General features: G+C 49.8%; 2 protein-coding genes across 4 annotated transcripts in view; one reads left to right on the forward strand and one right to left on the reverse strand.

Annotated features, from left to right (window-relative positions):
* Positions 1–2,740, forward strand: part of LCOR (ligand dependent nuclear receptor corepressor) — a 155,405-nt gene extending 152,665 nt beyond the window's left edge. For all 3 annotated transcript variants that reach the window (XM_025397622.1, XM_025397623.1, XM_025397624.1), the window contains one exon: positions 1–2,740. This exon is cut by the window's left edge and continues 3,624 nt beyond it. In XM_025397622.1, coding sequence (XP_025253407.1) covers positions 1–715 — 715 coding nt within the window. In that variant the 3' untranslated portion in view covers positions 716–2,740.
* Positions 2,741–13,521: 10,781 nt separating this feature from the next.
* On the reverse strand, positions 13,522–201,340 carry SLIT1 (slit guidance ligand 1). The gene is made up of 37 exons (XM_025396916.1): positions 200,898–201,340; positions 179,640–179,711; positions 178,202–178,273; positions 172,251–172,322; positions 81,068–81,139; positions 79,880–79,951; positions 79,245–79,316; positions 78,542–78,705; positions 75,721–75,868; positions 75,167–75,238; positions 74,539–74,610; positions 72,396–72,467; positions 71,566–71,709; positions 64,351–64,514; positions 63,490–63,513; positions 63,207–63,351; positions 62,510–62,584; positions 62,174–62,317; positions 58,823–58,966; positions 58,354–58,520; positions 55,471–55,603; positions 53,168–53,236; positions 49,632–49,703; positions 46,588–46,659; positions 45,728–45,799; positions 35,941–36,104; positions 33,899–34,023; positions 33,506–33,603; positions 28,980–29,119; positions 28,702–28,795; positions 25,973–26,110; positions 21,782–22,019; positions 19,984–20,114; positions 19,363–19,517; positions 17,995–18,283; positions 17,634–17,845; positions 13,522–16,822 (listed from the first exon to the last, which is right to left on the reverse strand). Exons 1-37 carry the CDS (start codon positions 201,092–201,094, stop codon positions 16,584–16,586), a joined length of 4,605 nt encoding a protein of 1,534 aa, XP_025252701.1. The 5' UTR covers positions 201,095–201,340; the 3' UTR covers positions 13,522–16,583.
* Positions 201,341–234,087: the final 32,747 nt, after the last annotated feature.

The following is a 234,087-nucleotide window of genomic DNA, read 5'->3' on the forward strand; positions in this document are numbered from 1 at the left end:
CAGAGCCCAGCAACGTTTGATCAAGAATGAGAAAATGGAATGCCCAGATGGTCTGGCTGTGGAAAGTAAGCCAAGTCGTAAGAGCGTATGCATCAACCCTCTGATGTCCCCCAAGCTTGCCCTGCAAGTGGATGTAGATGGGTTTCCTGTTAAGCCCAAGAGTACTGAAGGAATGAAGGGACGGAAAGGGAAGCAGGTGTCTGAAATCTTGCCTAAAGCAGAAGTTCAGAGTAAACGCAAGAGAACAGAAGGCAGCAGCCCTCCAGATGGTAAGAACAAGGGGCCTGCGGTGAAAGCCAGCAAAGAAAAGCATGCCGATGGAGTCACCAAAACCCCTGCTGCCAAGAGGCCAGCTGCAAGGGACAGAAGCAGCCAACCCCCCAAAAAGACATCTTTGAAAGAGAATAAAGTGAAGATCCCTAAAAAGTCCGCTGGGAAGAGCTGCCCTCCCTCCAGGAAAGAAAAAGAGAATACAAACAAAAGGCCTTCCCAGTCTATTGCCTCGGAAACACTGACGAAACCTGCAAAACAGAAGGGGGCCAGTGAATCCTCTTCAAGGCCTCAGAAAGCCACGAATAGGAAGCAGAGTAGTGGAAAGACTCGGGCCAGACCCTCAACGAAAACCCCAGAGAGCAGTGCAGCTCAGAGAAAGCGAAAGCTGAAGGCAAAGCTGGACTCTTCGCATGGCAAACGGAGGCGGCTGGATGCAAAGTGATTGGAAAGATGGTAGCCAAGAGTAAAACTGTTCTATAGAAGTAACCTTTTATTTTGCATTAACTAAATCTGCTTTTATAAGCTTATCAAGCCTTTCAAATTTACAGTTAATGGAGAACACCGTAATTTGAGATGTCCGAAAATGCATCTCACATGGAGAAGGGAACTTGCAGAGTCCTTCTCTGAGGCTAAGGGAAGTTATATATTATATTCTGGTTGTTCCTTGGGTTTTAAACTTGGAACCAAGCAGTTTTCGTTTTTAAAAGTACAGTGCCTTATTTATCCTTTTTGTTTTTAAATTTACAAAAGCTAAAAAGCTGATCTATGTGATTAAAGGCTAGTATTTTATACTTGATGCACAAGCACTTGTACTGTAGCCGAGAAGACCACCATCATGCACATAAAAGGAGCTTTTCAGCAGCCACCCTGCAGCATCTGCCCACGAACAGATGCCCCTCTTTGCAAACCCCAGCAGTGAACTTCCCTCTCTGTCTTGTTTGTTTGTTTAGATGATGTTTGAAAGCTAAACCAAATCATTTTTATGGTATGCAGAGGATTTATAATTATAAAAGATTACTATTTCTGTTACCCCCTTTTTAAAAAGATCATATTCATTGTTGGTCCCTCCTCTCACCTTTGATGTTTTGTCATTTGAGAGCATGTATTCTAAATTTTGTGCCCATGGGACAAGAGATATGTCACAAGTGTTAATTTTGTTTATAACCTCTAAAACATCATTTGCATCCCCAAACTGTATTGCTAATTCTCACCATCTTCTTCATTTGTGGTCTTGCTAGCACTCCTGCAAGGCTTCCATCCTACTTTGGGAGGGAAAAGTCTAGGATTTTTTTTTTTTTTCCATCTTGTAGCTGTAATTTGATGATTAGGATGAAAATGACTCTTCTTATTTTCTTTCTTACCGAGAGTACTTCCATATTCAAAGAAAGCCAAACTTATTATTTCCAGTAATAGAAAGGTTTAAGAATGTGTATGTCCATGTGTGTTTGGGTGCATTTGCATGTGGTTATCAGCCACACATGTCTCCCAATCCCAATTTTACAGTAAAATTCTTTCTTCCCCATGCAATGTGCTTGGGTGTCCCTGAGTTGAGTAATTAGCAAAGGACAGGTGGTTTAAAAGTAGCCCAGTGTCTCTGTGAGCAGCCCCAGTACCACTTTGGTACCAGACTCAGATCTAAAACAGCATAGAATTATGTAAAGGTTAGAGCAGCCTTGCAGTTAGAGGAAGCAACTCCAACATCTGTGGGGAGCCCACACACCCCCTACACCCAGAGCTGATGTTTAGCTGTATGCTCCAGTGTGAATGTACTTGTTGGAGTAGATATTCATTCTGATTGATTAACACCATCCTAGTAGTTAAATGCTTGTAGTATCCCTCCTGCCATGTCATGTCAGGCTCTGTTCCGTGTCTCAGAAGTGAGAACCACCATGTTTTAATGACTTCGTTTGCCTTTCCCAGGTGAAGCCTGAGATTGGCGCATTGGCTTCAACCTAGTGCCTATGACTTTGCTCCATGATTACAACGCAGCATGTACTTGACTTTTCCATTGGGCCACTCTGCAAAAAAAGGCTTGGTTGTTGAAGCCTCATCCAGCTTCCTTAACCTGTTCTGTCACCAAAATCGGCTTGTGTGGACAGCTGCTGCCCTGTCCTTTTTATTTAAAAATTTTCCATTTAGGTTGTTTCAGATCTCTTTAGATAAGCCCAGATGGACTTTTTCCTGAAAATCATGATAATACAGGCCTTCTACCCATTCTGGTAAAGGTTTGCTGTATATCATGGAAACTTCTGATGATTGGATAAAACTGGAGAAAAGTATTTGATTGGTGAGAAATTTAGAATTGTGTTGAATTTCATAGCTAGAGAAGCTTACTATCTTATGAAGCCCTGACTGTTTTTCATATCTTCTCTGTCTGATGAGTCTTTTTTTTTTTTTTTTTTTCTGGTATCTTTGACTTGGGCCATTCAAGAGCTGCCTATATTAATGAAACTGCTGAGTGTGTATGTTGGCAACTCTTTCTCAGCATTAAGTTGCACAGAGGCATTAATGTGTTTTGAATAGGTTCATTTAATCTTAAATGGTTTTAAGGTTTTAAAAATATCTTTTCATATAGTTGTCACTGGATATTGTTTTTGTGGTGACTTAAACAGCTGATGTTTGCCAATGTCAGGCATGCTGATTCCTGTACAGAGGAGGTGCCCCCTTGGCTGCATACAGACTACCTTGTAAGGTGCTTGGATTAGGTTAGGGAGAGGTGTAAGGTAGTGAGTGGGTGGAACTTTTCCAGTTCCAAGTTTGTAATTCATTCCATTCGTTTTCTAAGTTCTTTTTCATTTTTAAAAACTCACTTACAGATAATAGCCTTCTTTCCCATTCTAGGCTGTGTGTGAGAAAAGGTGTTAATGTGTATGTATGTATTTTATATACCTAACAATGCAATGGATCATCTTTAAAATCAACTTATACTTTATAATAAGGACATTTAAATAGACCGAGAGTCTACATAATTATGACACTTAAAAGTTTAGAATGTTTATATTTGTTGAATCTCACTTTTGCTGATTCAGTTAATTTTGTTAATAGAAGAAAGAAAACAGCAAAACCTGAGGGCCAATCCTGAAAGGCCCTTTGATAGCTACAGCAGGTACTGGCAAAGCAGCTTCCCAGACACCTCCAGGCTCAGGCGTGGGATTGACTCAAGTCTGTTATTGTTTTCTGTCATTGCAGAAACCTTCTTCCCAGAGCCATCTTCAAGAATGGCTTACCACCAAATGCAAAAGCAGTCCATCTCACATTCCGATTCCAAATCAGAAAGGAAATTCTGCTCCTGGGTGTACACTTGGTGAAATGACAGTCCCAGTCTTGGGGCTGAAGTTGATGACCAAAGGACACTGGTATTCTCTGAGTTTCTGGAGAAGCTGGAAGATGCCTGGGAAGCAATCCCTGAAGCTGCCACATCTCCCCTAGAGGAGGCCCCTCTTTAGGATACCCATCTTCTATCCCATGAGACTCCCTGCTATAGATGGACACGCAGGAGACCACTCCCTCACTTGGGGTTCTGAGCCTCACCCCAGCACTTCCTCAGACAGGTAACAATCTTGCAGCACATCAGGAAGGTTGCGAACCTTTGTTCTGCTCCTGAGGCTTCCTTCATAGGAATGCTATTAATGTCTGTAAGTCACCAGTCGCTAGCCCCTTGGATTCCTTGTTAAACACTTCTATGCAGCCTTATCTAAAACAATAATCTTAGGCTGTGAGTCTCCTGCTGTATTGTTCCTAAAATTGTATGGGTAGAAGAGGCGCCCTTAGTCCCTTTACATACGTGGTGCTTTCTAATGGGATCTTCTATGTATCACATACTATGCAGGTGAATTTCTCACTGTTAAGATAGGTCATCAGTAGAAGGCATCACTTTAAGATAGTTACTTTGAATTGAGGTTTGACCTCTTTTCCTGCTTTGTAATGGGTTCGGTGGTGAGGGTGGGAGCTGTCATTCACATTTATGGGCAGCATTCCTGTTGATTAGTGGACCTAAGAGTCAAATAGGAAAATATAGCTTGCTGTGTGATACAAGCTGGAGATGCTGTAGTGTTACTATCGGCAGGTTCTGTGCGGGCTGCCTTTTGGATTCCAGATGATCTGTCAAGGGTCTGCAAACTGGTCTGGTCACTTGTTTGTGTAAATAAAATGTGTTTGGAATATAGCCACACCTATTTTCTTATGTACTGCCTGTGGCTGCTTTCACACTGCAAGAGCAGAGTTGAGTAGCTGCAGCAGAGACCCGTGTGGCCCTTACAGCCTAAGATACTATCTGGACCTTCAGAAAACATCACTGACCCTGCTTGAGAAAGTCATCCTTTTCAGGAACAAATATTCTTGATTTTCCTTCTCTCTTCTGCCCTTTTCTCTCTGTTCCTCTTTACTTCCTGTTTTCCTTGTCTCAATTTTGTTTTCTTTTACTCCTCTATAGTTATCTTGCTACAAAGAAGACATGTTATATTGATATGCACTACTGTCCCCTTAAACTTGAGCAACCGTAGCATTCCATCTTTCTTTAAAAAAACCCATCACAGTAGCCAAAATAAGGCCATCTTACCCTATGGAGCCAGAACCCATTAGCAAATAGGGATTCAGAGTTCTAAAATTATGTGGCCGGGGCCTCTCATTTCACTCACACAGAACTGACTCTGGCTTTATTTCTTCTTTATTAAAGTAAACCAAGATGTTGTTTCTGGTAAAATTAGTTGAGACTACTTTAGTTGGACTTTTAGTCCTCTGAATGTCACATTTAGATGTGGAAAACGTTTTTTCACAGAGTAGAAACAAAGTCTGATCACAAACCCAAGCATTGTTTATTCTCACATATTTTGTTCAGCTTTTAGGAAAATAAAAATGTGTTGGCACTGATACCTTCTCAGTCACGTGCTTTCAAAATAATTTTATTAAAGGTAAGCCAACAAATAAAACATAGAGGCTTTTGAAGTGCTTTAATAATGATTTTAAAAATTGGAGTTATAACCAGAGTATGACTGAAAAACTATTAAAGTCTTCCTCCTTCTCCAAAAACTCAAGGATAAGGGGATTTATCTTTTTTTTTTTTTTAAATAGAGACGAGGTTACGCTGTGTTGCCCAGGCTGATCTCAAACTCCTGGCCTCAAGCAGTGCTCCCACCTCAGCCTCCCAAAGGATTACAAGTGTGAGCCACCGCACCAACACAAGTATAAGTTTCTTTGCTGTTTTTTTTTTTTTAAATGTGATTCAATGTCTTGTCAGTGAAAAATTTTTGTCAGTGGCCCCAAATCACTGATTGTTTTAGTTGTTTTGAGACAGACAATTATCATTTTGAATTCTTAGTATTACTTTGATGTCTTACTATGACTTGATATCCACTGAAATACTGGAATTTTTTTTAAGTATAAAATCAATCTGTGTAAGGCAGTCTTCATATCCTAGCAGTAAGTGCTCTTCCCCATGCTTGCTCTCAAATCCTTTTCAGGGGAAAAATAAAAAGATTATTGTATTTAAAATGAGCAGAATTGTGGAAGGGCCTTCCCCCTACCCCCTCCAGACAGGGTCTCAGTCTGTCGCCCCAGGTTGGAGTGCAATGGGCGTATGGTCTTATCTATTAGGGTATATAGTTTAAAAGTGTAGTTTTTTAAAAGTATAGTCATCTTCATTTTTATGACGCCCACTGCAGCCTTCATCTCCCAGGCTCAAAGAGATTTTCACACCTCAGCCTCCTGAGTAGCTGGGACTACAGGTGCATGCCACCACACCTAACTAATTTTTTTTTTCCAGTTTTAGCAGAGATGAGGTCTCGCTGTGTTGCCCAGACTGGGAAGTCTTTTGAGGCAGCCTTCAATATAATTCATCCTTTGAAACCTCAGAACAGAGTCCTGTATTCTACAATGGATGGATTGGAAGACTTGAAGACCCAGCCTCTTTCCTTTATAGATAATCAGACTCGGGCAGAAACTCAGAGCTCTCAGGGCTTTGCTGTGCTGTGCCGTGTCATGCCGTCCTGGAGCCCGGGGAACCACCCTGAGCACTTTGTGGAGTGTGTCCTTGCTCAGGCTTTTGCCTTGGGATTGAACCGAGGTTCCTTCCACTTACCTCCTCTCTGTCTGATCTTCCTTTTCCCAGAGCCTCAGTGCTTGATGCTCAGTGCTCAGGAGATGTCCTTTGCTCCGTTGTTCAGAGGGGCAGTTGTGTGGTTATGCTGCCGGGTGAGCACAGACACACATCCTTTCTCCCCTAGCTGGGGCCATCCCACACGGGGTGCTCAGTATGCATGCCTCACGAAAGCATAGACTGTCCATTTAAAAAAAATCAGGTACTCACGGTATTACAATATGCCAGGGGTTGGACAAATGGATTTTTTACCCTTTTTTAAAGGGTTATGTAAAAAAAAAAAAAAAAGCAACTATATGTGGCCCACATAGCCTAAAATATTTACTTCCTGACTCTTGTATAAAAGCTCTATTGATCCTTGCAATAGTCATTAAAGATCAAATTGTGTAGACAGGCAGAACTTTTTTTTTTTCATATAGTCCAACATTTTTTCATACAGTCCAGCAATTCTTTTAGATTTTAGAGTAGCTTGCCTGTGCATCTCAGTACACAGCTGCTGTTACAGATTATTCCTGAATAATGCTTTTGCATTAAGAAAAATTATCCCCCTTTGCCAGTTGTCTACTTGTTAATGAATTGTGGGCATGTGATCATATCTATTAGGGTATGTAGTTAAAACTAAAAATGCAGTCTTTAAAAGTACAGTCTTCATTTTTATGAATCAGAGTGAACTTGACTGTGGTAGACATTCCATTAACAGCAGTTCAGCACAAACAAGTTACTCATGAACTGAAAGCCAAGAACAGTGCCTCTCCCTGAAAGTATGCGATGTGTTGGTTTTACCCCTAGAACGCTTCATTTCTCTTTTGTATCATATACTTGAAGGTTTCTCACTCTTCAAGCTCTGGTTGTGATATACGAACATAAATGCCTGGTGTTTGCCTGTTTGACTTCCGAGTGCAGACCACACATTCTCTTAAAACCACCAGCATGTCTGTGGCATCTTGTCAAGACACCAGCAGCTTTAGACAGAACAAGTTCAGGGCTCTCCAGTCCAACCTGAGCCACCTGCTGGTTCTGAGGAGCCATCCTTGGCACCTTGCCCTTCCTCCTCCTGCCTCTGCTTATGCCGCCAGCTCCCTTCCAGGAGGCATATTCTCTGGGACAGTCCCCCACTTGCCCAGTGCAGCCCTGAACACAAATTTGTCACATTAGAAGCATTTTTATCTCAAAACTCTGTTTTTCCTCTAGTATTTAGTTGTTGGGTTTAAATGCTATTCAATTTATCAACTTTTTTTTACCCCAGTTTTCTATGATCTGCACCTCATAGTTGTCTTGTAGCTAAAGCTGCAGTATTTGGGAGCTAATTTTTGGGAAAGAGACTATACAAACAAGATTTGCATAATTTTGTATATTTATATTGATTTCACTAGTGTGGTTTCTGCATTCTAAATAGTTCTCGGAGACTGTTAGTAACTGGTTTCAAATACATATATATAATATTTATACACACCACTGTGGAATTTATTTCACTGTGTAAATAGTGATATTTTCCTGTTCAGATGCTTCTATAGAAAGTATTTATTTTAACAAGAAAATTAACTGTCAAAAGGGCTTTCCGAAAAGTGTTCTTTCTAGCCACCCATCCTCCCCAGCTACCATGCTCAACCATTGAGTCCCCAAACAACAGTGAAAGCAGAAAGGTGTGGCCTTGAAACCTTCACTGTATTTGGGCAGATGCAACAGAAGCGCATCTCCCCACTGTCACCCCATCCCACAACAAAGTGGGACTCCCATCGTGGGTATGGCTGTGCCAGCATGGCATCGGGCGTGCCCCACGCAGTCTACTTCTTGCATGCACAGTTGGTACATTCAGCTGTACACTTAACAGCCTGTACAGGAAAATGAGCCTTAGTTGTAGCCCCAAGGAAACCCAAACCCATGCCTGTGAGATATGGAGAAACCACTGGTTGCCTAGAGAAAGCATTAAGGTGTATTTCTAGTTCCTCTCTCGTGTTGGTGAAAGACACTGTTCACACTCTCATTAATCATGGGAGATAAGCATGTTATCTTCTGCACCTTGACTATGCTTGTGAGCACCTGGCTCTTCTCTTCCTCCTCCTCCCCTGCCTGTCTCAGTGTGCATCTGTGCAGATGTGGGCCAGCCCCCCTGTAACCAGTGGTTACAGAATGATATCATCTGTTCTAAGATGTGGTCAGCTTTACTTCTCAGGAGTCCTGTCCTACAATTCAGAGCACCCCTGGATGGGATGGAACCAGTGCTTTATGATCATGTTCCTCTTCCCTGTGCCCTGTCCTTGGGCACCTCCATGTAAGTCATGATCCTCATTGTGCAGGGCTGGCTGGACTGAGAATTGCAACTCCAGGACAGCAGGGAGCTTTGGGACTAGGCACGCAGGGGTTTTGTTGTCCATTTGAACCATAATTTGCATATTTTCTTATGGCCTCCCTTTGTCTTTTCTAAACGAATGAGGCAGACACTTGAACAGTAATGCTGGAGAATGTTTTTTTTAAAAGACTTTGTAAGCAAATCTGATTTTAAGATGAAATGTGAATGAGAAACTAGGTGCCAGGGAATTTAGCACTGAACTAGACAGTCAGAACTTTTTTAACTTTGCAGGAAGAAATAAATTTTGCTCTCGTCTAAATGTTCACAAGAAGTAATGTTGTAAATAGTTTTCTAAAAATATTTATTACCTGTGCTGTATACAAATTCATGTTTTGAGTGATGTTGGTTTGCATCGTAGTATTATAGAATATATTTTGAGCAGTGGACTTCCTTTCATAACACAGTTCACACATGGAGAAAGAACAAAAACCAGCAGGTTGAGAGCTGTTTGGGGCGTTTGATCTGTAATGTTACATCAAATCTAAGCTTTAACTGCCCCCTCTTCTCATCTGGTTATATTATATATATATATATATATATATACACACACACACACACACAGGTGTATGATAAACTGGTCAGTGGTCAGTACCCAGATCTGCAGAGCAGATTTCCAGGTGTTCTTTCTGATGTGTTGCCCATAAGCAATAAGATCTTAGGTAATAACATTTATTCCGGGGCCCACACTGGCCCTTGTCTCAGAGGATAGGGTGGGGGTAGAACAGCTCTTGCTAAGACCTCTTGCCTTTGCCAGAGAGGTTGCTATACTTGAATTTTTGCTTCTGTTTGTCTGCACGCTCCTTCATGTCATAGAACTCTAGCAATGGATGAGAAATCTGCCAGCACCAGACACATCAAAACTGGGTGTGTAGATTGAAAAATTTGCAATTTTTCATGAATTTGTAGAGTTTCCAGAATCTAGTTGAGGCAAAGCTCATTTGGCTGTAGAGTAAATGTAAGACTTGTTACAATAGAAATTTAAGTGGCCAGTTCAATGTCCTTTGGCTATATTTGACCTACCGTTAAAAGCTAGCCCATTTCATATAAGCATCTTCTGTGCCTGGGCTTGAAATGTCTAAAGCTGCCTTCGTGTCTGGGATTACACCATGTAGGTCAGTATAAAGAGGGCAGTCACTCCTCCATTTTTCCCAGCGTGTCCAGTTCAGCAGATTTCTAAAGCTGTTAAGCAGCCTCTCTTTTTGACCGTCCTAAACTTTGTGAAAATAAATACCCCACACCCAGATAACCATTAATAGAAGTAATGTAGTTTTTTAGGCTTTTGGAATATGTCTTCTCTTTTGTATTTATGATGGTGTTTGGAATTTTTCACTAGTGTTTTTTTAGATTGAAGTGGGTGCATTAGGATAAAACTTTCCCTTGCCGATCCTGAAGGCAAGCAAGAGGAAAGAAATTGACCTGTATTGTATCATTGGGGAGGTGACTACTTCTTGTGGTGGTAGGGGGTGGGGGGAATGGGGCATTGTAGGTTATGTGGGGGTACAATAGAATTCTGGCCTGAGGCTCCCCAAGTCTTATTACGTTGTATGAAAAATCCCCTTATTAGCCTCATTTAATCTCAATAGAAGCCTGCTGTTTACCCTCAGGGAACAAGTAGTTTTCAAAATTGAGCTCCTCCAAGGTCATTGGCCAATACTGTGTGCAAGCATTGGTCATCTTTGTAAACTCATGGCATTATTTCCCCGTATGCATTATAATACTAAGAAATTCATCCCCAACTTGTATGAAAAGCACAGCCCAGGGCCCTAATTGAGGCTAGCATGAATGCCTTTGAGGGGCCAGGGGGCCATAGGAGGCCCATGCAATTTAACTGAAGCTCAGGTGCCACGTTGGATTTTTATTCTTATTAGGCCGCAACCCTTCTGAATGAGTTTAGGGCAGGGGCTGCTGATCCGGCTGTGGATTCAGGGAGCTCTAAAATGAATCTCTACCGTTCCTTTAAAGGTCTTTCTGGTTCCTCCCAGTGTTGTCATTGCCGAGGTCGATCTCGTAGTTGTTCAGTTGTGCTCTTTTTGCTGTCTTGTGAGTCTTAGCCAGTGATCCAGCTGCCCAAGGACAGGGCCTCCAGAGGGCTTAGCACCGTCCTGGTACCAAGCGTGTGCTCCCGGCCTGTGTGACAGTGTCTTTCCAGAGCAGTGAAATGAGAAATTCTGCAAGTGGCAACCCAGAAGATCAGTGTGTATCTCTTGGGCCTGGATTTCTACTATGTTAGTGAGTGTAGGAATATACTGTGTCTTTAATGGATGAAAATTCAATGTATGCTGTGAATTTGTTGGTTTGAAACATTGAAATTTTTCATTAGACAATGTTTACATACCTCACCTGAAGAACCTTTGAGAGTGTATATATAAAATTTAAAAATATATTAAGTTGCTTTAAAACAATATGTATAGCTATAAAAGTTGGAGTTATTTTAACTTTGAATATGTACCAAGTCTCTTAAATATTGAAATCTTGTAGACTTCTTGTGCTTCTGTGTTTTGCTTTCCTATCAGGCCATGTAGGAAACTGTGTTCTTGTTATTGGTAGAGGGGCCCTCACTGAAATCCAAGCTTGGAAGGATTTCCTGTGTTGTTTCCGATTCTCTTGTTTGGTTTTGAGGGATGGGGTGTGGAGCCAGAGGATGTGTGGGAGGGGTTTCTCTAACATTGACATCTATTCCATGAGCTTTTCCAAGGCGCTTATTTTATGGCAGCGTATTAAACTTCTTTGATATTCAAGTGTGTCTGTGTAGTCACTGAAGAGGGCATAGAATGCCTTGGAGCCGGTCATTCAACTTGCAGCCTAAGGCAAAATTGATGAGTTGCCAGAAGGAACCACAAAGCAATACTTCCACCAAGTGTCAGGGCTTAGAGAAGCCTTGTTTGCTAATGTCAGTAATACATCATTTTGTGAGTTCTGCCTAACTTCAGGGAAAAGAAAAGACAGTGGAGGAATCCTTGAGATTCCCATGGCGGGGTTGGAAAGGTGCCAGTATTTCATCCTGAGGGACAGGGAGCAATGAAGGGCAAGCTCCTGACCTCAGGCTAGCCACTGAGAAGTGTGCAGGCCACAGGCCAGGGCTGCCCAGCTCTCAACGCCTTTGTTGGAGTATGGCAGAAAAAGTCCTTCCATTTGCTAGCCTCATGAGTTTTTTCATTGTATTCTTTCAACTCTGCTTGAAGTGGGTCAGCATAAGGACCCACAAGAAGCTCATGTGACTGTGCCATCACTGTGCAGAACCACCTCCAGCAAAAATAACCCCACAGCTGACTGCCAGGCCACCCCTCTGAATCTGAATTTGGAAGACTACCTCATTCCAGATTGGTTGTTTTCATTGTTAAGATAGACCTCTTTTCCTCCAGTAGTCATCCTGTAGTGGAATAACGAAAATACCCAAGAGGTGCAGACTGGCTGCCTTGGGGTGAGGGGACATCTCAAAAATTAACTCTGAGGGCTTTGGGTTTAGGGATGATAGAGGTGTCATCACCATTCTCAGAAAAACTTGGCAGCCCTAGTAATCAGGATGTTGCCTGTTGGAAGTCTGGGCACTGCTTTTTGGCCTCCATCCTCCCAACCAAGCCCGGCTGTGCCCATTCCCTTGGCTGGGGATTTCCTTTTAGCAGTGAAATTTGCCACTGATTTTTCTTTAACTCAGAAATAGCAAACTGGTGGCCTACAGATGTGTTTTCTTTAGCCTTGTGTTTAAAAAAATACTTTGAGCTTTTCTTTACATAAAGATTGAGAGTTCTGACTTCTCTTTTAAAACAAAAATGAAAAAGATGAAGATTTGACTCTAACTCATGGTAAGAGTCAGCTGGCATGAGACTGGAAAAACGTGCCTTTCAGGACACCACAGCCCCTGTCAGTTCCCATTTGATCACTGTTTCTTCACGGCAGGGGAATGGGTCTGTGTGCGTGCTGCCTTATCAGATGTGGCGACACAAACGACAGGCCAGTTGACTGACAGGTAACCAACCGACTGGCCTTGCGAGACAGGAGCGTCCAACCCCATTGGAACCCATTTTCTCTCCTGCACACTGTTCATTACATTTCCTCCAAAATCCCTAAATTTTTTGAAGGCACGGAAGTTATATCAACTGGCCACTTTCAAGATGACCCATGTGCTGTTAAGGTGTGGTTTGTATGACCATTGCCCTGGCCCAATTTTCCACGGAAATCTGTCCATGGTTGTGGCTCATGGTCCTGGCTCAGGCTTCCGTTTAGTGTCAGTGACCCTGCCCAGCCTGCCTGCCGGGGCCTGGCCTTACCCAGACATCCATCCTGAGTCCTATAAAATTGTGCTTGCAGTGTTCTCATCTGAATGGTGACGGAGCCACTGCAGACGTATGTGTGCCTGCTTCTCCACCAATTTCTAAGAGCCACTGTGCTAGGGACAGAAAAGTGAAACTCACAGGACATCTGAGAAGTCACACTATTGATTGCTCTGATGGCTCCGAAACCCTCAGAGCCAGATTAAAGATGGGTGTGGCTCTGTGCGCAAACTTACAGAATGTCCATGTCACGGCAATTACTTGAAGGGAGATGAGGATGAGCAGCCTCCCCAGCTCGGCCGTGCACTGACAGACCCCGGGGGTCTATCAGACCCCTCTCCCAGGGCCCCCTCCTTCTTCAGGAGGAATGGACTTCAGGAAGGGCAGGGAGTTCCAGGAACAGACGTCCTACGTGTGTAGCCCCTTGGAGCCACCCCTGGATGATGGCCCATATGTGATCAGCCCAGAAGCCCTAGGAGAGAATGCTAGCAGCACCGGGCCCGCTTCTCAGTGGAGAAAGAGAGACCAACAAGGCAGAGTGAATCAATGTCATGTTCACATGGAAGACAACAGACAACATCGACATAGTCTAAAACAATACTTCCAGGGCAGGTGCGGCTCCCTCACGGGCCTGTTCTAAACCAGCCTCTAGGAGTCGATTCAAACAAGACTACAGAAACCCCCAACAAAACGTGCTACAACCACATAGCATCTGAAAGGCAAAACAAGACGCTGGATGTTGACTTTAACATATAAAAATACTATAACAAAATGAAATACAAATATATATTAGAATCTGTAAGTATTCTGTATAAAGAGATACTTTTGCGGTTAGGCTACCAGCAGGCAAAGAGGAGACAAAGTCCAGCCTTTTCCACTTCCTGACACCTTCACCGGGAGCCCCGGCCCTGTTGCCAGTGGTGTTGCAAGGCCACAGCTCCCTCGGGACGCACCCTGCTGTATCTCTTCATGTCTAAAATGCAGAGCGAGCTAGGGGTCTTCACAAAGGGGGGCAAGATGTGGAGAGAGGACTTCTCAGAGGGGCGATTTCGCAGTAGCCGCTTTCCGGACTTTCAAGCGGAGTGTGAACAGGCAACGTGAGTGCTGACTCAAGTCCTTAGCAACTCGCTGGTTGATGGCCAAGTTGGAGAAAAAGTTGGTCCTGGGGCACACAGCTCTCCGCTCATCTCATGGTGGATTCGTCCTCAGACTGCACCGAGGTCAGCGCTGCTGTGCTAGGAGTCTGGACCATGTGGTGGGGCTGGTCAGGGGAGCCTTAAGCTCACATGGTGCTCCCTGGGAACAAACACACCAGCCACTCACCTCCCAGCCCCATGGCGCCAGGTGAGGGGTGAGCATCACCTGTCTACAGGTACCCTTTCCACCTCCTGCAGAATGAAGAGGCCTCCTGCCAGTCAGTGCCCTTCAAGCCTGGGAATTGACTTATCCAGGGTGGTGGGGAATGGTGGTGGCCAGGGAAGCTATCTTTCTCAGGGTTGGCGAGTCCCAGAGCAGCTTTCTTCCAGGGAAGAGGCAAGATGGCTGCTCTTGAGGTTTTCTGCCCTATCCAGCCCGGTGCAGATGCTCTGCAGGGTCCCAACGTGGCCTGGAAACTCAAAGTAAGAGAGGGATGCCATGTGGTCCTGGGAGAAGCCCCATGAGGCCCAGGCTGCAGTCTACTTGCGGGTGGGGCCAGACATTGTGGCCTTGCTCAGAGCTCCAAGCAAGTAGATCCCAGCCCCCTGGTGAGGGGCAGATCCTGCCATGAGGACACCTCCCATGTTAGGCAGGGCAGGGCCCTCTTCCCATCACAGGGACCCCAGGACTCATAGTTGCTAGGTTGAGTCCCCGTGGCATGGGACATGCCAGGCACCCTCTACCCCAGCTCTAGCCTTCTAATCAGCATCAAGGGCTCCCCTCACTGCCCTGGGCGGGGGACATGGGCAGGGGACATGGACACAATGACACTCTGAGCCTCACCTGAACATACACCCAGCCATACCTCCTGGTCACAGGTGGAGGGAGCCGGGGCAGAGACATGCTCACCGCCGCTGCCCACCGGAACTCCCCGGGGGTGTGCCCGCTTGGTGAGGCCTCTGGGGAAAGAGAGTGCAACTTTGCCTCCCTTTAGCCAATTCACAATTTGGCCTCACAAACCATCTTTCTACATTTTCACTGTGTATGGAAGAGAAGACGATGCAGTCAGGCAATCATGTATTCAGTGCCTCGTCCAACACTTGCTCCTTCATTGCCAGCAACCCTCTGGCCTGGGCCACTGTCTGTGGCTGGAGCCACCCCTCAGCTCAACTCTTCCCGGGCATCCTGGTCGTTCCTGCGATGCTCTGGGATGAGTTCACATCTGTCCATTAGGCCAGAACGCCCACAGTCCCCAGCCCTGGGTTAGGCACATATATACTTATTGATGTGATCAATGAAAATAGGTCTTCTAACTCCTCTGGCCTCCCAAGACCACAGTCGGGGAGTCTGCACTATTCCTTTAGTCATCCTGCCCCTACCTCCGGCCATTTTACAGCTGAGGAACCCAAGGCCCAGGCAGGGAAAAGTTTGCCCCGAGTGATAGAGCCAGTGGGGACTTCCCAATGCCTGGAGCACTGTCCCTTCCACTGCTCCCTACTGGCCTGCAGTGTGAAGGACTCTGAACCAGCTGCTCCCTGGTCAAGCACCCTGAGCCAGACCCTCACACCCAGTCCCTCTGCCAATAGGTCACCGACAGCTTGTGGCTGACTGGTGGCTGGGGAAGCCCAGGACCAATGCCCCTTCTGTGGCCAGTGTCTGGAGGCGGATGATGTTTGTTTACCTAGAGCAAAGAACCCCCTGTCCTCTTTGGTGGGGTCTGCCACCCTAAGCAGCCCCTGTGGCTGTTTCCTCCACATAAGTGCTCCTTGAAGCTACAGTAGTCATCCTAGAACTTTAGGATTCAGAGGCCTGGTCCTAAGAACCACCTCCACCCACAGCTTCGTTCCCAAGCAGTGGCTGCAGTCAATCCAGCGGGGAAGGGTCCAACCCTCCCTGGCCAGCAGGAGGCGGCATCCCCGCTCCACAGCCTAGCCTACCACCAGCAGATTCTGTAGCAGCAGAATGAACCAGGCTGGCTGCCCGGGGAGACTGAGAGTACTTCGTGGTTGCCTGCAGAGGGGTAAGAGGCTTCCGGGGCCACAGACCCAGCTCCAAGCCAGCCTGGGCCACAGGCCAGAGGGAAGGGTTGGTTTGGAAAGCTGTCATTTTTCTTCTCCAGACTCAGGTAGCAGATAAGGAGGGGTGTCATCGTTCTGCACTTCTTGGCCTGACCTCACGCACACATTCATTCAACAAATATTTATTAAGCGCCTATTTGTGCAAGGCACTTCCGGAGAGGGCAGCCCGCAGCTCAGGCCTCGCCCACCCCCGCTGCCCCCAGCTATGGCGCAATTTGCTTTTAAAAGGCTGCTCTGGCACCACCCCATCCAGGAGGGCCCAGCTGCCCAGGAGCCGTCCTGTGATGACCTGCACCCCAGCCCAGCTGCTGGCGACTGTCTCTGCTGCTGCAGCGGCTGGGCCCCCTTGCCCACCCTCACCCGCCTGTCCACGCCCAGCGCTATGCGCAGAGGGCACAGCCACACTTGGTGGGCTTTTCCACCTCCTCGGCAAAAGAGGTCCCATCGCTGCACTCAAAGGTGAACTTCCTCCGCTTCAGCCGAAGGCCCTGGCAGCAGCCCTGGCCTGGGCACGTGCCCCGGCACTCCACCCATGACAGGGGGCGCGTGGTCTGGCAGATGGCATAGCCCCTCTGGACCTGGTGAAAGTCCCGGACAGGGTCCCCCCGGCACTCGGACTCTGGATGGGACAGACACCAAAAGAAAGCCTCAGGGCACACCCATGGGTGAGCTGCTGCCTCCAGGGAGGCAGAAGGAAGAGGAGGAGTAGGGCAGCATCTGTGGGGTGGATCCTTTGGCTCTCAGACCCCATCTCTGTCCCCAGCATACTTCCGCCTCCCGCTGACATGCACAAGCTTCTTCCCAGGGCCTACAGTCTGGTCCTAGCGCCAGGGCCCTCCAGGACAGATTGAACTGCCGGAGGGAGGCGAGGTCCCCATTGCTAGAGGCATGCAAGAGAGACTGGAGGCCCTGGAGGCAGTAACATTATGAAAAGGATTCGTGCTGGGGAGGGGATGGCCTAGGGGATCCTTAAGGTGCCTGAGTTCTGGGTTTCTCCAGCTTCTCCCTGCCCAGCCTTAACAGTCCGGATTCCAGCAGAAGCCATCTTGGTCAAGCAGGCCAGGGATGGCCTGGGAAGGAGTCCCCACCCCTCAGACTTCCTGCTGCCACTCCCAGGTCATGAGGTGATGGGGCCAAGGTACAGAGGTTGGGCCAGGAGCTGTTACCCTGGGTGGTCTCTTCTGCAAGGAGAGACCCCAGCCAGAAGAGGCACATACCCTGGATAAGGGAGCTGCAGGGCAAACTGGGCCAGGAGAGACCGGGAGCAGTGCCCAGAGGGTGGAGGGACCCTGAAAGCCCCATAGCAGCCCATGGTACGGGGCTGGGGGAGGACAGAAGGGCTGCCGAGGTTGGGAGGAAGAAAGAGTCAAATTGCTAAAGCAATTTGTGGGGGACCCTGGGGAGTGCACATCAGGAGGGGGGCCCCTGACCTTGCTCACACAGCTCGCCCGAAAAGCCGGGGTCACACACACAGTGTGCCCCCTTGGTGGCTGAGGCCTGGCAGTGGCCATGCAGGCACTGCAGGCCTCTACAGGGCTCTGCCAGGGCCCCGGCCTGGTTGCACAGGGCCCCCGAGTACCCATCCTGGCACTGGCAGCTGTAGGAAAGAGCGTCGAGGGGCACACATTGCCCATGGACACACCTGCAGGGGACAGAGAAAAGCGCTGTGAGGACAAACCCAGCCAAGCCCCACCCGACGCAGCCCACCCGGTCCTGACTTCACAGGTCTTTATTCTGTTCCCAAGATTGAAACAAAGGGAGTTGCATGCAACTCCAGTGCCCCAGGCTCACTTGTGGCCGTGGCAGGGACCATCAGCAGGCTGGTCACAGTGCAGGCCCACCCAGCCGGCCTCGCAGTGGCACATGGGCCCCGGGGTGGCATTGGGCTGGCAGATGCCATGCAGGCAGTAGAGCTTGAGGCAGGGTTCGCAGCCTGGCACCACGCCCGGCTTCATCTGAGTCTTGGTGAAGTCCTGCAGCTCGTTGTTGATGTATAGGTTTCGGATGCAGCCGTGGAAGCCAGTGCCATTGAGGATCTGCCACAGGCGGAAGGCAGCTGAGTTGACATCCACGGGCATCCCTGGGGTAGGGGAGAGAGCATAGCTGGGCTGAGTCAGGCTCGGGCTATGCCGGGCACCCACCTCTGAGGTCTAGGCAGCTCCATGGCCTTCCCTCTTGCCTGCGGCCTCTGTCCTTCATCTCTGCAACCCTGATCCAAGGTCCTCTGCCACCTTGGAGGGCCCAGGCTCCTTTCCCAGAAGAAAGGGAAAAGCTGCTTCCTCTGTGATTGGAGCTGGGGTGTCAGGCCTGGTGGTGGCCAGCTGCTGCGTGCGGCTCTGAGGTGCCTGTTCCTAAAATCTGGCTGCCCTCACCAAGGCGCCTTCTCTACCTGGGACACCAGCTTTTACCTCCCGGAGACCCCAGCCGTAGCAAAGGGGCGGAGCCGAGACATCATGTGTGCCGCTGGATCACTGTTTTTGTGGCTGTCCCTTCTCAGCAGCCCTCTGAAGTAGGGCTTGTTAAGCCCCATTTGACAGATGCTCATGACTGGCCTGAAGCTGCACAAGGAGTAAGCTGCGGAGCTGGGCTGAGACCCAGGGCCATCCCTCACCTCTGCCCCAGCCTCAGCACGCCCCCCACAGGGTGTGGAGACAGCCCCGCTGCATCCAACAGCCTGCTTGTCAAGACCGAGAAATGCTTGCAGGTGGTCGATGGGGTCATCTAGCCTGCAAAGCCTCTAAGGCCAGCCGAGACAGTCCCTGGTTGATGCAGGGACTCCATACCTGAGTCTTCTTGCAGTGGCTCTGGGCCTCTGAGGGCCCCAAGACTGGGAATGGACCCTAAGCCACTGAAAAGCCCCTTCTAGCCCAAAACCAAGAGGAAAGGTGCCCAATGTGTCACAGACAGCCTGGACAGTCCCAGGACCTCTCCTAAGCCAGGCCTTGCACCCAACCCAAGCGTCTATCCTTCTTGGTCAGTCTGGGCCAGGCAGAGAGCAGCTGGGCCTCCAGGCAGTGAGGCCAGTCCACCTGCAGCTTGGCCACCACCAGGACCATCTTCCCACTTGGCATTTCCCACAGTGCAGTCCCTAGGCACCAGCTTTCCTGGCTGGCCTCAGGCCAGAGAGCAAAAGAGACCCCGCCAGGGCCAGGTCCTCACCTCCCACATAGAGTGGCGCCTCGCTGTTGAGCGTGTAATGTTTGCCAAAGTTGTCCATGGTCATGGGGCTCCCACCATCAATGGAGAGATTCACCATCTGGTCAAAGGCGACCAGCTCAACAGTGTGGAACTGCCCGTCATTGATCGTCTCAGCACTGGAAGAAGAGGGGGTTCCCCATCCCAGGGAGTGGGTGTCAGTCTGGACCATCCCTGCCTGGGCACTTCCCCAGAAACACCAGCAGGTTCTCCCCAGGAGACCAAATCTCTAAGGAAAAGGACTGTGGGGGCTCAATGGCCTATAACCCGATCCCTCTTATTCCCCTTCTTGGACTCCCTGGGGAAGGCTGAGAGGTTTGAGGCAGGGGTCTCAAACTTATGAGTCTCCTCCTCCCCATTAAGGAGCCTCCTCTAAGGTGGTAGTGGGTTGGGGAAGGACGGGGCCACTGCACAGGCCTCAGAGACCTCAGACCCAAACTGGGGCTAAACCAGATGGTTCAAGTGTCCTTCAAACTCAGCCCAGGTTTCTAGAGGTCTCGATAACCACCTGCTTTTGGCCCAGGAGACCTCGCCCTGGCAGTCCCGTACCCCTGAGGGCAGCTGGGGGGCATGAGGAAGCCCTACCTGTAGATGGCAGAGCTGGGGTAGCTGCCTGGGTCGTAGCTGACACGCACATGGCCCTGGTACAGCTCAACTGCAATGTGGTCGTTGTCCCCGTTGTACAGAAGGATCCCATTGTCCTCTGCCGTGGAGACCTGATGGGCAGTGGCACTTTCTCTCCCACCCCACCCCATGCAGCAGCAGCACAGGCTAGCAGGTGGGGCAGAGAGGGCACCCAAGATTGGAAGAGAGATGCTCTGTGCAGAGCTCTCTTCCCCCACCTGGCCAGCCTCCCCAAGGCCATTCCTCCAGGGGGCGCCAACAGGGGCTGCAGCCTCTGGTTCAAGCCCCATCCACTGCCAGCCTGGCCAGGTCTGGGCAGGGAAGGGTGACGGGCCACTGAGGCCGGAAACTCTGTGCCAGGAAAAGCAGCCAGGAGACCTCAGGACAATCTTCCCAGAGAAGAAAATTAGACTGGGACCCCTGTCTGGAGGGTGTGGGTAGCCCTGTTCTGTGGGCCTTGGGGAGCTAGCTGCTGAGTGGGGGAACTACAGAGAGGACAAGTTCAGGAAGGCTCTCTGACAGCCAGAGTCATCCAAGCCTAGTGGAAGGAGCCACTCAGAAGGTAGTGTCTGTCACTGGAACCGTGCAAGCAAAAGTGAGATCTTTGCCTCAGGAGGGAGATCCCTCTAAGATGCTGTAGGAGCCATGATCATTTTTCCCTCTCTTGTCCTCCTCCCTCCATTTCTTCTGGTAAAGACCCTGAGCCCCCTGGTCTGTGGAGCTGGGCACATGACCCAGGCTGTCTAGTCATACTGTCCCATCTCCTTGGACTCAGCGGCTGGTTCAGAGATGGGCATGTGACTAACGCCAGGCCAATCAGAGATCTTCCTTGAGCTGACCAAATTAGAGCTGGCAAGGAAGAGCCTTTGTAAATCACTGTCCGGTAAAAGATGAGGATAAACCAAGGACGTGCCCGAGGCAATGGCTGGTTATGGTTTTGGTGAATTTTATTTTTGGCGGTTAGGCTAGCTGTTGTCTTGCCATGTAGACTATGTAAGTGGATAGGATGTTGGAGATGTGACGTAGGGGAAGAGAGCAGAATGCACATGTTTGAGAGGCTGAAGAGTTCTGAGAAAAAAGGAAAAGAGGACAAAAGAGAGGGAAGAAAGATGTGGCATTTGTGACAGGGAATGGAATTCAAGGGAAAGAGAAAGATGACTAAAGGAGAGTTTAACGTTCTTTATCATGTGCTGTGCAATATAAGCCACTCTCCTCTCCATCCCCCAAAAATATTTAGCAAAATATTGATATATTTCATCAATGCTGTTGAAGTGCGACTTGCTTTATTTTCCCCTCAATAGGAAGATGTTCTGAGATGGAACTGAAGGCATGAAAAGGACAATTTAAGGGACCCTAGGGACATACGGTTAAAGGTATAAGCCCAAAGTTAATTCTGGCCACGTTCCAGCCACACGTAGAAAGCCTGTCTGCAGCACTGGAGGCAGACACTGAGGAGCAGCCTCCTCAAGAAATGGGACAAGAAATGGTGGGAGCGGAGGATGGCAAGTTTGGTTTTCTGGATTCAGTTACCCATGAGACCACGTCCACCCCTGCCCTGGTTTTGTGACACTATAACCTTTCTAATTGTGCTTAAATCAGTTCAAGCCGAGATTTTGATACCCATATGCAAAAAGTTTTGATTACACAGAGTCCTTCCAGTTCCCCAGGCACCATGCAGGGATGCATCTTGATGCTCTGGCCTAAGCCAGGGTCCCCTGCTCCCTGACTCCCCTCTGTGACCAAGCCCCCTGGCACGCACCTGCAATGTGATGTTGGCCCGTGGCCAGTTTTGCAGGTCAGTGAACTGCAGGTAAGTGTCCCGGTCCACAAAGTTGACACTGAGCAACTTCTCACACTCAGGGCCACCGAAGCCTGGGAGGCACTGGCACACGGGCCTGTTGCCCTGGTCCACACAGTTGGCCCCATTCTGGCACTCAGTCCCCTCACAGGGGCTCTTGGGGGTAGGCAGATGGGGAGGGATCTCACAGAGCTGTCCACTGAGAGGAAAGGACACAAGTCAGAGAGGGCTGAGGAGGAAGGGGGTATCTTCCTCTCCCATAGCCCTGGAGAGAAATACACTAAACATCTTGAGAAAATGGATTCTTAAAGTGACAGAAGATGCTCCTAATAAACACTTTTCATGAGAGAGCTAAGAGCCAGAAGGATACCAGGATACAAGTATGGTCCCTGGTCCAGCAGCATCAACATTACCTGGACACTTGATAGAAATGGGAAACCCACTGAATCTGCTTTTTAACAAGATCCAAGGTGATTACTGACAATGTCAATAACTCTGCAAGCCAGATTTTACTATATACATTTTACAGAAAAGAAAACTGAGATTTAAGACACAAGCATAAAGAGGAAAGAGTCAAGTTACTAAAATAAGAAATAAAAGAAGGGACATTACTACCAACCTTATAGAAATACAATGAATTATAAAGGAATACTATGAACAATGATATACCAACAAACTAGATAACATAGATGAAATGCACAAATTCCTAGAAATATGCAAACTACCAAAACTGAACCAAGAAAAAAATAGAAAATATGAATAGACCTATAACTAGTAAAGAAATTGAATTAGTAATCAGAAAATTCCCAGGCCCAGATAGTTTAACTGGTGAATTCTACCAAACATTTAAAAACAATAAATACCAATTCTTCACAAACTTGTCCAAAAAATAAAAAATGAAGGAACATTTTCTAACTCATTCTATGAGACCAGCATTACCCTGATACCAAAAACAAAGACATCACAACAAAAGATATCACAAAAAACTACAGACCAATATCTATTATAAATATTGTCACCAAAATCCTCAACAAATTACTAGCAAATCAAGTACAGCATAAAAAGGATTGTATACAATGACCAAGTGAGATTTATGCCAGAAATGCAAGGCTGGTTTGACCTCTGAAATTCAATTAATGGAATATATGACATTGATAGATGAAAAAGCAAAAAAAAAAAAAAAAAAAAAAAAGTTCATCTCAATAGATGCAGAAAATGCATTTGACAAACTTCAACATTCCTTCATGACAAAAACACTCCACAGACTAGGAATAGAAGTGAACTGCATCAACCTGATAAAGGGCATCTACAAAAAACACACAACTGACATCAAACTTAATAATGAGAGACTAAATTTTTTCCTCCTAAGATTAGGAACAACACAAGGATATTTGCTATCACAATTTCTATTCAATATTTTACTGGAGGTTCTAGCCATGGCACTTAGGAAAAAGGGAAAGGAAAAAAAAGGAATGAAGGAAGAAGGGAGGGAGAGGGAGGGAGGGAGGAAGGGAGGGAGAGAGGGAAGGCAGGAAAGCAGGAAGGAAGGCAGGCAGGCAGGCAGGAAGGAAGGCAAGCAAGGGAAGGAGAGAAGGAAGGAGAAATAAAATGCATCCAGATGACATGATCTTGTATAAGAAAATCCTACAGAGTCCATTAAAATGCTATTAGAATTAATGAAATAATTCAGCAAGATTGTAGAATACCAGATTAATGCACAAAAATCAAACAAAAAATGAAATTAAGAAAACAATTCCTTTATAATACATCAAACAATAAAATACTTAAGAATAAATTTTTTAAGTGCAAAACATATACTTTGAAAACTATAAAATGTTGAAAGAAATTAAAGAAGATCTAAATAAATGGAAAGGCATTCATGTTCATGGATCAGTATGCTAATATTGTTAAAATGGCAATACTGGGCCAGGCATGGTGGCTCACACCTGTAATCCCAGCACTTTGGGAGGCTGAGATGGGTGGATCACCTGAGGTCAGGAGTCCAAGATCAGCCTGGCTAACATGGTGAAAACCAGTTTCTACTAAAAATACAAAAAATAAGCCAGGCGTGGTGGCACACACCTATAATCCCAGTTACTCAGGAGGCTGAGGCAGGAGAATTGCTTGAACCTGGGAGGCAGAGGTTGCAGTGAGCCAAGATTGTGCCATTGCACTCCAGCTTGGGAAACAAGAGCAAAACTCTGTCTCAAAAAAAAAAAAAAAAAAAGGCAACACTAGCTAAATTGATCTACAGATTCAATAGAATCTTTATCAAAATCCCAGTTGACTTCTTTGCAGAAATCAACATGCTGATCCTAAAATTCATACAGAAATTCAAGGGACTCAGAATAGCCAAAACAATCTTTAAAAAAAACAAACTGGGAGGACTCACACTTCCCAATTTCAAAATATATTACAAAAACTACAGTAATCAAGAAAGTGTGGTACTGGCATCAGTACAGTCATATAGATTAATGGAATAGAACTTGGAGTCCAGAAATATCCTTACATTTAAAGTTAGTTGATTTTGACAAGAGTGCCATGACCATTCAACTGGAAAGAATTATCTTTTCAACAAATAGTGATAGTACAACTGTATATCTGCATGCAAAAGAATGAAGTGGGGCCTTCTACCTCACACCAAATATAAAAATTAACTCAAAATAGATCAATGACCTAAATATAAGAGCTAAAACTATAAAACTCTTAGAAGACAACATAGGTATAAATCTTCATAACCTTGGATTAGGCAATGGTTTCTTAGGATACCCACAACACAAGCAACAAATAAAAAATAAACTAGATGTACCCAAATTACACACTTTTGTGCATTATCAAGAAAAGACAACCAACAAAATGGGAGAAAATACTTGTCAACATGTATCTGATAAGGGGCTTGTCTAGAATATATAAAAAGCCTTTACAGCTCAATAACAAAAAGACAAATACCTCAATTTCAAAATGAGCAAAGAACTTGAATAGAATTTTTTTTCCAAAGAAGATATTTTTAAGTGGCTAATAAGCACACGAAAAGATGCTCAACATCATTGGCCACTGAGGAAATGCAAATCAAAACCACAATGAGCTACCACTTCACACCTTCATATACTGGTGGTGGGAATGGTGCAACCATTAGGAAAAAACAGTTTGGTAGTTCCTCAAACAGTTAAACATACAGTTAACATATGACTCAGAAAATCCACTCCTAGGCATATATCCCAGATAATTAAAAATGTACGTCTACATAAAAACCTGTACACAAATGTTGATAAGATCAGTCTTCATTATAGCCAAAAAGTGGCAACAAAGGGAGAAAGCCTATCAACTGATGAGTGGGTAAACAAAATGTGGTTATGTCCATACAACGGAACACTGTTTAGCCATAAGAAGGAATGAAGTGCTGACACATGCTACCACACGGATGAACCTCAAAACATGATGCTCAGTGAAAGCAGCCAGTCACAAAGGACAACAGATTGTACGACGATTCAACTTACAGGAAATCCCCAGAACAGGCAGATATATAGACACAAATATTAGGAGATTAGTAGTTGCCTGGAGCTGGGATAGAAGAGGGGCTGGTGTGACAGATAAGGGGTATGAGGTTTTTTTGGGGAAAATGAAAATGTTCAAAATCGATTGTGGTGATGGATGTACAACTCTGGGAATAAACTAAAAGTCATGGAATTTTACATGGAACTGAGTAAACTGTATGCTACGTGAATTATATCTCAATAAAGCTATTTTTTAAAAAATGAGTGAGCGGAGCATGGGATATGGGTGGCTGGAGAGAGGGTGGGCCCTCCAACCTCCCAGGGGAGCCCAGTGGGCTGGTAGATAACCTTTGTGGCAGGACATGTCTTCAGAGGCTCAGCTAGGCAGATAAGTGACAGCACACTGCCCTGTCATCTGCACCCACCTCTCACCCCCTGCACCAAACAGGTTAGGGGTCCTCTGCCTAGGCCCTGGGCAGTTACATGACTTGCCCAAGGCTGCACAGCTGGTGACTGGCAGAGCCATGGTTAAAACCCCAGCATCCAACTCCCAGGCTCTGACCCATACCCCTTTCCTTCGCCATGGCTGGAGGCTCCTGCCACCCCAGGGGCTGACAGCCACAAGGAGTCACTCCTAGTGTGTCCAGGGGCCACTCACCTGTAACCCTCAGCACAGAGGCAGGAGTAGCTGTTGACTTCATCCATACACTGGGCCCCATTCTGGCAGCGGTGGTCCCTGCAGTCATCCTGGTTCTCGCTGCAGTTGTCACCTGCGTAACCTGGCACGCACTCACACCTGGTGTGGGGGGGGCATGGGTAGTTGGGGGGTCAGCTACACAGAGCCTGGGAGGCCAGGGATGCACCAGGGCTCCCCACACACAGTCTGTACATGTGAGGGAGAACCTCAAGTTCCACTGAGGCTGTGGGGATCTCCAGGAGGTCACACAGAGCTCTGGATCTAAAAGGGCCCCTAGCCCATCCTGGGAGCCTTTCCTAGTAGGAGAAGAGAGCTCACGTGGACTTGAGGTAGAGGCCTGGGGCTGAAAGAGTAGACCCCAGTGGCAGGGGGAGATGGAGTCTTGTCACGGAGGACCCACCCTCACCAGCAACAGCACTTCCAAAGCCAAGTGTCAGCCCCTTCCTGACCTCTCCAGCGGCTCAGCTGCACCCTCCCTGTTCTCCCAGGACCCGCTACCACGTGGCTGAGCTCCACAGACTCCCCCACTCCTCTTTCCCCAGCCTCCCAGTCCTCAGCAGGGCTAGTGCCCCCTGCTCAGTGGGTGCCTTGACCTCAGGTCAGCCCCCAGCTTCCCAGCTCCCACCATGCCTCACTGCTGGCCCAAAACACTCCCTTTGGGCTACTGTCTGCCTATCAAATAAATGAAGGACACTCCAGTAGTCCTTTCTAGTAATGGCCTTGCTCCCTGTCCTACAGGCCTCCTGATCCCCCGACACCAAACTCACCTCACCAAGCACTTCCCTGCCTTCACACCCGTAGATTCCAGAATACTGTCTCCTTTCTCCCAGCATGGTCCAGCCAGCTCACCTCCTCCAGGAAGCCTCCAGAGAGCACTCCAGCCCTCACTGAGCAGTCCCCTTGTCTGATCTCCTTCTAAACTCCTAACTCTGAAGCTCAATCACGCAACCTGGCAGATGGGTGCTCTTGCCTGGGTTTTTTACTCATTTCCTTGTCCAGTGTTTTTCGGCCTATAAGAAATACTTTCAAGCCCAGTATGTACACACACACACACACACACACACACACACATACACACACACTCAAAACCAGATTCATACAACAATACTGATTATCCTTATTCTATAAGATGACACGTTGCTGTCTGATACTTTGTTTCATCCTTTAATGTTAGTCTTGACATTAATATTAAACAGGGGCTGGGGCTCCCTTTATATCCAATTGATCACAATCTACTAATGAGTCTGGAGTTACAGTCTGAAAAATGTTATAGTAGCTAAGCCACCACTTACTCGTTCATTCATTTAATGACTATATATTGGATATATGTCTTGGGTTGCTGGTAATGCCAGGCACAGCTGAGCATGTCAGTTCTATCTTTCTACCAGGACAGGCAGTTAAGAGAACACGCACTCAACACTCCACTGTGTGCCACAGTCCCGGGTCCAGAGCTAAGCACAATGCTTACCCTTTGTGATTGAGGGACTGTGCTAGCAGCTCCAGGCTGGACAATGTGTAGTCCTGCCTTATCCCACCCTCCAAGGAGGGCGCATGCTGCCCAATCTACCACTGCTGATTGGTCTGCCTGCCAAGCCCCACCCCTGGGAGCCCCCGCAGGAGTACAGTGTCCGTCCACCATTTGGATGGAGGCTCTTGTGGGCCCATCGACCGTGGAACCAGGCCTCAACAATCCTGGACTCTTGCTTCCTGTCATGGGCCTCAGGCTGCTCCAGTTAGACAGGGGGCTCCTGGGGGACTCCATCCGAGTCCCTGGGCTTGGGTCCCTCAGCCACAAGCCCCAGGAAACTCTGCCCTGACCACCCCTTGCTGGCCTGACTGGTGGAATGGAGAGGTCCCAGAAATGAGACTATGTTTGCAAAACTGCAGTGGGAAGCATTATTTTTAAAATGTGTGACCTTTATAAAGCTTAAGTCTTCAAGTAACAAACACTTTCACATATGCCGATAACAACCATGATGAAAATACAGACCGACAACTTTTACCCAAACCTGCTGGGACAGACAGGTTTTGGAATTCAACACCTTTTAGATTTTGGTAAGGTCAGACAATGCATATTACACAACCTACTGGTAGGAGCTGAGGCAACCTCATAATCAGACTTATTCACATTTCTGCCACAAAATCTACACATGTTCACATTACATGGGATGAATAACAACAAAAAGCAATCTCATACCAGTGCAGGGCAGCTTTTGTTACCAAATACGTCCAGGTCAGATAAGATTTGGCCATGAGATGGGATGCTTTCCTGAACTTTGTGGATTTTGTAATTGGGGATAAGAAATGGTGGATCTGGAATAATAGCCTAGAGCACTTCACAGATGCCAGATCTGGAGCTAAGCGCTTTCCATGCATTTTCTCATCTTACCCTTGCAGCCACCCCAGGAGGAAGCTACTGTTGCTCCCAGTTTACAGATGAGAAAACAAGCTCAGGGCAGGCAAGTGACACAGTCAGGGTCAGGCTGCAAACCCAGGTCTCTGTGGCCACAAAGCTGGGCACATCACCCCTCTACCCCAACCCCGCATGGATTCTCAGGAACCCTGTAGAGCTGAGACCAGACTCACTGGACAAATGAGGAAATGAGGGTGGGGTGCGGAGCCCAGACTGGAATCCAGTCTGACTCAGGGGCCCGAGCTCCTCCCTGGCCCTGGAAATGGGCAACACTGACCTGGGCCCGTCCGGGGTGCCCACACACTGGGCCTCGTGTTGACACGGGTTCAGATCCGGAGAGCACAAGTCCACCAGCTGTTCACAGGCCCTTCCTGGGGAAAGAACGAGCAAGGGGCAGGAAAGAAGCTGTTCTCCTGTGCTCTGCTGGGTGGCCAGACCTACAGGAATCCTCCTGCAGACACTGAGGCAGGGACCCTCTTCCACTCCTGGGCCTGGGGGCTCAGGGCTGTCTCTGTCCCCCACCTCCCCCAGACACTGCTGCCCTGGCGCGCTTACCCTCATACTGCAGGGGGCACTGGCAGGTGTAGTTGCCTACGCCGTCCACACAGACACCCCCATTGGCACAGGCGTGATCCACACAGTCATCCGTGTTCACCCCACAGGTTGGTCCTTCAAAGCCGGTGGGACAGGAGCACCTGTGCAGGGAATGGGAGGATGGAGAGACAGCCCTCCTGGAACACTGGTGGAAGCCTGTGGCTACTGGTCAATATCACCATTCCACAGAGTTAGGGTCCCTACTCCAGGTCAGGCCCTTGCCAGGTGCTGGGCAGGGTTAGAGGTGACCAAGACTGACCCTGCCCTCATGGGATTCACTCACAGTCTAGTGGGGAGGCTAGAGGAGATGGGTGGTGAGAGGAGAGGTAGTGAGGACCAGGATGGTGTAAGCACTGAAGCCAGGGAGGTGGCACAGAGGGGCAGGAGACACCTGGCTCCTCCTTGGCACAGAGTGATAAGGGCAGGCTTCCTGGAGGAGGTGATGAATTAACCAAGGACCCTGACAAGGGAGAGCAGGAAGGGGAGGAAGGTGACTGGGGCAGAGGTGTGCGTAAAAGCCTGGAGTGGCCAAGCGCGGTGGCTCATGCCTATAATCCCCGCACTTTGGGAGGCCAAGGCAGGTGGACCACCTGAGGTCAGAAGTTGGAGACCAGCCTGGCCAACACGGTGAAACTCTGTCTCTACTAAATTACAAAAATTAGCTGGACATGGTGGCATGTGCCTGTAATCCCAGCTACTCAGGAGGCTGAGGCAGGGGAATTGCTTGAACCTGTGAGGCAGAGGTTACAGTGAGCCAAGATCACGCCACTGCACTCCAGCCTGGGAGACAGAGCAAGACTCTGTCTCCAAAAAAAAAAAAAAAAAAAAAAGCCTAGAGTGGAAGGGAACCCCACAGCCAGTCTTCTCCAGGGGCCCTGCCCATCCACACAGTCCAATACTTCAGGAGCACAGACTTCAGGCACAGTGAGCAAAGGGCTGCAGTGAGCAGGAGCCTGGTCATGAGGGGCCCTGGGGATCAGTGACCTTCAAACCAGGATACACCTTCCCCTAGGGCAGCCAAGGTTTCCAAGGGGTGTGCGGATCAGAGAGAGGTCCAAGAAATTAATTTCCAGATTTTCAAATATCTGCATGAGCTCCTCCCTAAACTCTAAAATGGTGGCATCTGTCCCAGCCCCAGCCCTTACAGACTTGGGGGGTGATGGGACAAACCCTACAGGTAGAAAGGTGGGCATGCTTCCAGGCACCAAATAAAGGGGCAGTTAGGAATCCTGATGTTTAGAAAGTGAACAAATACATGCAATCTAAGTCAAGAGGTTTCCAGTTCTGTGCACTGGAAATAATTGAAGGAAGGCCTCATGGAACTGTCAGCTGATAGAACATTAAAAATAATCTTGATGACAGGTCACTGTGGAGATTTGGCATACAAACTGGGAGGGCTTTCAAAGAATTAAGTGACATGGCTATAATAAAACTCCTAATCTCACCAGTTTATTTACATGAACAAACTTTCCCAGCATGTATATCTATAAAAACAAAACGAAACAGGAGAAGATCAACCGCTGTGTCCTCTCTCATTCGGCAACATGTACCCATATGCCAGCTGAGAGAAGAAAAGAACGAAAAAGCACCCCATCCATCTCATTAAGAGAGAGACACTCTAATAAAATTTTCCTTCTATGTGTAATAATCTTCAACCCAATTCCATAATACAGTTATGTCGTTTCAAATTATTGTAGGGATAACTCACTGCAAAAGAAACTTTAAATTAGAAGCTTATAGTGATGAGAAATAAGAAAAAAACTTTAAGTGTTACCTTACGTGTACCCATGTTGGGGACAGAGTACTCAAGAAAAGACTCTAGCATAAAAATATATTCGGTTAGAAAAAAAAGACAGGAGGGTAAGGAGTAAAATAAAATACTAGTTAGAGGAAAAAAAAGAACAAGGTAAAATGTTCAACTGTTAAAGAAGAACTTGTTTGTGTCATTTTAAAATGGTGTCCAATTGGCCAGGTGTGGTGGCGCATGCCTGTAATTCCAGCACTTTGGGAGGCCAAGGTGGTTAGATCTCTTGAGGTCAGGAGTTCGAGACCAGCCTGGCCAACATGGTGAAAACCCATCTCTACTAAAAATACAAAAATTAGCCGGGTGTGGTGGTGCATGCCTGTAGTCCCAGCTACTTGGGAGGCTGAGGCAGGAGAATTACTTGAACCCAGGAGGCGGAGGTTGCAGTGAGTCGAGATCTTGCCACTGCACTCCAGCCTGGGTGACAGAGCAAGACTGTCTCAAAAAAAAAAAAAAAAAAAAATAGTGTCAAAATGATATGCTGTTTAGATTGCATTAGAGAATGATAAAAGAGTGATTTAATGTCATATTTTTAAAACTTAATTTTTTTTTTATTTTAGAGACAGTTTCACTGTGTTGCCCAGACTGGAGTGCAGTGGTGTGATCATACCTCACTGCAGCCTTAACCTCCTGAGCTCAAGCGATCCTCCCTCCTCAGCCTCCTGAGAAGCTGGGACTACAGGCACTTGCCATTACACCTGGCTAATTCTTAATTGTCTGTAGACATGGGATTTGCCATGGGGATTTTGCCATGTTCCCCGGGCTGGTCTCCAACTACTGGTCTTAAGGCCCTTCCACCTCAGCCTCCCAAATAAAGCGATAGTTTTATTTTTAAATGTTAATAATATTTACAATATCTGGAAAATTACCTCCTTTGCAATGAAAAACTTACAATGAAAATTTTAGCTGTCAATCTAAGGATGTGTGAGGGAGTGTTTAGTTTTTAGAATGTGTTTGGGGAGTCTGTGAGTAAAAAGACACTATTGTAGGAAATGGTCTGCGGTTAAATTTTTTTCCCTGAAGGCTGGAGGGGACCAGCAGCAGGGTTTGAAGCTGGGGTGACAGGGTCAGCTTCGCATTTCAGAAAGTGGCCTGTGGTAGGAGCTGGGCAGGATAGTGGGAGTGGACACAGGTCAGGGGATAACAGGCGCCCCAGAGAGCCTCGGGGTTGAGGGGTAACTCGTGGAGGCACCCCCTTTCCACCTGGAGAGCCCACTCTCCCAGCCCCCAGTTTGTAAGGCGGTGAGGTGAGGGGTGCCCCATCTCCCCATCTCAGGGTGAAGGGGGTGTCCTTTCAGCCCCCAGCTGAGGCGTCTCGGGAATGAGGAGGGCGCACCCAGGGAGCTGCTCACCGAAGCCCGGAGGAAGCTAGGCGCAGAGTGTAAGGACGCCGTTTCCAAGGCAACCGGGGGAAGAGAGGCCATTTAGTGATTCATTTTTACATCTGGTAATTTGGGTATGCAGAGGCAGGCTCAGCCATTTCTGCCCCCAGATTCAATATCATTTTCTGAAGAGCCAATGTATTTTGCCAGCAATTTACTTTCAGCAACTAAATACTATGTATTCCTCAGAAAAGCTCTGGGAGGGTGGGGCTCGTTGGGCGGTCCTGGGGGAAGCAGCCAGTGGGAGGGGCTTGCGTTGTGATGTCAGCTCTGGAAGGACTTAAGAGATGGGGTCATTAGGGCTGGCCCCTTCACTGAACAGCAGAAAATGGGCTGCTCAGGGCAGGGCCAGAGGGCTATCCCCTCCCACAGTGCCCAGTGTGACTCATGAGATGGGGGAACCCCAGAGAAAGCAAACAGCCCTTGGCTCCCACCTCTGGGCAGGCCTCACCCACCCAGTGGCAGCCCCAGCTGTGTCTCAGGGGCTCAGGGTGGCAGCTTGAGGGGGCTGGCCAGGTCCCTGCCTGCAGGCAGCACGGTCAGGAGCAGACTGTTCGAGGGAGATTGGAGGCTTTGGGATGAATTGAAATTTTCTTTTTTTTTTTTTTTTTTTTTTTTTGGAGGCAGAGTTTCAGCTCATTGCAACCTTCGCCTTCCAGTTTCAAGCGATTGTCCTGACTCAGCCTCCTGAGTAGCTGGGATTACAGGTGCCCACCACCATACCCAGCTAATTTTTGTATTTTTAGGACAGATGGGGTTTCACTATGTTGGCCAGGCTGGTCTCAAACTCCCGACCTCGTGATCCACCCACCTCAGGCTTCCAAAGTGTTGGGATTACAGGCGTGAGCCACCGCGCCCAGCCTGAATGGAAATTTATAGGAATTTCAAACACCCCTGCTGTGGTCCTTGGCACTGCACTGTGTATGCTTTGGCCATGGATTCCCAGTGCCTTCAAAAAGGCCCCCATGGCACCTGGCAGGAGCAGGAAGAAGGCCTGGAGCAGGAGGCAGCAGAGCCCACTCCAAGCCCTGGTCAACCCTGGAGCTGGGGAGCTGTATGGCTCAGGCATCCACTGGTCTCTCTGTGCTCCCACCGCATCTGGGCAAGGAAGGGGTTGGCCCAGTGAGCTTGGAGAGCCCTCTGGCTATGATTTGGAGTACATGCCTGCCCCCCACCATGCGCCTCCACCTCCCCCCAGGGCACAGAAGGTCTGGGCCATCCCTGAGGGAGAGGAGGGCCCTGAAGCACAGGTGCTGGACCCATCAGCACTCACCAGGCTCCTGCCCCTCCAGGTAACTCACATGAACGGGGCATCCTTGCCCTCCTGTGTATGGCAGGTGCCGCCGTTTTCACAGGGGCCACTGGAACAGCTGTCCAGGGACACCTCACAGTCTCGGCCCTGGGGGGAAAGTCAGTGATGGGGACCCCAGGGAGACCCGGGAGTTAGTATGAGCCCACAGCCAGCCAGACCCTCAGCAGCTCAGCCTCTCCCTGTCCCAGGAGTGACTTGTTTTCATTCATTCATTCGTCCACTCCATTAATTAATTAATTCTTTCATTCATTCATATGTTAAGTCATTGATTACTGGTTCACTCAAGCATCTGCTCTGAGTCAGGCGGTGCTCCGGGCCCTGGGGACAGCCCTGCAGTGCACAGGAGGAGCCCTCCTCCTCCCCGGCATCTGCCTCCACTCACCTTATAGCCGCTGGGGCAGGCACACCTGTACACCTCAAGGGGGTCGTTGTGGCAAATGCCCTGGTTCTGGCACGGACTAGACAAGCAGGGATCACACTTGGCCTGGACAGCCAGAGTTGGGGGACCTGCAGCAAGGGGAGGATGTTAGTGCAGGGGGAGGGGTGGGCAGCACAGGGTTGGGCACAGAGCGGGCGCTGTGCACCGCGGCCATTAGGGCCGCACGATCCATGTAAGAAGGGCACAGTCGCTACCACCGGAGTCAGCCAGCCCTTCCTCTTTCCCCTCATGCCCTTCTGAGGCAATGACCCTAGCCTGACACCTGCTGACTAGGAGGACAGAAGGTGGCCACCTTGGCAGAGAGGAGACGGTGACTCTGTGAGCACCGTGCCCAAGCTCGGCTCTGCAGGTTGGCCACACCAGGGAGCAGGAGTTGCTCCCCTCCACACCTGAGCCAGGGAGGATCATTTTCCCCCACCTCCCTGCTACAGCAGGCCCCTCCAGCATCTCCAGGATGCACTGGTTGTAGAGGTAACCAGAGGAGCTGACAGCCAGGCCACCTGGGACGCCACTCGTGAGTGGCAGCAGGATCTCAGGAGAGGAAATAGGAAGACCAGTGAACTCAGGCTTCCCTGGAAGATGCCTTCTAGAAGGGGTGGAATATTGCTCCTGCTGAAGAGGCATGAGCATGAACAGAAATACAAACTTTTCAGCAGTGACTAGGACACATGACAGACTTCTGGGGTGAAGATGGGGTTCTGTTTCCTTTTTTTTCCTTTATTTTTATTTATTTATTTTTTTAGACAATGTCTTACTCTGTCACCCAGGCTGCAATGCACTGGCGCAAACATGGCTCACTGCAGCTTCAACGACCTGGGCTCAAGCAGTCTTTCCATCTCCATCCAGTAGCTGGGACTACAGGCACACACCACCATGCCCAGCTAATTAAAAAAAATTTTTTGTAGCGACAGGGTCTCTCCACGTTGCCCAGGCTAGTCTCGAACTCTTGGGCTCCAGCGACCCTCCCACCTCGGCCTCCTAGCATGCTAGGATTGCAGGTGTGAGCCGCCACGCCCAGCTGGGGTTCTGTTTCTTGGTCCAGGTGCGGGTTACCTGGGTGAGTTCAGCTTGTGAAACTTCAGCAACCCATTCACTCATGATCTGTGTACTTTAATGTGTGTGTGTTCTCTTTCAATAAAAATAATAAAACAAAACCAAACCCCTTCTCATCAGCACCAATCCCACCCCATTAAATAAACACAGAGCAAATGTTTCAGCATAAATTGACTTGCTCCCAACAGCCAAGCCGCAGATCAGGCCCCTCTGAGCCGTTAGGCTGTGACAGCATCCTGCACACAGGGTGGCCCAGGGCCTCCTCATTAACCTACAGCTGTCAGCTTCATTTCCGACGGCGGCCTCCGAGCTTGCAGAGGGCAGGGGCCATGCTCCACGGCCTCCAGTGTCTTCCCCCCCGCTGTACCCCTGCACATAAAGCCCAGCCCCGGCGGCCACTCAGCCACCTGTCTGTGCTCAGCAGGGCTTCTGGGGCTTGGGCCATCACTCAGTCCCTGAATGAGTATTTACACATGCCCACAGTGGAGCGTCCCAGGGCAAAGCCGGAACCAGCCTCCAGTGACACTCTGGCTCTGCATTTCTGTAAACGTCAGGAGAGTGGCTGCTGCTCCACCAGGGACTGAGAGAGGTCTAAGTTAACTGCTGAACACAATTCCTACCAAAGGGAGGTCTGAGCGCCTGCTCTGCTGCGAGGCTTGGAGCTCCCAGAAACACCGCTGCTATGTTTATTTTCCTTATGTAACCACAGGGAGGGATTACAGCCCTGACGGCCTGAGATTTTTCTGCCTGGCTCTTTTTGTCCATGATATGTCAGGACTGGAAGGCAGTCATCAAGCCGCAGGTGGCTTGTTCCTGTCCCCTGACTCCCTGCCCAGCAGTCGCCACAGGGACACAGGCATGTTAGGAAGGCCCTGCAGTGTTGGGCCAGTTTCGTGGGCCCCCAGCAGCAGGGGCCGCGCTCCTAGGCTCACCTTGGCATTCAAACTTCTTGGCAGGCGTGGTAAGGAGCAGCTTGCCCTCCATGTCCAGGGGCCCAGCACAGCGGGCAATGCCCGGTTCCTTGTAGCCAGTCTTCACCCAGCTGGACAGCCAGCGGAGGTGGCAGTCACAATATAGGGGGTTGGCACCAATGGCCCTGAGCAGAAAGCAGAGAGAAGCAGGCATTACAGCTTCATGGGGTCCCTCGCCCACTGGAAACCTAGAGTCCCAGGCACTGCACCAGGGACTGGCAAAAATCTTAGCCTCCATTTTGTGAGCATCTACTGTGTAGCGAGTGCTGCTTCTCTTTTTTTTTTTTTGAGATGGAGTGTTGCTCTGTCGCCCAGGCTGGAGTGCAGTGGCACGATCTCAGCTCACTGCAACCTCCACCTCCCAGGTTCAAGCAGTTCTCCTGTCTCAGCCTCCCAAGTAGCTGGGATTACAGGCACACGCCGCCAAGCCCAGCTAATTTTTATATTTTTAGTAGAGACGGTGTTTCGCCATATTGATCAGGCTGGTCTCGAACTCCTGAACTCAGGTTATCCACTCACCTCAGCCTCCCAAAGTGCTGGGATTACAGGTGTGAGCCACTGCGCCCGGCTGCCAGTGCTGGTTCAAGCACTGCATATGCATTGTCTCACTTAGTCATCCCCACGCACTACTATCCCCATTTTACATGTGCAGAAACTGAGGCTCAAAAAGGCTGAGGAATTTGCCTAAGATCACACAGAGAAGCAGGGAGCTGCTGGGGCCATGCTGTTGGGGCCAGAGCCTACAAATGCACTGCCTCTAATGTGCATGGGGAGAAAGCAACCCACATCGACCGCTGCAATGAGACAGCTGCTTTTCCTGTGTTTGTGCACCGAATCATCTCATCAGCTCCACTGCGCAAGTTTTCTCCTCTCCATCTCAAAGACGTGGGCACCGAGCCTCCTATGGAATAAGTAATTTCCCTGGGGTCACACAACTAGCGAAGGGCAGCCCCTGGATCCGGATGCGCCACTGTCTGCCTCCGAAGCCCATGCTCTTTTATTTTTCTTTTCATTTTTAATTAAACAGAACACATGAGTGCATTCTCATTGTCAGCCATTCTCAAACATCGCAGACAAAGTGTCCGCCCTGCACAACACTGTGAATGATTAAATGCCACTGAGTTGCACACTTTTTAAAAAACGGCTAATTCGATATTATGTGAATTTCACCTCAATTTTTTTGAAGGCACATTCCTGTGTTACTGATGGGGGTGCAAAATGGTAGAGCGCCCGTGGAGGGGAATTGTGTGACACTTATCATATGACTCATGCACTTGCCTTCTGATCCAGCCATTGTTTCTGGGCGTTTACCTGCAGGCACACATAAAGACATCTGTGTAACAGTCTTATTTGTAATGGAAAGACTGCAAATCCCATGTTCATCAGTGGGGAGTGGTTATATAAATTGTGATACATTCACATTACAAAAAATAAAAGTCTACACCCCACTGTCACTGCCCTCCACAAAGGGGCACGTGGTCACAGGGTCACCATACTCGGATGTACAGCCTTCCAGGCCTTTCCACACGTACACACATGGTTCCTCCTTACAAATCACATCACTACTGAGCAGCTTGCTCCTTGTCACTAAACAGCACGTCTCGGGAATCTTCTCGGTCAGCATATAAGCATCTATCTCATTGTGTCCAACTGTTCTGCAATATCCCAGAGTGGATACCCCATGGCACAGTGGACAGCGTCCCTGTTGCTAGACATTCTGGTTCTTTCCAATGGCAGTGAACACACATAATACATGCCTCTTTGGGTTTTGGTTTTTTTTTTTTTTTGAGACAGGGTCTCACTCTGTGGCCCAGACTGCAGTGCAGTGGTATGATCTCAGCTCACTGCAACCTCTGCTTCCCAGGTTCGAGTGATTCTTGTACCTTATTCTACTGGGTAGCTGGGATTACAGGCGTGCACTACCACGCCCACCTAATTTTTTTTTTTTTTTTTTTTTGTATTTTTAGTAGAGACGGGGGTGTCGCCATGTTGGCCAGGCTGGTCTCAAACTCCTGGCCTCAAGTGATCCGTCCACCTCAGCCTCCCAAAGTGCTGAGATTACAGGTATAAGCCACTACGCCTGGCTCCTCTTTGGGTGGTGTATTTCTCTAGAACAGATGACTAGGAGTAGGATTTGGAGGGCAGAGGAAGCACATGTAATATGCTAATAGCCCACCCCCACCCACAAAGGTTGTATCCACTTACACTGGCCATCAGTACAAGGCTGGGCCTGCTCTCATGCCTGCACCAACATACTGCCAACCCCTTTGTTTCTTACCGATCTGATGGGCAAGCTCAGAATCTCTCCACTAAACCACATGAGAGACTTAGAGATGGACAAAACATGGATTTGAGGGTAAGAAAGAGCCAGAGTTCTGGCTGGGCGCAGTAGCTCATGACTGTAATTGCAGCACTTTGGGAAGCCGAGGCAGGTGGATCACCTCAGGTCAGGAGTTCCAGACCAGCCTGGCCAAAATGGTGAAACCCCATCTCTACTAAAAGTACAAAAATTAGCCAGGCATGGTGACGCATGCCTGTAGTCCCAGCTACTCGGGAGGCTGAGGCAGGAGAATCACTTGAACGCAAGAGGCGGAGGCTGCAGTGAGTTGAGATCATGATACGGCACTCCAGCCTGGGCGACAAGACTGAAACTCAGTCGAAAAAGAAAAAGAAAAGAAAGAGAGAGAAAGAGAGGAAGGAAGGGAGGGAGGGAGGGAAAGAGGGAAGGAAAGGTGGGCCAGAGTTCTCTGACTCAGCAAATAGGAAAATCAACGCCTTATGCCTGAAGTTCATTGATATCAACATTATTTTGAAAATATAAGGCTAAATAACGTGAATGAGAATGGGCACATTGACTAAGGAACCAATGGATGCCCTGCCATTTTCCACCTGTTTCTGGGCAGGACAAAGGAAGCAGTTCCCCTTGAGACTTGTACAGCCTGATTAAAGCAGCAGTGGCTCTGAGCAGGAATTCCTCAGAATAGCTCAGCTGATGACTCACTATCTTATAAGGCAGGCTGAACAAGACCGGGACTCCGGCCCCCACGCAGCTGCCCCATGCCTGGGCGACCTTGAGTGGCTCCCTTAATATCTCTGGGGGTCACTTCATGTTTCAGTAAAGAGCCTGCAACCTAGAGGGAGAAGACAGACAAGCACGCATGACCTAAAAGAGGTGCCGAGGGAACAACACAGCTCAGAAAAGAGAGCAGGTTCGACTTTGGCATGTGTTTCATTTTTTCTTTCCTTATTTGCTGACAGTATCCATCCTGGCTAGTGGGATGGGTGATTTTTTTCTGAAGTTGCAGTGTGTTTAGAAAAACAAAGACTTTTTAAGATAACAGGAATTCAAAAATGGTGGTATATTTAAAATGTTTGCACTCACCAGATTAGTATTTTTATACTAATAAAAAGTGTGATGTCACAAAAGTATGTGATTCAAAAGATAAATACATAATTTATTTAAAAGTATATTTTGGCCGGGTGCGGTGGCTCACGTCTGTAATCCCAGCACTTTGGGAGGCCGAGGTGGGCGGATCATGAGGTCAGGAGATCAAGACCATCCTGGCTAACACAGTGAAATCCCGTCTCTACTAAAAATACAAAAAATTAGCCGGGCGTGGTAGCAGGCACCTGTAGTCCCAGCTACTCAGGAGGCTGAGGCAGGAGAATGGCATGAACCCGGGAGGTGGGGCTTACAGTGAGCCGAGACTGTGCCACTGCACTCCAGCCTGGGCAACAGAGCAAGACTCCATCTCAAAAAAAAAAAAGGTTTTTTTTAATAGCACACGATAAGGAGTGTGGCCTAGCAATGAGCCACAAGTTGAAAGATGATTGGGAATGCCTTATTTCCATCCTGTAGCTCATTTAGAGAAAAATGCCAAAAAGATGAAATCTGAGGCCATGTGAATGAGAGGGCCTGTGACGTGGCTTACAGTCCCTCCATAAACGGCAGCAAAGTGACACCTGAGATGTAAGTGCTCCTTCTCCTCTCTCCATCTTAAAAAAAATATGGGTGCAGGCCAGGAGTGATGGTTCACGCCTGTAATCCCAGCACTTTGGGAGGCTAAGGCAGGTGGATCACCTGAGGTTAGGCGTTCAAGACCAGCCTGGCCAACATGGCGAAACCCCATCTCTACTAAAAATACAAAAATTAGCTGGGTGCGCTGGCAGGCACCTGTAATACCAGCTACTCTACTCAGGAGGCTGAGGCAGGAGAATCGCTTGAACCCAGGAGGCGGAGTAGTGAGCCAAGATCAAGCCACTGCACTCCAGCCTGGGCAAAAAGAGTGAGACTCCATCTCAAAAAACAAACAAAAAACAAAAAACAACAACGACAAAAAAATATGGGTGCAAAGTCACATCTAAAGCTATTCAAAAATATGAATTCTGGATTGGCCCACACTTGCTTTTCTTTGTTTCTATACTGAATAGACTCTGAGCCACACCTGAATTCAACATTACAAGCTTTCATTTATCCAAAGGCTGGGTTTTCGTGGCTGAGGACTGCCTTGCCCTCTCTTCGGTAGTACTTGTAGTTTGTATTCACCTGGGGACTATTTCTCCCGATGAAAACTCCTGTGAACTCAGTGGGGAGTGGACAGCCAAGGCCCGACTGAGATGTATTTGGTGGGCAGGGATTGGGGAGGCAGACACCGCAGCCAGGCCATGTCAGTCCAAAAGGACTGTGGATTCAGGTTTATACCCCAGCCAAAGTATAAATAACCCTGTGTTGTTGATCTCTGGCATAATATGGAAATAGTTGAAACAGTAGCTATTTGATCTGTTCATGCCAAGGCCCCACCCGGCTCCTACTTGTGTAACCTGGACTGAAATAGCCTCCCCTGGCTGTCTCACAAGTCGCAGAACCATCCATCCCACTCCTAGGTGATCAATCTGTGTGCATTACTGTCATTTGAGGGCAGAAACCACTAAATCCCCAGCTGTGTCAGGCACTAGCAGGCACCAGTCAATGTTTGGTGAATGAATGAATGCCTGTCTAAAAGCATGAGAAAAGCACAACATCTCAGTGCAAAGGAAATTCAAAAAGAAAGGAACCATCTATCATCCCATAAATGCAACTGATTTGATTTTAGTATATTCCCTTTCATTTCCTGTGTGTATGTTTGTACATCACAGTGTACAGTCTACTTTATTCTGGGTTTTCATCAAATAATAAGTTATAGTGTTGGCCAGGCATGGTGGCTCATGCCTGTAATCCCAGCATTTTGGGAGGCTGAGGCGGGTGGATCACCTGAGGTCATGAGTTTGAGACCAGCCTGGCTAACATGGTGAAACCCCATCTCTACCAAAAATACAAAACTTAGCCAGGCGTAGTGGCAGGCGCCTGTAATCCCAGCTACCCAGGAGGATGAGGCAGGAGAATTGGTTGAACCCGGGAGGCAGAGGTTGCAGTGAGCCAAGATCACGCCACTGCACTCCAGCCTGGGCAACAAGAGCGAGACTCCATCTCTAAATAAATAAATAAATAAATAAATAAATAAATAAATAAATGTGTTGTCATTATTAATTACTTGCTATTCTGTCATATGGGCATGCCATAATTTACTTACTCCTTCCATATTTCCTTTCATGCCAAATTCTTAATGAATTTGGACATCTAGCTTTCCAGCCTACAGCAAATTAGAGGCAACAAAATGCCAGATTATAGCAACAAAGACAGACACTGGGGAACCCTAGCCTGGGACATGGTGCATAGTAGATATTTGCTGATGGCTGACTGGATGGATAGATGGAAGATGAGTTAACTGCAAAGTAAATAGCAGACGATTGTGCAGGGCATTGAAGTGCAGCACAGTGAAGAGTGCTCACAATCGTTACAGCTTGTTTGAACCATGTGAGACCTTAGAAATCATCTTGGTGCAGGTGAGAAAAGAGGCCTTGAGAGAAGAATAAATTGTCTGAAAGCCCATTGCAAGTTGATGGCAGAACAAGAACCTAAAGCCCCAAGTCCTGATTAGTCTAGAGTTCAAGGGTTTTAAATATGACGACTTCCCCTCTTCCACACGCCCCTCCTCCACACTGCGAGTGGACAGGAGAGGCCCTGGCCGGAGTCAGATCAGGAACAGGGCTTCTCAGTAACATCAGCACCTTCGGGAACCAGGAACACTGGATGGCAACTCCTGGCTGTCCCTCAATTATCACTTGTCATAGAGCGGTGTGCGAGGGCCTCCCTTCAAATTGTATACAGCTTTCATGAAGCCCGGAGTGAATGCAGTGGGTCTGTGTCATCTTTTTACCATTCTTCAACTCCTTATAAGTGCTCAAGAACTCTTTCTGGAAGAGTTGCAGGTCTTGAGTGCAGAGGCGACAACCGATGTGTGTGTACACATGACATATATCACATCAATACTACACGTGCATATGTGCACGCACATGAACATGAGTATACACACATCCTCCAGGCTGCTGCCTGTTTCCATCTTAAACCCCGGGTATAAAGGGCAGAGTTTATCCACAAGCTTTCTTGATAACAACGGAAGGTTTCTTTCACACAGATGCTATTTCGTAGAGAAATTAAGCTTAGGTGCAATTAATAAACACATTTAATCAGTAAAACTGATGCCATTTTCTACAAGTACTGCTAACCTGATCTTTACTTACTGGTTTATTTCTTAGAAACTAGATCTGGCTTCTGGCCTGATATTACTGTTCTCCTAAAGAAAGTCTTAATTTATAGATGGGTATAGGCTCAAAATTTGTTTTTGCAGCTTTGGTTTTTTTGGTTTGCTCAAAACATATGTTGTTTGCTCACTTCTCATTTGAAAAACAAAACCTGTATATTTTGAGTTGGAGACAAGATGTACTTGGGTGTTAATTTGGTTCTCGTGAGGAAGGAGAAAAGGTAGCCAACCACGCATCTGCACAGTTAAACCCTGAGTAGAAGAGAAATATTAAGGGCGAATGCAAAGATGTAAAATGTAGACTAGATGCTGAAAAGGCTAAGGTGGGCAGTAAGAGTGGACACTCAGCTATGCCCAGGGGTATGCAACAAAAGCGATGTGGTCCCAGGGTAGCAGCAGCCCCTGGTGCCCAGCAGAGACAAGCACAAATGCTCTCTGGAGAGGAGCATCTCCAACTTAGCTCTTCAGAATTCCTAAAGATATGTCAGCAAAAATGAGCGTGCAACCAAAAATTACCCAACACAGATGGAAACAAGCCCTGGTGAATTCAAGTCAGTAGGAACAATAAACAACACTGTCCCAACCTGACCTATGTCCAGAGGCACCACCTCCAGCAGGGCTCACTCCTGCCTCCTCCCATCCCACTCACCGTCTGTATGTCACCATGGGCTTTCCAGGAGTTTGCTGAAACTCAATTCCCCACAATTCCCCTTCTGTATACAACGAAGGGCAAACTCCTTAGCAGGCACAAATGGTCCTTCACAACAGAATTCCAATGTCCCTTTCCAGATTCATCTCCTCCCACCCCACATTCCTTCCCCAACCAAACACCCTTTATCCTATGCTGGACAACACAGCATCCCTGAACATCCCATTTTTTCGTGTTCACACCTTTGCACATGCTGCTCCCTCTTCCTAGGATGCCCTTCCTCACTTTCTCCAACTGGCCAACTCTAGTTCCTTTCCAATGACAGCATAAATGGTACCTCCTCTGTGAAGCCCCTTGGACTTGCTCAGAGTTAGTCACTGCTTCCTTTGAATTCTCTTTATAAGATCCCAAATGGTCACAGTGGGCAGAAACCTTGTGTTAGGAAATTCTTCAGCACTGGAGTCACTCTGGTTGCCCAGGATGTATTTATTAAGGCAATAAAGAATAAATAAAGAGCTTTGGAATCAGACACACCTAAATTCAAATCCTAGGGAAGCTGCCTAACTTTTTAGAACCTAGGACTGTAAAATGGAAATAATAAATCAAATCCTACCACCTGGGACAGAGCCCCTTACCCCTCCCACTTCCATGGCAGACATTACAAATCAATCACTGCACCCCTCCCACTGAGTCCAGGTCCAGCCCTGGAATCTTCAGTGTGGTCCTCAAGACAGTTCTTGCCAATCATGTGGAGCTGGCGCATAACACAAAACTCACTTCCCATTTCAATCATGGGGTAATCAAGACCTTGTAGATGAAGTAGAGTGCAGTATTTGACTCAGGCAGACCCTCAAAGAGCAACACCTATTACTATTTTATCTCCCGATGCTATTTGATGCACCGCTGATTTAACATGCTTTCTGAAGGATGGGGAACATTACCATACTAAATATACACTCTGGTTTTAGAGTTTAAAATGCAGAAAAAGTGAACCTTAGAGAAAATCTAGTGAGACTGATGAGTGAATGAACTTCAAGAAGAGTGGCTGGGGGCCCCAGAAGCTCTCCAACCTGGGTATGTCTGCCCACCAGGCCCTTTTAGGGCTTAAGGATGGGGCTGAGGGCAAAAGGAGACAGTTGCACCTGAGGTCCCAGGCATAGTCCACGTGACCACAGTTCTCCTATCCTGCCTTGGCCAGTAGTGCCAAGAGATGCCAGGAGAGAATGTGTGTCTGCTCAGTGCCCTGCCCAACCTCCAGAATTAGGATGGCCCTGTCACAGCCCAGTGCTTCTTGATTTTGTCTATTTTTTATATGGCAAAATATATATATCACATGAAATTTGCCACTTTCACCATTTTAAGTGTACAATTCAGTAACATTGATTGTATTCACAGTGTTGTACAACATCACCACTACCTATTTCCAAAACGTTTTCATCACCCCAAAAGAACTCTGTGCTTACTGACCACCAACTCCCCATGGCCCCTGCCTCCAGCTCCTGGCATCCACCATTCTACTTTTTGTCTCTACGAATTTGACTCATATATACAGAATCATATATATGGTACCTCATATATATGGAATCATATAATATTCATCCTCTTGTGTCTGACTTATTTCACCTAATATAATGCCTTCAAGATTCATCTGTGTGGTAGCACGCATCGGAAATTCATCATTTTTATGGCCAATATCCCATTGTATGTATATAGTATATTTTGTTTACCATCTGTGGACATAGACTGTTCCCACTTCATTATTATGAATAATGCTGCAGCAAACATTGGTGTACATGCATCTGTTTCAGTCCCTGCTTTCCATTCTTTTGGATATACCTCTTAGAGTAGATTGCTGGGTTATATGGTAATCCTATATTGAGATTTTTGAGGAATCAAGCCCACCGCTTTTAAAGAATTCTCATAGCACTGCTAGCTAAATGGTTTTGGAAGTAGTTCTATATCGAATTATAGCACGGATTGGGGGCAGTAAATTTCTAGAGCTCATCCCCCACTGTGTGAAGTCGGAGGCACAGTACCAGCGGAGCGCCTAAGAGCACTGGCCTAGGAGTCAGAAACCCCACCACCCCGCAGCTGTGCAGCTTCCAGCGAGCGTCCCACTTTTTCTCCATCCATTTCCTGGTGTGAAAGATAAGAACCACAGTACCTATGTTGTAGGACAATTGTGAGGCGCACATTAGCTGAGGCAGGCAAAGTGCACAGCAATCGATCAATGGTCATTACAACCTTCACTGCTGCTTGCGAGGAACTGTTCTACTCTATTGCTGTGGCTGATGAACCACTGGACATATAAGAGTCCCAGAAGGTGCACATGGGAAGTTCACAAGCTTAATTTCAATGTAAAAGCAACAAATTCTGACAATCTCAGGAGGTGGGGTCTTCTCAGAAACCAAGTCCTGTTGAAATCCAGAGACCCAGAGAAAGGGGCTGGAGTACTCACAGGTGAGACAGGGAGGTCACGTCTGCAAAGATGCCCTCTTGGAGGGTGGAGATGTCATTGCCATGGAGAGACCTGAGAAGAAAAGAGGCTGCTGGTGCCTTATCCATGGACAGAGATGGGAGACCCACTGGAGGGAGAGGCCCAGCCCTCTGCAGAGACAGGACAGGCCGCGCCTTCCCTCTAGGCCTCTCAGTCAGTGGCTCAAGGGAGATGGCCCCCAGCTCAGAGACCCTGCCCTACTGGCCACAGGGAAGAAACCCTTGAGGTGGACCGCCCTGTCCCCCAGCCCTTCAGAGGACTGAAACACCGCGTTTATATTACAAACAGGACCTGTGCACCCAGAGCCCTCCCTCTTTTAGCAGAGGAGCCTAAGCGGGAGGCGCTTCTTCTTAGTGAGGAACTTAAGAAGGCCAGCCACAGGTTAGGGCTGGGAGAACGTCACCTTGCCCCTGGTGGGCTGACTGAGGCCATCATCATGGACGGATCAAGGGCTTTGATCCCAGGGCAAAACCTCCCAGTGAGAACTCATAGAAGAGGTTCACAAATCCCTTGCAAACATTTTTAAATCTGAACAGAAGTCTCACATGCAAATGAAGGGCCACCTTATTTTGGATGTCCCCCCGCCAACACCACAAACTCATCTTGGGGGTGACAGCAACCCCCATTTCTCAGATCATTTCCTATGCACGCCCTAGCTTCTTGGGAATGAGAGTATCCACAGGAGCTTAAGTGACAGCGCTCTGGACTCCACCACGGCACAGTGTGGGCCCTAGACATGGGAACATTTCTGTCCACCAGGGGGGTGGCGGGACCCTCGGTGGGGTGGATTTCCTGGCGGGATGGCGAGTGAGGAGACTTACAGCAGGCGCAGGGAGCGGAGTCCCTGGAAGGCCAGAGGCGGGATGCACTGCAGCGCATTGTAGCTGAGGATCCTGTGGAGGAAGGAGGCGGAGGAAGGGCACCGTGTTAGTGCCTGGCCCCCGTGGGCACAGCCACCGCCCAGGACGTAGAGGCCCCTTTCACCCAGCAGCCTCCTCGGGCTCTGTGAGGGGAGGCAGAGCAGCCGGCAAGCGCATGGGCTGGGCTGTGCCCTGAGAAGCTGGTGGTCATGGGCATGCCCCCTAATCCCCTTCTGTCTCAATCAGTTCCCTTGACTGTAAAATAGGGACAAAAATAATGCCAACTCCATAGGGCTGTCCTGGGGGTAAAATCCAGGTGAAGCCCTTAACACTATGCCTGGCTCCAATCAATCCTCAACAAAGGAGAGTTGCTGTTGTTATGATTGAGAACATTGCCTAAGGGGCTGCCCCAGCAAGGTGCATAGGCAAGTTCCCTATGAAGGTGACACCCAACCAGGACCTGCCTGCGGGGAGCTCACTGTCTCAGCTGACCACTTCCAGGGTGGACAGGCAAAGTCATCTACAATAATTTACTGTTGAAAAGCTGTGACAGAGAGGAAGGTGCTGTTACTACGCCCATCTTATAGATGAGGACACTGAGGCCTTGAGAGGTGAAAGAACTTCTCTGGGGTCACATTATTAAGCCATTAAGAAGGGGCCAGATGCGGTGGCTCACACCTGTAATCCCAGCACTTTGGGAGGCTGAAGTGGGCAGATCACCTGAGGTCAGGAGTTTGAGAACAGCCTGGCCAACATGGCAAAACCCCATCTCTACTAAAAATACAAATATTAGCCAGGCATGGTGGTACACGCCTATAATCCCAGCTACTCGGGAGGCTGAGGCAGGGGAATCACTTGAACCTGGGAGGCAGAGGTTGCAGTGAGCCAAAATCATGCCACTGCACTCCAGCCTAGGCGACAGAGAGAGACTCTATCTCAAAAAAAAAAAAAGTTATTAAGAAGGGATTTTCATTACAGCTTTCAGTTTCCAGAGCCCACAGGCTAAGCCACTGTCCCAAAATGCTTCCAAGTAATTGAATCCATCCAGGGCAGACAGGCAGATGAATAAGGGAATCACACTTGCAACAGCGCCATGCTGGAAACAACCTGCGTGTCCCCAGCAGACGGACGGATGAGCAAACTGTGGCATATCCACGCCTGTGCAGGGGAACACCGCTCAGCAATGAAAAAGAGCCACCGGCACACGCAACACCACACCACGCTGAACCTCAAAATAACCATGCTGGGTGCAGAAGCCAAGCAAAAACGACTTTTTCCATTTGTATGTAAAACCCTAGAAAATGCAAACTAACCTATAGTGACAGAAAGCAGAGCAGTGGTTGCCCAGGTCTCAGAGCTGGGAGAGGCAGGAGCAGGGGATTAGCAAGAATAGCACTCTTTTCTTTCTTTCTTTCTTTCTTTCAGCAAGAATAGCACTCTTTTCTTTCTTTCCTTTCTTTCTTTCTCTTTCTTTCCTTTCCTTCCTTCCTTTCTTTCTTTCTTCCTTCCTTCCTTCCTTCCTTCCTCCCTCCCTCCCTCCCTCCCTCCCTTCTTTCCTTCCTTCCTTCCTTTTCTTTTTTCTTTCTTTTTTTTTTTAAATTTTTTTACAAGGTCTAGCTCTGTCACCCAGGATGGAGTGCAGTGGCATGATCTTGGCTCGTTGCAACCTCTGCCTCCCAGGCTCAAACCATCCTCCCACCTCAGCCTCCCAAGTAGCTGGGACCACAGATGTGCGCCACCACACCTGGCTAATGTTTTGTATTTTGTATTTTGGCTTGGGCCCACATCCTGCTCCTGGAGAATGGCTGGGTCAGGGCCCCTTCCTTTTTTGGGCACTGGCTCTACTGTTCTATCTGTAAAATGAGGTGTGGGGAAGGTGAATGAGATACTTTTACACACCAGGCAAATATAAGGGACACTTGGTAATATGTTCTGATCAATTGCTTGGAATATAATTAAAGCCAGCTTTTAAATATCTTAGAATATGGCCACAAAAAATGTTCAGAGGGTCACCGCTCACAACAATCCAAACTGGAAGCAACCCCAAAATCCACCAGGACTAGAATGGATGAGGAAAGTGTGGCCTGTTCCTCCAAAGGAACACTAGCTAGCAATGAGAGCGAACAGACCACAGCTGCCACGGTGGCATGAATGGATCCCACGGACAATGCTAAGCAAGAGAAGCCAGATACAAAAGACTATTGCCCATATGATTCCACTTGGACAAGGTTAAAAATGGACACAATTAGACTATATTATTTAGAAATGCATATGTCGGTGGTAATGCTGTAAAGAAAATAAAAGAAGTGATCCTCATCAAGTCAGGACAGCAGCTGCCTCGGGGTAGGGGAGGAGAGAGCAATAAGGATCAGGAAGGGACAAGATGCTAGCCTGTTCTATTTTTTTTTTTTTTTTTTTGAGACACAGTCTCGCTCTGTCACCCAGACTGGAGTGCAATGGCATGATCTCGGCTCACTGCAATCTCTGCCTCCCAGGTTCATGCGATTCTCCTGCCTCAGCCTCCCGAGTAGCTGGGACTACAGGCATGTGCCACCACATCCGACTACTTTTTGTATTTTTGGTAGAGACGGGGTTTCATCGTGTTTGCCAGGGTGGTCTCGAATTCCTGACCTCAAGTGATTCACCTGCCTCTGCCTCCCAAAGTGCTGGGATTATAGGCGTGAGCCACCACGCCCAGCCAAGTGTCCCTAATTTTTGACTTGGTATCTACGCGTGTGCCAGCTTTATGATTATTTGTGAAACTGTACATTTTTTTTGCACTATTTATTTTTTGCATTAACATTTTCTGTATATACCATATGTTGTATTTCACAATGAAAGATGTTTTTTGAAAGTCTTTTAGGCTCTCGGGCTGGGCATCCTCTCCAGAGGGCAAGGAGTCTGCAGGTGAGGGATCGCGGTGCAACGCACAGCACAGGCTGGGGCTTGGGAATGACTCACAACCCAGGCCCCGGGGCACCCACCCCAGCCCTGCTGGGACTCACAGCGTGGTCAGCTGGCTCATGTTGGTGAAGGAGGAATTGCTTAATGAGCTGATCTTGTTGTTGCTCAGGTCCCTGGAAAAGGCAAAGGCATCATGGTTGAGAAAGAACTCACTCAGTCCTGGCTCACGCTCCTGGGCTTCTTCCCCTCCCTCACTCTGCCCAGGGCCATTCCCCAGCCAGGTTGGCCAGGGGTGGAGAGGAGCCCCAGTCACAGTGCTTGCTTAGCTACAGCCCTGCGCTGCTCGCTCAACTCCCTCGGGTACACACCAGGCAAATATAAGGGACACTTGGTATATGGAGGCTTGGCGCCTCCATTTCCTGACCCCTACCCCCACCCCTCTGCAAGCAGAGCCTGGCTCTGCCCCTTTTCACCATGGAAACACTCCCACCAGGGTGTCGGTGGCCTCCCGACCAGATCCAGCACTCTCTCCTTTCTCTCCTGCCAGCACCTTAGGTGGGCCGGTTCGGAAGCCCTCCCTGCAAGGCAGTCCTATGAGGGAGAGGGCAGCCCCGTTTGACAAAGACCCAGAGTCTCAGCGGGATCTATGACTCTCAAAGGGTCACCAGCTGGTCAGAGGCAGAGCCAGATTCAAACCCAGTCCACTGGCCCTAAGCCCAGGATGCTGCCGTGGCCTCTCCGCGTCACCTGTGGCATCTGACACAACTGACCGCCCTTCTCCTCTTCTCAAAACTCCCATCACCCGCTTTCCTCCACTCCCGACTGTCTTCGGGGGCCTTTGGCTGTGCCTCCTCAGTCCCTGGTAGAAGCTTCCTTCGAACTCAGCCCAGAGGCATGGGGATCGCTAAACCCCATCTATGCCCTTTTTAGTTCAATCTGGGTGCCCTTGGGGATGCCCCTGTGCTGGCAGTGCCCCCCTTCCGTGGCCCCGGCCTGTCCTCTCATGAACTCCTCCTCTTGATGCCCACAGACACTCAAACTCCGTCCATGTCTTGTGCTCCCCACCATGCCCCGTCCCCCAGGCTCCAGCTCCATAACACCGCCTGCCCACATGTCCGCCCTCTCGTCCCACCCATCTGATCCGCCCCTGGCTGGTGGCCCTGGTCACCTCTCACGACGTGCCCTCCTCCTGAGCCAGCATCCTCTCTCTTGGGCTCCTGCCTGGATTCTGACCTCATCTCTCACCCACTGCTTTGCCCTTTTGATCCATCTGCCATGAGGGTGGCACCACAGAATCTCTCTATGACGCAAAGCCGACGAAGCCACTTCCCCACTGAAACCCCACAGTGGTACCCATGTGCCTAGCATGTGGACTCCAGGCCCTCTAGCTGGCCACCTGGCGCTCCTGGGTCTGGTCCCTGCCCCCCGCCCCTCTGCTTCCCGCCCCAAAGGTTTCCCAGGCTTAGGATTCACTAAGTTTCTTGAAGTTCTCTGAGCAGACTACACTCTGTGCCCCCATGCAGCTTATTCCCTCTGCCCACCAGTGAACTCGAACTCGTGTTCCAAGATGCCCTCCCCACCAGCCCCCTCCCTGAGTTGATCACATCCTCCTTGAGCCACAGCCCTAATCGGCATTGACCTCTGTTGGAACCCTTATGTGTTCCCTCCCCTCCCCCGCATCCTCCCTAAACCATGACGGTCTGGAGAGGGGGCCATGACTTCGGGGCCTTCACATCTGCCCACTTCATGCACTCAGGAAACATTTAGAAAATGCAACGATGTGCCCTGCCTTCATCTTCTCCTCCTGAACGTTCCTCTAATCTAATTCCAAATCATTCCACTGTCTTTGGAGATATATGTAAGTGCTCTACTGAATGTTCAACACACTTTGTGGTCATTCCCTGTGATGAGGAGGTGGTGGCACAGCCCCCAAGAGGCAGTTTCACTGGCTCAAAGCACTCTGACACCAGCCACTGAATCACACTACTCCATCCCCTCTCCACCCCTCCTATTGGAATGTTCAACACACATTGGCCAGATCATTAAGCAAAAACAGATAAATTGGAGTTTCAAAATCCTGTAAGCCAGAGCTGCCCAAAGTAGCCAGTCCTTGAACTAAATTTCACCAACCCACAATAAGAAACTTGGGCCTTGGCTGGGCGCGGTGGCTCACGTCTGTAATCCCAGCACTTTGGGAGGCTGAGGCGGGTGGATCACAAGGTCAGGAGATCGAGACCATCCTGGCTAACATGGTGAAACCGCATCTCTACTAAAAATACAAAAAATCAGCCTGGTGTGGTGGCAGGCACCTGTAGTCCCAGCTATTCGGGAGGCTGAGGCAGGAGAATGGCGTGAACCCAGGAGGCGGAGCTTGCAGTGAGCAGAGATCGTGCCACTGCACTCCAGCCTGGACGACGGAGCGACAGAGCGAGACTCTGTCTCAAAAAAAAAAAAAAAAAAGAAAAAAGAAACTTCAGCCAAGATCCGGTCACCACACATAGCTTACTTTAGCAAACATTGTTTCAATAGCAAGACTTTCTCAAGGAAGGAAGCAATACATGGATTTAGATTCTGGTGTAAGCACCTTATCTAATTACAAACCCATTACAAACAGTTCTGGGACTGATGTGGGCCCGTAGACTGCACTTGGAGTGGCACTGCTGCAAACTACACTAAGATGGAATGTTCTCTGGACTTCTTTTTGGTAGAATCTGGCCAAGGAGCAGATAAAGACAACTGAAGTGAGGAGTTAAGCAGGTTAGAAAACTAAAAGGAGCTGAACTTATTATCCTGAGGCTTATTTTGTATATTTCCATGGAGTAGAAGGGGTCAAAGGTGGAAATAACAGAAAAGCAGAGGTGTAGCCTAAAGAAAAACTTAGTTACAGGTATGTATTTGTAGCTGCCATAGTTCATACTTGGTTTGAGAGCTGAGCTGGACCGAGAAGCCTTCCATCACCCTCCACTTCTCCTGGATCCTAACCTTGCAAGAATAACCCCTCCTTTTGTGTGTGTGTGCGTGCGTGTGTGTGTGTGTGTGTGTGTGTGTGTGTGTGTGTGAGACGGAGTTTCGCTCTTGTTGCCCAGGCTGAGTGCAATGGCGCGATCTCGGCTCACTGCAACCTCCACCTCCCGGGTTCAAGCTGTTCTCCTGCCTCAGCCTCCCAAGTAGCTAGAATTACAGGCATGTGCCACCGTGCCCGGCTAATTTTGTATTTTTAGTAAAGATGGGGTTTCTCCATGTTGGTCAGGCTGGTCTTGAACTCCAACATGAGTTCGAGAGGTTATCCGCCTGCCTCGGCCTCCCAAAGTGCTGGGATTACAGGCATGAGCCACAGCACCCAGCCAGGATAACCCCTCTTAACAGTCACGACCAGCCTCAAGAGAGCTTTGGGGAGATGGCCGGGGCAGGAGGAGGAGGCAGGTCCAACCCAACAGGGCCTGGAACTATGTAATTGCCAATGATGGCCACTAGGTGGCAAAACAGCTCTAGGCACAGCTGTTTCCAGAGGGGAGCGGGGAAAGGAAAAAAGCAGGATCTGCCCAGAAGTGAGGTCTGTAGGAAATTCCAGGAAAGCCAGAGTCCTGACGGTTAGATGCCAAAGGCCCTCCTGTCCTCAAGCGGACTGGATACTTACACGAGCTGCAGGTACTTGAAGGTAGACAGCTGTCCCGGAACCAGCGTGAACTGGTTCCCGTCCAAATAGCTGCAGAGAGAACACAGCGGCGTTAGTGCCCATCTCCACCTCTGGTGGTGCCCCACACTGGGGACAGCCTTCCCTGCAGCCAGGGACTTCTCTCTCATTTCCTCTCCTCCACATAGGCCACACGATGGGCCCAGAATTGCTTATAGGAGGAGAAAATACGTACCTTGTTGAAGCCATTTGGGAAGGTGCCACCCAAAGGACTTGGTAAAAAGCCAAGAGTCACATGGCTTCTCTTGGTTCCCTTCTCACTTCCCTTCTCACCCTCCCAGCCTCCTCCTTGTCCATGGACACTCCCTGAGCACCTACCTTCCCCTCCCTGCTCTACTCTTTTCCTGGCCAAATAGATCTGATTTGCATGTTACTGGGCCCTGCCAGCTCCCAGGGCGCCCTCTCCGCCTGCTGGCATGGGCTGTGAAGCAGATTCACAGCCAGACTGCCTAATCAGTTGCCCTCATTCCATCAGCACCCCTCTGCCTTCCTGCCTTCCAGGCTCTGTGCCCTGATGTCACTTCTCCACCTCGCTCTGCAGCCAGTGCCACCGCGGCTCTCTCACGGCTTCCTTTCATTGCACTGTCATGCCGCCCGCCGACTGTACACTACCACCCATGCCCAGGCTCCTGTTGCAGTCTCTTCTGTCTGTTCTCTGCACCTTGGACCTCGCTTCTGGCCTCCACTCTACTCACTGCTATCCAAGTCACTGTCCTTAAAACCAAGCCCACCGAAATCCTCCTAAGCCCTAAGATTCCCAAGGTTCCCATTTCTACAGGATAGAGCTTGGGATTCAAGATGCTCTGAACCTCCCACTCTTCCCTTCATCGTTGACCATTCATGCCTCCAGCCTGAAGGTTGCTAAGCAGTGGCCCAATGCCAGGTGCTGAGCCAAGCTAGACTCCGGCACAGGAACCCCCTGTACCCCCAATAACTACAGCCTGCAGGACAGCTCTCCCCCACTTCCCAAAAGCCCCAGAGAGGAGCAAAGCAGGGCTGTGCTCATCCTTACCCCTCGCTCTGCATCATACAAACTGACTTCCCACCCATCTCATTTGATCCTCGAAGCAGCCCTTGTCCATATACCCAAGTAGTCCCATTTCACAGATGACAAAACTGAGGTTTAGAGAAGTTAAAAGATTTTCGCAAGCTCTGAACTTCAGCATCTTCAGTCAAAGAAGGTAGGCTACCCCACCCATCCCATTATTCTCAGGGCTGCTAGGAGGCTCCAAGGAGAAAACTAGGATTCATGAGGTCTGTAGGACACTAACTCTGCAGTAGAAAACAGGGTGAAGATGGGGCAGGCCGGGCCCAGGAAAAGGCCCATAGTGGTTGATGTGCTTGTGAGGAAAAGGTCAGCCTTGCTGGTAATGCAAGAAACAACAAATGAAAGCTTCATCACTGGTCCCGGGAGTGGGGGAGAAAAGCTCAACTTTGGAGGCCTGGAGGGATCGACCCCAGAGCACAGGAAGAGGTCAGAGGTCAGAGTTCAGGAGCTGGCCAGAGCCTTTCATCGGGAGGTGTCTGCTGAAGAGGTCCCAGGTCTCCATCCCTGTTTGTCAAATGCATCTATGTCCAATCCTCCACATGCGCTCAGATACCAAATACCAATCAGCCAGAATTTCAGCACCACCATACTCAGTGCTGACCCAGGGAAGCAAGAAGGCCGCCTTCTCACATTGTCAATGGGAGTGCAAAGGAAACAGATTTTCTTGGAAGACCATCAGGCAAAAGGCAGCAAGAGTCCTGAAAACGCACCGCTCCTTGACTGGCGATTTCAGTGAAGGGGTGTTAGCATTGGTTCTATTTATGACAGTAAAAAAAAATTGGAAACAACTTAAATATGCAACAAAAGGGGGTTTGTTATCTGGATCATAGTAGATTCCTGTGAAGAACATTACAATGCTGGTACAAAGATCACATTTGTAAGTCTTCATGACACAGGAGCATGACACAATGATAGGTGGGAAAGCAATGTTTTCCTTGTTTTAAAGGCAGAGCTTAAAGGGAGGAAGCACTCGCTGCCATGTGGTATCAGGTGACCGCAGAGGGGGAATCAAAGAGAAGCTCAAAGGCTTCCTGGAGGCAGCGTTTTCTACAAAGCCCAAACTCCAGCTCCTAGTCAGCTAATGCCTGCCCTGGGTCACCTCCTCCTCCCACTGCCAGGCCCCAGCCCCTCAGAAAATGTCCCCGCTGTCCCCGTCCGGTGGACCCCCGTGAAGGGGGCAAGGCCTTGAGCTACTCACAGTTCTGTGACATTCTTGGGAATGCCCTTGGGCAGGGCCCGCAGGTGCTTGTTGCTGCAGCGGACCACGGTGTCCAGGCAGGCACACTCCTGTGGGCACTGCGGGCGCGGCAGGCAGCCCCCCTCCTCCTGGCCTAGGGAAGAAGGCACAAAGTCCCTGTCAGGAAGGCGGACGAGCCGCTGTAGGGCCTCCTATAGTCGGGGCCATGCTCTGGGGTCTCTCAGAACAGAAGACCCCTCTGACACTACCTCTGCCATCAGCAAGTCTCTGCACCACACCTCCCCCCGAGCCGCCACCACCACTAGGAATGAAGCCCCCAGAGCAGTTTTGAGGTTAAAATAGGTCTTGAGTTGATCTCTTTCTCCTCAAACTCAAAGTGGACCTGGTCGAAGTAGGGCAGGAGGATGGCCCGCACACCATCCCATCCCTGGAGTGCCGGCTACTCCGGGCACCGGATCGACATTGTCTCCTCAACAGTGCAGTCAGGGGTGCAGCCTTGCCCCTAGAACGCAGGCACAAGGAGGACGGAGACCTGGGCCTCTTTTCTCCTCTTTTTTCATTGATAGAGCCCAGTGCCAAGTGCAGTGCCTGGCACGCAGCAGCCCTCAAAACACATGAGTTGAGCGAATGAATGAACAAGTGGATGAATTTCCATTTTACTGAGCTCTGGAGATGTTAGGCAACTTGCTTGACTCATAAAGTTGGTCCAAGGCAATGCAGAGTCTGAGCCCAGGTCTGGCTGAAGCAAAATCTGAGCCCTCAATACCACACCATCCCTTCATTGATTCATTCATCTATTCAATAAATCTGTGCCTTCCTTTCTGCTGACTGGGTGTCCGAGAGATGATAATATCACCACAGTCAGAGTTCTTGAGGACACTGGGATGCTGGTAGCACATGCTCCCCGGTGACAGTGACCATCAGTTATGCAGGCCCCACATGATAAGGGTGAAGTCACTGAGTCCTCAGAACAGCTCTCTAGTGAATATGTTACTATCAGCCCATTGGAACAATGAGGAAACTAAGCGCAGAGTGGGTCAGAAACTTGCCCCAGCCTGGAGCAAGCAGCCTGACTCCAGAACCTGCTCCATTGGCCACCAGGTTCTCAGCAGCAACATCTTAGAAATATTCACATCCTTTCACCTCTATGAAGCTGTTCTAGCGGGGAGTGGAATATATATGTAGGGAGCATCTAGAAGGGTGCTCCTAGCAGCATGATGCATTGGAGTGGGACGGGGGAGGTTGTCTGAATGCCCAGCAGCAGCGGCTGCTTACATCAATTGTGGTGCCTTCCAGATAGCGGTTTTCACAGGTGGCCCTGCAAGATCCTTTGTGTGCCACACTCGTGCATGTGAGCACACAGCAAAGATCTGGAAAGCCACATAGCAAATGTCGACAGGAGTTATCCAGAGTTGGGGCATGGGGACTGGGGGGTTAGTGGGCACATCAGTAATTTTTTTTTTTTGAAACAGATTCTCATTCTGTTGCCCAGGCTGGAGTGCAACGGTGCAGTCTCAGCTCACTGCAGCCTCCACCTCCCGAATTCTAAAGATTCTCCTGCCTCAGCCTCCCAAGTAGCTGGGACTACAGGCATGCGCCACCATGCCTGGCTAATTTTTGTATTTTTAGTAGAGAGAGGGTTTCACCATGTTGGCCAAGCTGGTCTTGAACTCCTGACCTCAGGGATCTGCCCGCCTCAGCCTCCCAAAGTGCTGGAATTACAGGCATGAGCCTCTGAACCTGGCCTGTCAGTAACTTTTGTTAATCCTCCTTCTGGTTGTCCTTGGTGGTTGTTGTTTTTAAGGAATGAGGATGCATTTCTTTTGTAATAAGAATGATAAAAGGAAACTGTATCTTGGAAAAAATAATGCTTCCAAAGGATAGTTAATGGCATGAGAAAATGCCCCAAATACATAGTTAGGTTTTAAACAAATCAGAATTTTGTAAAAAGACTTGCAAGCTATTATTGTATGACTTAATAAAAGATATATGTAAATAGTAGTCTTTTTTTAATTTTAGAAGTCGGAAGCAAAAGTATTCTTAGAAAATTCATTACTTTTGTTTAGAAAAATACCCTGATGGTGTTTCTTGGGGTGAAAGTCAAAGCTCCCCACTGCCACGTGCCTGGCCGGGCCAGCTGAGGGTGGAGCTGCCACCGGAGTAGGCTATTGGGGGCGGGGGTAAAGGGCAAGAAAGGGAGAGACCCGGGAGAAGGGAGGCAACTTAGCACCCAGAAGCGGAGAAGGGGGCTGGAAGCTGAGGTCAGCCAGGGAGAAATTCCCTGCGGCAGGGTGCTGAGAGATGCTAAGGACAGGATGGCTGCACCGAGAAAAATCTGCTTCCTACAGCGACCTTCTGTGCTTGGTGCCGTGGGGAAAAAATGAGGGATGGGGCTACCCTGAGAAGTCCCAGGAAACAGGGCATTGGAGCAGAGTGACTAGGGTTTCCTACATACAGGGGAGGGGGATTTGAAAGGATTCCATTGCATATTAAGATAAGGTGATCCCATGAGTCTAGAGCACTTAGGGACAGTCAAAAGGCAGGTCTGAGTTCACCAAAATTACAGAAAGAAACTGCACTAAAACAGGAACTGTTTTCTCTGAGCGATAGGATAAGAGATAAAGTTTATTTCCTTCTTTTATCCGTATTTTCCCATTTTTTAAGGATAGGAACTTTACTGCTCTTATAACCGCACAAAGACACCACCAGGCAGGGGCATCTCCTCGCCTCTCCTGAAAACAGGGCCTCCCCTCCCCACCAAACCTCTCCCCTCAAGGGCATGCCAGGGGGTGCTGCCTGTCCACCCCATCTTCCTAACCTGCCCCACCCCACTGGTTGGACCCAGGGCTCCCTCTCCCTCGCCACCGGGGGGCCACAAATTACCTTCCTCACACCTGAAGTCAGGGAAGGCCACGTCCTGCAGGGGAATCTGCCGCAAGAAGTCAGGGTTCTGGCATCGCGGGTTCCCCGTCACGATCTTGCGCTTCCGTAGCCAGCCTCCCAGCCAGGCCAGCTGGCAGTTGCAGTTGAAAGGGTTGGCCAGGAGGTTCCTGGAAGAGGCAGGCCAGGCGGCCATGGAGACACTCTGCCCCTCTCAGCGGTCCCAGCAAACCCCTCTTGTCCACCACGGCCACGGCCACACGGCACTGTCTCCCAGACCACCACCCGTCACCAAGAGGACCGGCTCTCAGGACCGGAGGGAGACCTCGAAATGTGGAACCCACGTTTCAGCAAACCATGAAGACCCAGCACCCCCGGGTGAGCGCTTTCAAAGGGGCTGCCTGAGAGGACCACACCCTTGGGACAGTTGCTTCCAGAGCCCCCGCCCGCCTGTCCTGGAGGCCGGACTCACAGTGTGGAGAGGGACTGGAGGGTGTCGAAGGCCCCTGGGGACACGGTGGTGATCTGGTTGTCGTAGAGCGAGAGGAGCCGGACGTTGCGCAGGCCCGTGAAGCTGTCGTTGTGGATGCAGCTGATGCGGTTGTTCCGCAGCATCCTGGGGAGGAGCGGGGGAGGGGAAGGGGGCCCTTGCAGGCCTGCCAGCCGTCCACCTGGGCCACGCAGCTTCAGCCACCGTGGCTGGTTCACAGCTCTCCTCCACAGACCCCGAGCCGCAGAGCCAGGAACCCGCGCCAGTCAGGCCCCGGTCAGGTGAGGCGAGTTCTACACACCTGTGCCCACTCCAGACACCCACCCTGCCTCTGAGAAGCCTCGAAGCTCTGTCTCCCTCTCTCGCTGCCATTGTCCCGGCCCCCATGCTGGCCTCGCCTCCACGCCCTGGGTGACCAGAGTTCCTGCCTGTCTTTAGGCCACGCTCCATATCAGCACCCAGGAGACTTCCTAAAACCTAATCCATCATATCACTCTCCAGCTTCAAGTCCACTAACGGCCTCCAAACTGCCCACAGAGTCATGCTGAAACTCCTTACTCTGACCTGAGACCACGTCCACCCAGACCCGGACCATCTCAGCCCCTTACTCTGACCTGAGACCATGTCCGCCCAGACCCAGACCATCTCAGCCCTGGCACGTGCCTGCCTCCCCAGAGATGGACCAGCCCTCAGCCTGCTACACCACTGTGACAGTTTTCTAGAATACTCTTTTTCCTCATCTACATCTGGGAAAACTGCTGCTCATCTTCAAAAACCCAGCCCAAGCCTGATGCAGTGACTCATGCCTGTAAAACCAGCACTTTGGGAGGCCAAGGATTACTTGAAACCAGGAGTTTGAGACCAGCCTGGGCAATATAGTGAGACCTTCTCTCTACAGAAAAATATAAAACTTAGCCAGGCATGGTGGTGTGCACTTGTAGTCCCAGCTGCTTGGGAGGTTGAGGCGGGAGGATCTCTTGAGCCCAGGAGTTCAAGGTTACAGTAAGTTATGATGGCACAACGGCACCCCAGCTGCCTGGGAAACAGAGCGAGACCCTGTCTCCCTAAACAACAACAACAATAACAACAAAAACCCAGCTCAATTTCACTCCCCAACCAAAAGAAAAAACAAAAACCAAGCCAACACAGAATAGCCAACTCACAAAAGAAATTAAAATGGTTTACCAACATTCACAAAAACGTTCAATGTTACTACTAATCAAAGACATCTAAGCAATATTGATTTTTTGCCTGCCAAATTGAAAAAGAATAAAAAGTATAATAATAATAATAATGACGTTCAGGATCTGTGACAGCCTGAGTGACTGGGCACTTCCACGCACTGGCAGGAGATGCCTTTGTACCCCCCCGGAAGTGCATTTGGTGAGATGTATCAAAGTCCCTAAAATGACACTTCATGATTTCACTGGACTACTCCATCTTCAGGAATTCCTAACAAAAGTATCATCATGCATTATCCATGAACTTCACAATAAAGATATTGTCACAGAATGAATGTGTTCCCCTCCAATCCCTATGTTGAAGTCCTAATCCCCAATGTGATGGAATTAGGATGGGGGGTCTTTGGGAGGTGATGAGGTCATAAGGGTGGAGCCCTCTTGAACGGAGTTAGTGCCCTTATCAAGGAGATCCCAGAAAGCTCTCTTGCCCTCTTTCTACCATGTGAGGACACAATGAGAAGTCAGAAGTCTGCAATGCAGAAGAAGGCCCTCACCAGAACCCGTCCATGCTGGCACCCTGGTCTCAGACTTCCAGCCTCTAGAACTTCTGTTGTCTATAAAACTCCCATCTGTGGCACTTTGTTATAGCAGCCTGAACTCACTAAGGCAGGTAATCAATACAACACTGTTTATAAAAAACAAAATAGAAACAGCCTACTTTGCCAATAATTATATAATACCTAGTCATTCAAATTGATGCAGAATACTTTTTTGTATTAGGAATTAAATGTGGAATGGAAAAAAATTTTAATATGTAATAGTGCTCATATTAAGTTTAAGGAAAAAGCAGGTTACTAAATAAAATGTACTATTCCATTAGAATATTTCTGTATACATGCATGTATGCATGTATGTATGTGTGTGCACATGTATGCCTATGCAGGTTTAGAGATATGTAAAAGACTGGAAAGACAGTTGTTTATACCAACAATTAACAGTGGCCATTTCTGGATAGTGATGGAGTATGGGCCCTTCTCTTCTCCTCTGTCCTATCTTCCTTGGAAAGAATGCAGCTGACTAGACAGCCCCCATGCCCACATTTAAGGAATACTAGGTAAGCTTAAAGAAAAATGAGGCAGCCTGTAGGAACAGCCTGGAAAGATGGCAAAGCTATATTCACAGGTGAAAACAGCAAGCTGCAAAACATAGTGCATAATAAAATTTGCTTTTTGTAAAATAAAGGAACAAAAATCCACAGGGAGTCCCGTCACACATTCGTCTACTTCTAAAATTTCCATGATACGTGCTCAGAGACAAATCTACATCCTGCTGCAGATTTGGGACTTATACCCAGGCAAGTGGCTTCCTAGAGCTGTGGTGTCCAACATGGTAGCCACTAGCCACATGTAGCTATTTAGATTTAAATGCATTAAAATAAAATGAAATTCAAAATTCCATGCCTCAGTAGCACTAGCCACATTTCAACTGCTCCACAGCCACATGAGGGGGCTGGTCTGGACAGCGTAGACATGAAACATTTCCATCTCTGTGGGAGATCCGATGGACTGCCCTGTCTATGGGACGCGCTGCACATCCACAGGATCATCTGAAGAGCCAGCTCTGCTGGGGCAGATGGAGGGGGTGTCCTGCATCATGGAGGAGTGGGTGACCCCAGGATCCCACTGAGCTCCAGATTTTGGTCAGTTCAGGCTGGGCTGGGGGTTATGGGATCCCAGCATCTCAAGGACAGTGCAACATCGCTGCTCCCCCATCTACACCCACTAAGTCACCCTGGCAAGGTCATCCAGCCCCTCCTGCCTGCAGTAGTGCCAGCCACTCCTGAACTCATGCTGTGCTCTTGCAGCCTGACCAGAGGGCAATGGGAAGGGACCTCTAGGAGGGCCCACATGTCTCCATCCCTTGATGTCAACCAGGCATCGGCCCCATGCCCCAGGGTACAATAGAACAGGCCTCACCAGAGAGTCACCAACACTTGATTACCTGTCCCAACACAGTCAGGGTCCTCAGTTCTCCCCATCTGCCTGAGAGCTGGGCCCAGGGGAGGGGCCATTCCAGCCTCTCTCTTCCTTTCCCTTGGCTTCACCTACCTCCTGCAGCTGGCCCACCCTGCTTCCCAGCCCTGCACACTCACAGGGTCCTCAAGCCATCCAGACCCCGGAACATGCCGCTCCGGATGGACTCCAGCTGGTTGGCAGTCAGGTGCAGCTCACTCACAGAGGCTGCGCCCTCGAAGGCCCCATCTTCAATTTCTGACACCTTATTGTTGCTCAGGTTGCTGGGAGAAGAGGTGGGGGGAGGATTACACATGGCCAGCACCCAGGAGCTCAGTCCCTTCCCTTCCTGCAGGCAACACCCCCATGCACAGAGCTCTGGCCCCCACAATGGGAGCTGCCCCCACCCTGGCATTTCCCTTCTCCATCCCCGGCCAGCATCCCAACAGACGCCTTCTCGCCAACGGGTAACTCACATTTTCTTCAGATGTGTAAGTTTTTTAAACATCCCAGTGGCCTCCAGGATGGAAATCTCATTGTTATTCAATCGCCTGTAAGAGGCAAGAATGAACTTGCACGTTCACAAATGATAGACATTTCAAATCCCTTCCAAACTGAGAATATTTGGGACTCAAACAGAGAAGACTCCCGGAAGAATGTATCTGGCAAAGCAAACTGATCCTATTGAAAGGAAGGCTGGGCCTAGTACTGGGAGAGGATATGAATGGGGATATTTTTAACATTAAAAATGCCACGAAAAATTTACAGACGTAAATGACAGATGCTTGCAGGCATCTATGCACGTAGACATATGTGTACACAAATTCATATTTTTAGATAGAGGAATAAAAATAACAAAGGGTTTTGGAATCATGCCCCCAGAAGAAGACAAACGCATCGTTGAGAAAAGCCATCCCCGATTCAGGCTGGTGACCTGCCCTGAGTGCCAGAGACTGGCATCTGCTTTTGAGGGGTGAGGGGGGCTGTAAATGAAGCAGAGGGCAGCCGGGATGGGGTTTCTTCCTGCCCAAGCCAGCAGCTGGCATGTCCTGAGCCAAAGGCTCCAGTGGTTCAGCCCCAGACAGGGCTGGACCAAGAAAATCCTGGAGTAGGCCAAGGAGGGTTAGTGGTAGAAAGAGACAGGGGAGGGCTGGTGGGGGCGGGGACCCTCACAGTTCGGCCGTGGACTGGGGGATGCGCTCAGGGATTTTGGTGAGCTTCAGGCTGGAGCACTCCACCACGCTGGCCTCACAGCGGCACTTGTGGGGACAGATCACGTCACTGTTGCACTCGCTGTTCAGCTGGTAATCCTCTGTGCCTGCCATGAGACGGTGGGGGCAAGGGCTGAGGGGCCCAGGGCAGGCTCCCAGCAGTCTGTGCCAACCAAGGCCCCCAGCCTGCCCACCCACTGCCACCATTCCCACCAGGCTGGCCTTGGTTCCCCCCACTCTCTTACCTGGAATGAAGTACTGCTCTTTGGCTGGGGAGAGAAGCAGAAATGCCACAATGCAGGAATCAGCCAGGACCTGCAGTAACAGCCCAGGCCCCAGCCCCACTGCTCAGCTGAAGGCACCCTAGACAGGGCTGAGGAGCCCATCTGCCCAGTCCCTGTGTGCAGAAGAGTGAGCTACACAGCACGCATGTTCCTTGCTCAGGCTGACGCTGGGGGTGTCGCATCCAATTAAACCTCTTGCAAGGAGTGCCAAAACCATCGAGCTCTCACTTGCACTGGCACACGGTGGGGACTGTGCTAACTTTACAGGTGGGGATGGGGTACAGGTGGCGTCAAGTCCTCGACCAGGATCTAGGCTCAGAAGCTGCCCCACACTGTCCCCAGCCAGATGCCATGTGGACTACAATTGCTAAGGCTGTTTCTGCATCCCAAAGCCTGGAGGAGGCTCCTATCTCACCAAGGAGGGTTCCCAGGCCTCCTGAGTGTCTTAAAAGACTTGATAACAAAGGCATAAGAGAGAACTGGCTGAAAGTGGAGGAACCTGAGTCTTCCCTCTGGGACCTTCAGCAAGCCTTGCTTCTTCCTAGGCCTCAATAAAATGAGGTGAGACTGAACTACCATTCAGATCAAGTCTAGAATTTTGGGCCCACACCCTCCAGCCTGGATTCACAGTAATGAAAGACACCTTTGTGGGAGCCATCCAGGAAACATCAGGGGGTCCCTGAGCAGGCTGAAGACAGACAGACAAGCAGACAGGTAGGCAGGCAGGCTGGTAGGGAGGCAGGTACGTGAACAGGTGGGCAGGCGGGCAGGTATGCAGGTGGACAGGTAGGCAGGTGGGCAGGTGGGCAGGCAGGCAGGTACCTGAGCACCGGAACTTCTTGCTCTTGATCTGCCCGATGCGTTTGTTGGAGAGGCGCCGGGGACTGGCACAGCGGGCCCCACTTGTCTCGATGGGATTGGTGCGCAGGAAGTCTGCCAGCCACTTGAGGTTACAGTCGCAAATGAAAGGGTTCTGGGCCAGGTGCCTGTCCAAAGCAGGCAGATCAGCTATGAGAAACAAGGGCTGCAAACCCACACTGACCTCCACCTGGACAGGGCCTTGTTGTGGCTGGGGCCAAGGAGGCTGCCTGTGGCCTGGAGCCTAGGGTTGGCCACAGAGGGAAAGGGAGAGTGGGGTGAACCCCCAGGGTGCAGCCCATCGGCTCTGGAGCGGTCCTGCCAGCGCACTACAGGGGAAAAGTCTCTGCCACCCGGAGCTTCCTGCTGTCCCTGTCCTACTCCCCATCAAGCCTCATTCTGCCGCCTCTCTTTCCACTCACCTTTCCCTCCCTCTGCTCTGCGACATTTCACAAGCATGAGCGGAGACAGGAAGGACCCAGAGACTGGCCAGAGCACCCCTGGCCTTTCACAGGTAAGGAAGCCAAGGCCCAGAGAAGGTAACAAAACCCAGGACTGCAGGTGCCCAGGCCACAGCCTCTGACCCTCCCCAGTGGCCATGGGCCCTGGTTTGTCCCCTTTCCTTCAGACTCAGGTAGCAGCCTGTCTCCTATAGGGAGTGCTGGGGCCAGGGTGGCAAGGCCTGCTGAAGTCCCTGGGCTTTACAGGGAGTCACCATCCCCACCCCAGACCACAGGAGTGACCTCTCCTTGACCATTTTACAGCTGTCTCTCAACACAAAGAAAACTCAGAAACCATGACTGAGCAGCCCCTTCCTGGGGAATCACTCCAATTCTCTCGCAGGCTGCCTGTGTTGTCAGCAGGATAAACCTGGGGATGGTAGCAGGGAGCAGATGGCCGTGATGTGTGCAACCCCATGCTGGCAGATGCCCACGGGCGGGCTCTGACAAACAGTGGGTTCAGACCAGCCACCTCTGAGCCACCACAGCACTGGGCATGCCCTGCTCACGGCTGTCCAAACCGAGGCAGCCTGGGAAGAGCATTCCTACACCTGTCCTGGCTCTGGACAATCGCTTGAACCTGGGAGGCAGAGGTTGCGGTGAGCTGAGATTGCGCCACTGTGCTCCAGCCTGGGCAACAAGAGCAAAACTCCGTCTCAAATTAAAAAAAAAAAAAGAAAAGAAAAAGAAAACGAAGTACGGGGAGACAGAGCAGTGGGCCAACTCAAAGGGACTTGCCCTGCCATGCCACTTTTCCTCCATCTAAGTGCCATCAGTTCAGGCCATCTGACTTACTGGTCTCAGCCCAGGCCCCTGCTGCAGAACTCTCCAAGCAGAAGAGTAAACCCTTGCCCAGGGTCTGTGCCCAGCTCAGCTCAGACCTTGGCGGTGCTCTCTGCCGTCCATCACCTCCTGGGCTCTGCCCTCCGGCCCCCGGTTGGGAACTGGGTCCCCGCTACGTCTCCTTTGCAGTGTCCTTCCCTATTTCCCGCCTGAGTTCTTGCTCCTCTCAGCTCCACCAGGTGGACCAGGCCCCTCCTACCTCTTCTGCATCAAGCTCAACATTTATTTCCCCTATTAAACTTTCAGTTTCCACAGACAGGGTGTGTTTGCTGATATCCTGGAGGCAGAGTTTGTAGCTAATTTAAAACATACCAGGATTTAAGGACTGCTTATGACTCCTCCCCACCTGCCCATCCACATCTGCCTGTGACTTAGTGCCCCAGCCCCTGCCTGAACCACTTGCTTCCCTTTATTACCATCTTGGCAGAAAATTGTGCAAAGTCAATCTAATTGTGTTGTTTAGCCATGTATTAAAATACTCAAGGTGTGTGGCGTAGAATATCTCCTTCCTAGAAACAGGCTGTGCCAAAAACAACCTATAAAACTTGAACCACCCACAGAGACAGGTGGCTTCTGTGTAAACTTTAGTATTTTATACAAATTAGAATTTTTAACAGTTTCAAAGGGCAGGAAGCTGGAAAGGGAAGACACTCAGGAGGAAGAAAAAAAATCCATTTGGGAAAAAATAACTGTGTTAAAGGAACACCCAAAAATGTGCTGCATATGTGGCCATGCAGCTGCCTCTGTGAACAGTTCTGGCAGCGGAAGGAAAGGAATAGAGGACTAATTCTCAGTGTCTTTCTAGATATATGCATTAAGGAGTCACAGCTAAAAATCTTTGGAGGCAGAGGCTCAAAATCATTAGTCATTAGGGAAATGCAAATTAAAACCACAATGAGATACTACTTCATACCCACTAGGATGGCTAGAATCAACATGCAAAAAAAAAAAAAAAAAAAAAAAAAAAGACAATACCAAGTGTTGGTGAGGATGAGAATGAGAGAAATTTGGAGCCATCATAATACACCACTGGTGGGAATGCAAAAGGTACAGCCACTTTGGAAAACACTGGCAGTTTCTTTTAAAAAGTTAAACAGGAATTTACCATATGAACCAGAAATTCCAAAAGAAATGAAAATGTTGGCCAGGCGTGGTGGCTCATGCCTGTAATCCCAGCACTTTGGGAGGCTGAGGCGGGTGGATCATGAGGTCAGGAGTTCAAGATCAGCCTGGACAAGATGGTAAAACCCTGTCTCTACTAAAAATGCCAAAAAAAATTAGCCAGGTGTGGTGGTGAGCGCCTGTAATCCCAGCTACTCAGGAGGCTGAGGCAGAGAATTGCTTTAACCCAGGAGGTGGAGGATGCAGTGAGCCGAGATTGCTCCACTGCACTCCAGCCTGGGCGACAGAGCGAAATTCCATCTCAAAAAAACAAAAAAGAAATGAAAATGTTGGTTCACACAAAGATTTGTGAGTGAATATTCATAGCAGCATTGTTCATAATGTCCCTAAGGTGGAAACCGCCCCAAATGTCCATCACCTGGAATGGACAAGCAAATTGTGGTCTATTTACACAATGGAAAAATTATTTAGTAATCAAAAGGAACAAAGTACTGATACATGCTACAATATGAATGAGCCTCAAAAACATTATGCTAAAGAAAGAAGTCAGTCACAAAAGATGACATACTGTATGATTCCTTTTTTTTTTTTTGGAGTCAGGGTCTCAGGCTGTCACTCAGCCTAAGTGCAGTAGTACAATCAGCTCACTGCATCCTTGAACTTCTGGGCTCAAGGAATCCTCCCATCTCAGCCTCTTGAGTACTTGGGACCACAGGCATGAACCACCACACCTGGCTAATTTTTAAGAATTTTGTGTAGAGATGGGGATTTCACTATGTTGCCCTGGCCTCAGGTGATCTGCCCACCTCAGCCTCCCAAAGCACTGGGATTACAGGTGTGAGCCACTGCACCTGGACTGCACGATTCCATTTTTATGAAATGTCCAGAAAAGGCAATCTACAGAGAAAGAAAATAGATCAGTGATGGCCAGTGGCTGAGTCTGGAAATGGGGACAAGGGATTTTGAAGGCAAGGTGATGGAAATGTTCTAAAGTTGAATCATAGTGATAGTTGAACTCTGGAAATTTACTAAAAATCATTGAATTGTATACTTAGAACAGGTGAATTTTAGTATGTAAGTTATACCTCAATAGGGCTATTTCTTTTTTTTTTAAATGTTAAATCTCTTGGGGCAAGTAAAACTGCAGCAAAATCAATAGTGTTACACAGGAACTCGGCCACAGATCTTGGAGCTACGGACAAATCAAACATGATTTGGTAAATTTAAATCTGCTCAGGTTTAATAAAATAAGACTCAGTCAAGAAGCTGAACCACTTGAGGTTCTAATAATATTACTTGATTAGTACCTTGGATTTATATTTCTTTTATTCTTGTTCCAAATTGTAGTCATTAACATCTAATAGATGTGCATGAAAGTTCGGTGTTGCTTTACAGCCTTCAATAATGAGTTCTGTTCTTACAGCAAAAGCACAATTAAAGGGGAAGCTAAGTAATTTCTCGGTGATGGTGAAGAGATGCCTGAGATCAAATTCCTGTTTTACCGAATGTTCTGCAACATTGGGTGTGTCACATAACCTCCCTCAGTCTTTGTTTTAGGTAAAATCAGGATGATAGCACCTATCTTCATAGCATCTCTAAGTATTAAGATAATACATGCAAATAACAATGGCTCACATGAGTCTCTCACTCCATTCCCCATCCCCAAGGTTTTCCTGTGTGTGGGTCCCTGGCCAGTAAATCTCCTTAGCATGTTTCTTTCAGACATTCTGCCAGCTGCTTCAAATAGTCCACCTTGCCAGTGTCTCCCTGTACCCTCTAATTTCACATACTTGGCAAAGTTTCCCCATGGGGCTTCCTCTTCATCTCCCTGGCTATAAGTAAATTAATTAGCAGGAGTTGGGCTGCAGGCGAATTTGTGGGCTTTAATGAGTTTGTCTTTGTGGCTGACATCTCTGGTGATGTGCAGAGTCCCCAGGGGTCCCGAGCTGTACCTTTTACTCAGCCTGTTTGGAACCTATCCCAATACCCCAAGTAGATGTTATCTGATGATTGAGCACTGCCTGGCACAGACAGGGGCAGGGATGACAGTGACAACAACGGACATAGTAATATTAATAATTAATGCTCATTAAATGCACACTACAGGACCCACAAGTCAGCACATCCCGTCTTACTGTAGGCTCAGAATTAAAGATGTAGAATGAGAGGACCATTTATGTGCCTAAGTGTAACCACACAGCAGATGAGAATTTTCCTTACGTGGAAACATTCCAGTTAAATATAAGGATTCTGTTTTAAAGCATAGTCACAACTGCATTAGAAATGAAAAAAGAATGTTAGAATTCTGATATGGTTTGGATGTTCATCCCCACCAAATCTCATGTAATCCCCAGTGTTGGAAGTGGGGCCTGATGGGAGGTATTCGGATCAGTGTTCAGTGTTCAGTTGAATTTGTATCAGTCTACTTTTGTGTTTCTATAAAGGAATACCTGATACTAGGTAATTTATAAAGAAAAGAGGTTTACTGGGCTGACAGTTCTGTGGGCTGGATGAGTATAGCACCAACATCCACTCGGCTTCTGGTGAGGCCTCAGGAAGCTTACAATCATGGGAGAAGGCAAAGCAAGGTTAGGCATGACAGTGGATCCCTCGTGACTGGCTTGGTGTTGCCCTCGTGATAATGAGTAAGTTCTTACTCTGAGTTTATGCAAGATCTGGTTATTTAAAAGAGCATGGCACTCCCTCTCCTTCTCTTGCTCCTTCTCTTGTCATGTGACATGCCTACCCTTGCTTCACCTCCCGCCATGATGGTAAGCTTCCTGAGGCCTTACTAGAGGCCAAGCAGATGTTTGTGCCATATGTGTACACCCCACAGAACTGTCAGCTAAGTAAACCTCTTTTCTTTATAAATTACCTAGTCTCTGGTATTCCTTTATACTAACACAAAAACAGACTGATACAAATTCAAAATCACCATTTCAGGATTGCTAATGAATTAATGGATTCAAGCACTGAGATCAATGGCTGTTTTTATTACAAAAGGGAGACAGCCAGACATCTGTCTGCCTCCTGATGGGAAGTCCACAATCCTATCTATAAAGTCATCTTGCCAAATAAATCAATCAAAACTGAACCTGACCAAGCTCCTAGATCCAATTTTCAATCTGCAGGACACAGAGGGGACAGAGGAACATGTGAAACTACACCACAGGGATGCAATCAAAAAAGTGTAGACCCTACAGAACCAATGATGCAGTGTCTTCAACAAATGAATTACAAGGAAAAGGAAAATGAAGAGGACACATAGATTAAAAGCAACTTAAGAGGTACATCAACCAACATAAACCAACATCAGCCAATTATATTGCACAGGCTTTATTTAAATCCTGATGTGGTGGCTAACATCTGTAATCCCAGCTCTTTGGGAGGCTGAGGCAGGTGGATCATGAGGTCAGGAGTTTGAGACCAGCCTGGCCAACAGGTGAAACTCCATCTCTATTAAAGATACAAAAAATTAGCTGGGCGTGGTGGCGGGCACCTGTAATCCCTGCTACTTTGGAGACTGAGGCAGGAGAATCACTTGAATCCGGGAGGTGGAGGTTGCAGTGAGCTGAGATTGTGCCATTGCACTGCAGCCTAGGTGACAGAGCAAGACTCTGGCTCAAAAAGCAAACAACAAAAACAAACAAACAAAAGAATTGCATAACATGCAAGAGACACTTGGAAATTTGAACACTAATTAGATACTCAATGATATTAAGGAATTAATTGTACAGCATTGGAAGCTGGGTGATGAAAAATAGTACTTTTTTTTTTTTTTTGAAACAAGGTCTCTCTGTTGCCCAGGTGGGAGTGCAGGGGGTGTGACCACAGCTCACTGCAGCCTGAACCTCCTAGGCTCAAGCAATCATCCTACTTTAGCCTCTCAGGTAGCTGGGACTACAGGTGTGTGCCATCACACCTGCCTACTTTTTTAAAAAAAGTTCTTGTGGAGATGGGGTGCCCAGCCATGTTATCCAAGCTGGTATTGAACTCCTGCGCAATCCTCCTGCCTTGGCCTCCCAGAGTATTGGGATTACAGGCATAAGCCACCATGCCTGGTCCACTGTATTACTCTTAATCTGCTTATAATTTTCCACAATAAAACATTACAACCAATTACCAGATTTACTGCTCTCTAATTTTTTATTCACAGTCACCATTGTCATTACTGTATTTCATCTGATCTGACATTATGAATTGTAAGAGGCACTACTATTTTTTGTACTATCAATAAAAAACAAAATGCTGCCAACTAAGTGATGTACCACTCATTATAACATGCATCCCAGTTTCAGAGCTGTTAATGTGGAAACAACATGTGTCTTAGAATCAATGTGATATATTATCATCATCATCACCATCAATATTATTGTTAGCTAAAGCCAGCATTTATCAAGCACTTGTAATGAGCTAAGCTTCGTACAAACATCCTCTTTAATCTCATAACAACCCTATGGGAAGGCGTCCCCATCTTACGGATAAATAAAAATGAGGCCCAGAGAAACTGCCCAGAGTCACACAGCCAATAAGAGGCCTAGGTGGACTTTGAACCCAGGATGGTCTAACCCAGGTCTGTGTCCTTCCTCTGTAAGAGGCCACCCCCAGTGAGCCCAGCAGCCCAGAGCCAGACCACTGCCTGTCCGTGGAGGCTGCAACCTCCCCCAGGCCCGCCTGCGGGGAGGGGAGAAGAAGAAGGCATCAGGGCACTCACAGAGTCTGGATGGCCCGCAGGGAGGTGAAAGTGCCCTTGGCGAGGCTCTGGATCTTGTTGTCATACAGGGAGAGCAGCGAGAGGTTCTGCAGGTCCTGGAAGGCATCGGGCCGGATGCAGTTGATCTTGTTGGCATTCAGGAGCCTGTGGGCAGAGCCAGGACCAAGTGGTGAGGAGAAAGGCTTGACATGAGACCCATCTCACGTCCTGGGCACCTTCTTTGGCCCCGGCCTGTGTTATTACAGGGAGGAGCCCACAGGAGCAGGCCTTCTCCATGCACAGGGACATCTCGGTCAACCCACTCTTCTCTCTTTCCGAGAACTGCTCGGATGCCCTGTGGGATTCTGGGAAAGCAGAGAGCCACCTTGCAAAGGCATTTTGGTTGGAGGGGGGGCTCCTCCTCCTTCCCAGAGGTCCATTGGGTTCCCCAGACAGCTGAGTTGGAACCATTTGTGTTCTGTGCCTCTTGAGCCCTGGGAGAAAATCCTTGCCTGAAAGTTCACGGTTCAAGGAGGCCGAGCTGGCCTGAGTGTCACCCCGGAGGAGAAAGCTCTGTCTCCAGCCACACCGAGCTCCTCAGGAGCATGGGCTGTCTCAGGAGCCTCTCTGCTTTGGCATCCTGTGAGCAGCTGTGAAGCTGCCTCTACCTCCCTCTCTAGCCTCTGCAGAGCCCTGGAGACTTTCTCAGCCCTAGTGGGTCTGCCTGTCTTCCAAGCTCTGTCTCAATTGAGTTCCATACCCCAAAGAGGCCGAAAGGGACAGTCTAGCAGGCCAGAGGAATGCTGGCCCTTCCCTGGGTCCCACCCAAGACACCCAGGATTCATTCTTACAGGAGCTGTAGGGTGTATAAGCCTCCAAACACACCACGGGGGAGGTCTGTGATCTTGTTTCCATAGAGGACCCTGGAGAAAAGGCAGCAGAGAGGAGAGTTATAGAGGACAGCCCACCAGGGTGATAACACAGCTCTGCAGATGGCCCCAGCTCAACAGTGCTGCCCCTAAGCCATTTACATGAAGCACATCCTAATGGTGTATATTTGTTATAGCAACTTGTCCACCACCCTCACACATGGACCCCACACAAGGCTGCAAAGGGGTGCTTCCTGGGAAATTCATCTGGTCTAGAATCCAAAAGGAGATTGTTGAGAGAAGAGAAAACCCCATGGGCAAGAATAACTAACATATTTTCAGAGAGTTACAGGAAAAAATAGAATGCCAGACGGCACATGCAGTGTGAGATCCGGATGGTGGGACTTCAAGCATTTTTTTAATATACTTTAGCATTTTCAAAGTTTTCTGCATTGAGCATGAATTCCATGTATAGATTTTTATAAAAAACAAAAATTCAAAAAAAACACACGTAGACATGGGTGGGTTCAGGGGGACAGTGAAAGCATCCAGGAGGTTTGGGGAGGGGGGTTGTATGCCATTCCCAATATCATAATCGGACCCTACAAGCTACCCTTGTAAATGTTCAAGCTGAGTAAAAAATCCTGGGTACTTCTTCTTCAAACGTGGCTTCGAGATCATTCCTGGAGTGGGGCACAGCAACAGCAAAGGCCCTGCAGGGGAGCTGTGTGCGCCTGTCCTGTGTGGACAGGTGACAGGGCCAATGTGGCTGGAATGGAGGAAACAAATGGGGCGGTAGCTTGGGCTTTACCCAACCAGCATCAGGAAGCCATTGAGCCAGCATCAGATTCCCATTTCAGAAACACCCCTCAAGCTGCTGGGTGGGAAATGGAGCAGAGGGGGCAGGAGCTGAAGCAGGGAGGCAAGATCAGGGCTGGCCGAGATAGACAGTGTTGGTGGGGTGTACTGGAATCATCCACGTTCCTATATGCAGGGAGGAGGATGTGGCCAGGTACCCATGAACAACAGAAAACCACTTGATTGGGTTCTTCACTTTTTACCTTTTTAGACTGCCATGTTCCAACTTAGGAGAGCTTTATTCACTTCTCAGAGGAAGGGGCCTGCATTTTGGCAGGCCACTTTCAGAATCTGGTCTCCTCAGCCAATGACAGCGATCCCTCACCAGGCTGTCATGTACAGCTGTGTAGGGTGTATACTGCACAACTTCAGGGGTGCCATTCACAATTAGCCCCAGCCTCTACTTGGACTCTGCTCCAAGAAAAGATGGCATGCACAGAAGGCACTGAGCTGGCAGGCTCCCACACTCCCCGGGGGAGTTCCATTCTGTTGTACTTGCCAGGCCTCTAGTCTATGCCAAGCACGTGTCCTGGGCTGCCAAGGAGCAGGTGAAAACACTCATCCCCTAGAGTAACAAATGGCCCCTCCTACAGGGAACTCGCCCAACTCCAGGGCACCCTGAGTGTGCTCTCCGTACAGACAAAGTGCTGTAGGACCTCGGGGAGTGAGGCACTCGGTGAGTGGGAGATGGGGGTGCTTCACTACCTTTTGTATGCTCTATTGACAGACTTCCCCAGTAGAGCCCGAAGGAAGGAAAATACTGGAAGGAGGAGCCGGCAAATACTGTCCAAGCAGCACCCACCACATCTTGGGATTCATCACATTTGGGATAAAAGATAGCAAGGTGTGGCAGACGTTATAACTGGAGCTGGTGCTCACTGGCCCTGCGGTGACCGCAGAGGCCTCAGGAGCAGAGTACACTGGGCTTCGGTGGGGGGACAGGGCCAAGATGGTTGTGCAAAGAATGCTGGGAAAATCCTCACCGTGGCAGGGAGTGCATCCCAGTTGCCTGGGGCAACAGCTCTGCCTAGCTTCTCCACACTTCTCCCGCTCCCAGCATCAGAGGGTCCACCAGTGAGGAAGAGGGAGCTGGAACAGCAAACCCTTTGCAGCCAAAGGATGACCCACTGAGGCTGGGGTGGGCAGGGACTGTGTGGAGGGGGGCATAGTCCTGCTCCTCCTTCTGCGTCCACCAGGGCCCTGGGCCCTGCCAGCCTCCTCAGGGGATGCCCTGGGCTGCTGAGGAAGCCTTGGCACTGCTACTCACAGTGAGTTCAGGGAGCGGAGGCCCTGGAAGGCGTCGGGCGCAATCTCAGCAATCTGATTGTTGCTCAGGTCTCTGCAAAGTGAGCAGAAGGAGAGGGGCATCTGAATCCCTCAATGGCCACTGAGCCCTGCCCAGTTCCTTCCACCTCCTAGATGCCACGGAAGCAGGGCGGAGTGCTTTGAAATGACAATAGTGAGAGGCCAGATCTTTCCTCCATTTGAAAAGCCCATGGCCGCTATTTCCCTGTGCAGTCTGAGGGCTGGGCAGGAGGGGGCACTCCAACTTGGGAAGTTATGGACAAAGCTTTCCCATGCATCCTAGCAGTCTCCTGGCCCCCTCCCATCCTTAATTGCTCCTATTGGTACCCAAGCTGAAATGGGAGGATGACAAGCAGCTCCCGTCACAGGCCAGGCTCAGGCTCAGCACTCCCTTCAGGCCTCATGATAGCCCTGCAAGGAGGTCCCTGCATCACAGCCAAGCAGCCTGAAGGGCAGGAATGCCAGGTGACTGGCTCAGGGCCACTCAGCTGCGGGATGCTGAGTTAGGGCCTGCCCCAGGGCTGTGGGGCACACCCAGGATCTCCATCAGCCTTGTACCAGCTCCCCAGGAAGCAGCGGGAGGCACTCACATCCTCCGTAGCTTTCTGTAGGGTGAGAAGGCTCCAGGGGGGATGGACTTGATGCCATTGAGCTCCAGGCGTCTGCGGAGAGAAAACAGAGGGGAAGCACAAGGGCCTAGGTCAGCCCAGCCATGGGTGTTATCTGCTGGGCTCATCCACCCTGAACAAGCCTTTGGCCCCTCCTGCCCCTGTTCCCTTCCCCCTTCCAGAAGTTGAAGTCTGGGTAAGGACGCTGGAACAGACAGAGAAAATGCTGACTTGAGTTCCATTATCCCAGGCATTTGTAACTGAAAGGTGCCCACAAATGATGCTGAAAACCCGATTCTAGCAGACTCACACCACTGGGTGGGACCACAGACGGACACTCCCTCCCCAGCCCTGCAGAGTTTCCCAGTCCTGGACACAAAGCTCAGCCCAGCAGGGGCAACCTGTGTCTTCTCCATGGTCACTGAGGGGCCTTGGGGCAAGCCCTGAGGCAGCGCCTACTCCAGCTCTTCACTGGCCCTCCGGAGCCAGGCCAGCCGAGCGGCTGTGCCCCAGCATCTGCCCTGCCCTGTACTCACATCTCCGTCATGGTCTCTGGCAGGTTGGCCGGGATGGCAGTGAGACCTTTGCCACGACAGTCCACGATGCCATTGCTGCAGGTGCACATGGCCGGGCAGGAGCCGGAGGACAGGGTGCAGGTGGGCACGCGCCCCGCTTCCCCCTGGCCTGCAGAAACAGGGGGGTGTGGCCTCAGGCTGTCGTGCATCAGCACCTCCCTTGAGCCCAGATACAGACTGATGGATGGGACAGGGTGCACACTGCAGTTTCTCTGGATGAGGATGAACCAGAGGGGATCACTAATGAAATAAGATTCTGGACTTTGGTATAACTCTGTGGGCACCTGGCACACAGTAGGTTCTTGTCAGATGTCTGCTGAACTTGAATCTGAACTGAACTGCACTGGTGTGTGATTCATACATGAAGAAATCCTTGCCCAGAATTCTGAAGCTCTGGATTCTAGTCCAAGTCACTTAACACTTCTGAGCCTGAGTTCCCTCATCTGTCATATGAAGGTGATAATGACTGTTTCCTAAACACTCAAGCACTTACTCTATGCCACATTCTATAATAAGTGTAGTACATGCACTATTGCACTTAAACTTAAGAGGAGCCTATTACTGTTGCCATTCTACAGCTGAGAAAACAGAGTCCTCGATATTAATTAATTTGTAGAAATTCTCACAGCTAATAAGTGGTAAAACCAGGATCCAGCTCAGTGTCTAAAATAAGAGCCTTTGAAAAACTGGAGGTACAATTTATACAAAGTGCTCTTTCTGAAGCATGTAGTTGGTGGAACCACTACCTAGACATAGAACATTTCCATTACCCAAGAAGATCCCTCCTGCCCCTTCCCTAAAGTAACCATTATTCTGAGATCTATCACAAAAGATTTGTTCTGCTCGTTTATGAACTTCACATAAATGAAACAGTAGTTTCTCTTGTGTCTGGCTTTTTTTGCTTAATATACAATCTTTGAGATTCACCATGTTGCTGTGTGTATAAGTAGTTTGTTCTTTTTCATTGCTGAGTAGTATTCCATTATATGGATATATCATAATTAGTTGGTGGATATTCAGGTTGTCTCCAATTTGGGGCTATTATGGAAAAAGCTGTCTTTAACATTTTTGGACATTTTTGCAGAAAAAAATGCACGCACCTAGCAGGAGTGGCAGGGTCACAGGGTGGACAGACGTTGAGCCTTAGTGGATCCTGCTACACAGTCCCGCAGAGTGGTTGAGCCAATTGATACCCCCACCAACATTCTAACTTCGAATATTTTCCATGGCTGCCCCAAAGGGTGGGCACCAGAACCAAATGAGACAAAGCTACATGGATTCCTGGCATATTGTGACAGTGGCCTTCAAAGGAAAAGGGTTGCCAGGCTGATCAGACTCCAGAGGAGAAACTAATGTCTGAAAATAGAAACCACAGTCTTCCAAATGCAAAGGAAAAGGTTTCATTTCAAAATAAAAATTGTCCATAGAAACCACAATCTTCCAAATGCAAAGGAAAAGGTTTCATTTCAAAATAAAAATTGTCCAAGTGATTTACCGATTCCCATTCCTAAAAACTGTGGCAGCTGCAATGATGCAGAGGCAGTCCTGGCTCACACATGAGACATACCCACATGTACACACACACGTTTTCACACACAGGCACACACACACTCATACACACATCTGCACGCACACACACACAGCAGTGCTGAGCATATTGGTGTTCAAGCCCAGCCATTGCTCTGGGTGTCTGCCAGTGCAGTGGAGGAGGTGACAGCCACAGCCAAGAGCCTCATACTGAGGAGGGGAGGCTGTGCCTAGGAGATGCTTTCCTTCAGAGCTCTGTGTGGCTGGCAGGCCCAGTCCACAGGTTTGGGAGAAACAGTCAGCCTCTAAATCCTCTGTCACAAATCTGAGAACTGTCCATTCATTCAGCAAGCATTTCCTGTGCCAAGCAAAGTGCTGAGGATGTGCCACAAACACAATGCGGGACCTCATGTAGGATCACAGAAGGCTCCCTGGGCCCTGCAGGGTGAAGAGGAGTCGGCAGGCAACAAGGAGGGAAGGGTGTGCCCAGCAGGGGAGCAGCCTGTGAGGTCAGGGCTGGGGGCACCTGCACCAGGAAGGGGCAGAGGCAGGCACAGCTGGGGAAGCTGCAGGCAGCGGGAGGCAGGGGAGGCGGCGCTGACCCTGGCCAGGCTTGCAGAGCCTGAGGGCAGTTCAGACTCTCGACACAGTGCTGACGGCCAGGTGAGTACACGAGCAGTGACCGCCCAGACTTGTGGGTTCTTTTTGGTCTTCTGGCTGCAGTATGGACATCAAAGGGGCCAGGGAGGACGTGGGCAACCAGCTATCACAGAACCCCAGGGGGAAGGTGAAAGGGCATGGGCTTTGAGGCCCACCTCTTTTGGAGCCAAGTTTAGAGGGCCCAATTCAATGACTTGTCTAGGCAGCAGAGGTGAGGCGATCGGAGGAGGGAGAAGGGGGTGATAGCAGGGGCAAGGAGCCCAGAGGACATCGGAGGAGGCACTGAGTAGGCCAAAAAGAGGATGAGGTGGAACAAAGGAGGTGGTGAGTGGACGAGGCAGTGAGGGGACAGGAGGGAAAAGGAGAGGAGGCAAGAAGTGACACGCAGAGACAAAGGCCATGGTGAGAATGGGAGGTGATAGATGGGGCAGGAGGGGCAGACAGTGGGGTCAGGAGGTGATGGGTGGGGCCAGGTGATGGGCCGGGTCAGGAGGTGATGGGCAGGCCAGGTATTAATGTCGAGATTAGGGGCGGGAACAAGAGGCAGGGCAGGAGGCACTGGACAGTTGAGAGCCCAGCAGAGGCCTGCACCCACCTGAGCAGCTGAACTCACTCTTCTGGACCTCTGCCACATTGAGACCACGCAGGCTGGCTGGGCCCGAGCACTGGGTGAACAGCCCGATGGTTGGCCGCTGCCTCAGCCACTGTGAGAGCCAGGCCAGGTGGCAGTCGCAAAACAGGTGGTTGGAGTGCAGGCGGCTGCAAGAGGACAGGGTGGCTCACAACCCATTTGGAGCCCCCAGCCCAGCCAGATTGTGGGAACCCCCAACCTCAGGCAGGTGGCTGCCCCTGGTGCTGTGTTCAAGCCAAACACAGTCTACATTTAGTCAAGTAGGCAGCTCAACTCCAACCCGGGGATTATCCACAGCCCCATGGAGATCCTGCTGCTGTCCCTCCCCTCCCACATGCTCTGGGCTCAGCTGTGCCCAGCAAGGCCCAGGTCATCGCACTGACCTCGCACAGGCTCACTGCCCCAAACCGCCTGGCTCATTTTCAAGCACAAAAACAAATCATTTGTTTTCCAAAGAAAAATCAAATTAAGTGGCACTGGATGCCCTGCAATTATATAACTCCTTCCACCTCTGACTGCATGGAGCCCCCAGCCTGGGCTGGCCTCTGGGGGTCTGAGGGAGAATGAGCTCCATGACCTGTCTGCAGAAGCTTCGCCTCCTGCCCCACCCACCCCCAGCATCAGCTGGGCTTGGATGCCCTGCTCCCCGCTGCCCCGGCTGACTCACAAGGTCCGTAACTTGGGCATGTGGTTGAAGCTGGACACGGGGATGGTGGTGATATTGTTGTTGTTCAGGGTCCTAAATGGGAAAAACCAGAGTCATTTAGCACCTGCCCAACAGATGATGTGGGACAGGGCCGCCCTGCTAATGAACGGGGAAGCTCTCGACCTTAAAGTGGACCAGCACGGGGCTGGATGTGGAGGGGCTAAGCCAAAGAGCACGAGGCAAATCCCACCCCACAGGAAAGCCCTGAGCTGGGACGGTGACTGTGAGCCGATGGCACCATAGACTCCAAGGCTGGTAGGATGGAGACATGGAGCAGGGCGGGTGATGGGACATGTCCCAGGCTTGGGTTGGCTTGGAAGAAAGGGTGGGGTTTGGATAGGCGGGGGGAAAGGGGGAAGCATTCCAGGCCAAGTGCCAGAAACCCTTGGGTTTCATCCTGAGCAGGTTACATTGGGACACACTGCTTGCTGCAGGCATGACCCCATGAGTGCTTGTCCTCCCCTCCTCTGAGTGCTTCTAGGAGGGCAGGTTTCCCCCTTCCTGTCTCCCTGACGCCCGCTGCCCAGGCTGTGGCACTTGGCACCCGCATAGCAGGGCCCTCCACGCCCCTCCTTCCTTGCCCATGCTTTACTTACAGCACCTCCAGCCCCCGCAGAGCACGGAAGGCCCCTTCCTCAATGCAGTTGATCTGGTTCTTGTCCAGCTGTCTGTGAAGGAAACGAAGGTTGTAGAGAGAAGGGCACATTGCCTAGAGTAAGGGTGTCCAAACATTGTGACCACGTGCTGCATTCATTCAAAAGAAGCACCCCCCTAGTTGTTTGTTACGTGTATATGTGTCAATCCAAATAGTAAACGTTAGTAAAAACTTAACGTTTTTTTCTAATTTTCAATTAAAATCATAAATATAAGTAAGTTATATTCTTCTACTCAACCTTACATTTCCCTTGGGGAGCAGGCACCCCCCTACACACACATACATTTTGGAGACCACCTAGCGGGTGCTGGCAACTGAAAAATGGGAGAGTCACAAAGCAGTGGCAGCCAGAACTGGCAAACAGATTTTTCAGCCTGAGTGCCAAAGAGGTTGACTAGAGGTGGCTACCTGGAGTGCTGTTGTCAGAGTAAACTGAAGCTGTGAGGTGAGCTCTGTGGGAAAGAATGTGGTGATTGATTATCAATGTCTGCCACAGGCATGGGAGGGGGTGTGTGTGACAAGCTTGCCAGGCATTTGCCATCCCTGCTGTGGTCAGACCTCAGGGAGGTGGTAAGCCTGGACCAGAATAAATTTGAATAGTAATAATAATAAGCCATTACAATTAAATGTCATTTGACAAAGTATATTTATTTCCATGTCTAATTTAAACCTCAGAAAATGCATGTGAAGTAGATCTTATTATCCCCATTTTCCAGAACAACATATCGAGGCTCAGTGATGTTCACTGACTTGCAGCAGCGTATGTGACATGTAACCAGAAGAGAAGATTCAAACCCAGCTCTCCCAGCCCAAATATGAGGCGAGCACAGACACTGTGCCATCAAAATGGACTGAGAACATTGCCCACGCTGATAACATGCTTCACCAAGTCCCCAAGGGCCCCCTCCATTGGCTCTCACACGGAATCACAACCAAGGGAGAGGCAAGAGCTGCCTGTTTCCTCCAACCCCAGATTATTCCAGAAGACCGTGCTGGCACCAATCCTCTGAAGCCCAGGTCAGCTCCCTGGCTGCCTGGACTACACGGCTCGCTCGGGTATACCCTGAGGACACTGCCAGGAGTGGCCCTGGAGCTCCTGCACCCTTCTCCCTCCCAGGCCTGTACTCACAAATTTTTGAGGTCTGTAGCTCCCCGAAAAGCCTTCCTGGGGATTGCCTGGATGGCGTTCTCACTCAAGTCCCTGGGAGGATAAAGCCAGAGGGAGAGAAAACAGCGGTCAGAAACGAGGTTCCTGCAGAGTGCTGTGATGACTCAGGGAAGCAGGGCAGGTGGGCTGGAGGGCACTGAACCGGCCACTGCTGCACCCCAGCACCTAGGACAGCGCCTGGCCCACAGAGGCCACTCAGCAAGCATTTGCTGAATGAATGAATGATGAAACTGGAGAGACACAGCATGTCCTGGAGGGAGCTCAGTCCCCAGCCTCCCCTTCTCTGGGCTGGGGGCTTGCAGCTGGAAGGAGAAGCCTGGGGCAGCTATGACCAGCCCTGCCAGACCCCACCTGATGTAGTTTGGATATTTGCCCCCACCCAAATCTCATGTTGAATGGTAATCCCCAGTGCTGGAGGTGGGGCCTGGTGGGAGGTGATCCAGTCATGGGGGTTGATCCCTCCTGGTTTGGTGCTGACTTCTCGATGGCGAGTGAGTTCCGGGAGCTCTGGTTGTTGAAGGGTATGGAGCCTCCTCCTCCATTCTCCCTCTCCATTCCCCTACGTGAAGTGCCTGCTTCCGCCTCCGGCTTCCACCAGAAGAAAAAGCTCTCTGAGGCCTCCCCAGAAGTAGATGCCTTTGCTTCCTGCACAGCCTGCGGAAGGTGAGCCAAGTCGATCTCTTTTCTTATAAATTACCCAGTCTCAGCACTTCTTTATAGTAATACGAGAACAGCCTAATGCCCACAAAAGTCAGCCCACCGGACCCACAGAGGCCAGTTCAGCCCCCCACAGCATCGTGCAGGGCTGCAAAGGGGCACACAACAGAAGTGCTTCTGGAGGGGGATTGATGACCACTGGGTGGCACCAGGCTGGGAGGGACGGCACCCTGGGCCATCTGTGGCGGCTGTGCCTGGGGCTTACGCTCTGTATCTTATGCTGAGCAAGCTGACTCAGTAAGGACAAAATTGGCTCCACGACCCAGCCAGCCAGTGGCCCAGTCAGGTCTTTAACTCCAGGCAGGGCCTGACTCCAAACCTGGTGCTCTTGAGGACTGCAGGCAGCAGGGCACCTCTGAGAGCCTGGGTCACAGGGAGTCAGGAGAACGCAGTGGGGCTGGGATCACTGAGGACTTCACAACTCCCCATGAATGCCCTGATGTGAGGGAGGGGACGCTGTCGGGACTGCAAATCCTTAGCCTCAGTGACTGCCAGGCCGGCTTTGGGGCCCTTCCTCCACTCCCTGGCAGGACCGGGCCTCTGACACCTGTCCACCTGCCTCTCTTCCCTCTCAGCAGCCTCCCTGGCATCCACAGACGTGTGCAAACGCCCCTTTCCAGGTCAGCTTTTCCTACTCACAGCCACACCCCCCCAGGCCGGCACTGCCCTGAGTACTTCCCAGGAGCATGGCGTGGATACGATCACCATCCCCATTATACAAAGGAGAAAAGCAAGGCTCAGAGAAGCTAAGCAACTTCTTCAAGGTAATCCAGCTGGTGGGTGGTGGCTCCAGAATTTCAACCCAGGCATTCAGGTCCCAGAGCCCCAGCTTGTACAGCAGCCCTGGGGGTAGGAACTGCCATTGCGCCCATTTCGCAGAGGAGGAAACTGAGCTCCAAGATGTGAAATAACTGACCTGGGTTGGACCCAGGCTCCCTGCCCCAGAGCCTTGCCCCGGACACACCCGGGTCCTGAAGGTGAACAACCAGAGGCGGACCGTCCTGATGTAGGCCATTCCACAGCCCCACCTCCTCCTCCTGGGCCAGGCCTGTGGGTTTTGACAGTGCCCTTCCTTTCAGCCCCCACCACACAGGGTCCGAGAACGCAGTCCACAGCCCCCTACCCCACCGCACACTGCCCCTTGAACTGTCAAGGCCACCGCTGCCCTGTCTGGGTTTCCCTGTTGAGAAACCTAGCGGTGTGCACAGAGCCCTGAGTCAGAAAGGTAGCGGGCAGCTGAGCTAGAGGGCACTGGACCGGCTGCTGCTGCATCCCAGCACCTAGGACAGTGCCTAGCCCACATCAGCCACTCGGCAAGCATTCGTTGAATGAATGAATGGATGAATGAATGATGGAACTGGAGAGGCACCCTGTCCTGGAGGGAGCTCGGTCCCCAGCTACCTCCCCTTCTCTGGGCTGGGGACTTGCAGCTGGAGGGAGGAGCCTGGGGTTTGAGTCCTGGCCCTCCCCTTCCTGGCTGTGCATCTGCAAGGCACCCTTTCCCTCCCGAGCCCAGTTTCCTCATGCACAAAATGGGAAAAATGAAAGCCTGGCAAAACAATTGCCTGCCAGTCCTCACAAAGTGGGCACCAACATCTGTGCACTCCCTCCCTCAAACCCAGCCCCTCCTGTCCTGTCCCCCTACAGCCTTCAGAAAAGCAGCCAAGTAGCTGTGTCTGAAGGGGCCTTGGCACCATCAGCGCCCCTCGTTCTTGCTCTCTCTCCTGGAAGGGAGATGATTCAAGCCTGCAGCATAGACACAGCTGTCCCTCCTCCAGAGCCATCCCACCTGCCATCCCTGAGGCATCTCCCCTTCCTGCAGGGGAAGCTTCCTCCTCCCGCACTTGCCTGGCCCCATCTTCCCTTCCTGCTCTCCACATGGCATCTTTGGTCTTCGATCTTGGTTACTTGTGCCATATCTCCAGCTCCCCTGTGTAGTCTGTCAGTATTCCTGGAGACACTCCCCAAATTCCACCCATTTAGAAGCTGCTCCCCAGAGGGTCCCCAGTGGCCTGCTCCCTGCTGCCTGTCTTTATGCAGCAACTCCCCCAGCCCCATGTGTCTTGAGAGACACATTTCAGTCTTTGCCTGCCTAATCCTTGTTATCATCTCTTCCTTGCCTAGAGAGCTCCTTGGCTGCCACATCCTCTTCTTAGTGTCTCTGCTTCATACAAGAAATTGCTACCCTGGTGGTGCCTGCCCTAATGGCTTGATGGTTCTCCTGGTCTGTAGACTTGTGGCTTGTTCTCTCCATCTTCCTAAGTGGGGTGCTGCCACTGAGCAGAGTGGGCTGGCAGGGAAATTACCGGATTTGCAGCAGGGCTGTGCAGGCCACACAGGAAACAACAGACTGCCCACACTGGAGTTCATAGTCACGCGAGTTCCTCAGTAACCAGGAGCCCGGGCTGACATAGGAGCCCAACATGAAACCAAACCCGCCTTGATGGAGTGCCTGCAGGCACCAGTGACAGGCTGGGCTTGCAGATGCAGAGCTAACCACACGTGCGTGGTCTACCCTAGAGCACTCATGCCCAGAAGAGGGCACAGATGGGAAACCAGTGAGTGGACCTTCAATCCTTCATTCCAGAAATGTGTACTGAGAGCTGATGGTCTGCTGGGGACCCCCAAAGACTTGTTTTCATGGGTGTACATGCCAGCTTTCAACAACGGCTGGAGGAGCAGTACTGCCAAAGAGACGGGAGAGTGCAGAGAAGTGAGTGAGCAAGTCCGCCGGAGGGAGGAGAGGTGATCTCTGACCGGATCTTACAGAGTTGATGCATCCCAGACAGAAATGAAAAATGAGGAAAGGGCGTTCCAAGCAGTGGTAACAGCATGTACAGAAGCCCAGAGACGGGAAGGAATGAGGCAGGCTGGGGGAATCTCATGCGGTTTGGTATGACTGTTGTGTGTAAGTGGGAGGTCATGGTGGTTAAAAGGCATCCACAAATTATTTCACATTCCTCCCTTCAAAAGACAGAGGCTCATTCTGTTCCTCTTGAATGTGGGCAGGACTCAGTAACTCACTTCTGAAGAACCACATATGATGGAAGTGGTAATTGATAACCTCCGACACTAGATCATAAAAGACACTGTAGCTCCCTTCTTGTTCTCTGGGAAAACCCAGCCAGGTCGCAGGACACTCCAGCAGCTCTCTGGGGAGGCCCACATGGAGAGGAACCGAGGCCTCCTGCCAACAGCAGGCACAGGCTTGCCAGCCCTGTGAGCCAGCCATCATGGAAAAGCATTCTCCAGCCCCAGCTGAGCCTTCAGATGACGCAACCCCTCAACATTGTGATGCAATCTCATGACAAACCCCAAGCCAGAACCACCCAGCCACCTACAGAGACTGTGAGATGTTTATTGTTTGTTCTTAAAAGTCACGGTATTTTGAAGTCATTGGTTATGCAACAGTCAATGACTCATCCAGTGGTGCTTTGGGGCATGACCCTAAGGAAGGGAGGGGTGTGCTTAGGATCAAAGTTAATGAGCTGAAATCATGTTAGAGACTTGGCTACATCACTTCTGCTTTTTTGGGGCCTCAGTTTCCTCATTTGTCCAATTCATAGGCTGGACCAGAAGATTGCTAAGCTCTTCACCAGTGCAGACCCACCCACATGCCTGCAAGACACATTGCTATGGTCTGAATGATCATTTCCTCCCAAAAAAGGCATAGGTTGAAACCTAATCCCCAATATGATGGTATTAGGAGGTGAGGACTTTGGGAGGTGATAGGTCATGCAAGCTCCATCCGTATAACAGGATTAGTGCCCTTATGAAAGAGACCCCAGAGAGCTGCCTTGCCCCTTCCTCCATGTGAGGACACAGCTAGAAGGCACCATCTATGAAGCAGGAAGCAGCCTTCACCACACACCAAATCTGCCAGTACGTTGATCTTGGACTTCCCACCTCTAGAACTGGAGAAATAAATTTCTGTTGTTTATAAGACACTCAGTCTATGGCAGTTTGTTTTTGTTTTTTTTAGAGACAAGGTCTTGCTGTCACCCAGGCCAGACTGCAGTGGCACAATCAGAGCTCACTGTCACCTTGAACTCCTGGGCTCAAGCGATCCTCCCCACCTCAGCCTTCTGAGTAGCTGGGACTACAGATGCGCTGGGACTACAGCTGCTCTACAGGTGGAGACAGGGTCTTACTTTGTTGCTCAGGCTGGTCTCAACCTCCTGGCCTCAAGTGATTCACCCAACTCAGCCTCCCAATACGATATTTGGTTATAGCAGCTGGAACAGACTAAGACACACATCAAGTGAGGTGGTTGCTTCTTTAGGGGATTTGGGGTCCCGGAAAGGAGGTGAGGAGAGTTGCTGGCCACATGCCTACTGAAAGAGGGGGTCTGGGGAGAAGACAGACACAGCCTCCCGCCTTTGCTGACCCACAGAGACTCAGGGAGATGAGAGTACCAGCATTACGAGCCAGATGGGGGCAGGGAGGAGTGGTGGCCTGAGGATGTCCACAGAGTCAGGAAGGCGGGACCTCCAGTGGGACCCTTATCTCAGCCCAGCCGACCACTCACCCTTTGGCCAAGCCTGGGAAGGAATGCTGGGCCAGCACTCACATTCATTCATTATTCCATTTAATCCTCACCACAACCCTGCAAGGAAGGTTTTTTTATTCGTATTGATTTGCTTATCGATTTAGACCCAACCTTGTTCTAGAAAGGCTTTAAGATGGCTTATAGGGATTTTCAAAACAGCAAGAGAGCAAGAGCGAAAAATGAGGCACAGAGAAGAGGAGGACTCAATGGTGGGTACTAAGAATGCATGCACCATGTGACCACACGCCAGGCACGGCCGATCGGGGCTCTGAGCTTTATCACTGAGAGCCAACGTGAAAGGAGAGCCAGTCAGTTCACAGCACCCACGGGACACGTATAAGTCTAAAAGGATCAGCTTCTCAGGAGTACAGCTGGTTTGGCACTCAGATGAGGCAAGAATTTTCCCAGGGGTCTTTATTAAAAATGACAGTGTAGCCTAATCAATAACACTAGATCCTTATAATAAATGGGGTTTGAGTGTCTGTTTCTTATAATAGCATCAAAGTACGATTCAGCAAAAGCAGTTCTATAAGGACTCACACCAGGAACTAAGTAGGGAAGAGGCAGAAGGCAGAGGCAGACTCCAGGCAGGCCCAGTCTATGCAAAGACGCTGGGGCATGAGAGAGCCTGGTATGACTGGGGAGGAGCAGAGGCTCTGGGAAGGAAGTGTCAGCTGGAAGAAGCCTCATACAGGCCAGGGAGAGTGACGGGATAGACTAGAGAGGGCTGTGATCCAACCATCTTTTTAATTATTTTGTTTATTTATTTAGAGACAGCATCTCACTCTGTCACTCAGGCTGGAGTGCAGTCACTCAATCACAGCTCACTGCACTGTTGAAATCCTGGGCTCAGCGATCCTCCTCTGTCAGTTTCCTGAGTAGCTGGAACTACAGGCGCATGCTACCATGCCTGGCTAAATTTTTTAAAACCTTTTTGTAGAGACAGGGTCTCACTATGTTGTCCAGGCTGGTCTGAAACTCCTGGGCTCAAGTGATCCTTCCACCTCAGCCTCCCAAGTAACTGGGACTACAGGCACAGGCACCGCGCCAGGCTCTGACCATCTTTCAGGCTTTGCTGTGGGGCACCAAAGCTTAAAGAGGAAAGACACAACCCCCAGGCAGGCAGGCGGCAGGTGAAGCCAAGGGCCAGTCAAGAGATGAGGGATGGCCCAAAGCTGGGTGTGGAACTGCCCCACCCTGGCCAGCCAGCCTACAGCCGGAAGCAGCCCACACTCTTTAAATGAAGACAGGAAAGTGAATTTGGGGCCCCAGGAGAGGCCAGAGGAAAACAGGTGAACCTTGGAAGCCTCAGGAAAATGCAGTCTGATGGCAGCAAAGTGGGTGGTAGAAGGAGCCTGCACCTGCAGACAGAAAGACCAGGTTCAACTCCTGTTTCTGCTATTGACCAACCATGGACCTGGGGAAATTCTGCACCTGAGAGCTCCAGGTGCCCTATTTGTAAAATACCTACCACGTGGAACTTTGGAGAAGATTGTGTGAGTTTATGTACTTAAGCTTCTGAATCACAACCTCCGTTTAGCAACACTCAAGAAATGCTGGCTGTTGTCCCTGCCCTAAGCACAGCCTAAGCAACTCTAAGGCTCTGTTGTTTCAAGCTTTTCCACGAGGGGGCGCCAGAAGCCTTCCCTGGACCTGGATGCCTCAACCACATCGCAAACTATAACAAAGATACTCGCTCTTTTTTTTTTTTTTTTTTCTTTTTGCTCCAATTGACTTCCTACCTTGCCAATACTTGTCTCATCTTTCCCAAATCCCTTTGAAATAAAGTGTATCATGTCTTCTGCCCCTGGTCTGCGTGGAAACCCCCCAAAAGCACCACCTAAGCCTTTCCCCATCAGTTTTCCCAGAGCCCTGGGACACCTTCATCTCCCTCAGACCCAGTCATTCCTGCCTGTTCTCCTCCCATGTGTCCTTGAAGTGAGGAGATGCCCGGGATGTGTCTGGGCAGAATGAGACATCCTGAGAATGGCCGTCCTGGAAGCGGGCGGGATCCACGACTGGAAGGACAAACAGCCAAGCCCAGGGCAGCAGGGGCCTGTCCCAGCCCTGGGAAGCAGAGCCAGACAGGGGTTCAGAAGGAGGGCAGGGGTAGGACAGCGACAAGGACACCATGACAGATCCCCAGAGCCAGACTCGGGGCAGAGCTGGGGAGATACAGGGCTGGGGCAGAAGCTGAGGGGCAGGACGAGGTCCCAGACTTCTGACAAGCACCTGGGGGAGGCGGGGATGCTGGTTCAGGGAACACGCACTGAGAGGCCAGGGTGCAGAGGACAAAGCCCACAGCTGGGTGTCACAGGGGAGACTTGGCTCCACTCACTTAAACCAGTGGCCTTGGGCAAGTCATGTAACCTCTCTGGCCTCAGTTTCCCCATCTGCAACACGGGGATGGAAAGTGGCACTTACGTTGCAGGATCTGATGGGGGAGGCGCCCCTGCCTAGTCCCTCACCTCTGTTGATATTCCTGCAGTTTCCCAGACCTCTCCTGCCACCCACAGGACCTGTGTACTTGCTGTGGCCTCTGCCTGGAATACTCTTCCCTCACCTTCACCCAGGAAACGCTGTTCCTCCTTCACACCTCAGTCTACGAACACCTCCCCTGAGCCTGAGTCGGCTGCTCCGTCCGCAACAGACTCCCAGCACCCCCACTTTTACTCTTCGGCACAACCCGGGCTTGTAGTAAAATACAGGCGCACTGAATGTGATGAAGTACTGACTCTGGTGAACGTCCATCTCCCTCTCCAGACCATAACCTCCCGGCAGACACTCTCTTTCACTTTCCCTTGTATCCTGGCACATTGCAGGGACTCAGTCATTTTTAGCTAAATGAACTAAAATGGATCCTTACATGAGTCCCCTGCTCTAATCCCTCTCCAATTTCCCGGTCAAAACAAGGAGTTAGGACTGGCCAAGGGAGAGGCAGGAGCTCAGGGTCAGACAGGCTGGCTCTGTACGGCAACAGACCACAGCTCCTCACCTTTGCTGCGGCTACTTGTACCTGCTCTGCCTAACCAGGCTGCAGACCCAATGAGATGCGGGCTCAGAAGGGGAAGGCAGGCAAGAGCAAGCACTTGTCATCGTTGTATCAACCATGCCTCTTCCCTTCACACATCTTTTGGGATATTAACAACCAAACACCCTCAAGTAGTTCCAAGTTCACACCAGCTCAAGGCAAGGGCCCTGCAGGCAAAGCCTGAACCCCATCGCTAAGATCAAGTGCCCCAGGAAGCAAGCTCCACCAACAGCAGCTCCCACTCCGCCTGGAAGCATCCGGCAACGCCAGTCGGCCGCCCACCCCTGAAGAGAAGGGGGCTGCCAGGCCCACACCCTGACTTGGCACCATCCCCAGTCACCCCGCTCTCACCGCCCCTCCTCCTGCACACTCTGCCAATCCCCCCATCCTCTACCAGGGCTGGGGGAGGCAGGGGCTGGGGAAGCCAAGGTCAAGACCCCATGTTCTGGCTGCTAATCTGCCTTCACGCTCTAACCTGATTGGTCCCTGCTGGCAGACCAGCCTCTAAGGGGATTAGCAGTGGGGGCGGGGGTGGGAGTACACAGAGAGCCACTGGACACCCGCCAAGGCTGGACTGGGCTCTGGGTTCTTGCTGCCCACTCAGGTTCCACTGCAGGGCACAGGCCTTACTTTGTCTGCCTTTCATGCCACATGGAAGCTCTGGGCAGCCTGGCCTGTCTCCTTGGCCCCCTGCAGCCTGAGTGGTTACCTTGAACCGGGGCAGCCCAAGGGTTCCAGGGCACCTCATCTGGGGGTTTAGATCCTTGTCAGAAGATAGTTGGATTAAGGACTCAGACTCTGGCCTCATGCACATCTTCTAACCCCCAAGCCTCAGTCTTCTCATGGTAAAATGGGAATAATTATCACATGGCTTAACCACAGCTGAGTGTAGGGCTCTCAGCCAGGACTGGCAGAGTTGGCTGCCATTGCCCACACTTTAATAATTGTCTTTTGGGCTCTGTAGGGAGGAGGAGGGAGGGTCAGGGCCTGGGAGTCAGGAGGCTGAGGCTCAAGGCCACCAACACACTCCATGACCTCCGGCAGGACCGCAGTTAGTTCCCAACATCTGCAACAATATTGACTTCCCAGGGATGCTGGGAGGATGGGATTACATGCTGTGTCTGTCACACACTCAGTGTGCCCACTGATAGCTGGTGCCAGCACGGGGCAGCCTCACACAGCTGTTATCAATACGTGGCTGCCCGGGACTCCACTGCGGATAACTCAGCAAGTGAGTCCCTGGCACCCGGTGGACTGGCAGCATCATCATCACCGGGAAGTTTGTTAGGAAAACAGATATTCTGGGCCCCACCTCCTGAGCCTGAACCTGCATTTCAGCACGATCCCTCAGTGTCTCAGGTACACACTGAAGTCTGGGAAGTGCTGCCTCCAGCAGAGGAAAGGTGTAAAATGTTTTAATGTCCCCAGCTGGAGCCAAAGCAAACCGGATTATAACCTCTGTACTGGTTAGCATTTCAAAGCAAGGGTTGGAGGTGCCAACTCCTATTCTTTGGGCGCTGAGGCGGGGAGACTTAGACACAGACACCCCTAGTGAGTGGAGAGAGGGAAGAGCAGCTACCAACCCCTCAGCTGCAGCTCACCAAGGCTCGCCTTCCTGAGGAACAGAGAAGGCACTCACAGAGCTGGCGGACGGGGACCAGCCACTATATTTGTCCCACAGGCCCTTCCTGCATTTCTGCCAATTTGCATGGAAGACGCCTGAGGGCACGGGTGAGGAGCAGGTGTGAAGCTCCCAGGTGAATCAGCTCCAGCACTCAGCAGAGGGAGACTTGGCATCTCCAGCATGGCCAGGAGGTCAGGAGTCCCAGCTCTGGCTCCCTGCTCAGGCCAGGGAATGGGAGACAGACTCCTAAGGGCTGTCTGTGCTCTAGGTCCCCGCTGCAGGATGGCCTGGTAGGAGGGAGGCTATCAATACCCATGGGTGGGACGCTGGGATGCACATCCTGCTCGGAGATGCTCCTGGGATCTCCCTGGACCATCCTGCCTTGTCTCTGCCCATCCTTCACACCTCCCTTGAGATCCTATACTTCCCACCTAGAGGGGGAATTAATTCTGCAAGTACCCCTCCCTGCCTGCTCTCTCTAGCCCATGAAACAACACTCAAGTGCCCCAGATCTACCCTGTGTAGATCTGCATGTGTGCACACCTATCTCCAGGTCAGGGACTAGATCTAATTCACCTTCAAGGTGGGTTCTGGTGCGCATTCGATGATAAGAACCTGAATCGTGCTGCCTTGGGCCTCAACTCAGAGGCCAGGGCTTTGTCCACTCACAAACCTCAGGTGCTCCCAGAAGATGCAAGTAGAAAGCTTATCAGTCAGCTAATTCTCAGTGTGAATCTGTTTGTTTCATCTTCTCCAGAAGTTCAAGCTCAGGTAGGGGCCGGGGCTGGGGCCGGGGCCAGGGTGCAAAGGAGACCCAGCAGTGGTGTCAAAGAGACCACACTGGTGCAGTGAAGGGGGCGTGGGTCCTGCCCACCACAAGCCCAGTTTCCTTTAGTCTTGTCCCTCACCTCTCCGTCTTGTGAAAATACATGATGGAACCGGGGGCAGCGGCTCACACCTATAATTTCAGCACTTTGGCAGGCTGAGGTGGGAGGATGCCTTGAGGCCAGTTTGAGATAGGCATGGGCAACATAGTGAGACCCATTCTCTCTAAACAGTTAAGAAAATCAGCCAGGCATGCTGATGTAGTCCTAGCTCCTCGGGAGGCTAAGGCAGGAGGATTGTTTTAGCACAAGAGTTCAAGGTTACAGTGAGCTATGATCATGACACTGCACTCCAACTTGGGTGACAGAGTGAGACTCAATCTCTTAAAAAAATCACACAGGACAGGATAGATCCTGGAGCTGCCTTAGCCACCTCCTCTGGGCCTGGCTGCAGTCCTTTGAGTGGTAAGTTCCCCTTCCTAATCCTGGGTGCTCTCCTGCCCCACTTCTCTGCAACCCTGACTTCCATGAGCCAGACCAGCTGGAGTGGATGGCAGGGTCATCAGATCAGCGAGCTTCCCCAAAGGAAGTCTCAGGGCACAGTAGCTAGTCTGGGAGCAGAGCCCTGCAGCCTGGATTCAAAACGAAGCTCAGCACCAACTGGTGCCTCTTTGGGCCTCAGTTTCCTTTTCTGTAACATAAGTTTGTAAGAGGAGCCTGGCACACAGTGGGTGACAATCAGTTGTATTGTCTGTGAGGCTTCCAACTGCCGCTACTAAATCCTGAGTGGTACAGCTCTGTGACCCTGAAGAAATGACTGCTCCCTCTCCTTTCCCACCTCTCCTACTCCTAAGAGAATGATAAGATTCATGGAATTAAAGCCCGCGCATGCTCTCCGAAGTCTGGAGATTTTTTTTTTTTCTTTTTAATTATTGAACTACAGTCTGGGCACAGTGGCTCATGCTTGTAATCCCAGCACTTTGGGAGGTCGAAGCAAGAGGGTCACTGGAGCCTAGGAATTTGAGGCAACCTGAACAACACAGCAAGACCTCGTCTCCACAAAAATGTTTTTAAATAATTAGCCAGGCACGGTAGCGTGCCTGTGGTCTCAGCTACTCAGGAGACTGAGTTGGGAGGATTGTTAAGCCAACGAGGTGGAGGCTGCAGTGAGCTGTGATCATGCCACTTCAATCCAGTCTGGGAGACAGAGTGAGACCCTGTCTCAAAAACTTAAAAAATAAGTAAATAAAATAAAATGTGGAACAGCCAACATGGTCCCAGGGAACTCCTGATATCCAAGTTCCTGCAGGTGGTTTGGGGGCCTGACACTGTGAATGGTGGGGTCCGAGTTTTGCCCTTATTCATCCCACCCACATTTACTGAGCACCCAGCATGTGCCAGGTCCCATTAGCTGGAGAGGTGCCCCCCTCCCCTGCCCACTGCGAAGCCGCAAACCCTCCTGTGGCAGCCGCCTCCTTCTCCCTCCAGCACCACCAGAGTTAATGGTGCAGAAACCTCATTAGGCAGAGACATTAAGCAGTCTTGAATGGCCGCACCATAAAAGCACCGAGGGTAACATTTCCTTGAACCGGGCTGTTTGCTATGCAGCTACTGAGCATGCGTTCCCACAATAGAGATATGAGGGGCACATCCCACAAGGCAGCCCCGCTTTGAAGTGAAAGTTCAGCCCTGCCAAGGAACAGCAGCTCAGAGGCTGAGTCCCACTAAGCAGCAAGAGGCTCAGGGGCACACAGGAGACACAACCAGCTTCGTTCTTCCACTCTGCCAACAGCAAGTGGCAGGCATGAGTCCTAGCCACCAAGGCAAGGGCACGGCACCAGGCAATGAGGGTGAATGAAGCATGCAGAGGAATGCAGGCCCCTCTGCACATGAACACCAGGGCAAGGCCTCCACACTTACTCAACACCAGGTGCTGAGCGCAGAGACCTTGGAGGCCCCTGGTGACCTGCTAGTCCTGGGCGGGAATGCACCGGGGAGTGTGAGAGGCAAGGCTCCTGTCCCAGGCACCTACAGGGAACAGTTAGGACCAGTGACTTCAGAGGGTCACAGGCCAGACACACAATGGTAGGGGCAGGGGAGGTGGTGCAGGAGGACAAAGAATTGATGTACAGAGAAAAGGACACGAGCTTTGGAGCCAGACAACCCTGGGCTTGATTCCAAGCCCTACCATTTCCTGCCTGTGTGACCTTGGGCAAGTTACTTAACCTCTCTGAGTCTGGTTACCCATGGGTAGAGGAGAGTTAATCATGTCTCCCTCTTGCTGAGTTGTGAAGATTAAATACCACATGTACCACTTACATAAAGTTGAAAATAGGCAAAACTAATCTATGCTGTTGGAAGTCAGGATTTAGTTAGTCGGGATGGGAGGTACAGGGATTTGTGGCTGGAAGGAGGTACAGGAGGCTTCTAGGAACTCAAGATGTTTTACTTTTTGATCTGGTGTTGGTTACATGAGTGTGTTCACTTTGTGAAAATGTGGTGACCTGTACGCTCATTGGCACACTTTTCAGAATATATGTTATACTTCAATTAAAAGTTTTAAAAAGTAACATGGGAAGCACTGATTCCAGCACCTGGTGCTTTGTAGGCATTCAACAAATGCCAGTACCCTCCCTCTCCAGTCCCTGCTGGAGGAGACAAATGGGGAAAAAAATCTGCCAAGTGACAAATACTCCAAGAAGCCAGGCTCACAATTTTAAGCAGTGGGGAAATTCCCAGGCTGGGAGGAAACTAGATGGAGGACAGTGTGGCAGAAACAATCCCCAGCCAACATTAAGGAGGGACTGGGGCCAGCTGCCAATAGACATGGAGGCGGAGATGGGAAAATGGGAACTGTGCAGATGTGAGTATCTGACTCTGCCAGGTGAAGATGCTGCATCTTCCAGAGTCTCCAATACAGCAATGCCAGTTCAGGTTCTGTGTCTCCCTGGAGAACAAGCACAGTGCCCCTCTCTGGGACAAGACTTCCAGGTCACAGGGTAGAACTGCAGGAGCAAGGATCTGGGAGAGGCAGGGCTGGAGTGTGGGAAATAGGCCCATGGAATAGCCTTCAGAGTAGGTCCAAATGCCTTCTCTGCCTTGTTGCAGGAAGCAATGAGGGTATGTTATAAAATAGAGAAAACAGAAATCAGAGAAGTAAAAAAAATAAGGACAAAAATAGGTAGAAATATCAAACAAAAGAGAGGTGCAGCCTTCAAAGTCCTTTGCATCTGCTACCAATGGGCCCTGGGCTTCTCGCAGCCTAGGGGGCCTGCGGGGACAAGTCTATGGATAAAACAGCTTGAGAGCAGAGTGGCCTTTCCTGGGTCTAAAACCAAGCACAGAGGCCTCCTACAAGTCTCTATAAAGAGATGATCGTAGGAGCTCATTTCCTGCAAGGAGCTCCCTGCTACCCCCTGCCAAAAAATAGAGATGACTGTGGAAGAGAAAAGCAATACCCTCACTAGCATCCCCAGCGGGGCCCAAAAACACTCAGCCACACCTTCCAAGTCACTGGAAGCTAAGTCACAGGTCAGCTAATTCTGCAAAGGATCAATTTGCTAAATTTCTTTGTTTCCTTTAATAGTTTGGTTTTAGTTGGGCAGTTTCCCATTTCCCTTCACAATAGCCTTTTAAGGACAGTGAATTGCCCCACCCCAGCCTCTTCCTGTAGGAAGACTCCAAGCTCCACCATTCATCTGTAGGAAGAGGCTGGGGTGGGTTCACTAGAGTTCAAACACCTGAGCTGGGGCAGAGACAAATGGAACAGTTCTTAAACTGCTGTAATAAAGACAAAATGCAAACCAGTCGACTCACACCAAATAGTTAAAAGAAGTAAATCAATTTGACGAATTGGTCATTTGACAAATTGGCCATTCCATGAATTGACTTTTGGCAAATTGGCTTTTAGCAAAAATGACATTTAGCAAATTGGTCTGCTTCTGTCACAGCAATGCGTTTCACAGGACAATTATTCACACGCTCCCAGCCCGGACTCATGGCCTGGTACCCGATCTCAGAAGTCGTTCTGCAGGGTCAGTGCCACCACCTACTACATTGCTCTTTGCTGGACTGACTCAAGCCAGGTGGGTTTTAGGGTATTTTTAAGAATGCACAGGCTACGCAGCAGGCAGGCCACCCTTCACACGCATCATTTTTCTCAGGAAAACGCATCCAGACTCTGAGGGGCAGACTCTTTGGGTTCTGTCAGTTGAGGACCAGGGGTGGTCCTGGACCAGGGGTGGGGCTGGGAAAAGCAGGATTTAATGTGGTTTGAAAAGAGAGAACTGAGGAGAGGAGTGACAGGGCTGGGCAAGTATAACCCAGGCCGTGCTGGGGGAAGGGGCTCTGTTCAGGGAAGTGACCAGGGCAGAGGGGCTGCGAATCCGAGCTTCTTCAGGGAGAAGCTGGAGTCCCACCAATGTGGCAGGACAGCTAATGTCAAGACTGACGTCTGACTTGAAGTCATGTCAGGAGCAGCCCACCAAGGAGGCCAACAGAGCACCACTGAGTCCCTGGGGCATTTCTATTCCCTCTTCCTCAGGGGAAATGGGGTCTATTTCTCTACCAAAAAGACCACCATGCCCCATTCTTCCACATCTCAGTCTTCTACAGGGCTGTCACACCCTGTCAGTCTTGGCCTCAAGAGTTTCTCAGAAGAAAGAAGGGGACTGAGGGATCGGAATAGCAAGAGTTCAGCTTCCCCGGGACATCTGCAGCCCCTGAGGCCCCCTTCCACAAGCACAGACAGGGATGCTCAAAGGGAATAAGACCCTAACGACTTTCCAGGCAGGCAGAAACACAGAGCCCTGACTGTTACAGGAGCAAGGAAGGTTTCCAGTTCGCTAAGGGTGATCTGCAGGTTGCCACAACAAAAGCCCAGAGTTACGAGGAGCCACAAGGAGTCGCTGTCTAGGGAGCTGTCCGTGGTACTGAATCCATCTGGCAGCTCCTCCTCTGCTCAAGGCTAAAGACTCACCTTGGATCCCAGCCACCTTCAACCTGGCTCATCTAGCCCACACATCAAACCTTGTCTACTCAGCTCTTCTTTCTCCAAAGCCTACAGAGAGTCTGGTCCATAACACACACCCAGAAAAACAGGATAGCTCCTCTATGAGTCTCAAGGGACCCACCCTTAGACTCCTAGGAGAGGCATGTGCTGAGGGCAATGCACATCACTAAGCTATTTCTATATGGGGTGAAGCTGAATCCTTCCCCAATTCCCACTTCTCCAGAAGTCAGACCTCCCCGCTGCCTGCCTGGACACAGATGCAAGCACAGAGAGGTGCTGAGAGGGCATCTGCACACAATCCAAATCCTTGCACAAAAACTGTTCACTTTACTCCTAAGACATGAATGGTTGTGACTGGCTCCTGTGTAAGACACAATTGTTATTAGTGGTGGTGGTGATGACAGTGGTAGTGGCAACATTTATCGTGCATTTACCATGTGCCTGGTACTGTGCTAGGTATTTTATATGTTTTATATACATTATCTCATTTAATTCTTTTATTTTTATTTATTTATTTATTTATTTATTTTGAGATGGAGTCAAGCTCTGCCACCCAGCTTGGAGTGCAGTGGCGTGATCTCGGCTCACTGCAAGCTCCACCTCCTGGGTTCACACCATTCTCCTGCCTCAGCCTCCTGAGTAGCTGGGACTACAGGCGCCAAAACGCCCAGCTAATTTTTTGTATTTTTTAGTAGAGGTGAGGTTTCACTGTGTTAGCCAGGATGGTCTCGATCTCCTGACCTTGTGATCCACCTGCCTCAGCCTCCCAAAGTGCTGGGATTACAGGCCTGAGCCACCGCGCCCGGCCTCATTTAATTCTTAAAACAACCTCATGAGACACATGCTGTCACCACTCTGGTGTGGGATATTAATAGTCAGAGAGAATGTATGTGGGAGGGGGCAGGGAGTAAATGAGAACTCTCTGGGCTTTCTGCTTAATTTTGCTGTGAATGTGAAACTGCTCTAAAAAAGAAAGTCTACTGTTTGTTTGTTTGTTTGTTTGTTTATAGAGACAGGGTCTTACTCTGTCACCCACACTGGAGTCCAGTGGCATAATCGTAGCTCACTGCAGCCTGGACTCAGGCAATCCTGGGCTCAAACAATTCTCCTGCCTCAGCCTGCAGAGTGGCTAGAACTCTGGGCACACCCCCACCATGCTCAGCTAATTATTGTTATTTTTTTTAGCAAAGGGGTCTCACTATGTTGCCCAGGCTGGTCTTGAACTCCTGGCCTCAAGCGATGCTCCCACCTCAGCCTCCCAAAGTGCTGGGATTACAGGCATGAGATACTGCACCTGGCCAAAGTCTATTTTATTAAAAGTACTCTGATTATGCCTATTTTCCAGATAATGTAACTGAGGCATAGTAACTTTCCCAAGCTGCCTGACTGCAGAATCCACAAGCTAACCCACTATGCTACACTGGCACAGCACATTAGAATCTTCAAACTGATGGGCAGGTGTGTGGGGAGGCTTCTGGAAGCATATGTATGTTGGCAGTGACACTTGATGGATGAACTTGGAGGGAGTAGGTGAAAGCCTAGAAAGCAGAGTTCGATAGTGAACATTCATAATGTTGACATTGAGTCATCAAGGAAAGGTGAAATTATGTTCAGGGCCCTCTGTTTTAGAACTTAGATGCTTGTATAATAAATTCTAGACATATTCTCATCAAAAATGGCATACGGTTCACATGTTTTCCCTGAGCAGCCGTGCTGCAGGGAGTGTGGAATGTCAGCTCCTGTCTGCCATGAGCATTGCCTGGGGACTTCTCCTTGCCTCCCAGGATTCCTGTGTCTCAGGAACTGTCACTCCTTCCAAACCCCTGTAGATTTGAAAGGCAAAGAGGTAGGCATTGGAATCTTGTGGTGAGAGGTTTCTATCAGAAGTCCCTTACAGACATGCAGCTGCATTTGAGACTGCATCCTCGAGGCCTCCAAGAGTGAAGACTGTGGTGGCAGCAGCTTGGAGGGAGGATCCGAGCCCATCAGCCCCTGACTTCTCACAGTCTTTGGCACACCTCTGGGCCACCACCCAGGAGCCCTCAGCAGGAGTGACACCAGGGCTCCTGGCCCCAGTCTTCACCTAGTTGTGGAAATGATGGCCAGCTCTGCAAAACTTGAACACACAGGGCACCTACACCTCCTGGTGTGGTGGCTGCAGCCAAATTCTGAGGAGACAGGCAGAGGGTGGGTGGCTCTGACCACCACTGTGAATACCAGAAACTGTTCAGGGCTCAGGAACCTTCACCTTAGCATCCAATTTGGCCCAACTCCTGATTCTCTAGAAGGGGTGGAAATTTTCTCCAACTTCTAGAGAACAGCTCCCATAGCCAAGCCCTCTCCCAGAGAAGGGTTAGTGCTGCCAGGCACCCTGCTGCCTGCCTCATTCTCTCCATTCCTAGACCAGGGGTCCCCACCTGGGCTGCAGAGCCTCAAAGGCCACACAGCTGTGGCAATATCTGGGTATCCTCATGCACCCCTAGCACTGTGTGTGGAGTGAATGAGGGTTAAACACCATGGGCTTTACCTCTGGGAGCCTTATTTTCCATATCTGTAAAACGGGAGAAAGTAAGAGTCATGGCTGGTGGTTTAAGGCCCAATAAACAGGAGCTCTTGCTATTCCTCTCCTCTCCTCTCCTCTCCTCTCTTCTCCTCTCCTCTCCTCTCTTCTCCTCTCCTCTCCTCTTCTCCCCTCTCCTCCCCTCCCCTCCCCTCTCCTCCCCTCCCCTCCCCTCTCCTCTCCTTTCCTTTACGAGACAGAGTCTTGCTCTGTCACCCAGGCTGGAGTGCAATGGCTCAATCTCAACTCACTGCAATCTCCACCTCCTGAGTTCAAGCAATTCTTATGCCTCAGCCTCCCGAGTAGCTGGGATTGCAGGTGAGTGCCACCATGCCTGGCTAATGTTTTGTGTTTTTAGTAGAGACAGGGTTTTGCTACGTTGGCCATACTGGTCTCAAACTCTTGGCCTCAAGTGATCTGCCTGCCTCGGCCTTCCAAAGTGCTGGGATTACAGGCGTGAGCCACTGCACCCAGCCACTGTTACTTTTCTTATACCTCCCATGTGGGTGCAGATACCCTTGTGGACAAGTAAGATAGAGATTCAAAAGCACTGCTGGACTCCTAAGGTCTTCTTCAAAAACATGATGTATTTCCTCATCACTTCCTAACTACCCTACCCATGCTTTTTCTTCTTAGCATGTACCTTTTCTTTCTTTTTTTTTTTTTTTTTTGAGATGGAGTCTTGCTCTGTCACCCAGGCTGGAGGGCAGTGGCACAATCTCAGCTCACTGCAACCTCTACCTCCCAGGTTCAAGTGATTCTCCTGCCTTAGCCTCCTGAGTAGCTGGGATAACAGGTGCATGCCACCACGCCCAGCTAATTTTTGTATTTTTAATAGAGACAGGATTTCACCATGTTGGTCAGGCTGGTCTCGAACTCCTGACCTCGTCATCTGCCTGCCTCAGCCTCCCAAAGTGCTGGGATTACAGGCGTGAGCCACCATGCCCAGCCAGCACTTACCATAGTTTTAATCAATCGTTTATGAAATTATGTAATTAATATCTATCTCCTTCATTTAATTCTGTGTTCCAGAAGGGCAAGGGCCATGGATGTTTACTTTATGCTCAGCAAAGACGTGGGATGTAATCAACATTTAATTATTATCTTTGGGTACTCAAAAAGGTCAAAACTAGCCCTTGGGAGGGGTCTGTGATGTTTTGACTTAACAGACGGTCCTCCACCACTCTTAGAGTGGCCAAAAGCCAGAGCACTGACAACGCCAGTGGCAAGAATGTGGGGCAACAGGAACTTCTGTCCCTTGCTGGTGAGGATATGAAATGGTACAGCCACTTCAGAAGATGGTTTGGCAGTTCCCCACATCACTAAACATACTCTCGCCATATGATCCAGTGATCATGCTCCTTGGGGTTACCCAAAGGAGTTACAACTTATGTTCACACAAAAATCTGTACGTAAGTGTTTATGGTAGCTTTATTCCTAACTGCTAAAACCTGGAAGCAGCCAAAATGGCCTTAAGTAGGTGAATGGATGAGTAAGCTGTGGACCATCCAGACAATGGAATATTATTCAGTGATTAAAAGAAATGAGCTGGCCAGGCGAGGTGGCTCATGCCTGTAATCCCAGCACTTTGGGAGGCTGAAGTGGGTGGATCACCTGAGGTCAGGACTTTGAGACCAGCCTGGCCAACATGGTGAAACCTGTCTCTACTGAAAAAAAAAAAAAAAAAAAAAAATTAGCCAGGCATGGTGGTGCATGCCTGTAGTCCCAGCTACTTGGGAGGTTGAGGCAGGAGAATCGCTTGAACCCCGGAGGCAGAGGTTGCAGTAAGCTGAGATCGTGCCACTGCACTCCAGCCTGGATGACAGAGTAAGATTCTATCTCCAAAAAAAAAAGAAAAAAAAAGAAAGAAAAGAAATGAACTATCAAGTCAAACTGGAATGCATATGAGTAAGTGAAAGAAGCCAGAATGAAAGGTTCTAACTGTATGACATTCTGGAAAAAGGCAAAATTATGGAGACAGTAAAAAAAAAAAAAAAAATCAGTGGATGCCAGCAGGTGGTGTGAGAGACGGATGAATACGCAGAGCATGGAGGACTTTTAGGGCGAGGGAACCACTCTGTGTGAACTACAACAGTGGATCCATGTCATTAGACATCTGTCCAAACCCATAGAGTCTGCAACACCAAGAGTGAATCCTACTGTAAACTACACACTCTAGGTGATAATGATGTGTCAACATAGATGTATTGATTATGACAAATGTACTGCTCTGGTGGGGGGTTTGATAACGGGGGAGGCTGTGCTTGTGAGGGAATGGGGAGGGGGTAAATTGGGAATCTCTGTGGCTTCTGCCCAATTTTTCTGTGAACCTAAAACTGCTCTTAAAAAATAAGGTACATCAAAACAAACAAACAAACAAACAAAAAAAACAGGTACCAGTCCCCTTGAAGACTGACTGGACTGGATAAGTGTATGACGCCCCCAGCCACCACCACCCCCCAACCTAGCCTCACACACAGCTGTTGTTCCTCTAGGGAGCTTGTTCTCCAGCAAATGACAAAGATCCCTGAACCAGGCCCAGCCTGCCTTTGTGACAGTGTTGGGCAGAAGGGCCACAGCCTCAGAAGGAAATTCTGACTGTCCCCTCCAGTCCCCTCTCACCATCCTCCTGCTTGCCTCCCTGTTCCCCCCAAAAAACACTTTTCCCCATGGTCACCAGGGCCCTCCCCCATCTCCATCCCTGCATTTGTCACATTGCATACCTGCAAGTCTCAAGCCTCCTGATAATAATGATGGCAGCACAGCTGTGGAGAAGGATGCACCTGCCCTCTGCCAGCCTCCTGGAGGAAGGCACGCTAATGTGAGTGAAGAACAAGCCGGCACAGCCACGCCATGATCCAATAGTGTGCACACAAAGGCTCGCCTCAAAGCACGGCTCTCTGCCTCTCTGCCTGAGCCTCCTGATCATGCTCTTGGCTCCTGCCCGGAGCATCCAGGAGCAGATCTGATTCCAGCCTGGGGAGCCCGAGGTCTCCACTCTAAGCTTCATCTCCAACTCAGATTTACCAGAGCTGTGCGCTGGGGAGATGAAGTCTTGATCAGCCCAGACAATATTTCCCATTTTCATCTTTCTTCATTTGAGAACACAGCCAGGTTGGAGAACAAGCCAGGTAAACTAAAGCCTTGCCACCCAAAGTTTGGTAAGAAGATGGCTGTACCGGCAGTGACAGAAATGCAGAATCTCACCCAGCCCGCAAGACCTGCTGCATCCAAATCTGCCTTTAATAAGGCGATTTGTGGGTGCATTCAAGTGGCACAGCACTGGATAGAGAGTGGTTCTCAAACTCAGCTGCACACTGGAACTATCCGGGAAACTTAAAAAAAAAATACTGATGCCTGGACCCACCCCAGAGATTCTGATTTTATTGATCAGGAAGGGAGCCTGGGCTTTGGGATTTTTTAAAGCTCCCAGGGGATTCCAAAGTGTAGCCAGGGTTGAGAGCCCTCATTCTACACATACGATCTCTAACACTATCTTCTCTGTCCCTCAAACCCCTCATTGTGTCCTTCCCCTCCCAGTGCCCCTCTTATGGTGCCACCTCTTTCTCCAACCCCTTCTCACAGTATTTCCAATGCCCCAGGATGACTGATGCTAACTAGGGGTTAAGGATGTTGGTCCTGGAAGAGTAGTTCATACTAGGTGGTGAATGATCAACAGCCCTAATTTCCACGTGGTATGTCAGGGGGAGTCCTGGCTTAGGCTAGTCCATCATTGGTGACATCTGACCAGTCTGGGAATGTAAATGAAATGCTTTGGGCAGAGAGGGCTTTGCTGGTCGCCCTGGATTAGCTTTTTTTTATACAGCTAACCGTACTAAACAGGAAAGAGTTATGCATAGCATGGGTGAAAGTTTGCTACTAAATTTAGACAGTTCGGCAAATACGCCTGTGTGTCTATCTGTGCGGGTGTGCCCAAATCTCTGCGTCCTGCTAACATTTTTGTAGGAAAGAGAACAAAAGAAAGGGGAGTGAGTGAAGAGAGCACCTTCAGAAGCCAGGAACCAGGGCTGTGGGTGACAGGATCGCAGGGGCCCACCTTCACAAAGGAATGAAGCACTGTGTCTGCCACAGCTCTTGGTGACTTGGTGTCAATATCCCCACCCAAAACCCTCCCCTCATCCTCATGAGGTGTCATGGGGAGGATCCAGAGACCCGGGAAGAAAGAGGCTGGATCACACTTGTTTATCAGATGAGCAGTGGCCAAACAGAAGCCAGAAGCCCTGGCCACCCTCCCAGCCTGCTGGTGCACCTCTGGGCTGCACTCTGCGGGGAGAAACTGCAGGAGAGCAATGGCTGAAGCCCTGCGGGAGCAGCAGCCAGCTCCCAGGTGCCGGTGCCACCACGGTGCAGCCATCTGGGGGAAAGGCAAGGGAACCTGAGACACAGAGAGAAAGGGAGGCAGTCCAGAGCCAGGAGACCAATACAGAGAAAAGGGCAAAAACAGAATGAAAAAGAAAGAGAAGTGAAAAGAGAATAAAAGACAAAGAGTCAGACAGGAAGACACAGGGAGAGGCCAAGCCCCTCACGGCTGGGGCTGGGGCTGGGGCTCTGAGCTGGGAAGCCTTGGGACTTGGCTTTTTGCAGCAGTGAGGGGTGGCAGCAAGCCCCTGTCGCACCTGACAGCCAACTAAGGTGCAAATGAAAAGATCGCAGCGTGGGGCTGCTGGGGCCCTCGGCTCAGCTCCAGGGCGCTGGGCTCTGCCACTCGCTGTCTCTCTGGGCTGACCCGGCAGAGAGATAATTTGCCCATGGCTAGAGGTGTCAGACTCTGAGGATGAGTGTGAAGCCTGTAGGTGACCTGCCCACGGGGATGTGTCCTGTGTGACTAATCCCAGGCAGAGGTGGGAATGGAATTCTGGCCGCTGCAGCCCCTTCTCCAAATCACATCCCTGTGAGGCAGTGGATGGAGTCCTGTCCTCACTCACGGCTGGGGGAGGGAGGCTTCAGCTGGGGGAGTAGGCTGACGGATCAAGGCCAGCAGGGATGGCCTGTCATCGTGGAGGGGTGGGGTTCACTGGGGAGGATGGCTCATGTTCTGTCTCGTACATCACAAATCCAACAAGCATTTCCCATGTCAGTAAAGGGCAGAAACTCTGGACCCAGGTTGTCCGAGTTGAATCCTGGCTCAGCTTCTCACTAGCTGGGTGACTCTGAGCTGGTTCCCTAACCTCTCCGTGCCTTACTTTCTTCTTGTATAAAATGGGAATAACAAATAGTAACGGTATCTAGCTGTGGTGGGGATTCGATAAGCATGTGACAAGCATTCAGCTCAGTCCTGGCTGGCACATGTGCCTGTCACCAGCATCCTTGCCGCTGCTGTTCATCCGGGCCCTCTCCGTTCTCAGGGCCGGACCACGGGCTTAGGCAGAGCAGCAACCAAGGCAAGGGAGCTCCATGCTTCCATCCCACTGGGAGAGCCAAAAGCCACCCACGTGATTTCAGAGATGGAGTGCCGTGAAGGAAACAGAACAGGAGCCAGGATGGAGAGGGAGTGGGAAGGAGGGGCCCTGCAGCCCGCATGGTTGGGGGGCTTCCCTGTCTGTCAAGGGAGAAACGAAGTGACAAGAAGCAGGGAGCAAAGCAGAGTCCTGGGAAGAGTGTCCCAGGCAGAGGAACCAGCAGGCATAAAGGCCATGAGGTGGGCAAGAGCTGGATGTGTCAGGGAATAGAAGGAAGGTGGTGGCTGGAGCCATAGGCAGAGACTGGGTCGTGGAGGGCCTCGGAGGCATGACTGGGATGTGGGTTGGACTCGAAGTGAGTTGAAGGGTATTAGCAGGACAGCAGTAGGGTCTGGTTGGCATTTTGTAAAGAGAACTGGCTTCTGGGAGGCAACTGGATTATAGGGGTGTTGGGGGGCAGTGAAAGCAAGAAGCAACCCTCTTGACAGCCTTAAGAGGTAAAATTTTTAGGATGAGGACACTGAGCGCTGCCACAGAGTGGAAAGGGGCGGAAGGGGGTGCAACCAACAGCTCCCTTCACTGAGTGCTTGCACCACACCAGGCTCTGCACCTTGGCGCTTTCACAGAAGAGGTGAAATTGCAAGCCCCAAGCCATCCAGCAGGTGCTGGGCCACGGCAGGCCCTGGCTGCTGCCTCCTAAGCCCACGCCCCATCCATGAAAGTGGCCCTCTGCTAGTGCTGAAGGGGGTGACAAGCAAGCCCCTGGGGGAGCCCCGGTTCTGAGTATGGCTGCAGAGCACATCTGCCCCCTGCCTCACTGCCACAGGAGTGGTTTATTCGATGTTACAGGCAGTGCTGGAGGAGAAACTATTTTGTGATATACTTGAGATCATTCATTGACATCAGCTGAGAAGATAGTTACCTATCCTAGCAAATGTTCAGTCTGGTATGATACTGTTCTATCACCTATCCCCATACTGAGAATTTGCATCTTGCAAAAGGCAAGTGCTATGGATTCAAAGCACGGATTTGATTTTTTTTCCATTTCACATGAACTTTGCAGCTGCATCTGAAAACCAATCAGTGTGGATGTGCTCAGACATGCTCCATGCACCACTCCTGCCATCTTCTCCCCTGGAAAGGGACTTCTCCTCATGTCTTTCCGTGAAGTGAGCCAGGTTCCTTAGGGGACTCAGCTTTGTCTATCTACTACTGATTAGGGTCTATCCTCTGTGCACTTACACACGAACTTGTAGATTTTTGGGTGGTAGAATTGCAAACCATTACTGTCTGGTAGAAAAAATAATCTCAAGGGTTAGTTTATTAACCCTGTCCAACATTAACCAATTTTGTATTGAACTTTGTAGTTTTATTTCTGTGTTCCCTGTTTTCACTGATGATAAGCTCTCAGCCCCCCAAATTCTCCTTGAAACAACTTTACCATCCTGCTGGTCCCTTCATTCATGAATTAAATATAAACTTTTGGCACATACCACTTTATGTTTGTATGACAGGCACATTTCTAGCTCATTTACAATCATACTTTGACCGTGTTTTTATCTTCGTTTTGCAAATGAGAACACCGAGGCTGAGAGAAGCCAGGGAGCTGGCTGAAGCGCACAGAGCTCGTAGGAGCACGGGCAGGGCTTGGACCCCCCTCTGTCCAATGCCAAGCCCATGGGCTAAGTGTCCTTGCAGTTCCCAAGTTGAAAAGAGCCTTAGAAACGATCTAAACAAGTTCCAGTCTGTTACAGGCCAGAACTAACTCTGCGGCCAGGAGTGGCGAGAAGTCTTGCTCACAGTCACACACTAGTAAAGGTCAAAGGGCAACCTTGGCAGAAAGGAAGTTTTTCGGCTAACCATTGCCTCATCTTCTTACATTTATCTCAAGTCTTTGCTCAAACCAGGCCACCCACAAGGAGCAAGAAAGAGTGACTAGCACGCAGTGACATTTGTGAAGCCTGCCTTCACCTGCTTGCTGTCAAGGCAGCTCCGGCACAGGTTACTCCTGAGATTGTCAAGCAGGGTTCTGAGCTGGGGCCTCTGGAGGCTCTGAGGCCTCAAGGGTGGGCTGCCCAAGGTCTGTGCAGCCCCTAAAACTGTGTGCACATTGTGCTTATGTACATGGTACATCCGATTCTCAAAGGGATCTGCGACCCCAAAAATGTCACATACCCTGCTTTGAGAGACTGTCTCTAGAAGGCTCCTGTCAGAAGCAAATGAACTAACTGGGAAGAGACATGCGCTCATCTCCAAGCACTTGCATAGGTTAACCTGCTGAAGTGGGCCCAAGGATTTGTGAATATGAGAACAATGCGATTCAAAAGTCAGCCTTTGGGGCATCTCATTGGTCAAGCACCTGAAAGGCTCAGAAGCCATAAGAGCATGTGTGAGAGGCTAAGGCCCAGAGACCTATCTACCTACATGGATGCTATTTCTGGTGGCAAAAGAGCAGCCAAGGGCCAGAGGGTCTCACCCAGCACAATGGGACTCTCCCCATGAAATCTTAGCTCCTTGAAGCAGGGATTCTTACCTGCTGTTTTGCCAATTATTCCAAAAGCTTCTGGAAGAGAGACTGGTATATAGTAGATGCTCAATAAATATTTCTTGACTGAATGATAATTGCCCAAAAGGAAAGAAATATGCCACTAACTGGTGATAACTATAAAATCCATGCCAACGGCAAGACCCAAAAATGATAATAAAAATAGTAGTAACCAACACCTACTGAGCCCTTTGCAGTGTGCCAGGCTCTGTGCTAAGTGATCTGCACGCCTCCCCTATTTATCCCTCATAACAATTCCACGAGGCCACTGGACTATTGTTGGCTCCATTTCACATATGAGGAAAGTGAGGTTCAGAGAGGTTTTGGGATTTGCCTAAGGTTACACAGCTGGGAGTCCAGTCTATAACCTGGACCAGGTCTGCCTTAATCCACATCTTAACCACCGTACAAAAAACTGCCCTCCCCGGATTTATCGGAGAAGTGACGGAGGGAAAACCAGAGCAAAGAGAAAAAAACTGTGAAGTAGGGTGAGAAGAGGGCAGTGCGGCAGCCAGAAGGCATAACCTGTGTTGCAAAGCTCTCTAGAACAGCTTTTTTGAGACCCTGGGAGGGTCGTGGGTAGGGGAAGCGGAAAAGCAGCAAGATGTGGCAGAGGTTGCCAGGTGTCCCCAACCAAAATCCATTCTCCCCTTTTTCCTTCTTACAAGAACTGCAATTAGATTTGGCCACCCATGTGCCCAGAAAAACATTACATTTCCAATTTCCCTTGCATCTTGGAGTAGCCAAGGTTTAAGTAGAAGTTGCTGAACAAACAAACTTCCAGGCAAATCTCTTTGAAGGAGGCTGACTCAGTTGGGAAATGTGCCCTTCCTTCACCACTTTCCTTCTTCTTCCTGCCTAAAGCCTATATGAGGTGGCTGGAGTTCCAGCAGCCATCTTCAACCATGAGGTGACCTTGAGGATGGAAGATAAAGCTTAAGAATGTTGGAGCAAAAGATAGAAGGGTCCTGGGACTCTGACTCCCAGCTGGCTCTGGAGCTTCCATATTTTAATGTGAGAGAAAAACTCCCATATCTTAGTTGAAGTCATCTTTTTAAAAAGTTTTTATATTATGTAGAGCCAAACCCAATTCCAGCAGGCATAGAAGTCACCTTTGAAGAAAGACCAGCAGAGCTAGCAGTACCCAACATTCCATTTGCAGAAACACCGTCTTGCCAAGGCGTGTGGAGGATGTGCAGGCACCTGTAGGCCTGACCACAGCAGAGAAACAAAGCCCTGAGACGAAGGGAATAGGCCTCCCTCACACCCACACTCTCTGTTAGGCTGGTGACAAGGGAGAATTAGGAGGATACAAACAAGAAATGGCTGAAATGTGAGTGAGTGCCAAAGAAACCAGCAACGGCAAAGAGGGGTATTTTCAGAAGGTGACAAAAACCACCTAGGAAAGGGGTGCCCCAGTGCTAAGACTGACATTCACCTTCTGAAAAGGCAGCTAGGTCACCCATCCCCAGAGGACCCCCTGCATCCTACGTAGAAGAAAGGTCAAGGCCACAAAAGCATGTTGACCTGTGGGAAGAATTCAAGGCAGCTAGAACCACAGCTGGGGCTGGAACCAGAACCTCCAGGGCCACCGCCAGGCCACAGGGGACCTTTGTGGGAATTAGAAAAAGGCCTCCCTTCTTCAAGATGCTTCTATTTATTTGGAAATTATCAAAATAAATGTGCAAATCTACATCTATAATCAGAATGGTGTCCTTTAGAGGTGTCACCCTTGGGCAGTTGCATAGCCTGAGCAACAGAACATGGTGACCCTGCATAGCTGTCTGGTCCCACCACGCCTCCACCGACTGTACGGCTCCAAAACTGGCCAAATTCTATGCTCCTAAGGATGTCTCAGCCTTATTAAGTGATGCTTATGTGAGGCCATGTGGCCCCTAATTAGGAAGACAGGAGGAATTTCCACTCTAAAAAATGATACAATGTCGAGTTTGGGCACCTGGGTTAAATAGTATTTGCAAGAAGAATGCAGCTGTGTGGAGCAGGCGACAGTGGCACTAGGACCAGAAATTGCCTGGTCTGATAAGCATCGAGCACAGTGCCTAGGGAGAAGTCAGAGTCTAATAAGAAGTCATGGAATGCATCAATCTATGACTAAATGAATGAAGGCATGAATATCTCTGAATTTTATTACAATTAATTAAAGCTACTTTATGTCATCTTATCAGTTTTTTCTCCCCTTGGGTGGAAGGAAGAACTTTTACAATTTATGGAATTATTTTAAACAACTAAATGCAAATGAGCACATCTCAATAAATTATTTAATTCTCCACTTTAATTCTCTACCCTACCCCTGTCCCAACTCCCAGAAAGAGAGAGATAGACCGGGTGCAGTGGCTCATGCCTATAATCCCAGCACTCTGGGGGGCCGAGGCAGGTGGATCATCTGAGGTCAGGAGTTTGAGACCAGCCTGGCCAACATAGTGAAACCCTGTCTCTACTAAACATACAAAAATTAGTCAGGCATGGTAGTGGGCACCTTTAGTCCCAGCTACTAGGGAGACTAAAGCAGGAGAATCAGTTGAACCCGGAAGGCGGAGGTTGCAGTGAGCAGAGATCGCTCCAGTGCACTCCAGCCTGGGCGACAGAGCAAAACTCCTTCTCAAAAACGAAAAAAAGAGAAAGAAAGAAACCCAATTAAACTGCATCCATGCTTTCCAGCCAGCATGCAGCTGCTGACCTCACCACATCCTAATGCTGTTCTTATGGACCAGCCACTACTTCCCATGGAAGGTCCCTCTTCTTGGGGCTTCCTGGGGCCTTCCATGTCCATTTTGCACCTTGCTTCCTTGCATAGCTTCAGATGCCAACTCTGGGACAAGCAGGGAGAAGCTAATGTGTCCCAAATGAAGAAAGGGATAGGACTGAATCCCATGCCGGGGAGATTCTTAGTGAGAACTGAAGTCCACCTGGCAAAGCCGATTGGTCCCTGAAGCTATTCCCCCGGGTTAGAAAAGCCGCTACACCGCAGCAGGAAGAGAAGGAACTGCTTCACTTGTTGAACCTGCATCTGTGCCGGGCCCTATGACGGACATCACGTGGATGGAAAAATGCTCCAGACCCTCGTTTCCTGCACCAGGTGTGTGACCTTGGGCGCGTCCCTCTGCCACTCTGGAATTCCATGTTCCCATCTGAAGACACAGATGCTATCATCTCTAAAGCAGTGTTTCTCTACCACTAACGTGTACACAAATCCCCTGGGGACTTATTCAGACGGGCAGGTCTGGGGTGGGCATGAGCATCTGTGTTACCGGACCAGCTCCCTGCAGAAGCTGATGCTGCCAGCCACAGGGCACCCTTTGAGTTGAGAGGTGCAAGGTCCCTCCCGGATCTCACCTGGGGCTGTGCCTCCTCCCCAGTGGCCAAGCCGAGAAAGAATCTCTCACCCTGAGTGAGGCTGGCAGCTGTCCACCTACCTCCTGCCTCTGCCCTGGTGTGCCAGGCACTCTGATTTCAGGCACCGTTAGAATTTCACCCCAGCAAACAAAACAGCCAGCTGCGGCCCGAGCTTAGGGACCCAGACCGCTGCCTCCTGCTTTTTACTTTCCAAATGAAATTTGAGATGTCACTTGTTTTTTTAATCACAAAAAAGGCTGAGAAAAGAAAATAGATATTTCCTTCATGTCTGTCTCTGCTTCCTGCCCCCGCTCACCACTTGCCAGAAACTAGTCTTGACATCCTCTTGCCATCGCGCCCTCGAGCCCCCCCACTGGCGCCCTGTTCCCCCAACCCCTCCTGCCCTCCCCACCGCTCTCTGAGCGCACCTCTGGCAGAGCTGCCTTGCCAGGCTTATTTTTAACAGCTCTGATTGAAGCCGGGAGCCCGCTGACATTTACACTCCCTCATCATTATCAGCTCGAAGCTTCCAGCAGCCAAGCTAAAAAGGCTTCATGGAGCCCAAGCAGGAGGGGCCGGGAATGAAATGTCAGCGGCTCCTCACTCCCACCTCTTGCGGAGCTGCTTCGCCACCTGCCCACAGCACAGCCCACCCGCCCCAGCTCGACCCCGAGACAGGGGAGGCGGAGAGCCCCCTTCCCCAGCAAACCCAGAAAAACCCAGGGGCCAGTGGTTTTCTCGCTTCTAGTAACCACATTTTCTCTCTCAGGAATCAGGGCACGTGGTGTGATTTAGAAATGCATGGGTGTGAAAAGACTCATAGAGGCAGAAAAATTAAATCCCATTTAGTTTTGTATTTAATGAGAGCTACCAACAAGCCCCTCCTGGGTGGCTTTACCCTCATTTGGACAAATTTAAACCGCCCAACCAGCTGTCTGCTGAATGTGCAGCCTTCCTGCTCCTCTCGGAAGTTCTGAACCAGCCAAAGCACTCATTTTTTCTCAGGGATACTAGGAGGGCAAGATGAGAGTGCACAGTGCCTGGCACCCCAAAAGAGGCTGACTCTGCCCCCAGGCTCCTCACCAGCACCTGCCTCGCCTAGGCTGGGCTCCCACCCAAGGGCCTCCACGTCCTGCACACACACTCCTGCGTCTAACACTGCAACCACATCTCATCCTCGCAGCTACTACGCTGATGGGCCTGAGAAAGAGGATCCCAGAGCATGGAGTGTCTTGATGCTTTGCTGTCTCGGGAGAGATTCACTGTCGTGTTTTATGTCTGCTAAGCAAGGTCAGAGTTCATGGGAATGCATCTGGCTCATTTGGAAACTTCAGTGGTAGAAGGTCTCAGAGACCACTAAATAATTTACTCCCAGGTCATGGAGGAAATAATTTTTACAGAGAAAGCATTTCCAACTCAACGCACTAAAAGGTCACTTCATTAAGATGGTGGAGGTGGGGTGGGAGTTTAGAGGTGAGAACGATGCTTCTATGGGAGGAAAAACTAGCTGTTACAAGCATAGAAAGAACATCTACAGTTTAGATTTCTTTATTTATCAAAGATGTCTTGCCTTTCCTATGTGGATACTAATACAAAAGCAAACAATCTAAAACTTTTCGTAGTGGGTGTTTTTTAAGTCTCAAGGAGCCCCCTCCAGAAAGTCTTCCCTGATTTACTCCACTCTGATCATTCATTCACTTTTGCTATCCTGCAGCCCTCTGCTATATGTCCCAGTCTGCAATCTGCAGCCCCAGGCAAAATATTAAATTTCTCATTATTTCCACTATTCCAGGAAGGCCTTCCCCAGCCATACATAGTCTGTGGGCAGCCATCGGGCCTTGTACTTCTCTGCCATGCTCTTCAGAGATATGGCAAGCTGTGTTTGCTTTGTTCAGAGTGCTTCCTTTCACTTCCACACGTACATTTGCAATCACCAGCCTAATGATTTTGTTAATGTTATCATTTTGATATTGCCATTTCAAATGAATCAGCAAACCCAGTTTATAGTTCAATCTGCAAAATTCTGATCGTGCTGCCAGCGACCAGGGTCGGGCAAAAAGAATAGCCTTGAACCATAACAGCTGGAACCACTGTTCCTCAAGTGCCTTCCACAGATAGGACAGTGGTGGGGTTGTGCAGGGAACGCGAACACGCATTCAGGCACAGCCCTGCCCTAAGGAGTCCCGAGAAAACAATGACCGGGATGACCCGGGCGGCCAAGAGTTCTGGGGCTCTCGCTATGGGCCAGACACGTTGCTGAGTCCCGTTTTCTGTTCACAAAAGCCCCACTGCTGCTCCCAACTCAGAGCTGGGGAAGAGAGGCTGAGGAAGTGGTAACTGGGATGAAGCCAAGCTGCTAGGCAGGGAGGGGCAGGGGCCGGGTTTTCAGTCAGAGAAGACACCCCTCGGCTGGAGGGACCTGGGAGAGGTGAGGGCTCCTAGGGTGATGGTGAGGACTTGGTGAGGCAGAGCCAGTGAGCAGAGGCAGGAAGCCCAGCGTGTGCTGGGACTAGAGCTGAAGAGCCTGGTGTCCAAGTGGTGTGCACAGAGAAACAAGTTAGGAGGTGCCTGAGCTGGGCAGGTGCCCAAGGCCTTTGAATGCCATGTAAGGGAGGGGAACTTGAACCCACAGCCACAGGACCGCTGAAGACTTGAAAACAAGAGCGAATCAGCGTGGTGTCTCAGGAAGACGACACCTAGCACCAAGTAGGATGGCTGGGAGAGGGGAAGGGCAGAGGAGAGTCCCTCGCGAGGCCACAATAGTCCTTACAGCATCAGTGATGGGGCTCCCAACTCCCAAATGGAGGGATCTGGCTTCCCCTAGAAAGGGACAATGCCTGGGGACATGGCGGGCAAGAGTATCACGTGGCTGTCAGTAGGAACTCCAGAGCTGGCCTCACCAAGTGACCCTGGACAGTTCACTCAGCCCCTCCCATCCCCAGTTTCCTGAGCAATAAAGCAGCAGGAAATGAGACCAGCTCCTCAACAGGGGTGTCAGGGGACCGAGGGAGCGAGCATGTGTGACGTGCCCAGCCCAGCGCCTGGTTCCCAGTGCCCCTCACCATTGTTAGCTGTCATGATTAACGTGAATAGCAACAAGAGGTTGGAGTGGAGGTGTGGGGGGTGTCCAGTTTGGGGGGATGCTGTGACTGCCCCTCCCTCAGGCCATTAGGAACGTGAGACAGGACTAAGAGAAGGACCAGGGCTTGACTTTGGGGTTCCTGGGGAAAAGGGAAGGCTGAAGCCACAGGAGGGCCTGAGATCTCAGGAAGAGTTTCAAGGAAGAGATGCAGGCAGACGGGCACCGCCGCACCAGGCTGGCCTGCCCCAGCTCGGCCATCCAGAGCAGCAGGCTCAACACAGCTGAGCAGGGCTGCAGCCACCTTGGAGTCTCTAAAAGTCAAAACTGCACCAAGGGAAGAAGGGAAGAAGAGTCCAGGTGCTGCGGGAGGTGGGGTGGTGGGGAGGTGCGGCAGGCAGAGGCCAGGAGGAGAAGCTCCTGGATCTGTTGTACATCTGGGTAGGTGTCTGTCTGTCTGTCTCTGGCTGCTGCTGGCTCACCCAGTGTTCATCTCTGCCTGTGGCCCGGCCCTCTTTCTCTGCAGGTGTACATATGTGTGTGTCAGGTACGCAGGGAGTGGCGTGCTTCCAGTCTTTCCTTTCACTTATCCTTTTCGAGTAAATCCAGCTTGATGGTCCCCTGCCCTGACCTCGGAGCAGGGAAAGGCAGTCCCAGAAGGAGAGGGCAGCTCTGGCACCTTCTTGCCTGGGGGAGGCCAGAGACCCCGGGCAGTGGCCCCACAGCGTCTGGTTACCATGAAATGGAATTTATACATGAAAATCAGGAGAGAAGCCAGCCCAGGGCACACCAGTCACGGCTGTGACAGAACTGACAGCTAATTAGAAAGCTCCATTTGAGCCTTACGTTGAAAAGCCATTTAATAATTAAATGTCTTATCTGTATTTAAAATCTTCTGACAATATATACTTAGAGTATGGCCAGAGAACCAATTTTCTCACTTCCATCACCCTAGAAGACACAATATTTGAATCCAGGCATCTCCCCATTGACAATAAGTGACAAGATGTCACACGATTTGAATCAGGAAGTGTTCTAGTGTTGGAGACCCTTCCTGCTGGCTCTTGGATTGATACAGCACAGAGACTTCGACTCAGAAACATGTTTGGCATGAATACACCCCTTCCCAAGTCATTGAGCTGGGACCGGGCACTCAGGGAGTGGGTGAGGGGACCGTCGCCCCCGCAAGGGAGGCACAGCAGGAGTGGTTCACCTGCATGCAGCCAGCAAAAGGTGCATTGATTGTGCAGCAATAATAAAATTTTTGTCCGGGTGCAGTGGCTCATACCTGTAATCCCAACACTTTGAGAGACCAAGGCAGGAGGATCACTTGAGGCCAGGAGTTCAAGATCAGCCTGGCCAACATGGTGAAACCCCATCTCTGCAAAAAAAAAAAAAAAAAAAAATTGAGCCAGGCTTGGTGGTGCACACCTGTAATCCCAGCTACTCGGGAGGCTGAAACAGGAGAATCACTTTAACCCGGGAGGCAGAGGCTGCAGTGGGCCGCAATCGTACCGCTGCACTCCAGCCTGGGCAACAGAGTGAGACTCTGTCTCAAAAAACAAAAAATGTAAAACAGTAATTGTTTATTCATCCATTAAAATAATGACCATAACAATAAAACCAACAATAAAAGTCAGTTCACTTTTCATTAGCATCACACACTGGCAATTTTAAGGCATGTCAGTGATACAGTACTCCTCCCCACCAGGGAGGGGCTCCCATTGCCACCCCTTGATATGCCACTGCCTCAGCCTTAGGTGACCACAAGGGCAAATGGCCTGGAAGCCACAGAGCTCCCTGGCTTTCTCAGGGAGGAGAGGAAAAGTGCTGCTGCATATTTCTGGGGACGGTGCCGACGCAGGCCGGTTTGGGCCCCACGGGTATTGTCTGCCCACCTACAAGAGCAGAAAACAGTAAGAGAATGGACCTCTCTGTGCATCAATGAAGCTGAACCCCTTCATGCTGGCACTGAGCCCTTAATGTTGCCAGTGTCCCCAAGGGGACTGTGGAGGCCATGCAGCACTAGGGAGGGAGAGTAAATCCCAAAGGCACATTCAGAAGCCTAGCAAGGAGACCAGATACAGGTGGGAGAGAGTCACAGGCCTCCCGCTGGGGACACAGATGGAGTGTGTGCAGAGAAGAATGGAGAGGGAGGCAGCAGAACCAGCTTCCTGGGTCCTCTTCCTATTGGATGGAGTGCTCCTCCCCAGACAACCCAGAACACTGCTGCCCTCACATCCAGGACAACCTCTCAGGGAGCAGAAGGCTGTACCTCCATCTCCCCTCCCGGAAGCAAAACTTCTCTAGTTTCTCTTGCCAGCCAAAGAAGCTAGTGAACCCCTAGTGGGGGAGTGCACACACAAAGGAACTCAGACCCAGGGGGGAATTTAAACATGACCTAGTTCAACCCTCTCTTCTGGCAGATGAAAAGAAAGCCCAGAGGGGTCAAGTGCCTTCTCTGGACTCACGCAGTTTGTTAGCTGGTGCTCTTCCCATCGCCCCCACCCACCATGCTGCTCGGAGCAATGTCGTGTCACAGAGCCATTGCAGTCAGCCTGCCCTCCTCTGACAGCTGTGCCAGGGAGGATGCGCTGCACATGCCTCCTGGCCTCAGACGGCAGCCTGGACTGGCTGTGAACAACCGAAGCATGGCCCCAGTACCAGGCAGCAGCAGCCCTGCTCTGGGAGTGGATATGTGTTTGCGTGTCTGGAGTGCTGAGTCACGCCTCTTGAGTCACAGCCAGTAAGACTAAATATCTCTCCCACGGTCTGATCACTGTTGGAACTGGCCTGAACTGTCATTAAATTCAGGAGTGTCATGGATCTTGGAAAATACTAATTGCTCCTGACCCAGCTGGGATCCTGCCCTCAGGGTGATCCCTATTCTCCTGGGATCAAATGTCACTTCTCAAAGGGTGGTCGTGGACCGGCAGGGTCAGCCTCACCTGGCAGCTTGTATGAGCAGAATCAGGCTCCTCCCGAACCTCCTGAATCAGGACCTGCATTGACACAAGATCCCAGGGTGATGTAGATGCACCTTAAAACCTGTGAGGTGGCCGGGCGCGGTGGCTCATGCCTGTAATCCCAGCACTTTGGGAGGCCAAGGCAGGTGGATCACCTGAGGTCAGGAGTTCAAGACCAGCCTGACCAAAATGGTGAAACCCTGTCTCTACTAATAGTACAAAAATTCCCAAGCATGGCGGTGGGCACCCGTAGTCCCGGCTACTCAGGAGGCTGAAGCAGGAGAGTTGCTTGAACCCAGGAGGCGAAGGTTGCAGTGAGCCAAGATTGCACCATTGCGCTCCAGCCTGGGCGACAGAATGAGTAAAACCCCATCTCAAAAAAAAAAAAAAGAAAGAAAAGAAAGAAAGAAAAAAAAAAGCTTGTGAGGCACTGCAGGGAGGCACTGCAGGGACATGCAAAGGTGACAACCTTAGAGACTGCCAAAGCTCACTCTGGACACCATCAGAGGCCATCGCAGACCGTCCTTCACAGGATGTGTGTGTGACATGCTGCCATGATCACTCTGTAACAGTGGCACAGGGGAGGACGGGGGAGGCCCGGCTCAGCAGCAGCTCAGGGTACTGAGTCGTAGATGACAGCAAGCTCAATGTGCACCGTTGTGTGATGTCACAGTGCAGCCGCCAGGCTGGCAGATCTGCTTATATACAGTGTCCAGGGAGCACAGGCCCTGGGGCCCCACAAACCTGGGTCTGTGTGCCCATTCTTCATCAGCAGCTCCAGGACCAAGCGTGTTCAGGTCTCTGGAACTCACTTCCATATCTCCACTGTGATGTAAGGATGTGCACGGATCCTAAATATGAGAAACTGGCAATCACCAGGTCCCTGGCAGGCGCTCAGAGTCTGAGCTACCATCAAAATCTAGGGTGCAGGGGGAGGCTAACTGCTGCTCTGAATACCCTAAGGAGGGCAGATCTAGGCCAGGTGACCAGGGCTTGCAAGTCCCAGGACAGCAGGTTGGGCTTGGTGCCCGGAAGAACTGATGAGCAGCTTCAGCCATGCAGGAGAGAGACTGTACGGGCAGCGACCTCTCCAACAGCCAGCGTCCAGCAAGGGTAGGTGCGAGTCCATCAGGGAGTCCAGGAGAGGGCTGGCTGCGTGCCTGGCAGGGGCGATGAGATGGGGAGTCGGGGGCTTCTTCATTTCTGCTGCTCTGAGGTAACGCAGCCAGCCTTCTCCACGATCCAAACAAGGTCTCCTGCTTCCCCTCTCTTTGCAGCAGGACAGATCAGGACAAAACCATGCTGGAGTGGGGGCCACACACCTGCCAAAAACCCCCAATACTCTTTTTCCCAGCAGCAGCTTCCAAGCAACTCCCGATGCCCTCCCACCTGCTAAACAGAAAGCAAACCACCATTGGTCTCCTTAGTAACGACTTCCAAGGCCCCTTGGTGAGGATTTTAACAAGCTTCCAGCTCTCTCCTAAAACTGCCTAATTTTTACAACAATCAGACTCCTTTTTTCTCCTCTAAACGTTTATTTTAGCACATCTGAAAAGCACACAGTGTGATTTCCAGACCCAAGTTAGACAGCGATTTCTTCATAAAGTACAACGCCCTCCATTAATGAACCCTCTGGGAATGAAGTTCCTTCTAACAAAAACACTGTTCAAAATAAAGCTGGAAGAAAGCCTCACACAGCCCCTAAGACAGACGTGAGTGTTGTTGCCCAGTCACAACCATGACAAGGCGGTGTAGTTACACGGTAGGGTCAGAGGTGGGCAGTCTCCAGCCATTCCCAGCAGGTGACCTTGCCCGGTTACTTGATCTTCAACTTGGTTTCCTTGTCTGCCAGATGAGGATGATGACAGGCAACTCCCACGGCAGGAGTGCAGACTGCAGAACACTCACTCATGCAGTAACTACCTGCTGAGCAGCCCCTGTGCACCAGGCCTTGTTCCTGGGGCTGGGATACAGCAAGGAACACAGTCCTGCCCTGTGGAGCTCATATTCTGTGGCGTAGCGGGTGGAATTGAGTACCAAAGAGAAGAATCAAGCAGGTGAGGGGTAAAAGCACTGGGGACGCTGAGTGGGAGTTACCTTTTTCTAGGGTGGCGGGGAAGGTCTTTGAGCAAAGACCTGAAGGAAGAAGGGAGTGAGCCCCATGGGTGTCTAGGAGACAGAGTATTCTAGGCAGAGAGAACAGTCAGTGCCAAGGTCCGGAAGTAGGAATATGCTTGGTGTTCACGGAAAACCAAGGAGTCCAGGGTGGCTGGAGTGAGAAAGGGGAAAAGTAATCAAGAGTAGGGACTTTGGATGTCACTGTGATGAAGCAGTAGCCATCAGAGGGTTCCAAACATAAGAGTGACCTACATTTAGAACATGATGCACGTAAGGCACCAGGAACGTGCCTTGCACACAGTAAGTGTTCAATTAACATCAGCAACTGTCATACACCTCAGTTTCTATCCAGTCACTCCACACAAAAGCAAATGTATGTGCCCACTCAAAACTCTTCAATAACACCCCGCTGCCTACTGAGGCATCCCAGGCCCTTCAGTCTTGGATGCAAGCCCCTGTAACAAGGCCCAATCCACACCTCCAGCCCCCACCCCACCACACATGCCCAGCTACAGCCTCCCTCTCCCTGAGTCCACACATCTTCCCTCATCTTTGCTTTCACCTGTGCAAGTTCCTTCCTCCTGTCAGCACCTCTTGAAGTCCTACCCAACGTCACAACCCATCTCAAAGGCTGCCTCCTCCATGAACTCATCCCTCATGCTCCCAGAGGGGTGTCATGCCTCCCACAGATTGCCAAGCATGCTGGGTCACTCATGGATATCTCATCCTTGATGCTGGTCTCATCTTCCCAGCAAACCCCACCACCCACCCTTGTCACCACCCATGAGATGGTGACCTACCAAGCTTATCTGCGGGGCTTAGTCCCAGTGCTGAATAGGCCACTTTTAAATTCAGCTGAATAACACCAATAAATGTACGCCTCCTATTTGGCCCCCTCCACGTGACAGAGACGTGACAGAGCCCCCTCCATGTAACAATACTCAGCCAAGACGCTGAGGGGGCAGAGGTGGCTCCTTCCAGTGTCCTAGGGACCAGCATAATTATAAATGGAAACAAGGGGGGTATGCCCCTTCCTTAAACATAAAAAAGTCAGCAGGAAAAATAAATCTGACGACTGCTCAGTTCCATTCACCACCATCTCCGAACATAGATGCAGGTAACTTATTTGACAAGATAAAAACAGGTCATGATGAAGAAGATGAGGAGATTCAAAAACACACACAAAAAGGCTGAGCGGGGGTGCCTGGTCACACTCAAGCTCTTTCGTGTGCAGAAAGGGCACCTTGTACACATAAATGACGCCCCAGGAGCAGCAAGAACCAGATGAAAGGGAACCCAAGGCCCTCCTTGCCAAGTCAGTGGCAGGGAGTACTCTGGCTACATCACAGAGGCCTCCAGTGACCGTGGTATAATGAGAGCAGGGAACATAAATCACCATCCCTGTCTTTACAGAAAACATATCAAAGACTGCTGAACTCCCACATGATTTTCTGAAGCGGGCAGAAGAGATGGCAGATCAAACCAGGGTCAGAATCTTCCAGATGACTGCCTAACCAGATGTGGATAATCACAGGACCACAGGGCATCTCCGGAAGGTCTTAATTAAGGAGCTCGAAGTGAAAATGGGGCCAGGACACATGAACTATTGTTAGCCGTGGCCCCTCTGGAGGCCACAGGTAACAACATTTCAAGCCACTTCACCAGGTTAGTCTCAGCCCAGACTCTGCCTAGGGCCAAGAACAAAACAGAGAAATTGACCAGCCAGAGAGACAAGCACACCCAGAATCTGGTCCGGAGGCCTCCGCCAAGGGCACCATCAGGTGGATGCTGGGAAAGGCATGCGGGAGGTCAGGATATAGGACAGAACCTCCAGGCAAGAAGGTCCTGCAGATGGTACCCATAGTGGTCATCCACTGGTTTTTGTTTTGTTTTGTTTTTGTCTGCAGCTTCTGCTCACCCTACTTCCCAGGGACTTCCCAGTAGTAACCCCAACTCTTGTCTGGAGATCTGCCCCTTCCCAACTCTGGTCTTATGGTCAGGTGGAGATGACCAGCTCCAGGGCCAGCCCATCATTTCCCTGGCCATGAAGGCTAGTTCTAGATGGAAACAGAATCCTGTCAAAGCCATTATGATGGTGTGAGACTTCTGAGCCAGAGGCTAACATCATTTCTGGGGGACTTGGAGGTAAGGCAAGGCCAGAGCTGGAGCTGCTGTAAACATCTTGGGACATGAATGAAGAAGGGGAGAATCAGAAATCAGGCCTATGTGGAAGAGATTAGGGGAGGAAGAGAGACAGAGAGAATGAATGAATGAATGAATGAATGAATGAATGAATGAATGAATGGATCTTGGCCCTGGTAGCATCATTTGAGCCCCTGATCAGGCCTCATCTGACTCTGGTCTGCCAGACTGCAAAGGAAGGAAGCTAATGGGTACTGAGTGTTTATTGCCTGGTGCAGTGCAAGTGTTACTGCATTTAGACCTTGCAATGACCCTGGGAGGTAGGCTTATTTGGGGGAAATCTTTATTTGTAAATAAGGAAACAAATTAAAGTGTTGGTTTTTTCTTTTAAACTTGCCCAATTAGGTCATTCACGCATAGTGGAGACAGAATCTAGAGACCAGGGATCAGCCCCAAGGCTACGATCTTTGTGCTGTGCCGCTGTACCCCTGAGCAGACAGGCCAGAGGTCCAGAGAGGGCTGTGCTGGCAGAGTTCATATTTTGATAACGGAACCCTAGAGTAAGACTGCCCTGGAAACGTCAGCTCAAGGGACGGATGGGCATAATGCTCTTTGGGAGAGAAATGCCACACCTGCAGCGACATGCATCCTAACACTCTCCAAGGACTGGGGAACCAGCGGAAGAGCAGCTGATACATGTCAAGGCACACAGTAATCCTGGGTAATCCATTCAGAGCTGGCAGTAATGGAAACTTTCTGTACAGCAGTGACTCTGAGCTATCAGTCACAATGCAAGAGGGAGCCTTGAGGGTCCTCCAGGATGTTTGCCGAGGGCACAGGCCCAAAGCCAGAAAAGGTACCCAACAGGAATACCATCAGGAAGATGTTGGAAACAAAAGACAAAGCACTCTACCTGGGGGAGGTACCCCTGCAGCTGGAGGGGCCTCCTGGAGACATGCTCACCTGAGCTGGCTCACGTGCTGCTGAGGCTGGATGGAATGGCACATGGCAACATGCTTTGTCAATGGTAACATGTTGTTATTTTAACTCTATGCTTAGTTTGTAAAGACTCACTCAGCCTCCTTTGTTAAATAAAACCCCGATCTCTCCCCAGGTAAGGCAGGGCAGCTGGCCAAGGAACGCCGCCTCTATTCCCCAGGCCTCCCCTTCTCCCCGGATACCTCACATCCTAACTGCATCACACGAGCCCCCAAAGCTCTGCTGATTCCCCTTGACACTGGAGCCCTCTTGGTCATGGACCAATTCCTGTTCTCAAAGACCTTTCTCTTTATGCCATAGAGGAATATTTGAAGAATACTAAAGAAAAACAAAGGAAATTGCAAGGAAATGCACAAGCAGCTTCCCCCAAGGTCTGGTTGGGAAAGTTCAGGTCCTGCCTTGCTGAGGCCCTGCAAAGGCTCAAAGACCCTGCCCCACCCCCACGTGCTGCCCTTTGAGCTGTGAGTAGGGTAGAGGACAGGGAGCCAACCCATTGGGGCAGGGAGCTCAAGCAGGAGCTGGGCCGGGGACAGGTAGGTGTCACCCCCACTACCCACCAACCACACTCGAGGCCCATGTCACCCACACAAAGGAGAAGAAGACAAACCGAGGGGTCACTAACCTGTGGGCAGGACCAGCAGCACTGCACGAAGAGAGATGAAAGGGGTGAGGCTCCAGTCCGGAGGTAAACACAATCCTAAGTGGCACACACACAAGTGCCCAGCTCTTCCCTGCCCCGAGGTATCTGCCCCAGAGTTCACTGCCTGGGCTGCCCTCCTTTCTTCCCATCTTCCCTCCCTTAGGAAGTCCTGTGACCCCTACCATCCTCCTCCTCTCTAGGGCTGGTTGTGCCGTCCCCTGGGGCGGCATCAGCATACCAGTGGTCGCCTCTGTGAGGACCTTCTGGAAGGTGCAGCAGGGGAGGTGGGTAGGAGGGTAGGCTCTCCTTGCTGCCTGGGTTTACATCCCAGCTTTGCCACTTCCTTTGTCATTTTAACCACATCACTTCACCTCTCCGTGCCTCAGTTTCCTCCTCTGTGAAATAAGGGGAGTAACAGTGCTGAGGAGTGAATAAAATAGTTCCCAGGAAGCACTTGGCTCATGCAGTAAATGTGAGCTTTTATGCTTTTAACTTGTCCTTTTCCTCCACCAAATTGAGAGCTCTCGAGGGCCCAGGCTCCATGTCACCCCTCCCTGCAGTGCCCCCAGCACACCCCAACATCTACCTCCCCCATGGCAATGGTAGCAGCCACCCAATGGGGCCCTCACAAAAGGCCCAACATGGTATCTGCTGGTGGTTAAGAGCCAGGTGCAGTGGTTTATGCCTGTAATCCCAGCACTTTGGGAGGCTGAGGCAGGAGGATCACGAGGTCAACAGATCAAGACCATCCTGGCCAACATGATAAAACCCTGTCTTTACTAAAAATACAAAAATTAGCTGGGCATGGTGGCATGTGCCCGTAGTCTCAGCTAGCCGGGAGGCTGAGGCAGGAGAATCACTTGAACCTGGGAGGCGGAGGTTGCAGTGAGCTAAGATCGTGCCACTGCACTCCAGCCTGGTGACAGAGTGAGAGTCAGTCTCAAAAAAAAAGCCACACTCGGGACTCGGTGGTCCTGAGATCATGCACAGGCCCAGGGTCAGAGTACAGTGACAAGGAACAAGTTCCTTTACTTCTTGAGCTTCGGTTTCCTCATCTGTAAACATGAAACAAAAATTACAATCTAAAAAAACAAATGAAAGGCCAGGCATGGTGACTCACACCTATATTCCCAGCACTTTGGGAAGCCAAGGTGGGAGGATCACTTGAGGCCATGAGTTCAACGCCAGCCTGGGCAACATAAAGAGACCTCATCTCTACCAAAGAAAAAAAATAAAACCAACCTCACAGAGTTACTGTGAGAAATAGGTGAAAAGACACTTCAAGAGCTTAGCACAGTACCTGACACTTAGTAAGTCACAATAAATACAATGGGTTCGTTTTTAGCGATAATGATGCCGGCACTCCTATCTGTAATGAGCAGTGAGTGCTCCGAGACCATCTGCAACCTCAGCTACTCTCTCCAGAGGTGCTTAAAGGAAGAAAGTAGGGCAGAAGGACTGCCTCCGAGATGCTCAGGGAGGAGAGGTGATCAGAAGAAGGTTCTGGAAACATCCCGACAGGAAACCTTCCCAGTGAGAAGCTGTGGGTTCCTGCTGCTCCCTGCATCTCTTGCTCTCTCTAACTCTGCCATCTTCCCTCTTCACCCCATTAGCCTTGTCAAACAGAGAGGAAGGGATGAAAGGATGAGTTTGGAAATTAACATTTCAAAGTAAATACTGGAAGAGTGCTGCCTGAGCCTTGGAGTGGCAGGTGCACAGAGGAGGGGTGAGGGACGGGTCTGGCGTGTGTGCTCTCCACAGCTTTTGTGCCTGATCAGTCATCTCATTTCCCTTCTGTAGCACATTAAAGAGAAACATCGCCGACAAACCTCTCAGTCCCCGCCAAGCTGTTGGGTGCAAGCTGAGCCAGCGGGCAGACACAGCCCGGTCCTCCTGGCTCTTCTCTTGCAAACCTCCATCAAATGGGCCAGAATTTGAGTGGCAAAGAACACTGTGTTCAGCTCAGTTTACTCATATACCACACCCAGGCAGTAGTTAGGACAGACCTCTAATGCCTTCCCAGAAGAGCCCAGAGCAAAGGGCCAATCCCGTATTCATTGACCCACTGTCCATCCAATAATCACTGAAACTAGATTTTACTTTTAAAATATGTGTCGGCTCCTTCTCTGCCTATCATGGAATGAGGACATTCTGTGCCTGGAAAGAAGGCACAGAAACAATTCCACAGCTTGAAACCATATAGAGGTGCCAGTCCTTCACTCAATGCCTAATCAAAACAGTTCCGATGACAGAGCCTCTCCTCATAGGCTTTACATTTGCAAAACGATCTGCTAAGACCCAGTGGGGTTGATGCACATGCCCATGACCTAGCAATTCCACTCCCAGGTATTCACCAAAGAAGCTCTCCCAACTGTGCACCAGGAAGCACCTGCCAGGATGTTCCAAGCATTATATGCAACTGAAAAACCTGAAAACAATCCAAATATACACCCAAAGGAAAGTGAGTCAATTGTGGTAATGCCACATAATAGTGAAAAATGCATGAACCACAGTCCACATCATCATGGATGAATTTCAGAACTGTAATGTTGAGTCCAAAAAATAAAAATAAAACCAGGCTCTTAAAGGAATATACATAGTTTGGGTTCTTTATGAAAAAGTTGGAGAATAAGCAAAAGTTAAGCTAAGGCTTAGAAATATACATCTATGTAGCAATACCAAAAAGAAAATCAAGGAAGTTATAAACACAGAAGTCAGTACAGTTTCCCTCCGGAGCTGAGGCTGGGGTTGAGCTGGAGAGGGCATGGGACCTTCCTGCCGCTTTGCTATGCTCTTTAGCTTAAGTTTGGTGGTGAATTCATGGATACTCATTTTATTATTATGCTTTGCCACTAACATTTACATTAAGACACATTCTAAATTTTCTTTTGTTATCAAAAAAAATCATTTCTAAAGCATTATTTTCAAACAGAGGGTTGGCCGGGCGCGGTGGCTCATATCTGTAATCCCAGCACTTTGGGGTAAATCTCCTGAGGTCAGGAGTTTGAGACCAGCTGGCCAACATGGTGAAAACCTATCTCTACTAAAAATATAAAAATTAGCCAGGCCTGGTGGCAGGCGCCTGTAATCCCAGCTACTCGGGAGGCTGAGGCAGGGGAATTGCTTGAACCTGGGAGGCGGAGGTTGCAGTGAGCCGGGATCGCACCACGGCACTCCAGACTGGGTGTCAGAGAGAGACTCTGTCTCAAAAAAAAAAAAGAAGAAAAGAAAAGAAAGAGGGCTGACCCTAATATAGGTAAGGACATCTGAAGGCAAAAAGGGACTCCAAATGCTTCAGTCGGCCAGCCGAGAGTCCGAGTCATTAAAAACCACAGAGACAAATGAACAACAATAATAGCTGTATTCACTGAGTGTCCATCATGTCATCGGCACACGCTAGACTCTTTACAGAGATTATTCTAATTCTCACAGTCACTATGCAAGATGGGTGTCATTATCACCGTGGAAACCACAGCTCCGACAGGTGAAGTGACAAGGCCAGGGTCATCAAGCTGCTCCCGCCGCGGAGTGAGAAACCAAACACACCCTGTCTGTCCATGCCTACAAAGGCTGCGTCTTTCCATGATGCCAAGCAGCCTCTCAAATATTTATAGACATAAATGGTGAATGAACCAAAGCGCAATTCAATCCAACACATATTTATAAATATTTATAACCAAATGTTTTGCTTTGATAATGCCTATTCTCTGAAGTGCCTGGTGTCAGACAAACAGGGCTTTTGCTGCGGGAGCCGGCTGCAGCTCACCTGGGAGCGTTCGCTCGTTTCCATGAACACACGCTTATGTCTGCGCTCGCATCCATACCCAGATGGCCCACAGCCCTGTTACTCATAGTCGTCAATTTAACACACCATGAAAATAAGACTCGGGTGCCCAGGGACCACAGGATGCTGTTTGTGAGGGAATTTGTGCCTCTCTGCTGCCTAAAATCTGCCAGAGGCTCCCCATCACTTTCAGGATTAAAGCCAAGCCCCTCAGCTGAATGGTGTGTCTTGGCTGAATGTGCCGAGCTTGCCCCTCCCCACTCGCACCTGCACCCTGACCTGACAGGTCAGCTCCATTTCTGAGTTCTCAAACATATCACGTTCCCTTCGCTGTCCAAGGCTACACAGGCTGTTCCCTCTGTCCTTCCCTTCTTCACCTCTCTCTTGGCCTAGTTAAGGTCTCCTGGACCCTCAGAGCCCAGCAATGATGCCCCCTCCTCCAGGAAGTCTCTGCCAAGCTTCACTGCCGGGCTCCACCACTCCCTGACAGAGTGCCCCGTGGTACTCACCCCTCGGCACCAGCTCTCTCTGTTTTCTCCTCCATCCTCCCACGGTTCTGAGCTCCTCTTTCTGCATCCACAGCCTGCAGGCTGGGAGACATGAATTCAGAGCATACTATAAATAAAAGTGTGTGTCTCCTGGGCCTCAGGTCCCAGGACCACATAAAGCAATGGGCCAGGACAGATAATCCACACTCATGGGCAGGAACTGTGCTGAGCCTTCACAGCACTATCCGATTTAATCTTCACAACCACACTATGAGGTACTACCATCCCCATTTCACAGATGAGGCAACTGAGATTTAGAAAAGTCCAATATCAGGAACAAAACCACGCAATCTGTAACCCAAGACTGATTCCAAAGCCCATGATCTGTTATTAATGTTTTTTGTTTTGTTTTGTTTTTTTGAGATAGGGTCTCACTCTGTCACCCAGGCTGGAGCTCAGTGGCACAGTCTCTTCAACCTCTGCCCCTTGGCTCAAGCAATCTTCCCACCTCAGCCTCCCAAGCAGCTGGGACCACAGGAACATGTCACTGTGCCCAGCTAATGTATGTATTTTTTGTAGAGACAGGGTTTCACCATGTTGCCCAAGCTGGTGTCAAACTCCCAGGCTCAAGCAATCCTCCCACCTTGGCCTTTCAAAGTGCTGGGATTACAGGCATGAGCCACCACGCCCAGCCCAGTGATTAAATGTTTTAAATAAGCAATTGGATGCCACTAGATCTTGAAATCAGAGGACTTTAGGCCTGAAAGGTATCTTGGAAAGCAATATCAAATTTGGTGGTCATTTTTGTGTCCCTGATCATTTTTTTTCTAATCATCTACAAAGATGCATTAATTGATTATAATTATATATAATTTGATATACAGCCTCTTGCAATGTCAAAGGATTGTTCATCCGAATCAGCTCTTCCGTACATTTTTCTTTCTTTTTTGGGGTTTTTTTGTTTCTGTTTTTGAGACGGAGTTTCACTCTTGTTGCCCAGGCTGGAGTGCAGTGGCACTGCAACCTCTGCCTCCCAGGTTCAAGCGACTCTCCTGCCTCAGCCTCCCAAGAAGCTGGGATTACAGGCGTGTACCACCATACCCGGCTAATTTTGCGTTTTTAGTAGAGAAGGGGTTTCACTACGTTGATCAGGCTGGTCTCGAACTCCTGACCTCAGGTGATCCACCCATCTCAGTCTCCCAAAGTGCTGGGATTACAGGCATGAGCCACCGTGCTCAGCCCTGAACATTTTTCTTTTAGGATTTTTTTTTTTTTTAGACGGAGTTTTGCTCTTGTTGCCCAGGCTGGAGTGCAATGGTGCCATCTCGGCTCACCGCAACCTCTGCCTCCCAGGTTCAAGAGTTTCTCCTGCCTCAGCCTCCTGAGTAGCTGGGATTACAGGTATGCACCACCACACCTGGCTAATTTTGTATGTTTAGTAGAGACAGGGTTTCTCCATGTTGATCAGGCTGATGTGAGTTTTATGGGTGTTCCAAAGGGTGGCCTGACCTGGTATAAAGACACGCCTACCGTCACATGGAGAGTCTCACTAGACTCCCAGGTGGGGCAGGGGTGGGAGTGAGGCGTTGAGGGGAAGACATCCACCCCCCTACCAGGTGCCTAAAGCCACTCCAGCTCTCCCAGCCCCTCAAGATACTCAGGGACTATCCTAGCAAGGCAGGGAGTGAGGACAAGGGACCCCGCAAAGGAGCACCCACCTGCCCAGCTTCTGACCACGTCACAGTGTAACTGTCTATGGTGGTAATGTTACAAGCCAGGGGAGCAAAGGACAATTCACTGCAACACTTAGGGTCAACATGGAGCAGCCACGGAGGCCCTGAGCCCCCTCAGAAGCACCCACTCCCACTCTGGGGCCTGCCCATGGGAGGCCAGCTGATGGAAAGGGGACCCAAGTGATCATAGAAACAGCAGAGGGCATTATTATTGCACATTCTGAAGTCTTCCTAGTAAGATCAAAAGTACAGGCTGGGTGCAGCAGATCACGTCTATAATCCCAGCACTTTGGGAGGCCAAGGCAGCAGGATCATTTGAGGCCAGGAGTTCAAGACCAGCCTGGGAAACAAGACCAGCCTGGGCAACAAAAATTTAAAAATTAATTGGGTGTGGTGATGCACACTTGTAGTCCCAGCTACTCTGGAGGCTGAAGTGGGAGGATCAGTTGAGCCCAAGAGGTTGAGGCTGCAGTGAGCCGTGACTGCACCCTGCACTCCAGCCTGGTGACAAAGTGAGACCCTGTCTCAGAGAGAAAAAAAAGGACAAAGTAGGTGATGGAGTCATCTACCTGGATACTTAGAGTCATCCCTTAGCTCAAGGAAGAGTCCTAAGGAAGCTCGTCTCCCCAGCATCTCTAACCAAAAAATAAAAATCTAAATCCAAGCCCTCACTAGCTGTGTAATGTTGGGCAAATTCTTGGCCACTCTGAATTTGTTTCCTCCTCTATGACATGGAGATAATAATAATTCCAGCTTCATGAAGCTGTTGAGAGGATTCTATAAGATAATGATGTAAAACCCTTAGCACATGATACATGGCACCTCGTGCTGTTGTGACGGTTCCTGCCGTGGCCCATGACAGTCTCTGCTGTCTGTCTTGTTCACCATCACTGCCTGGTGTCAGATTAGACGCTCAGCAAATAGCAGTGGCCTGGCAGAGCACAAAAGGGTCCTTCCCATTGTGACATCGGAGGCCATGTGAGCTTCAAGGAAACATTTCGATCATGGAGTCTGAAGGCTGGCCCAGCGCAGGGGTCCCTTCTCGGCTTATCCGTAAGGTTGGTTTAGGGGTTGCCCACCTGGGCTCTGCTTGACCTTGCCCAGGGCCAGAGAGCTCACTATGGCTTGAGGCTCAACATCCACTCCCAACCTGCTGTTCCTTGGAGTTGCCCTGAGACCTGCCTGCCGGTACTCATCCTACTCCTTCTGGAGAACAGAAAGTAAGCCCACTCATTCCCATGGCTGCATCCACGCCTTCAAATCCTCTCAGCAGCTCTGGAGACCTGAAACCTCTCTAGTTTCTTCACTGACCCCTCACAGGTGCGGGGGCCAACTCTGGGTGCCTGTAAGTTTGGCAAACTTTCTCTGGAGATGAGGAGCATGGAGCCAGGTACCACAGTCTGAGAAGGGTATGCCCAGCAGCCCTCAGCTCCCTGATGGCCCTCACTGACCAGGTCTTCCAGGCCTGGAAGAGCCCTGGGCATCCTGACCCCTGAGTTCCTCCTATCTTTCTGTCACTGGGTCATTGCTGAGGGGAGGCTCAACAGCAACCACAGCACTGCGCACCTGAGCATCCTGGGTCCTTCTCTAGAAATCCAGTCCCCACCGAGGAGCCACCCGGCCTTCTCACTGTACTGTGAAAATGGTGTTTCTCTGCCCTTCCTTCTGAGGAGCCAAGGCTCAGAAAGGAAGCCTGTGTCAGATTCCAAGTCTTTTGAAAACAAAGAAAACATAGACTCCTCCCATGAGGACTGGGGCACCAGGGATAAAGGGAACCTTCCCATAAGGTCAAAGGGCTCTATCCTTGATGGGCAGAGTGTGAGAAGCAGAGGGCCGAGTTGACAGAGCACAGGCTCTGGAGTCAGACCTGCACCCAAGCCTTGGCTGTGCCAATTCACCTGCTGTGTGACCTTGGGCAAGCTGCCTGACCTCTCTGAGCTTTAGTGTAAAAGTAGAGTCAACAAAATACGTTTCATGGGCTGTTGAAATATGAGAATGAAATAATGTATGGAGAGTCCTGCTGGCAGCCTGGGTCAGACAGGTACTGAATAAGTCTTCAATTATGATGAGAAAGCAGAAAAAGGAGGAGGAGGCAGCAGTAGGAGAGGAGAAAGAGAAGGAGGAGAGAGAGAAATAATAATTCAAATAATTCATCACCACCCCACTTCACTTCCTCCCTCCAGCTAGAGAGGACCGTCTCCTGAGCTAGCAGAAGCCCACTGCAAGGATTCCAGGTTCTTCTTCCTTAGGGCCTGTCCTGAGCCCTGGGGTCAACACTGCTCTCCCAGCTTCCCCAGAGGAGGGAAGAGTGGAGGCTGCTGATGAGAAACACCCACTACCCACAGGTCTAGCCCGGCATCCTGGGCCTCCTCCCTGAGCTGCTGACCAGGAGCCCATCCTGTCTCCTCTATGCCTGGCGGGCAGTGGGGTTTCTGTCCCCGGTCCAGCTCATTTCAGGAGGCAGTGGGGCTGGGGGCTGGGCATCCTGCCCAATTAACACTCTCAAGAATGCCAGCGAAGCAGCTGCCGTGCAGTCAGGCTCCCCAAGGAGAGGGGCCCAGGTGTTCCTGAGTCCTCTCTGGTGCAGGCTGGGGGTGGGAGAGCCTGTCACTAGGCCTGGCCCTCACCCCAGAGCATCTGGGCTTCCTCTGTAGGGGTGGGGAGCATCTGGCAGCCCACATCCCCTCCATCCCCAGCCCACCATGGAAACGAGAGGATGGGTGGGCTCCGGAGCTCCGAAGACCTGGCATTCGCTCCTGCCCGCCCCTCCCCCCGCCCATCAGCTTGTTACCTGTCTGTGAAATGACAACGCACTCTGCTGCCCACTGTTGCGAGGTAACAGGAAAGCATATGGTTTGGAACTTGGTCCGCAGTCAGTACCCAACACTGTTTTCTCTCCCTCCCTCCCCATCCCTAACTACAGTGGGTGGCAGAGACATGCCAATACCTTGCTTCATAGAGAGAGGAGAAAATGAAATCAGAAAAAAAAAAAGCAATTTTATCTGTGTTTCTACGAGACAGAGACTTAGAAAAACACTTGACATGAAGAGAAGTTCCAGGGACATGAGTTCCGACATCAAGGACCCCTACCCTGAAAGATCTGAGAATAAAGCACGTGAAGTGGGCATGCAAAGAGCAAAGCAGGTACATTTAAAAAAAAAATACAGGGAAATGTAGGACAAAGAACAAGTCTATTAAATAATTATAAGGAAAGATAGCTTCCTGTCTCTAATAACTTATTTGCTTAGAAAATTTGCTCTAAACATACTCTCCATGTCGATATTTGCTTGATGTTTGCTTGCATTTAGCTAGCTTAATAAAGGTGTTCGTCTTCATGTTAACAACAAAAAAAAAGAAATATGACTATTCAAGGTTATAAATCCACGAGGGCGTGGATTTCCAGGAACAATCCTTGAGGCTCTATAGCATACTACTGCCACCTGGTGACAGTGTACCTAAATTGGAGGGGTAGGATTTGAGAGTATATAAATAATCTCTTTGGTTGCTGAGTCTAAAAAAGGCCATGAGGCTTGGGCCATGCAAGTGACCCACAGGCAAGTCACTCAGTTACCAGCAACTATTTTGAAAAATCAGTGAACTAAGATCCACTCCCGGCTCTCCCTGAGGGCAACTCATATCCGAGTTACAACCTGAGTTCCTTCTCTATAAATGAAGAAGGGACCTAAAAGATCTCTGAAGTCACTGCCAGCTCTTATATTTGAATGTTCTGTAAACATTTTAGAAACCCCAGGGGGATCTGTCAAAATGCAGAGTTCTGGTTTCAGTCTCAGATTCTCAATAAGCAGGTCAGGGGTAAAGCTCTGAAATCTACATCTTTTAATAAGCATTCTCTAGTGTTTGAGCACGGCTATTCCAAATCTTTGCATTTACTATTTAAGATTCTGCTTTATTAAATCAAGACGTTTTGAGGTGTCTGGCCCCATCACAGTACCCTCACATTTCCTGAGGGCCTGAATATCACATAATACTCAGTGCAACTTTACAAGGACTGTATGGTATAAGAAGGTTTTAGGCCCATTTTGCTGATGGGGAAATTGAGGCTCAAAAAGGTGACACAAGCAACTTGAGGTCACAGGTTGAGTAAGCTGGAGCTGGGTTTGAACCCTCGGCTTTGCGTTCCCAAAGAACACAGGGCCTTCAGGACTTTGTCCTCCACTTCTTGGTGCAGCAGGACTTGGGGCACTGACCTAGCCATGGAGTCAGAGCCCACTCCCCACTTTTAAGGGCTTTCTGCAGGCTTTGGACACACTCCAGACTCCAGCCCATGCATCTCTTGGCCTCCCTTGGCATCTCCTGTGCCACCCATCAAAGTGCCCCTCTATCTCCAAAATGGCCATTGTAGGTTCTGACCTTCAACAGAAAAGGCGAAAGTATGACCAAACCTGTTCTCACCTCTTCTGCCCAGGAGAACACACATTCTTAAAGGGGAAGGAAACGTGGCTCGTCTTTCCTGCAACTGCTGCTTCCACTTAAAAGACATACTGAATGATTCAAACCCCAGCTCCGTCACACACTAGCCATGTAACCTTGGGTTATTCCTGGTGAGGAAATTATTATTTCCTCACCAGAAAAAATGGGGATTAAAAAAAATCCTCTCTTACAGGATTGCTGTGGGGATTAAAAGAGACAGTACATGTAAAATGTTATTCATGACAATAAATGGTAGCTTAAAAACAAAAAGCATACACACACATGCACAACATATGGTTTGGAGAGAAAGGGAGATACATCCCTGCTCTGACATGTCTGTTTCACTCAGGCATGCACAACATGACCCTGAAGCTGGAAGGTTCCACGCAGCCCAGCAGTGATGGGCCATTCAGGCAGGCACTGCCTGGGGTCTCTTAAGGGGCAGTGTTCTAGCCTGGGAAAAGGGTATCTGGCTAAAGTCAAAATTAGGAAGAGTTCTCTGTCCTCACCACCCCTCTCACCTTCCTGTAAACCCATGGGAAACTCCTCAGGGGAACCCCACCCTCACAGGGAGGTCAGGGGTCAGCTCATCGCCATCCTATTGGCACAGAAATGGTGGGCAGATCCCCCTTCCCCGATCCTCCCAGGTGGGGAGTGGGCTTATTTCTCTTTTAATGGAAAGGGGCGGGGAAAGCGAGTGGGTCTGGCCAGCCTGGCTGCTGCCTCCGTGTTCTTCAATTACAGGGACAAAATGATTTGATGCAGGAACCAAGTCGACATCTGGGTTCCAGTTAGCATCTGACATGGGGCCTTGCTAATTAATCTGGAAACATGAATTCACAATGGCTCAAATGCGAGCGCAGTCAGGGAGAAAGCCGGCTGATGGGCCGTGAACAGAAGGTGGGGTGCGGCGGGGCGGTGCGAGGAGGTCATCGGGAGGGTCTGGGAAGACTCAGGAGACGGTGCCTTCGGTTCACCCATCCTCCCTGGCTTTGCATCTGACCCCCAGGGACAGGCGGGAGGTGGCCCAGCAGCAGTGGGGAGGGCCCCGGTGGACGCCCACTCTATGTTGGCAGCCAGCAAGGAAGACAAAGAGACTCAAACATTTCACCCCATCAGCCAGATTAGTCCCTTCGTTCTCACCTGGAGCAAATATGCCCAATGCTGGCAGACTGGCCTATCTTCCTGGTGCTTCCAATTCTTCTCACTCAGTCTTGAAAGTTTAGGAGGAAATATATTTATTTTTTTTTAAAGGGATATATACATACACATATACGTATATGTACATAGATTCAAAAGTACTTACCCATTTAACAAATATTTATCTGTCTGTTACCTTCTAGTTGAGTCTTTATTAGGCCATGGAGCTAAGAGCTTTACAACACTACGACATTTAATCCTTATGAATACCCCTTGAAGTTTTATCTCCATTTTACGGTTGAGCAAAACAGGGCTCAGAGAGGTCAAACTAGTTGCCTAGGACTGCACAGCTAGTAAGCGCAGGGTCAGATTCAGCCCAGGGTTGGGCAAGAAGACAGTGTGCCAGGCCTGCTCCCCACCACCACTTCCCTGTGACTGTTGAGCTCATCCCCAGCTGCCCAAATGAGTCCCAAACAGCTTTGGGGCTCCATGAGAAAGGCCCTGTGAGATTTATTCGAATACACAGCACTGCTGTCTGAAAAGTGTGTGTCCTCCTGATTCAAATCCACTGCTCACCTTTTACAGTTAAAGAAACAAAATTCCGGGCAGGCTCAAGGACTTGTGTCAGGGGTACTGGAGCCAAAACGCAGTTTCCTGACTCGCAATCCTGCTTCCCACGGTGTGCACGGGCAGCTCTGAGCGGCGGCGCAGTCCTTCCTGGCTCCACATTTTCACAGGCTTTACACCTTGCTGAGGGCGCAGGGCAAGTGGCCCACCCTCTCTGTGCCTCCTCCCAGGATGTTCATGATGCTAAGCAGCCGACACCTCCGGAAGAGTTCGGCACAGTGCTCGGCACACTGCAAGTGCTCAGTAAATATTAGCTGTTCGCATCACTTTACCTCATTGCTCCATGGTACTAAGATAAAGGCCCCTATCAGCCACTGGACTCTGACTCTGTCTTCCTACCCTATGGGAGAAGCTGCCTGAAATGAGAGCTGATCCAAATAAAATGCTTACCACAGCTCCTGCCACGTAGAAGGGTTCAGTCAAGCTTGACCAATATTGTCACGACGATTACTAGATTACCTGGACCGCCTTCTCTCTCCAGGCACTGTCCCCCTGAAACTATTAGATGTCAAGACGGTCTCCCTGGCCTGGAAGTGCCAGCATCTCACACCTCTCTCTGGGCTGACAGTTGGCACTACTTTGCATTCCCTCCTTCTGTAGACCTATTCATTGCTCCCCAGTTTCCTTTGGCTTCTGAAAATTAATTATCAGTGATTTGTTAAGTTCATTAGCTCTGCCTCTCAACAGCATGGAAGGCCCGCCATCTGGACCCACATTTTCACTTTCATGCGCGTTGTTCCGTAATTACACAATAAGTGGTGTCACCCTGCGAAGCCACGCTGAAGGCAGTCAGCTTACCCCCTCCCTTCGGCAGACTTGGGAAATCTCTCACCAGGACAAGCTGATCTGTCCACCCTGCTCTTGGAGCTGCCGTCCCTTCAAATATGTGCACAGCCCCGCCAGCTTTCCCTTCTTAAACGCAAATGCACCCCGACTATGCACTGGGGCCTGTGGAGGTGCCGTTCATATGGTCTCTTACTTAAGCCTTTAGTAACTCTGTGAGGTCACCATTATTAACCTAGTTACAGATTAGGAGACTGAGGCTCAGACAGATGAAGTAACTCACCCAAAATAATGTATCGTTGTCCAGTAGTGGAGCCAAGATCTGAACCTAAGTCCTAATCACACACCAGTAAACCCTGAGGCTGAGTGCAGCACGATTCTGCAAGCCTACCCTTGCCTTCTTGCTACATCCAATTTCCCTCCTGCTTTCCTCTGCAGGACCTCTCGGACGTGTAGTTCTTACCTTAGCTCCATTCCATCTGCCCATTCCTGCCTCATCAGCTGCAGTCCCGCTCAACCCCATTGCTTTACCGATGCCAGATTCTTGACAGGATGGACACATATGGCTTAACGGGAAGAATATATTCTACTTATTGAGCACACACTACCTGATCATTGCTATAATATATTCCTGGATTACCTCATTTAATCCACACAGCAATCTTATCAGGCAAGTAACCACAGGAATTAACAAACACATTTTACAGATGGGAGACCAAGGTGTAGAAAGACTGAGCCACTGCCCACAGTCATCCAGTTAGTAGTTACGGAACCTTCGCTTGAAGCCAGGCATTCTGACTCTAGTGTCTACTTCTCCATCTCCCTAGCAAGGACAGAGCCAACTACATTTCTGAAAGGGAGGCTGCTACAGAGATAAGGATTCCAGCCACATGGAAGATGGGATCTCCCATGTCTTCAGATGAGTACCAACAGGTTCCCACAACTCCATTGTAGGCAACTAAAACCTTGTTTCAAGTAAACAGTAATCAGAAGGGAAGAGGATTCTTGCCTCATTCATTCAACAAACATTTACTGAATATCTAATAGATAGCAAGGGCCATTCTGGGTATTACAGATACAGAGAACACAGATGTGCACCCCAGCCCTCCAAGAGAAACAGACTCCTGTTGCAAAAAGGTGAAGCCACGGTGTCCAGAGAGCACGTGGCAGAGGAACCCCATCCAGCCCACGAGGTGAGGAGGGAAGCCTTGCTGGGTAAGTGGTGTTTCAGCTTAGACCCAGAGGATGACAGACATGGCCTGGACGATGTGTATGTGTGTGCAAGTGTGTTACACACTTGCATGTGCATCTGTCCAGGGAGGTACATACTCTGGGCCAAGAGAACAGTGTATGAAAGCCCAGAGTGGAGCCTGAGGAAGGCACATCTGAGAGGAGCTCAGAGAGCATCAGGGGAGCCCTTGTACTCATTCAGCAAATGTTTGCCAAACGCCAGTGATACTTCCTGGGAGCTCCTTGTCCGGAAGCTGCTTGCTAGTGCCAGCAAACTAGATCTGGCTTAGCAAGTCCGTCCTAGAGCTGCTTCTTCTCTGAGTTCCTCAGACAGCCTCCAAGTCTGTGCCTCACCTGCTCAGCAGCTTTATATTTCACCTATTTCACCTGTCTCTACCTTGAGGCTCAACCCCTCTGGCATCTCCAGGCCCTTCGACTCCAGTCCTCATCAACAGATGTCATTTATCCAGGAAGGAAAGGGGGCTAATGTTTGTGGAGGCCAGCCCTGCACAGGGAACCTTCAAACACCCTTCAAAGAACTCAACGAATATCCCCAAAACAGAGATGCTATTACTATCCCCACTTTACAGATGAAGAAACTGAGGCTTAGGGAACTGCAGTGACAGTTGCCGCACGTCACAGATCTTGTCATGCTCTTCCCAAAGACATGATCTTCAGAAGTCAACGCCCAGCCTTCCCTAAAGGGATTGCCAAAAACTCACACATGTCAAATAGTTTTCCCCTAAAAATCTGACACCTTTTATCAGCACACCACAGTTTTGCAAAACAACAGACTCCTTCAAAATTCCTGTGGAATGTAAAATTGTGAGCCCTCTAGCCAGAGAAGAAGTAGAGCAACCTCCCTTCATTTGGCAAAGAATGCTAAGCATGGGGAGACTGGGCCATTCCTTTCCTCCAGAATGTCTGAACCACCCTCAAACAATTTCAGAACAAGCCCAATACTAGGCAAATTTGGAGGCAGGCCGGGCGCAGTGATTCATGCCTGTAATCCCAGCACTTTGGGAGGCCGAAGCAGGTGGATCATTTGCGGTCAAGATCACTTTGAGACCAGCCTGGCCAACATGGCGAAACCCCGTCTCTACTAAAAATACAAAAATTAGCTGGGCATGGTGGTAGGCGCCTGTAATCCCAGCCACTCAGGAGGGTGAAGCAGGAGAATCACTTGAACCTGGGAGGTGGAGGTTGCAGTGAGCTCAGATTGCATCACTGCACTCCAGCCTGGGCGACAGGGCAAGACTCTGTCTGGAAAAAGAAAAAAAAAAAAAAAAAATTGGAGACAGAGTAGAAACATAGTGCAGTGACCCAGTCACAAGATTCAACAGCTGGCAACTGAAACACAAGACGGGTCCACGGCAGAGCCACAAAGCCTCAGCTCTCAAGCAGAGGGACCAGCCGTCACGTGGAGTAGGATGTGTTCCAAGGAGTCCTCAAATCCCTCCATCAGACATTGTTGCCTGAATAAACAGTACTCTCTTCACATGTATGCAGGCTCAGGGGATGAGTGAAAAACAAACCCACTTAACAGCATTATGCAGCAGAAGCCTCGGGGCTGAGACCACACAGGAGTTCACTTTCTGCATGATACAGCTTTGGGATATATGAATCTTATCCTGAGTATGCATAACCTTATACATTTTTAAATAATCTAAATATGAAACATGCTATGAAATTCAAGGTAGCTCTTGTCCCTGCACATTTTCTTAAAAGACACATGCTCAAAATCCAACCAAAACCTGACAGGGCACGGGAGAGGAGGACTACGAAGCCCTTTGACATTCAAAAGTACCCTTTGGCCCGGGGAAGGTTGGGCCCCAGGGAGGGGGTCTGTCAGCCCCGTGCTCCACCTCAGCATGGTGGCTGCCCTCCCTCGAGCCTTGCTATTCCAAGGTTGAGGCCATTTCATGCCTTATCAATAATTCATGGGTACAAACAATAATGCCAGCTGGATCTCCTCTGTGGATGGAGAGGGGCCTCGGCAGAGGCTGCAGGATAAACCTCTAACCATCTAGGAGCAAATGTCCACTGGGGTGCGCACCCGGCTTCCCAGGGGGAGATGAGACTTAGAAGCACTTTAAGAATCAATTCCAGCCTGAGAGGGCTAAGCTTTGCAGACAGTCTCGAAGGAACCCACATGTTCCACTCAGAGCCAATGGCACCCCTGGGAATACAGAGCATGGGGTCCCCTCCCCACCTAGGAGCACTAGGTATACCTAGTCCAGCCCTTGGACAGAGAAGCAGCATGGACATTAGAAGCATCACTCAACCAGGAGAGGGAAAATTAGGTTCTAGTCTCAGCTCTGCCACTTACCCGCTGTGTGACCCAACATAAGTTGCTTAACCCCTCTGAGCTTCAGTGTACTCTTAATAAAATGAAGACGGAATAGAGAAATAGGCAAAGGATTCAAACAGGTAGCTTAACAGAAAAAGAACACAAATGGCCTTAAAAGCATTAAAATGGGATGCTCAACCACACTCATAATTAAAGAAATATAGGTTAAAACAAGGTGTATTTCAGCCCATCAAACTGGCAAAGTGAAAAATGTCAATAATGTTCAATACTAGAGACGGTGTGGAGAAACAGAGCTTCTTGTATACTGTGAAGATGGAACAGCCTTTTAGACAGCAACTGGGCAATAGGCATCATAATGAAAAATGCATCTTTTCTTTGACTTAGCACCTCCATCTCTAGGAGTTGGTCCTACTGATCTTGCCATATGAGAACACGGAGTCAAACAAGGATGTTTCTTTGTAACAATGTTTATGAGAGGAAAAAGACTGAAAACAATGCAATGTCCCTCCATGAAATACATATAATAAGACTGTGTAAGCCTGAGCAACATGGCAGAAATCCTGTCTCTAGAAAAAATACAAAAATTAGCCAGGCCTGGTGGTGCACACCTGTGGTGCCCTACTCGGAAGGCTGAGATGGGAGAATCACTTGAGCTCAGGAGGAGGAGGTTACAGTGAGCCAAGATCACATCACTGCACTCCAGCCTGGGTGACAAAGCAAGACCCTGTGTCAAAAAAAAAAAAAAAAAAAAAAAAAAAAAAGTAGGCCGGGCACAGAGGCTCATGCCTGTAATCCCAGCACTTTGGGAGGCTGAGGTGGGCGGATCACCTGAGGTCAGGAGTTCGAGACCAGCCTGGTCAACATGGCGAAACCCTGTCTCTACTAAAAATACAAAAATTAGACGGGCATGGTGGTGCATGCCTGTAATCCCAGCTACTCAGGAGGCTGAGGAAGAAGAATCATTTGAACCCAGGAGGCAGAGGTTGCGGTGAGCCAAGATTGCACCACTGCACTCCAGCCTGGGCGACAAAGCAAGACTCTGTCTCAAAAAGGAAAAAAAAAAAAAAAGAGAGAGAGAGAGAGAGCCTGAGTCCGTGGTGCTAAGAACAGGAAGACCAGCTGTAGATGTGCTGATATACAGCGGTCTCTTAGCTCTACAGGAGGGAAATAAATAGGTAAGTCCCATTGTGAAGAAAGAGAGAGAGAATATCTGTGTTTTTATATGCAGAGAACATTTCAGGAAGTCTCCACATGAAGCTATTTTAGTAGCTGTCTCTGGGAAGGGGACCTCGAGATCTGAAATAGGACGGAGACTCCTGTTCATTTTATATGTCTCTGTCTTATTTAATTTTTTAAACTAGGTATTAGATTTTTAATAACTTTCAGATGTAAAGGTTCTGTTTCGCTTACACAGGAAGCACCTTGGCTGTGTGACAATTTAATGCAGCTGATATGAGAGAGGGCTATAACCTGTAACAGATGTGCGCGTGCACATGGGACACGTGGGACATGGGTGTCTCTTAGAGAAGAAGATCCCACAGGGCGAAAAATGAATCGGATGCAGTGCCCACTGCTTTTTAGAGTTCACGCCACATTCATCCCCAGAGGAGTTTGAGGAGCCACCAAAAGTATCAGAGTCCAAACTGGCCTTTATCCGAGAGGTTCAGGGTGGTGGAGATGAGGCTTTAAAAGCTTCCCAGGAACCAAACCTCTTCACTGATACATTTTACCTGATGAACCATCTTCCAGACCAGAGACTGGCTCTCAAAGAGCAGGTCTGAGGGATGCACAAGGGTTTTGTTTGTCGACTGACAGATTCCAACACCAGCCCATAAGCTCCACTTTTACAGCCGGGGCAGGAGGCATTCCCCAGCCTCACTGAAGCCTAGCTGGGCACTCAGTGCACACTTGTGGAATACATGAATGAGCGGCTGGTCTCGAGCAGTTCCTGAGCATCCACAGGCTGTTAGATCTGGAAGAACTTTCCAGAAGAAGCCCCTCAGTCCCACGTATGGGTGTGACTTGCTCAAGACTCACAGCAACAAGAGACAGAACCAAGGCTCAAGCCCAAGACCTATGACCCTCGACTGGCACTTCCTGCCCTTCTCACCTCCCTGAGCATGCACAGATGTCACCTTTTTCCAGATACAACATACGGCCAAACACTCCTCCCATCTACGCCATTCTCAGGCTTTAAAGGTTTTGAAGGCCGGGCATGGTGGCTCATGCCTGTAATCCCAGCACTTTGGGAGGCTGAGGCGGGTGGATCACAAGTTCAGGAAATCGAGACCATCCTGGCTAACACGGTGAAACCCTATCTCTACTAAAAAAAAATTTTTTTTAATTAGCCGGGCGTGGTGGCAGGCACCTGTAGTCCCAGCTACTTGGGAGACTGAGGCAGGAGAATGGCATGAACCTGGGAGGCAGAGTTTGCAGTGAGCCGAGATTGCGCCACTGCACTCCAGCCTGGGTGACACAGCGAGACTCCATCTCAAAAAAAAAAAAAAGGTTTTGAAGTTGGTTTCCAGTCTGACATTTCTGTAAAGTATCCAAACCAATCAGACTCATCAGCCAAGCCTTACAGTTTAAAAGAGAAAAGGGCTCTTCCCGCCCTATGCTGTCCGTAACTTAGGACAATGTCTCTGCAGTACCTGCCAGACGCAGGAAGACACAACTCACTCCCTCCTTAGGAAGTGAACTCAGGATCTCTCCTGGACAGGGCCAGGTCACTTAAGATGTGCAGAAGCAGCCTGACCAGCAAGGACCTCATCAGGAACCACATCCTCTGGGTACAAAGATGAGCCAAACAGCCTCCAAGACCTCACCTCTATGTGTGCAAGTTCCACTCTAAAAATAAACACTCACTAGAGCTTCAGGGACCATGCGTCGGCCCATGGTGGCCTCAGCACCAATCAGTGTGCAGGGAGGACTCCAGCAAAGTAAGAAAGCACAGCGGGGAAATCAGCAGCCTTGGGGCCGCTCCCAGCTCTGCTCCTACCCGGCTATGACTCCAAGGAACTCCTGTCCCAGGCCTCACTGTCCTCATCTGCAAAGACAGGACATGAATTAGAACCTCTCTCAGGTTCTTTCCAGTTCATATATGACTAAAGCAATGATTCTTCGGGGACGAGACGTAGAAACCCCAGAGGCAAAGCTTTTTCATGAATTGACAAGCAGCCGCTCAGAACAGGCCCAGCTCCCACACTGGCCTCCAAGAAGCCCCTGGGAACCCACCATGCAGGGTCAGGGAGCGAATGCACCACCGAGCCCCTGCTCTCAGGCCTTGCGTTGATGTCTTCTTCCCGCCCTTCCTGCGGTCAGCCCCCTCGGCCCCTCTGCCTCTTGTAAGTGAGGCTGGCCTCAGCCCTGGCCCTCTTCTCCCCTCCTCGGTCCATGCTGCTTCCTCTCACCAGACCTCTACAGTCCCAGGGCCCTGTCCCTCCCCTTCCCTGCAAGCCTGAGCCAGAGAGTCCCAGGGGGCTCTTCTTCACATTTGAGAAACAAACCTTTTGAACAAATGTGGGTAATCATAAAGACGGGCCCAGCAGGACAAGCAGGAGTGTTCATCTCTCTCCTGGCACGATGCCCCCACCATGGCTAGAAGCACACGTGTGTACGCACACACACTCCCCAAATCCCACTCCTCTTCAGCAAACAGTTGTGAGCAACCACCAGGAGACACCCCACCAGCTCACCCCCACAAAGTTAACTTCCCAGAATGGGTCTTCCCCACCTCCCTTGGGCTCTGGGAGCAGGAGTTTAATAGGCCCCTCCTGCCCTGATGCCCACAACCTGCATTGTGTGTGCAGGATCCACAGAAAGTATTGCAGCAAAGAAAGGCACGCCTGGAGCCCAGAACCCAAAGCCCGGGCTGGCGGTGGTTGCTAAGAGACAGAGGATGCCCAGCTGGAATCGTGACTGAGGTTTCTTATTTGTGCAAGAGCAAGATGAAGAGGAAAGGAGAGGACGTGTTTGCTGTGATGAATTGCGGCCTCCACCAGACCCTGCCGGAGGGAGAAAAGATCTCACTTAGGATCATACTCAATGATGCTCAGGCCCTCCAGCCTTCCAGCAGCAGAACAAGCTATAAGCCCCATTCCTTCACTGTTCCTTAAATATCTGCCCTGGAAAACTAAGACAAAAAAAATCTTAGGAAAGAAAAGTTAGCTATTTTATTTTGTAAGGTGCAGTGCGGTGGAGGAGCAAATCTAAAGTGAGGCGCAGACTGACTCCATTTAGTCCCAGCTTCTCTGCTTCCTGCTGTGTGTCCTTGGGGAAATTGCTTAACCTCCCTGTGCCTCAGTTTTCACTTATGTTAAAGAAGCTAATATGGCTGGGTGCGGTGGCTCATGTCTGTAATCCCAGCACTTTGGGAGACCTAGGTGGGCAGATCACCTGAGGTCAGGAGTTCGAGACCAGTCTGAGCAACATAGCGAAACCCCCTCTCTACTAAAAATACAAAAATTAGTCAGGTGTGGTGGTGCGCGGCTGTAATCCCAGCTACTCGGGAGGCTGAGGCAAGAGAATCACTTGAACTTCTGGGGCAGAGGTTGCAGTGAGCTGAAGTCACACCACTGACAAAGCAAGACTCTGTTGAAGAAGAAGAAGGAGAAGGAGAAGGAGAAGGGGAAGAAGAAGCAGCAGCAGCAGCAGCTAATATAAGTTCCTCACAGTGTGTTGTGAGGATTAAGTTCAGTACCCATCACAGTGCCTGATCTCAGTTAGGACCCACGCATGTTCACTGTTAACTAGACGTGGACTGTCGCAGCCGGAGCATCTAGCACAACTCCTTATTCTAAGATGAGGAGTCGAAGCTGCAGAATGGCCCTAACCAGCGGAGAGAGGGTCATTTCCATGCTGCTCCGACATACCCTCCCTCCTCTGCCCTGGGAGGACCTGTGGCCCATCTCACCAGCCTCCCAAGCAGGCATCCCAGGCCAGCACTCTGCAGCCCCAGCTCTGCTGTCTTCACTCCCTCATCCTGCACACAGGCCCTGAGCACCTCACCATCGGGTAGCAGGCATGGAGTGAAAACAATGTGGACACGGCCCTGCTCCCCCGACCCCACCCAAGCTTACTGCTGATGGAGGCTTCACAGCCAACACACACTCAGCCCCTTCCTGCCCCCAGCCAGACCATTTCTCAAGAACAAGGCGGCCCCTCTCCACAAAACCCACAACTACTCACCCGGCTCTCGGGTCCTGGCATCGCTCCTAGATCCCAAAGCGGGTGAAGGCAAAGAGAAGAGGGAAAACAGAAGGAAATGACCTCTTCTGGCAGGGCAGTCTCTCTGCCGCCAGGAACAGGAGCCAAGTTCAGGGAAAGGGGAGATTTGGGACAGCACCCTGAGTGGGCTGATGAACAAAATTCCTAAATCTTAAATCAAGCACGTGCTCGGATGCACGGATTTACTGGCATTAAAAAGTCTGGCCGGTACGGCAATTCCTCAAAAATTAAACATAGAATCGCCACATGATCCAGCAATTCCACTCTGGGTACATACCCAAGGAGAATGTACAGGGACTCAAACAGATACTTGTACACCTGTGTTCATGGAAGTATTATTCACAACAGCCAAAAGGTAGAAGCAGCCTCAGTGTTCATCCACAGATAAATGGATAACAAGCATGGTATTTAATGTGGAATATTATTCAGCCTTAAAAAGGAGGCACATTCTGACATATGCCACAATGTGGATGAACCTTGATGACATTATGCCACGTGAAATAAGCCAGTCGCGAAAGGACAAACATTGTATCATCTCACTTATCCAAGGTCCCCAGCATGGTCAAATTCATGGAAACAGAAAGTAAAATGGTGGTTGCCAGGGGCTGGGCTCTGGAGCCTGACTGCCTAGGTTCAAGTCCTGGCTCTTCTTCTTTCTAGGTGTGTGATATTGAGCAAGTTACTTAACCTCTCTGTGCCTCAGTTTCTCCATTGGTAAAATAAGGATAGCTGCACTTATACTTCGTAGGGCTACTGGGAAGATTAAATGAGTTAATATGTGTCAAGCATTTAGAACATCACAAGGCGCACAAAAACACCACATCAGCACCACTATTGTTTTTGATGGGGGAGGGGGTTGCCATTTGGTCCATGGTCTGGATGTCTGCGAACATTTCTGTCCTTCTTTCTTCTTCCCTGGATTTGCTCAGGGAACATGCCCTGGGATCTGGATCCCCAAAGAGTCCATGGTTCCCTGAGCGGGCAGGACCTTGGCCACGTGGACATTCTCAATCTTGGTCATGAAACTGTGGTGGCTGGGACATAGAATGGAGCCCGTGGGGCCCAAGCACACCCCGCCAGGTGAGGCCGACACCATGGAGCAGGCCGAGCAAGGGCATTGTGGGCAGCATGATCCCGCCCTTCCCCATCGGTTGGCACCAAAGGAGGGTACTTCCTTCTGCCCTAAACAGCCACACAGGCCAGAAACAGCCTTCTCCTTCCTGCACAGCTGTCCATCCAGGGCCCATGGGACGCTTCTAATGCCCTTTAAAATTCCGCCAGCATCTCTCACCACACACACTCTCATCAAAAACAGGCCCATTGAAGCAGCTAATTCAAACACATTCGCCTGGGTGCTGACAGCTTCTGGTGGATGTGAAGCCACAAACAAGGCCTTTCTTCAGGCCGCACCACCCAGCCCTGGACCAGGGGGTGGGGAGTGACCAGTAGTACTACAGGCACACAGGCCCATGCCTCTGCCAGCCATGCTGGGCATGCCAACAACACACTCACCACATTCACAAGCACTCATTGACACCCCACTACCAGCCAGGCCCTGGAGACCCCTGTGAACAGCAGATGTGAGTTCTGCCCTCTGGAGGCTGTGACGTTTCCCAAATGGCTCCACCACCGTAAAGGCAGAGGACTGGAGCCCAGCTGTCCCAAGCACAGAGCTTCTTGAAGGTCTCTCATTTTATCTTAAATGTTCTAGCCAATTCTGCATTTTACTCCTTAATACCCCATTTGTTTTCCGATAGTCATGATAATAACAGCCACAAACATAAACTGAGACATGCCAAGTTTCAGGCGCCATGCAGAGCTCTTTGTGTGTATCACTGCCTTTGCTAAACCCAGCCTATGCGTGGGGACTAAGAATCCGCATGCTGCCAATGAGAACACTAAGGCAGAAAGAGGTTAGGCAACGTGCCCACGTGGCAGAGCTGGGCTTGGAACCCAGCCTGGCCCCCAAGTCCACTGCTTTAACAGCTGTATAAGTGAAATATGTAGAACTATTTTTAATCACTTAACTGCCCATCCCCCAAATGTTTAAAGTAGAAATGAAGCTCCAGGACGATGCCCCATTGAAGCCCTGTGGCTGCATGCCCCAGGCTCACTGCCCAGGACCCCTGGGGTGTCCAAACTCCTGCAGATCCCTGCCTTCAAGGTTCAGGTTCTAGGCACTGCAAACTGAGGTGCCCCTCTGCCAGCCACAGCCTCCTCCTTTGGCTTCCCAGACCCTGGCCCCTGCAGGCTTCAGTCTGGCCCCTCTGCAGGCTCAGGTAACCCAGGGTCCCAGACAAAGCCAACTCAAGGATCCTCTGCAATCTCAGTCTCTCCCCTCCCCACCAGGTGACAGATTTTAGGATTGTAGCACTCATTCTTTCCCATGGTGACCCTTCCCAGCTCCGATGTCTGAGAGTCCTCTTGGTTCTCTGAGCCTCAAACCACCTCCAGAACTGCCCCCATGCAACAGGTGCCTGTCCACAGTCAGATGGCCAAGATGTGGTACCCAAGTTGTCCAGCTGATTGCCACCTTGGCTGCCATCCCAGGTTATCAACTCAGTCATCCGCCCATTGCCACCACCCTCTTCTGAGCCCTGGGCCCTGTCCCTAAACTCCAACAGAATCTAAAATGCCAAGGGCCCCAGCATTTCCAGGGGTCACCCACCCCCATTTTTCACTGTGTATTCCCCTACCTTTGGAGGGTCCAGTTACCACTAGGCCCCCCACACATCTGCCAGGATGCTGGAGCTTCCTGTGCCTCTGAGATGCTACACCTTGTCGACTGCCTCAATCTCCAGGGCCAGTGGGGCCAGCACTCCTGGCTCCTAGCCTATCCCCTTCCCTGCCTGGATGGAGGCCTTCTTCACAAGAGGGAGCACAGCTACAGCTACACTGTCAGGCAGCCGAAGATGAGCATCTTTGGGGGGTATGAAATGGATCACTGGCAGCCCCATATCCGGGGCAGGCTCCCCTGAGGTTTAGATGAAAACAGTCACCGGTCATAAAGTAAATTCAGGTGAGCCTGGAAATTGGGGAGTTGCATGCTCATGGCAGCTTTATCACAAGAGCCAGAGTGGAAGCCACCCAAGTGTCCATGCACAGTGGAATGGATGAACAAAATGTATACAGACAATGGAATATTATTCAGCTTAAAAAAAAGGAGGGGGGGAAATCCTGACACACGCTACAACAGGGATGAGCCTTGAGGACATTATGCTAAGTAAAATAAGCCAGTCATAAAAAGACACACACTGGGCCAAACCGGTGGCTCATACCTGTAATCCCAGCCTTTGGGAGGCCAAGGTGGGAAACCTGTAATCCCAGCCTTTGGGAGGCCAAGGTGGGAAGATGCCTCGAGCCCAGGAGTGTGAAACCAGCCTGGGCAACATAGGGAGATCCCATCTCTAATATTTTTTTAAAAAACTTATTTTTAAGACAAACACTATGATTCCACTTCTATGAGGTCCCTGGAGCTGTCAACTTTATAGAGACAGAAAGTAGAATGGTGGCTGCCAGGGACTGGCAGGCGGGGCAATGGGAGTTATCATTTAATGGCAATAGAGTTTCAGTTTTATAAAGTCAAAATGTTCTGGAGATCGGTTCCACAATGAGGCAAACTTAACATTACTGAACGGTACGCTTAAAAATCATTATGATGGTAAATTTTATGTTATGTGTATTTAACCACAATTTAAATTTTTTTAATAAAATAAAAGTGAAACAAGGACTATTTTGCAAGTAGATTACATATAATTACATATCCATCACCTTCTATTTACTTGGAATCACATTCATGAGAAGTTGTGCTGAAAGGTTTGGGGAGGGAAAGATCTGGATGTTTCGTGGGCCTGCTAAAAACTCACTCCAGCGCCACCCCCAGGTCCTGTATCCCCTGCTCAGCACCCGGTCCCCTGGGTCACTCTGATTTGCCATCATTTCTGGACAGCCTTGTACCATTGCTGTATTGGATGTGGATTGTTTCTTTGCTGTCACTGTGCTGCTGGGCTATCTGGCCACGGAGCAGACACCCCATTAAGCTGCTGCGTGTTTCCTGGGGCGCTATCAGGCCTACCTCCCAGCGAGCGGCCCCTGAACCTTGGTCAGATTCCTTGCAGGTCTTCTGCCATCTCAAGAGGCTGGGGCGGCCTCACTTCCTCTCCCCAAAGAGGTGTGTTTGCTCTGCTCTGGGTGGGGGATCATTAGCTCACCCCATCCCGTGCCACCCACCTCCTCCCACAGCCCTTGTGTCCCCACAGTCACAGCCACAGTTGCGTGACAAATGACTAAGGAGGTCTTGGGGACGCCATCTCATTCTGCAGGCATTATTGTGCCTGACCTAAACCCAAATACCCAGGCCCCAGTCTCCCGGGTGACACCTGAAGGCCGCGGTTTCCTGGCAACCAGGAACAATGGCCCCTGGGAAAAGCACACACAGTTTGGGAAAGGGCGGCCTGTTCTCTCTGCGCCCCTGGGTAGGAGGAGACCACTTACGTGGGCCGAGTCTCCATTCAAGCCTGAGGGTGGGGGCCTCGGAGCCCACCTGCCCACCCTAAGCCCGAGCTGCAGATCTCTCCCACCTGGGTGCTGTGAGCACCTCTTCATGGGACAAAAGCCTCTCTGAGCCCACCCCTGGCTCTCCTCTCCCTCGGCAGCCATCCCTCCACGCCAGGCCCAAGTCTGGACTTCGTTCCCCCAGAGCTGATTCAAGGTGTTCAGGCTCCTGTTTGGGGGACTTCTGTTGTCACCTTTTGCCTGCAGAAATGACATGCTCTTTCCCCTTTGATTTTTTGGGGCCAGCTTCCCAGTTTGATCACGTGGTTCTGGATAAGGGGCGAGGACACAGGTTTTGTCATCAGGCAGTCCTTTGGATGAACCTCCCTCCCAGCCACTCACCCACTCGCTGTGTGACCTGGGCAAGCCACCAAACGAGGAGTCTCCTCTCGTGCAGCTCACATTGACTTCCATCCCCAACAGGACCCACCAGCTCTGAAAAACAGAGACCACAGCCTTTTTTCTCACCACGATACCCCCAGAGACCAGAATGAGGCAGAAACAGAAATATTTGTTGAGTGTGTTACAAATGAAAAATTAAAGATCTGACCTAGGAAAAGCCAGAGGCCTACGGGCCCAGCCGGGCCCTCGAAGGCACGGGCTTCATGAACGGGACCCAGTAGGCACAGCCAGGAAGGCTGGGGAGCCAGCGGCGCATGCTCCCTTCCCCATCACCTGACCGTGTGCCTGCGTCTTCATCTGTCCATAGCAGGTCAGCCAGTTAACATGGTTCTAAAATACTTAGGCCCGGTGTCCACTCACTGCACAACTCCATCAGTGTCTCCCTGAAAGAGGAGGGACTGGACATGCAATTCTACCCTCCTCCCTAGAAGGGAGGCCTCTTCAAGAGAACAGCAGACCTGAAGAGCCAGGGCGACAGAACAGCATTCCTTTGGGAGGTAGAGAGCAACAAGCAGAAATCCATGAAAACCTGCAATCAGCAAGGGGAAGTGGGGCAAGCTCAGCGTCCTGGGAACTGGAGGCCAAGCAACAGTGAGGAAGCCAGGGTGGAAGCAGCTTCCCGCTGGGCAGCCTGAGGCCTGGAGAGGTAACCCCGGGGGGCTGCAGTGAGTACCCACAGCTCAGGCACTCCGCAGCCCTCAGGGCAGCTCTCACTGGATGCTGTGCTCAGGTGTCTCCCCCAGAGGGGCTTCTCAGCCAAGTGGAGGAGGGGCTACAGAAGGGGATTTAAACAGCCACGGATGGTTTTCCGAAAAGGACAATGACAGACACCAGGTTGGGGAGTGGGTCCTCTGTTAAAACCACTTCTCTTGGGCATAAGAAGAGATCATTCTATTTTACCCGCTTCATAGAAAAACACCCCAGGAGCTGACACACTGTGCTCTGGGGAGGGATAAAGAAGGGACGGCGGTTGGAAAGGCACCCCGGACCCCTGGGTGGGCTCCTGGATTCCTGGGGTCCTTGGAATGATGATGGAATTTAACATTAGGATGGGGCCCTCGGGCTGGCTAACCTGAGATGTCAGCATCTGCATTTGGCATTGGTGATAAATAAAGAATGGCAACACACTCATAAAGCCATATTCTAAAGTCACTATAAATCCTTATAGAATGTACAGTACCAAGAGTGAACGCTTGTGTCAACTCTGGCCTTGGGTGATGCTGTGTCACCTTGTCCCTTCATCCATTGTAATAGGTGCACCCCTCTGCGGGGAGAGGCTGTACCCACGGGAGGGCAGGGGGTGTGTGGGGAATCTCTGTGTCTTCCATTTGGTGTTGCTGTGAACCTAAAACCATTCTTTAAAAATAAAGCTTTTTTTAAGTGGTTTTACCATGAAGCTAAGGAAACTTATATTTCAAGGCCACTCACTTGCATTGGCCTCTTCTACAGTGTGAGTAGGTCACCATCAATGTGTCCATATGCTATTATAATATTGTAAATCGTGTCATATAATCTTTTTGTATCCTTACTTTTAGAAATCCCCCATCAAAACACAAAACAAAGTAAAACACAACAAAAAGCTTCAGGGTCCCGCCTGCAAAACAAACAAAAGCAAACAACCCAGTTCCTTACATGAAAATAAAAAGCAAACCATCTCTGTCCAGCATTTTATAAAATACTAATGAGCATGACTGGGCCCTCCCTGAAAGCCAGGAAATGAGCAGAAATGAGTGATCCTTCCATGTTTAACAAAGCTCCTAACCGCAGAGCTTGCAAGATTTGAAGGCACACTATCGGTGTGTAGGAGGCAACACTGTGTCCTTGTGGCATGATGAGACATGCCTGGGGGCAGTGGCCGGGTCACTGGGAACACCTCTCAACCTAGGTCCCTTCTGGATGTGAGCTGATATTAACAATGGAGACAGGAGATCAGAACAGATTGAACAGGGACAAGTCCTCCCTGTTAGAGTCAAAACGGATAACTGTCAAGGTCTCACCCTCAACAAAGACGGATGCTCTCGGAGTTAAATGAGCTGGAAAAACCAGCAAGCATCCCTCCAACCTGGACTTCACACCAAGCAGGGCTGCAGTGAGGTCAAACAAGAGAAAAAGGAAGCTCTTTGCAGATTTAACCACAATTCTTTTATCAGCATTAAAAACAACCAGTTTTATTTTATTTTATTTCTTTAAAAACAATGTGTTCCTCTTCCTAAATAATAAAGGAAATCCTTTATATAGTCAGGAAACATTAGCTATTAACTGAAGCACTTTGGAGAGAGACATCTTCGAGGCTCACTCCTCTCTTGCTAGAATGAATTCCACAAACTTGATATCCAGACCAAATTTCCAGAATCTCAGCCACATTTGGTGCCTGATTCTCTTTGTTTGGGGGGAAAAAAATCTACAAATAATCAGAAAACCACATCTAGAAAATTTTGCTCTAACATATTCTAAGTACAGGATGAGGATTAAGATGCTGGAAATGTAATTGTTTTTTTGTTGTTGTTGTTGTTGTTCCCCACATTTTCTACTGTTAGACGGACTCTGACTTAACTATTAAGAAAAATACAAATTTAATGTTTCTTTTCCTTCCTTCCTTCCTTTCTCTCTCCCTTCCTTCTTTCCTTCCTCCCTTCCTTCCATCCTTCCTTCCTTCTTTCCTTCCTTCCTTCCTCTCTCTCTCTCTCTCTCTCTCTGTCTCCCTCTCTTTCTTTCTTTCCATCTTTCCTTCTTTCTTTCAGACAAGGTCTCACTCTATGCCCAGGCTGGAGTGCAGGGGCAGAATCTGGGCTCACTGCAGCCTCAACTGCCCAGGCTCAAGTGATCCTCCCACCTCAGCCTCCCAAGTAGCTGGGATTACAGGTGTGCCCCACCACGCCCAGCTAATTTTTGTATTTTCTGTAGAGACAGGGTTTCGTCATGTTGTCCAGGCTGGCTGCTTAATGTTTCTTGATGGTTTACCACATGTTGGGCCCCATTAACAGCATCATCTCATTTAATATGTGCTCAACAATTTGAGATTGGTTCTTACTATGCCCTTTTTCCACATAAGAAAACTGAGTCTAAACAAGATTAAGCAACCTGCCAGGTCCCCTAGTCAGTAAGTAGCAGAGCTATTGGATTCCAGAGTCTAAACTCAACTTCCCTGTTGTGCCTGATTCCCAATTAAGATTACAGTTGATCCTTGAACAACATGGGTTTGAACTGCCTGGGTCCACTTACATTGGATTTTTTTTCAGCCAGAGGCAGATGGGAAATACAGTATTTGCAGGTTATGAAACCTGTGTATACCAAGGGCTGGCATTTTATATACACGTGTTCCATAGTACTGACTGCAGAACCAATCTACCAAGTACACCAGTGGCCAATTGTACTTGGGTAGCACTAGAGAATACTACATGCGAAGTCCAGATGGAAGCTACACAGTGGCCCCCTACTTAAAGGCCTCCGGGTCACCTGTGCCTTCGGCAATGTACAGCGGACACCTGCATTCACCTCCACCATCAACAGATGGCGCTTATCAGCAAGGGATGCACTCTTGCAGGGAGGCTGGGGACAGTCATCATGGTCTGGTCTGTGGTCACTGTTCAAATGACCAGTTGTCCACAGCCTTCACTTCGGGACGACTGAGGTCTCATGCCATGTCCAGCTGGCTGGGAAAGATGCTATTAAAAATCATCAATACATGAGTTCCGGGCCTTGCTTATACAAGTCTACGGTAAGGATCTGCCCAAAATGATTTCCTGTCCTTTGTTTCCTATAAATGGAGTTGTGACTTGTAGGAAACTGGTTTGTTTTTTTCTAGTTGCCTTTAGAGGAACAAGACATTCAGACACCCAGGTGTGGGGACCAAATTTGAATATATGTGAGACAGAGGAAGATGAGGAGGGTGATTATGCTGGAACAGCTGTATAACTGATATGTGTGCATCTGTGCCTGTGAAATACAATGTTTCACTATTTGTTTCCTTTTACATTCCAATCTTTTTCATTTCATGGATGGGAACCAGGAGGGAAAAAGTCAGGCTGCCAACCAGTCATCAAATTCTCACAGCTTACATCACCCACTTGAGAATCAGCAACCCGCAGCACCACCAGTCAACACTCTGCCTAAGCCCAAGACCATATCTAATCCACCCTGATATTCCCTGTGCCCGACAAATGACTGCACGCGGCAGGCTTGTAATGAGTTGGTCGGGTGGATGAATGCATCCATGCATCTGGAGAGGGAAGCAGAGCCCAGGGTCCTCACAGCCAAGTCAGGGAGAGTGAGGCTGGAAAGGAGGGCTGCCTCTCAGCCAGGCATCAGGCTGGGGGCCATCTCAAGAATTCAGTCGCCTTCAGGAGGGACACTCACCATGGGAAACTGGAGGTACTCAGGAGTCTAAGACCAGCTGCTACTTTGCAAACATCAGCCAGGAATCGCATTAAGGATTCACGATCCTGGGGCCAGGAGCCTTGGAGGAGAAAGTGGCTCCCATCAAACGGGGCATCCCCATTCTCTTCTTTCCTAAATGTTTTCTAAGCACTGTGGAGAGGAGAGCTGGTCACACACACAAAGAAAGGGAAATACATAAAAAGCGGCTTTGCTTTTTTGTTTTGGTTTCTAAGAAAAGAGTATTATCAACCTGATCAAGAACCAATTGCTCTGTGACAGACGGGGAACCAAAACCCCCGTCAACAAGCACACTATTCTGAACTCTGGTACACCCCTGGTTGTTTGGGGAACCTCATGGAAGCCGTAAAAGTCCAAATCCAAACTGCCAAATGGCTTCCTCCAAAAGCCCCCAGGTAATAAATACTGTCCCCTTTGAGAGCTGACATGTCCAAAGGATTCTCCTAGAAATGGTGTGCAGAGTTCCGGGAGCCTGGATGAATAGGAAAACCCGGTCGTTGGGTCCCCTACAAGGGCACTGCACGTCAGTGTGCACACAGGGCACTGGGCCCTTGGCACCAGCCGAACAGTTGGGGACTCCCGAAATCGGCAAAGCCTCTCACAAGGTGGGTGCCCTTGGGGGTCCAACCACAGGGTCTCAGCAAGGTGCCCGTCACCCCTCACTATGAATGGGTAGGCAGCAGCAACAGAAGCCTCTGCTTTGTGCTGATTTCTGGCACTTAGCCCGAGGCTCCCCTCTTCCTCTCTGTCTTTCCAGGGGCCTTGCAGGGCAATGAAACCCCAGCATGGCTTTTCCTCTTCCCGCCATCCCTCACCCTAACCACGGCCCTGGGAGCGGGAACAGCTCCGGCTCTGGCCATGGGGAGGGTGAAAGAGTGGCTCCTGTCTCCCTGCCAAGGCGGGTGTCTCGCCACCAGAATTTATGTGCCAGCGTTCCTCGTACCAGCTTTTCCCAGGTTACCTCCCTACCCATTACTACCCCATTAGTTGCCATGTGTTTTCCCCTCACTGTCACCAGCCCACACTGCCTCTTTGTTACCCTGCAGCTCTCAGGCGGGCCCCTCCCCAACAAGGGGCTAAGCTTCAACTTCGAATTGTGAAATATTTCCTCCCTCTCTCCTGTTCCCCTCCCACCGCCCTCCTTGGGCCCCAGAGCCTTTAGTAAAACAAACCCGCCAAAGGGAATTCTCCGCTGTGTTTGCACAGCACGAGTGGGCCCCCGAGTTGCCCGGAGCCCCTCATTCTCCATAAACACACTTCCCCTCCTTATTGGTATTCAGTCAATACCTTCCTTTCTAACCCTTCCCTGCTTGGCCTCCGAGATCGGCCGACAGAAGGGCCTTTGTTGAAGGAGCAGAGGGGTACAAACACCAGGGCCCCGAAGACAACTGCGTGGACTTCAAAGGGGGAAATGAGTCATTGCTCAGCGGGCGATGGCTGGGTGGGGGCAGCCCAGGGGAGAATGGGCTCCTCGGCACCTCTGGTTTTGCCCAGGGATAAACCTCCTGTGTCTCTTTACAAATCAGACATCATTTCCAAAGCGATTGGTTGATTTTTATTGTTCCAAATTTGACTCTGAAATGTGGGCCAGAATATGAGGTCTGGTAAATATTTTGTTACACAGCTCACTGGAACCGCTTTGCTGGAGGGGATGCCTTCCAACACTGAGGCTAGGGCTAAGGGACTTCCAGGCTTCCACCAGCTGCCAGTTGCTTATGCCTGTGAGCAGATTAACCATCCGAAACACCGCTTGAATCGGCTTCTCCCCTGCTCACAAGTCCTCCTTGGCTCCCTTGTTGGAGGCTCCGCATCTAAAAGCACCCCGAGGCTATCAAGCCCTGGCTACCCACAACAGCTCCAGCATGCAGTTCTGGCAGATGCAGATTCAGCCCCTCCCTGAACTCTTCCAAGAACGAGGTGACAAACACAGCAGCCCACCCTTCAGCAGCCAGTTCGTGTCTAGGAACCCTGCCTCGTGCAGAATAACATCCACTTCCACCCCTGGACCCAGCTTCTGGAACAAATCTGCTCCCTTGTCCTCATGACAGCCCTTCACATAGATTTGAAAATTACTCTCAGGGTTCCTCTACATTTTCTTTTCATCGCAACAAACAGCCCCAGGCCCCTTGACTCTATCCCATATGAAATGGTTTCCAGATGGCTCCCAGTGTTAGCCGCCCTCCTCCAAACATGTTCAGAGACCTCCCCAAAGCACACACAATAAAACAGATCCTGGTTCTGAACACTGTTCTCTGGATGTGCTTGAATCACCACAGACTAGAACAGGACTGTCCCCTTCCCTGGAGAGGATACCTTGCCTCTATTAATTCAAACTGAGACTATACTCTTTTAGCCACCTTAGTGCATTGTGTTGTGTTGTATTGTATTGTATTGTATTGTATTGTGTTGTGTTGTGTTGTGTTGTGTTGTGTTGCGTTGCGTTGCGTTGTGTTGTGTTGTGTTGTGCTGTATTGTACTAGACAGGATCTCACTAAGTCATGCAGGTTGAAATGCAGTGGCATGCTGATGGTTCACTGCATCCTCAAACTCCTGGGCTCAAGCAATCCTCCTGCTTCAGCCCCCCAGCCTCCCAGTAGTTGGGACTACAGGTGTGTACTGCCACACCCAGCTAATTTTTTTGTTTTTGTAGAGTAAGGGTCCCTCATCTCTGGTCCTTGGCTGGTCTCCAACTCCTGGACTCAAGTGATCCTACTACCTGGGCCTCCCAAAATGCTGGGATTACAGGCATGAGACACCATGCCTGGCCTCTTAGCATACTCTTGACTTATCCTCAGCTTGAAGTCATCAGCCCTTTCACAACAAATACTGCCAAACCAGATCTCTCTTCTTATTTAAAAAAAAAAAGTTGGAAGACTCACACTTCCTGCTTTCAAAACTTACTACAAAGCTACAGTAATCAAAAGAATATGGTACTGGCATAAAGACAGACAAATAGACTCACAGAATAGAATAGACAGCCCAAAAACAAACCTTTGCATGTATATGTGGACAAGGGTGTCGAAATCATTCAATGAAGAAAAGACAGTCTCTTCAACAAATGATGCTGGGAAAACTGAATATCCCCATGCAAAAGAATGAAGTTGGATCCTTATCTGATACCATATACAAAAATTAATTCAAAATGGATCAAAGACCTAAATGTAAGAACTAAAACTAAAACACCTAGAAGAAAACATAGAAGGAAAGCTTCATGACATTGGACTTGGCAGTGCTTTCTTGGATATGACACCAAAAGCATAGAAAACAAAAGCAAAATAGAAAAATGAGACTACATCAAACTTAAAACCATGTTTGTCAAAGGACACAGTCAAAAGAATGGAAAGGCAACTTATGGAATGGAATAAAATATTTGCAAATCATATATCTGATAAGGGGTTACTATCTAGAATATATAAAGAACTGCTGCAACTTAACAACAAAAAAATCAAACAACCCAATTAAAAAGCAGGCAAAAGACTTGAATAGAAATTTCTCCAAAGATGATATGCAAATAACCAACATAACTAATCATGTTGTGCTCAACACAACTAAGATGTGCAAACTAATCATCAGAGAAATGCAAATCAAAACCATGATGACATATCACCTTATTAGGAGGGCTACTATTTTAAAAAAGAGAGAAAATAACATGTTGGCAAGGATGTGGAGAAATTGGAATCCTTATGCACTGATGGGAATGTGAAATGGTGCAGCTGCTATGGAAAGCAGTATGACACTTACTCAAAAAATTAAAAATAGAATTACCATATGATCCAGTCATTCCACTCTGGGTGTATATCCAAAAGAATCAAAAGCAGGGTCTCAAAGAGGTACTTGTATACCCATGTTCATAGCAGCACTATTCACAATATCCAAGAGGTGCCAGTAACCCAGCTGTCCATCACAGATGAATGGATAACCAAATTGTGGGGTATACATATAATGGAATACTATCCAGCCTTAAAATGTAAAGAAGTTCTGATGCATGCTACAGCATGGATGAACCTTGAGGACATGATGTTAAGTGAAATAAGGCAGGCACAAAAAGACAAATGCCATGTGATTCCATTCATATGAGGTATCTAAAGTAGTCAAATTCATAGACACAGAAAATAGAATGGTACCTACCTGAGGCTGTGGGGAGAAGGGAATGGAGGAACTCTAGAAGGGGTATAGACTTTCAGTTTTGCAAAATGACAAAGTTCTGGGGATCTGTTTAACACAAATGTGAACATACTTAACACTACTGAACTGGACACTTAAAAAGAGTTAAGACAGTAAGCTTTATATGTTTTTATCACAATTTTAGAAAAGCCACTACTGACGAGAGGTAGGACAGTCTAGAACTGGAAAAAAAGGAGGGATGGGGTTTGGGTTTCAGTGAAGCAGAACAGAGTTGCAGATACATCAGTGAATGCTGAAGAGTCTTTGTGAATATGAACATTAACACTTCATTTACGTACAACAACCTCTGCTGCCTCCATGAACTTCTAATGCCAAGATAACCTGAAGTCCCAAAGTAACGAAACTATGTACATGTTCTAGGAAGGACTTTTGACGCTTAGAGGTTCAATGTTAAAGTTAAGATTAGATTAAGCAGGCTGGGCGCAGTGGCTCACACCTATAATCCCAGCACTTCGAGAGGCTGAGGCGGGCAGATCACCTGAGGTCAGGAGTTTGAGACCAGCCTGGCCAACATGGTGAAACCCTGTCTCTACTAAAAATACAAAAATTAGCTGGGCATGGTGGCGGGTGCCTGTAATCCCAGGTACTCAGGAGGCTGAGGCATAAGAATCTCTTGAACCTGGGAGACGGAGGTTGCAGTGAGCCAAGATCACACCATTGCACTCCAGTCTGGGCGACAGAGTGAGACTCCATCTCAAAAAAAAAAAAAAAAAAAAAAAAAGATTAGGTTAAGCAGAGATCTATTCCAGTTAAGAATTCATGAAAAAGGTAAGGCACTGTATCCAGGTGTTTATTTCTTCAAATCTTGCTCTGTTATAGATCAAGAATTTAAGGGTAATAAGTTCTAATTCATGTTAATATTCATGCCAAGTTAATCTAATGAAGAACTCTACATTTAAAGCCAACTCTTGGGGAATGCATTCAGAGAAAGAGGCTGTAGCCATTCTTCTTCCAGTGTATAAAGTCACTATCCCATTTTCAGTCTATAAACCAAAGAAAGGAGAGACTTCAGGAGTAAAGCTCTCAGGCAGCAGGCTAAGCTGCCTGCCAAATCCTGAGTGCACTGAGGCAAGATGCAAAGGGAGCCATAAGAAGCTCTGTACCCCGCAGAGAAGACAGGCAGTGGAACTGAGGGCAGGCCCCGCTGAGTCAGAGACAAACAGGGAGGCAACCTGCAGGCTCCTGGGCCCAGCCTGCAACCTCCCGCCGAAGCCGGGATGAAGCGGGAGCTGGCAACCCCCCAGCCAAAACGAATTCGTGAGAACTTCTAGGACAGCAAATTGTCCTGTGCATTCAAGCAATGCGGCAGGATGGGACATGTCCGCCCACCCCTCTATCGCTTGCAATGGTTTGGGTGATGATCATAATCGCAATACTTACACTACATGCTCCATACAATCACCCCCAATCGTCATAACACCCCCAACACTTTACAGATGAGGAAATAGACACAGAGAGGTTAGGTAACTTGTCCAGAGCCCCACAGATAATCAGTACCCAGGACCATTGGAGGAAAAGAGAGGACTCAATGCCAAGGAGCCTGACTACCGACCGGAAGAGCCAGCAGAGCTGCCTCTGGGGTGCTCCTGGACTGGGGTGGTATGTGGGGGCATGTACAGTATTGTTATTAAATGATGTACAGTATTATTATCAGTTTTTGAGACAGAGTCTCACTCTGTCACCCAGGCTGGAGTGCAATGGTGCGGTCTCCGCTCACTGTAACCTCCGCGTCCCAGGTTCAAACGATTTTCCCGCCTCAGCTTCCCAAGCAGCTGGGACTACAGGCACCTGCCACCACACCCAGGTAATTTTTGTATTATTGGTAGAGACAGGGTTTCACCATGTTGGCCAGGATGGTCTCGAACTCCTGACCTCATGACCCGCCCTCCTTAGCCTCCCAAAGTGCTGGGATTACAGGCGTGAGCCACTGCGCCTGACCTATTTTTATGCTGTCCATTTTTCCTAAATGGCAAGCACTTCCTTTCAGATGAGCATCCACCTCAGCAGGCTCTGGTCAGGCCCAATTCTGATGTGAGAAGCCTGACGCCTCTCTGCCAGGCTGTGGTCCACTCTCGTATGCAGGATTCATGTGAGGGTCCACTCGTGACAGACCACTCATCAGTTCCAACAAATGGCCAGATAAAGGTCAGCATGTGGCTGGACCCAAGAGGACTGAGGGAAAAAGAGTCAGAGATTAAGACTTGGGTATGGGGTTATCAGCTCCTTACCTTCCCTTTATTCCCCTCTCCCTACTCCAAAGCTCCTGCAAGAGGAGGAGACACTCAGAGCTCCTCTGAGACAAGGATAAGGCTTCTCTAAGATGCTCCACGTAAACGCTGGGGCCAAAGCCAGACAGACTGCGGCAGTGAGGGCCACAGCATGGGATGGAGAAAGTGGGGCAGGAACAGGCCCAGATGCACAAGACAGCAGTTCCCAGCCATGTCACCAAAAAGATGCCTTTTGATACTTTTCCCACCCCACCCCAAACCCAACATTTGAAAGATCTGAGCTATTATATTTATTAATAATGTATCTTCCCATATTTGTATTACTCAACAGCTGATCAATCAACTGTGAGCCAGGGTTTCTCATTAGCATCAGAGAGCCAGTGTTGCACCACCAAACTGATTCCAAACTATAGGATTCCAGCCCCAAATCAAAGACTACATTGGAGTGATCACATTTTGCCTTAGGGCACACACTGCAAAGAGCTTGAGGAAGCCCATCGTTACTTCTTTGAGCTCCTCAAGATCCACTGATGCCTGGCTGAAAATTACAAGTACAAACCTGGGTCATGGCTTAAGGGAAGGGCCTAACTAGGAGGTGGTGATTCCTGGCCCATCCTAACCAAAAACTGAGTCAGTCAAACCCTACCATGTACAAGTCACCACCGCATCCCTGAGTCCAGCCTCATGCCCGTCTCCACCCACTGAAAGGACTGCTTCCTCTTGGATCCCCTCCTCCCATGACTCCCTCCTCAAGCTTTCCCTGCCTCCCAGGAAACAGGGGCCTTCTTTAGGGCTCTGTGACTACCCCCACAGAGAGATACCCCAGCCTCCTCCATTGAACACCCCCCAGTAGATTTTATTTATCCTGCAAGCCAGCACTAAACCCTAAATAACTGTCTTCGTGTTTCTGGACCACAAGTCCAGGCCAATCACAGGCCGAGGAAAACAGAAGTCAGCTAAAAAGTTCTGAGTCTACAAAATCCATGACGCTGCAGCCCAGCACAGACCCATAGAGCCCCAAGCCCCGAAATCAGACAGCAAGGAACGGGCAGCTCTGGTCACACCCCTTTCTCAGCCTTCGAGACAGTGTTTGCCACCAGAAAGAAACCACACTTGCCAGCCTGCTAACCCCACTTGTGCTGGGGAAACAAGAACGACCCTGCCTGAGCCTCTGTCCAATCTGGTGGAGAAGGCAGGGCAAAGAGATATGAGGAGAATTGTGGGGGCTCTGACAGAGGCTCAAGCAACTGCTAAGAGGGCACTGAGAGGTGGAGGCAACCTACTGTCCATCAACAGCTGAATGAATCAACAAAATGTGGTCTATCCAAATAGTGGAATATTATCCAGCCATTAAAAAGAATGATATATTGATATGTGCCACAATGTGGATAGACCTCAAAAATGCTATGTTAAGTGAAATAAGCCAGTCACAGAGGGCAAATCCTGTATGATTCCATGTCTGTGATGTACTGAGAACAGGCAAAGTCACAGGGCCAGAAGAGAAATAGCCAGGAGCTGCAGGGAGGTAGACGAGGAGCTATTGCTTAATGGGTACAGAGTTTATGTTGGGGATAATGGAAACATTTTGGGTATAGATAGTGATGATGGTTACACAACATTGTGAATGTACTTAATGCCACTAAACTGTGCACTTACACAGAGCTGAAATGATAAATTATGTCTATTTTACCATGATTTTTAAAAAGTGTTACAAAGGAAAAAAAAGAGGGCACTGGGGAGGCAACAACCAATTCTTTCTGGGGAGGGAGGAAGCTGTAATGGGAAGGTCGCATTTCAAGCAACCCGTGGGAGACCCAGGAGAGGCAGAGGTGGGCTCATCTGTCCCTCTTATTCATGACTCAGGTTCAGAGAGGTGGGAGGAGGGGAAGGAGGCCTTTGTAGGGGGTGACTGAGGCTCACTCTCCACTAAGTCACTCTGCTCTTCAAGAACACTCCATGGTTCACTCTCCCTATCACCCATCCAAACTCTTCACTCCAGAACATTCTAGGTCTAGAGCCCATCTACACTTGCTTCCAGGCTGAGCTCACACAACACTCTAGAACCGTGTGGCCCCTGCTCACAGAGAATTGCATTCCCATCCCTGTGTCTGCACAGCTGCTCCTTCCACTGGAGTCCCGTTCTTCCTCTTCACCCTCCTGTGTCTCCCATACCCTTCAATACCTTGAAATCCACCTTCCCAGAAGACTCATGAGCAGTCTCCTTCTTCTTCCTGTTTCTCCATATTCTCCCATTTTCTACAATGAAAAGGGTGTACAGCATGGTGAAGAAGAGCACACCCTCTGGGGTGACACTCCCTGTACTCCAAGCCTGGATCTGCCAACAACTAGCTATGCAACCAGTTTACTTAACCTGTGCCTCAATTCTCCCGCCTGTAAAAATGGGAAAATAATAGCACCCATTGCATAGGACCGTGACAATTAAAATGAGAAAATCCACATAAAGTTTTTGGGACATGAGTGCTTAACAAACAGTAACTATATATTGCTCTGGTATTAGACTTTTTTTTTTTTTTTGAGGCAGGGTCTTGCTCTGTCACCCAGACTGGAGTGCAGTGGCACAATCGTAACTCATTATAACCTCAAACTCCTGGGCTCAAGCAATCCTCACACCTCGACTCCTGAGTAGCTGGGACTACAGGTGCATGTCACTACACCTAGCTATTTTTTCTTATTTTTTGCAGAGATGGGGTCTTGCTATGCTGCCCAGGCTGGGCTTGAACTCCTGGCCACAAGCAATTATCCCATGTCAGCCTCCCACAGTGTTGGGATTATAAGCGTGAGCCACTATGCCTGGCCTAAACTTTATTTTTTTTTTAATTTTGCATGTTAGCTCAATCTTTAAATGCCTTATTTAACTAGAAAACTAAATCCCTTATCTCCTATCTTTCTCTGCTTTTCTCTATTTTTCAAATGTTCACTCTCTAGCAAAATTATTTTCATAATTTTTTATTTTAAAATTGTATTCTTCCAAAGAATTTTTTTATTTTAATATGTTTTAATTGACAAATAATGTTTGTATAATTTTTGAAATGATTTTCTAAAATCCTCAACTCCCTAAAAGTTATTCATAAGACCCCGCTCCTGCATGCACGCCTCTCTATTCAGAATCTTCTCAATGGTTACAAATTCCATTTGTCTCACACTGATTTTTGTAATGCTGTAGGAGAAGACCAGTGGCTTTTCATGCCTTTGAGCCCCTGTAAATGCAGGGCACCCCGCGTTTGCCGGGCATTCTCTCGGGATGACCCACTGACCGCTCGCCACCCCCCGTGGCCCTCCTTCAGGCCCCGGGCTCCCTCGGATGTCCACATTTATAAAACCCTGTGTGGTTCTTAGCCAGCAGGGGCAGAGCCGGATTCAAAGCCCACAGCCGGGCACCAGGGCTGTGTCTAGGACATTCATCCATGCTGGGCGCATCAGCCCGCTCTGGCAAGTGGATGTCAATCTGAGGCCGGCCGCCCTCTTCCCGGAGACTCCTGTGCCGGCCCAGTGGGACGCTCGCCTCTTTCACTTGAGCCTTGACAGCAGGCGCAGATTTAATGATTGGAAAGCACTTCGAGAATCCAGAGTGCTCCATAATTGCCAACTCATAATCCCCAAATTGTTCTCTGTGTGGCTGCAGGAGGTGAAGCGTCTGTGCTTGGGGCCTTCGCTTACTTAGCATGGCTCTCACACTGAACCGGGTGGGGCAGAAGCAAAGAGGAGCTCTACCCAACAGGAAGCCCCTCCTAAGACTCACCATGCCTGATGGGGAGCAAGGCTTCTCAAGCATGAGCCGGATAAAGAGGGGTTTGATGATGATGCAGATTCCTGGGCCCTTCCACACTGACTGACTCAGAATCTCTGACGAGTGTGACCCTGGGAATCTGAATTTTAATGAACTCCCCACTGAGACTCTTAATCATACTCTAGTTCAAGGACTGACAGTTGGACGGTAAGTATGTGCGTTTGGGGTCAGGTGGGCCTGGGTTTGAATCTCAGCTCTGATTCTTACTGTCTGAGACTTCCACAAGTTTCTTAATACTAGGCCTATGAGATGTTAAAAGGTATTCCCTGCAAAAATAAATTTTTTTAGATTCACGGTCAGATATGTTTGGGAGACGCAACACTCCACTTCTGCCCTGGGAGCTGTACGGTGCACATAAGCGTGTTAAACGGGCTGAATAGTCCTTGACAAAGGACTCTGCTTGGCCCAGCTCTTCCCCAAATTGTCTAACCAAGGAAGCTCCTTTTTACCGTTAATGCCAGGAACATCTTAATATCTTGAAGGACAAAACTCGTGAAATTCCTTTCTGGGAAAAGGGAAGTCTAAGGAGTGATGGACAGCCATCTTAAGGAGCCCCCAGGGGACTCTGGCAGGAAGGAGGCGCTGGCTGGGGAGGGGCGGCTGGGAGCCCCCTTCTCGTGTGCTGGTGTCTCGGGGCACTCCTGGCTCGGTTCTGCAGCTCTGCTGCCTAGCATGGATGCATCACAACAGCGAGGTCACCTTCCTGCTTTGGGTAATTTCCCTCGGAGGCAAGACAGATCCATTTTTAACAGCTCTTCATTTCAGCGGAGAATGCCCTCCTGCCTCTGATGGGGGCTGGGGACCGAGATGGGAAGGGAAGCTTTGTTCTTCTGACCAGTGCTGACAGTTTAATTAAACCCAGCTTGAGACAGGGTCGATAGGGTCAGGCATTCTTCAACAGGGCTCCTGTGAATCTCACATCCACGCCTCTCCAACCACCAGGGCCCTGTTAATGAGTTATGGTGGTCCTTACAGCAGGGATATAAATAAGGGGAAATAAATGCCCTGGGCTGCCCTTAATCACCCACCCCCACCCCTTCCAGGCTCAACAGAGACACAAAAGGTCAATCTTGTCAGGACACATATTGGTTTCAAGGCTAAAAGGAAGCCCAGAGGAACTGGGTTTCCAGAAGCGGCTTCTGGATGAGGAGGAGATCAGCAAGAGCAGGGCTACACAGCAGCAGAGATCCTCCCCAGATCGGAGGCCAAGGAGGAGGCCTGCGTGGTGGGCGGACACCCTGCTCCCCACCTGAACCTGGTGAAGACTGAGTTTCACTACTGTGAGAAGCAATCAGGTTTCCAGCATATCCCTCTAACCCTCAACTTGACACCTGTGTATGCCCATGAACAAAACATCTCCACATCCTCTGAGGGTTCACTGTCAGGAGATGGAGCTGACCCCCAAACCCAGGTAACCTGCCACCAGGGTATACCTGCCCCCCGCCAGCAGGAGATATAGGTCCAACCAGTGCAGCACCTGCCCCCACCCGCTCCAACCCACTGATAGGTCAGAGGGCGGCAGGCTGCTCTCAAAAAGCACTGATGATAGACCTGTCACCTCCCAAGAGGCAGGGCTACACTCATCCATCTTACGCAGACATCACTCCCAGGGTTCACAGTACCCAATACAGAGCCTGGCCCACAGGAGGCCCTCAGGAACTGTTGGATCAGTGGGTGGTGAGTAGCAGATGGAAGGTGAGGAGGAGTGAATACAGGGGTGGAGGAAGGTGGGGAGGAGTTGGGGGATAGATGGGTCTCTGGGTTTATAGGTGGGTTGGTAGATGTGTAAGTGGGGGGAGGGGGAGGGTTGATGAATGGGGGTGGGAGAGTGGATGGATAGGCAGGTGGTGAGTGGGTGGGGAGTGCTGGATGGGAGAATGGATGGGAGGGGATGGGGGATGGCGTGACAGGTCAGGAGTAGGGAGAGAGATGGGTGGGTTGACTGATGGATTGGTAGATGGTGGGAGGGTAGATGGGAGGTGAAGGGCAGTGGTTGATAACTAGGTGGATGGACAGATGGGTGGACGGGTGGAGGAGGTGGGTAGGTGAGGAGGTGAGGGGTGGTATGTAAGGATGAGCTTTACTGTCAGACAGACTGGGGTTCACATTTGGCTTAGCCCCTTGGGTATGTCACAAACCCGCCGAGCTTGCATTTCTTTATCTACAAAATTCGGGAAGTGCTGACCTTGTAGAGATGTTCTGATGATGAAATCAGGTATATTTGTAAGTTGCTCAGCATAAGCCTGGCACACAATAACCTTCCATTCTTTCTAACCATTACTGTGATGATTGCAGTCCCTGAGACCTTTCATGAGGCCCTGGGAGAGCGAGGCAGTGAAGGATGTCATGGGGCAGGTTCACTTCTGCAATGGGGTGGGGGAAGAGGGTGTGCTCTCTTCTGAAGAGGTGTGAATGCTGCTGTGCAGAAACTCCAGCCCCACCCTCAATGGGGGCATCCCTGAGGAAGTACAAAATGCATCTGTAATTTCAGGGCACCAAGAAATGCCTCCAGGGCAGCATCACCTATTTGCTCCACGTTTGCTCTCCCTGGCCTGCTCAGGAAAGTGCCCAAGAGGACAGAAAGCAGATCTCCCACATCCTCAGCCCAGGCACTGACTGTGCCAAGGCCATGGCCCTCCTGCCCACCACATGCCAGCCTCCCTCCACAGCCTCCTCAGGGTGTCTCTGCAGCGGCACCTAAGCCCTTCAAGAAAAAAAAAAACCTGCTGGGGGAAGGTCCCTGCAAATTGAGGGGATGGTTGTGAGTTAAGAGTGGTGAGGTTGAGTTGGCACAAGGGATGGAGGAAGCCGACATCAACACGGGACACAGATCCAGGTGCAGGTCACCCTGGGGCTGCACCACCCTCCAAAGTAGCCCTGATGTGGACTCATTTGACATTTCCTGGGCACCTCCCGCATGCCACAGCGTTCACATCTGACACAAGAGAGTGTCACAGCTCTCTTTGTCACATCAGTCCCATGAGGCAGCCAGCCCTTACTATCTGTATCTCACAGAAGAGCAAAGAGGCTCGGTTAAAGGAAGCGCTGCAACATCATATCACAGGCATTCACTTCACCTCAGACAACACAGGCTTTTCACTTCTTATTTAAAAACTGGGAGGTTTCCTACCATAAACATAACACACGCTTCTTAGAGAACATCTGGGCCACAGAAGAGCAAAAAGCCACCCACAGACAATCCCTGTTGGCATTTTCCAGGTATGTTTTCATGCGTTATTTAGAGTGATTTATCGAGTAGTCATATTGTCAATGCAGTTTGGAATCCTGGCTTTTGATATCAAACACATTTATCTACATTACTTGACATCTTTCAAAAAGGCCATTTTTGATGACTGTATAAATATTCCATCAAGTAGATACATCATCATTTACTTCATCATGCCCCCAGCGTTGGCCATATATGTTATTTCCATATTCTTTTCATTATTCTATATTTCAATATTCTAAATAATACAGCAACGAACACGTCTGTGCTCATGTTTTATTATTTCTTTAGGGCAGATCCCCAAATACGAGATTCCTAGGTCAAGGTTTAAGACCACTTTCAGGCTCTTCAGGGCCTCTAGAAGGCCTGGTGTCTAATTCCAACCCTATCATCAAGTTGCTCTGTGGTCCAAGGCAAATCACCTCTCTGAGCCATAGACCCTGCATGGGAAAGAAATGGACAGACTAACCCCACAGCAGGGGAAATATCAGTGCAGAATAACCCCTAACAGGATTTTAACTTCTGGAGGCCACACAGACAAAATCAACTGAAATGTGGGCTGTGCCACCACCTACAGACTTGGTGACCATGCCTTACCCAGCACATTTGGTCTCTCTCAAACCCATTTTCATGCTGATTTAGCATAACAGCCTGTGCATGAAAGTCCATAATTTGCTCCAGATGGGAAGGATTAGTAACAGATCCCTCCAAAGCAAAGGGGAGGTCAACAAGTGAGAGACCAGGAATGCCAGGCACTGCCTTCTAAGGGAATAGGTCCCACCCCCAGCTCCCGAGATAGGGTGGACACCATCGTGTCACTGCACCAGTGGATCCCACAATCCCCGCCAACAGCTCACTGGTCTGGTGTGACCTCTTGACCTAAGATGGGCCAATCAGATTCTTTCTCCAAGAAACCCAGAGTTGGGGCCTAAGACACTGTGTGGATCTGAGCTCTGAGGTCACAGGAAGTAGGAGGCGAATTGGCACCATGGCTGACCCGAGTCATGATGGAACCGAGATGCTGCTGATGAGCCCAGAACACTGGTTTGCAGGGAAGAGCAGGACAATAAAGCAGATATTCAGAAAGAACTAGAAATGGCCCTCACATCTCAGTGCGGGTCCCTGGGAGGGCCAGCTGGATCTCACTTCCTGCTCTGGGAGCCTGGGAGCCTACCAGCTGTGCCCCTACAAAACCCCACCTCCACCTTTACTATCACCAGCCGGCAGGGTATTCTGTTTCTGGAACCAAGCGTGCCGAGTACTCCTTGGCCAGACCAACTCTGGGAGTTAACAGAGATACTTTAGAATGCCAGGTGCTCAGGTCAATAGAATGGGCCAGGGCGAATGCATACACAGTAATATTAGAAGAATATTAACAAGTAGATCTTTAAACACTCGCTCCTCTATCCTTCCCTATAACCATCTCCAAGGTGACCCGGTGAGTCCAGACACCAGGGACGAACAACCAGATGAATAAGGTTTGTTGAATCATTTCCCCCAGACAGTGCCCATTTTGAGATGGCCTGACCTGGAGGCCACCCAATGCCTTGGCCTCAGTGGAAACTAAGCAGGGCACACTGTGTGGGAGTCCTCCCAGAGCCCTGCAGGACTGCAGGGCTTGCCTCTTGGTTTGCATGCCTTGCTTACAGATGAGGTTAAGAAATGTCAAGGGGAGAGCTAAGGAAAAGAGTCTGCCTTCACCCAAATCCTGCTATGCTCCTGGATGAGAAATGTTTCCTGCTAAGAGTTAAGGACCTGATGCGTGGAAAGAAAAGGCAGTAAGTGTTAGGGAGAAGTTCTGGCTCTAGAGCCTAGAAACATCCTCCAAAGGGCCACCAAGACTTCCACTGCCCCTCTGGAAGTCCCTCTGTTGGCTGCCAACCAGCCCCTTCCCCAAAGCAGCTGACCTGGGACCACTGCAATGAGGATACCCAATGTGTCTAGAGGCCTCTGCTCCCAGCCCCATAGGGTGCCAAGAGCAGATGTCACACAGACTGCTGTCCTCTGCAATGGCTTTTTGCTCCTTGAATTAATCTCCTTGTGCCAGCCTTTGGTATAGAATCTGGCTATTTAATACTCATTAAAATGTAGATGTCCTTTCCTCTAGGACTCCTGTAAAATATGAAACCATGAAGAGGGCGGGGCTAGGAGTCAGAGGGCTCCATCCTGACTCTCGGGAAGTCACTTCCTCTTTCCAACCAGTCCCACTGGCAGTAACACTGGGAGACATTGCTTGCCTCACGGCCACATGTGTCAGACAAGACATCAAGCACAGGAGCACCCACTTCACCGAGGGGCTATTTGCTCACCCTGAGTTATCAGGGGCATGATGGATGAACATCCGCTGAGGGCCAGCTGCAGGCTTGGTTATGTTACATGCACAGTCCCAGTTCACACGCCTGCTAGCCCTACCATGTACGGGTAACAGAAAAGGGCTCTGAGCAGTTAAACCACCCAAAGTTATGCCTTGAAAAGCCCAGGACCACCTGACCCTTGACTTTCTGCTTCCCAGGCCACCTTCCATTCCAGGGGGGATCCAAGTTTCCCAGACACAGGCCAAGGAGGCAGCCAAGTTGTCACTTTCCTCAGGAAGGAACACAGGGGTGTGCAAGGCACCAAAGTCCAAAGAGAAGGGTGGACTCGAGTAAAGAAGGGTGGGAGTCCCCTGCAGAGCTATCCTTTACCCCCAAGGGCAGGTGGAAGGTTATGACAAAAGAAGTTAGCTCCCCCCTAAAAATGAATATGGCTGGAGATGATCTCAAGTAAAGGGCTGGAAGTTGGTGGATTCAGATTCACATGATGGGTCCTGGAGATTTTAAAATCAATGAGGGAGAGTGAAAGTGGGCACACAGAGCTTGATGGCAACTATACAGTATACATATGCCTCGATCCCAGCAAGGTGAAGGGCAGCGGATCACTATGGGAAGGAGAAGGGACCCAAGGAGGCAAATCATGCCAGGAAAGCAAGGACAAAAGCTTGAAAGGTTAAGAGGACATAGGAGGGGAAAAGAATTGCACAACTGAGACCAAGAGAAAAGACATTCAAGACGAATTTTTGCAGAAAGGCAGAGCTGTGATAACACTTGCAAGTCAGCAGAGAAAGAACAGCAGAGAGAAAACAGGAGCTGCTGGGGCCAAGGCAGGGCAAGGCCAGCTGCCTGCATGTGGCCAGCAACAGCATGGTCCACATAGACCAGTGCATGGCCCACAGGTTCAACAGACATTACCATGGAGGCACCTGCTGGGAAGAATCTTCTGCCTTTCACAATGAAGTAGGGAAAAATTAATGCCTGGCACAGAATGGATTGGGCAACCTATCAGTTACAGGAAAACTGGAGAAGGCCCCACTCAAGCCCAAGGGTGGTGACAAAGACCAGCAAAAGAGATCATCACTAAAGGTCACTGTGGAGTGGTCTCCAGGCCAGGAGGAGGAAGCAACAGGAAGTGATCAGAAAGACCATTCCAACAGACTAAAAATTAGAGTTCCATTGTAAAGATAAAAGCTTGGCCAGGCGCGGTGGCTCACACCTGTAATCCCAGCACTTTGGAAGGCTGAGGCTGGTGGATTGCTTGAGCCCAGGAGTTTGAGACCAGCCTGGGCAACATGGCAAAACCCTGTCTCTACAAAAATATTTAAAAATTAGCCAGGCGTGGTAGTGCACACCTGGAATCCCAGCTACTTTGGAGGCTGAGGTGGAAGGATCGCTTGAGCCCAGAAGGTTGAGGCTGCAGTGAGACAAGATTGTGCAACTGTATGCAGCCTGGGTGACAGAGCAACATCTCGTCTAAATAAAAGTTTGAAGGTGAGATCAACAACAAATTCTGGAGATCACCGGGCTTGGAGAGAGGTCTAGAAATCATGGCAGAGGCAGAAAGAACTAGCTGTGTTTAATCAGAGGAGACAAAATCAAGCCCCCGACTCTAGGAGCCCATGGTCAGACCCCTTAGCACTCAGGTAACCTAGGTTGCCACCTCCCACCCAACCCACACCCCTCAGTCTTCCCTCCATTGCTTATTATCCCTTTCTCTACCTAAGTACTAACCCATAAGCTCCTTCAGGGACGAACCAGTAGTGCCGTGCCAGGCATGCAGAAGGCCCCGCCAGTGGTTATTAAGGTTATTAATGACAATGATTAAGGGAACTAAAAAACCTCACAACCCAAAATTCAAAAACCTGACAGCTCTTCGAAAGCTAGGTAGTTATAGAAAGCAAAGCTAAGAAAAATATAAGTTACTGGAGAGCAGATTTAGGGCCCAGAGTTAAAAATTTTCTAATTTACTTATTTATCCAGTGATAGAGTTGATTGTTTGCAGAAGTGTTGAGCTCCCCATCACTAGAGGTAGCCAAGCAAAGACTGCGGGACCATATGCTTAGGAGCCGCAGAAAAGATTCCTTAGATAATCTAAAAGGTCTTGTCCAACCCAATTCCCACAAAATGAAATATATGGTAGAAAAATTACAGACACATGTGGCAAATCATGGTGCAGCAGAATTAGCAACTATCCTTTAAACTTGAAAGAAGTACACTGACAGCAAATAAAAATACGACCATGGTTAATAACCTTACAGACCTCATGACCCTAAAAGGTAGAAAGAGCTGAAAACAGAAATAGGTTCAAGAAGAGCTTAGTTGAATGAATAAATATTCAGCTCCAGGCTGGTTACCAAAGGCGCAGTGAGAGATGTGTAAGAATGAGCCCCTGTAAAGGCTGGCATCACCGTCCACAAGCGTGCCTGCTGGCAGAACACCCTTGTACCCACACCGTCAGCGGCAGCTCACAAATCTGGATGAACTGTGGGTTCTTCCAAGTGCTTGCGATGGAGAAATACCCTGCACAGCACCTTCCTACAGAAAGGGCCTGGCCTCTGATGCCCTGGACCATTCCTGCCAGGGGAGGAGCACGGGGTCAAGGTCATGGGAATATCCAGGCCCCACTGACCGAACACTGTGCCTCCCACAGGGTGAGAGACAAAACCACAGGGAGAACTTTCTGGCCACAGAACGTCACTCACAGTCTTGACAAAGCCTGGTTATTCTGGAACAGCAGTTCTGGTAACATGTGCAGCTGGTTTCGGTTCAGTCGCCTAAAAAAGAGAAGAAGAATTGGAAATTACCTAGACGGCCAAGAAATCCAAAGGACTTCTCAGAAAGCACCAGACGGATTCAGAAGCAGAATGTCCAGCGTTCAAATCCTAACAGGGTCCATGTGGCATCCCAGGGAAATTACCTTCTCTGGGCCTCAGTTCTTCATCTGTAAAGTGGAGATTCCACCACCCAGCATGTGGGGAGGATAAGAACAGAGCGTTTGTGGAAGCCCCTCACCAGCACCTCTCCTTCCACTATTTCTTCCCATAGCCGTCATCATCATCACTTCACATTTGCAAGCCCTGTGTGGTTTCTAAGGCACTGATTCCAATGCTATCTCCCTCTGTGAGTTGGAAACCTGACTACACTTGAAATGGGAGACATACCCTAATGGCCACACAGCCCTGATTTCATCCACATTTGGTTTAATAGAGGTTTCCCTTTTTTTTATTGTTTGCTTTGGGTCTTTTTTCAAAATGAAAATAGCAGCCAGGCATGGTGGCTCACAACTGTAATCCCAGCACTTTGGGAGGCCAAGGCGGTCGGATCACCTGAGGTCAGGAGTTCAAGACCAGCCTGGCCAACATGGTGAAACCCCATCTCTACTAAAAATACAAAAATTGGCCGGGCGCGGTGGCTCAAGCCTGTAATCCCAGCACTTTGGGAGGCCGAGACGGGCGGATCACGAGGTCAGGAGATCGAGACCATCCTGGCTAACACGGTGAAACCCCGTCTCTACTAAAAATACAAAAAACTAGCCGGGCGAGGTGGCGGGCGCCTGTAGTCCCAGCTACTCGGGAGGCTCAGGCAGGAGAATGGCGTAAACCCAGGAGGCGGAGCTTGCAGTGAGCTGAGATCTGGCCACTGCACTCCAGCCTGGGCGACAGAGCGAGACTCCGCCTCAAAAAAAAAAAAAAAATACAAAAATTAGCCGGGCATGGTGGCAGGCACCTGTAATTCCAGCTACTCGGGATGCTGAGGCAGGAGAATCGCTTGAACTCAGGAGACAGAGTTTGCAGTGAGCCAAGATTGTGCTACTGCACTCCAGCCTAGACAACAGAGCAAAACTCTGTCTCAAAAAAAAAAGAAAAGAAAACAGCTTTATTGATTTTTTTTATCATAAATAAAAATGCATGCTCAGCCAGGCATGATGGTGTGCACCTGTAATCCCAGCAATTCGGGAGGCTGAGGTGGGAGAATCACTTGAACCAGGGAGGTGGAGGGTGCAGTAAGCTGAGGTCTCGCCACTGCACTCCAGCCTGGGCAACAGAGTGAGACTCTGTCTCAAAAAGAAAAAAAAAAAAAGCATGTCAAATAGCTCCTGCCTGTAATCCCAACACTTGGCGGGGCTGAATGAGAGGACTGCTCGAGGCCAGGGGCTTCAGATTTGCATGGGTAACAAAGAGAAATAACAAAGAGAAACCTTATCTCTACAAAAAAATACAAAAAAACTAACTGGGAAAGTAGCCCAGGCCTGTAGCCCCAGGGGTGTCTGAGGGGTCTTAGGACCAATCCCCCATGGATACCAAGGGACAACTGTATGATAAGCCATCTCAGCCAAAAGCTTTCTTCCAGAAGGAAGGGGAAAACCTTAATTCCACGTAGCCAGCAGTAACTGGTCTGTGGTTACCTCCTAGAAGGTCGTCCTTCATCTAATATGTGAGAAAGGCCATTGCCACCACATTGGGCACTGCCATGTTCCCCATGGTACAGACAATTAAATCAACTTTTGGAGACCCACTGGAAGTTTACTTTTAAGGGCAGGCTCCTAGGGAAACACTTCATTGCCTTGGGGGGAAAGAAAACACCAATACAATCCTTAAAGCAACAGGAGTAGACATCAGATAGCTCCAAATTCTTTATCCTTGGTCCAGTAAATTAATCCTGTATTTACACTGACTGATAACCACTGTTTTAGTTTTGTTTTCCCCCCAAGACTTTCTCATTTTTCTGACTTCCGCTTCTGAAAATTATTTAGGAGGAAAATGATTCGATGCCTAGCTTAAAATGGAAAATTAAAGGACACTAAAGAAGGGGCTCCACATGGCGAGGGACATGAAGGTTACTGAGAATGGTAACAGTACTCGTGGCCACCATCATAATCAGCCCTTACTATGTGCCAGGCAAGCGGCAAACGCATTAGGAGCATGAGCTCATCGCAGGCGGGAAAGCAGAGCATAAAGGTGGGCCTCTTTCTCCTGAAAGTGACAACAGCACTTTGCATTCATGCACTCACCCTGTGACTCCCAACAAACACCCCCAACAAAGGTTTCCTGCCACCACTTTGCCACGTGGCTTGGCTCTTCATAGGTACCCAAGATAGGTTTGCTGACTTTGTTGAGTTGCTCATCTTTGAAAGATGAGAGAATAGGGACACCAAGACGTAAGTGACTCGCCCAAGCCATTACTGAATGGTAGATGTGGGATACTGAAGCTTGCCTTTCTCTGCTCCCCATCCTGGCTGCTCCCATGGTACGATCCTGGCCACTGTACGGTGCCAGGCCGGTTCCCAGAGTGACCAGGCACACTCCACTCCTCTCCAGCTGCAGACCCGCTGAGGCCACAATGTCCTGATCCCTCACGGCCAGCTCAACTGCACACTGCTGCATCTACACTGGAGTTTGTAACTGCTCACAAGAACCAGTTATGTCCACTCCCAAACCTGTTTATGCCAGAGGCACTTGTCATTCTAACTCTGTAATTTAATTACCTATTATATAAATGAATAAAATGCTAGTGGAAAAAGAATCATCTCTATGAAAACTAAGTGGAATGCTTTAGAAAGATTCGATGAAAGGAAAGCCGATAATTAAACGGCTCTTGAATTAAGTAAAAGACGGTGGCGGAGGGCAGTGGGTGGGTGTCACTTTAAAAATCAGGAATACTTCCCCAGATTGCTCCCAAGGCCCTTTGGAAAATCTCTCTCCACCTTCTAAAAACCAAAACCAAAAATCATAAACATGGTATATATGTGTGTGGTTTAGGCGAGGCAAACAACACAGAAAGAACTCCAGTGTTTCACACCAAAGAGAAAGACCTCGGCCAAAAAAAAAGAAGAGGGGTTAGTAAATGCACATTTCCATGTTTTAACATCAAATGAAATGTCTAAGGTGTGTGTGGGGTTTTGTGGTTGTTGTTGCTGTTTTTGAGACAGAGTCTTGCTCTGTCGCCCAGGCTGGACTGCAGCAGCATGATCTCGGCTCACCGCAACCTCTGCCTCCTGGGTTCAAGTGATTCTCCTGCCAGAGCCTCTGGAGTAGCTGGGATTACAGGCATGTACCACTGTGCCTGGCTAATTTGCATATTTTTAGTACAGGCAGGGTTTCACCATGTTGGCCAGGCTGGTCTCAAACTCCTGACCTCAAGTGATCCACGCCCCACCTTGGCCTCCCAAAGTGCTGGGATTACAGGCATGAGCCACGGTGCCTGGCTGGTATGTGTGGTTTTTAATGACTCTGCACTTTAATCACCTTTTACGATTAACTGATGCAACACTGGTCTCCAACAACTCAGTGGGAGGCCACTGAACTGACCACTCCGGAAGGTGCCTGCAGGGCTGAAGTTGCCACTCACCCACTGGGGTCATGTCTCCACCCCCCAGACGCTTTCCCTCCTCCCCTCCTTCCCAGCACCGGAGGTGGAGCCAGGTTGGGTCAGGTCCAGATCAGCCCCTCATAGCCAGGTCATTAACATGTATTTTGTTCTAAGTCTTCTAAAGAAAACAAATGCAGCATTTGACATCTGGTCTAGCTGTGGGCTTCTTATCATTTTGTTTGAGGCCTGGATGTGGAGCACAAAAGAAAGATCGCCTTGCTTTCTTCCAGGCTGTAGGAGGGCAAAGAGGCAATCGTATTCTTTTCCTTTTATTTAATATCTTATTTTCTTTAATATAAAAATGAAAGGGCTGGGCACAACAGATCAGGCCTGTAATCCCAGCACTTTGGGAGGCTGAGGCGGGCGGATCTCCTGAGGTCAGGAGTTCAAGACCAGCCTGCCCAACATGGTAAAACATACTAAAACAACAGTTTTAGTTGGTTTTTTCAGTTGGTTTTTTTTTAGTTTTAGGCTGTACTAAAAATATAAAAAATTAGCTGGGCGTGGTGGCAGGCACCTGTAATCCCAGCTACTCGGGAGGCTGAGGTAGGAGAATCGCTTGAACCCAGGAGGCGGAGATTGCAGTGAGTCGAGATCATGCCACTGCACTCCAGCCCGGGCAACAAGAGTGAAACTCTGTCTCAAAAAAAAAAAAAAAAAACAGAAAGGTGAGGTATCAGGTCATCTTCATTAAGAGCTCAGACTTTGAAGGCAAAATGATCTGGGTTCTAATCCCTTCTTCTGCACAACTGGGGACAAGTGACTTAATCTCTGTGTACCTCTCTTTCTCATCTGTGAAATACCACTTAGAGCAGTGTTGTTTTAAGGATTAAATGAGATAATATAAGGCAAAGAGCTGCCCCAGGTGCCTGGCATAGAGTGGTGGTAGCTATAATCATAATAATAAACTTGTCATAAGAAAATTGATTAAAAGAGAAAGACACAAAGAATAAAAATAAAGTTCCCTATAATCCACCACTCACTATAATGAGAGTCAGTGGTTCCAGTTGTCTTCTTCCTCCTGTATTCTATCCACATGCAAATTGATTTTAGTAATACTATTGTCATTTTCTATCTTTTCCATTTAACATTATATTGCAAGCACATTCCCATGGCCTTAACTGTTCTTCAGAAATGTGATTTTATATCTTATGTATCCACTAGAATGAATTTCCAATTTTTTTCTATTGAAATAATGTGCAATGGCTGGGTGCGGTGGCTCATGCCTGTAATCCTAGCACTTTGGGAGGCTGAGGCAGGTGGATCACCTGAGGTCAGGAGTTCAAGACCAGCCTCGCCAACATGGTGAAACCCCATCTCTACTAAAAACACAAAAACAATTAGCCAGGCGTGGTGGCGTGCACCTGTAGTCCCAGCTACTCGGGAGGCTGAGGCAGGAGAATCGTTTGAACCCGGGAGGTGGAGGTTGTGGTGAGCCGAGATCATGCCACTGCACTCCAGCCTGATAGACACAGCAAGACTTGGTCTCAAAAATAAATAAATAAATAAACAAACAAACAAATAAATAATAAAATGCAATTTATATCCTGATATATAATTTTTAGCCATGTCTCTGATTATTTCCTTAAAATAAAACGGACTTTCTGGTTCAAAGAGCATGAACTTTAGGACTCTTAACACCTACATACAGCCAGTCCACTTTCAGAAGGAAGCGATCGGCGACCACCGTGACTATGAGTGCCCATCCCCCACCTCACCCCGCCATGTTTCTTTTTTTCATCGTTGCCAAACTGAAATGCAAAACTTGATCAAGACCCATTTTCAAACTTAAAAGCCCTATTCAGCAACAAACCATGTGAATCAGAACACGCCTCCACCTTCACATTTCTGGACTGTGGCCCTGTGCACCTAAGACACCAATCTCCCAGGGCTTCCCTGATGGGTCCCCTTGGCACACCACGGCTTCCTTTAAGGACACACAAATCAATGAACAGCAGTTATGTCAGGATGAGATGACAGGAAGAAATTTCACTTCCTCTGTATTATTATGTAAATTTTTTGCCATCACATATCTTCAGGGAACAACAACAGGGACAGTTGCATGGAGAATGTGGGGTGGGGACCCACTCCAGGTTTCTCTGTGACCATGCCTTGTGATCACTTTCACAGCTGCAGCTGCTCCTGGCTCCATCCGCTGGTGGAGGCAGGCTGGGCGTGGGGTCCCCTCCTCTGAGTGCCCCTCATCCCCGGCAGCAGCTTGGCCTGCCAGTTCCCTCACGTGCCAGCCCCCCGCCCTCCTGGCCCGCACCCTGCCAGGACTCACAGCCGCTCCAGCTCCTTCATGTCATCAAAAGCCCCGCGTTCCACTGCTCCAATCTGGTTCTCCATCAGCTGCCTGGGGAAGCAAAGAGACAAGGACAGCTACAGGGTGTGGGACAAGGGTTGCTAGCAACAGCTGGCATGACGGAGGGGCAGAGGCAACCTCTGCCAGGGCAGCATTGGCAAGGGAGTAAGACAGGAGCCATGCCCAAGCCTCACACAGGCCTACGCCTGGCCTGAGCAGACCCAATTTCCTTACACCTTTGCAAATTCGCCGACATGGGCTCCTCAGGGCTCCCAGCATCTTACCTCACTGCAAAATACACTTGCAACCCCCAACCCTCTGAAGTTGCCTGCCAGGGCAGAAGGCCGCGGGGCACCCGAGCACCATGTCTCCGCTCCAATCAGGCTCCAGGGAGCCAGGCCCAGCAGCAGGCAGCACAGGCTGGCTTGAGCTGCTGGTGCACGTGCCCTGGCCTCTTTGGGCCCTGAAGGCACATGTCCAAGGGACAGAACAGGGGGGACCGGCCAGTATCAGGGGGAGGGGAGCCTGTGCCAACTGGGCAGAGCCCACACAGGCAGCAACACACTCTACAATTGGCAGACAACACCCTCTCTGCCTGTACCCCCACCCCGACTGGCCCCATCTGCTGAAGACAAGAGTGGGGTGCCCACGCCAACTGAACCACCTGGCTCTGTGGGACTCTGCGTCCCCTTGCCGCCAACGTGCCCTGAAACCCAGAGCATCCGGCTGGTGGGGCAGCATTTTTCACCAACAGATTGACTGTTGCCTGATAACTTTTGAGATAGTCAAGTATGTTTTTCCCACTGCATCTGTCCCTCTCTACCCGCAAGCAGGTGGCTTGCGTGCCCCTGCATGGGCCTCAGATGACGTTGGGGGCAGGGCTGAGGGGGAAACGCCACCAGACACTTCTCTTTCTCTGCTTTGTTTCCAAAAGCCTGAAGTGTGAGAGGCTCCCTCTGGAGGCCTGGGGGCAGAGGGGAGGGGAATCCCTGGAGAGAGCGTGGGCTTCCCCAGACTCAGAAGGGACACACCCAGAGCCTGGGAAGGGGCAGAGGTCAGGGGGTTCTGGAGCAGATCCCTACCCAGCGGCTTGTCAGCTCTGACCTCAGAGACGGTTGGTCATGAGGTCCCTGCTCCTCCAAAGACCCTCAGAACTGCAGAGGCGGGAGTTCTGAAAGAACTGAGGTCCTAGGATCCCTGCACTACCCCGAGAGCACAGGACGTCGGATCTTACGATGAGTTAAGACTCAAGACTGAACATCACCCCACCCGACACCCCTCAGGATGTCTTGCCAAGACCGACTCCACAGTGGAGGGGCCCAGCCAGTCCACCACCCTACCACCCACAGCCAGGGCCCTGCCCAGGACCACCGTGGCACTGCCGGGGGTGGGGTGGGAGGGAGCACCCCATACTCACAGCACCCGCAGCTGCTTGAGCCCCACAAAGTCATTCTTGTGGATCCGAGTGATGTTGTTGCCATTGAGTTCCCTGGAGGAAGAAGGAGAGAAGGAAGCAGTGAAGTGAGCAGGGTGAGCCCCCAGGCCAGGGGCTCTGCTCCAGGTGCCCGCCCCCCTGGATCAGCCAGTCATCTCATCAGTGGGGCTGGGGGCTTCTGTGAGTTGAGTCTGTGTTGAGGCCCAACAAGCTGGGCCCTCTTTGCAGCTGACGTCCAACCCGCTGGAACTGCAGGGCACAGGGCGCATCACTGGGAGTGCTGTGGAAACCGAAAACGTGGTTTCTGCCACTAATGCAGCTCGGTCTAGTTGGAGAGATGAGACATTCACCCAGGGAAGAATGTGGAAACTAGTCAAGGAGAGAGGCTATTCAGGTAGAATCCTCGCTAAGCCTCAGTTTCCTTATCTATAAAATGGGGACGACAACTGTGTCTAACTTACAGGGTCAGCACAGGGTAAAAGCAAGTAAAGGGCATAGCCTGCGCTTGCAAAGGGCTCCATGGGGACACCAGTGTTATCGTCTGGTGGCACTGGCTCCTGCGAGCTGTCCATATTCTGAGCAGGAGACAGCAAGGAGGGCCAGGCAATTTTAAAGGACTGAGGAAACGGAACTCAAGCTGAGGCTCCAAGACAAGGAAGAACTGCACACGACCAGGAGGGAGCAGATGTGCCCCAAGGACCACACTGCATCAGGCCTGGAGTAGCTGAGGGGTGAAGCGGGCAGCAGACAACCAGAGAGTTGGAAGCTGTGAGAAGCAGGGCTGGGGGAAGGCGGGCCAGATTACAGAAGGCTGGAGAGAGCAAGCAGAGAAGAAACCGAGGGCCAGCGGAGGCTCTGGGTCAGGGGGATGGAGGGCCTGCCAGGAGGCCAGTCCTGCAGCAGTGAGCAGGAGGGTGGCCAGGAAGGGAGGCCACCCCCACCATCTGGGTCCTGGGGCCAGGCCTACAGCTCCTCCTCTCACCCCATGCCGGGCTGCCGGGCCCCTCCTTCCTTCCAAGGCCACCTTGGACCCACCTGAAGAGCTGTCTGCCCCACCCAGCCTCACTCAGCCTCACCAAGGCAGGCCATTCCAGGAGTGAGGCTCTCCCTACCCCAGAAAGCTCCCCCACTGAGCCACACACAGCAGAATCTCCCTCAGGCCTCACTCCAGCTGTCCCCTCTGCCATCTATCTCCCTGGGGCAGCTCCCGCTTGCCTCCACCTCTTCCTCAACACTGTCATGTTCACACATGCGCACGCGCAGGCGCACACACACGCCCCATGTTCACCTGCAGCCCAGTCTTCTCACTTAGCCAACTTTAGTCAAAAGTTCTGGGTATGGCCAAGAGCTCAACCCAAGTCCAAGCTACTTTGAGAAACAAAGTCCCTGTCCTCCCGGAGTTTAGAAATTGTTTGGTCTGGCCGGATGCAGCGGCTCACACTTGTAATCCCAGGACTTTGGGAGGCTGAGGCAGGTGGATCACCTGAGGTCAGGAGTTCAAGACCAGCCTGGCCAACATGGTGAAACCCCATCTCTACTAAAAATACAAAAAAATTAGTCAGGCATGGTGGCGGGCACCTGTAATCCCAGCTACTCAGGAGACTGAGGCAGGATAATCGCTTGAACCCGGGAGGTGGAGGTTGAAGTGAGCTGAGACCGTGCCATTGCACTCCAGCCTGGGCAACAAGAACGAAACTCCATTGAAAGAAAGAAAGAGAGAAAGAGAGAGAGAGAAAAAGAGAGAGAGAGAGAAAGGAAGGAAGGAAGGAAGGAAGGAAGGAAGGAAGGAAGGAAGGAAGGAAGGAAGGAAGGAAGGAAAGAAGGAAAGAAGGAAAGAAGGAAAGAAGGAAAGAAGGAAAGAAGGAAGGAAGGAAGGAAGGAAGGAAGGAAGGAAGGAAGGAAGGAAGGAAGGAAGGAAGGAAGGAGTTTGGTCTGGGTGATGTTCTAGGGTTGTTTCCACTAAGATCAACAACACATGGATTCCTTTTCTGCACCATCTAGGAACTGGAGTTACGCCCACCTTCACACCATGCAGAAAAATAGTAACTGTGCTCATCTTAACAGATGAGAATGGCTCTAAGAGGCTAGGTGCCTTCCCAAGGTCACCTGCTGGTAATTGACAGAACAGAAATCTGAACCCACGGCCATCTGACCCACGGGCCAGGCTTTTTCTACCAGGTCAGGCTGTCTCAACATTCAACGCATCCTCTCGCTGCCCGTCCCGTGGGCCTAGCTCCTGATCCTCAGAAGCAGCTGCAAAAACTCATTCCCTGCTCCTCATCACTTTCCTAACAGGATCTCTCAGAGGGGCCTGAGGCCTTTCCAAGCTAACACAAGCCATTGGTGAGAGCCCCTGACTGAGCCGCCTCCCCACCCTAAATGCTGCAGGGACACCTTCTCCAAATGAGATGGCTCTGCTCAATGTAAAGGTCATTTTTCAATGAACTAAATATTATTTCCTGAAACAGCCACTCTGAGCCTCACTGTGTTGCACCCCAACCTGCTCCCTCTGTACCCCAGCCTTTCTTCAAATACTGAGAATGTCATCATGAAGCCCTTTAAAAGTGGTTCTCTTCCCAAGCAGGGCTGGTTCTCTTTGGGTTGAAATGTTTATCCCCAAACCTAAACCCAAAAGGCATTTTTGGTTGTTGTTTTTCTATTATAAAAATATGTCAGCATTGATTATAAGAGGAAAAATCTTAAACAAGTTAAATGGACATTAGTAGAGCATTGCTTGGTTGAATTCAGCACATCTGCGAAACTGCCATCTGTCATGCAGCCATTTAAAACGGCACAGATCTGCTTGTCTTGACAAAGAAAGTTGTGCATGACACAGAACATGGGAAAAGGTCACAAGACAACCCTTTTCTACGAACCTGCTTGATATGGTTTGGCTGTGTCCCTACCCAAATCTCATCTTGAATTGTAGCCCCCATAATCCCCATGTGTCATAGGAGGGACGCGGTGGGAGGTAATTGAATTGTCTGAGCAGGTCTTTCCCGTGCTGTTCTCGTGATAGTGAATAAGTCTCATGAGATCTGATGGTTTTATAAAGGACCGTTCTCCTGCACTTCTCCTTGCTCCCACCATGTGAAGAAGGATGTGTTTGCTTCCCCTTCCACCATGATTGTAAGTTTCCTGAGGCCTCCCTAGCCATGTGGAACTGTGAGTCAATTAAACCTCTATCCTTTATGAATTACCCAGTCTCAGCTATGTCTTTATTAGCAGTGTGAGAATGGACTAACACACTGCTTATGTAGAAACACACACACACACACACGAATACAGAATGAGCTGGGGGCTGTGTGCCACATAGTAATGGCTGTCACCGCTAAGTGGTAGGACTCAAGGTGACCTCAGTTTCTTTTTTATACTTTTCTGCAGTGTTTTTTTTTTTTTTTTTTTTTTTTTTTTTTTTGAGAGGGAGTCTGGCTCTGTTGCCCGGGCTGGAGTGCAGTGGCCGGATCTCAGCTCACTGCAAGCTCCGCCTCCCGGGTTCACGCCATTCTCCTGCCTCAGCCTCCCAAGTAGTTGGGACTACAGGCACCCGCCACCACGCCCGGCTAGTTTTTTGTATTTTTTAGTAGAGACGGGGTTTCACCGTGTTAGCCAGGATGGTCTCGATCTCCTGACCTCGTGATCCACCCGTCTCGGCCTCCCAAAGTGCTGGGATTACAGGCTTGAGCCACCGCGCCCGGCCGTGTTATTTTTTTAAAGACATCTGTTTTTATAAACAAACATAATATCCAACATATAATATCCATAATAGCCAACATATAAATAAAAGTTACTGCATATAAAAATAAGAGTGCTATGCACATTACTGAATATTTTTCCATTTCCAAAACAAAGAAAAAAATGAAAGTCATACGTAATCCCATCACTAAGAAATAACTCCTTTTAATGTTCTGAAATATTTGCCCTCAAGCCTGTTTTTGTTGGAAACTACTTTTATATACTTAAGATAATTCAACAAATGTTTACAGAAGACTTACTATGTGCAAAGTGTTTTGCAAGGTTCTGAAGAGGATGAATGAGACATAAATGTTACCCCCTCCTTCTACAATATCATACGCTGTGTGTTTTCCACCTAAGATTCCGATCGGCCATGAAGTGTCCCTTCATTTGGATATATCAAGTTACTGGACCACTCCCTCCCTGATTCCCTGTGACTGGTATCCCTGGGCTGGTTAGATATTGTCCAAATATAAATTATTGCATAAAGGTTGATGAGCATTTGGGAGGAATACATTCCTGTAAATGCAATTACTTGGTCAAAATCATGAAAAATCTGATGAATTTTACATATCATTCATCACTCATTCCTTTTCACGGCAACTAAAGCAATTGACTATGATAATTATTCCCATTTCACAGATGGCAAAATTGAGGCAAAGACAAACACTGACTTATCTTAACAAGGCAGGACCCAAAATGGAACTCAAGAATCCCTGAGGATGGAATTCCCACTAAGGCAGGACAGAGGTGGAGAGGACATTCTGATGACACCCCACATTAGCACACCTCTCTTCTTACCCTTTTGTACCAGCCCCCACAGTGCAGGTGCAGGGGTGCATTCCTTAGTCCCACTCCTGTTTCTCACTTCCTACACCCCACTCCACACAAGACCTAAGACAAGCAGGGAGAAAAAGACAACGGCACAGACAGCAAGGCAAGCACAGCCTCTCCCTTGGGGACCCTGCTTCCGGGACAGAATGTCAAAAGAGGCCCAAGCCCATCCCAGCCTGCCCCCATCAGCCTTGCTGTCTAACGCAGAGCTTAATGCCTCCTCTCAGGGGAGAGCCCCTCACCCCAGCCTGCAGCCTGAGAGCTCTCACTAAGCTCCCAGGTCTGACGGCTGCTGCCTAAGGAGGTATTATTGCCACTTAGGCTGAGAAAGTGACCTCCACGGGGTAGCCCACCCTCTCTCCCACCAGGATCAAGTTCACAACCTAAGCCAGCCACTTCCCCTCATCAAAGGTTGCTAGAATAAGGCAAGGAGGACATTTTCCTGTCGCATCTGATTCCTCCAATGGGAGGTCCTCAATGTTGCCACGGAATCCCCTCCCCCAGCAAGCTGCCAGGGGAGACTGGGAGATGCTGCTAGGACCTTAAGCCCAGGGCAGCCAGGACAGCTGGAGGAGTGGGCCCACTCGGGCAGGTCCCAGCCTCAAGTCTCAGGAAGATCCCAAGATCCAGAGCCCACCTGGGCTCCCTGAGGTTTTGCCACTAGAGCCCATACCTGCCACTTCTTCCTGGGCACCAACTGTGTTCAGGCTCCAGGCTCTGACCCTAAGCATGCTTCATCTCATTTCACTCTCATTTCACAACCTATAACGGCAGTCATACGCTCTCCAACTTGCTGAGGAGGAAACTGAGGCACGGATGCATGAAGCAACTTGCATGGTGCTACACGGCTAATAAGTGGTGGGGCAGGATCAGACCCCAGCCAGTGTGATTCCACGTTCTGTCTCCTACGTCACAAGTCCTCATGTTGCTGGACTCTCCCTCTGTCCCCTCATCCCATGCCCTCACCTCGAGTGGCTATGCCTTGGACAGAGCTGAAGAACATAACTTGAGGGCTTTGTAGAGGACACGGCTGCACTGGGGCTCCGTAACGAAACCATGTGCTCTGCCTACACAACAATTTCGGGGGCTCCCCCGCCAGGCTGAGCTAAGTGTTCTTAGTCGCCAAGAGTGTGGGCTCTGGAGCCAGACCATCCGGCTTCAAATTCCTGCTCCACCATTACACTGGCTGTGTGACCTTGGGCACGTAAGTTAGCTTTTCTATGCCTCAGTTTCCCCATTTATAAAATGAGGATGATGGTAAGACCCACCACTTGGAGATGTGGTGAAGTTTAAATGTCTTGATATTTCTAAAACACAAGAATAATGCCCGGCACACAATTCGTGCTCTCTACAGCATTATTACCTGCTGCGATTATCTTGACTACTGCCACTGCTGTGATTTTCCTCCAGGACTATAGCTCCACCAGGAGGTGGCGTCCCCTGGCTCAGCTCCAGCCGGTACTGGACTGGCAGGGCCAAGTTGAACTGGGAAGAGTCACTCACTTCCCTGCAGGACCCAGGAAGCTGAAGACCAGGGAAGGCACCCTAAGACAGTGCTCCCTCTTCCAAAAGTCATGAGTTTACACCCATCCTTCTCCCCAAGGAGGAAAAATGCTCAGTGGCAAACGGCCCTGATTTCCCTCCGTTCCTGTGTGGTCCTAGCCTAAAAGGAAAACCTCGGTGGCAAAAGATTTTGGAGAAAATCCTCCGAAGCAAAGTTACCAAGGAAAAAACAAAAACACATAAGGATGTCTTGAATCCTCTCAGGAAACAAGAATTTGATCCCCAGTCTCTGGGTATTTGTGAGGAACCAAAAGAAACCCTGGGATTTCCTGGGGCTGCAGGAATAAACTCCCTGGGCCCGTCATGGGCTGTTCTGGGGGCTCCTGGCGCCAGCTTCGCAATTTCTCACCCTGGAGCTCCAGCCACTCCTGTTACCTCAGGGACTAGAACGTTCCTTCCTCATCACAGCCTGTGGTGGATGGCTCACCACCTTGTGGTGAAAGGTGAGAGGCTTACCCTTCCTGCAGGGAAGAAAGAAAGAAAAAGAAAGAAAGAAAGGAGAGAGAGAAAGAGAGAAAGAAAGAAACAAACAAACAAACAAAGAACGAACGAACGAACGCACGCTATCACCGAATAAGACAAGCCTGCTCGGGAATGGTACACCCAGCTCTTTGCTTTGAAATCTTACCCTGGCCGAGGCTGCGGCGCTGAGAGTCTACAGAGTCAGACAGAGAGAACGGAGGAAAGAAAGAAATTCCCTCCCCAGCCACTGCCCAGACAGCAGTAAAGGGGCCCACAGAGGCCTAACACCCCAACCTGCAGGCTGGCCCGGGTGCATTTCCCACATCCCACCCGCCAGCTTCCACACCCGCCCCACGCCTCTGTCCTCGAGCCCGAACCCTGCAGCGCCGCCTCACAGGCTCCCCACGTTCACCTTGGCCCCCCTCCAATCTGCTCTCCAAGCCACAGCCAGAGTGGTCTTTTCAAGATGCAAATCTGATCATGTCACTCCGCACTTAAAGCCTTCAATGGATCCCCATTGCTCTTGGAATCAAGACAAATCTTCTTAGTGGCCGGGCGCGGTGGCTCATGCCTGTAATCCCAGGACTTTGGGAGGCTGAGGCAAGTGGATCACCTGAGGTCAGGAGTTAGAGACCAGCCTGGCCAACATGGCAAAACCTGTCTCTACTAAAAATACAAAAATTAGCAGGGCATGGTGGCAGGTGCCTGTAATCCCAGCTACTTGGGAGGCTGAGGCAGGAAAATTGCTTGAACCCAGGAGGCGGAGGTTGTAGTGAGTCAAGATTATGCCACTGCACTCCAGCCTGGGTGACAGGGCAAAACTCCACCTTACAAAAAAAAAAAAAAAAATCTACTTACCGTGAACTACAAGCTCCTGAGTGGTCTGTTCTGTGCCCACCAACCCAGCCCGCCCCATGCTCCTTCTGACTTCCTACTCCCTCTGCCTAGAATGCTCCTTCCTTCCTCTTTGCCTATGAACTCCAATTGGCAAACCTTCCTATCACAGGCCCACAGAGCGCCCTGACCCTCTCCTTTGTAGCACAAATCAGAGCCAATTGTTTTTTGTTTTTGTTTTTGTTTTTTTTTGAGATAGAATCTGTCACCCAGGCCAGAGTGCAGTGGTGTAATCTCAGCTCACTGCAACCTCTACCTCCCAGGCTGAAGCTATTCTCAGGTACCCACCACCATACCCAGCTAAATTTTTTTGCATTTTTAGTAGAGGCAGGGTTTCACCATGTTGGCCAGGCTGGTCTCCAACTCCTGACTTCAAATGATCCAACTGCCTCGGCCTCCCAAAGTGCTGGGATTACAAGCCTGAGCCACCTCCCCCAGTCAGAGTCAATTTATACTGATTTGGAGGATTCCCTGACTGATGTCCCAGCCTCCACATGAGATTAGAAGCAACCTGGGGACACAGACTATGTTTTATTGCTATTGTACACCCAGGGTGCAACACAGAACATGGCACATGATAGATGTTTCAATAAGTATTTCTTGAATACAGGAAAGAATTTGCATTAAAATTGACATTTTAAATAGCATTAGTTGAGCAGGTTTTCCATGTTTCTTTGTCTCCCTACTCCAAAAATAAACACACACACATTAAGAAATGCTCTCCCCAGCCAGGCATGACAGCTCACTCCTATAATCCTACTGCTTTGGGACTCCAAGAGAGGAGAATTGCTTGAGATCATCCTGGGTGACACAGCAAGACCCCATCTCTACAAATAAAATTTTATTTTAATTAGCCAGGCATGGTCATCTCAGCTACTTGGGAGGCTGAGGTAGGAGGATCACTTGAGCCCAGGAGGTTGAGGCTGCAATGAGCTATGATTGCACCACTATACTACAGCCTGGGCAAGAGAGCAAGAACCCTGCTAAAAGAAAAAGAAAAAAAGAAAGAGAGAGAGAGAAAGGAGGGAGGGAGAGGGAGAGAGAGAGAGAGAAATTTAGAAAGAGAGAAATAGGAAAAGAAATGTTCTCCCCAAATGGACATCACCCCAAAAGAGCTCCACGCAGAGGATGCTCCCATGTTACCAACAACTTCCTCTCTTCCAGGTCCTTCCATTCTCATAAGTGAGCCCAATATGAGCAAGGAAATCGCGTCCTTAGGGTCCAAGCTGCTAAGTGAGACAGCTGGGTGATTCCAGACACCCTCAGGAGGAAAGAGGAAAGGACGGGTTGTCTTCCTCCTGCTCGGGGGTGGTCTCAGTCTTCAGGAGAGCCAGGGTAGCCGGTGGAATGGGGCAGGTCCCTTCCACGGGGCAGCACTGGCCTGGCTGCTTCATAAACATGAGCTCCACGTACTTCTCACAACATCCCTTGGAAGTAGGCGTCTTTCTCATCACCTTACAGATGAGGAAATGGAGCCTACAGGTTGAGTGTCAGAGCTGGGAAGCCAATCCAAGTGGTTCAGTCTTTGGGCCAAATAACTCAGGCCTTGAAGGCACAGGCCTGGGCTGGAATCCCAGCTCCACCCTTTTTTTTTTTTTTTTTTTTTTTTAACACAGGGTCCCACTCTGTAGCCCAGGCTAGAGAGCAGGGGCATGATCACAGCTCACTGCAGCCTTGACCGCCCAGGCTCAAGAAGGGGTAACAAGGATCTGAGCAAAGCCAGCATTGGCCTCAAGCAGCGGTGAGGCAGGAGGGCCTGAGGCCCCAGTGGGTGCAGCCTGGGGTTTCCATGAATTGAGGTTGATGGGGAAGAAGGGGGTCACAGAGGGATCTGTGAGCACAGCTGCAAGCCTTGGTAGGTATTGGAGGACTCTGAAGTCCTGGAGACCTGAGCCCAGAAGGGCAGAGTGAGCACACAATCTGACCCCAAGGAAAGGGTAGCTGTGGCTCCCGAAGGGCGAAGGCCTCTGGCCAGCCTGCCTTGGCCTACGGGGTAGAAGAATAATTATTCCTCAGCCCTTTAATAGGAAAATACCAGCCCCCCAGCTGCAGGGCTTCCACTCTGCTCCCCCGTTCCCTTCAATATCAGTGCTTCCTTCTGGCCTGGAGCAGCCTAGAGCTCAGCAAGCTCTTCCCCTGCCCCAGCACGTGCACCAGGCTCCCTGTCCGAACAGCCTTCAGGCCTCCAGTCAAACGCCCTCCTCTAAACCAGCTTCCCCAGGTGCCCACTTATCTCCTCTGGAGCTCGGACAGCCATCGGAGTTGCAGGTCAATAGGAAGTCCTTTGTCTAAGGCCAGTTTCCCAGCTACCTGTAAGGGGAGAGGCCGCAGCTGGTTTGCTCACTGCTGTATCCCTGGCACCTGTGAGGATACCTGGCACATAGTAGGTGCTCACTGAATACAGGCTGCCAGAACAACCCTGCCCACTGAGCCCAGGGGCTGCTGGCATACCATGGTCGAGGCCTTGCACGCACTCCTGTCAGTCAGCTGGGCCTTCCCCACATCCTCAGGCCTCAGTAGGTGAGGAATCAGGGCTCCCAGCATCCCAGTTCTCCAACCCACCAGTCTGAGCCACAGCCAGACACCAACTCCAGCCTGGGACCACCCTCTGACATGTGATCAGTAGGGAAGCCCCAAGGAGGAGGAGGCAGGGACCCCATGCCAGGGCCCATTTGCTACCGATCCACTCCACCCTTGCGCCTGGGCTCCTGGGGACCCATCTTGTTTCCTTGGCTGGAGAAACAGCAATTGCTACAGTAGTATCCCAACCAAGCCAGCTCATTTAAGCCTCACAGTAGTGCCTGGCTCAGAGGCTCCTTGTCAGTCTTGACTGACAGATGAGGGCACTGAGGCCTAAAGAGTTTAGATGACCTGTTTCAGGTCACCCAGCTGGTTGAGGAGCAGGACTTGAGCTCTGGCACATCTGACCCCAGGACCCAGCTCTTTAAAAAAAAAAAAAAAAAATTAGTTGTTAATTGTGGTAAAAATATACATAATATAAAACCTACCATCTTAATCATTTTTAAGTGCATAGTTAGTTCTGTAGTGTACTGTACTACTTTAAAATGTATATATTCAGATTGTTGTGCAAACCAATCTCCAGAACTTTTTCACCTGCAAAGTGAAACTCTATGCTACAGAGCTCCCCCATTCTCCACCAGTCCCTGGCAACTGCCCTTCTACCGTCTGTCTCTGAATGTGACTCCTCTGGGTACCTCAGATATGTGAGATCGTAGTGTTTGTCGTTTTATGACTGGCTTTTTCACCCAGCACAATGTCCTCAAGGTTCATCCATGTTGTAGCATGTGTCAGAATGTCCTTTTTTAAGGCTGAATCATACTCTATTCTATATATAGAAACCACTCTGCATTCAGTTCTTTTGGGTATTTACTTGGAAGTGAAATTGCTGGGTCATATGGTGATTCTATTGTTAATTTTTTGAGGAATCGCCATACTGTTTTCCACAGTAGCTGCACCATTTCACATTCCCACCAACAGTGTGCACATCCTTGTCAACACTTATTTTCTGTTTTTTTGACAGTCGCAATCCTAGTGGGTGTGAGGTAGTAGGGCCCAGCTCTTAATCCCAACTCCATGGGATTCTGTCCTGAGGCCCAAAGTGCACCCCAATCCCTTCACTTCTGAGGCCCCACCTTGCTCTTGCCAATCCCCTTCCCAGGTCTGTGGCCTACTCCCAAACCACAGCCCTGCACCCAGGGCTCCACTGACAGCCCCTAGGCCTCCATGCTCTCTATCCATGCAGGCCCCTGGGAGGCCATCCACCACTGACCTCCTCCTGCACCACCACCTCCCTGAATCTGCCCAACTCTGCTCACCATTCTCTACCCCAGACCAGACACCTTGCTCCCTATACCAGCCTGCAACTTGGGTCCACCCAGCAAACATGTGCAGGCGGGAATCAATCACGGCCAATTTGCCTTTACAGCCCCAATGCTCAGCTGGCAAGTGTTTTGTAGATACTGAATGAATGTCTGGCAAATAATGAAGGAATGAGTGAATGAAGTCAGGCCTCATTAAGACTACAGAGCAGAAGTCAAATTTAAAAACTAAACACAGGCACGTCTCAGAGCCTCAAGACTCAGGGAATCTCAGCATACCACTTACCAGCTGGCTGTTCAACCCTGGGCAGATGGCTCCACCTCTCTGAACCTTCTTCTCATCTGCAAAGCAGAGGTGAGTAATACCTTCCTCCCAGGAGTGTTATGAGGAGTAAAAGAGGGAACTCTGGTAAAGCAGCTCATTTGAGGCTGGCGAGAGGGAGGGGCTCTAAGCCACGACCATGACCACAGCTACCATCAAAATTCCCTCTCACCTCTCTCTGCCTCTGTCCTTCTCTGGCCCATCGACAGCTCTCCCCATTCCCGCATTCCCCAAGACCCCAAGGCTCCCTCCTTCCCTCTCCAAGAGACTCCAGTCCACCTGCCTCTATGCTGCAAGCAACTCTCTCCTGAGCCTGCTCCCCTTCAGAGTTCCCGTGCCTGTCTTCTCCTCTGCAAACTTCCTTACCACCTACTCGCTGCCGGCCATCTGCCTCCTGCCTTCCGCTTCTCCCAGGAAACTGCTCTGCCCGCTTTACCAGTGACCCCAATCTCATGTTCCAGAAGCTTTCCTTGGACCTCCTCCTCAGACAGACTGAATGCTCTCCACGCTGCTAACCCTCCTCCTCTTCACCAAACTCCTTCTTTGGCCTTTGCAATAACCATTCGGCCCAGGTTCAAATCCACAAACGTGTAGCCAGGGCTCCCCGCTGTCAAACACAGGACAGGAGTTCCTCCCGCCTCTCCACCATCTCTTCCTTCGACGCCTTCCCTTCCTCCTGCCCTCTAATGTGGGTGGGAGCTAATGTGTGTAAGTCCTCGAAGGATGTGCTTTCTTCTCCAGGAAACCCCAGCACCAAGCAGTGTTTCTTAAACTGCGTCCTAGGCACTCCAGAATCCAAATCACCGGAATCGCCTTGCTGAAGATCTACAGAGCCAGCACCTCTAGGATGGGCTGGGAATCTGCATTTTGTGCCAGTCTCCCAGGAGATCCTTATTCCTACCAAAGTTTCTGTTCCACTGCCTTCATAGGTTGAAGCGCTTCCCCTGAGGGTCCCCCATCTCTCTCTCCAGCCTGAATACTCTCCTGAGTAACCTTCCCCATCACGACCTCTGGGGCCATCTTTTTCACGTAGATTTTTAGTGGCAGTTCAAAGAAAACAGGCAAAAGCCAAATTCACAACTTCTCCTCCAGGATCAGTCGCCCTTTTCCAGCTTCATTCCAGTCCCAGGATCACTCTCTCAGGCTCGAGCCTCAGAGTCTGCCAGGCCGTTCCCACTTACTCTCTCTGCTCTCTCTGCCTTGGTCCAGACCCACTTCCCCTCGTATCTTGGCCTCTGCAATAGCTTTGAACTCTATGATTGTAGTAGATTCCTATGACAAATTATTATACACTAGTGGCTGAAAGTAACACAAATGTATTATCTTTCAGTTCTGGAAGTCAGAAGTCCAAAATCAGTCTAACCATGTTAAAGTCAAGGTGGTGGCAGGACATTAACAGCAGATTGGATAAAGAAAATGTGGGCCGGGTGCGGTGGCTCATGCCTGTAATCCTAGCACTTTGGGAGGCCGAGGCGGGTAGATCACAAGGTCAGGAGATCGAGACCATCCTGGCTAACACGGTGAAACCCCGTCTCTACTAAAAATACACAAAATCAGCCGGGCATGGTGGCGGGGGCCTGTAGTCCCAGCTACTCGGGAGGCTGAGGCAGGAGAGCGGCGTGAACCCCGGAGGTGGAGCTTGCAGTGAGCCGAGATCACGCCACTGCACTCCAGCCTGGGTGACAGAGACTCCGTCTCAAAAAAAAAAAAGAAAGAAAATGTGGTACATATACACTACACAGTACTACGAAACCATAAAAAAGAAGGAAAGCAAGCCTGGCGCAGTGGCTCAAGCCTGTAATCCCAACACTTTGGAAGGCCGAGGTGGGTGGATCACCTGAGGTCAGGAGTTTGAGACCAGCCTAACCAACATGGTGAAACCTCGTCTCTACTAAAAATACAAAAATTAGCCAGGCACAGTGGTGGGTGCCTGTAATCCCAGCTACTCAGGAGGCTGAGGCAGGAGAATCGCTTGAACCCGGGAGGTAGAAGTTGCAGTGAATCGAAATTGTGCCACTGCACTCCAGCCTGGGCAACAGAGCAAAAACTCCATCTCAAAAAAAAAAAAAAAAAAAACCAGATGAGGGAGAAGGGAAAGTTCTTTCTTATGGTAGAAAGTTCACTAATAGAGAACAAATGATGGAGTTGAAAATCATCATGAATGCTAAAACTAGGGGGATGAAAGCTTGATGAGAAACAGAATGTGCACTTAGCTTCAAACAATCCCCCAACAAATTACCTGTTAATACCAAAGAAGAAAACAACAACCTCTCAGCAGAGAAGCCTGGCAGACATCAACTTATCAAGTGATTAAAGACAAAATCACCAATACTGGCACAAACCGACATCACCTGCCTTCTGACATGGTGCACCAGGAAGGACACGGAGTCATTATTTGGTGTTCCCAGCAAAAATGCGTAACCCAAATGTAACCGTGAGGAAAGATCAAATGAAGTCAAACTGAGGAGCATTCTGCAAAATAACCGGCCTGCATATATCAATAATGTCAAAGTCAAGAAAAACAAAGAAAGGCTGAGGAACTCTTCCAAATTAAGGGAGACTAAAGACCATGACCATTAAATGCCATGTGTGATTCTGGCAGGATTGTGGACCTGGGAAAAAACAGCCATGAAAGACATTATCCGGGCAATTGATAAAAACTGAGTGTGAATTCTGGAGTATAGTTTTGCACCGATGTTTAATTTTCTGATGTTGATAGCCTTATTGTTCTTAGAAAACACCCACCAAGTATTTAAAGGAAAAAAGTTACAATGTCTCCAAGCTATTACTAAATAGTTCAGGAAAAAAATTACCTATTAGTGTGTGTGATAGAGGAGAGAGAAAGTGTGTGTGTGTGTGTGTGTGTGTGATTACGATAAAGCAAATTGGATTGTGATGTTTGCACAAGACCATAAGTTTATTAAAAATCATTTATTTGTTTTTTAAAATTTAATAAAAAGTTTTGCACACCCCCTCTGGGGACCCCCATTTCCCTGCCCCATGGCCTAGGTGCCCACCCATTTCTTTAATCTCCTCTCCCAGAACTCACCAACACAAATCTTCGCCCCTCAGGGGGGTCTGCTTCTCACTCTCCTTCCCAAACACATGCCACATACCTTCTGAATGCTCCCAAACTCCCTTACCCTCACTTCCCCTTACTACTTAACCTAAGTCTTGCCCAGTCTTCAAGGCCCGGTTGAAACCCTACCTCCACAACACAGCAACAATCCAATCCCTCCTTCCCATCGAGCGACTCTCATCAGACTCATCTCCACACTGATGGGGCACTGACTATGTGCCAGGCATTGCTCTATTCTAATTATTAATCTTTATTCTTGCTGCCTTCAGCCAGCTTTCCCTAGCATTAACCTCTTTCATAACCATGCACAGTTATCAAAACTAAGAAATTAGCTGGGCAAGGTGATGTATGCCTGTAGTTCCAGCTACTCGGGAGGCTGAGTGGGAGGATTGCTTGAGCCCAGGAATTTGAGACCAGCCTGGGGAATATAGTGAGACCCCGTCTCAAAAAAAATCATCTCATCTGAACTACACAGCCCTATGAGGTAAATGCTGCCACTGGTCCCATTTTACAGATGAGTAAGCTGAGCCGCTAGTGAGTTGTCTAAGATCTCTTGATAGGTGATGAAGCCAGGATTCAAACTGGGCCATTCTCGTACTGAAGCCTGGGCTGGTAGCCACTGTGCTCCTCGTCTCTACGGACATCCTTACACATTTGTTCTTTCTCCCTCACCAGGCTGAAAGCTCCTCAGGCCTCTCTCAATGACTCTATGCACCCTGCAGGTGCCCAACAGCTGTCTGTCCGCCACAGGCTGGGTTTCAGAAAGGAGAGGAGGGGGTCATGAGCTCCGTCAAAAAGAGGAGCCAATTCTCCACACCCTCCCCGCCCCCCAGCACAGCCCAGCTCCCTGGCTACTGCCCAAGGCCCGGCCGTCATCTGCTCTGGGTAATAAGTATTTGTATGGCGATAATTACAGCATTTCGGAAGAAAATCCCATTAAGCAAGAGCCCCGCCGAGCTGCTAATGCCGGCACAGAACTGGAGGCGGCAACTCCGCCAAGCACCCGTCTGCTCCCAATAATGCAGGAGCGGCCCAGCCCCAAAAGAGCACGGCCGCCCCTGCTGGCAGCCTCGGGCAGCCTGGGCCACCGACAGCCCGCCCGCCCCGCACAAGAAGGGGCACCGAGGAACATCAACACCCCCGCTTGTGCCCCAGGGTTCCCATCGGCTGCCTGATGAGGAAGAGGAGGGCCACCCTGGGATCCAGCATGACGCCCAAATTTCCTTCACATCCCTACAATTCTCTGTCACTTTAATAACAATAATACTACTACCATTTATTGGGCACTCGCTGTCTGCCAGGCCCTGTGCGAAGCGCCTCTGTGAGCATTACCGCATTTAATCCTCATGACCACCCTTTGAAGCAGGCCCTATCATCATCCCCACTTTATGGGCAAGGAAATGGGGTTCTGAGAAGTCGCCCTTTCCTCCAGACCACTTATCCCAGCTTGCAGTTATGTGCTTATTCTTATATTATGTCATTCATCTCTATCTCCCCTGCTGGACTAAAACTGGGGTTTCTGTTTCTGTCCGGCACTATTCACCCAGCACAATGCAGACGTTCAATAGATAGCTATCTGTTGAATGAGGGAATTAAACCCCATCACTTGCCCAAGGCCTTCCCAGCTGCTGAGTGGCAGAGTGGGGTTAAAAACCTAGGCAGTCTGGCTTCACAGCCCTGCCATCAGGACCACCCGCCCTGCATACGGTCCCCACTCTGTCTCCAAATCCCCAGGGAAAGGGGCAGATGCCCAGGAAAGGTAAATGAGTGTTCTAAATAGACAGACTGCGCTCTAAGCAGACAGACTGCAAGAGAGCCAGCGCTCAAATCCTTACCTCCCGAGCTCTCTTCTGCCCCACCCAAACCCTTGAGCCTCTAGCTTGAGCTTTCCAAATAATAACAATAATATCCTAACGATTGAATCACAAAGCATTTTCACAACCATAGCATGAGTGAGTGCAAAGGGCCTTTGAGGTAGTAGGTGTCATCAGCCCCAGAGGCCGAGGCAAGGGCGAACACCAGCCATGTGCCAAGTGTGACACGTTGCCTCACTCACTGCTCACTATCAACCTGCACAGCTGTCGTCATCCCCTTTTACAGATGGGGAAACTGGGCCTCAGAGCAGAGAGAGGCACAGAATGGGGGTCCTAACACCAGTCATTCAGAGCCCAGCAATAAGCCAGTGTGCTGGCAGCCACACCAAAGCCTAAGCAAGCAGGGGACTCTTGCCCTGCCAGGAGGAACCTCCCCTGCACAGCTCAGGTCTCTGCTGCAGGAGACCCTGGTGGCCTGCTCAGATCCAACCAGGCCCTGATGGCAGATGTGGCTGCAGTGGCCCCTGACCTCATTTACCAAGGTCACCATACAATTATTATTTGGAATTTCAAACAGGCTCCCCAGAGGATCAGCCTCAGGTGCCCTGGGCAGCCTCCCTTATGTGTGACCACTCAGCCCTGTTAAATGAGACCTCGAGCTCAGGGAGCTGAGTCTAGAGAGGGCCTCCCAGGCCTCTACAGCAGGCATGGAGATAGGGCAGGGTGGGCGAACTGGCAAGGAGGGAAGGGCACATAAGGAGGACGGCAAGGCTGGGCACAGTGGCTCATGCCTGTAACCCCAGCACTTTGGGAGACTGAGGCAGGGGGATTGCTTGAGCCAGAAGTTTGAGACCAGCCTGGGCAACATAGCTAGATCCCCATCTCTACAAAAAAAGGGAAAAAAAGACCTGACAAGCAGCAGAATGTGCTGGGCCTGGAGGCAAAGAGAGAACAGTAGGCCTTCCCAAAGGCCCTGCCTGCCTCCCTCCATCCTCAGGCAACTTCCCCTCTCTGCACCCACACAGGGAATCTTCCGCAAGCCTCAAATACCCAGTGTGCCGAGGGCTGGGGGCACCAGCGATGTCCACGCATACTGCACTCTCACACTCTCCTGAACACTCTAGTTAAAAGATTTTTGTAATTAAAAATCAAGTCCAACTGAAAGTCAAGGTCGTTGTGGAAGAAAAAAAAAATAACTTAATGGTGACCATGGCTGGGTCCCTCTGCGCCTGGGCAATACAAAGAGAGGAAGCTTCCTGGGCCTCCGCCGCCGCCTCTCCCAGCCCTGGCTCTGTATTTTAATTGTTCATTACAGTGAATTATTTAGCATCCCTTCGCTGCCCAGCTGACCAGCCCCACAGCCCCTCTGGCTGAACCAATTTCCTCAGCAGCTCTGGGGCCTACCCAACCTCTTCCCCAAAGTCCCCACAGCAAACCAATAACAATTTCTTTCCATTTTGGGGGACACGCCTGGACCCAGAGTTATAGAATATATGATCATAAAGTTGCCAGGCCTCACAGGCTGCCGCAGAAACTGCCCAAAGGACAAAAGGCAAATGCACAGCTGCAGTCCATAAAAATTTCACAGCCTCAGAAGAAGCCGCTGTTTCAGGCTCTGATACTGCACAACACTCATATTGATTAGAGAGAGCATTTGCCACAGTTATTTTGAGTCTGCCTGGGCTCTTACCAAGGCCTCTTTCAAGATGTTCTTTTCCTCTTCGAGCAGCTCTTTCACGGGCTGCCTGGAGAACAGGCGGGCTCCCTGCACTTTCCCAGTCCAGGAAGCTTTGCCCACATGGCAGAGATCAGACCTGCTCCACTTCCCCAGGATAACTCACCCCTGGATTCCAACTACCAATTCCAGAGGAAAAGTTCACATATAGAAAGGTTTCCTGACCCTTCCCAACATCTCTTTCCAGCCTCAAGTCCCACTCCACTCACTGGCCACTGGCCACAGCATGTTTCAGCCCCAGGGACAAGCTGGTCCATCTTCCCATATCGGGCCAGGCACGCTCACACCTGCAGGCTTTTGGCTCATACTCAACACCTGCAGGCTTTTGGCTCATACTCACACCTGTAGGCTTTTGGCTCATGCTCACACCTGCTGGCTTTTTGCTTATGCTCATACCTGTAATCCCAGCACTTTGGGAGGCGGAGGCAGGAGGATTGCTTGAGCCCAGAAGTTTGAGACCAGCCTGGGCAACATAGCTAGATCCTCATCTCTACCAAAAAAGGGGGGAAAAAAGAGGTCTGCAAGAAAGCAGACCCCATGACCTGAAAAGCAGCAGAACGTGCTGGGCCTGGAGCCCAGCTATTCCCTCTGCCTAGATTGCCTGCCCTCTGTGCTTGGCAAAATCCAAACCAACCTTGATAAAGTGGCCCATCCTCTGAGAAACCCCTTCACTGTGGAAAAGGGCTTCTCACCCCAGTATTCCCACAGCCTGTTCCCTGAGGCTGCCGGGCCCTCTTCTGAGAGCTTACCATTAGAGGTCCTCTGCCCAGTTCTCTAGACCATGTGCCCCTTGAGGACAGGGATGGGCTCACTCCCTGCTGATGCCTCAGCACCCAGGGCAGTTCCTGGCTCAGAAACATTTGCTGAATTAAAATAATGAGATTCCCCTCCCTATCCTATCGTAATAATGGCTCTCACTTAGTGAGCATCAGAAGGTACCAGGCACTTCCCATACATGATCTTCCATCCTCACAAGAACCAGATACCTTATGTCGCCTCAGCCCCATTTTCCTGATGGAAAGCAACTAAGGTTCAGAGAAGTTAAGTAACTTGCCCAAGGTCACACAGCTCATAGGTGACAGAGCTGGAGGACCCAGGTAGTATAGCTCCCAGAACGCCACCTCTTTCCTCTGTACTAGGAAATTTCACTTTCATCTCACTCTGATCACAAAAGAGCTAAAGAGTTCATGGAAGTCTTAAACACTAAAGGTGGTGAGTAAGGATGGAGGAGATGACTTTAAGACTCAAGATTCAAAAGCAAAGAAGAGGAGCTAATGTGTCTTAGATCTAGGCTGCAACCAGGATAGCAGCTTCAGGAGAAATTCCGGTGGACAAGGCAAGGGAAGCAGGGAGCAGGTACAGAGGGGACAGGCATGGAGGGTGACCAGGCCACCGCAGAGGTCCTCTGGACAGATTTCTGACCCTCAGTTCCTCTTCAGGTCCACACAGGATAATGCACACACTGCCCATGGGAAACTCAGTTTGGTACCACCTCTCCCCAGCCCTGTAACACACAAGCATTCACACACACACACACACACACACACACATGCAACACACACACACACATCATCTAGATTGCATCTAGATTGCAAATTCTCTGAAGCCTCCACAGAAATTTTTCAGATGCAGCCAAGAAGAGTCTGGGGCAAATATGTGCTCACTGATTGCTGGCCTTGGTACAGAGTCTGATTCAGGAGACAGCTCTCCTCAGGGTCAGATTTCTGTCTCTGACCAGCTGGGGGCCATGAAAATGTGCTCGAAAGTTATCAAAATATGCATGCCTTTCCTGAGAGCCACTGCAATCACCAAGGAGTGTGGGAAGGAGGAGTAGGTAGGTTTCAAAGGAGCCAGCAGCCTTCTCCAAAGCCCTGTCCAAAAATCTCCTGGTGCAGTCACCTCTGCGAGCAGTACAAAGGCCCTGCATGTGACCAAAATCTACACACACACAGCCCATTACGGGGACTCTTATGGCCTCACACTATTAAGGTGGCCCCTTAATACTAGGAATTGACACAGAAACACATTATGCAGGAGACTCACAGAAAACAAAGTATAAAGGTCTGTAAATACACACACGCAAACACACACACACACATACACATCCTACTAGCTTAGTGGGTCTAGAAAAGGGTCAAGTTTCCTCAAGAATTTACGAGTAAGAGGGAACAGGGGAAGAGAAATGCTGTTTTTTTATGACTTGTCATGTTCAATATCTTTAACCTTGGGCCCCCCTCTCCAAGCTCTTGACCTCTTGGCATTATCCACCCGGTTCTCCATCCAAGACACACCTACCCCTTTCCGGGTGCTGAATGTTACACACCCCAAGCCACATACCCAAAGCCCTCAGGTCCCATTGTCTGCCTGCGTTGGGGATGACTGGGTGTGGAGGGAGGCGGGTGAGTAGAGGACCAACGCGTGGCACCTGCAGGGGAAGAATTCTCAAGGCTCTGGGGCAAACAATGGAGAAGAAGGGGCAGACCAGAAACTTCGCCTCCATCCCATCCTGCTGCCCTTCGTCAGGAGCAAGCTCTGGGAGCGGTAATCTGCGCAGCTGGCTCAGAACGCGGCCGTAGCCCCATGTGCCCAAAAGGAGACATTGTCCTGGCCAGTGTGGGAAGCGTCCCTCCTGGGTGCAAGGAAGGCTTTCTGGCACCAGTTCGCAGGCACCCTGGAGGAATAAAGCGCTGGCGCAGTGGGGAGGGCAGGTGCGGAGTGCAGGGTGCAGGTGTGAGGACGGGAGCTGACAACCCCGCCGAGGGCCCTTTGAATCCCAGGGAAGGGGAAACCACGGCGCTCCTGGCTCCTGGCTCGGGAAAGACCCCGGCAAGAACTGACCCGTCTGTGGGCTGCGGAGCCCAGGCGGGCCCCAGTGGTCCTGCCCCCACCCCGAAGTCCGGAATTGCGTCTGGGTTGGAGGGCAACCTCGGAGCCAGGGAGCCAGGGGCGGGGGCCATACTCACAGGCGCTCGGTGTTCCGCGGGATGTTCTTGGGAATGGCCTGCAGCCCCGTGCCGTGGCAGTCCACCGTGGTTCCGGTGCAGGTGCAGAGGGCGGGGCACGCCGAGGCTCCCAGGCTCCACGCGGCTGCCCACAACAGCAGCCAGAGCTCGGGTCGGACCGGCCCCGCGGAGGACCCCCACCCGGGCGTCAGCGCCATGGTGCCCTCACCGCGTCCCGCTCGCGAGCCAGACGGCGGCAGCCGCTGACCATCCCCGTCCGGGGCCGCCTCCAGGTGCAGTCCCGGGGCAGAGCCACCAAAGAACCCGCGGGCTTGCGCGCGGCGCCCCTGCGGGTTGGGAGGCACCTTGCTCCTCCAAGCGACGGCGCCTGTGCGCGGACTGAGGGAGGGCGCCTTGGGCGGAGGGCGCTCGGCTCCTCTGCCGTTTCGCCGCCTGCGTCTCCCTCTCCCTCCCTCCAGCTCCCAACTGACTGCTGCGAGGAGGAAAATGGGCAGGCCCCGCGCGCGCACGCACCCTAAGCACACCACACACACACACACACACCCGCGCGCTCGCTCCCACCCGGCAGTCATCCATCAATCGAAAAGCACACATCCAGGGCCGGGCTCCTCCCCGCCCTCCCCCCGCAGCCCCCCTCTCCCGACGACCACTCCGCGGCTGCAAGCCGCCTAGTTTCAAAGGTGGAACCTCCAAGGCGCCGCCAGCGGGCAGGGGGCTGCGGGGGAGGGGAGGGGAGGGAAGGGGGGTGTGGCTCGACCTGCCAAGTCCTGGCTCTACACACACGCGCGCGCACATGCACACACACACACACACACACACACACACACGGCGAGGATGCACACATTTAGACGCACGCACCCCGGCACCCGCGGTCCCAGCTGCTATTGCAGGGTGGGAGGGAGGTCTTATTTTGCTGCTTGGACGCCTTCCAGCGGGGTCAGACGCGTTTCCCCCATCCCCCGACGGCAGCATCGGCCTCTAGGCCCCATTGACTCGCTATGCCAATTCTTGGTTAAGGGAAACCCTGTGCTTGTGCCCCAGGTGGCATCCTCAAGCCACCAACCTTACTTAGCCTGGACTTTGAGAGTGGAGCTTTGCCGGGGGCGGGGCGGGGGGGGCGCTCCACGAAAGCGCTAGGCCAAGTACAGTCTCCTTCCTACCTCCATGCACCCACTTCTCAGAGGGTAACAAGCCAGCCCCATGCCCAGTATGAGAATGGCTCTGATCGGGACACTTGCTCAGCAGGGCACATTTGTACCATACAGTTACACGGGCTTCTTCCCCTGTTGTAGAAGAGAGGGAGGAGACATTAAGGAGACTTGGAAATCTGGCAAACATCTTCCTCCACTCACACCGGGGTTCCTCCATTTCTGACAGGTGGAAACAGATGAAAATGAATATTCCATCTTGTCATCAAAGGAGACAGAGAGGGCTGGCATAGGGCTGGGCGGCCTGCTTGAGAAAGAACCCCACAGGCCACCCCCATCAGACCCAGGCCTCACACCCAGCTGGGTAGGGACCTTCCTCAGTGTAAGGCAGGTGTGGACGTGGGCATGAACAGGACATCCAGGTGGGGAGAGAATTCTCCTCAACCCCAGAAAGGATGAAAGATCTCCTCAAAGCTAAGGACAGCTGTGGCCTGCTGGGGCAGTGTCCAGCAGTCGGGGCCCCGACGTGAGGCTGCCTGGCAAGAGGACACTGCTGGGTAGCCCGAGAAACACCTCCCGTCTCAGGAATGGCGGGGGTCCAGACACAGCATGGATGCATTTGGTGGGGAGAGTATCTGGCGGGGTGGGGATGGGGGATGTTGATAGACTCCACAAGGTTGAACCCTTACCCACAAGGTACCCAAGGCTCAGGCGTTTTCTTTGTTTTTCTTTTCCATGTTGATGAAAAATTTGCAGTCTCTCTACTGTCATAGCACAGTATGTTACAATTTATGCGGCTGATTTCATGGGCTTTTGACAGTTCTTTTGAAAGTTTTCACCCATCCCTGTCCATGACCTGCATCTGGGCAGTGGGTTCTTGAACATCAGTTCAGTTTCTCAGGGGGCAGGGTTTCTCAGGGGTGCCTATGTGGTAGGATATTAGGGAAGCTTCCCACAAACCAGGCTGGAGTCTGAGAGGGCTGCCCCTGCCCTGCAGCTCACCAGCTCCTGCTCCATGGGGCCCCAGCCCCTCTATCTGTGCCCTCCCGGTAGCCTCAGACAGAGTAACATTCCTCTGTGCCTGCTGCTTTGTTTATCCCCTCTTAGCACCTGCAGCTGCTTCTCCACACCCCACAACCCTGCCCACCTCCTGGCATCCTCACTCGCTCACCCAGACACACACCCCAGCACCTGGCGCTTAGTAGGCCTGTCACAGACAGCACTTAGGCTGTTGAAGATGTCTGGTCTCCAGCCTTCTGCTGCAGCAGTAGCTCCCCGGTCCCAGGACCTTGGAGGGCCCCTTCGAAGCCAAGACTCATGTGGAGAAGGGAGAGAGTGTTGATTAGCCGGGTGACATGCCCCTTGGTCCTCAGAGTGACAGAGTGAAGGGGTGTGAAGAGGGTGTGAGGAGGGGTGGGAGTGAGCAGGGGTGCAAGATTAGCCCTGCCTGTGGCTCCTGAGAACCAGCCCCTGCCCTAGAAGCTTCCAGACCAGCCTGGACAGTGAATCCCAAGCAGGCCCTGCTGCCTGGCAAAGCCCGGCTTTTCCTCTGAAGGGAGGGAAGGAAGGAGCCCCCGAGACCCAGGACAAAGACTCCCCCGACAGCCCATCACGGGAGGCCCTGCCCAAACAGCGGGCAGCTCCCCAGCTTGGCTCCCGTCCCTGGTTCCTCCACCCCAGAACCTGGCCAGCTCCCCGATTCAGGAGGCGGCTCACCATGAATGAGCGCAGCTCATTAGCGTGCCCGGCACATTTACTTGTTAAACAACCGCCTGGCTGGCCGCACACCCCCAAGCCCCCCTCTGTTTTTTCAATTTCCTCTCCCATGCCCCTCCCCATCTTGGGTCTCCCTACCCCCTCCCTACAGCCAGGCCACCTGCTCCCACTGCACGGGTGGGGAGGAGGCAGGCCTGGCACATTGCTTCTGCCAGGAATACTCCACCAAGCCCGGCCCTGCTCACCTGTCGCCAGCAGGGCAACCCCCTGGAAGGGAAATTTGGGGTTGAGTCTCCCCAGCCCAGTGACCTGAGTCCCCTCTGAGTCCTCTCAGCCATGTGTGCTGGGAGTTGAGGGCCACTTCCCACGTGTGATTCAAGGAGACAGCGCTCTCTTTACAGCTTCTGCACGGAGTCCTCTTCCCCACCTCCACCAGCCCCTTCTGGAGCACCAAGAAGCAGGAGAGCCTGGGTGAGGCTGAGGAGCACCATGGGGTGGATTTCCAAGCTGCAAAAGGCAAAAGTGAGACAGAATGCCTGCTAAGTAGACATCAGATAAACACTACTCACGGAGTATCTGTGTACTACATATGCTGTACTGGAACTCAGCAATTCAACAGGGGACAAGAATGGCCCTGGCCTTCAGTGGGCTCACTGTCCAGTGGGGGCACAGAAACAGGAAGCAGGAAAGCATATTCATTTGGGTGTCAGCGAATGTGGAATTGCAGAGAACCCAGAGTGAGGGCACAGAGTGGGGCTGGAAGGCTCCCTGGAAGAGGAGGCACTGGAACTAGGTCTTGAAGGATAAATAGGCATTCTTTGGGCAAAAAACAGGCAGAAAGCCTCTCTCAGCAAAGAGAAGTACATGAGGCAAGTCACACAGACTGGGAGCAGCATTCTCAATGGCTGAGCTGGGGCACGTCCAGCAAGGCTGGAGCGTGGCAGGGGATTCAGGTGGGAAGCACAGATGGAGGTTACGGAGGTAATGAGGACACACCCCAGAGGCCCTGGTGCAGCCTTTCTCTGGCTTCACTGGGCTTTTAGCATCACCTGGCCTGGCCCTGTCCTCAAACAGATGTCTATGTATGCATGTGCTTGGAAATGCACTACCTCTGGAACCAGTGTCTCTGCAACCTGGTGCTTCCAGGGAGGTGACTTGAGAGGTAGCAAGGAGACAGTTGCAGCAGATGCTTGTTTTCTACTGTTTGGGGTTTTTTTGTTTGTTTGTTTTTTGAGATAGAGTCATGCTGTGTTGCTCAGGGTGGAGTCCATTGGCACAATCACAGCTCACTGCAGCCTCCAACTCCTGGGCTCAAGCGATCCTCTCACCTCAGCCTCCCGAGTAGCCAGGACTACGGGCACGTGTCACCATACTTGGCTAATTGTTTTTTGCTTGTTTGTTGTTTGTTTTTTGTTTTGTTTTGTTTTTTGCAGAGATGGGTCTCCCAGGTTGCCCAGATTGGTCTCAAACTCCTGGATTCTAGTTATCCTCCCATCTCAGCCTCCCAAAGTGCTGGGATTACAGACCTGAGCCACCACACCCAGCCTTTGTTCATATTTTTTACCCTGTGTAGAATGAGCTAATTTCCCCCTACCAATACATTTTAAACCCCCCCCCCCCGGGGTGTTTATCATACACGCTGATTCCTGTGACCCATCCCCAACCTTCCCAATCAGAATCTTCACTGTTAACAAGCTGGGGATGGGGGATTACAGGCGGTGCTAATTCTGATGCAGGTGATTCCAGAGACCGTGCTCTAAGAATCAAGGCCTGGTGTGCCGAGTTATGAGTTTGGAATTAGACTGAAAACTCTGGGGAGCCACCGAAGGAAGGAGCCTGGTAGGGACAATGGGTCTCAGACCCATCTGCCTTCCTTCTCTCCAGGTTCCACACACCATTAGCAAGGATGAGGCACATCAAAGAGAAAGATGGTCAAGGGAGAGTGGCAGGAAAGTATAAGATGTCAGAGCCAGAAGGGGATTAAAAGATGATCAAATCCAAGCACCAGTAAACAGTTAGAAGCCCAGAGAAGTGAAGCAACCAGCCTGACCTCACATGGCAAAGGAGCTGCAGAGGTGGGCCATGAATGAGGCCACACGCCCGGGCAGAACACAGCATGCAGTCCATCCTTGGCACTCCTCCTGGCCCTGCCACCACAGGGGAACTACGAAAACAGGAGTCCCCGGCAAGTCTGTGCCGGCAGGACTCATGATATTTTAGCTTTAATCTCTAAACCCCTGGCTATGCTCAAATTTGGAGGAAGCTGAATTGTTGGAGGCTCTCAGTGGCAAAGCCTACAGCAAGGATAAGCTCCTAGTAGCTTTTATAGCCCAGAGACCACCATAGGCATCCAAGATAACTCTGGTAAATAGAAGTACTAGAAGCAAGAGAGAAGCAAAGTGGGTGCTGGGGTGGGAGAAGAGGGGGAAAAGAAAGGGAGAAAGCAGGGAGACAGCCTGCATTGACAGCAACCATTCATGTATTCATCAGACATCGATGGCATGCCAGCTGAGAGCCACGCACTGGAAATAGAAGAGATCTGTGCTTTGGGTTCATTGGCTTTCTTGTATCTTGTTCACAGTTTTCATCAAATTTAAAGTTTTTGGCCGGGCGCGGTGGCTCAAGCCTGTAATCCCAGCACTTTGGGAGGCCGAGACGGGCGGATCACGAGGTCAGGAGATCGAGACCATCCTCGCTAACACGGTGAAACCCCGTCTCTACTGAAAAATACAAAAAACTAGCCGGGCGAGGTGGCGGGCGCCTGTAGTCCCAGCTACTCGAGAGGCTGAGGCAGGAGAATGGCGTAAACCTGGGAGGCGAAGTTTGCAGTGAGCTGAGATCTGGCCACTGCATTCCAGCCTGGGCGACAGAGCGAGACTCTGTCTCAAAAAAAAACAATTTTTTCAACCATTATTTCTTCGGTTTTTTTTTATGTTCCCTCCTCTCTTTCTTCTTTTTTGGGGGCTCCATTTATACACAATTAGACCATTTGGAGTTGTCTCATAGTCCATGGATGATGCCCTGTTCCTTTTCTTAGTCTTGTTTCTCTCTCTCTTTCATTTTGATGAGTTTCTCCTAGTGTATTGTGGTGTTCATTATCTTTTCTTCTACAGTATCTAATCTGCTGTTAATCCCATCTGGTAAGTTTTTTTTTTGTTTTTTGTTTTTTGTTTTCAGATGGAGTCTCGCTCTGTCACCGCTGGAGTGCAGTGGCACAATCTCAGCTCACAGCAACCTCCGCCTCCCGGGTTCAAGCGATTCTCCTGCCTCAGCCTCCCAAGTAGCTGGGACTACAGGCATGTGCCATTGCACCTGGCTAATGTTTGTATTTTTAGTAGAGATGGGGTTTCACCATGTTAGCCAGGCTGGTCTCAAACCCCTGATCTGAAGAGATCTGCCCACCTCGGCCTCCCAAAGTTCTGGGATTACAGGCATGAGTCACCATACTGACCCCATCTGGTACAATTCTTATCTCAGCCATTGTACTTTTCATCTCTAGAAAATCTACTTGGATTTTTTTTTTTTAAATCTTCCATGTGTCTTCTTAACATGCTTGTATTTTCCTCTACCTTCATGTACATATGGAATATAGTTGTAATAACTACATTACCAATTCTATTATATGTATCATTTCTGGGTTTGAAATGATTGATTGCTTTTCTTCTTCATTATGGATCATACTTTCCTACTACGTAGTCCGCCCTTATCTACATAGGGAAACATTGTCCAAGACCCCAAGTGGATGTCTACACCAAGGATAGTACCAAGCCCTATTATATTATGTTTTTCCTATACCTACATACCTTTGATAAAGTTTAATTTATAAATTAGACACAGTAAGAGATTATTAACAATATAACTAATAAGAAAAATAGAATAATTATAACAATATACGATAATAAAAGTTATGTGAATGTGGTCTACCTCCCTCTCTCTCAAAATATCTTATTGTACTATACCACAGATAACTGAAACCACAGGAAGTGCAGACATGGATAAAGGGGAGCTACGGTACTTTGTACCCTGGTAATTATAGATTTCATGCCAGACGTTGTGGATTTTACCTTGTTGGGTGCTGGATATTCTTGTAGTTTGAAAAAATATTCTTGAGCTTTGTCCTGGAACAGAGTCAAGTTGCTTGGAGCCAGTTGGATTCTTTTGAGGCTTGTTTTTAAGCTTTCTTAGGCAGGACCAGGACTAGCCTGTAGTCAAAGGCTGATTTCCCTACCCTTCTGAAAGCTCTCCCCAATGCCCTGTGAATTAGGAGGTTTCTGCTCTGGCTGGTAGGAATGCCAGCTAATCCCAGCCCTGTGGGAACTCCAAGGATTGTTCTGCCTGCTCCTTTGGGTGGAACTTTCCCACCTTCAGATAGTTTACACACAGGCATGATCAGTTCTCAGCTGCAGACTGCGGGGGGAGAGGGTGGCACAGCAGGGAAGAACCATCGGCAGATCTCTAGCTGCTCGTTCTCTCTGTGCAGCAATTTCCTCTCCTGTCTTCCGTGGGAACCCGAGCCACCTTGGCCTCGCTGGACTCTCAGCTCCAATTCCTCAATTCAGATTGATGCCGGGTTCCACCTGGGTCCCCCTCTTGCTCTGTGGCCTGGAAACTCTCTCCAGGCTGTAAGCCAGGCAATTACAGGGCTCATCCCACTTGTTTCCCCTCTCTCAGAAAACACTGCCCCACACTACCCATTGTTTAGTGTCTCATAACAGTTGTTTCCATTTTTCCCTGGCTTTTCAGTTGTTTAAGCCAGGAGGGGTAAAATTGTCCCGTTATGTCTTCTTGGCCAGAAACAGAAATGTGGAAGAGATTTTTGACAATACCTCACTCCCTCAAAACATGCTGTGTGTGCTGGGGAAAGACAGTCAAACCAAACAGAAAATTACATGACCCTAACAAGTGCCCCAAAACCGGCCAGAGAGGATGGGACCTCAGCCACACAGGCTTCTCGCAGTTTATTAAGCACATAATGCTCGGTGCAGGCGGGTCCGTACCTAGAATGGTCTTCCCATCATAATGGCTGGCATGGCCCCCTGCATCCTTCAGGTCTCAGCTTAAGCAGCAACTCCTCAAGAAGCCTTTCCTCACGCGGGATTAGGTCAGCACCCCCATCCCACCAAAGGGGAATGGGAAGTCATCCAGGGATTTAAGGTGAGGCATGAGATATGATCTATGATCTCTCCTCTAACTGTCTTCTTCCTCAGCCCCTTCTGCCTCCCATGGCAGGTAGGAAGGAAGAGACCCTGTTTGGAAGCCCATCATAGAGCCAAACCCTTCTCTATCATATACCCTTCTCCACCACACCCCCTTCTCCACCACACTTCCTTCTCCACTGCATCCCCTTCTCCACCGCATCCCCTTCTCCACCGCACCCCCTTCTCCACCGCATCCCCTTCTCCACCGCACCCCCTTCTCCACTGCATCCCCTTCTCTCTGGCGTCCCCTTCTCCACCACACCCCTTTCTCCACCGCACCCCCTTCTCCACTGCACCCCCTTCCCCATTGTACCCCCTTCCCCATCGCACCCCCTTCTCCATCGCACCCCCTTCTCCATCGCATTGCCTTCTCCATCACACCCCCTTCTCCGTCACATCCCCTTCTCCATCACACCCCCTTCTCCATCACATCCCCTTCTCCATCACATCCCCTTCTCCATCGCATCCCCTTCCCCATCGCACCCCCTTCTCCATCACACCCCCTTCTCCATCGCATCCCCTTCCCCACTGCATCGCCTTCTCCATCGGAGTCAGCTTTCAGTCCTCCAAAGTCCAAGAAGATGACAAAAATGTGGCATCAGTGAGCTCATTAATCCACCTGCATTTTGGGGGCCTCGTCTGTAAAGAATAATCCTACCAACTAACAAACACTTCCATTGTACCTATAAATTTCCGGGGCTCATACTGTTCCAAGACCTTTACCTATTAAATCATTTAACACTCCCAAGAAACTTAGAAGGAGCTGGAAGCACAACGACGTTTGGGAGCTCGCCCAAGGTGGCACAGCACATAGGTGGCAGAGCTGAGATGTAAAATATGCATTTATTTAAGATCTGCCTCCTGGGGTCAGTGTGGGGATTGAATGGGTAGTACAAATGAGAGCACCTTATGAGCTAAGTGCAGTTGCTCACACCTGTAATCCCAGCACTTTGGGAGGCAAAGGCAGGCAGATCACTTGAGCTCAGGAGTTTAAGACCAGCCTGGGCAACATTGTGAAACACTATCTCTACAAAAAATATAAAAATTAGCTGGACAAGGTGGCTTTCGCCTGTAGTCCCAACTACTCAGGAAGCTGAGCTGGGAGAATCGCTTGAACCCATGAAGTCAAAGCTGCAGTGAGCCGTGTTCACACAACTGCATTCCAGCCTGGGCAACAGAGCAAGACCCTGTCTCAAAAAAGTAAATATATAAATAATAATAAATTTGGTCAGGTGCAGGGCCTCACGCCTGTAATCCCAACACTTTGGGAGGCTGAGGCCGGTGGATCACTTGAGGTCAGGAGTTCCAGACCAGCCTGGTCAACACGGTAAAACCTTGTCTCTACTAAAAATACAAAATTAGCCCGGCGTGGTGGCGCATGCCTATAATCCCAGCTACTTGGGAGGCTGAGGCAGAAGAATCACTTAAACCAGGGAGGCAGAGGTTGCAGTGAGCCGAGATCATGCCATTGCACTCCAGCCTGCGCAACAAGAGCAAAACTCCATCTCAAAAATAATAATAATAATAATAATAATAATAAATTTAAAAACTGAAAAAAGAAAGTGCCTCATGCTGCAGTACAGGCATGTCATTAGTGTGTTCATTGTTTTAAAAAGCCAAAATTGGTAATAGGGATAACTTAGGGAACAGGTCTGTCCAGAGAAAGTTCCGTTTGACAACATTATGTACAAGTAATTTTAGAGGATTCCTCCTTCTTCTTTTTCCTTAGCTCCTTCTGCAAATGTGTGTGTTCTGGGTCTGCTTGTGTAACTGACACGAAACCCAGATATTCTTAGACCTTTCCCTTCCCTCACAGACTGTGGGTGGCCTTCTCATTACAAATGTAGTTGCCCTTCTCAAAATGGCAAAAACCCAGATTTAGCAGCTCCTAGCCTAAAAACATTCAATGAACCTAAAAGTAAATCTAATCTAATTAAAAGAAAATACACCCAAATGTTAACGTCATTGGAATTATCGCTGACTTTTAGCCTCTTATTTTATACCCTTCTATATTTTCCATATTTTCTACAATAAGCTACAAAAAAATTTAGAAATAAAAATGTAATTACCAAATTATAGTTTGAATAAAATTACCACTAAATTTCGTATACCAAATGTATTGATTTTATGTGAACACACTAAATACTAAATAACACATTTTCTATTCCTGCACTGAGAGAGCTGCTGCAGATCTGCAAAGGGCGCTTAAAAAATAAGCGAAGAGCCGGGCGTGGTGGCTCGCACCTGTAATCCCAGCACTTTGGGAGGCCAAGGCAGGGGGATCACCTGAGGTCAGGAGTTCAAGACCAGCCTGGCCAACATGGCAAAACCCCATCTCTACTAAAAATACAAAAATTAGCCGGGTGTGGTGGCGGGCACCTGTAATCCCAGCTACTCAGCAGGCTGAGGCAGGAGAATCGCTTGAACCCGGGGTGGCGGAGGTTGCAGTGAGCCAAGATCCCACCACTGCCCTCCAGCCTGAGCAACAGAGAGAGACTCCATCTCAGAAAAATAAAATAAAATAAAAAATAAGCGACAGTTTGTATGAAAATACGTAGATCAGACAAATTTATACAGACAGGGAGTAGATTAGAGGTTGCTAGGGACCGCAGGGAGATGGGAATGGGAAGTTACTGTTTAATGGGTACAAAGTTTCTGTTAGGTGTGAGGAAAAAAAATTGGAAATAAATGGTGATGATTGCACAACACTATGAATGCAATTAATGCCACTAATTGTACACTTAGAGCGGTTAAATAGTAAATTTTGTCATATGTATATAATTAGCACAATAAAAAATAATAAGTGATGGCTCAGCTAAGGGAGAAAATGTGGTCCAGAACGCGGGTCCTCCCCTGGTCTTTGTCTCCTGCTGTCAGTGATTGCTAGCATTAAGCAACTGCTGCCCAGGGAGTTAAGAAACTTGTTCATCATGCCCCACTGACAGGGACAGAGGATCTTACCCCAGGCAGTCTGATGCCAGATGTCACACCCTGAACCTTTTTACTGCACTCCACAATGACAAAACTGCCTGCTGTTGATGTCACATCTGGAATGATGTCGCACAGGAACGATCTGCAGGTAACGCTGTAAGGGAGTTGCTGTTAGCTCTGTTTACAGAGGAGAAACCGGAGCCTTGGAGGAGTCGTCGACTGCTGCTAGGTTATGCAGCCAGTGGGTGGCAAAGCCCCCTGTTCACGCCCAGACCTGGCACCTGCAAAGGCCAGTCAGCGGTGTCAACACCGCTGGCAGATTTAAAATCACCGTCGCGGTACTGAAGCTGGGTCAGGGAGCTGAGGTAGGCCAGGCTGGAAAGGCTTGGAGAGGTTTTCAGGGAGGGCAGGATGAGTTTTTTAAATCGACCGTTTGGTGGCTGCTTTGGGCTTCCGCCAAGCCCGTTTGGGTCCTTGGAGGATCGCTCATCCTCCTCCATAAACGTTTATTCACCAGCCCCGGCCCGTGTCGTCGGGGCAGCGGCGCGGAACCCGGAGTGCTGGCTGGGTTCGCGGACACTGGCTCCCCGGCGCGGCGGCGTGGCGGCGCGGCTCTGCACGGCGGGACTCCCGGGGGAGGGAGCGCGGGGCGGGGGCCGCGAGGACGCGGAAGGGCAGGGCGGGGCCGGGCCATCTGGACCGCCGCTGCGGGGTGGGCGCATTTGTTTCCTAAGAGGAGCGCCGAGCAAACGGAAACGGCGCGCCTCTACTGGATCAATCAAAACAGCGCCTCCGCACAAACGGGAATGGGGGCGGCGCAGAGGCCCTACGGGAGGTTTCAGGCACCATCTGTGAGGGGTGCACCCACGGAAGCTCTGGGTTTGTCCACTCTGAGGCCCGTCCAGTTGTCCAACCACCCTGTCCTCAGCGTCCCTCGGTGGGGACAGATGCATACCCCCGCTGCCCAGTACAGCCGGACGCGACTTCGGAAAGAAAACCTTGCAATCTCCCTATTTTACGGATAAGGAAATAGCGCCCCTAGAGGAGAAGTAGCTGCCCCGAGGTCACAGAACTTCCGGGGGCAGAGCCGAATGCCTTCCCTCCGCCATCCTGCTTACATATTGAGATGAAGTCTTTGTGCGTCTACCTGCCCACCTATCTATCAGCTTCTGTGCAACTCATGTGTGCAGTCTAGCCCTCAGCGCAGTCTCTGGAACCTAGTAGGTGCTCAATAAATGCTTGTGAAACGGAAACGAACTGAAATGGAACTAGAAAACCCAGGTCCTTAATCTTTGAGGAAAGACAGAATTTAGAAATCCAAGAGTACTGACCGTTGTGTAGAGCCAGAGTAGCTGGAGGCTGGATGAATACACCCAACCCAGGGAACCCCGACGGCTGCCCACGCAGCTGCACTCCTGTCTACACGGAAAAAAAGAGCCACTCCCTCCCTCCCTTGGTCATCTCCCCACTCCTTCCCCAAGGCTGAGGATGAAGATATCCTCTGAGGGCTTCGCCATAAAACCTTAGAGCTGGAAGGAACTTTCCATCGCCTCTAGTTACAGTCTGTGTAATGTTTTCTTAAATGATTTTCATTAAGTTCATTCAATATTTATCGTGCATCCACCGTGAACAAGGCCCTATATTGCTGAAACAAGACTTGTGATCCTTGTTAAAATCAAAAGCAAATGTACAAGTCAGGAGTTCTTCTACAGCCAGAAGTATTTAGTGGCCGAACATAAGTATTCGATACAGACTATAAATACAGCAGCTGTTATTTCAAAAAGCAAAAGCCCATGTTAAAAGAGGTCATTCTTGGAGAAGTTTTTTTCTTCTTGATTGGAAAAAAGTTTCCAGGCATAGGGAACTGATTACTGGACTGGGGATGTGTCCCCAACCCTTTTCCTAGCCGATACAGATAGATCTGCTCTAGGACAACCAAAGAAAGCTAAAGAAGATGTGATATCTGGCAAAACAAGCCTAAACAAACCTCTGGAAAGTCAAGAAGGAATTGGGGGGAATTCAAGATTTATTAGAGCCTGTAGGAAACCAAAGTTCAATTAAGTAATTGAAAATATGGAGGCCAGGCATGGCGGCTCCTGTCAGTAATCCCAGCACCTTGGGAGGCTGAGACAGGTGGATCACTTGAGCCCAGGAGTTCTAGACCAACCTGGGCAACATGGTGAAACCCCATTTCTACAAAAAATGCAAAAATTAGCTGGGTGTGGTGGCACACAACTGTGGTCCCAGCTACTCGGGAAGCTAAGGTGGGAGAATCACCTGAGCCTTGGAGGTCAAGGCTGCAGTGAGCTGAGATCTCGCCACTGCGCTCCAGCCTGGGTAACAAAGACCCTGTATTAAAAAAAAAAGAAGAAGAAAAAAATATGAAGTACTATAAAATATGAAAATAGGGAAAGGTTAGAGAATGAGCTGCCTGGTTGTATTAGGTGTTTGCTTTTCTTTAAGACTTGCTCTAAGTTGATATCATATCTCAGAATGAGAGTCTCAGTTTAACAGATATGTGTATACCTGGAGCCCAGCACGCTGTTTGACGTGCAATGGAAACCATTCACGTTTGATGCAATTCAGGGCTTGGTGAGTCAAACTCAGTTACTCCACGAGCTAAACGTTTACTGACCCTGTGACTTTGTACTTTCTCTCCTGGATATATATATATATGTTTGTATATGTATATATAAATATAGATGTATAGATATAGATATATGTACACACAACAGAAATGATTGGTTAGGTCCACCGGAAGACATGTAGAAGAATATTTATGGCAGCCTCATTCAGAATAGCTCAGACTGGAAGCAGCTCAAATGTTCATCAACAGGAGAATGGATAAACAAATTGTGGCATAGCTATACGATGGAATAATGAGCAAGAACAAACCGCTGAACAACATTAATGAATTGCACAGGCATTATGCTGAGTGAAAGAAGCCAGACACAAGAATATATGTTGTTTAATCCAATTTCTATGAAATAGAACACAAGTAAATCTAATCTGTAGTGACAGAAGTCAAAATAATGGTTGCCTTTGAGACAGCAGTAACTGAAAGCCGGCACAAGGGGACATTTTGGGCCTCTGGAAATGGTCTGTATTTTGATCTAGGTGGTGCCAATGTGTGTGCGTGTGTGTATAAATATTTATGCACATATATACACATTTAAGCATAAGTATGTAAACGTACATCAAGTTATACACTTAAAATCAGTGCACTTTATGAAGGTTGTGCCTCAATAGAAAACAGGAAGAAATCGTTTTGGTCAGGATGACAAGTGCACGGTGGGCAAACTGCCACTCTCCCCTCCCCGGCCCGCAGCAGACCTCGCTAATTAATCACCACGCTCCTTTCCTTTGAACTCGGCTTCAGGACCATCTCAATCCAGCGCTTCAGCCAGCTGTGCTTTGAGGCAAAACTCTCAGCTTTCCCTCATGTATACACAAGTATGTTAAGATAATTAATTAATGATCTTACCATCTTAATTATTAATTATCATCTTCAATTTGTTCAGCCACACTCTGAGGAAGCCTGACTCCCACTACGGACTGGTGGCAGCTTCTCCAAAGTCTGGATTCAGTTCCCAGGAGGAAGTGGCTTCTGAAGAGCACATTTGGATGCTGGAGAGTGACAGCGGGAGGGGCACACGACAGGAAGGAAGCCCCTTGACAGAGAGCTGGCGGATTAATGCAGCACACAGCTAAGCATGGGACCCAGAAAAGGCTCGAGTTTGACCGGGCACATTTTCTACCAAGTGAAACTAGTTGCCTTCTTGACTGAGGAGAGGGAAGAGGAGAGAAGTTGAGGCTGGACTGCAGGGACTGGCACCTCTTGATTTGCCCGAGGTTCTCTGGCACCTGAAGCACAGCCTGCCCCTCAATAGTCACCAAGGCTCTGCGTCTTATCGGGGATGATAACACTTCCTGTGGGGTTCATCCTGCACAGCGTACAAAATCTTCCACTTCACTATCACGCCATCGTGAGATCTGGACAGGGTGGGAATTAGCCTCCCCACCCCAACCCCCCACCTCATTTTAAAATAAGAAAACTGGCCGAGCATAGTGGCTCACACTGTAATCCCAGCACTTTGGGAGGCCGAGGCGGGTTGTTCACTTGAGGTCAGGAGTTTGAGACTAGCCTAGCCAACATAGTGAAACCCCATCACTACTAAAAATACAAAAATTAGCTGGGCATGTTGGTGCATCTGTAATCCCAGCTACCCAAGAGGCGGAGACATGAGAATCACTTGAACCTGGGAGGCAGAGGCTGCAGTGAGCCAGGATCGCACCACTGCACTCCAGCCTGGGCAACAGAGCCAGACTCTGTTTCAAAAAAATAAAATAGGCTAGGCGTGGCGGCTCATGCTGTAATCCCAGCACCTTGGGAGGCTGAGGCAGGCAAATCACTTGAGGTCAGAAGTTCGAGATCAGCCTGGGCAACATGGTGAGGCTCCGTCTCTACTAAAAATACAAAAATTAGCCAGCCATAGTGGCATGTGCCTGTAATCCCCAGCTACTCAGGAGGCTGAAGCAGGAGAATCGCCCGAACCTGGGAGATGGAGGTTGCAGTGAGCCAAGATCATGCCATTGCACTCCAGCCTGGGCAACAAGAACAAAACTCTGTCTCAAAAAAAAAGTAAAATAAAATAAGAAAACCAAGGTTCAAAGAGGTCGTGTGACTGATAAACACCCTACTAACGAAGTAAGGGATTCCAGACTCAAACACAGGTCTGTGTCACACAAAGCCCATGATCCTTCTTTGTCTTATCCTTTCATTTTAGCTTTTATTTTTCATCAAAGTTATACATGCACATAAATGGATAACTTGTTCTGCAAGATTGTTTATGAAAATGGCAGTTCCTTGTCCCCATTTCCCTCTCCTGAAAGTAACAACTTTCACCACTTTATTTTTTATTATGTATTTTACTTTTTTGAGACGGGGTCTTGCTGTGTCACCCAGGCTGGAGTGCAGTGGCACAATCACAGCTCACTGTAGCCTTGACCTCCTGGGCCCAAGTGATCCTCTCACCTCAGCTTCCTGAGTAGCTGTGACTACAGGCCCATGTCACCACACCTGGCTAATTTTTGTATTTTGAGGGAGATTTGGGGTTTTGCCATGTTGCCCAGGCTTGTCTCAAACTCCTAGGCTCAAGCGATCTACCCACTTCGAGGCTGCAGTGAGCTATGACCATGCCACTGCACGCCAGCCTGGGCAACAGAGGAAGCCCTTGTCTCAAAAAATAAATAAAATAAGACACACAAAAGCAGTGTTGCACTGGCTATAGTTTGGTTTCTCTCTACTGGCTGACTGCTAAGAAAGATGTTGCAGCTAATTAATGAAAAAGGAATGATCAAATTAGAGTAATACCATTTTGTATCCACCAATGAATGAATGAATCTAAGCATTGCGTATCAGCAGCTGTTAACGTCACTCCCTTTACACATACACATACACAGACACACAAATAACACATTAGGTGCACCTCTTGAGGAAAGAACACACCATCACCTGTAGTTGTCAAAAAATCAGAACCTGAATTTGATCGAGCCTCTGGATTTACCAATTTACTGGAAATACAGACATATTCCAGAGATATTGTAGGTTCAGTTCCAGACAACCACAGTAAAGAGAATATTGCAGTGAAGTGAGTTATATGGATTTGTTGGTTTCCTGGTGCATATAAAAGTTATGTTTACCCTACACTGTAGTCTCTTAAGCGTGCAATTACAATTATGTTTTTAAAAGGCATATATACTTTACTTTTAAAAACTTGGCCAGGCACGGTGGCTCACGCCTGTAATCCCAGCACTTTGAGAGGCCAAAAGTGGATCACCACAGTCACAATTTAAATTTACTTTTAGAATTATTTGATTCATATCTGCCTCACTCACTAGGCTTTAAGCTCTAAGAGGGCAGAAGTCATGCCTGTATTAGCTTGTCATTTTATCCCCTGGTTTAGCACATGCAGGTGCTCACTGAAGACACTTAATGAGCTAAATATTAGATTGACAGGAAAGTTTGGTCCCCCATCCCAGCTGCCACCCTTTGCAGGCTGTTGCTCAAGGAAACCTGCCATCTTCTGCAGCCCTTAGACCCCTCCTAGAGGAGCCACCTCACCTCCTTCCACCTGCTCGCTCCCCGTCACCCTCCTTGCCTGCTGCTCGGAAGCTCTAGGCAACTAGCTGGGTACAGTGGCTCACACCTGTAATCCCAGCACTTTGGGAGGCCGAGGCAGGCAGATCACCTAACGTCAGGAGTTCGAGACCAGCCTGGTCAACATGGTGAAACTCTGCCTCTATTAAAAATGCAAAAATTAGGCCGGGCGCAGTGGCTCAAGCCTGTAATCCCAGCACTTTGGGAGGCCGAGACGGGCGGATCACAAGGTCAGGAGATTGAGACCATCCTGGCTAACACGGTGAAACCCCGTCTCTACTAAAAAAAAAAATACAAAAAACTAGCTGGGCGAGGTGGCGGGCGCCTGTAGTCCCAGCTACTTGGGAGGCTGAGGCAGGAGAATGGCGTAAAACCCGGGAGGCAGAGCTTGCAGTGAGCTGAGATCTGGCCACTGCACTTCAGCCTGGGTGACAGAGCGAGACTCTGTCTCAAAAAAAAAAAAAAGATGCAAAAATTAGCCGGGCGTGGTGGTGCCTAACCCAAGTACTCGGGAGGCTGAGGCACAAGACTTGCTTGAACCTGGGTGGCAGAGTTTGCAGTAAACTGAGGTAGCACCACTGCACTCCAGCCTGGGTGACAGAGTGAGACTCCGTCTCAAAAAAAAAAAAAAGGCTCCAAGCAACTAGAATAGACCTAGAAGAACTGAGGCAATCATGCAAAATCTGGCCCCTCTGGCCCCATTGAGAGTCAAAACCTCCTCCACAGGTCCCTGACAAGCCCGTGAGTCTGGGTCCTAGGTCCTGGGTACTCCCGCTAAGGCCTGGAAGAACCTTTTTTTGAGACAGAGTCTCACTCTCATCCAGACTGGAGTACAGTGGCACGATCATGGCTCACCGCAGCCTCGACCTCCTGGGCACAGGCGATCCTCCCACCTCAGCCAAGTGGTTGGACTACAGGTATGCGCCACCAGACCCAGCTAATTTTCTGTAGAGATGGGGTTTCGCCATGTTGCCCAGGCTGGTCTCAAACTCCTAGGTTCAAGCAATCTGCCTGCCTTGCCCTCCCAAAGTGCTGGGATTATAGGCATGAGCCGTCGTGCCCAGCCTGGCCTGGAAGATTCTTAAAGACACATCACCACAGTCATCTGAAGAATTCCCTCCACCTAAGAACCTGCTCCCCCGACTCTACCCTGCTGGATGGAAAGAAGGCCTGGGCACATGTTTGATTATCCAGTGAGGACTTGCTGAGCGCCTGCTATGGCCAGGCTCTGTGTGAGATGGTTGGAGAACATCAGTGAACAAACACAGCAGACACAGCCACTTTCCCCTTGCTCCATGCTCACCAAACAAAGTTCATTCCATCTCTCACCCTGGCCCCTTGGGGTCTTTGTTGTTTAAGCCAATCATGGTGTTATATTCCCTTATAAATGCTAGCATTTTTTTGTAGAGATGGGGTTTCGCCATGTTGCCCAGGCTGCAAGATGAAAAAGTACTTGGCACCGCTACACTATACATTTTAAATGGTTAAGATGGTAAATTTTATGTTGTGTTTCTTACTACAATTACAATTTATTTTTAAAGTTTGTGCATGGGTAAGACTAAATTGTAGAGTTTAAGAAGGCACTCTTGGATGAAATTATAAAGAAATGCAAGGAAGTTGTTACTATAAAAGTAGCTGAGTTTCTCTCCGAGTATTTCTCTTTGAGTACCACCACTGTCTGTCCAGCCAGACAAGAGGGCTCAAGCTGTCACACCCTGAGTGCCCAGTGAAGCTGGAGCTGAACCCCAGGCCATCCTGTTTCCACTACACCGATGCTAGCATTCACAAGGGAATACAGCACCATGACTGGCTTAGACGAACGACAATCCCAGCCAATGAAACTTGAGGAGGCGTCTGCTGGGAGCTGCTGGGAAGGTTTCCCTCACCCTTACAAAGGGACATGAAGAAGAAACACCTTCTCCTCAGGCCAGCATTGTGTGATGCCTGGAGCTGGGGCAGCAATTTCACAACCTTGAGGGAAATGACTGCCACTGTGAGAATGGCAAGGCTGAAAGACAGAAAGAACCTGGGCTATTGGTGACAACACTGACCTTCTGAATGCACCACCCTGGACACGCCCTCCCCCTGATCTTCTTGTGGCCTACGAGGATGAAAGCCCTCATTGTTTACGCTGGTCCTGGATGAGTTTTCTATTACTTGCAGCCAAAAGCCACCTACAAGGGGCAGCTCACACTTCCTGAGCAACTGCTGGCTAGCAGGCACCAAGTCACAGACCTTAGTGCTCTCTCATTATTCCCATTCCCCGCTTAGGAGCTGGAACTCATGACCCCATTTTACAGCTGAGGTAGCTGAGACCCCGAGATCAACAGGGACTCGCTGTGTCACACACTAAGTGCCCAGTGGAGCTGGAGCTGAAGCCCAGGGCATTCTCTTTCCACTACACCAATGGTGGTGATAGATTTCATCACTATGCCCATTGGAACTCTCCACTACAAGTACAAGGAAGGGGAACCAGGCCAACCCAAGCCATAGGGTATCCAGGAACTCAGAATCTCTCTCTCTCTCTCTCTCTCACCACCTCTCTGTCTCCATCTCTGTCTCTCTCCCATCATTGCATACTCCATACTCTCAGGCCAGCTGCCCCACTAGGCTAGAAGCATGGCCACCAGCAATCCTAGTCTCACATCCCAATAGCCAAGGGACAAAAAGGCCCTGCCTTGGGCCAATCACGTGAGTCTGAATTCTGGGTGCTACTTCCTGGTCTATGGCTTGGACTATTGAAGCTCTCTAAGACTCAGTTTGCCCATCCTTAAACAAGGATAATAATAATTGTACCTACTTCATTGGGTTGTTGGGGGGATCATTCATTGATTTAATGAATACTTATTGCAGCCAGCTCTGTGCCAGGCAGTGTTAGGTGTTGAAGCTACAGTAGAGGAAAGAAACCCAATCCCTGCCCTCGTGGAGTTAATAGTCTAGCGAGAAGGACCAATGTTACATAAATAAACACATGAACAATTCTCTCTATTACAACTGTGAGAAGTGTATTAAAGGTACAGAATTCCACTGGAGAGAGGGAAAGGAAACCTAGCTCAGGTCAAATGAGTGACATTTAAAGAGCCCAACACTGGGCTTGGCACGATTTAGCATTCAGTCTATGTAGCTATCACATAGTTTTTATTTGGCATCTTCCCAAACCTCTGGCCTCCCCACAGCCACTTCCCACAAGGAGAGGAGCTGAGTCACTTGGCTGCCCTGCAGCCAATTACAATCTTCCTAGGGGACCGAGAGCAAGTGTGGCACATGCATTGGGACAGCAGTGGTACAGCAGATCCCAGGGAAGCGCAGTGCTGGTGGGCGGCACACACCCAGCTCACAACATCACCACTTACTGGGAGCAGCCTTTCCTGGGCTCCAGCTGAAGCCCCAACCAGGAGGCCTGCAGAGGCCCCACTGGCTTCTCAGGTTCCAGGGTCTCCCAAGCTCCTTTGGCTGGCTCTGCATCGAGCCCTAAAATGCACTGCCGAACAAATGACTTGCCTTTCACCACTGCCAGGCTCTGCCATCATGAGCCTCAACTCCCTGGCCTCAGGGACAAGGGTCCTGCCCCTGCCCCTGCCCCAAGGCACCGTGCTGTATAATCACTTCCTGGTGACCATTTGCAAAGCTCTTTGTGATCCAGGGATGTGCCTGTGGAACATACTGTGTCCCCAGCAGGGCCCTATACAGCTCCTTCCCATCTCCCTTGTGCAGAGGCACTGTTTCTTCAGGGAAGAAAGGCCAAAAAGCTGCCGCATTGGATCACTGCCACAAACACTGGCTCCGTTCCCGTCCCCATCACCACTGCCCTGGCCTGAGCTCAAGCCCCCATGGGACCCCAGTGCCAGCCCATCTGGCCACCTGGCCTCCAGGGTCTCCCAGTGTGAGGCAGCCAGAGGGGCTGCCTGGAGCACAAGTCACTCCTCCATTTGAGCACCTTTAGTGGCTCCCTGGATCTGCACCTAATGTTGCCACAAGGCCCTTGTGATCTGGCCCCTGCCTAACATTCCCAACTGTATGTTCTCAGCCAGCCATCTATATGCATAGAGTTTGCCTGGAACATGATACATGTTTGTCAAACATGTGTCCCCTTCTGCGTTAATTTACTATGTGCCAGGCTCTGTGTGTGGCTCTGGGATGCGGTGGTGAGCCACACAGACGTAGTCTCTGCCCTCAGAGAGGTCACGGTCCAGTACGGGAGGCAGACGCCAATGAAACAAAAGCAGTCACAAGGGTTTATCAGGGCAGGGTGTGGTGGCTCACTCCTATAATCCCAGCAACTTGGGAGGCTGAGGCAATCGGATTGCTTGAGCCCAGGATTCAAGACCAGCCTGGGCAACATAACGAAACACCGTCTCTACTAAAAATACAAAAATTAGCCAGGCGTGGTGTCGTATGCCTGTAGTCCCAGCTACTTGGGAGGCTGAGGTGGGAGGATCACTTGAGCCTGGGAGGTCGAGCTGCAGTAAGCTGTGTTCATGCCACTGTGCTCCAGCCTCGACAGAGTGAGACCCTGTCTCAAAAATATAATTAATTAAAAAAAGAGTTTATTCTTACAAATGATAGTGAAAGCTATGAGGGACTCATCTATGAAGGACGGAGAGTATTAGAGAAGTGTGACTTTGCCTGGGAGTCAGCAGCTCCCCTGAGATGACACTAACCTGACATCAGATGAATGAGTAGTCACCATCCAGGTGAGGGGTTTGGGCGTAGATGGAGAGTGTCCCTGATGCTGAGGCCAGAGGGCACCCACAGGCTCTGGGATCTGGAAGCCTGGGGGCAGGTGAGCCCTAGGGATCCCAGGGCTATGAGCGGGTACACAGATGGGGCATGATCCCTCTGAACCGAGGAGGAATGGGAATGAAAACAGAGAAGCCTGGTGAATGATGCTGGGGGTTTGGACTGATGTCATCACAGTAGAAATGCCAAGTCAAAGGGGACTTTATCATTGAACTTTTTTATCATGGAATTTTAAAAAAATAAATAAATATAGAGAGAATAGTACCATGAACTCCCGAACCCCTCATCCAGCAGCATCCACAACAGCCGACCCACAGCCAAGCTTTTCTCAGCTATACCCCCCCACGCCCCTTACCCCAAATGTATGACGCCGAAACAAATCCCAGATTTGTTTGCTGTGTAGCTCACCCATAGATATTTCAATATGTATCTCTACAATGAAAGGACTGTTTTTAACATAACCACATTATCACACCTAAAAAGTAAATGATAACACAAGGGGAAATGTCTGATGCTTGATACTTATTGCCAAACTACCCAGAAAAGCCCCCGCCAGAACCTCACCCCAGGCAGGTATGAGGGTCCCCATCTCACTGCACACCTGCCAACCCTGGGTGTTACAAGAGATGGATTTCTACAAGAGGCTCACCCCAAAACCTAGGAGCTAACCCTTAAATTCCAGGTGCATCTAATTTTAAAAGGCAGCCACAGAAACACTTTCTGTGGAAATCTCTCTCACACATCCAACGGCCACTTGTGAGCGGCCAGCGATTGGGGGGTGTAGGGACAGGAGGTGGTGAGCCCAGCAACCCCTGCCGGCTCCCCAGGGCGGGCCCAGTGCGGGTTCACAGAGCAGGGCCCCTGCCCATCCTTCATCTCCCACATCTGCCCTCAGCCAACGGGGCAGACTGAGAAAGGGTTTCCGTAGGACCCAAGGGTTTCCAGAAACAACCCACCAGAGCCAGAGAGGGAAGGACCAGCAGGTGCTCCCTCCTATGGCAAGCATGTCCCCCTTCAGGGCTCAAAGGGCTTCTGTTTGAGCTGAAACCTGGGGACTCACTGCCTTGCCTCTCCTCAGACCTGTGCCCTCCCCACAGTGACTCATGGGCCTCCCATTCAGTCAGGAAACTATTAAAAAATCTACAAGCCAAATAGATGAGTTTTCAGGTTCAGATTGCAGTTCCATCTTTCTAGTAAGATGGAGGCAGCCACAGTTCCAGAACTCTCTGCACAGTTCCCTAACCCTTCTGAGCCGTGGTCTTTACCTAATCAGGTTTGACTTCCTGCTACAGCTTCCTACTCTCAGCCCAGAATAGAGATGGCAACCAGGCACGGTGGCACGTGCCTGTGGTCCCAGCTATTCAGGAGGCTGAGATGGGAGGATCACCTGAGCTCTTGGGAGTTCAAGGTGGTAGTGAGCTGTCATCTCACCACTGCACTCCAGCCCGCGTGAGATCCTCTCTCTAAAAGAATTAAAAATAGAGACAGCTGTCCTTCCTGCAAGCCAGCCAGTCAGAAGCCAGTCAGAGTCCTCGCTGTGTTCCAGGCACCCTGCTAAGCTGGGGAGATGCAAGAGTGAATAGGACTTGATCCCTTCCCTGCAGGAGCTCACCATCTCTGAGAAAGGCAGTCACATAAACACCGTGCAAGTGACCGGGGCTCCAAAAGAGATGCGTTCATGCTGCTGTGGGAAGTCAGCTAGTGGATCCAAGAGCTCTGCCTGGAGAGAGAAGGCTTCTAAGGGGTGGGATCTTAAAAGCTGGGGCTTGAATGACACTAGGGAAAGTCAAGGTGGGGGAAATCGTCTCCTGGATAGGACATGAACTAACACTCTTTGGATTCAAGCAGCAGAACATCTTCTCATACACTTACTGGACATTTGTACTTCTTATTTGAAGTAATGTCTATTCAGATCCTTGCCCATTTTTAAATTGGGTTTTTTTGTGTTTTTTTTATTGTTGAGTTGTAAGAATTCTTGGCCAAGCTCAGTGGCTCGTGCCTGTAATCCCAACATTTTGGGAGGCTGAGGCAGGAGGATGACTTGAGCCCAGGAGCTTGAGACCAGCCTGGATAAGATAGCGAGATTCCATCTCTACAAAAAATTAGCTAGCCATGGTGGCACACATCTATAGTGCCAGCTAATGGGAAGGCTGAGGTGGGAGGATTGCTTGAGCCCAGGAGGTTGAGGCTGCAGTGAGCTGTGATCACACCACTGCACAGCAGCCTGGGAAACAGAGCAAGACCCTGTCTCAAAAAAAAAAAAAGGTTTCTTTATATATCCTAGACACCACTCCCTTGTCAGATATATAATTTGCAAATATTTTCTTCCATTCTATGAATCTCAATATTTCATACCTTTTGAATCTGGTGCCATATACATATACGACCTATTAAACTATCATAGGTAATTCGACATTTTCTGGAGCCACAATAAGAAAGTAAAAAGAGGGCCAGGCGTGGTGGCGTATGCCTGTAATCCCAGCACTTTGGGAGGCCAGGGCAGGTGAATCACTTGAGGTCAGAAGTTCAAGACTAGCCTGGCCAACATGGTGAATCCCCGTCTCTACTAAAAATACAAAATTAACTGGGTGTGGTGGCAGGTGTCTGTAATCCCAGTTACTCGGGAGGCTGAGGCAGGAGAATCTCTTGAACTTGGGAGGTGGAGGTTGTTGCAGTGAGCCAAGGTCGTGTCATTGCACTCCAGCCTGGGCAACAGAGCAAGACAGAAGCTATATTATATAGAATTCCATGACAGTGAATGAGGTATTCCGTGAACACAGATGGTTGCACAGGCAGAAGTATTTTGGGAAGAGATGACAAATCCATATCGAGAATAAGAGTCTGTTGCAATGAGGACAAAATCGATGTCCCCTCCATGGTGGGTCCAATGTAGTTAGTCTACCACCAGATGGCTGGCTGAGATCCCCCCACCTCCGGGAATGATGAGCTTCTGAAATGCCTGAAGGGCATTTTCTTTCCTTCCTTTCAACATTCACTAAACAATTTACTGGGGGCCTCCTCTGGTCCCAGCCCTATGCTCAGACTATCAATGACATAGCAGGGGCTGGGCCCTTGGTCACTGTCTCAGGTTCAGGGTTTAGAGACATGAGAAACAGAAATGGCTGCTACGGCCACCACTGCTGAAACACAATGACCCAGTGAAAGGAGCACTGGGCAGGGAGTCTGGGGTACCTGACTTTCAGTTCCAGGTCTGCCACTAGCACCCATGTGACAGGAGTGGGAACACTGTGTTTCTCTAGGCTCAGATTCCTCATCCTTGAAATAGAATGGAAACTCCAGGATAGCGAGGACCAATGGTGGACCAAGGCTGGGGGGTGATGAGCGGGTGCATTGTGGAATCAGTTTCTCTTGGGTGCAGAACACGAGTCATTTGTCAGCCAGGTGCAGCGGCTCACACATGTAATTCCAGCACTTTGGGAGGCCAAGGCAGGCGGATCAACTGAAGTCAGGAGTTCGAGACCAGCCTGGCCAACATGGTGAAACCCTGTCTCTACTAAAAATACAAAAATTAGCTGAGAGTGGTGGTGTGCACCTGTAGTCCCAGCTACTCGGGAGGCTGAGGCAGGCAAATCACTTGAACCCAGGAGATGGAAGTTGCAGTGAGCCGAGGTCACACCACTGCACTCCAGCCTGGGTGACAGAGAAAAGCTCCGCCTCAAAAAACAAAAAGAAAAAAGAGTTATTTGTCTATGAAGAATTTTTTAAATAATTAACTAATAGTTGGTCTCCTTTTTATTATCACAATACACCTGCAATTGTAAACAATGCCAGTGAGAAAATACTCATCAAAAAAAATCCTTGTTTTGCCTGAGTTCTAAATAATTACTACAGTTACTACTAAGTTTTAATAATGCATGTGTAAGCTTTAAATTGCAATTTTTAAATTATTTATCTTTTAATAAACATTGTATTCTACATGGACGTTAACTTGGAGACCTCCATTCTACAGTTATATCCAGACACACGCGGACCCAACTACCTGTGATTTTTCTAGAGTAAGTATGTAGTGGCTTGGAATCTTTCAATCTCATTTCTGGCAGAAAGTGATTAAAATTTAAACAAATAAAGACAGGAAAATTTAAGTTCCCACCCACCCATCTCTTTAACACCTGATGCATTGAACCAGGGAAGCTCACCTGCGCCATCTAGTGGTAGAAATGGCGATTACAGGCACATGTGACGACATTCTCATCCCCGCGGGCAGCTCTTGTCCCACAGGGGTAGCGGGCACAGGACTATGGAGCACTTGAAATGTGACTCATCCGAATGGAGATGGGTTGCAGATGTAACATGCATACTGAATCTCTAAGACTTAGTATGAAAAAAGAAGGTAAAGTAGCTCTTTAACAATGGATTATACTGATTACATATTGATTTTCTATTGATTACACATTCAAATGATAATATTGGGGGTGAGGGAAGCCTCGGGAAGGTTTAATCAGACAAGCCAGCCCCAAGGCTGATTGCATCCTATGTCCACGTAGATAACAACGAGCAAGTTCCTTCACTTCTCAAGGCCTTAGTTCCCTCGTCCTTAAAAATGGATGGGTGATACTGACATCACAGTACTATGATGATTAAATGCGGTAAGCCATGTAAATGCCTAAGACACAGCGAGTGCTCGGGAGAAGCTGGTTTCCTTTCTCTCAGAGCTAATCAAAATGGCAGAAAAACTAGAGTAGGCAGCCTCCTGGGGGCACTCTCAGAGGGTCTGGATTTATTTCCCTTTTTCCCCTTTAGCACTACGCTGCAGGTGTGTGGCCCAGGCAATCGGCCTCTCTAATTGTGGAGGACCAGCTCCAGCTGCCGCCCTCCTGGGCCCCTGCCCACCTCGGTGCCCACTGTGTGCACAGCACCAGGCGCCAGCTCATGAGCTTGCTGTCGTCCTGTGGGGCAAGGCTCAATCCCACCTTTCTGCCTGGGTGTCTTCCCAGCCACACCGGCCCCTCCGCTTCCCGCAGTGCGCGGCCTCCCTGTATCCACACCCACCACTGGGCACAAACTGCGCACCCACTGGCCACCTCTGCATCAGCGGTTCTGTGTCATGCTGGACCAACAGTATCAGCATCAGCTGGGAACCAATGAGAAATGCAAGTTCCTGGGCCTCAGACCTGCATCGGAGACTCCAGGGGTAAGGCGTGGCCATGCTTCAGAAATACCTCTAGGTGACTTGGCTGCCTGGTCAGTTTGAGAACCAGTGCCCTATAAACCCTCACAGCTTCTTTTGTTCAGGATCCCCTCTGCTCCCCTCCCACCCTCTCCATCCAGTGGAGCCCCTATCTGTTGCGGAGGAACTCCTGTGCCTAAAACTACCCTGTCATCCCCTTCACCATTTTGCCCATGGTAATCTTCACCAAACTTTAGCAAACTTTCAGTATTTTTATCACATATGCAGGCCACTTTTCTATTTCTTCCTCAAGATTTTAAATTTGATACAAATTCAAATACACACTTTAGTTGGGCATAGTGGCTCACGCCTGTAATCCCAGCATTTTGGGAGAGTGAGGCAAGAGGCTTGCTTAAAGCCAGGAATATGAGACCAGTCTGGGCAACATACCAAGACCCCATTTCTTTCTTTTTTTTTTTTTTTTGAGACGGAGTCTCGCTCTGTCGCCCAGGCTGGAGTGCAGTGGCGCAATCTCGGCTCACTGCAAGCTCCGCCTCCCGGGTTCACGCCATTCTCCGGCCTCAGCCTCCTGAGTAGCTGGGACTACAGGCGCCCGCCACTGCGCCTGGCTACTTTTTTCTATTTTTAGTAGATACGGGGTTTCACCATGGTCTCGATCTCCTGACCTTGTGATCCGCCCGCCTCGGCCTCCCAAAGTGCTGGGATTACAGGCGTGAGCCACCGCGCCCGGCCCCAAGACCCCATTTCTACAAAAAAAAAAATTAAAAATTAGTTGCACACTGTGGCATGTGCCTGTAATCCTGGCTACTCGGATGGCTGAGGCAGGAGGATTGCTTGAGCCAGGACTGCAGTGAGCTATGATGGCACCACTGCACTCCAGCCTGGATAACACGACTGAGTGAGACTTTGTCTCTAAAAAACAAAACAACCCCAAATATACACTTTAGCCTGGTCCTAAAGAATCTAGAATTCAGACTTAACATTCAAATTATATTTTTTCTATCACATATTAAACACTATTAAAAACTGTTTATCACCAGGCACAGTGGCTCACGCCTGTAATCCCAGCACTTTGGGAGGCAGAGGCGGGTGGATCACCTGAAGTCAGGAGTTCAAGACCAGCCTGGCCAACATGGCAAAACCCCATCTCTACTAAAAATATTAAAAATTAGCAAGGCATGGTGGCGTGCGCCTGTAATCCCAGCTACTTGGAAGGCTGAGGCATGAGAATCACTTGAACCCGGGAGACAGAGGTTGCAGTAAGCCGAGATTGTGCCACTGTACTCCAGCCTAGGGGAGAGAGCATGAGATTCTGTCTCAAAAAAAAAAAAAAAAAAAATGTTTATCCAAAGTACCACCTACAAGTCATTTTGGGGAAACGATGCCTGCCATGTAGCCTGGCTCTCTCACAACACACTTTATCCTACCATGTCCTATCTACCCCTCAGGACTTCCATTTCCCTCCTCCTCTCATCTGCAGCCCGGGCTCTTGACAGCCCTACCTTCCTGGACCACCCAGCACCTCCCTTCCGTCAACCCCCGACCCAAGACTCTGACATCCATGAGGACTCCCTGTGAAACATCCCCAACTCAATAAACACACATGGAACGAATGAACTCGGCCCTCAAAACATCCGCCTCTGCCCCACAGCGCCCCAAGCCCCAGTCCTTAAGTAACTCGTCTCTAAGTAGCAGCTCCAGGAAGTGTCCCTGGACCTCCTGTACACATCTTTCCAGGCCTCTGCCCACCCACCCTTGCACCTTACTTTTCCACCCTCACCAAAGGCCTCATGCGTGCCAGGCATTGTACTAGGTAGTGTGGAAACAGAATATAAAGAACAGCCCTGGCCTTCAAGGAACTCAGGTTCCCATAAGCCAGAACGGGTCTTCTCATTCCTGCTATTGCTCCCAGAAACATGTCACAAGCATCCTCCCTTGTCCATATCAGAACGCCCGGAAACATAGGCTCAGTCAGAGAGTGGGAGGCATGGTCAGCACACCAACCGTGAGTTAAGGGTGGGTTTAATAACAAAAGCTCTCTCCAGTGATGGAAATGAAATCACTGGTAGCCCGGGGCAGGGGCATGGGAACTGACTGCAAAGTGGCATGAGAGAACTTTCTGGAGTGACGGAAATGTACATCTTAATTGGGGTGGTGGTTACAGAGATGTATATATTTGTCAAAACTTATCAAACTGGCCGGGCGCGATGGCTCATACCTGTAATCCCAGCACTTTGGGAAGCCAAGGCGGGCAGATCACTAGAGGTCAGGAGTTCAAGACCAGCCTTGCCAACATGGTGAAACCCCCATCTCTACTAAAAATGCAAAAATTAGCTAGGCATGGTGGCGCTTCCCTGTAATCCCACCTACTCAGGAGGTTGAGGGACGAGAATCGCTTGAAACCGGGAGGCGAGGAGGCTGCAGTGAATCGAGACTGCACCACCGCACTCCAGCTTGGGCGGCAGAGTGAGACTCAGTCTCAAAAAAAAAAAAAAAAGTATCAAACTATATGCTTAATAGAGTTGATTTTAAAAGAGATAGACTCAAGTCCCCCACACTGCCCCTCACTAATGCATCAGCTTGGGCCTAAGTTGCCATCTTTCCAAAACTGTTTCTCTAACACATGGTTTATGGGCTAGTTCAATGATTTTCAAGCCACTTATTTAAACAAAATCTTACCCTAAACCAGTACAAGGGAGCTCCCTGGCTGAAGAGGATGTGGAGAATCAGGTGCTGTACTTCTGACGCCCTTCCCCTCCTCACAGTAACCCTGGCGGTGGTGCATGAACCCATCTGAAACCACTGGGATCCATTGTCTCTAAGGTCCCAAATAGCTATGACCGTCTTTGATTCTATGTCTCTGCTAAAGATTTGCTTCAGACTAAATATATCCCCTTTTCCTCCACACCAGATGGTTCTATATTCCTCCCCATGTGGAAAGAGTAGGTTTTCACGCTCCCATGGAAGAGGGAAGCAGGGACCAGAAAGAAGGCCATGTCTCTCCTCTCCATTCTCCTCTTCCTGGGTCCTGTCACACAGCGCATACGGCAGGTGTTTAAGAAGGGGCTACAATATAAGACCTCTCCTTAATGGCCAATTTTGGTTACATCAAAGTACTTATTAAAGCCTGGATCACTGGGTCATTAAATGTCCAGTAAATCCCCATGGCTCTTCATCGAAGAGGCAGAAGGCTCTGGCCCAAGGCCTCTAACCTGAGCAGAAAGACTTGGTGGGTCTGTATGACCAGGGTAGTATCTCATGGGGGTGGGGTGACATTTTTAGTGTTTGTCCTGTCCTCTGACCAGCTCTCCCTGCTTCTCCTCCCCAAAGTGGACTAAGGACTAACTAAAGGAAAAAAAGATGTGGCCATGGGTTCTGGTGGAGTAGGTTGTTGAGGAGAAAGGACAGCATAGGATTAGAGGCCCAGAGGTTCGGGGACAATCACGATATAACATGAGCCATATGTGTAATTTTATGTTTTCTAGTTAGTAGCCACATTAAAAAGGTTAAAAGAAACAGGTTGAATTCATTTTAATGATATATTTTATTAACCCAACATATTCAAAATCTCATTTCAACATGTCATCAATGTAAAAAATTATCAAGATATTTTTACATTTCTTTTTTCTTCCTACATCTTCGAATTCCGGTATTTCACACGGCACATCTCAGTTCAGATGGGCCACATTTCCAGTGCTTAATATCCACCTATGGCCAGAGACGAAAACATTGGGCAGGGCATGCAGAAGAGCAGAGAAATGAGGACAGACCCTCCCCAAGCAGTTCCTGCGGGGAGTGGGGAGTGCTGGCGGGGTGAGCGGATGTCCTCCTGCGTCCGAATGCCATTTCTCCTCTTCCCAGAAGGCACGCTTCTTGCTGTCCTCTCGGAGCCAGCACTGAGAGGCTCTGGGAGTGTCCTGTGCAGACCAGGAAGCAGCCAAAAGCGAAGCAGCCCAGCGCCATGCAGAGGATGCCAGCTGGGCTCCTGGGCCAAACGCAGGCCGCAGAGGGGTCAGGTTTGGCTTCCATGGTGTTTTTAAATATCTTGAAGTGCTTGAGGTTCCATTACCTTACATGACCTTCCTGGCTCCTAGAGATATTGGGGTGTGTAACCCCTGCCTAAGACCACAGTTTTGAGAGTCCATTAGCGCTGGATGTTAGCTTGGCCACTTTGTCAGCTGTGTTTCTTTGTAGCTGACAACATACGTTATCAAACTATTCATATGTGTCTTCTATACAGTTGGAGATAACAGTGCCTGATATGGTTTGGCTTTGTGTCCCCACCCAAATCTCATGTCCAACTGTAACCCCACAGGTCAGGGGCAGGACATGGTGGGAGGTGACTGGATCTTGGGGGTCGTTTCCCCCATGCTGTTCTCCTGATAGTGAGGGAGATCTGATTATTTATTTTTTTATTTTTATTTTTTTGAGACAGAGCCTTGCTCTATTGCCCAGGCTGGAGTACAGCAGCGTGATCTCAGCTCACTGCAACCTCCACCTCCCAGGTTCAAGTGATTCTTTTTTTTTTTTTTTTTTTTTTTTGAGGCGGAGTCTTCACTCTGTCGCCCAGGCTGGAGTGCAGTGGCGCGATCTCGGCTCACTGCAAGCTCCGCCTCCCGGGTCCGCGCCATTCTCCTGCCTCAGCCTCCCAAGTAGCTGGGACTACAGGCGCCCGCCACCGCGCCCGGCTAATTTTTTGTGTTTTAGTAGAGACGGGGTTTCACCGTGTTAGCCAGGATGGTCTCGATCTCCTGACCTCGTGATCCGCCCGCCTCGGCCTCCCAAAGTGCAGGGATTACAGGCGTGAGCCACCGCGCCCGGCCTCAAGTGATTCTTTTGCCTCAGCCTCCCGGCTAGCTGGGATTACAGGTGTGCACCACCATGCCCGGCTAATTTTTGGATTTTCAATAGAGACAGGGTTTCACCATGTTGGCCCAGATGGTCTCAAACTCTGACCTCAGATGATTTGCCCATCTTGGCCTTCCAGAGTGCTGGGATTACAGGTATAAGCAACCACACCCAGCCAAGATCTGATGGTTTAAAAGTGTGCGGCAGTCCCCTTCTGCCACCCTGCTCTGCCGCCATGTAAGACATGCCTTGCTTCCCCTTCGCCTTCCGTCATAATTGTGTTTCCTGAGGCCTCCCCAGCCATGCAGAACTGTGAGTCAATTAAACCTCCTTTCCTTATAAATTACCCAGTCTCAGGTACTTCTTTATAGCAGTGTGAAAACAGACTAATACAATACCTCACAGAGATGTATGAGTTTAATGAGACAAGGAATTAATTGGCTAGCACTGAGTTCAGTAGATAGTAAATACTCAATAAATTAGTTTTCATTCACAAGAAATTTGAACTCCTTAGAAGCCCTGCTGGAAAAAGGGAAGTATGTGAGCAGAAGGGGCTCCCTTCAGCGATCCCCACTTCTGAACATGAGTGCTGAGCAATGGCTTCTGGGCTCACAATTTTCATTAATTTTTTAGTGTCAAGAAATGTCTTTTCATTCAGGCTGGACACACAGTAGACTCTAGGATGTTAACAACTTCAAATGGGGTAAAAAGCTATACTGGTTTTTGAGAACTTTCTTAGGCTATTTGCCACATGTACACATTCCACAGGGATTTACAATTTATAAAGCTCTTTTTAATACATGATCTCATCTGGATTTCAGAGTACATTATATGGAGAAGTAGAGTGGTTGTTATTATCTGTATTTTACAGTTAAGTAAATTGAAACTTAGCAAGATTGTATAATAGGTCGGTGCAAAAGTAATTGTGGCTTTTGCCATTAAAATGCCACAATTACTTTTGCACCAACCTAATACTTAGTTTTCATATATTCTCATGTAGACAAAGTAACTGAATCCAGACTCCATGGCTGTGGTTCCTGGTGTGGTTTCCTTCCTCTGGCACCAACCATCAAACCCATTTTCACCATCCACTGTGAATGTCATGTGGGTCTGAATTACTATGTTCAGCCCTTCAAGTGAACCAATGGAACTTAGTTGAATGAAACCACAGCCTCTTGTTTCTAGAAGCTTCTAACATGAGACTAAGAAATGTGATTATGTAGAGAATGACTAGTAAATAATTATTAGTTTTTTTAATTGAGCTGAGGGCAAATAAAACACAAATGAGATTTTTTTAGTG

The sequence above is a fragment of the Theropithecus gelada genome, chromosome 9 (assembly GCF_003255815.1).
Source record: "Theropithecus gelada isolate Dixy chromosome 9, Tgel_1.0, whole genome shotgun sequence".
NCBI classification, from domain to species: domain Eukaryota; kingdom Metazoa; phylum Chordata; class Mammalia; order Primates; family Cercopithecidae; genus Theropithecus; species Theropithecus gelada.

Bases quoted from the DNA above. Each gene is read 5' to 3' on its own strand.
- SLIT1 (XM_025396916.1), bottom strand. From the start codon at position 201,094: ATGGCGCTGACGCCCGGGTGGGGGTCCTCCGCGGGGCCGGTCCGACCC. The intron at 63,352-63,489 runs GTAAGAGAGTGG...GTCTCATGGCAG, and splicing joins AGAGCAGTACTTCATTCCAG to GCACAGAGGATTACCAGCTG. The intron at 55,604-58,353 runs GTAATTTGTGGC...CTTCTTCCCTAG, and splicing joins TGACTTCAGGTGTGAGGAAG to GCCAGGAGGAGGGGGGCTGC.